Source organism: Micropterus salmoides, unplaced genomic scaffold (assembly GCF_014851395.1).
Source record: "Micropterus salmoides isolate LMB-PRFRI ecotype aquatic unplaced genomic scaffold, ASM1485139v1 Ms_hic_scaffold_21, whole genome shotgun sequence".
Taxonomy (NCBI): domain Eukaryota; kingdom Metazoa; phylum Chordata; class Actinopteri; order Centrarchiformes; family Centrarchidae; genus Micropterus; species Micropterus salmoides.
This window is the reverse complement of record NW_024041262.1, coordinates 14764966-15010507: the sequence shown is the minus strand read 5'-3', so window position 1 is coordinate 15010507 and position 245542 is coordinate 14764966. Positions and strand designations below refer to the sequence as shown.

The following is a 245542-nucleotide window of genomic DNA, read 5'->3' as shown; positions in this document are numbered from 1 at the left end:
TATGTTATATTGTGTGTGTACATGTTTAACCTATACTTCATTCTCAGCTGTGCCCTGAATTAATTAAAGCACTCTGCAAAGGCAGAAAAAACGCCACTGAATTATGATAAGTATTATAATGCACTGTTGCTATTTCTCATTCAAATTTAATTTTAATGTGTTTTGTCAAGTGAAAAGACCACAGGTTGCATGTGATTGAAATTTTCAACAGTCCAAGCCACTATTTTAAAACTTTAAAGGAGTTCTCTAGTGACCTAGTATTGCACCTCTATAACATCAGGGGACTCATCAGAGACATTTATTTTGAAAGAATGGTCAAAATCTGTGCAGCAGAGGCTGAAATAGCCTGACTTTTAGTCCCTGTTCTGGATAATACAAACAAAAACACTGGATCCCACATTTCCCATAATGCAACTTGATAGCGCCTTTTATTAGACTCTCCCTGACTCCCAAATCGCACATCTCCAGTTTTTTCCAAGGCAAAATCACCCTGATGACATCACTCAGGTTTAAAGTAGTGACGCTGTAAGTCTTTTTTATGGTGCAAACACAAGTTAAACAGTGGGGTAGGTTTCACTGGAACATTTATCAAAAGTTTTTTTAAACACATGTTAAGATATGTATCATCTAGTTTATCATTATTTACCTTTACTTTGTCAAACCTTTTGAAATAGTACAAAATCCAAATAGGCCTAAATGTATTTTTTTTTCTTAATTGCATAAAGCCTCATTCAGGAGGTTTGATAGCTCTTGAGTATGTTTGATTTTTGCATTTGCCACGGGCCTCACTCTGAAAGCCTATAGAAAATGTTTTAGTAAATATCATGACAGCTGGTGTTATGAAGTGGCTCTTACATGAGAGATTTCCAGTTCCTTCTGGGGAATATTAATTAGCCCTTAAGCTGGACGTCTTTAAAATGCATTAGCGTGATGTGTTCAGCTAATGATGCCCTCCCAGAAGGGCCGAGCTGCACATTTCAATTAGACCAGAAAACACTGAATGGAACTGAGCTCAGCTGTTTTGGCTGACGAACAATGTTTAGGTGTGATTGGCTGAGCTAATGTGTGTGAATGAAACCCAGCTTTTAGAAAAAAAAAAAGATAACAACAGCAGGGCAGCCAGTATCATTGATGGCCTCCTGGCAAAGACCCACTTCATTATTAAGCATTGTTTGTTTGGCAGGAAGTTTGTGTTTGGGCAGATTAGCAGTGGGCTCACAGATGGAGCAGCTAATCAGCGGCTTTAAGAGTAATTGTTTCAAATTGCATGTGGATTAGTAGACATTTTGGCTGCTCCACATCAAAGTAGATGAATTGATAACAATGTGACCTCTGAGGTCTGATCAGAGATTTTCTCCTGGTGCGTTACTGCTAAGTTTTTCAGTGTGCACAGAATAACATCACTATTCTTTATTAGCTGTATTATATTTGACGCTATGAGGTCCAAGAAATAGTAGACATACTTTGTCACCTTCGGACAGCGCCTTTGTTTCCACTCTTTATGCTAAGCTAAGCTAATCGGTGGCTGGCTGTTGCTTTATAATTACCATACAGACAAGTGGTATCAATCTTGTTAGCTAATTCTCTGAAAGAAAGCGACTAAGCGTATTTCCCAAAATGTGTTGTATTCGATCGTGTTCAAGTGGGCACCTATTCACTTCAAATTAACATGTTTGACTTTACCAAAACTGAGGTGTAACAATTTGCCATCTTACAAGGGGTTACGTGCAGGACTATTTCTTGGCTGGGAGCAGTTGTGGTTGTGATACAGCCAGTGGAGACTCCAGGAAGTTACAGCTATGGTCAAGAAATAGAAGGTGGATTTTATTGCCTTTGAGTAGGGCTAGGCTAGCTGTTTACAGTCTTTATCCTGGCTTTATAATGACCACACAGATGTGGGAGCAGTATCTATCTTCTCATTTAAGAGTATTTCCCAAAATGTGGAACTTCTCCTTAAATTGTATTTGCTCCTGTTCAAACTTTGTCAAACATGTTTATTGTCCATGGAATATGGGGACATTTTACAAGCTGGAATTCAAGGTGCAGTCATTCCCTATTAAATTTCCAGATGTCAATGCACCCATAAACTAATTCAAAAATGGTATCACAGCAGAATGAAGTCAGACATTTTCCATGACCTCTCAAAATCACAACATCCACACTGCACTAAAATTTTAATTAAAGGAGTGTCTGAGTTATTTCAGATGCTCTCAGGCAACAGGTGTGATGTTTCATTTAGTTATTACATGGACTGAAACGCATCTCGTCGAGATCATGAATATTGTCTCTGCCAACCACCTCTTACTGCCATCTGTACTTCATTAAAGACCAACACAAACATCATAATCACCAAAGAGAATTAAAGCATTCAGACTATGAGACTGCTTTGTGAATTTTAATAATCACATCTTTTTCCAAATGCCACTGTGATATTGATGCCAAGGCACATGTGCGCCATTTAACATATTTTTCAGTGGACAAGCCTTTAAATAACGATTCGCCGTGTACAAATACTGTGTACAAAACAACACTGTTATTCAAAGTCAGTTGAAGGGGACTTAATATACATAATACATGACACTCATTTAGCTGCATTGGTGACCAAGGAGGACCAAATAAAGGACAATAAGTAGGATTTTGACAACAGAGATGAGTAATTCAGCTAATTAGATTTACATTACATTTATTCATTTAGCTAACGCTTTTATCCAAAGCGACTTCCAATTGCTATATATGTCAGAGGTCGCACGCCTCTCGAGCAACGAGGGGTTAAGTGTCTTGCTCAGGGACAAAGTGGTGGATGTCTCACAGTGGGAATCGAACCCAGGCACACCAAAGGCAAGCATCTTACCAAAGGCAAGCATTATGAAACATGATGCTGTAAAAAATGCAATGCAAATACTCATACAATAGTCATTTTCCTCAGGAGGAGGTTTGGAGGGGAGGTTGTTCCAAGGTAAAAAACAAGAAAAACAGAACAGTAACAGCTGGAAATAACTATTGCTGATTGCAAATGATTACAACCTTATCAGATCCCAACAGATATGTTAAATCCATGCAATCAGAGCATTAAAGTGTAACTTTTGCACCCCTTAGCCACTTTAAAATCACAACGACATCAAATGTAATTAAAGTGTACTTATCAACAATAAAATATATGTAAAAAATGTATTTTGTTAGCCTGTTAACCTCTTCAAAACCAAGGGAAGGATTTAGTGAATAGGGAGACAACATTTTAAATCTTATTTATGTATAAACAATGTAGCTAAATAACAAGCATGAACTTGTGGAGACCCTGTAGCTGGCACACGCCTCTGATGCAAAACATTGATAAAACTCAACTTCCATTGGCAATTAAATGCCTTGTAACGCTGCAAGATAAAATTCCCCTGTGATTCTTTCCACTCTAAATCATACTGCGAGTGTCAAGATGCGGTGCCAAAAGCAGGAGCTACGCTTCATGTGTCCATCTGTTTGGATTCCCATGTGAACTTGGCGCTTAGTGGCCGCCATCTGCCGTGCCTTGGCTCGTTTGATTGTGGCTCACGTAAAGATAGGGCTCGCGTGGTCAGTCAGGTTCAGCTTTTATAATGTAAACTGGCGTTGCACTTACAGAAATATGAACTAGAAAGCACAGCACACTCGTGACTACACAGCTCCTTTTAGAAACATTCCCAATCAGGATGCAGCAAAGCACTAATAGCAGACATAACTGAGGTCCATTTTATCAAACATATGCCTCAACAGGCCTACAGTAAAAATCCTTGCATGAGTACAGAGCTGGGATCAGATTGTAAATTTGGATAAGTGAGTTAAAAAAAAGACTGGCAACAGATTGGGTACATATTACAAACATTACAACTAGGGACACACAAATACTTCCCAAATAATTCCTAATGGAGGACTATATGGGGGATAAGGATGAGTGAGACTGGGAGATCCTATGTTAATGAATCATATTATAATCATTATTCATTAGGCAGCAATACCTGTGAATCGATCATACTGACCACTTTCTTCATGGGTTGTTCCTGATGAATTCTAAAGTGGTGCATCATACTGAGTGGTTACTGAGTAGCCTACTGATCATTAAACAAAGAAAGTAGTTATATTGTTTTCTTTCATGTAGGAACACAGTGATATAGTTTAATCAACTTTACTCTCGTTCTCCAAGGTTGTGCATCTTACGTGCTACAGCTCAACCCCTAGGGAGTGTAGGACTTTATTTCCTCTAACCTATTCTATTCATGTAGCTACTTATCTTTACCCAATGATTCATAATAATAATATTCAACTTTATTGGCCACATACAATTTTATGCACAGTTTAATGCAAACCCCCACGGACTGAGCAAATGCCATTCATTAATATAGGATCTCTCCCAGTCTATCTCACCCTTTTCTGGCCTCCATTAGGAGTTCTTAGGAACGTACTCCAAACAATTCATCACAAGTTAGTTCCTCATTCCTTCCTTACCTTTTCCCTGGTAACTACTCAAAATGTTGTCCCTTATTGTGAAGTTACCGTACAATTTAGAATTTGACAAAGAAAACATGATTATAAGAAAAGCAAATCAAAGCAGCCTTGCATTAAGATGAGATGATTTGCTTACTGAGTAGTGCACATCTTTGTTTCATGAGGGTACACACACCCTTTTCCATGGAGCGTTGATTAGCACAGTCTGCTTGAAAATGCAGAACTGAAGGTGAGCAAAAAACCAGGCACAGCTGAATGTGCACTATTCCTCTATATTCTCACTGGCTCCTCAATCCAAGTCAGAACGCCAACATACCATGGCTCCTTTCTTTACCAATTGGTACCAACCTCATGAGTCTTGGCTTTTCAGTAAGATGATGATTCAGCGTCTGATGGCGCAAGGGGTCTTTCTTGATGCCTTGATATTTTGTGTCAGCAGAGAATGTCATTAAAGGAGTAGTTCAACATCTCTTTGTGAGAATCAAATGAGAAGACACAACTTCCATATCTGTCTATTAAATATGGAGTTATAGCCAGTGTACGGTTAATTTAACACAGCATTAAGACTGGAAACGGGGAAACAGCTATCCTTGCTCTGTCCAAATGTAACAAAATATCAGCACCTTTAAAGCTCACTAATTAACACTTTAGAAATTGCAGAGGATTATGTGCCATGTAATTTATCTTCCTGGGACTTTGTTTTTTTAACTTGGGAATGAACCAGGCTAGCAGTTTCCCCATTTACAGTTTTTATGCTAAGCTAAGCTGATCCTGTATCCTGGCTCCAGCCTCATATTGAATGGACATATTTGAGAGTGGTATTGATCTTTTAATCTAACTCTCTGTGAGTAAACCAAACAAAACTGACACTACATACAAAAGGCATTGTGGCAAGAAGAGACTAAAAGCAAACAATTTTACTGAGTCCACTTCTAACCGCTGGGTCTCAAATCTCCTGAGAAAAAGGGTAAGGCATGTGCTATTCCAACAGTTGGTGAGTTATCTTCTTTTCACCCACAGCTTGCAGAGATCTGACTGCCACCATCACACATGCAAGCACTTTTAGATACAGATGTTTGCCGTTTAGTCTTTCTGCAGCCCCTAATCTCTTTGAAAGCCTCTTTCTTTTAAAGAATCACATTAACAGCCCTGAATGGATTAACAGTTGTTCACAATAACACTGGGGTTCAAGAGGTAGACTTGCACACCCATAGTGAGGGGCTTCACAGAATGTTCAAAGCCTTCTGAGAGGCCAACTCAGTGTAAAAGGAGAGAAGTGGCCTTTTGCAATTCCACCAACTGACACAGGTTTTTTTTTAACCCTCACAGTAAAGGCCAATATGTCACACCAGTAAAACATCAGCAATGGCTGTCCAACTGTCCAACAGTGAGATCCCAGAGCCCTCCTCAACTCCTCAGTTGTTCATCTGAATTTCTGCTGACCACCTCAACTTCCTGAAGCGTATCAAGAAGACAGAGCAAAGGTGGTGGAAGAAATCCTATACTGAAGTACTTAAGTACCAATACCAAAATGTAAAAAAACTCTATTGTCAGAAAATGTCATATATTCAAACTCCTAGTAGCATAGTAAAAGAATAGAAGTGTCATTAGCAAAATAATCGTATCCTATGTATTAATTTCTGAATGTCATGAACAATGTCTCGAACAATTATTTAAATGAAAAGTTTACATCTAAAGTAGAAACTGCTTTTTTTTAAGGGGTCACATGCCAATTTTTTTCTTCTATAATATCTTAATCTGAATACTGACTAGTAGCTGCAGCTGTTAAGTAAATGTAGAGTATATTTCCATCTTCTGTAGAGGAACAGAAGTATAAAGTACCATTAAATGGAAATACTCAAGTAAAATACAGGTCCATTTGCACTTACTTATATTTACAACTTACAGTACTACTTACAGTCCACCTCTGCAGACAAATGAAACAGAACCCCATCCTTCATCACTCTCAAGGTCCTTGTGGTTCCTTTCTTGCTGACTGTTTGCACTCAGCACTGACACAAGGCTTCTACTCCACTCTCGTGTGCCTCCTGCATAAAGATACATTAGAAAAAAATCCAGACATATGGGTGCACGTTATGTAGCTTAGGGGTGTTTTGGTTCAAGCATGAAACAAAATAAATTTCATTCACGAATCCATTCACATAGCGCACTCAGCTGAAACCTGCAGCACTGCACTTTTTATGAATTACAAATTGAATGAACACGATAAAAGTTTATTTTGTTAAGGTACTGCGGCACTGTTGGGGAAAATGAATCCTCTCAGTTTCCATTGGAGCATCAGAGGAGGCAGAGCAGGGGTGTGGCATGCAAACAAAGCATTACTGCGAGGTTCCATGCATAAGAGGGTTTATTTTTGTAAAGGGATAGACGGATACATGAACATTGCCAGTAAAAAGGTCTAAGTACACAGAATCACATTACACTTAAGCTAAAAGATAATAAGTGCACTGTAATTGTTCTCATTATAGACTCATTCATATTCGAATGGTTTTCTCTTAATGTTACAGCTGTAACTGTGCCTGTGTTGTGATGGTGTACAGTAAACAAAGATAGACTGATGGACTGGACAGGCTTGTTAGCTCTATATACCTTGAGACCTACTGTCATGGTTACTGCTGCGTCTAAAGGACACGGGAGATGCTTTATGAATTCAACGGTGATCATCTAAGCTGATAGGAGAATCCATTATCAGCAAGCTAAAAATAGCCTGTCAGTAATCATTGGCCTCAATTGGATTTATTTGAACCTGCCGTGTACCGCTGTGCCTGCAGAGAAAATGGGAATTTTCCCCCATGCATGACAAGAAAGCAAATGTCTCATTCTCCTGCTAAAGATAATAAACAACATCAGCTGGTCCGTAGGTGTTTTTCAATGTCTGCACATGTGCACGCGTGGGAAAGAATGGTAGGAGAAAGCTCATGCATGATGTTACTTTTTGATGTGTGCAGATTGACAGGGTGGCAGAGGACTCTGTTCAACAAAACTGATTTTATAACTGTGATTTTTGGGCCAGAAGAGGGGACGCGGTGACTGCACTAAATTCTCCATGTGAGCTATAGCAGTCGACTCATTTCCGTGTCATCGACTATTTTGATCACTGATTAATCGTTTGAGTCATTTTTCAAGCAAAAATGCAAAACATTAAGGATCCTTCACCGATGTGGCATTGCACTCCTTCAGGTTCCTGCAGCAGAACTTGTTGCTACATTACCCATAACGCAACTCCACCGACCACTGCCATTAATAAACTAGGTTAGTTACACAAGACTGATGCCTTCAGTTGCACTAACATGACAGGCTGCAACTGTGGAGGCTGTTTTCGTTTGAGGGGGCATCATCTGAAAGGCTGCCTGGTTTGACTGACAGTGGTGCAGTGATGTACGTGACCTTCCACACTGCTGACACCGCTGCCTTTGCAGTGAGACCTAAAGCTGCATCCAACAAAGAGTCACTGAGAGGTTGTGTGCCTGCAGACATTTCTCAATTACCCTAATTACGCTTCATTCCACTGTAACTGAAAAAGAGAAACCAGGACAACAAGATGCTAGTGTCAATCTTTCTCTTTATGGCAAAAAACAAACTAAACAAAAAGTAATGAGACAAGACCACTGTGGAACATTCAAGAGAAAGTTAAGACTCGTCTCCTTTTATTCCCTGGAAACACTTTATATTTACACAAACATAATCCAGAATCCAGTATTTTTTTTAAAAAACATCTCATAATTTTACAGAATGACATATTTACAAAAGTATATTATAATCACAGTTTGGGTATTCCACAAAACAGAGCAAAGAGAGTCATTGCACAGCAGGAATAAAACAGAAAAACGTCTCATTTAAATCTCACACGTTCTGAACACCACTTCTTCATATCCATATAGTGAAAACACGATTTTCATTCGTCCACACAATGACTGCAGCATGGCTTCGTTTCAAGGCTGTGGAAACGTGTAAAATCTCAGATCAGTGTGATTCTTACAGGTGGCACACTGTGACCAAATCAGAAGAAGTGTATTAACATAACTCAGAGAATTATAAAGAATTACTTAGGAAATCCCATGCAAGTGTTTTGCATAGGTTGTATTTTACTTCTGTACCAGAAACAAACAAAACAACAAAAACTGCCATGATTTCCCCTGTTCAGCAGCAAGTAGCTCGTTTTTTTCGCATTGTTTAAGACGTAATAAAACATCCAGATGAAATGCGTTTTTGGAAACAATGAACTGGCTTGATAGAAAAAAAAACAAAAAAACGCAATGTGATAAAGGGCAAAACGGCAACCTCACTGAACCTTGGAGTTTAAAAGGTTACAAAGTTTCAATATCAAGGACAGTCAAGATGTAATCTCCAGGTTTGCTGTCTGTATGTTTAAACACAGAATCAGTTTGGATGAATTAAAAGTAGAGGTACATCAAACAGCTAGCACCCACTGCAGCAGCAGGGAGGCTTTAAGGACGGCACAACCTCAATCCAGAAAACCTTCATCTCCATTCATGTAGTGGGCCATTTCGACATAGCCTCAGGGTGTATGCGAAGTAACTAACCATTCAAGGCCTGTTTCTAATTGGGGAGGGGGTGGCTGATCTTTTGTGACAGCTTCTGCAATCACATCAAATAAAAAAACAAAAACCAAGGAAACTTAAGTATTGTTGAATCAAACTAGATGCCTGCTCTATACCCTTCATCCTGTGTGTTTCTGAGTTTGTGTGTACAATAGACTAAACAGCTGTGAATGCGAGACAGAAACATTATTTGCTTCAGGTTTTTTTGTGGCTGACACGCTCTGGTCTAACTGCAAATCATGTTTACCCCCCCTCTGGATGTAACGCACTTCATGGTCAATCTGGTAAAAGCCTATAAGCCCCCAAACCCCACTCCTCCCCCGACAGCTGAAGCATGTACACAAGGTGTGAACACAAAAGCTTGAGAGGCGAAAAGGGCACACGTGCAGCCATGTGCGCACGCTCAATTTGGACACTTTCAAAGATTCAAACACCAGCGAAGTCACATGTTGCACGTATACAAGCATAAAAACAGACATAAAATAGGATCCTGCCACATAAACACATTCAGCTCAACAACAAACCCCCTCCCCCCTAAAGAAATCAATGAAAGGAAAAGAATTGCACTTTTTCCCTGGATATATTTCTGTAGGTTCCATTGGATTTCCTGATCTACAGCTTCGTTTACAGTTGGTTTACTTCAGTGGACTCAGTGACACTACAAAGAAGAGTGTGATGGGAATACCTTAACATTTTTGACCCCCCATCCCCCAGACCATATTGTACACATGGTGCAAAAAAAGTCGGAAAATGAGGAATGATAATAGAAAACAAAAATGGATAACCAGACATACTCAAATAAAAAATTTAATTTTAAGCCAATGATAATGAAAATAAATTAAAAATCACATTCAAAATGGCTAAACCAAAGACCAGCTCTACATTTCAACCTTAACATGATAATATTTTTGTCATAGATTTTCTTCAGTGTACACAGCTAAACATTAGGACACCTCCACGCTTCGTGGCATCGACAAAGTCTGCTTTTGCAAGCCTAGCACCGGGGGTCACACAGACGGGTGGGGGCTGCTGATGTGAGGCTCCCTGCTTCACCAGCTTCGTTTGGAAGTGCTGCGCAGAGCAAAAGATGATGACACAAATGGCACGAGAGGTCCCCTCCAACAAGCCAGGGCTGTTTTTCCACTTTTGCTTCACATAACGGGAGCCAAAGAAGCAGTCTTTCAAAAATACATTTGGCTTATTGGCAGACGGACATCAGGAGACAAGTGGAGAGATCGCATGCTGAGAGATATCTAATCTCAGTTTACTGCACGGTGGAAAAACAGTCCATGTTTTATAGGATGAATTCATTGGCAAATGAGTGTTGTTGTTTGTTTTTTTTCCCCCAGGTAGAATTTGCTATACATTCATAATTATGGCATCTTTAGTCAATTAATTTACAAGGCAGTCAGAGCTTCAAGCTTGAAGCAACTGGCCTTTAGAGTTTTTAATCTTGGCAAGGCTCAGGGGAGATGGACGTCAGCTAGAGAAAGATGTGTTGTGCCGGAGGAGGACACGGAGGAGGTACATTGTGGATGGAATAATGACAGTTCAAGTAAGTTCCGACACGTTCATAGAATGGACACAAAGGTCAGGAAAGATCCTCCAAAAAAGCAGCCTGATGTGCTACTGGCACTTACAACATTCAATTAGCTCCTTCATAGGTTGGGAGAATGAGTGTGTGCGGATGTATCATTTTGCTGTTCCGTCCGGGTTAGAGATTCCTCTCCAAGTACTTCTTGGTCCTTCATTTCCTCTTTCCTGTGACACAACTTTGTCACTTTCTCCTCACTCCATCCCCAGGATCTCTCTGCTGCTTTATGAGCCTCTCGATCTCGGCCCCCAGCGTCTGCAGATTCTCCTGTTTAAAAAAGAGGGACGACTTTTAGACTCAAATACGACGTTAAAGTGACAATCCATGAGCGGGGCTTAGTTTGCTGTGGCGGTATATCAGCAGTAATGTGCTTAAGCGTTTTTGCCTTCTTGACATTTGTTCCTATGTGCAAATATTCTGGGAAGAAAGCATCTAAATGAGAACAAAAATGGAATTTAAAAGTGTGAATGACATATGAATGAAAACCCCCATAAAGAACAATACTATTATTAAAGATTGCCCCTCCTTTGTCTATTTTCTTGGTGTTTTCTGTGCAGTGTGGTTGAAAATAGGACGCATGACAATGTGCCATCAGTTCTTATACAATATGAAAAACAATCACCAGCTTGAAAATTGCCAAAAGCTAGATTAGCCTTTAAAGTAATTGTGAAGCCTCAGTTTGGCTTTGTCAGAATGTTGTGCAAGTGTTTTTATATCATTACCTCCTGCTTACTGCCAATCTTCCATGCACAGAAAGATTAGTCGCTGGCAGAAAATACTCCCGTTACAATTACGTTACAATTTATTGTCTTGTTTAGGTTTTACGTAATGGGTCTTTAAGCTAAGTTTAACACAATATAAAAAAACAATAGGAAGCTGCTTGTTTGCAAAATATGATTACTACCACTAAAGCATCAAGTTTGCCAACATAAATAAAAGTGCAAACAGAGCAAAAAGACAAACATCAAAATGAGGCTCTAACAATACATGCAGACATGTTTTGAAAGTTTGCCTTGTTTATGTGGGCGCATCAGAGGCTTCAATAAATATTAAAACATTTTTAGCTTTCTATTGTCTTTATGGTGCGTCACCCTAAGCCTGTTTGGAAGCAGGTTTTTCGCCCACTGTCTTTGACGTGGATTCAAGATGTGCTTGACACTTTCCAGTATGAAGAAATGGTGAAAAATGGGTCAGTTTTATTGCAGGACATAAACCATGTATAGTTGTACATTTGTATACCCTGGGATAATTGGTAATATATATACACCATGTGTAAAGAAAACATGAGTGGGCAGGCAAAACACATGTATTTTATTCCTTCCAAAGAAAAAAAATTAACAGACCCCTGTTCAAAAGTCAGCATACCCTTAGTTCTTTATACTGTGTATTTACCACCTTTAGCATCAACGACCGCGTGCAGTCTTTTGTAATAGTTGTGTATGAGGCCCTGAATTTTTGCAGATGGTATAGCTGCCCTTTTGTCTTGGCAAAATGCCTCCAGGTCATGCAAAGTCTTTGGTTGTCTTGCATGAACTGCACGTTTGATATCTCCCCAGAGTGGTTCAATGACATTAAGGTCAGGAGACTGTGATGGCCACTCCAAAACCTTCACCTTTTTCTACTCTAACCACTGGAGGGTCAACTTGGCCTTGTGCTTAGGGGTCATTATCATGCTGGAAAATCCAAGAGCATCCCACGCGCAGCTTCCATGCAGAAGAATTTAAATTGTCTGCCAGAATTTTCTGATAACATGCTGCATTCATCTTGCCATCAATTTTCACAGCAATTTTTGGAGCTCACACCCCCCCAAAACATCAGTGAGCCACCACCATGCTTCTGTTCACTATAGGCCTTGTTGACCCCTGTCCAAACATAACGCTTATGGTTGTGACCATAAAGCTCTATTTTGGTCTCAACACTCCATATTACAGTACGCCAGAAGCTGTGAGGAGTGTCGAGGTGTTTTTTGTGTCATTGGCACAGTAATGGCTTCTTTCTGGCAATTCGACCATGCAGCTCATTTTTGTTTAAGTATTGTCGTATTGTGATCCTTGCAACAACCACACCATCTTTTTCCAGAGCAGACTGTATTTCTCCTGACGTTACCTGTGGGTTTTTCTTTGTATCCCGAACAATTCTTCTCACAGTTTTGGCTAAAATCTTTCTGTGTCTACCCAACCTCTGAGAGAGAGCAAGAGATCCCCAGATTTTCCACTTCTTAATAAGTGATTGAACAGTACTGACTGGCATTTGCAAGGCTTTGGATATCACTTTATATCCTTTTCCATCTTTACACAAAACATGGCTTACACTATTGCTTAACATTGTTCACAGGCTAACCATGGCATCATTAAATGTCTGGAGACTAGAAAAAAAAAAATGTCACCCTTTCCTAGAGGTGGAGACATTATCAACTCACTGCTGTGCATAAAAGGCATATTAGATTCACACTCTGAAGACAGTGGAGCCTTTTGGCTTTAAACCTCTTTTAGGTTGACTATTTATGTTATTTGCCTCATGTCTTTGTCCATTTAGACTCAGATGAAGACACAGTAGTGTCGGACAGTGAGTGACCCTCCCTTCAGTGCTCCCTCTGAAGCTCCGGCCCCCAACTTTAAATCTCTGAGGTTTCTCCAGTGTTGAAACGCTAACTACTGTAAAACTTTGATTGATAGCCGAGGATTTTATTTGCTAAAATCACTGGATTGACCCTGCCTATATTTGGGACAGGCGTCCATATGGGACAGGCCTCTTGCACAAAACTGAAATAGGCTATTATGAAACAGTTTATTTATTTCAAAACAGAATCTTTCTTGTATAGAACTTATCCAGTAATATCAAATACACATGATTCATTTGATCTAGCTCCGACTTATTTTGAAGACCGCAACGTAACGAAAACAACAACAGGGTGCAGAATGAGAGATGTGTGACAGATGTTAGCAGACAGAGAGCGATGGACTTCACATGACAGTATTCCCAACTTGGATTAATTTTTATGAAAATCTGTTTTGATTCTTTTGATCGGTGTACCCTTACAGACTAAAGGAATATAAATAATCAAAGAACAGACACATTATACTCAATATTGCCTCCCCAATGATCGAATATTCAAATTTAAATATTAAATATAAAATATTAAAATTCTGCCGTCCCCCTCTGCTCTATGGAGCGCTTTAGTGTCTTTCAGCTCACCGTTTTGGTGTTACTGCCCGCAACTTTAGTGTTTTGATTCACTCTCACAACTTTATTCATTTCCACAGCATGCAGCTTTTTCAATGCAAAAGCTCTGATAAACTCACAGTAAGCTGCACCAGCACAGCACCAACTGGCAGACCACACAAAGTTAGCTGGTGAACCCATTGGAGTGTTTAGCAGCTAAAGAGACAGATATTTCCCTCAGGAATTGGTAAACATTCAGATGGCCAGAAACATGACTCCCAATCAATATTAAGGTTGCTCTGTGTTGAAAATCTTCAACACAGGCTGGTTACATCAATCAAAATCAACTCAAGACAACAGACATTATCTTCAACTACCATATATACACACACTATCTATCTATCTATCTATATAACCTAAATGTCAGACAATCTCATTGGACAAAAAGAAGCAGCTGGCCCTGATGAAACTCTTTAATACACCATGTTAAGTATTTTATAAGGGTCCCTGTGCTGTTGGTATCTAAATTAAGCTGTTAAGACATTATTAATTGACAATAATATTGTTTTTTAAAAAGTGTGCCATTTCTGTTGTGCAGTCTGGGCCCAATTTATGTAAGCAAAACAAATTGTTTCAGATCAGAGAAAGCAAGTGGCTGAAATTGTAATGTTGAAATGTAGCTAAAATGTTAGACGCCTTGTCAAAAACATATTTTCAGGATGAAAGTCAAATAGTGGATATGCCAATGTGGCAATTTGAAGCTTTGCTTTCTAAAATATATGGCTTTGGAAAATTAGCAATTGCTTCTGCACTCCTCTGGGCTGATGTGGGTGTGAGGTTGTCAGTATGGAAAAAAAGCCTAAATGCTAAAGAGTCATTATCATTATGTAAGCATAAGTTTGGGACACTAATAATGTGTGTCATTAAATACCCAATTACAGTAAAATACGAATTCTCAGTTTATTTAGATTACATGCCTGAAAATCTCCTACTGACTTAAATATTTTTATTTAAAAAAAAGGCACTGATGAGCGAAAAAAACACCAGGTTGAAAGTATTTAAAAAGACTTAAAAACAGCAGAATGCACCTTTACAAACATGATCACTATCACAAAGGAATGCTATAACGAGAGCCAAACCGTGAGTCTACTGACCTGACATTAACTCACACCAAAGCTTTTTTACTTTGTCAAGTCACAACAGGCTGTGTGGCTCCCAAGGTGGATACGACACAGCCAGTACTCACTTTTGTTGCCAGTGGTTTAGACCTTAATGGCTCTTGTGATGTGTTATTTTGAGGGGACAGCAAACTGTTTATACGGTTATAAAAGCTGTACACTCACTACTTTACATTGTAGAAAATTGTTATTTCTTCAGTGTAGTCACATGAAAAGATATAATCAAATATTTACAAAAATGTGAGGGGTATACCCACTTTTGTGAGATACTGTATAATACCTACGCATGGAAATCTGTTCTTCTGCATTTGTAGCTCTGTACGCTGTACGCCTGCTAGGGGAAAACATACCTTCAGAGTTATATTCTTCAGCAGTGTGTCCTCCAACACAGCCTGCAGCTTCCTGTTGATCTCCAGCGACAGGTCAAGGGTCAGCCCGCTGTCCGCCGGGTGGGAGGTATAAAGCGAAGCCATGATGCCTCCCCGCCGGCTCAGGTGGGCCTTGTTAATGTCGGACGCCTCAGACGAGAGGGCCCCTGACTCCTCTCTAAGCACATAGCTCTGGATAATTCTGTGGGGAGGATGGGGAGGAGAAAAAGGTGCACTTCAAAAAGGACTGTCAAACGAATGCGTGGCATCAGCTGGAGACTGTTGAGCAAAGAAAATTGAGAAAGTTGGATTTATAGAGGGGACCGTGCAGAGCTCCTGCAGAGTAATAAAACCGTTTCCAGCAGCAAAAGCAGCGGATGCTTTTAGAATAGTAATTCCAGTGGGATGGCTTATTTAACTCGTGCGCATGGGATACATTCAGTCACAGCAAGATTATTATTGTACCAGTCAGGAGGAGGAAAGGTAATGAAAACGGCGGCATTAGAATGGGCTGCCAGGTTCAATTAATCACCCAAATTCCTGCGTGTGTATGTGAGTGAGATAAATCTTTATGCTCATAATACATTTTCATCTCAGTAACAATATAGTGTCGAGGTTAAGCTATGTTTCTGGCAGAGAGAGGGAGAGAACAGAATTAATTGGCTCAACAACTCTAAAGTTCCTGTTGTCCAATTTCCCCAGCGCAGTCCACAGAACACCGACACATAAAGTTTGTTAGTGGGGTGGGGGGGAACAGAGCCGCCGTAAGGATTCAAATTCATTACTGCCTCATACATTATCATCATCATCTTTTCTCAATATGAGGCCAAAGAGGAGGGGGAAATAACATGAGATGAGATGGTTATGGAAACTCATTCATACACTTTTCTTCTGTGCACTGTCATAACAATGAGGATGCTCGGGCTACACTCCAGAAACATGTAGAGGGTTGGCAATACAAAGCTTTTGCAATTTCAACTGTATCTCTTCTTAATTTGCTCTTAAGACTTGGGAGTGTGGGCAGGTGAAGAGGGTTGTGTAACAGTCCTACAGCAAAAGGTCAAAAACCACTTGTAAATCTCATGAGATGGGGGAGTAATCAATATGTTCAACCTGCCTTGCAGTACACCGTAAGCGCTAACCTGAAACATCAACAATAGTCAGCCCCATACCAGCATTGTTTAGTTCAAATTCAGGGCGTGTCTGAATTTTTGATGGTGGGTAACTGCAGCAAAGGGACGTTCTTGACCGTAATTGAGATTCTGCAATAAAATTTGTATTTCTCTACAGAGGCAGATGACTGCCTGCCTCGCAGAGCTGAAAGATTCTTATTAGAAGGATTCTCAAGTTGTTAACTGGAGTGTAGGTTCACTGCAACTCCAATTTCTACTACTACAACCACAACTATTACTACTGCTACTGCTGATCAATATCTAACAATCAAAAATGAAAAATGGGAATTAAAACAAGACCATAAATACCACACATGAGAATGAATGGAAAACAGTTTGGGTACTCCATCCTTAAGGATATCCCCTTTCTGTGCTGTGAGGGCCTTTATTCTTTTGTGTGGTGATTAGAACTGCTCTGTACACACAATAATATAGTCTATAACAAGTCAGTAACCTTATGGATCCAATCTAGACAATGACACTGACTTCAAGTGGTCTCTATAAATGTTAAACGCCCAATATCATGCTACATATAAATTCCCATTTAGGAAGGCACTTTATTCAAGTGAACATGTTGTGAAAGAGATCTTGGAAGGGTTGGAAAGCATGCCAGCGAAATTTGTTAAAACCAACTTCAGAATATATCATGCATTAATAGTGGTGGCCATTACCAATACCAAAAATAGCTGAACTGTGTTGTGCATACTACTGGGCATGCAGCAGCCTGGGACACTTGAGTCTCATATCTCTTTAAAATGCGAAAGCATTTATCAGCATTTTACCTGGAATGAAGATATATTGCGTTTGGAGGCTAAAACCACAAACCATGCATGCGTTTTAAGCACTCATACGGGTACTCACTATTGACTCTTATTTGCACTCTGTGGGGTGGGGATCATTTCATTCTTTTATTATACAATGACTAAATGTGTGTTCTGTCTTGGTATTTTCTTTCACATATTTATGCACTACTTAGAAGCTACACCTATATTTGTTGCAGTGTATGCATTACAAACTAACACAGCAAAGAAGTCTATGTTGCAAAAAAATTTAAATGATGCAGTAGCACTACAAAGATGCCACCATCATTAACACACCCCATCCACACACACACACACACACACACACACACACACACACACACACACACACACCACCTGGGCTTGCACAGGCATAAAATGAGACTTACCTCTGACTAGACTTGTAAGGGTCCATATTTGGACCCCAGTTCCATCACGACAGTGTTTAGTAAAAACAAAAAAGTGACAGAAATTAAAGATGCGGCCACATGGTGTGCTGAATGTCACGCAGAGGTCGATGGAGGGGGGGCAGGGCTGTGAGGTCGGAAGCAAGCAAGACTATTACTTGAATTTGTGAGTAACATCTCCTCTTTTTCCCCGCTGAGAGAGTGAGCAAGTGAGGGCAGCAAGTCAAGCATGCATGAAGTGAAGGTGGCAATAGGGCTGAACAATTTTGAAAAAAATATGATTATTTTGACTGACACTGCAATTGACATGATTTGTGATTTTGGAGGAAATTATTATTTTAAAATCATTATTCTCATTTTCATTGAAAAACAAATTCAAATGATTATGACAAGTCTGTAGAATATGATGTGCAGGCCCGGACATATCTGCAGCATGACGATATTTAATTTAAAATGGCATTTTTACACACTTTCTCGTTTAGCAAATATTGCGCCTCCTGCGATTTGAAAATTGTCGTAGGCCATATTGCGATTACAATAAAACTTCTATTAATTGTTCAGCCCCAGTAGCAATTCTGGGTACAGTCCAGTTTGGATATGTTGTGTTAAGGTGATTAAACCCAAAAAGTGGCAAGAGAAGATGCAGAAAAAGACAGATATGCCTGTGGTTTGAAAACCTTTCAATGACCAAAGCCACGTTTTATACTAATCAACCTCAGAACTACGCAGGTAAAAACTATTCACTTAAAGGCAATTTTCAGTTTCATGTTGTAGGCTTTTTGTTGCAGCATGTACGATCATGTATGATCAAATCTTAATAAATCTAAATATATCCTCTCAGCATTATTGAACAAACACCACAGGCGTACGCATCAGGTAAAATCAAAAGGATGAAGAAACTCCAAGCTTGACTGGCAGTGGAATAGAAATCCCAGATAACCTTGACAGGCTGCATTACAATATATCTTACCACATTCAGCAGGTGTGGATCCATAATAGCCTACGCCAGACCTTATGTCGCTCTGATTTGCAGTTACTGATTACAAACCCAACAATGTAACAGGGATGCTCTCCAGATAAATAGCTTGAACAGGAGGCCCTTACCTGCTATTCTCATTTCATTCACCATCATTTTAATTCAAGTCACACAGACGGACCGTTTAGACCCTAATGGTCATAAGGAAATAACCAGGTATGGGTGTTGAAAGACAGACATCATTGCCCTTGAAGGATGATGCTGCTGTTTAAGCTAATTTACTACAAATCACATATACTGTATGAACACTGCAGCCAATGAGCCGTCCATGACTTCCTAGCAGCATATGAATATGCCGCTGGAATCCAGTGCCGTCGACCCAGAATCTAAATGTTAATTGAAGTGAGATGCAGATTGTATTATCCGTTTTCTCAACTGCATAATCTTTAGCTTTCACCTTGTCGCTGCATTTCCACACTCTTTGGAAAATAGCTAGAATACGTGAGTAGCAAATGGTTACAAACGCCGCTATGATCACACAACACAGTGGTGTGGACGTGATCACGTAAATCAAACATTAGCCTATTGACTTTCTTCCACTAACTGTCCCACTAAGCTTTTGCTTCCACATCTCTGTCTCTCCCTCTCATCACCTACAGGCTTACAGTTAGCTTGTCAGTGTTCAATGGGCTGTCCTGGAGGGATAGGGACAGAAAGGCAAAAAGGACAAATTCACATCTACATTCTTGATAGCGTAACACCCCCCCCCCAGCAGAGATTTTACAGAGCTAAATTTAGCCCCGCAACCGTGGGATTCGTCCTCAATTTTAACTCTTGAATGTAGGTTGAGGCTAATGCATTCAGTTCACGTGTATTGCTGAGAAACAAATGAGAACTGGGATGATCCATTAAGTCACCTAACATATCATCTGAAAACAAGAGCCAACATCAAGCAGAACTTTAATGAACAGTTTGGAGTGATCAACACTGAAATACGATTTTACTCATTTTACTCTTAAGTCTCTTTGGTTGTTATGTGGTATGGAAATTTCATATCCACATCCCATTTGATCCTGGCGGGAAGGGGCCATAAACTGTGTGTGTAAGCATATGCTGTCTGCCAAGGTCAACGGAAACACCGGTGCACCAGGGTTTGAGGTATGGCGTGTCTAAATCTTTGGTTCATGTAAAGTAAATGTGCGTAACTAAGATATCTCGTTTAAAATAGAACAAATTCTGTAATTTTTTTTGCTCAGTTTTGATTCAGTGTATCTATCTGCAACACTAAAGCCAAATGCTAAGAGCTGTGTTTAAAGGTTCAGTGATGAGGGTTGCAAATTGCAATAAACGTCTCAGTCACCGCTCGTCCCTCCTTTGACAAGCGCGTAGGAGAAGCTATGGTGGCTGTAGCGCTCCCCTGCTAAATAATATGTGTGGTCCTCCATTTGTCCAAATTTCTCTTCTTTTCTTACTTCTAATAAACCAGAAGACAACTAATACTATTACCAAGTCTTTTTCTTCATACGTATTCAGCGTAGTGGCGAAACGCGTTCTGTAGAGCAGTTTGTTCGTTTGGGCTACTGTAGAAACATGGTGGCGCAATATGGCGACTTCCATGTAAGAGGACCCGCGGTGTATGCAGATGGACATGGCTCATTCTACCAAAGGTAATAGGGGGGGGACAGAGCGTTTGCTGTCAGGGCCCCGAGGCTCTGGAACAGCCTGCCCGAGGAAATCAGGTCGGCTGAGTCAGTGAACTCTTTTAAGTCCCTTCTTAAAACATACTTTTATAGGAGAGCTTTTCCCGATCTTATTTGACTTTATTTTATCCCTTTTATTTTACTAATTTTATATTAATTGTTCATGCTCTTATCTTGTTTTTTTTGTATTATTATTTACACTTGTTAAAGCACTTTGTAACTTGTTTTTGAAAAGTGCTCTACAAATAAGGATTATTATTATTATTATTATTATTATAATAAAAACATAACTGTTCATTTTGAAGGGTCTTTATACGCCACTGAAAACATAGTTATGTATATTATATTGCATTTCTGTCAATAGATCCTCCTAAATATTACACACTGGATCTTTAACGTGTAAATGGCAGGTCACACAAGTTATGGCTGTACATGTTTCCATAGGATGTTTCAGGGTACCAGTACATAGAGCATCTGGTGCTTAAACGAGTGGTGGAGAACCCTGAATCTACCTCGGAGCGTTCTCTTCTCATTAGTGAGGAACGTTTTCTGTTTTGCTGACTCCTCTTTTATAGTTTAGTGGCTGCTGGTTGTTGCTTGTTCTTTTGTATCTATTAAATGAGACACAGTTCTGAGAGGTTGACTAACCTTTAACAAAACTGCATTATTAGGCACACTACTGTTACGTTAAAGCTGCTGTCGGGTCTGAAACACTGTTATTTGCTTATAGCATTTGGAGTGCTGTCAATTTCCAAACGCTATCCGTCCAGTATTGTTTGAGCACAATATACCACCATCCGCTGCAGCAGTAAAACCTGAACACACTTCATTCTTTTGTCAAACTACTCCCAAAAAGTTTATTCAGCACTGTGCTGTAAAATAAAAAAAATTAAATATATACTGAAAAATGTTCTCGCCATCTCTCGGTCTCTGCTCCCTGTAGTCTGGTCCATGCCACTCACTTGGTCTTTTTGCGAATCTCCTCCACCAGCTGCTTGATGTGATCCTCCATGAATTCAATTTTTTCCTGCTTGCGAGCCAGGGCCTTTTGCAGACGGACAATGCGATCCACAAGCACGGTCTTGTCGACCTCTGGGAAGCTGTCTACGACCACCACTGAAGGACTTAACTGGCTATCAGGTGACCGCTCTTCAACACCACCGCTCCCGCCATGGCGTGCGTTCAAGGAGCCTGGGGAGTGGGGGGAGGGAGATTGAGATTAACTTAGAAACCTGTTTCTTGATGCGACTTTGGTCGAGTATCAAAAAAGCTGTAAGCTATTAATTTCCATAAACAAAAGAACAAATGCTCTTTATATTGCCTTTTCACTGTGATTTCGTTAAGTTTTGTAAATAACCACTACCTTTTTTGGAGGGACATTTATGCCACAAGAAGAAAAACTATATAGGACGAATATTGGAAAACAAAAGTCTTTTATGATATGTATGTGTAAATACTAACCAAATCTTGGAGTAGTACCTGAGGAACTTGAGCGACTGCCCATACTGCTGGCATCCCGGTCGCAGCCTCCATTCTCAACATGCTCCAGTCTCTTACGAGCTGTAAAAGAGGAGAAAGTAAAGAACTGTCAGAGAGATTAACACTAACTCTGTGTGACAAATTTTGCCCTGTGTGTTGGCAAAAGCATCTTGAAAGACTAGTTTTAAATGCCTTTTAAGCGGTGTAAAAAAAAAGTCTCGCAAGCAAATCTTTGCATTTAAAGGTTCAGTGTGTAATATTTCTGAGGATTTATTATTAACAGAAATGCAATATAATATCCATAACTATGTTTTCAGTGGTGTGTAAAGACCTTACATAATGAACCGTTATGTTTCTATTGCCTTCGAATGAGCCATTTAGATCTACATAACTGCGGGCACACCCTTCTGTGGAGGTCGCAGTATTGTGTCGTCATGTCTCTACAATAGCTGACAACGGACAAACAGTGCTACAGAGCATGTTTCGTCATCACGGCGTTCTTCTTCTGCTTGTATAATTCCGGCAGCGTAGACGCCCGTCACTACATTAAATGAAAAAAATCACGAACATAATCGGTGTGGATTTTCCCAGATGGCTTTGATGACAGATGTTTTCAAAGTGGAGCTGAAGTTTTCTGCTGGACAGGTAATTAAGTTAGTCGGACTTTAGCGATGCAAATGAAAGCTGTTGTTTGATAGCTTTAGGTAGAAGCTGGCCATATTCACCGACAGACCTGGCCTGTTTCTCCTGTCCACATTTGTAAAATATGTAGTTGGATTAATTTCATGCAGCCTTGTTCTCCAGCGCTGTGGTTTGGCTTTTCCGGTTATGTTAGCGAGACAACCAGCTGATCAGTAATTGGCAATAAAACGTTGGATGGAAGCATCAGCCAGCTAAACTTTTACTGCTCTGGTAGAAAAAACATGTAGTTGGATTAATTTCATGTAGTGACTCTCTCTCCGCTCTGTTTTGGCTTTGTAGGTTAACTTCCTGAGACAATCAGCAGATCACTAGTTGGCAATAAAACGTAGCTTCCAGCATGAAAGCTCAGATCAGCCAGCTAAACCCTTTACTGCCCTGGTAGAAAAAAAAAAACATGTTGCTGGATTGTAATTTAATGTAGTTATTCTCCAGCGCTCTATTATGACTTTGCAAGGTGTACAAAAATGTGTCCTTACCTTCCTGAGACAAACAGCTGATGAATTTTATTGGCAATAAAACGGTAACATCATAAAAGCTCAGATAAGCAGCTAAACTTCTGTTGAATACTGCCCTGGTGGAAAACATGTATCAATACTACTTTGTGTTTCTGATGTATTTTAAAAAATTTAAAAAAGACATTTTGGTAAGATCTGCAGATTGCTTATCTAATTAATTAAGCAAAGCGAGAGGAGCCTTGATCCTCACCAGCCAATGCCTTTGTAAACTTCATGTATTATGCGGTTTATACTGGACTATGGTGCAGAAACAGTGAGGCTGACATTTTCCTGTCTCTGGCACTGTTGCTATCCAATTCGCTTGGATAGGGGAGGGGGGGTGCAATTCGCAACTCTCACCACTAGATGCCACTAAAACTTACACAATGAACTTTTAATAGGCTATAAACAAGGAAATATTTGGTATTTTCTAGGGCTGACCCCGAATAGTCGAAGATTCGATGCTTCGATGGGCAGAGCCTGATTCTACTGCCTCACAGTCGAAGCTTCGCAGCGAAACAAGGATCATGCCATTTTGGCTATATTGGGGTGCTCAATGTCTGAATATACATAGAACTACCAGTTTTCTCCCAATAAGTTAATATACAGCCTATTACAATATACATTTCAACGTTTAATGCTGTAAACAAACATGTAAAAAGAATCAAACTTTCAATAAATATTTTTAAAATGTGTAAATAAATCCAAAATTGTAACCCTGGGTCATCAGTGCGCATGTGTAGGCGTAGTGTGCATGTGTGTAGTGGCAGTGGAGGAACACTTGCTGAAGAGACGGAGCCCCAGCTTCACTGGTGATGTGCGGAGTTGTCTGCACCATGCGGGACTTTCGGATAATTTATCACCGTTGATGAACCACACAAAGATTATTATATCATTTTTAAATAGCCGGCTACTTGAAACAGACCCGTGAGGAAACGCAACGTGCATGCAGTTGATATGATGATGTCTGATATGTTTCCCTGGCGATCTCCATTGTTTCTTTGTCTCCCTGAGGCATTTCTTACTTTTCTTTCGCTCCTCTGACTTGCTCCGCTTCTATCTCGCTCTCTTTCTTGAACAAATGTTCAATAAATATTCAATAAATATTTGATTTTATTCACTTGAATCATGCATGAATTAGGACATCATTTTTTATTAAGATTATTATTTTGTTGAGGAAAAAGGACTAAAAAACAGCTTTTACTTAATTTTACTCATGCATATTTGTTGAAAAAGATTTTATCATAATTGTTTTGAATGTTCCATCTCAGATTTCCAAAATGATCCACCGTTTGGCATCAAGTGTTGACCATAAAGAAGAACCACTATTAACCATCAGGTCTCGTCAACTTTCACAGAGAAATCAGCCTTTAAACTCAAAAGAATTAAGATTTGATACTTATCGTGATCATTTTCGATAGATATGAAACTTTTTATCGTGATAACCTTCTTGGCCATATCGTCGAGACTTTCGATATGATATTGCACCAAGTAATATTGCGATAACGATACTGAGTCAGTGTATTGTGCACGCCTAATTTTCTGTTGGTTCCTGAACTAATAATGTCAACACCACAAGCTGATGTGTGATATAAAAAAGTTTACTGTATGCCAACCGTGCACAAATGAACTGCGTATGAAATCTTGCTGGCAAATTATTAGAGACAGAAGCCCACAAAAAAGGCATAATGAAAGTCAAAGCCAAGCATCATCACTTGACTGAACTCACTGAATTTTCCTCTGTGAAGGTGTCTACCTAAATAAATGTGACGCAGGTTGCTTTTGAAGAAGAGTGCGTGCTCAGCAAACCCTCCAGCCTAAACAAAGGCTTAAAATGAGTGTACTGTTGTCAGAAAGTGCAAGCACATCACTGATGAATGATCACAGGCACAAAAAAAAAAAGTCCTCTCTGTCCACATGCCAACTGAAATAGAAAAGCTTGTGCACACGAGATAACAGCGGTGAACTTCATGGTTTAAGGTTCCTGTGTGTGCCCAGAGAAGCAAGTAGGGAAAGTTGGCTCTTTCTAAGTATAATCCTAGCATTAGCTCTCTGTACCGCACCTATCTGTACATGTCTCCCATCTCCCTTGTTTCTAAATCACCCTGCACTTTCTCCTCTTTAATCTGCATGCGTGACCTCACATTAAATCCTGAGTACGGACAGTCTCTCAGTCGAGCCATTCTATATTAAAAGATAAGATATCACAGTAAAGTGAAATTAGATGATGGACACAGTGGCCACTTTGGGAGGTTTGGAAATGACAAAACGCTCCTGATAGCTTGCAATTTAAATGAAATCCCATTTATAGTAACTCTGACACAAGGTATGCCATTTTCTATTAAGTTATTTTGCACATCACCTGCTTTTCTTAGAATCAGACACTTCTGAATTGATTCTGTTTGCATGCAATAACACAAAACTATATTTTGCTATGTTACACATTTGTATATCCTATATTTTGGTAATTGTATATACAGCAGCATCAATTTAAAGGTGATGTGCTATTTGTAAGTACTGCCTGGCCCTTAATATCAACCTTGATGTCTCCAAATAGACAACACATTGATTTCAAGTGAAAAATCTATTGTAAAGTATGGTAGCATATAGTACATACTTGGATGGATGTTTTACCAAGGGCCTTGGTTGGAAAAATAATAATGGATAAATAGATAAATACTAAAAAACATTGATCAAATGTATTTTCCTCTGTGATGTTACACTGTATAACATCACTAAGATTTTTCATTGTACATAATTTATAAAGTGCCAGTGCCACCACAGCCACTGCCTGTCTAAGCCACATGGCTCTCATAACATGGTGTAATCCGCCGTATCTGCTAATGACATTGTTACAATACGTTGGGTACTGTACCATGAAGGCGCTACAGAAATATATTGCGAGGCGATTTCCTAACCTTGTGTTAGCTGTTTCGTCAGGTCCTTGATGTTGGCAGCTTGTTTTCTTTTTTGAGTCACCAGCTCATCCCTCAGCTCTTCGACTCTGATTTTCAGTTGGGCCACATCTGTCAGCAGCGCTGTCCGCTCCTCCTGCAGTCCCTGCACCTCCTGCTGCCTCAGCACCTCCTCCTGTTCCAGCAGCCGTGACTGCAGGATTAATGGTGGGGAAAAGTTGAGCAATAATGCAATAACAGCCATGATAGAGTGGTATGGTATTGTGACAAAGTCCACTTGTTCCAAAAAGAGAAGTCACAGTATATCAACCTGTGAACTGAAAAAATATAGAACTTATTATTTCTCCTGAATATCAAGCCAGGAAATATCACTGTATGTTCTAGGTCAGACAACTCAGCTGTTCTGAGTGTGTCAGAACCACAAATCATTCACCCTACAGTACATCTGTTCTAATGAACAGATTTAAAGCCTTGAACCTTTAAAACTGACATTAGCATCACTTCAGTGAAGATGTTCAGGAAGACATTCGTACAGGATTTTAGTGAATTGCATTGAGTCATTAAAACCAGGCTGGTTTCAGTCATGTATCACTTCTACATCTCACTCAGTGTGATCAAAGTTCCCCGACCTTGTCATCTAGTAGCCTGTTGGTCTCCTCCAGCCTCGCTTGGAGCTCTGCGAAGCTGCTGGCAAGCTGGTCCAGCTGAGACTGTAGTGCATTGCTCTCTGACTGGAGCTGGGCGTTCTTGCTGCTCAGCTTCTCTGTGAAGCCCAGTAACTCTGCCTCTCGCTCCCTGCTGCCTTGTACATCCCGCTGGAGGTCAGCCATCTGGTTGGTCAGGCTGTCCACTTCCTCATGAAGAGATGAGATCTCCTGTTTATCACTGCATGAGAAATTTTTTTGCCAATGTGTTAATAGAGACTCACATTAAATGAGCATTTGCTATGAGCTTCCCTTCTTGTATGTGTGAAATGTGTACTATTAGGGATACAATTATATAGGAGAATTGTATAAAACACAGAAAATGGCTTAAGATTATAAATGATTTACACAAATAAGATACAAACTATTGACTTGAGTACATGTTGGATTTAACTGTTCACTCTCATTTCAAATTGTATGTAATCAATTATTTATTTGAAATTAGCTTGTTCTTCTGCATCAGCATTCATATGGACCTCTGAAGGTAATGGTAAATAACATGTGGTTTGCAAACACTTTAAACAAATAAGGTGCTTTTTACCGGCAGTATTCCCTTTGCACAGGCACCTTCTGAGTAACAGGTTAACATATATAAATTTGTTTTCTTGTTTTTTTTTCTGAACAGGTATCAGCAGAACCATTTTTCTTTCATCAGGGATAAACAGCATAAACAGTCCATGTTCAGAAGCAAGTGTCCCTGTTAGAGTGAGGTGAAGTGGTCGAGCACAAGGCGTAGCGACAAGCGGGCGCGTTCCCGTGAAACTGTTGCGGCCGTGCTCACCTCACGCACATGCCTGCCCACTGCCAAAGTTGAATTGTATTGAACTTTTTGTATGCAACGCGAAGCACAAATCATTGGAAGAGGGACTGATCCTCGCGGTTTGTGAGTTTTACTAATCAGCAAGCAGTGTGTAGCTATCCGCTTTGCTATGGCATTTGTTCGCTTGTCTTGCTTTGGTTTATCTACTCCCACACGCTGCATCCAACGTAGTCTGCAGAAGCATCCCTCCCTGGTTGATTTGCAGGCCGATCAACATCCCCCCTTTCCTCTGACCCATGGTTTGTATGTGTATTCAGAGCCAGTGAGCAACTGACTTTCATAATAACAATAATAATAAAAAACTGTTTTAACATGATAAAATAATTGTCGTTAATTAATTAATGCCTTAACGCATTAACTTGCCCAGCCTTACTATGGACCAAAGAACTTGTGCCATCACATATTTTCTTCCTTGCCAACAGCTAAAAAGGTTGGTTTGAGTGATACAAAAAAAAAAACCCATCCTGCTGCTCAAAACAGCCAGAAAAGAGTAGAGAAGCTTTTGCATATATCAATTTGGGTTGGAGCCACCTACTCATGGCACTCTGGCATACATAGAGCAGCATTTCAAGAAGTGGAAAAGTTTCTCTATTAAGTCATCTGCACATGGCTGGCAGAGCCACACACTCCACAGAGGAACCCAAGTCCCTTCCTGCACTTTGTGCTAAATCTGTCCCTGGCCTATCTTTAAATTGTGTGACACGGTACTTGGGGGAAAAAAAAAAAAAAAGGAAGAAGAAGAAAAAGAAGAAAATGATAAAAAAAAAATAAGGGGGCAAGACCTCTCCAACCTGCACAGTTCTATCAAAACCAAGTATGTTTGAATGGTGATACAGGTGCACAAGTCAAGAGGTGAGACTGGCCTGCAGGTCCACCTACAGCATGCACGGTTTGATTTGATTTTCTTAGCAAAATCTAAAGCCCCCAACGTTATCACTGTCTGAACTGTAAGATAAAACTTCAGTCACTGTGTCCTACTGTTTTTAAAAATCTATTTAAAACAACTCTCATCATTTTAAAATACGCATAATTAGATTCTTTGGTAAGAAAAAAAAAAATGGATGACATTTGATAGGACTACTTCAAATCCCAAGGCCTTTCCCAGAATGGACTGTGGTTGCACGAGCGTAATTCACCTGGCCTAGTGTGTCATCCATCTTAACATTTTAGGACTTTGATTTTAGAGCTGTGGACATCACACAATGCTGACATTTATTACTGAAACATCGTAAAGCATACTGAAAACTAACGTCTCACATAGGCATCGGGTTGTTACAGTACATTGCGGTGAGTTTTATTCAGACTTTATGCCACTGATTGTTGACATTTACAGCAACGAAGGCTATGCCCAGTTAATTCAATATTGCAGCACAATGAGGGAGAGATTGCTACTGGCAATTATTTGTGCAGTACATACATATGTTGGAAAAATCATTGTCAGTAAATTTGTTTTACACTTGAAGCCATCTCCATCCTCCAAATGAGGCACTAAATGATGAGGCTGAGATGGGGCAACACCTTACAACAAAATACAGTATCCATAGCCTCTTTTAATGTACAGTATGTTGTAGTGCAAATGTATAGTCCTTTCCATTAGATGCTAGGCATGAGATCCTATGATGCGTATAATTGATTTTGCTCTAGTACACAGTTAAGTGTGTTAGCTTTTACTTGCACTGCTGTTCCTGCATGATCGGAGTGTGTGTTTGTACCGTTGATGCTGCTCCTGGAGCGCAGTGATCTCCTCCAGCTTTTCTCTCTGGCGGCCGATCTCCGCTTTCTGCCGGTTAATGATCTCCCTGTACTTGCTCAGCTCGTCCTCCCAGCGTGGACGCTCATCCTCTAGGCACTTTAACTGCAGGAACAGACTTATTAAGCGGAAGACCTCTTGATATCAAGTGCACACACGCAGATGTTCAAGCGCTTCTCTGTATGACAAACCTTGGTGCGTAGAGTATTAAGCTCATCCATGCCCTCTTTGTAACTCCTTTTCAGGTCATCCAGCTCTTTGGCCTTCACTCGGTGCACCTGCCAGATGCATTAAATTCTACGTTAGATATTTATCTACTGTTATGATTTTTAGACTGCTCATCAATTTTTATTTCTCAACATCTGAATTCTAAAAGGGTTATTCTAGAAGTGTTTTTTCTCTGCCAATTTATTCCTCAATTACCAATTCAGTTAAATGGTTTTCCCCATCAACTTAACCCTCAGTCACACAAAAAAAAAGAAAAAGATTTTATAGTAGCATCATTTCATTGCAGATGGATTTCCTGGGCAATCCACGTGTGGCATTCATTAAAGTTATTTTGCTTATGCACTCATTACGCAGATGTAAGCAAGGCTTAATAATGTTTCATCTCATCTTTTTAACAAAGCCATTAATGGTACCACTGCTAGTCAACTTTTCTAAGAAGCTATTAGTAGCCCGTGGTATCCAAGACAACATGCCAGTAATGGAGATGCAGGTAATTGTCCGGTCTCTGTCCTCTATTCACCCCATGCCACGCCATTTTAGTGTTACCAACCAACACAGTAACAGAAACTCAACTTTTTTTTCATAACTTGATCCAAACACACATACTAAAATAAACACACGCATGCACCAATTTCATCAGCAGGGCTGTGATATCTGGCAAAAATCAGACATCCTACATGGGTAAACCCGTCCTAAAAACAAACTGCACAAAGTGTCAGTGATAGACCTATAACATACTGTGTATCACCAATGGAAACGTTTATTGCTAAAAGAATGTTGGATACCACAGAGTTAATGTTAAATGTATTAATCTTTTTGACAAAATGTATGACAAACGTGAAAATGAAGTAGTATTAAATAAAACCTTTTTAGCTAAAATGAAAACATTAAAATTCAAAGTCAAGACCATTTAAGACTTCAAAAGCCTGATATTTGTAAAATATTATGGAATGGTGGCAACAAATGGGTGATTTCTTCTGGGTTGTTGTTGATTCGGAAACGCACAGCTTCATATTGATTATTTCTAGGCCATTTATTTTTAAGTGTGATTCCCCTCAGAACGGGGCAGCGAGAAAAACAGGCCATCGTGTTTGGATTGAGTCCATATCTGTGCTTGTGTGCATGCCTGTCTGCCTGTAGAGCCTATGTGCCAGTTTGTTACTCATTCCTAGTTAAGGCAATTACACCTCTCAAATTGATGGAAATAAATGGAAAATAAACATTTTTACTAGAAGAGCTGGCATCAAGACCATCAATAAAAAGACTGAATAATGACCCAGCAGAACTGAACATTATTAAGAACTTTTGAATTAATAGAAAACCTGTGTTACTCTTAATGTTGTGTTTCTGGTGGGGCGTCACATAGATACAAACAGAAACAAAATTCACAGATAAGCATGTCTGCAGACCTGCAGCAAGCATATAATGTTGGACACGGATGTTTACAGTAATGCTACTTGTCTTCACATACTGTCCCACTCATTGGCCACCTTAAGCTCATATATACACACACTGATGAGTTCTTGTGAATACGTGTGTGTAAGAAAGTGTTTGTATGTGTGCACAGCGGTTGTCACCTCTAATTGGTCTGTTTGTTCCTGCTTGTGTTTCTCCAGCTCTCCTTTGGTCTCCCTCAGTTTAGCATCCAGCTCGTTGGACTTGAGTTCCTCCGATTCCTGGAAGAGAGAGGAGTAGAAAGATTCAAAAACAACACAACAAGTGGTGTGGCAGGAAGCTGAATCAGTAGTGAAAGAGGAGCTGACATAAAAGGAAGGCTAACCTGAAAGATAAGAGATATTTATGAAATATAAGACATGGGGAAAAAAGAAGCAACTGATAATGACAATTAGACACCGAAATATAATTCCAATATTTGCAACAAAAGATACCTGGAGGTAATTCTTTCCAACACACAGAGAAAACTTAGACAGCTCTTTACTACCATCAAAAGGTACAAATGAAAACTGCCGTTCCCCTTAAGCAGAATCAATCATGTTCTTCAAGCATCTTTTCATATTCTACTAAAGCAAATATTGACAAACTGTCCATATATGTGAGCATATAGTATGAGATACAGCTGAACATTTTCTCATCTCATGTGACCACTCAGATTTGAATTAAATTCTAAAACCAATTGGTTGGTTCACTCAGAGAGCAGGTTAACCGAGTGCAGTCTCAGATTTTGACACAACTTGTGACGCTGCCAATAAAAACAAGCCCGTAATCTCTATTTACATCGATTCCGTGCTCACAAATCCAGACATGCACTGTTCAGTGCATGTAGACATGCAGACAACACATATGTTTTGCATTTGTCCACATTCTTGGTCTTGAGCAAATTAATACTTCTATGTGATAAATTTCACAGACCTGGTAAGTTCGGATCATGTCCTGGCAGTTCTTGCGGATCTGTTCAGTTTCTTCTTTGGCCTGAGCCAATTTGGACACGGTCTCCCGCAGTTTGTCTTTAGTTTCCTGCACATAGATAAACATAAACATGCGTTTGTAAATATGACACCAAAGCCTTTCCATTGATTTGTAAAAAGATTCCTGTTTTGTGACTTTTTTCTGGCAAATGCCTACATGTACAGAGTGATATACACACACGCATCAACCACTCAAACCACCACAAAGAGAAGCATTAGTGGCTCATCTCCGGTGGCCTTGAGCAACTACTGAGTTTTTGCTTTTCCCTCTGTTTATAGTGGTGTATTTGCTTGGAGGCAGTAAAAAAAAAAAAGCATTATTTTGTAATAGACATTTTTAAAAATAGCAACAAATGTTGATGATTATTTCCTTACAGGATCATTACTGTACCATTTTCACCCCATTTAATTTCGCCTCTGAATCAAAAGACTCACGTTTTTTATAGAGCAGCTACAGACAGAATGACTGAAGGGGATGTCATTTGTATCCCGGAAATACTTAGCAGGTGCACAGACTAAATTAAGAAATGCAATATTAACAAGAAATGATGTTCTTTCAAACTGATATGAGTCATGTATACTGGCTCTGCACTTTGTGTAGTCAAGGGTATTAACCAAGTAAATGTGTACATTTTGCAATGCCAATTCAGTGTTTTATTTGAAGAGAATTTAGTTAAAGTAATTAGTAAGGAGTTCAAATACAGCATTCTCAAAAATGAGATAAGATCAACAGTCCTCCAAGATATTTTATACGCAAAGAAAAAAATATTTCCTCAACATACTTATTCTCAACATGACTGCTTGATATGTTTGACACAAAATAAATACATAAACAGCACAGTTATGTTACCTTGTGTACATCCACCTCACTCTTCAGTTTGTTCTGGGCCCATCTGACCTTGATAAGATGCGAGTTAATCTCCTCCTTCAACTTTTCCACCTCTCGAGTCAACCTGCCAACCTCGCCTTCCTGAGAGAAGGGTGAAGTAGGAACAATATGAGAGGCAGCAAATGGATCTTTGGCTGAGCTGAGGTACTTAAACAACTAGCTTTGATGTGTTCCCCCTGCTAATTCCCACGTATTTACACAAAGCAAGTTCCAAGTTGGGACATCCAACATACTGCTGAGATAAGCCTCAAACCTGCGTAATAAAGACTAACAGGATAAAATCTATATGCACCAAAGAGCGTTTGTATCAGTTTCTCAAAGATGCATATAGATATAAAGTATAAACATTACAGTGAAAATGACTTCACATCAAAGTACAAACTCATGTGTGTTTGTGTTTTTTTAGGTTTTTAATGTTTCTAGGGGCAATTTATGCTAAAGTCAATCTTACCACATAAAGCACACTTCAGTAAGGATGGATGGATACATCATTTAAGTTGTGTAATGTCTTTGTACCGTACAGAAGAGTCTTTATGTCCTGATCTAAAAAAAATAAAAATGTCAATGCTTTAACAAGGCACTTACAACTCACACAGTAGTTACCTTAGCATCATAGAGCTGCTGCAGCCGGCCTTTCTCCTGGGCCAACTGGTTTCCTCGGAGGGCCTGGCGGTCTACCTCCTTGGTGGCTTCCCTCAGCCTCTTCTCCAAACCCTCCTTATCCCGCCTCAGGTCGAGGGCCTCTTTCTCCCCTCGCACATACTTCATCACCATGGCCTCCTTCTCTTGGCGTGCCTCGTCACACTTCTTGTTCACCTGAGATGATTGTTTATATCATAAGACAGGTTTACATAATTTCCCACAATTCAGTCAGTGAGCTGCTTATACTGGTAGATCTTTAAGAGGACCACATGAAAGTAATGGTTCCCTTAGGAATCCCTAAAAAGGAAATGTTTGGGCCCCTCAGACTGCAGGGACTTCAACCGGGACTGGTACAAGTAATGAATGAAGGACAGTTGGATAGATGGACCCTCTCGCATTTTAACGAGGAAGGAAGACAAAACTGCTGACTTACTGTATGTCAGCTTGTCAACCTTTTACAAATAAAGCCGACATGATTCCACTTGTCAGCAGTTCCACACCATTTTTCTGTTGTCTTATTTCTCTGTTGCAACTGTATTACTTCATTATTTTAGTACAAAGAAAGTAATGCACCCAGGCTTCCTTAACCCCTAGGATTTGCAGTTTTGTATACTAAGAAACTAACAATTATCTTGCTGCTGATATAATTAAACATAAAAACATTTATGGGTGCATATTTCTACAATGAAAAACATCAGAAAGATCAGATTTTTGAGGCAGTGTGTTTTTGCTGGAAACCATCAATCAGCCTAGCACTTTAAGACCAGGGGCACACCGTGGTACACCTATTGTACGAACACCTCATGCTCAACCTGGTGGTTCACTCACAGCTCTCTCTACTGGCCTCACACCGGTCTGTTCATTCCTCATACCAACGAGATGCTCATGTGTCATTTCTTACTTTGTCAGTTAACAATTTTATGCTCCCATCTTCATTGCGTGCTGTAACATTTTGGCCTTTCAGGAGAGAAAGAGAAGGATGGAGAAACTGTAACAGTTGCTGTGTTTGCATTTGTGTGTTGAAGAATATAACAATAAAAATACACTCAGCAAAACAATAAATGTCCTCTCACTAACAACTGCTTTTATTTTCAGCAAATGTAATGTGTAAATATTTGTATGAAGATAAAAAGATTCAACTACTAAAACACAAACTGAACAAAGTTTCACAGACATGTGAGTAACAGAAATGTAAAAATGTGTCCCTGAACAAAAAAGGGTCAAAATCAAAAGTAACAACAACAGTGCAGGTGTTGTCACATGATGTCTGCCACTGCGACGACAATCAGCTGTCCTTCCTGTCTCTCTGGAGTGCTTTCTTAGGCATCTCACAGTATTGACATTGCAATTTGTTGACCTGGCAACATCGGCAGTCCTAATGCCTTTTTTCAGCATGCCTAAGGCACGCTCACACAAATGAGCAAGGACGCCGTGCATCTTTCCCTTGGTGTTTTTCAGAGTTAGCAGAAAGGTCCATTTAGTGCTCGTAGTTTTTATAATTGTGTCCTTAACTGCCTACTATCTGTATGCTGTTAGGGTCTTAACGACTATTCCACAGGTGCATGTTGCATGATTGTTTATGGTTCATTGAACAAATGATCATTCCCCCCTAATATTGCAAATCATATCGCAATTGCAATATTAGTCAAAATATCTTATTAGTCAAAATATCTTTTCAAAATCAGGCATCACATTTGTGTGCATTTTAAATAAAAACCAATAACTCAACAAAAGAAAGGAATTATCAGTTAGGTGGCACAGCGTTTCTATAAAATTACATAATCAAATGATTCAAACCTCAGAGGAAACAGCTGATTAGGACTGGGCCATCATCTTAATACAAGGGAGGACTGATATGAGGGAAGGGCTTAGAAGAGACGACTGAGTGCAAAATCTACCTCATAATATTCACTGAACAGTGAAATTAAAAATTGTTGAGTGTGACAAAACTGTCAAGAGAAAAGTACCCTATATAGTTGCAATCAGGTGTGCAAACTACCGGATGAAAAATGTGCTTTCCTGCACAATTCGCTTAACAAGTGATTAAATCTGCAAAAACAAGAGTTTGGTGTGCAAAGACCCTGACCGTTCAGCTGCTAGTTTTGTGCAAACGTCTTCAAAGATTTAAAGAACAATTTTATATGGTTACATAGGTATAAACTCTGCTTATATATAGAGATACTACAGATACTGTATAAGGAGATACTCTGCAGTTTGTGTGACGGTGATGCAGCAAATGTGGCCAAAACTGTAGGTCATTTGTCTCAGTGAGATATCTTTGACCACAGGAGATGTAGTCTCATGATGTAGGTCATGTCAATATATCAATGATAAACAGTGATTATCCCATACCTTCGTATGTCCAGAATATATCCCCAAGGAACCCTTAACTGTTTTTAGAAATTTTGGTTTTTGCATCTTGTCTTCCACTTTCACCCTCAGGCAGCTGACAAGCCAACAGCTCTGACTCCAGCTCATCCAGCAGTGACTCCTGTGACAGCGAGCGCTGGATCTGGGAAATAAGCTTTCGGCTGCAATCAGTGTCATAAGAATATCTTAGAGAATATTTATCATCTATAGCCAAGTATCTCAAGTTTTTCCCCCTCAACCAGCCAGGAAAGGATAGTACATTGCTATAGTTTCCATATTATTAATATTATTTTTATCTAAAGACATAAGGGATTCTGGACAAAAACTGAAGTTCCCAAAAACTAGGAAAAAAAATGCCCTATATTGATTTTTTTTTTTAAAGTAAAAACATTGTGAGTTAAGCGACAAACTCTGCCTTAGTTTCACAAAAATGAGGACATTGAAGCAGCCTAAAATGGAAAAAAAACAGGTATGCAAATAAGGGTCAGACTGAGGCAAAACTAAGTTGTATGAGCGGCATATCAAAGACTCTCACAGTATTTGAGTCCCAGTTATACCTGTTCTAGCCGGTAAGTCATCTCCTTCTGCATCTGCTGGAGGGCAGCTTTGGCTGCCTGATCCTGGTGAATTAGTTTATCCTGCGACTCCTTCAGTTCTTTCAGCAGCTCCTCCACCTTGCCCTCCAACTGCAGAAACAGGGAGTGTACAAGGTAAGCAACTTGTTGGGCAACATGTACTGTAAGCCTGGGCCACACCTGGGCTAACCTGATTCACAGGATGAGGCCTGATACAAAATGTTGGAGGCAAAAGAAATTTAGACAGCACAGAAAGAGGAAGGCAGTTTGGCATCGCTCTATTTCTCAAAATCAGATACACTGACTAATATTGGTTTACGACACTAGGTGTATGTAATAAAAATCCCTCCTACACCCTTTTGCTTGCACAACGTTTAAACAAACGCTGTTACCAAGAAAGCTTGAATCAATTATTGTTCCTTTTATGGCAACGGGGAGGCTAGTGTCCAGTGAATAGAGAAGTACTTGTGTTTTAGAGTGCAAAGTAGATGGTAAGCTTTGTAAATCAAAGGGTAGGACACACACACACACACACACACACACACACACACACACACGTTTTAATGCTAGTAATCAGAACTATGTGTCCTTTTCTTCTCCCACCAGGCAGCTTTGTTTGACTTCCTTAATTAGCAGCCATACAGGGCTAGACTCCACATTTAACTGAATTGAAGTGTCACCGTGATCGGTGCTGCTGCATACCATTTGCCCTCTAGTTTGTCGTCTAATTGTGCAAAAATCAGTACAGACTAAAGTCTTGCATTTTAGAAGAGAGATATTAAAAGGGGCCCTGCGATGGACTGGCGACCTGTCCAGGGTGTACCCCGCCTTGTGCCCGATGTCAGCTGGGATTGGCTCCAGCCCCCCCGCGACTTTGTACGCAGGATAAGCGGTTGGCGATGGATGGATGGATATTAAAAGGATGCTCCTACTATTCTACCTATGTACCGGTAATGTTTTAATTTTTTTTTTTATTTAGTTGAAACCATATGAATGTTGATTGCATATTAGTCTATATTTTGGATGAGGAAATACTATAGTTAGTATTAACACACATTTTTGGACGCCAATATTTACCAGATAACATAATGAGGTCGAGAGCAGTGCTCAGTGTTTGTATCCAATTTTAAGGCTGCTGTGGAGTAAAGTTCTTACTTCTTTTAAGCTGTAACTGTCCCCAACACTGAGCATTATACAACATAAATGATATTTGAATATTTGCAAAAACGCAGGCGATACGTGATCACAATCAGCAACAAGTCAATGTCCGGCACAGGCAGGAAGTCAGACGAAACATTGCACTGGAGCACTTCCTTGTTGGTGAAAAGCATGGTAAACAGGCTTTCATTGTTTTCAAAGATGTATAAAAATAACTTGGAGAGCCATGCATGACAAATACAGCCTATTATTTCAGAATGTTCTCTTTTGGACCAAGGGAGTGATACAGATCACATCACTTGTATTTACAGTAGTGCCATGTGACCATGAACAACATAACTAGACCATAGAGAATGAAACTTACCTTTTTAATGGTGGCCATGTGCTGCTTTTCTGTCTCTGTCCTCTTTTTCAGCTCTTCCCTCATGTTGTCCTTCTCTGAACAGATACCCAGGATCAGCTCCTGATGCCTCTTGTTCTCCTCAAGCAGGCTATATACACAGATGCATGATGTCATTTTAAAAAAAAATCTTGTAAATCAGCTTAATCAAGACAGGTTTATTACAATGAAGGTGAAAGAAAAAAAAAACAATAGCAATTAGCAAGTAGGTTAATCTCTTGCTAATCTGATGCATTACATTGGAAGCTAAGTACTGTACAAAAAGCAGTTTAAAATGATGTGATGAAGGTGGCCTAGTACATCATCTATGAGCTACTCCAGGCAGCAGATACACCAGAGGCAAGGATTAATCTAATAACTGACACCACAGTTGATTGTAACTGACAAAATAGTAGTTTACCTCTGAATGGCCTTCTCCTGCTGTGCATACTTGTATTGCACACACTTCTCAAAGACCACCATGCAGCCGTCTTGGTCTGTAGGGAGTCCATTGACAGGTGGGCTCCCTTTCCTCCCACCTCCACTTTCACCCTCAGGCAGCTGACAAGCCAACAGCTCTGACTCCAGCTCATCCAGCAGTGACTCCTGTGACAGCGAACGCTGGATCTGGGAAATAAGCTTTCGGCTGCAATCAGTGTCATAAGGACTTGACAAGGAATGTGAGGGGGCTGAGATGTTGGCACTGGTTTGTGGGCTGGAAGCAAGCGAGGAGCTGACAGTGTCGGAACTGGGGGTTGAAGGGCCATTAAAGATGCCAGATGTGGTTGTCGAGTCGGTAGGGGAGTTCTTGGAAGCGCTTTTAACCGATGAGGATGACAGACTCTCAGCTGAACCACTATCATCAGCAGCCGATGGCTCTGTGGAACAATCTGTAACGAAGACTGATGGCTGCTTGTTGCCGTTTGGAGTGGTGGCATGACAATGCTCCACTTCATCAAAAGTCAATGAGTTTTCTATTGTCCCTTCAAGAACAGAAGGAGAGCTTTCTAGTACATCACCCAAGGTGGTGACTGGGTTCACCAAAGCTCTGCCAGTCTCATTTGAAAGGGAAGTTATCCCACCTTCCATGGAAACTGTACTGCCATCACAGCTGCTATCAGCACCCAGTTCACTTCTCTCTACATGTTCCTGATACCTTGTTTGATCTTCAGACTTTGTGTCTGTTTGAACATCTGTCGTAGTCCTGATTGATTCACTGTCAAGCTGTGCTTCATCTTTTACCTGACTGTCCTTTTCTGCCTCATCTTCTACGTTAGATGAGCTGCTGTGAAGCTGGTTCACTGGCTGTGATCCTTCCGACACAGATTCGACCTCAGATCCTTCCATCACGTGTGTATCTGAGGCAGGACCAGGCTTCTCCATGGTCCCTCTTTTGTTCAGATCTGGACAGAGGAAGAAACAGATTTACATAAATTTTGTGACAGCAGCCTAAATGCAAGAAGCATGTCACCAATACAGCTGCCCTGTGCTTTGTGTGCTTTGTGCACATTGTGCCTTCCTAGTCATGAGGTACAATATAATCCTTGTGTTGAGCCAGGAAAAACCCTAACATTTCAGACAGTGAGGAACAAACAACTCAAAGATACTCCCAACAGACACACATTTAATTAAATCAATCAATCTTTATCTGTATAGCACCTTTCATACCATGTAACACAAAGTGCTTCACAGTAAAAAAAATAATGCCACTTAAATGCATGCTTTGACACACACTAAGATGTGGTCTGCTCAAAACCTGTGACATAGTTACACTTGTTGTCCTGTAGCACTGAATGTCATACAACAACTGATCGGTATTCAAGATTATTACACAGCCTCACTGCAATCATCTTAAACATCTAACACCATTCAGAGGTCATGTTAAAACTCAGTTGGGAGGATCTGACATTTGTGTCAGTCTAAAAGGCAAAGAACTGTACAATGCCTTTTCTAACTGTATTTAATATGAAGCAAGATCAAAAACTGTAAAGCGTCTCCTAAGGTCTGGTTCATGACAGAACTTAGACATGTTTCCATTCTCATGTTTACTTTCATGATTAAGAAATACAACATTTATGAGCTTGCACTTTTCTTGTCCACTTTACCTTAGGGAAATAAAGTAAATAAACTAGCCACTAGGCCTCTGCCCACTAAAACCATAGTAATAAAGTAGCTCTGTCTGAAACATTCAGACATTCAGTCCCTTGGAGTGAAAATGGCTTTGTTGTCAGCATCTACTGTGTTATTAATCGCTCAGAGATCACTGAGAATTGATGGAAGCAATGTAAACTTAAATACTCCCTGAGTTATTGTCTTGTCTGTCTATGTAATGGTAGAGGCCCCTTGTTTTGTTACAAGAAGTTTACTGATCAAAAATCCTCTCAGCACCATTTGCCACAGCTCTTATGTATGTATATATATATATACATACATACACACACACACACCATTCTCCCTGTACTCTAGTTGTCCCCCTTCTGTCCTTTTATATAAATGGGATCGTTATTTTAAGAAGCCTTGTACTTACACCATCCTATTCTGATAAATGAAACATAGCTATTTAGAGCAACACAATCAAGCGTCTCACGTTAAGCAGTGAAAGCACAACAGCTAAAACAATGCAATGTTGTTGATACTCTTGTGGCAGGTGTTGTGGCAGGTGCCATAACAACTGTCAAAATGAGTCAACGTAATTTTAGTAGCCAGGCTTACTGAAACACGCCCTTTAGGTTTCTATGCATCAGTGTGTAACGTTGGTTAGCAAGCAGCAGGCCGATGTGCCATTTTTTTGTATTTACAGCCGTTTTCATTAACACTTTCATTTAACGTTAGCCCTACCAATGACTTTAGCTCGCTAACGTTCAACGTCAGTTGGCCCACAAGGAACTAGCGTAAAATACAGCACAGGCTAAAACACAGCAAACTAACATTGGGTGGTTCAAATGGATTTAACGCTAAACTGCAGACTGACATATTGCATGGAGGCACTGCTTACCTTAGCTAGCTAAGCTAACGTTGATAAGAGAGGCGTTAGCTTAGCTACAAGTACAGCCCGTTCATACTAACGCTAACATCTAAAATAGATGATAAAAAATATGGTTATATTTTCACCCACCGAAATCGTAAAACCCATGGTGTAGTTGAATGCGGAGACAACCGGGATAAGAGTGAACTTTGAGCTTTCTGTCGAACCAGCTGATAGCCTCAACAAGTCACTTTGATATGACACATCAACAAATATGGCTACTGCGGGAGAAACGACGAGGGGATATAAACCAATCAGAGCCCGCTGAGAAATGACGTTTGTCTGACGTTAAAACACGACAGGTGCACCTCCACCTTATTTTTTCTATAAAGTTAAATACAATAACAAATAGTACAAACACCAGTAAAGCACATTAAATACCACACATATGGCTCATGTATTAGTTTACTTACTTATAAGATTACTTGCGGCCCATATATGTTGTGTTGATAAACCAAAACTAAAAAATATTTTTCAGTCAACATGCCTGATTTTATATGCCAGGTACCGTACGATAAGGATATTACGAAGGCATGGACATTAATTGATTAAATTCATTTTCAGCTACTAATTTATTAATGAAAAATAACTAAGCCTATCTTGACCCCCATACGGGAAATTCCGTAGTTAAGAATAATGACAAATTCAATTTAAAATGAAATGTAGAGATTCTAATGTAAAAAGAAGTACGAAATTGATTTAATTCTGACCTGTTGATCTAGCTGCAATCGACGCTACTGCGCAGGTGCTACACTAATACAGCATTACAGACACGTGCGCTCAGGTAAAATAGTAACCATGGAACAAAACCCAAAAAGTAACGTTATAGGTATATTCATTTGTTTGGGTGTATTTATATTTAGTTTTGTGTCGTAGCATAATATTGTTTAAGTTTGTTGTTGTAAGTTTTGCTCATTTTTCACCTTTTGTCTTAGCTTGCTAATAGCTAACCAGCTAACTTAGCGTTATCCTTGTGTAACGTTACATAACATTTGCTGTTTCACCTTTGATTAGCTAGCTAAGAATGCAGTGTTTTTTAAGTGTAAACGAAATACTGTGCAATTTTCATGCTCACACGGTATTTTTTTTTTTTTTAAACTGTGTGACTTTACATAACGTTTATGTTGTTGACAGGTGCCGCCATGTACCGCTCACTTTCTCCAAATTTGGTTCGACCTAACCTGCCCTTGAGGAAGCCATCATCGAGCCCCGTGGCTCTTTGTGCGACGCCTTCTTCAAGCCGTCTCACCGTGCCCAATGCAACACCAGTGCGCCCCGCCACAGACGCCAGTGGAGACAGTAAATCAATGCCATCATTATCATACATCTAGCTAGACAGGTGTCCACTTTCGGACACGCCTGTCCGGCAAACCAGTCGTTTTTCTAATTTGGTCAACTGTCCACTGCGCACAGTAACTAAACAGCAAGAAAATGTGAACATGGTTTTAGCTACAACATAATTTTACTTCAGGACTTCTATTTTACCAGGTTCATTCTTCTTTTCTGTTTTGCAGGTATAATAAATTCACCAGTCAGCAAGGATACATCTGCAGTATGTTGCAGTTTTTTTTTTATCTTTGGCTATATTAATGTGGTCTGTAGAAATGAGAGTTTTTTTTCTTGGTGCCATTTTTCCACAGTGTTTTTTCTTCAATCTGTTTTGTCTTCATAGGTGTTAGGATCCATGCCACCAGCACTGACTGTAAACTTCTGCAACTACTGTGGTCAGCAAGGTAATATTGTCACCATTAGCTGTCACAACTCTTGAGGAGTATGTAAAGTTCCTGCAGCCACGCTTTATGGAGTGCCAAGAGTATACAAGCGTTCATCAACCTGCCCTCAAATTGCAAATGAAAATCAGAAGGAATATTTACATTGTATTAATAATCAGTAATGCTTCTTAAAAAACTTTGACTGTTTAGTCAGATGGAGGAAAATTAATGACAAAATTGATAACCTCTTTACATAATTTTCTTAACATGTTGGAAAATGACAGTGTAAAATTAATAAATGTGCCATGCCTTTATGTGCTGATTTGAAATATATCCTGACACTATGGTACATGGTATGCAACACATTTCCTTGTGGTTGTTTTGTCAATGTCTGCGTTCTTTTCAGCACAGCTCAAGTGCTTGTTGTTAAATTTCTAATTAACTAGTGTTCACTTGACAGGAAATTTTCGCTGCAAACGCTGCAAGAGGACGCCCTACTGCTCTGTGGCATGTCAGACAGAAGACTGGAATGCACACAGACACATGTGCAAGTCCTTTGATCCAGAACCTGCCAAGTAAGTTGGGCCAACTACTGAGTGCAAATGACAACTGCAACTGTTGTGACGATTTTATTAATACTAACAAAATCAGTCAGTTTCCTGGCAAAGAGTTGAATCTAATATATATGTCTAATAATGTGCACTCACTTGTATCTCTTAATCTAAAGAGAGATGGCAAAGGAAACCACAGTTTCACCTGTGACAGTAGACAGAGCTGGTCTGCTTGAGTCTAAGGTAATTGCAGTAATTTGGAGATCTTTGAATGAAAGTAAAAATCCAATCAACATTTTCGTGATTTTAAAATAACTAAAAGATTTGTGATGTTTTATCTATCCTTAATCTCCGTTTATTGAAGCAGGATGCTTCCAGCATCCAGAGGGTCTATTTTAAGGACTTGCAAATGGCTAAAATCATAAAGGGAACTGACATCCAGGTACAGTATACCCAGTTTGCCTCAACTGTAAAGACTGATCTACCCAATGTTGTTAAATACCAAAACTCAATGTCTCTTTGCTGTAATTGTGTGTGGTTGTAGGCGTCTGTTGTAGAGTACTACAGCCCTGGTAGATTTTTCCTTCTTGCCCAAAGCCCTGAGCTGCTAGAGGCTCTGCACAGCATCAGCACACAGCTTCAGAAAACTAACTGCAGCCCTTCAGTGACGACATACAAACCCCATGTTGGAGAGGTTTGCGCGGTTCAGTTCTCCTGTGATCTGGTGAGCAGAGGCCTTCTTAAGCAATTTGACAAGACAGACATTTTAGTATGTACATTTATGGCTCATTCCCTGGCTGTGCAACTTGTGCATGCCTTTTAATTTATATTTATTTTTTTGTATATGTGAAGATGTGGTACCGAGGCCTCGTCCAGACTTTGGCTACTGACCAGAAGACAGCTAATATCCTTTACATTGACTTTGGCAATGAAGAGAATGTCCCTGTGGACAGGATTAAGCCTTTGACTGCTAATATCCCGCCATTTTGTCCATGTGTAAGTGCATATTCACGCCACTCAAATTTGTTTTGTTTTTTGTATGTCCAATGTTGCATTGAGAGATGTCAAAATATACTTTTGTTCCATAGATATTAATAATGCACAGACAACAGTAAAGATCATAAATTTTCTAATAACACATTGTCTCCAAATACTAGGGCTGACCCTAATGTCATTTTCTAAGCCTCAAAGCTTCGATAGTAATTAACAGTGGATGGGGGGGTACATTTATTCATTGTTTAAATGTCTGTTGATAAGCTGGCAGAACAGCAAAAGAAGAAGAGATAACAGTAGGTCCCTGTCTGTGTGTGTTAGAGAGAGAGAGCACGTCGTTTTTAAATTCTCACAGCGTAGGCTAACTAAAACATTAAGTTATTATTACCAACACTTTGTTTTTTAACTGTCTAGGCTAGTAGACCCTAGTGCAGGACTAAGAGAATGAGCAGTTAGATAAAAGAGGAATATTTACTGCGGGATTGAAGGGATGGGAGATTGAGCCGGGGAAATGCGCAAGATTAGGTGCGTGCTGAACCGGGATGGTGGCTGCTTTGCAGAGCAGGGTGGAATCATTCGAATCTCAAAATTAAAAATCGAATGTGTACCCAATGATCGAATATTCGGGTCCAGCCCTACCTAATATATACCATTCACCTGTTCAATATTGTCTCATAGCTGGCATGATGACTCGCGTTGCCTCTATTACTTCCAGGCAATGGAGTGCTGTATCGCTGGGGTGGTGCCAGTGGTTGACAGGTGGTCGGGCGAGTGCTGTATTGCAGTGAAACAGCTGCTGGCCGGCAAGACTGTGACTGTTAAACTCGTGGACACACTAGAGGATGGTCGCGTCCATACTGTGGATATCCTGCTTTCCAATGGTAGGTGATATAGAGTTGGCAGTGCTGAAAACCAAGATCTGTTTATGAAGGGTGAAGTTTTATTTGTGATGGGGACACACAGGCAAAAGACTTGGAAGTTTAAACCCATTAAGGCGACTCTCTCCCTGTGTCTTTTAGGAAAGCAGCTGAGCACATTCCTCCTTGAGCACGGTTATGCAGAAGAAGAAATGGTCAATGTAATACCAACTGAGCAAGAAATAAGTAAGCCAGCTTCATATGTACTTAATTGTCCCATCTTCAATCAATCTGCAGCCCAGCGCTGTGACATAAAGGCAAACTGGGGAAAATCACTAGACATACCTGTTACACTGCATAGTCAGTTTGCCGAAATATGTAATATTGACGCCTTTTGTAGATATTAAGTCATGTAGGTCATTTAATTTCATACCCAAATATTTTACAGGTGCCCAAACACAATGCATTATGCATGCAGATTGTTAAGCATCTGAATTTGTTGTGTATTTGTTACAAATGTAGAATATTTAGAGCAGTTTAAGTCCTCTTTCTGTTATGGTTTGGGCTCCACATTTGGTGCTCTTAAGTCAGCGTTGCATGTTTCAATCCATATCAGAACCCCGGACAAACGGAATACTGGCATAAAGAGTTAAATATACAGACATTGTTGTACAACAATTGTAAATATAATGAACATATTCCTCAGATGCCATGGTGAGTGCATCCTTGGAAAACTTCAGGCGTCTCTCTGATGGGAAAGATGACAACACCTGGGCTCAGTCTCCAGAGCCACTGACACAGGCGGTGGGTGACTCCTTCACTGTTGTGGTCACCCACCTCCAGTCACCCGATGAAATTATTGTGCAGAAGGTGGAGAACGCTGGTAAGTAGCATTTGTTCTGGTACATGCAGCTTACAGTAAGCCTCTGAACTTTGATATTTATCATTTAACTTGTGCGCTTTTGGTTTACAGGAATGATTCAGGAGTTGCAGCTGAAGCTGCGGGAACACTGCTGTCAGGCTCTAGCCCGACAGAACTTCAGACCAGCCCCTGGCACAGTTTGCTGTGCCCAGTTCTCAGGTACAGCATAACACTTCGTGGTATAAGACTGGTTGGTTAATGAGAATGTGCCTGATGAAATGCCATCTGCTAAAGAAACAGAAATAAAATATTAGGGCTGTCCCTGACTAAGGATTTTCACAGTTGAATCAGAATTATCAAGTTCTGCTGATAGTTGAATCGTGTCTTTTTGTGCGCAGCGATTGTGGGCATGGGGGAGGGTTCCGCTTTAATCTTGAGAAGCAGCAGAGCTGCAGTCTCTATTCATTCAACTTGCACTGTAAATTTCCAGATAAACTGAGGCTTTTTGAAGACCCTTTTCTCTCTCTCTCGCTCTCACCTGTCATTCAGCAGTCTTGTGTGAGTTTTGCATGCATTGCTGTGCTGCCGACAACTACGTGCACGTCGCGGTTCCTCACGGGTCTATTTCAAGTAGCCGGCTATTTAAAAACGATAAAATATTCTTTGTGTGGTTCATCAATGGTGATTTATTTACGCACTCTTAAAAACATTTATTGAAAGTTTTATTCTTTTTACATGATTATTTACAGCATTAAACGTTGAAATTTATATTGGAATAGGCTGCATATTAACTTATTGGGAGAAAACTGGTAGTTCTATGTAAAATCAGACATTGAGCACCCCCATATCGCTGCGAAGTTTCAACTGTGAGATTGACAGTTGATCAGGCATCGAATCTTCGACTAATGGGGATCAGCCATACAAAATATAAGATTAGTGTATTTCTTTAAAAAATATTTTTTTGATTTGAAAATGCCTCAAATCTGAAAGGTGCTCCAACACACAAAATGACTCTTTGATTTTAAAACGATTCTCCATTGTGTTCCTTGTTAGACTTGTTTTGTTAATCTAAGCTCTTCTCGGTTTCTTCCAGAGGACAAGCAGTGGTACAGAGCTAAAATTCTGGCTTATTCGTCAGAGGAACGTGTCTGTGTGGGCTACATTGATTTTGGCAACTCTGAGGAGGTGGATTTAGGCCACCTGCGGCCTATCAGCACTTCACTACTGGCCCTGCCCATGCAGGCTATGCCTTGTGGCCTAGCAGGTAGTATATCAACTGTGAAACACATTTAAAGATGTGTAGTTTTCAGTGCCCTCTAGCAGTGAGGTTTCAGCGTGTGCTCATCCTCAAACTAGGGCCTTTCTTATTTCCCAAATTTGTGCCTCCTCGATCCTGTGACCCGGAAATAGATCTCAACGCGCCATCTTGAAGGACCTCTCGATTCCTAAAATGCACATCCAAGAGCAAGGATCGAGGAGACTTGCTGGAAGAGCTGGAAGCAAGGAGACACCGATGTGTCTTTTGCAGAAGTCTTTTCAGCTGCTGTGACATTTAGAAGAGGCGTGACATGCAGCTGGACCAACCCGTGGCCGGAGCAGGACTCTACAGTGTTCCTGTTGTATTCATTAATTATAATTATATTATATACAACTGCGCAATTAAACTTTCTGCCCTTCACCGTTTGTGTAGCGCCTCATAACACGCAGTTCAAACCGCATTCCTTAATGTCATTTCACTTCAATATCACTGATATTGTTTAATGTGATGTATTTGGATGGGCAGGATCATTAAAATGAAGACTGAATAGCAGCTGGTTGGGTGAAACGCCTCTCCAGAGACGCTGTGCACATTTACGCACTAGCCACAGCAACATATAATGATCTAATTAAAAAACTCTGACACTCCAACAGGATTAGCCAGGATCTAATGTTAATTCATGTTTTGTTTTCTGCTACACATCCAACAGGTCTCACACAATCCAGGTGCATACAGTAGAAATTTTGGAGTAAAGCAGCCATCCCCCTGATTAAAAAATGAGCTCCGTTTGAGAGTCTAAACATGGATTATAGAAGCTGCAAGTTTAATTCTGTTTCCTCTGTCCTATCAAGTTATTACTGCAGGGTGTTTGTTTTTTTTTGTTCCACGATATTTCCTGTCACTTTACTGCACGGATGGATAAATTTAAATTATTGACAGCATACTCTCATCATTAAAGTCAATCACTACTGCTGGTGGTGAGGTAAAATGTCCATACATGTGCTGGTCTCTAAATCTGATAAAATAATTAGTTAGTGGGGGGCGTTAATGCGTAGCTTATGAGTATTCTGTTAACAGTATAGTCCTGTGGTGAGTTTTAATTGGGGCTATATAAGATGGATGTTACCGTGTCATTTTGTAAAGGGACTGATGATGAAACTCTGACCTCATCAAGCTGAGGGCTCAAATGATCTCCAGTGTACAGACAAAAGGCGCTACATATAGCCCCTTTTTAAATGGTTAAACCTTACCCCAGTGTGTTTTAACTATTTGATGCTCTGTATTGAGTCAGATTGTTGCCTTTTATCCTTTTTTGTTGTCATTTTTATATAAAGGACAGGAATGTCACCACAAGGTTGCCTGAAAGAAATTATATTTGAGTAAAATTTTATATTTTACAAAAATTTTATAAAAAAAAAACACATTTGTCTTTCTGAAACAAGTTGTCTCTCACACCCTCTAAAGCGTCTGTCTTTGGGCTCCTTTCCAGGGGTGCAGCCTGTTGGAGAAAGCTGGTCAGAGGACTGTCTGTTGGCTCTGCAACGAAGGGTATCGAACAGAATCCTGCGTGTTGAGATCCAGGGAGCGCATGACGGCAAGGCTTTGGTGGCCATGATTGATGAGTCCAGCGATCCTCAGGGAAATGTAGCCGAGCTGCTAAGTGCTGGTGGTTTTGCTGCACATGCTCCTGTTGCCACCAGTAGCGACCAGCAGGCTGACCAGACAACTGCTGCTGTGGAACCACATGGTGTCTTAATCTAAATTACTGTGATGTGAAAATGATTTCAAATTCAAAAATATAAAACAGTAAAGATTATCAAATAGAAACAATGTTTTTTCCGTTTTATAGTGTTTAACAATAACAACCTTTTCAGGCTTTCAATAGTAGGTCATGCTAGTTTAACTGAAATGTCACAGTGTGCTATCCCATGTCTCATAGTCACAATTACTCTTCAGTCAGTGATGTAAGGGCATTTATGCAGCTGCTTGAACCACAGCTTTCTACTGAGAATTTTGTGACAAATGTCATAATTTTGTATTTATGAAATTCGCAGTGCCAGTGGGGAGCCGTGTTGAAATGTGCTCTTCAGTGCCTGACCCAGTCCCTGAGCCTCTGGTGTGGTCTTACACCGAGCTTGCCTGTGACGGCCAGACAGTGGCACTGCTAGCCACTGTCGTGGAGAACCCTGGAAAGTTTTACTGCTGCATCAACAATCAAACAGGTATTGTTGTTCCTTCTGCGTAGAGGGCCACCATTATTGCATTTTGACAGCAAATTAAGCAAATATTGGCTGATAGGAGGCACCATTATGATTACTTGTCCCAATAACAATGCTATTTTTTTTATCATACTATTACATTTTGGAGGATGTTAGGTATTATAATCATACATATATTACAACTGATTATCAGTGATATACAGTATGGTTGACTTTGTGGACACAGATTTATATTGACCACATAAATTTATTTGTCTTTCTTCAGTGTAATAATTAATCAGCTTTTTGGGACTGGTGTAGATTATTTGAAGTGTGTATATTATTTGCACTCCCAGAAGAATGCAAGTGACTTGAAAAGCTATTGGAAACACGGGAAGCAGTGTGTAGGATATTATACTAAGGTTATAATCATTTCAGATGTACACAAGGCTTAATATTTTGACACTTTGAATGTGACCTTTTCTCATGCCACTTGAAGAGTCTATTTCATGTGTTTGTGTGTGTTTCAGACCAACAGCGGCTGATAGAGCTGGGGACAGAGTTGAAACAGCATTGTGAGGCAGATTCCTCACCTTTTGTGCCCAAAGTGGGAGAGCCCTGTTGTGCTATGTTACCTGGTGGGGCTGTTTCCTTTTATTGATCATATCATCGTTTTTCGCGATTTAGTTGTACATAGTGCGCTTTTTACTCTCCAGGTGATGGAGCGTGGAGTCGTGCTATGGTCAACGAGCTGTCTGAAGACGATGTGTCTTTAAACTTTGTGGACTACGGTTGTACCAAGAAAGTCAAAAAGAACCACCTTCGATCCATTACATCCCAACTCCTGACCCTACCCTTCCAGGCAATACGCTGCTGGATCTCAGGTAGACAGAGAGAGAGTGTGTGTGTGTGTGAGAGAGAGAGAGAGAGAGAGAGAATGGGTGGGGGGGGGGAAGTGAATATAAAAGAGAGGGAAAATGAGTTTTCTCCAAGTGAACATAGCCATGTTTCCATCTAATTATCAAGCAAATTTTAAGCAAACTTCTGAAATGTCGCAAAAAAAAAGACGAATTAGGAACGTTTCCATCAGCTGGTTTGGAGCGAATAAACCAGGCTGTGCCAAGTGTAGTTATGTCAGAAGTTGACGCATGGCTGTATTAAACAAGAAGGTTGCAAACAAGAAATAGATCTGAGAAAAATGGAGAGAAGTCCTCAGAAAGGTGTTTCAAGTGGGCAGCCATGTTTCTGCGCTGATCAGGTATGTGAGGTAAGTGTTCGCTAAGACAGAACTTATTTGGCAAAGGTTTTTCCGTCTCCCATTTAACGCATTAAGGACAGAACCACCTCAAGCAAGCATGAAAACTTTTTGTGAAATCGAGGAGTTTTTTTTTCGCGTTTTCCATTTCTATCAGACTTCTCTAATGTGATACTTCAAAATGCTTATAAAAAATAATGGAAACACAAGTTATGACATTTAAGTAATTTCTGAAATTAAAATGTTTCTTTATTTTCCAGAGTATGATAACTCTTCTTTGGGGATTTTCTGTCATCTTCAGATATTCCACTGCTTTGAATACCTTGCAGAAATCATAAATCTGTCATATTTAAGGTCATGTGAGATCAAAATAGGGCATTATTTGGCATATTCAGCCAAGTGTTAGTTGTTAACACTAACGCTAATCCAGAACATGACTGAAAACGTGCATAGATTTGAGTAATATAAGATTTCCTGTTTTCTCAAATTTGATTTAAAAAGGCTTAAAACAAAGTCATAACAAAGTTTCTCACAAGGTGTGTATGTTTGGATTCAGGTGTGGAGCCTCTGGGGTCAGAATGGAGCAGTGAAGCCCAGGTGTGGTTCCAGTCTTTGGTGGATGGCGAGCAGCTTTCTGCACGTGTCCTTTCTTTCACTAAACAAGGCTACGGTTTGGAGCTGGAGAGCAGAGGGCAGAATGTGGCAGCTGCCCTAATTTCTGAGCAACTAGCCAAAGCTCCTGGAGCGATTCCCAAAGAGATGCGTGTAACCACAGGCTCTGGAGCCCTACACCAAGAGGAAATAAAGGAAAATGAGCACAGCCAAGTACATGCACAAGCCTCCAGCCAGACAGGAGACCGTTCTAAAGAGACCCCAACTAAAGGACTGACTGCAACACTGTCACAAGGTCAGCTAGACTCCCAAAGATGAAATGCAGTGGTTGATGATTTGAGGAGTCGGATTGAAGTTGTGTGTTGTAATCTATTATTTCAGCACCTTCTTTCCCAGTGGACTGGAAGACAGTAGAGCTGCCTCTCAACGAGACCTTTCAGCCTTGCTTTGCAGCTGTCGTCAGTCCTTCCCTCTTCTACCTGCTCGGTCCTAGCCAGGGTCAGAACACTCACTCTTGTCCTTGTCTGTCATAAGAAGATGCACAAAAGGTTGAAAAGCGGCTTCTCCTTCCTGTTCTAAGTTCTGTGTGGTGTTGTGCAGTGGACCAGCAGAAGCTCAAGGAGGTGATGATGGAGCTGGCTGCCTCCTGCAGCAACAACCAAGCCTCTTCATCCTCCACCGTCCTCAGCAGACCAGCTCCTGGGGCCGCCTGCTGTGCCCGGTTCTCTGGTGAGGAAGACTTATTATTCCATAAAAAATATTCCTTACATTATAAAAACATAAGTCCAGAGATAAACTTTATCCTATGGTCTTTCTATCACATTGCCAGATAGACATAATGAGTGGCTGCCCAAACTGAAAGTGTCAATCCTGGCTTCAATCACCTCCTCTGCTCATTTCCCCCCAAAAAATCTTTGACAAGCTTCTTTCTAGAAGTAACTGGCATCTCTAAAACCATCAGCTGTTGAACAGGCATGTAGTGAACATACAGTAAAAAGGAGACAGTGACAGAAGAAGCAAAGGTCTCCACACCACTGTAGACCTGACTTGATTTGAGTGAGCCTAGTTCAGTGTTGGCAAGCATTGCCTTGACCCCTTAAAGCCACTAGGTGTCAGACATGTTGATTAAAAGTGAATGACTGTCAGCAAGCTCCTGAATCCATCAGGTGTTTCACATCCTAACATAATATGAAGTAAAGTCTTTGCAAGAAATAACACAATTAGGAAAAAAAGAAGCAATGCAGCTTCAAGTCGAGCCATGCATAATAGCTAACAATATTAATGTTGAAACATCATCATAATAATATGTCTAAAATTACAGTTGCATTCCACTAGGTGGATTAGTTTTCACTTTACTTCAGGAAATTGCGTCCAGAGGTTAATAGATACCGGCAGCAGGGGAAAACCCCATCACTCAGGCAGTATCATTCCCACGCACCGTTTAATTATTCCAGACAAGAGACCCTATAAGGACAAACCAGCTGATCCATCATTGAGCTGAGGCACACACGCAGTCTGTAGCTATGAATTCCATTCTCTTATTCTCCCATCCCGTTTTTTTATGTTTGCTGTCTGACTGTGCTAGAGACCCCACCTGCAGTTGTTGCCCCTACAGACCTAAACTGGTAATTTAGTGTCTGCTAGTAGATATAATTACACAGCACGAGCTCAGCCAAGTGTAGGAGTGGCTCTTCTTTAAACACAGTATGCAACTACGGAGACTATAGCCGGGCATACATTCCGCAGATAACAACAGGGTCTGTTTTAATGCAGTTTTCAGTGCCGTCTGTAGGTTCTTAGCAGGTAAAGGCTCATTAGTTGTGTTTTTTTTGTTTGTTTTTGTTTGTTTTTTGGAAGCCTTGAATTCTTATGATCAACAAAATATGGAAGATTTATTTTACTATACAATCCCATTTTTAGTAAATTTGTTGAAAATAAATTTCATAGATGCATAAATCTATCAAAGCATTAAAATGCACAAAACACCCTCTGGAGGTTGGGACATGAAGGTAAAAACACTGTGAAAACATTTAATTTGGATCTGTTGGTGCTAACAAAACTGCCAATATATGGAATTCACACGTGGTTGGACATTTTCTTTTTCCCAGTTGACAATAACTGGTACCGTGCGGTTGTCCTGGAGGTCGGTGAGAATGAGATGAGCGTCATCTATGCAGATTACGGCAACAGTGAAAAGGTGCCATTCTCCCGTATCTTACCCATCCCCATGCACCTGCTGCAGCTTCCCTTTCAGATCACTCGCTGCACCCTCACTGGTAAGGCAAACGGCCTGTCGTTCTTGTCTGAGATTATTAAAAAACTTGACCACAGGTGTTCTTTGAAATTGCTGTGTGCTGCAGAATTTTACTCCCTCATAACACCCCTTTACCCCCGCTCCTCTGTTACTAGGTAAAGAACATTTCCCTGCAGTGATGCCAGAGGAAGTGCAACATATGTTTCAAAGCCTGCTGTTGGATGGCGTCCTCGCAACTGTGCAGTCCTTCGATGGCTCTGCTAACGTGCTCTCATTAACTCTGCCTGTTGAGAGGGGCGGAGGCCACCTCACTGCCATGATCCTGGATGCACTGCAGGCCACCGTCAAGGCCAGGAGTGATTCTGCAGTAAATACAATAGGATCTGACTGCCCCCAGCCCAAGATACCCGAGGGTTGGTCACAATTTTTGTTTTTTATATTTTATTTATATAATCAACTGATTAATCATCATCAACAAGAGCCCGGTTGGTTTATGAGGTACAGTAAGTAATGTATAGTAATATTTAGCTTTTCAGCAGATCCAGTTCAGAAAATCTGTGTGGAAATGGAGGCTCCATGTAAAATTAATATGTATGCTTTAAAACAAGAATATGATCAATGACTGCTTAACTTAAACTTTTGTCACACTTGTTGTACTACAATATGTTTGTGATGGATGGCATAGCATTTACGTGGCTTTCTTTTTGAATTCCAGATCCTCAGGCCTCTGGCTGCTGCTGTGTGAGCCTGAAGACTGAGGTCAGAGCTGGTTTCACTGTTTTTAAAAAGCATCTTTGAACTTGTTATTTTGTATTAATAAAGTGTTGGTTTTTAGTTTATAAAGCAAGGAGTTAATGATCATTTTTCACATAAATTGTAATGCCATACTTGTTAAAACATTATCAAATATCGATAATTGAGTGCAAATGGATAACATGTTTTTTGTTACCTTTCACAGATGGACCACCTGAAACAGTTGATGCAGCAGCAGATATCTCTCATCAAACAGTTACTGGAACAGATGAAATAAGATTGACCAAGTACATAACTTTATAGTTCACAAACTTGTTGCAATCTAGTATATTGTGTTTTTGTTTTTTTCCGGACCATGTTCATTTAAAACAAGTTAATTCTGAATGTGGCCTCCAGGAGTGGCCACCCAGCCTCTGATTTTAATTTGGTCAGCATATTTCAGAAGTTGCCATTAAGCTTTTAATTTTGCTTTTTAATTTTGTGTCCTTAATGCTAAAGGTCTACGCTGTTAAGGGTTTTTAACCTGTGGTTAAATTCAGTCACATTCTCACCTTTTTAGGTTTTAATATTCCTGGAGGTTTTCAGAAAAAAATGCTGAATGCACTTTTTGGGTTTGTTAAAAAAAATGTTCAACCTCAATTATCCAAGTGTGTTTTTCTCCTGTAAGTGTGCTGACATGCTATGCTTCCATCTGTTCCTTTGTTCAGTCCAAATCATCTGTTCAGTGGGATGTCCAGCCTGATTGATTTATGTTTGACATGTGTTTCAGTCTTTACATAAAGGGTTCTGTGACCAAAAGAATAGAGAATTGTGATGTTTTAGAGGGCTTTGTGCAAACCCAATGTAAAACGTTTTAGTACTTCACAATACAGATAAGTTGGACCTCTTAAAGCTTAAGGAAAATTGAAGGCCAAATATGTAAAATAAAAATATACACTATAAATACTATAGAAAATGAAAATGGGTGTATATGTATTTACCTATATACACGTAAAATTTATATTTGCAAAAAGATAGATGATAGAATGAGAGTAATGGATGAATTAAAGGTACCTCTCTGTCGGAGTATTATGGCAGCACGCCTTATATAGTGTGAATTAATTTTCTAGAGAAGAAGGGAAAAAGTGTTTACGAGAATACCAATGGGAACAGTTTGCACTGCGCCTTGGTCCCTCCCTGTCTCCGTACTCGCCCTGTGGCGCCCACAATGAGGAGGACGAATTAGACCCTACCGGTGCAGGTACATCAGAGGTGGGCATGGCGAGTAGGTGTGGTCGCTACTCTCCTTCTGTCCGTAGCAGAAAGCACCAGTAGATCACCCTCAGTGCGGAAATAAAGAGGTGTGGGGAGCCGGTGCGGACAGCTTTGAAATTCCTGAATTTGCAGCACTGAACAGCACAAGGTAAGTCAAAAGATTGTATCGCTCATAGGAGAAGCTGCAGTGGATTTATTTTACTACAGTCATGACGCAGTATGTCATGGTTTTGGATGGAATGGGATGTTACTGTTGGGTACTGAATTATGGTTTTCCTGATGCGAGTTAAACTCTTCTAAAACCGATTAAACATTACACCACGTTTGTATATCTTTAAAGTGGCCTTGCATCGACGGCTTACTACAGTGAATACATTTGTAAGTTGAAAGAATTTGTGATGAAGTTTGTGCAATGCATTACTATAAAACGTAACATTAAAACCATGCAAGGACGTGAAAAGTAACACGAAGGCCATATGAGTGAAGTTATTACATAAGGCTGGAATACAATAGCGGGTCTAAAGCATTTGTGAAACTATTAGCCATTTAGTACTTATGTAGACTGACGAGCATCAATTTGTTTAGCTTCTTGAGTAAACCTTCTCTAGTGTTGCATGTCAAGGTCATAACCTCTAGCCCCATCGTAAACCTGCCTTGACCTTCCACACATTTAATGGCGACCAGATGGGAGATAACAGGCTAGAAGTTAAGCATCAAGCAAAACAAACATGTTTGAACTGACAGATTTTTGTGAAATTTTCATCTTTAAATGCTAGCTCATGTCTGCCTGTTGTAAGAGCATGGCTGTGTCCATGGCAAGTCTTTGGGGTAATTTATATTGCAGAGATTACTTAAGGTTTTATTACATCAGGTTGGGGTTTTAATTAAGTTTCCTAGTAATCTGAGAAATGTAAAATGATCCAGTGGAGACTGGGGCTTTGCATTGTCTGTGAGTGGCTGCTTGTGAAACACATTCTCATGCTTAAATGCATACCAAGGCATTTTGAATTATACTTAGTTGTGGCTTTTAATCAGACAGTTCCCCACATGGTGGGTAAAAAGTTTACACATTTGCTCCTCAGTTGTTTTATTGCTGGGTATTTCAGGTGACTCACCCCAAAATAATTTAAACTGTTGTGGATGTTTCTCAAAGTGACACATCCAAGTACAGGTTAGGAGATCTCAGGGTTTTGTATGAAGTTGGTCCAAAAAACTAGCACGCCTTTGTAATTATAAACTACAGAGTGGAGCACTTTCCAGCTTGCCAACCAATTCAAAACAGACGGCACATCCATGGCTTAGGCCTTCCTTTTTTAAAGGTGGTTACATTTTCAGGAATGTCCCAGTTTGTGGATTTATTTTGAATGTTATCCCTGTAGATAAGGACTGATAGCCAAAAGGATTAGGTTAACCATCTCAAGTCAGAAATCAGAAACTGTATCCCACAAAATGACCCTGCTTTGGCTTTATTGTCATAGTGGATTTAGATTTTTAGTGACAGATTGTGAGTCCTGAGAAAAAGATAGGAACATACAGGATTTTGTTTAGTGACTTCTTTTAGTTTAATTTAGTAGAACATCTAGCAGAAAAGTGCTCACTGACAGGCAGAAAGTGAGGAAAGATGAGGGATGAAAGGATCCAGAAGAATGCTTGTGAAGAAGGAGCCAATACTGAGACAGGTGTGTGCAGTGCACATGTGTCTGTGTGATGTGTGTTTTATAAGTAGACACGCACGACTGCTTCCTCCTTCAAGCATGTGTGGGTGTGTGTGCGCTGTGCATGCTGCGCCCTCCCTGGCAGTAATGAACTCTCTTGTCCAAGCAACGTACCAGCGAGTGCACAAATAGAGCATCAATAGCCCCCGGTGATGTTTATCAGCCCCGGGCTCCTCAGACAGCCACTGCATGTCAGCAGATCTATATCGCAGACTTCGCCCTGCACACAGTTCTATCTCTGTCTTAGAAATACACACAGCTTCACCTGTAGGGAGGGGTTTCTCTGGCATTTCCATCCTCTTTAGCCCACCCCAACACACACACACACACACACACACACACACACACACACACACACACACACACACTTCAGCCACAATCAGGATATTATTAAGGCCAAGCATATCGGCAGACGGGGTTAATCAAACCTTGTCTGGATTTTTCTGTCCACCCTTATTTAGAAACAGCAGGGGAACAGCGTATTTAAAACGCATGTCAATATACTTGTAATACACTAATTGCCAAAGATGACAAAAAAAATTTACTCCATACCTTTCCAACAGTGTCAACAAAAATGTAACAACATAGATTTGACAGCGGGTATGGTTAGATTGTAGAGTTGTATCGAATAAACTGGTAACTCTGTGTAAATGAATGATTTACTTCAGGAACTCGGATGCTTTTTGGATTTTGTTGGTGATGGTAAACAGATTTGTATTAAAATGCAAAACACCAAAGATTTGTCTCGCATCGTGTACACTTACTGTAGACAGACCACTCCTGTGTTTCTTTTACTGAACGTATATTAATGGGAAAATACAAATTTAATCATGTAAAAATCCACTTGTGTGATTCAGAATGAGCTCCCCCCCCCCCCCCCCTCCTTACCAGACTTCAGCATGTGTCACTGAAATGCAGATATAGCACAGGGTTTAGATTTATAAACACCAACATTCTGGTGTCCCTCCATGGTGGCTGTCAGTCATCAAGTATCTCTTCGTTGAGATCCCCTTCAAAGGTCAGGGCTGGACCTACACTTGGCTGTGAAAACATGGTAAGAGTAGACTCAGGTAACTACTTGACTTACGTGGTGAAGAAGGATATGTGGCCTGTGGGTAATGTCGTCTTTCATGAACGCTTTAGCTTTCCCCTTTAAACAACACTTAGAGGAAATAGTGTCATTCATTTTAACTTCATTACAGGTCCTCCTGTAGAAGTAACACAAAAACAGTCCTTCCTGGCCTCTGCACAATTGTCCATGCTCAACATTTTGTCTTTCTGGGGATCAGGACTCCCATGGGTTACCAAGATAAACCTGAAGGGTCACAAGATGATTAAAGGTATAAGAGAGAAAGAGGGGGAAAAAAAGGTTTCGATTGCACAAAATGGACTGTTCTATAATTCCGGTGATGATTGTATGCGTTCACCTGTTTAAAGCCTGTAAAATAAATACCAAAAACCTTAAATGAACCATAAAAGAATGACTGGAACTATCAGGGTCCACACTAATCATAACCTCTGATAAGCAATATCTTGCTTCATTTTGAGGGGTCAACCCTTAATGCTCACACAGTTTCTCAACCTATCCTCTGCTCTTTGGTGTATTTTGTTCCTTATTTTTGGTTAAGTGTGTGCCTTTTGTTTATCGTTTCAGGTGTAGGCTACCGACATGCACCCTGATATCCATCTCTCCCTCCTCTTCACACTGCTGCTTTTTCAAGGTCGGGAGATTGAGTTTAACACTGTTGCAATAATTTTTAATTGAGGCATGATCTTCTGTACCTCTCTGGTATTTAAAGCCTTTGGATCAAGGACTGTTCCCATTACTGTTTTTAATGAACCCATATTATTACTACTGTTTGGTCATTAAAAATATTTTGGCATTCAGAAAATATACACAATCTGTCAGTATAGCCTACACAACCTTTCAATATTCTATTGATACCAATGTCTGTGCGGTAAATATGACCAGCAGCCAGTTTGCTTAGCCTAGCATAAAGACTGTACACAGATGGACACAGCTTGTCTGGCTCTGTCCAAAGGAAACAAAATCCACCTACCAACACCTCTAAAACTCACTAATGAAACATTTTTAGTTAGATTAAAATTAAGATGAATGTTAATATTAGGCAAATACTGGTGGATGTAAGTGTTTTCAGAGAGAAAGAATTAAGCCTGTGTAATGTCCTCACAAACACAGTGAGGAACAAGATCAGTGTTCTGGCACTAGTGAGCATATTTGAGATGTTAGCTTGAGCACTGCATGGTAGAAAATGCATGAGGCTTCATTGATGCTCTCCTGGTCAACCTGAGATTCTTTACAATATGTTTTACTGCATAGACCAGCACTGAAGAATTCCTATTATCTTCTCCTCAACGTGATTTCCTGCCTCCCGTACTTAAAAGGCTTCTGGTTTCCAGGCAAGTCAAATTTTGCATCGCTTTTATAGCGTATCGTCAGGACCTGAGAGTATCGGTATTTGCCCAAGGGGAGAGGCGGGTGTCATGGGGCGATATAATCTTTGAGTTGTTTTCAAAAATGACAGCTTTAGCACCATCTGAAGTATTTATTACTGGCCGTTTAAAGACTTTGAACTTGAGCAAACCAGGCTGTTTCACCTTGTCAAGACGCCTCCCCTTCCTCCTGTGCTGACAACACAGATAACATGTTGCATTGCTTCACCGGCAAATATATCCATGTAATCAATGTCAAATTAAATTTCCCAGATAGGTAGACGCTAATCCGACGCTAATAAAGTTTTTAATCTCTCATTTTAAAAGAATATTCCTTATATCTCCCAGACTACAGTGGGGTTAATGCTAATTAGATATACACATTTTTATTCACAGCCAAGGCACTTGGCTGAACAAACAGACTTTTTGTTCAGAGCAGTGAGGCCCTGCTGACCATGAGAGAGCAGCTTGCCAAGACCTGAAACTTTCACTGTCAGGAGGACTGACATTGGAATTGGGGGTAGATGAAAGGGTCAGGACTTAGAAAAGGTGGGAGCTGAGGCCTTTGTGTTGCAGGGGGTACTTCTTTTGGATTTTACACTTTAATGTTTCCTGACCTCATGCAGTTTGCTCCTTTCTTCCAATGAATTTATAATGGACGAGATTTAAAGAGGGATGTGAAGTGTGTAATTAGCAACAAACCCCAACAAAGAATGTGGTCTTCAACCTCCATGCCATAAGAGCAAGACTGTGTTTGGTTCTTCCATTCCCTTGCAAGATACATAATTGTATTATGTGTTTTAGGGCTTTTTGTCTCATTATTTTCTCATATAAATATAACTCTCTCAAAAAGTGTGTTGTTACTCTGATGCAGTTTTGTAAAATGCATGTAGCACTTTGCTGCATCTCCATCGCTTTTGTTCATAGCGGTTGCCTCTATGGACCTCAAATGTGGACAAAGGTTGTCAAGAAGTAATGAAATCACAAGAGCAGGTCGGTGGTGGTCTTTGGAAAGACAGATTAAGAACCAGTATCACTATGGACACCCTGACCGCAGCCATGCTTAGCAGAGCATCTCTCTGTCCATCAACTGAAGAGGAGACTCCTGAGAGGTGACCCAAGCCTGCTGATCTCCGTCTTCTGCCTCAGGCCCCACCAGCTGAACATGATTGGATATTTGTGTCTCCTCTCCTGAACAACACTTAACCTTCTTCAACACGTGTCACATCTTCATGTTCATGGCAGGTGAAAGGAAATGTTTTTATATGCACTTATTGCTGGAAAGACTGCAGCAGATCTTGTACTATTTGTCACAGACAGCAGTTCCTTCAGTGCCTTGCTAATGGACATGATGACAAACAATGCTATAAACAAGATATAAAAAATATTAGGGCTGAAATGATTAGTTTATTTAATTGGTTGGTCGATTCCTTACTTAAGTCACTTATGAAAGAAAAAAGCGACACATTATTTCCTATACAAATTCTTTGTTAAACAAAACAAGCAATTTGAAGCCATGTGACAATTTCCTGACAAATTTTAGAGAAAAAAGATACAAGTAAAAATTAATGTTTTAGTTATATGTAATCCTAGCTTAAATTTTAGTAAAATGTTGTTTTTTTTTTATTTGTGTGATGACAAAACACTAGTCCTTATGACAAATAAATCACCAAAAGATGAAAAACAAGTCTCTGCTAAGTAGCAACTGATGTTTTTCACAATGAATCTTTTAATGTGTTCACTGTAATTTTTGTTAGTGATTTTTCTTGCTGTGCCATGTTTTTTCCCCGAACCTCATTGCAAACTTTTAGTAACAGAAAGATGTTCAGCGTTGGCACTAAATTCTCTGTTGCAGACAATCCACTTTTCCTTTTGAACTTTTGCACACCATTCTTTGATGTGTCTGTCCCTCTTTGTTGTTTTGCTCTTTTGACACTTGAAGAAGTCAATATCACCTATTTTTAACTAATTAGCAAGCAATAAATCAACATGAGGCGGACAGCCTGAAGCATTACAGCAACGCTGATGGGAACAAACGGACAATGTTCTATGTTCTGACTGAAGAGGAGGACTTCGCTATTCAGAGAGTGGAATCTGTTCAATGTGGAGATGCGTGTTTGTAAAATCGCTCAACCGCTCTGTCCCTGTGCTGGACAAATGCCTCTGTGACCCGTCGGGGTTACCAGGGACAACAAGGCGTCACATGTCCCTCATTCCTCTCGGATGTACGTGTGCCTGAATAGAGCATCATCCTTTCAGTGAATGGAGTGAAAGAATGGTTTTCTTCACTTGTCCACTCGCATTAGCTTTAAATACTTCATTATCACTCACACAAGTGGTCAAGTGGGAGTCAGTGAACTGTATTGGCTTGCGGCACAGCATCCTATTTTTATTTTGTTTTAGTCTTTCTGAAGGCTCTAATGATGGTTTTTGAACAACAGTAACACTAATGATGCATATGGAGAAGAGTTGAGGTTTACAGATCAGTGTGTAATCAGTGTTTTTCCTATTTTGAATTTTTCAAAAAACAATTATAACTTTGTGTTGCAGAGATTCTGTTTTTTTCCTTTACTGTTAATCATCTTTAAAACCCTCATATTTACCTTGTTGGGTTCCCGAGTACAGGTAGCCTAGACCTTTACAAACAAATGTTGTGTGTCATAAATTATGTTTCTTTAATGTTATTCTTGAACAAACATTCCTGTATGTTGTGTATAGGGTTTTGTTGGCCTTGCTTGTGTATCTTAATGTCACATGGAGCCATGAATGTGCATAATACTCTGTACATACAGTATGTGTGGACATTTGACTGACCTCTGCGTTGTTTATGATTGTAGTTCAGCAGGGCACCTCAGTGATGGAGATACAAACCAGCCATGAGAACATCATAAAGATCAATTCAGCGGGAGAAAGTGAGTAGCTTACCAAAACCACGTATTTCATGACAAAATGGTTAACAAATGATGCACCGTTCGGTGTACAGTACCACAATAAAATATATATGTAGAGCCCTTATATTAAATATTATAAATATTTATAGCAAATGGTTCTACAGTTAGATTTGGCAGCAGAGGCTTTGCTCTTTGAAGGAGTTACCACAATATCTGAGCATTAACAAGGATTCTGTATGGAGCATAGATCCTCCCTTAATAATAAACACTTGAACAAATATTAGTTAAATCAAAAATACAGAAGACTCAAAACCTAAGAAGCGAGGTTGTGGCACACATGAGTATATCAACTGTGTAAAGTTGTCAGGTTATAATGGTGGTGCTGTACACCTGCATGCATGCAATTGGATGTTAGTAGTCAGCTGATGGCCACATGGTTGGTAAATTTGCCAGTGAAACTTGAATGAAACAGCTGATGCCGATCAGCTAAAGCAAAAATACTGAGGCTAAAGTGCTGGAATGTGCGGGGTCTGACGTAGACAGAGTTGCACAAACGTATCAAAGAATGAAGCAGTTAAGTTACAGTAAGAAGCTTATAATTGTTTTGTATTGTGACAAGACTTTGTGAGAATCCTTTGTGGCAGTGGGTGGTCTTATTAGCCTGGTGTCTGTGTCACAGAAGAAAGTGTTTGGGGGTGACTTTCCCACAAGCACACAGAGTGAGTGAGTGACAGACAGACGGCGCGCTCTCCTTGTCTCTAATGGCTGTCTTCACGATCAGCTGAACATTCTAACATGACAGCAACACTGCTGATTATTTATGCCACTAGCGAGTACAAACATGCCTGGGATGGAGGGAGAGAGAGAGAAACAGCTTTTTGCTTGGTAATGATTTTGTGAGTGTGCTTCTGGGAAAAGAAAATTGAGTGCTGGCATGCTAAGCTGTTTTCTTAATATTATTTCGAAGTATTATTTTCATCTGCAACAGCCAATTTGCCAGGATAATCCCATAGTGCCCATGTACAACAATAGAATAAGTTTGCATCCTTATAGAGATGTCCAGTATCTTTAATTGTGTGTGTGTTTCCATGGGAAGTGATGCAGTGCTCAACAGCCATGGATGTCCTCTTTCTCATGGATGGATCTTACAGCGTGGGGAAAGGCAGCTTTGAGAGGTCCAAACACTACGCAGTCAAACTCTGTCAAGCACTAGACATTGGGCCAGACAAGGTTTGTTTTCTTTCTGTTCTTTCTCTCTCTCTCCCTGTTCCTCTCATGCCAGTTGTTATTTATGTTATTCCACCCTTGTCCAGGTACGAGTCGGCTTGATTCAGTTTGGTTCTGCTCCCCGGCTGGAGTTCGCCCTGGACTCATACACCACCAAACAAGAGCTGAAGAAGCACATTAAGAAGATTTCTTACAGGTGTGTTCCTCGTCTCATATCACCCTCTGACAAATAACGGTTTGTGTAGCAAAAGACTTTATTAGAGTGTGATTTTTAGAGTGGGTGGTAGTTATTAGCAATCTGATTTTCATGCTGCTGCAGCAATATGATTGAGAGCCTTTTGATCATGAATGTATAAAATGATACAGAAGCACATATGTTGTTGATAAAGTCAGATTAAGCTCTGACAATTATTTAACAAATGAAACACACTGGGGTTTATGACAGAGACACCTGATTCCATTTTCTCAAGTTGGCAGTGAAATATGGTTGAAAGCATAAAAAAGCTATAAAGTGAGCCTTGAGAGAATATTTTAATTATTTAATTTTAAAAATGTATGTTCTCAGAGAGTTGTTAATTATCAGTACGCTACCAGGAACATCTGCCACAAAGATGTCTTCTAGGAAGTTTACAGGGACAAAGGCATTGGCACAAGATGATGAGAGGGAATAGGGTTCAACATGTGTATAAATCACAGCAATTACCTTTTAACGTGTATTTACACTCTGTATGTACAAACAGGTCGATTTAGTTCAAACTTATGCTGAAACACACCCATATACACGCAATCAGAGGCTAAGTAATACAAATGCTCCCTGTAAACGAAAACAAATTAATTTCAGATTAGACCACATGTGGTCACTGGATATTGGATTAGTGCATATGTCGAGACAGAGGAAGATAACATAGGCTGTGTGCGTGATGTTCACAGTGTGCTGGTAACATTTTGCCATGCCATCTGGTTTGAAATTGCTTCTCATGTTATGAAATTATTAACATCAGCTAAAATCAAGTGCCTTAGAGCTTTCAAGTGTAGCAATATACTGCAGGTGTTTGTTTATTCATGTATTATTGATAATGCACTTTTAATGAATTTGGTGTAGTTTTCCAGTCAGAACAATTATATATCCCTCTAGGTTTATGTCATATGCGCCTCTTCTTCCGACCAATGATATGAGCAAGAATATGAATAAAATGAAACAGCACTGCAGAAAATGTCTCAAACAATTTAACATTAAAATGTGTGAAAGAAGGGGCACCAGTTAGCTCACCACTAGAGTGTGCGCCCCATGTGCAGAGGCTGAATCCTTGCTGCAGCAGTGGCTGGGGGTTGACCTGTCCCTTTGCTGCATGTCATTCCCCCCATCTTTCTACATTTCTTGGCTCTCTCAACTGTCCTAGGATAAATAAAGCCCCCCAAAAGTACCTTTTAAAAATGTTTGTTTGAGAGAATCTGACAAATACTCAAAAGGAAAACCACAGTAAACACACCCAGTATTGTAAGAGCAAGTCTTAAAACGGGATAAAAACTGTGAAAAACAGCTACAGAAGCTAATCAGAAAATAAGTCTTTATCCATCTTTGTTGTTTAAGTTTGCCTACTGCACTTAAAACAAGTATTCACCAGTGTCTAAGATACAACTGGACAACAACTAAAATCTGAGCGCAGTATGTGTTATGTAAGATGTGTTGTACAATACATTCAGTTGTTCATATAAATCTTTAAAGCTAATATCTTAAAAATAAACCTTAAGGCATTAGGTTTTTGCTGTATTGTCTTGTACTGTACTGCAGCATTCATGTCACTGATTTAGTTTCAGCAGTCCTTTCTCCTTCATCAATCATGAAGCACTGTTTATTTGCGTCTAATGGGAAGACAGAAAGCGGCGCCTGCTCTGAGTGACATTAATGTCCTTTTGACAAAATATAATAGGTTTTAAATGTTTGGGTTTTTTTTAGCCCTGGGGTGATGATCCTTAGCCAACACTCAATTCCAAGTACATCTTCAGTGCAAGAACTAAAAGATGAATCCAACCATATATGTGGTTCAGTTTGGCAGTTATATGCAGTACTTTATTGACTCTGCTGGCTTCTGTAGTACTGTACATCTTCTCTGATTGTTCTGTTTCAGTATTATTCTAACAATAATATGAAAAGTCCCCTCAACACTATTCCCAAACTCTGAACTCCCAGGGGAGGCGGCACCCAGACAGGCCTGGCTCTAAAATACGTGCTGAGGAAGGGTTTTCCAGGCGGCCGTAACTCCTCCACGGCGGCCCGGATCACCGTCCTCTTATCAGATGGGAGGTCTCAGGGGAACGCGGTGCAGGCAGCTGCACAGCTCAAAGAGACAGGCGTGGTCTTGTTCGCCGTGGGCCTTCGCTACCCCAGGTATGTTTGATGGGTGGAAAATAATAATAATCACTGCCAATTATAATACATTACTTCTTTTTTTTGTGGTTAAATCTCTGTTTTCTGTTATTCCAGGTGGGAAGAGCTACATGCTTTGGCCAGTGAGCCGATGGAGAGCCACGTCTTTTTCGCCGAGCATTTCCATGATGCTGTCAATGGGCTGTACACCACACTGACCGCCTTCTCTGTCTGCAGTGCCACACCTGCAGGTGGGACTCTTCGACAACACTCTTGTATCCACTCATATGGACTTAGATTATTAGTTTGATCTCAGTGGACATAAATGATGAGACAAAATTAATTGTGCACTGGAGAAACCTACATTCATTTGTGTATGAAAATGAGGAACTCTTTCCTTCATATACCCACTTACCGATCCTCCTGTGCTGTTCCCCAGGCTGTCAGGTGGAGTTGTTTCCCTGTGAGAGGAAGACACTGGAGACAGTGAAAGAGTTGCAGGGGAATTTCATGTGTTGGAAAGGCTCCAAGGGTTATTCCCCATACACGTCTCTCTGTCCATTCTACAGGCAAGTGTACACGAATGCACGCATAATGCAAATTTTTGTCTTGTCTTCCTCACTTTGAAGTCAAAAATACATCTTTTATGAGAAGATGAATTTTGAATTTTCACGCTTTTACAAGAGAAAGCTTATCCCCCTATTCTTCAAAACCAGAGTCACCATTTTAATAGCCACAACTTCGTTAACAATATGATTTACAAGCATTTCTTTAAATCAGAATGAGATTTTTGGTAACTTTGGAAACTTGTGACCAGACTTTAATAATCTAATGATGGAGCCACCGCAGTGTGTGGCAGGTACTGAAGAGGAATGATGATTAAGTGGGAGGCTGGTGTCAGTCTTGGGGGAGGGGGGAATCTATGCATTGGAAACAAATATGTAACTCTTGTCTTTGCTCAACAAACCACAAGACTGTGGTTGTTCAGCAGGGCAACTCCCATGTTTTAATGTGCTGTGTCAGTGTAAGGGGTGCTAATAAAAACAAGCAGTTTAATTGCGTTAGACCTTCCCCGGGCAAATTAAAAAGGCCTTTGACAAAACTAATTTCACAGCACATTGCAACTTTACCACAGTGAAGTGGTCGAAGGCAAATCAAGCTCACAGATCCTATCAACAAAACCATCATAACTTTTCATTTGATCTTTCAGTGTTTGTCTTTCACAAAAGGGGGTTGTTTTTCTTGCAAAACACACATTTCTTATCCATTTTCAAGCTACCTGAACAAGGGAACTTTGTGTGTGTTGCAGGTACAACAAAGTGTACAAGAGACACCAGACAGTCTGCCATCGGACTATCTGTCCAGGTAACAAAACTGTTCCTTCTCTTACTTTCTCTCTGTAAGATGATGCCTTTTCATATACATTTACATTTAGGGCATTTAGCAGATGATTTTTTTGTCCAAAGTGACTTACAATAAGTACATTTGTCAGAAGAAAGTGAATAAGCAGTAGATTGCTGTCAGTTTATAGTAAGGATTTCAATACCTTCAAGCACTCATGATTGCTAGGTTAGCCATTGTTGGTAGACAGCAAAGATAGCGAGGCTAGGATGCTACACAGTGCTAAGTACTATTTTTAAGAGTCAGGATGTACAAACATACAGATGCATACAGTAGGAGGAGGCTTTGAAGAGTCCAGGTAAACTCTGAATAAGTGAGTCTTGAGCCTCTCACAGGAAGCTAGCACAGTGATGGTGCCTACGTCCTGCTATTCTCTCTCTCTACTACTCTGTAGATCCCTGTGACTCTCAGCCCTGCCTGAATGGTGGAACATGTGTATCAGAAGGTCCAAAGGGTTACCACTGCGTATGTCCACCTGGCTATGGAGGAGACCCACACTGTGGTATCTACACTGTCTTTACTTAGATATTAGCATTGCCCCACTGGCCAAATATTATTGCTCTCTACATGCTGAGAATGAACTAACTGGACCCTCCATCCCTCCTCAGCTCCTGCATTATCACTGGACTGCTCTGTAGACTTGCTGTTCCTGGTGGAGGGCTCTTCCACGCTCACATTGGAAGGCTTCCTCCGCCTCAAGTCCTTCTTAAAGCGCTTCCTGCAGACTGTGATCGGGTCGGACAGCCCCAGTAAAGTTGGCCTGGCGGTTTTTGGCGCAGAGGCAAGAGTCGTGGCCCAGGTGGGGAAGTTCAAAAGGGACCTCAGAGGTCTGCTTAAGGCTGTGGAGGCACTTCAACCAATCGGCGGCGAGACCCAGACAGGCCAGGCACTTCGTTACGTTACACGTCACGGCTTCGTGAGCGCGCCAGTCTATGCAGACGTGTCGGACGATCTGCCCCGTGTGGTGGTACTGCTCACTGCCACTCCCGCTGTTGACGAAGTGGTAGAGCCGTCTAAATATGCACGCGACAGAGAGATCTTCTTGATAGGAGTGGGACCAGACTACTTAAAGGGACAACTGAATAATATCACAGGAAATCCCCAGAGGACTATCACCTACTCATCACCTGAGTTCAGTGCCAAGATCCCTGAACTCAGGGCTAAGATTTGCAGTGTGGATACACAAGGTACTGACTGATCAACATAGTACTTATTGGGGCCCTGTAACAGGACAAAAATCATGTTTACATTCAGTCCAAATCAAACCAAATCCATTGTGTGCATCACTGAGGTCTAACAAATGTGTTAAATATATTTCCTTCCTCATAAAACATTTGCAAAGTCAAGTTTGAAACCAGAATTGTTTGCATTCATGTTCACTAACAAGCAGTCTTGTTCCTCACTGCCTTTGCATGGCACATTGCTGCGCACCTTGGCATACATGCTTTAGGTCAGTGAAATAGTGTGAAACCATTAGCCTGAAAGTGTACTGAAACACCCACTCGTAAAAAAACTAGATGTCAAAAACTGCACTGGGTACTTTTAACATTCAGTGCATATGCTAAATATTCTTCCCAGGATGTATATTTTCCTAGTTTGCAGATGACTACTTACTGTATACTTAAGGCTAGGTTAGACAGAGAAACTAGCCAGAGACGGCTAGATTTTGAAAGTATCCAACCAAATAAATCCCAACCCCTCCCTTCAGACCTGCTTATAACAGTCCTGTGACAGTCACAGATGCAAGTTGTTGTTTTTTCAGAGCGTTTGATTTATTGACTGTTGTTGGGATATAAAGAAAATTTCAACAAAAAGTAACAAAAAATGCTTCTGAAAGGAATTGCCTACCCCAGCTTTAATACCTAATGTAATATCCAAATTGCCATTAGGATCCAGATGTTCCAAATGTGAATAACGATGTGATGTTATGGTCTTTCATTTTGAAAGGGAGAAATGCATGCACATCTAAGAAATGCTAAAAAATTTTCAAAATTCATAATAATTTATTAGCACTTATTAGAACACTTATTAAGACGCAAAAGATAACATTTAATCTTTAAAATCTCCCTTTTTCTGGCATGTAGAATAATAAACCCTCTTGAAATACAACTTCCAAATCATATTTTGTATGTTTCAGCTGATACTAAATGTATATTTTTACATCATCATTTGTTGTCTTTTTTTGTTTTTCAGGTTGTCTTGGCCAAGCGGTAGACCTGGTGTTTGCCCTGGATGCCTCAGGTGGTGTCAGCCTTGATAACTTTGACACCCTGCGCGACTTTGTGCGCAGCCTCACCGTCCAGTTCGACATCAACCGTGATGTGGCTCAAGTGGCACTTGTGACCTATGGTCGGAGAGCCACCAGCGTCTTCAACCTGGACACCCATGAGACCGGCTCTGCCATCCTCAAGGCTGTAGGTGATGCCAGCTACGTAGGTGGAGTGGCTTCTACAGGCACAGCTTTACTTCATATCCACTCCAACGTCCTGACAGTGGCCAAAGGGGCACGGCCCGGAGTCAATAAGGCTGTGGTGGTGGTGACGGATGGTTCAGGCGGGGACGACGCTGGTGTCCCAGCTCGAAAGATAAGAGAAAATGGAGTCTCACTGTTTGTGATCGGTATCGGGGATGTACAGAGAGAGAGGCTGCTGCAGATTGCTGGTTCAGAGGAGCACATGATCTCTGTGCCGTCTTATGAGGATCTCAAGTACTTTGAGGATGTGCTGGTGCAGATGCTGTGCTCAGGTGAGAATGCAGGGAAATACCTCCGATACCAAATCTTAACAGGACATCTTGTTCGCTCCTGTTCTGTGGATAGGAATAAGGGGTTTATTAAGAAAAAAAGTGATCTGCAATGTATTGTTTGTGATTTAATTGCTGTATTTCCATTTACTAAAATATTTTATGATAAATATCTTGCTGTTAGAGGCTAAAATGCCAGTAAACCTGTGCAAGCCCAACCCGTGTATGAATGATGGGATCTGCATCGTGTCCGGAGGGAGCTTCCGTTGTCGGTGCCAAGGCTATGAAGGACCACACTGTGAAACAAGTCAGTGGTATTCAATTCTTTGTTTTCTTACTTCTTGCCTTTGTATCCCTCCTTCTGCCTTCTATTTCCTTTTTTAATAATTTCACTATCCTTACTACTTCCTATATAAACCTTTCCTCTTTTCCGTTTATTAGTCAGTTTGATACTTTTTAAAATGTTCTGTCTGGCTCACCAACCACTCTTGTTACTTCTGTTGTTGTCACAGACAGTTACCCAAAGATCAGTGTAGCAACAACTGCATTATTTACATTAGCAGAGGTTGTGACTTTTTCTGTGGTTTGTCCATAGGAAGCAGCAGACCTTCATCCAGAGGAGATCTTCCGAGGCCTAGTGGTCTCAGGAAGAACAGCAGGCAGAAGAAGAGCCACCAGGAGCTCTTGCATCACTACAAACTTCACCGCAGGAGACATGCTGCCTGATACATTAACCCCATAGAAACATGTCACTTATGGACACCAAGGGTGTTTGTGGGTACACAGTGGAGTAAAAGGGAAAACTAATATTACTGTTTCAATATTTAAACTTGCACTCGAACTTCAACAAGTGCCTTCCAACTCTATATATTTCTACCGCAGTGTTTTTGTTTTTCTTGAATTTGTCAGCCATCACTGTACTCACTGTTGTGCAGCGTCAACATGGTTCTCTTGTCAATTCAAAAATGTAAACTTTTATGTTATATTATAGTGTGTATATATCAGTGTCATAATTTTATTTTATTTTTTAATGTATAATCACCACAACCTGCTTTCCTCCTTCCAACCAAGACTGAAACATGAAATTTGTGCCAAAGAACACTTTTTATAGCAAGTGCCAAATATAATATTTGGACATTCTTCTTTACAAAAACTGCTTTTTTTTAGATGTTAAAATGGTGTTTGTTAAACATAAACATGTGTGTATTTCCTTATATAGTTAAAACACTCAGGAAAAAACGTATAATGCAGCAAATTGCATAATGTATGATTTATCAATTCTGCTTTAGTAAAAAGTGTCCATATTAAACAGTAGAATAATTCCACTTGTACAGCTAACACACTTTAAAATGGTAGATTTGAAGTGGCTAGTCATTTAAATTAATTTAATTTAAAACTGAAACACTTTGAACCTTTGAAACATTTTCCAGATGAACATCCAATTATCAAATGACTCCCCTTCATGAATGCTTTATTACTTCATTAGTGAGAAGTGACGGAGTTGACTGTAAAAATTACCCTGTTAAATTTTAATGCCGTAGGATTCAGTGTCCAACTTTGAGTCAATTTTCAATAGACAGGCAGGACTGGAAGATGTAACGAAGGCAAAAGGAGACATTTAAAGGAATTTCAGGCCATGATTGTTGTCAGTACATTTTTATTTGATTAAAAAGTGCATGTTTAGCTAGCAATACAAGCCAAAAGGCTGAATAATGGTGTAAATATATTTACATCTTGGCTACCAGCATATATGAACCAAGCTACAATCTAGAGTGTACAAAATGGCCAATTTTGTAGAGGGGTGTCTTGCTGTCTCAAACTTCTGTGGTTTCAAATGTTTGGCTGTTTTCCATGCTGAAACATCCCATGTGTGCATCTTTATCAGGAACAATTGGAGACTGGCCATGATGCTACTACTTTAATGTCCTCGCTTTAGCAAATGGAGAAAAAAAAACTTGAAAAGTCATTGCAACTAAGATTATCCAGTGGTATTTGAGAAGACTGCTTGTGCATCGCTCTGATTGGCTCTTTATAGTCGTGGCAAGGAAAGTGATGAGAATGAAGGATCCAGAGTCCTGTGGGTGCTGATTTAACCGTCTGGTCTGGTCACTCGGCAGTTCCTTGCTGAAGCAGGACAAGACCAAGAGAAATTTGTGGATTTGGGGCATTCAGGGTTTCCTTCTAGGTTGCGGATTTCTTCTCCCACTCCTGTTAATACAACAAAAATGAAATGTATTTTTTTTGACTGTATAAATTATATACAATCATAATGGTATTTCCAGAAATGTACATTCAGGTGCTGTGTGGAACTTATTGATTCTTGAAATGGGACCAAATTCTCAATTTATGTTTCAAGACATTCCTTAAAGATCTAATAAGCTTGTGTGCTTTCAGTACACACACACACACACACACACACACACACACACACACACACTCTATAGTCTCACCTTAGCTTTCTGTAGGACTTTGCCTGTGGTGGCCATGATAGAGGCAGGCCTGCTCTTTAGCGCAGAGGCAGAGTTGACTGGGGAGGCTGGGTCTGCATTGACGCTGCTGTTGGAGGGTTGGAAGGATGATGATGACAACGACGTCTGGGGAGCAGGCAGGGTTGCTGTTTTAGGCTGAGGGTAAAACGGTAGAGAGGTAGTTAGGGAGGGATGCTAACAGCAGCTCTGACTAGAGAGTGGAAGTTTTGGTTGTCAAGTTGTTACATATAAACTCACTTCCTGTGTTCACCCTTATGACTAAGCGCTTGTACTTCAAGTGAACAGATTCTGCTGATGGGGCTCTGAAATTCCACATTTATACCAATGAAATCAGTCACAAACCGTGGGTGTGTCCTGGAGGCTGCTGTCCAGTGTGGTTCCCAGAGTGAAAGGCCCAGACTCCACCTTCTTCAGACTTTGATTCACTTCTACCAACCGTAGCTCCACTTCTACCCTGCGCTGCTCTGCCTCTCGACACGCCTCCTCTTTCTGCTTCAAACGGGCTTCTAATAAGGCCTGTTGCTTGGGATCTGAGGATAACAGACAGCTGATCAGTGACACAGATCATTGCAAACCTGGTCATCGAAACAGTGACGTGCCACAACAAGTGTAGGTGTACCTTGACAGGCACTGAGCTCCTCTCTGGTATCCCTCTTCTCCTTCTTCAGGCTTGCCAGACTGCTCCTCACCTCCTCCTTCTCTTTCTCCAGGCGGTCGCGCTCGTCGATGTAGCGCCGCAAGTCTGCCTCTGTACGGTTCTTGCCCAGTTTCCCTTCAACTGCACCGGGACACCCTGGGGAATTAAAGATTGAAAGTTTGTACATTTTAGCTCATTCACAATGAGTAAAACAATATCCAACATTTTTCATGACATTTCCCCAAGAGTGCGAAGGGGAACAAAAAAAGGTGCATTCATTCTCTCACTTGAACTGTAGTGGATGCAGCTTTTCACTAGAGGGAGCCGTGGCAATGTAATGTAAGATTACAAGGGAAGGGAAGCAGTTAATCTCACTCATTTACTCACTAAAATTTAATTATTTTAAGACCATTTTCTACTTAATATTGAAAATGTACTTCTTAAGATCCTTAAAAAAGGTCTGTAGAGGTGGTGATAGTGATACCAATAGTTTTGATATGCTCGCAACACTAATTATAATATAGAGTACTAATACATTTGTCACCTACAACATTGCCAAACACATTTCCACCATTTTAGCTCCATTTTTGGGAAACACGCCTCACCACGTCCAAAACTGGATCCAGATGAAACCATGGTATCCTATGACGTGACTTCTTTGTTCACCTGCATCCCCACCATAGAGGCAGTAGAAACCGTAAGGAAACGGCTAACACAAGACAACACCCTGGACAACAGAACTAGCCTCAGCCCAGACCAGATCTGTAAATTACTCGACCTCTGTCTAAACACCACCTACTTCCAGTACAACGGTGGATTCTACAGACAGAAGCATGGCTGTGCCATGGGCTCACCGGTATCCCAGATTGTGGCAAACATCTACATGGAAGAAGTGGAGAATAAAGCCCTCAACTCCTTCAGAGGAACAGCACCGAGCCACTGGTACAGATATGTGGACGACACCTGGGTCAAAATTAAAAGCCAGGAAGTGCAAGCCTTCACAGAACACATCAACTCTGTGGACAGTAACATCAGGTTCACACGAGAAGATGTTCACAACAACAGTTTGGCCTTCCTGGACTGTGCTGTACACATTGAAGAGGACAGGAGCCTGCAGATTGGTGTTTACAGAAAACCCACACACACAGACCAATACCTACTGTTCGATTCCCACCACCCACTGGAGCACAAGCTAGGGGTCATGAGAACACTGCACCACAGAGCGGAAAACATACCAACAAGCGCCCAAGCCAGAGAGAAGGAACAGAAACACCTGAAGGGGGCACTGACAGCCTGTGGATACCCTAAATGGACCTTTGTGAAGACAGCCACAAGATCCAAGAAGAACAAAACTACAGGGGTGGAGGAAAAGAAGGTCACACGCAACAACATTGTGATTCCATACGTGTCTGGAGTATCAGAGAAACTCAGGAGGATTTTCAACAAACATAACATCCCTGTGTTTTTTTAAACCCAAGAACACACTAAGACAGATGCTGGTACACCCCAAAGACCGCACACCCAAACACAAGAAAAGCAATCTAGTGTATGCGGTCCAATGCAGTGAGGAATGCACAGACCTGTATATTGGGGAGACTAAACAACCACTACACAAACGCATGGCTCAACACAGAAGGGCCGACTCCTCAGGTCAAGACTCTGCAGTCTACTTACATCTGAAGGACAGAGGACACTCGTTTGAGGACCACCAGGTGCACATTTTAGACAGAGAAGATGGATGGTTTGAAAGAGGTGTCAAGGAAGCCATCTACACCCGGGAAGCCGTCATTGAACAGGGGAGGGGGTCTACGCCACCACTTATCCCCCACTTACAATGCTGTCCTTTCATCACTTCCCAGGAAACTCAACAAACGTAACCTATTGGCCTCAGGTGAAGATACCAACGATGGTCGTTCAGTCTTGGCCACAGGTTGTCTTAACAACTGTAATGACTGTCGTCACAGCAACAAGGAACACTAACGAACCAGCGGTATCGATGACCCGGGCCAACGACCCCACTGAGGTTAAATAGCTGAGTTTCCCTGCCAGTCAGTCAGAACTGAAGAAGTCCTTTGGATGAGGGACGAAACGTCTTCCAGTATCTTCAACCAAGTCCAGTTGCCCTTGACTTTAACCTTCGTTGGATAACTATGACCTGGATGACTGAGAATTCATAGATAAAACAAATACATTTGTCTATTTCTCTCTTTTAACATGGGACCTAGCAAACCCAATATTCATGTTTTTTTGTCCTCACCTATGGTATGTGCTTTGGGCCGCATGGGTTGAGGACTGTGAGGGAGTCCGGAAGCAGTCGGAAACGTTTGGCCTTTATGGACCTGTACCCCGGAGGAGAGGAAGGTCTGTGTGATTCCCAGGCTGGTCCTCTTGGGGGTCTCCTGGCTTTGGGACGAGGTCTTGACTGGCTGAGTTTGTGGCCGCGGTGGAGTGGGAGTCGGGGGACGCTCTTCTTCTGGTTTGCAGGCAGCAGAGGTCGAACTTGTTCCATTTAACATAGGTGCAGATTCTGGCTCAGTAGGGTTTGAAGGGTTTGAAATGACCTAGAGTTGACAAATAAAATACTTAATTAAAGCACAAAATATAACATATAAAAGGTAATTTAACTACATAGACAGACAGGCCTTGGTTCAGAGAAAGGTCGGATATAGTATAATAATACATCTGTTTTGGTATCCTGAATTTATAACAGCGCTATATATATATATATATCTGTTCTATCTATTACCTACCTCTTTCACTTGAGATACGGGGTCTTTCTCATGCTCTACTGGGACTGGTGAATGTCCAGAAGTTTCTTTGGCAGGGGGGGCTTTACCCCCAGTGGACGTATGGAGGAAGGAGCGTACAGGGACTAGGTCCAAGTAAATCCTGTTTTCAATGTCCTGCTCTGTTCCCACTGAGCGTGTTTCATTATGTTCCTGCAGACTGTTGTTTTCACTGTCTGGCAGGCCACTCTCTTCAGCATCCTGCATGACAGGGGAGTAGGAAGTTATGAGATGGAAAGTGGCCAGATGAAGTGAATCCATGTAAAAATGAAACCGAAATTGAAAACATTACATTACAGAACAACATAGAGGCTGAAGTCCCCCCCCCAAAAAAACACCGCCCGTGATGATTTTAGTGACTATTGTTAGGTTTACACCAATCAACATTTCTGTGGATATTAGAGATGAAACATTTGATTTATTGCTTAGGTGATCAACAACTCCAACTATTTTACTAATCAATTAGCATAGCTTTTCTAATGCAAACATTCACTGGTTCCATCTTAACTATGGTTTCTTATACGAGAGTGGGATGTTAGTCGCAGCCCCAATGGATATATTAATTAATAAATTCTATTTGATCATAGATTGCTAAAATCATATTATCCTTTTTAATGTGGTTTACTCTGATATAATGACTCCCAGCTGATTTTGCAAGACTAAACAGATGTACAGGTATCAACATTGATTCTGTTTTTATTTTGGTTACAGGTAACTTCATAGTGGATTTTAATCATGGATATACCTCTGGATCAGCTAGAGACGCCACATCATCATACAGTTCATCAGAGTCGTGAGGGATGGAGGGCGGGGCGTCTATGTAGGTGTTTGGTTCTGAATACCTCCTCTGCATATAGCTAGAGAGACACATAAATACACAAGAGAGGTCTCGCTTTAATATTGTGCGATAAGTATGCATACACAAGTGGGACCACCGTCCCTTAAAAGTAGACAGAAGTGAGGATCTTACTATAAAGAAGTCTTGGCAGCACTGACGATGCTGGAGATCCTCTCAGCATTGACGTAGTCGTACGTCAGATCCTCGGGGTCTGTCTTGTTCCCCGTCTGTGACAGCAAGAGGCCCAGCCAATGGCCCATGTCTGCAGACGTCTTGGCCTGAGAGAGGGAAGAGTGAGACAAAGCGCATTCAGTACATACCACGCACTTGCAACATCATGAGTTTAAAACCAGCTCATGGTTTATGTTGCATAACATCTGTCACTTTGTATTAATAAGAAGATTTCTACAGCATTAATTCCCAGCAGTATTTCAATATGCAAAACCTTTCAAGAAGTGAACTGCCTATCCTCAGCTGAGCAGTTCTACTCATCTAAGAAATGTTGCAAGAAACAGCAAGACACAGTAAGCCTGAGTGTAAATCAGCAATGCCACACAGTGAAGTAGTAACACTCAAGTATTTAGTGTCACTGACACATGTGAAACATCTCTTTTCGATAACCAGCCTAAATTCGCCTGTTTCATTAAGAAACACAACAGCCTATTATTATTTTGGGAGATTCAAACAGCTCATTTAATAGAAGCACGTGAAGTTTGTCGACATGTTGTAGTTTGACACATCTTTCTCAGAATAAATATGTGAAAACCTTGTTGAGCGGTTTTGTGTGTTTTGGTTAACACTGTTCTACAGAAGTTTCAATTTGTGAAATAATAAGAAAAAAACAAAACCATACATGTGACAGATAGATCCCTCAAGACTAAACATTAAATTCCATTGCCTATGACCAAATATGCACTGCAGCAGGGTGGTACTGGAAACCCCAATGAAAAAGGGCGTAGCGTTGGTCCCCAAAATCCCAGTATGCACACAAACACGCAGACCACCCTTGTGCACACACATATATTACATAGGCTAAGATGATGTCAGCAGAAAGTAATTTCCAAATGAGTACATGTTAAGAGTTTTGGATCTGTACACCATTTCTCTTTTTGACAAATGCTGACGTTTTGGTTTTCTCTCCAGACATTTTGCCATTCCAGACATGTTAAGACTTCTGGTTATTCCTCAGAACAACAGTGATGCGTCCACTCCTACAGGGTAACGCTGAAGTAAGCTCTCATCTGAGGCAAATATCAACTGAGGACAGGAAATGTACTGCACCAACCAGATGTCTGTTTTCAGTCATCTTCTTCATAAAGAGTTTCTCTAGCTCACAACCCACGCCTAACACCTCTTCTGCAATGGTTGGAGAAATTTTGTACACTTAACTGTAATTTTATCCAGATTTTACTGCCATCACACAGTGAATCTGTTGGATTCAGCTTTAATATTCAATTTCCTTATAAACCTAAATCCAAAGCATTTGCAGGAATGTTGCAAAGCAGCAGAAAAGACAGTGGTTATCTACCTCTAGGGTTGCCAGCTGTGTGCCATCCATGTCAATCCTGAAGGAGTACAAGTGCTCAGGGCTGGGGTCCGGCAAAACACTGCACCCCCCCAGGTTCACAGCTGGCTGGCTAACTTTGTTCTTGCCCTTGTCCTGGTAAAACCATAGCTGACCGTTCTTTATAAGACACCAGCAGGTCCGCCATTGGCTGTTCATCAACACGTTAAGGTAGCCTGAAAGTGGAAAGAAGATGCAACGTAATCATGAGATATATATTTAGTACTGTACATATATTCTTAAGCAGGTAGAGAAACAGAGTATTTACAATGCAGCATCTCATACTGTTTTATGTTACCCAAAACAAGTTCCACGGCCATTAGACTTCACCTTTGTTTAATGATCCATTGATTATTATTGGTTATTGCTTAAATCAAAGCCAACAAATTGTTGTGGTACTCTCTGTATGGCTGAAAATGATCAAATGTACTGTGTGTCGAATGAAACAACTTTTTCATTCAAAGTTGTGTGGCCAAGATAATTAGTGTTCTCCAGGTTGACTGTAAAATGCTGAGGACCCCAGAGTTTTGTTATAAGAGTGTCTAATTATGACTCCATTTTTTAATCAGATGGTAAAATATTGATGTTTAGTCTGCAGTAAGATTATCCATGATGAATAGCATCCATCAAGGGCTACCGAGGAGAAAGTTACTGAGGCAAAGGATAGGAACTGCACCTGAGTACAATCAGTACATGCTTTGAGATTTTATAATTTGGTATGACATGAACAGTGGATCTCTGCTCACCTGAGGTGTCTACACATTTCTCTGGGCTCTCCAAAGAGGAGGGCTTTTTCTTGCCAATGTTCATGAGGTTGCTGAACTTCAAACCTGCACCATATTTCTTCTTTACTGTGGAGGGGAAGAGAAGAAGGAGAAGAAATCTTAACATGAATTTGAAAACTAATATTTTTGGCAAAATTTTGGACTAGAAATCGAAAAAAATAAAAAGCTAAGGAATGAATGTAAATGCTCCATATTTGTATAGTACATTTCTAGTCTTTTCAACCACTCAAAGCGCTTCACCATTCATACACTGAGCCTAAAGTGCTCAAACAGAAACTAGCATTCACACACACACTGGTGGAACCAGGCGCAATACAGCGTTCAGTATCTTGCCCAAGGACACTTCAACATGCAGCCTGGAACAACAGGCAACAGGCAACCTGCTCTACCTCCTGAGCCACAGCCTCCCCATGACCCACCATCTTTGATTTCGGGAGTCTCAGCATGGCTGTCGGTGCTGCTGCCACTCTCTGAAGCCACTGAGTATCTCTCACTCATTTCTCCCTGGAAGTTCATATCAACATTTTAGTCATTTAGTAGTTACATTCATCAGAAATACAAATTATGACCAAGGTAGAAAAGATCTAAACAGTTGCTGAGCCCTATGATTTAAGTAGAGCCAATCAAAAACTCCTGAGACCTCTTCTTATCATAGAACGAAAGGAACTCTAAAGCACAAAGATTTAAAGTGTACCTTTGTACAAATGAGCCTTGGGGAGTCAGACACAGAGTGGTGGGGGTCACAGTTATCAGCTGGCTTGGGACTGATCTCCTGAATCACCTAATGAACAAAGAGGAGGCTAATTAATGTCATCATCTAAACTGCGAAATGAACTTAAAAACAAAATTTGTCCTTCAACAAATTAGAGAGAGACTAGAGAGCTATTAAGAACGAGGCTTACCCTCAGCCACTGCTCTGTCTGCTCCTTGCTTTGAAGGCCCAGCACGATGGCCTCCCCTCCCACTGGAATGATTTTCAGCTTGTGCTCTTTTCTCTTCATCTGCTTCTCCTTGTAGACCACACTGCAGCCAGACAGACTCACGTCCAGCAGAGGTGTCTGCTCCTTGGAGCTCTTATAGCACTGAAAGAGGCATAACACTGACTTACTTTGTGATTGTGCGTGAGGTATATCTTTAGAATTAATTATTTGCCATTTAACAAATATCAGTCAAAAATTAAGCATAAAACTGCCACTCTAATATATATAATCATATTCAATCCAAAAACCATGCTTTTGGATAACATCTGTGTTCTAAAAAGAGCTCATACTCCCTCAATGATTTAGCACAATAGACTTGTTAATCACAGGGTCAAATGATTCCAACCTGACACTCGTGTGGTTTTTTACTTGGGGAATTTTCATACAAGTCTATAAATATTTAGACATCCTTACATAACATGAGTCATCGCTCAAGGAGCCCACTTTAAACCAGTGGGTGTGTGTTACTAGGTACTGTAAGGTATTGATTATCGGCAGGCTTTTGATAATAGGAAAGTGAACCCAGCAAACAAGTAAAAAAATTAGTCATACTTTTCCTGGTTTGATACTTTTTAAAGCAGTGAGGTCAATCCAGAGCAATCCTTTTTCACGATTACTGACGTTTAAAGAACAGTTCAGCATTATGGGAAAAGACGCTTATTTGCTTCATTTCCGAGAGTTCATCCATTCATCGTCAACCGCTTATTCTGTGTACAGGGTTGCGGAGGGCGGGAGCCAATCCCAGCTGACATCAGGCGAAAGGCGGGGTACACCATGGACAGATCTCCAATCCATCGCAGGGCCATTTCCAAGAGTTAGATGAGGGTAACTTATTTACCATGTCGGTGTGAAATTAGCCATACTAGCAAAATGACTGGAAGCAGAGGAAAACAGATAGCCTGGCTCTCTTCAAAATTAACACAAGTAACATACAAGATTCTTGACTTTATGCCAGGCAAGGCTAATTGCCTCAGAACTATAGCTTTGTGCTTAAATCTACATTAACTGAATTTTTGACCTCTTAGGGGCAGTACGACAAACTGTAAACACTGACATACAAGGTAATATGGTGAAGGTGTGAAGCAAATGGCACACCTTCCAGCAGACACAGAGCAACTGGCATTCATTTGGGGTGTTTTTTTTCCTTACCTGATAAATGGCCTGATAGTCCCTCTCCTTTTAGCTACCAACTCCTAAGCAAACCTTTTAGCTCTTTTGCTGCTAACTGTTCCACTTTCTTCACCAGGAAGTTGCTAACTTTTCCTGCCAAAGTTTTAGTGGTGGGCTACTTGAATATAGTGGGTTTATATTAGAGATTTGTACCGATATTTTGCACGCTTATGAGAGTGGTGAAATGCTCCTTAGAGCTTAGGGCCCCTTTAAATACAGGTAGTCATTTGCTTCACTGTGAGTATAAAAGTATTGATGAGAGGATGAGTTGTATCATCTAACTCTTGGAAAGAAAGCAAATTCTTCAAAATGGTATTGTTTGCTTAAGCTCCTTGATATGGTAGACTTTCTCATCATTGTCAGGCCAAATGAGAACATACAGTTTTAAATGTAAATTTTTTGAGGTTTGCTTACTTTAACATAATCTTTTTACATGTTGAGTTAGATTGAACTGTTGTAATTACACGGATGCAAACAAACAAACCCTACCTTTTATAAAACTCTCTGTGCTCATGACCGTAATTGTTTTACACAAATTTTTTAAATTCAGATTAAAAGTGAGTGAGTCTTTTACCCACCAGCAGGCGATTGTCTTTGATGACACACAGCTGTTTGGCCCACTGGCCCAGCCACTTCTTCCTCCACAGGAAGGCACAAATCCGAGCGTCCTTCATCAGTTCAATGGACGCCTCCGCTGATGGCCACTGGTGCTGCGCTGACGGCGACTTTTCTCTGGTTACTTCCTCCTCATCGTAGGACTCGTATGAACTGCTCACTGCCTCCCCATCATCTATGAAACAAAAATCAAAGACATGATGCTGTAACTGAAGAAACTAAAAGAAAGAGGCACGAGGGAGGTGGGGGGGTGAAAAGGCATGATGAGTATTAGGCAATACACATTACACTGTTAAATTAGTTTGAAGGACCAAATGCAGTCAACGCTTAATTTCTTCATCTTGATAATCTTCTTCAGTGGAAGAGGATTTCTGCAGGGTCAGGCTGCAAATAAGCAGTTAAAATTTTGATGAAAGATGGTGACAGGAAAAAAATACCAAGATATAATCAAAAGGAAAACAACAGATTGAGAAAACTGATACGATGGGACTGATTGATGACTCTTGTCATGAGTCTTGACGTGACACTGATTGTCTACATGCAAGATGCTGGCCATGCTGGACAATGAGGCCTGAGGGCATGCTGATTAGCCCATGCACATTCTGACTTATGCCTCAAACTGCGGCAAGACATGCCATACATAAACACACACATCCAGTGATAGAGAGGTAGCTACCCCTGTTGATAACGGCATAGACCACACTGTCAGAGCTCTGCACTCGCATCCAGTGCCCTGAGAGGAGGCCAAAACAGTCCAGATCTACACAACATCAAAGGAAACAAGAAGAAGAAGGAGAAAGTGGCAAGATTGGGAAAACATGTGAGGGAAAATCCCTTAGAAAAGACAAATGTAAAACAATCTTTAGAAATCTGCAAACTCATGTTTCATTTGCTCTGGCAGGTACGTCAGGCCCTACAGTCAATAGTCTGGCCCCACACACATTCAGACAGATTTCCACCCATTCTGGATCTGGTCGGGCCAATCACAACAGTTTATTTATCCATCCATCCATCCATCTTCAACCGCTTATCCTCGCGTGGGGGCTGGAGCCAATCCCAGCTGACATCGGGCGAAAGGCGGGGTACACCCTGGACAGGTCGCCAGGCCATCACAGCAGTTTATTTAATATATATATTATTTAATAAAATTTTATATAATATGGGGCGAGTTTGATATGATGACTTACAGAGGAACACCGTTGAGTCAGTTTTGTAAACTATTAAGATTGCTGCCCTGATGTGGTTTTGGTTGAATCCACTATCACGTCTGTATTAAACTATCTGGACGGTATATCGTCTCGAAAAGAAGAACAACTGAATTTAAAGCTTTTGTTGATGAGAAAGATGTGTTAGACATACTTCCGACAGGATTTGGTCGGTTTAATTTAATTTAATTTAATTCTCTCTGTGTCTGATTGTCTTTTGTCTCTTTCCATTATGGTTAAACACAACAAAGCAGATGACTCTTCCTGATACACACACACATCATTGGTTTGGGTTTGAAAAAACAGCTGAAATATATATATGAACAGCAAAACATAGACCATCAAGAACGGATTTCAAGCTTTAATGACCTCATGATCGTGTGCTACCAGTATTTCAATGATGAAACAGACTTAAATGATGTGTGTGGCAAACACTCTATTACGATTAAATATGAGGCATTCTTCACATGAATGTCTCACAATACTACTGCAGATATCCTTTGCAGTAGTATTGCAGAAAGGAGAAGTATTGCAACAAACAGTCCTTCAGCTGGCCCTTACTTTGGGTAAGCCTTGGGAAGAAGAAATATAACATTGAACCAGGGTTCTTACCATTGAAGGCTTCCTCATAGGGCTGCGCCTCCTCATAGTAACTCTCTGAGGTGTCTACACAGGCTGGAGAAGGAAGTGCAGGTAAGGGGAATGGCTCCCGACCCACCACACCCTGACAGATGAGAGATGGATGGGGAAAAGAGAAAGGTAAGAAAAGAGAGATGGATGAGGGATATGAAACATTTTTTAGCAACTTCATTTCAGACAGCACTAAATGACAGCCTCCATAGAAGTGTGTTCGATTAATGCCCTGAAGAGGAAAATGTCCAGGTTAATAGCAACACACACTCACGCACATTATCAACATGTGTTCTTCCCCCAGGCTGAACATGTGACTAATCCAGCTGTCACTTTAGGAGTAAGTAGGGAGTTCCTCATGTAACCAATCCTTGTCTGACCCTGTGCACTAGAGAGTTACATGCTCGCCTACAGGGAAGAGTGTATGTGTGTGAGAATGGAAAACAGAGGGAGTGCATGTATTTGAACGTGTGTGTGTGTGTGTGTGTGTGTGTGGGCTCTGTGGCTTTCCTGAAATCAATCAGCAGTCTGGCTTCACTTCTGTCTTTCTTCTCATCTCCTGTGTGGTAAAGACTATCCGTCTCTACCTTACCAAACTTCTGAAAACCACCAGACTCTCTGCTGCTGGGCTGCTTAAATGAGTCCCAATTCATTTAGACTATCTCCATGACTTTTCTACTCAAACTAAACTCAAGTAATCAGCTGCATCGGGCGGCAGCATTTCTTAATCCCAATTGACATGAGGGACATGGCATAATCTACACTATTAAACTAAATGGCAGCAAGTTATCTTTTAGGGTACATCCACACATCTGCTGGAAATTCTGGAGAATTTGAGAAGAAAAGCCACGTCAGATCCAGTATAAAAATGTTTCAAGGATGTAGTCACAGTTATTTATTTGGCAAACATATCTTTGTTATTTGGAATTGTGAAATTGTGCACAATGACCATTCTGTAGTCAATTATAAAACGATGCATGTCTATTCTTTAACCCCCACTTCCGCCCCCCTCTTTCACATTGGATTGTCATCATCAGATGTTTATGTAATGAACGCTCACTTTCTGTGTTGAAACAAAAACTCCCCACCAGTAGGATTCTTTTTCAATGAAAACCCTCTTTATCTCCTCAACCTGTCTGAGTCTCAAATAACACATCTCTTTGGTGGCAGGCAGAAGATGGGAGATATGCAAGTTTGGTCTTGGTACATACTAGTATTAAGATGACGTACTGGCAGTAAAAATGCAGTAGACTAACAGCGAAGATTAAATATATCTAGTCTTCCCAGTATAAAGATAATATCATCATGAAGCAAAGAGACAACGAAGGATTCTTCTGAGGCCAAAGAAAGAAGTAAAATAAATGACACTTGTTTAAGGTACACTTAAACCTCTTAGAGATTATTATGTAAATGTAGCCAAACATATAGGACATGAGGACACAGCAAAAGTCTGATGTTGCTGGATATATTTTTAAGTTTTTTTTTTCCTCAAGTGAACTCTGTGAAACCCTTTTTGAATGACAAAAAGTGATTTCTTAGCTATGTCTAATGTTTCCTCCCACGACTGATCTGAACATGCTGTCTGTAGTCCTTCATTTTCACTTTATTCCCCCCCGAAGGCTGTCACAATCGCTGCAAGATCACAGGAATATGAAATATAACCCCTAAGCAGACGAGCTGCACATATCATGCAAACCATGCCTGAGGTAGACTGGCTCTGTGGAAAAGTATGAGCCTTTACAATTTGAAAATCTCAAAGGATCACATAAGATCAGAGTTTGTTAAATTAAGTGGTGGAGATCAGTTGGTCAAAACGGCTTCATTCCCTTTCAATGTGGCCGTGATTGCAGCAAAAGCTATTCCCTTCTTGTCATATTAGTGAAATCAGCTTTGGGAGTTTGATAATGTTTGCTGTGTAGCAATGACCAAAATTAACACAACTAAGAAGAAAAGAGGCAGTAAAACAGTATGTTTTGTTTGGTGGTTACAAGCCTGCGGTAGGTCTTCAGATACCATATAGCGGTGATAGAGTTACTGGTTCATCATAGATTTACAGACCAACAAAATACAGAAAAACAAATATTTGTCTGCTTGTATAAAAATCACAAACTCATATTTTCTGATGTGGGCTGTTAATGACAGTCAGATCCCACAAAAATAAGGGAATCCCCTGCTTGTAAGCTCTTTTCCCACTATATCTCATCAGCGAGTGAGCACATTTCCAGTAATGCAGATAGCAGTAAGCTGTCATAACAACTGGCGCCATGTCACGGGCCACATATAGTCATAGTGACGAAGACGCTGTTTGTGTGATTAACCTACGTACCAGAAAGCGGAGTAAAGGATCCACACAAAAAAAATGTGTGGGACAGAGATGTTATCACTGCTGTTTAAGGAGGGTTGCATCAGTTAAACATCATGGAGCTGCTGAAGATTATCATAATGCAAGTATCAGCAAATACAAATGTCAGAATGTCGTGAGTTACATTCATTTCTCTTTAAAATGATGCAATGCCAAGCAAAACATTTTTAAAACGTAACATGACCAATATAAAATGAGAGAAAGAGAGTAAGAAGAGACTTGTCAAACACAGATGTCACTATTAACATTAATAATGGCTGCATTCCATTTAGTTATGCCAGTGCCAAAGCCTTACGTCTGCCACGAGAAAGGTCTAGACTTTAGAATTTGTTTTGGCTCTACCTGCTATATTTACATACAAGCATTTCAGCTAAAATGTAAACAACTCTCATCACCATTAGCTGTTGTGATACACACATACAAACCCTTTTAGCACCACAAAACAAAAAAGTCACGTACACAACATAAATACTGTTAATGAGTTAACAGTACACTTAATTGGCTTTTCAGTGGCTGACCTGGTCTAAGCCTTGATAGAGAACAACGTGGACGTTGCCACGAATCACAGAGGAATCGAGTGGAATTAGGCGTGTTTCACAATGATGGAAATAAACAAGCCTTTGGATCTTGAGATCCAACAACAATGTGTCACTGACATTAACATAATACTTGTAATATTTTTTTGTTTAGAGTGGGGTTTTTTTTGATGATAAATGAGTTCATTTAAATGATAAAATATTTATGATAGGTCACTCTAAATCACAGTAAATAGGGAATAGGGAACATAATATTTGCAATACAGTATGTTATGTCATTTTTTGTGTTTGATAGACTTAATCAATTTGAATGACCATAAAAGAGTTTTTTTTAAACTATATGACTTCAGAAGTAGGAGGGACAGCTACAAAAGCTGTAGAGCTGACAGGAAAAGTGATTCTTCTGTGAAAAAGACTGTAAAGTATAGTGCACGCGCACACACAACAGCACTAACAGTGAAAACAGCACTTCAGGCATCTGTTATTAATTAAACAAAGAGTCAGGCATTCCAGAGCAGCAGCAGCAGCCCCCCAGAATGCCCACCCACCCTTATCCCTATCTTCTTTCTTTTGCTCTCTCTATTTCACTCATCTCTAAAAAACAACAACTAAATCTGCCTGTTGTTTGGACCAAGGCTAAAGAGGAGGATAGTGAGCCATTCCACAGCTGGACTGATATTAAACAGGGAAGGGAACATGCCAGGTGTGTTTCTGTGTCTTTTTTTCTCCCAGAAGACTTTGCAATCACTCTCATGCCTTCCTTTCACTTCTCACACACACACACACACACACACACATACTCGTCCTCACCACAGAAACACCGGGTAGAAGGAATGGCTCGAGGAGTCAGAGCATAAATAACAAAGCAAGGAGAGGGGTGGCAGAGGAGGAATCGGGGTGTGGTGGAGGGGCTTTGAGCAAAGAGTGGGAAAACGAGCCCAAAAAAATGAACAGTGAGAGGAACATGGAAAATCCCTGGTTCCCATGCCAAGAATCCGGCACAGCGAAAACACACACAAGAGTGTATCTGAGGGCCTGCTGGGAGCTCAGAGCAGAGGAGAAGGTAGCGATAAAAATAATCAGTGTAGCTCAGCTTTGGAACGCCAGATTCAGGAAAACTCTCTGGGCCTTTGCTGTCTCTTGTAGCATAGTATCTTTTTTGTTAGAAACACTTATGTAAAATGAAAACAATTTAAATTATTTTTGAAGCATGAATAAAAATGGGGGAAAAAAATTCACATAACAGATTTTGAACATTACTGTATTTATTTTTCTATTTTGTCTTCTTGGGAACACTTTAACCTCCTCCAAATCTTTCATACTTTTGGTCCCTCCCCGCCCCCCCCATTTCAATGTTAACCGTCAAATGTACAACTGCAATATATATATATTGACAAAATACAAATATAAAAGTAAAACTGTCATGTAAAAAAAAACCTGGATTTAAAGGGGAAATGCTGGCAGAAAACGTAATCCTGAATAATTCAGCAAATACTTATGCTAGCCAATTACAATGCGGCTATGATAATCACCAGTTGCCGACAGCCACATTGTGCATGTCAACAGTTTTCCCTTCCCTGCTTGACGCTTGCGAGTGGCACAGCTGCTATCTATAGTACAACTCTATTTTCAGATCATGCAGACAGGACGCAATGGAACTCTCACAAACCTTTATTTACTGTCCAGTTCTGGGGAAAAATGGCTATTCTACACTCGAGTCACACACTTTATTGTCCCTTGAGAGCCTGTTTTAGGAAGAGAGAAGATCCAGGGTTTAAGAGATCATGGAAGTGCCTGAAGGCCTGGGAGTCAAGCAGGATATTCGTGCAGAGAATGCGACCCTTGATCTGGAGCACAGAGAGCACCAGGCGGGCTGGGTGAGAGTGAGGGTGGAGGGGAGCTGGTTCACGGTGGAGCGGGCCTTGCTAGAGAGGCACAGCAACTACTTCTGTGCTCTTTTTCACTCTGGGATGATCGAAAGTCACCAGGACGATCTCTACCTGAAGGGAGGAGTGAGTGCAAGGGGGTTCCTCATTGCCCTTGCAGTCTGCAGGGGAGAGGGTCCCACCATCAGTGACCCGGATGAGCTTGTAGAAGCTGTGGAGTGTGCGGCTTTCCTGCAGGTTGCGTGTTTGGTGCAGCATCTTTGTGACATTATCGACTCCGACAACTGCCTCTTGCTCTACCACGCAGCCTCCATCTTTGGGGTGCGTGCCCTCTTTCACAATGCTGCTCTTTTCCTTTGTGATGCTTTTGATGATTTGAAGGAAGCCGCAGAGAGTACAATTCCTGAAGACCTTCTTCAATATTCTCAATCATTGTCTCCCACTTCTTATATTGCTATAGGCACACACTCTCCTTCAATGGAACTGCTACAAGACTCCTTTAGGGTTGTCTGCTACCTTGATGAAAAAGGAGGAGAGTGGAAGCATCTGACAAACCTCCCAACTCTCTGTAGCACCTCCATGGCTGGTGTGGCGGTGCTTGACAACCGATTGTACATTGTGGGGGGAGTTTACGGTTATGGTAAGGACACAGTTGACAGCAGCTTCTGCTACAACCCTGAGTCAGGGGTCTGGACTGCTCTTCCAGGTCCCCAGCAACCAAGATATGACTTCACCCTGCTGGGGCATGACGGCCAACTCTACGCTATTGGCGGCGAATTCCAAAAAAGGATAATTTCCACAGCAGAAAGTTACGACACTGAGAAGGGAGTGTGGACATTTATACGAAATGCACCAAGACCTGTAGCATCTGCAGCTTGTGCTGTTGCAAGACGGCGGATTTTTGTTTGTTTCTGGAAACCACCGGACACCACAGATATCTTTGAATACATACCTGGGCAAGACGAGTGGAAACTTGAAACCACCATGATCAAACCACAAAGCTATGGCCACTGTATGGTTTCCCACAGGGACAATTTGTATGTGATGCGCAACGGGCCTTGTGACGACTTCCTGCGCTGTCTCATGGACTGCTACAACATCACCACAGGCCAGTGGACAGCCTTGCCGGGACACTACATAAACAGCAAGGGGGCGCTGTTCACTGCAATGATAAGGGGCGACTCTGTGTTCACAGTGAAACACATGCTAACTCTTGAATACACCATCACTGGAAATGGATGGAAGCCCTGCAGGCAGATGAAGGGGTTTCCAAAGAGTGGTTCACTGTGGACGTGTTTACTCAGGCTTCCCAAGACGGGGCCAGTCACACCACAGCTGGATACAGAAGGGAAGGAAGACGAAATGTCTTTGCCAGACACATCTGAGGGATTTGTGGATGCTATACCACAACAGTGAAATTGCTGCTAAACTTTTAGGTATTCTAAACTGGAATATCCATTTTAAAAAAACATGATTCTGGAGATTGCATAGTGAGACAAATCATCCTTCATTTAAATGCATTCACTTTCACATGCACCCAGATTTCTACACACACACACACACACACACACACATGCACACGTGCTGACACAAAGCATTTGTTCTGATTAGCAACAGCTGCTACTGTAGTTTATATTAGGGAGGCCACTGTGCGTGTGTGTGTGCGTGTAAAGTTCAAAGGCACTGACGGGATGTTCTCAACCTCTCATTCTCTACGTTTTCCCTGAAGTCACACTGGGCCAATTCAGGAGCCACTGGCCTTCCAGTCAACATAAAACACACCGAAGCTCTCTCACACACTCTCGGATACTCACTTCCCCAGGTTTTGTTGCCCCATGAGTGATTAAATATCTGTTTGTGTGGGAGAATATATTTCATAGCCTCAGGCTAGTGACTCTGAGGGTTGTGATGTGATGTTTTTGGCTTGTATGACCACAGCCTGCATTTGTTTTAGTTTATTAAAAATCAATGCAATTATCTGGCAACATGTGATTTCAATCTATAGTGTTTTATTTTTAACGATTGCTTAGTGGTAGTAATGTTGTGACTGTAACAAAAGAGAAAAAATACAGTCAATTACATTTGAAGTCGGCATTGGTTTTTTGGGCTGCTGTTGCATACCGTTGAATTTCATGATTTTCACTGAACTTTCCCATGTACTTTATTGAGTTCAGCAGTTCTACTGGGGTCAATTATGCTATTACCATTCCCATCACAGTGACAGAGGCTAAAAGGGCTGTGTGTGTGTGTGTTAAGTCAAATCATTTTACATGTTAATCCACCCTAATAGAATCGAGCTGGTAATCACTTACTGTTCTGGGGGGCGGCAGGTCAGGTAGGCTCTTCTGAGGGACGGGGATATATTTTGCAGCTTTTCCGTTGACCATGTCATCTGATCTGTCATCTAGGTCATGAAAAAGAGTGTGAGGTAAGTGAATAACAGAAATCTTAACTCTTGCATTTACATTAACTGTGGATAAAGGAAACAGGAATTGGGGATAAATGAAAGAAGTGGCTCATCATGTGAAAATGTAATACTATTCTTAGATGTCTCCTATACATATCAGCGCTTCCTTTTATCCCTAACCCTCTCGCTGGGAGCACAGACCCTTTATTGTTACATTACAGTGACCACATAACCCAAATCAAGGGGAAGAATCCCGTTTCTTCTCATCTCTGTTGAGAGTTGCACATGCGTGGTACCGATCAGGCAGGATGTAGGAACATAGTCAAAATAGTCAACAACATCAAAAAACAATTAAAAAAAAAAACACTTTTCCTTGACCTCGATGGGAATGTCATGAGGTCAAGGATAGACATGATGGAGAATAGCTATAAAAGACAGCCCCAGTGCTAAGAGAATCTGACTGCACTTCCAATAGGCTTTCTTTTTTTTTTTCATTTCAACTTCATTTATAACACACGCAATAAAGAGTACAGACTTATCTTGGTTAATGTCAAGTTCTCATAACAAAGACATCACAAACAAAGTCAGCTTTGCATTAAAAATGACTGAATAAACATGAATCAACTCCTTCATGTTCATGACAGGTGTCATGTCACGATAACCATGGTGTCAGGACAGGATCAAGAAAATAGGAGAATATATTGCATGACAAATTGAAGAATTATGTTTTTCAGAGGATTTGCCCTTTTATTAACAATGGCCAGTGCTTAATTCCCATTAGTTTCTGGCTTGTGACCTCCTTACAGAAGCTGTTTGACATTTAGTGGAAATAATAAAAAATAATTGTTCACTTTCATGCCAAGAGTTAGATGAGCAGATCGATACCATTCTCACGTCTATCCGTTTCAGGCCATGTAGCTGTAACATGTTAATTGTTGAGCTTTAGAGGTGCTGGTAAGCAGATTTTGTTAAGGGTAAGTTTCTGTCTCAAACTTGAACAGAACGCAGAAAGCATTTTATAGGGAAAAGAAAAAGGCTTCAACATGTGCACCTCATAACTTTATTGCTCAGGACAGTGAGCACAACTTCAGTTTAAGTATGTTTTCTGCAGGTCATAGCATTTGTGCATCATAATCAGTTGGGAGCAAGCTGAACTGAATTACAGTAAAAGCAATCTATCAGTATTCTCACATACTGTGCACGTATTTTTGGATTAACAATGTTTTACTGCAACATCTTTCTCTTGCACATTTACTGAAAGGGACAGTTCAAGTTGACCACATGATCAAAGATTAAGAACACTCAGTTCTCACATCTCAGCCCCTGCATTATTCTCTGCAAAAATAAGAGTTGTGGCTTTTCTAGCATCGCTGCTGAAAATATGTGTGTTGCTCAAAGAAACCACATTCTTCAACTCTGTCCAAACAAAACAGGTCAGTCTCATATGGTGAGGAGCTACGTAGAAACAGACAGGAAATGGGGGCGAGAGGAGGGAAGCTGAGGGGGGAGGGGGCTGCTTGTGGAAGTTTATTCTCATGTCTGCTATTCACTTGAATCATGTCAGATTGAGTCTGAGGTGCAATCACATGACAAGTATGCAGAAGGGTGTTTTTTTCCCCCAAGTGTAGAGGTTGCATATAATTTCACAACAAACATCCCTTTACACAGATATTGTATTTTAAAGCTCATGCCAGCTAAATGTGAAGTGGTGAGATTAGTTATTAACTGGATTAATGCAGTACGTTATAGAATTAATATAAAGAGTTTCAAATGTACTTACCTATTTTAAGTATCATATACTTAGATATCATTTGAAATAGCTTTGCTAGAATAGTATCTGAATATTTATATGTTTGTGTTGAATTCTGTTTATGAACTATGAGGCCTGATTAGGAAATCCCTAAACTAGGCCTTCACCTACATTTTAAAATTGGTTCATTAAAATGTAATGCTAACCAGATGGATTAATGTCTACTAACAACACTAAGAGTCTTGCTGTACTACTCAGGCACAGTGGTGCTTAGAGCTAAATACTAACATCAGCATGCTATAATAGCATGCCCACACTGACATTGCCAACATTCTGAAATTTAGCAGGTATAATGTTATTTTGTTATTACCGTATTCACCATCTTAGTTTAGCACGTTAGCATGCTAACAATTGCTAATAAGCACCAAACACAAGGTATAGCTGAGGTTGATAGCATTCGTTTTGCAGGTACTACAACACTGGACAAATTACAAGTTTGTTCATGTGGCCAAAGTGGTGGACCAACCAACACTGCCATCCACAGAGCTATGTAAGTAGCATTGCTAAAAATTATATATAGTTTCACTATCCCTCATTTTCAATAGATAGAATAAAACCTTTTCTTTAATTTCTGCTACTTTTCAGTATCACACTTTAGAGAGGAACTTTTTTTCACACCTTTGTTGTCGTTGTCCTTCCCAGGAACAATGACTTTGTTCATGTATATATACTCCTCGTCAGCACCTGCATGGAGACATCAAAAGGTGGTCAACAGTTGACATCAGCGTACTTTAGCACAGACAGTGTTACTTTGTGGGTGGTTACCACAAACACAAACACCATCTTAAACTGAAGAAACTAGATGAAGCCATAATACCACTAGACAAAACACTAGAGAAGTGATACATGCATGTTACTTTTGATAATAGTAATAAAAGGAGGAAGGTTGTCCATATCACTACACCTCTTTAGCCCAGGCACAGTTATTTATACCATGCTATTATATTGGTTCTCAAATCTAGGAATCATTATAATTTTTTGGTCAAACTCAACAAACAGTATGTAATTTGTGCCTGTCAGGAACACAAAAGAATTGCTGTCTCAGATTCATTAGTTTGACTTTAAGTGTTCTCTGACTGAAAATAAGGATTTTATTTTGAAAAGTTTTGCACCTCGACTATACTATACATTCAGGCTAGTGCACGCACGCTCCTATATTCTGCCAGAGACACATTTCTTGCCATAGAATGACTGGTCAAGAATATTTTGGATATAACCAAATACTTAAATAAAGTAAAGTCAAAATTTTATGTAAATTCTATTGAAATAAATCTCCAATTGAATGTGACTGGTCAAAAATCTGACATTTGACTTTAATTTCCTAAAGGTGTGTTGCACTATTAGTGACTAGCTTTGAGACTGACTTCTCCACGCATCCAATCACAACAAGAGCGTGCTTATTTTGCCACATAGTTTACTTGTATCACCGATGGGAAAATCTGACTCCTCCTCCTCAGTGCCAAACACACTTTCATCATATTTATCAAAAGTCCAGGATTAAAGGGGAACTTGACCTGAACAAGTGGCCTATTATGCAGACAGATGGGCCCATTATTGACACCCACCCTCACCGTGGCTTGCATTCATCAGACATTAGTCAGAAAACCCCTTGCCTGCACAGATAAAGCACTGTGTCACTCCTATCTTGGAAGTTTTTAAGATCGTACAACTAAATATACAATGGAGCTCATGAGCTTTGTCCATCTGCTAAGACCAGTCTAAACGTCCAGAGAGTTTACATTATAACCAAAACTATGACTTTATACTTCCATTCAATATGGATTGAGACACAAACAAAAATTAGGAGTTAAAGCAACTGTTTCTTTAAATCAAATCAGTTTTTAGTTCTATAGGCATAAAAATTTGAAAGCCAGAAAGATTTATTTAATTAAAGTAAAAATAATATAATTGTAGTCATAGTTGTGGTTTCCCAGGAAAACAATAAAAGCCCAGTGATTAGGAATTTAAGTGCTTTATTAGGGCTGTCATTATAGACTGAACTTGACTTCTCATTGCACTCAAATGTAAATATTTATGGGTCAGTATGAGCAATGGTATCATTTAGGCAATAAGCAGAGATGATGAAACCTCATGTCATACACCAATGCTGAAGTCAGCTCGGTGAGAAAAGGACTGTGTTTGGTTTAATGTTGGTCTTAACGCGGTGGAGTAATTACAAGCTGGCAAAGACTGCCACATAAACAGTTTGAATGAATGTCTTTTCTCAAACAATAAACCCTGTGGCTTTTGCATAGCAGGCACCAGCTGGTTACTGTAACCTGTTATGGGAATTTGTTCCGGGGCTGCTGTGCAGTTTTGAAGAAGGTTGTTTCATTGAATTAAATGTTTTAGCTGACTAAGATTATACCCTGAGAGGAAATCCAACAAAACTCTAACCTTGGGTGATACTTTGGAGAAGGTTTCTCCTTTGAAATAGATATCGCGAGGTGAAAACAAACAACAGCAGAATGAAACGATGTTTTGCCTGTACAGTGAAAACAGATTTTTGGGGAACAGAGTTGAAATGCTATTTATAAATTGCTGCTCAAAGGAAGGAGCGTCCCCAGAGGATAAATACAGCTTCGGAAAAATGATACAGCTTGGAGCCAGAAGAGGAAGTACATAGAGACAAGTCCAGGACCTGAACATGGAAAAGCATGACTGCTGGTGTGTGTTGGAGAGATGTTGTGTGTGTCAGTGTGTGAGAGACAGGGAGAGAGGGAGTAGCAGAACCCATATTGGCCTTTTCAATCCAAAAGTCACTAAATCAAAATGTCGGGTATGCTGTTATAAATATCATTATAAGGAAAGATCTTGAGCCACTGTGGGTGGTGGACATTTTTACTGTTTTTATAGCTCAAAGTTTGCATCTTTTCCCTGCATCACAGAAAGCTACGATTTCTGAAGCAGCAGCGGCAGTGTGTCATTATTCCCAACTAATCACACACCTAGGGGCTCAGGCTTGGATTTGGCTCAGTGTAGTGTAGCAGGGTTCACATAGCAACAAACTGGCTTCCAGTCACCGTAAATCACATCAGCCCACCAGCAGTTGCCACATTTTCATGTTGTGTTTCAGAGCAAGTGAGCAAGAAAAACAAACTTGTCTTTAGTTGTTTGACAGGATCTGTTAACAGGCCATGGGTGGTTTTATGATGAAGGAAGAGGCACTTTGTTTGTGTTTGTAAGCATAAAACTAATAACCACAAAACCAAAAATTTCAATCTGATAATTTTTGCAAGGGAAGTAGAAATGCGGGCACAACTATTTAATTCAGCCAACGCAATGTGGTTTTCATCTACCAAAATGGGATAAGAGTCCCCAAATGTATCTGTTAATAGAAGCTTGCAAGAGTGTAATTATTACACGGTGGTTACCAAGAGTTTAAAAAAAGCAAAATAATACCAGAGGTGGGTTGTTTGATTGCTTCCCTTAGGCCAAACGGCTGACAATGTAAGCTCAGTGAATTGTGGGAATCGCAAGGCATGACCATATGTTACATAAGGTGCTTTGCATGAAGGCAGACTAAATGCCAGTCAAAAGCTTTTGAATGACCCATATCTATTTGTGGTTAAACCTCAAGCAATTTAACTGTCATGTAATCACAAATACCACAATATTAGGAAATACAATTAAGGAATACTGAGGAAATGTTTGAGACTGCTTTTTTAAAATTAGAGATGACCAAGCTCTTGTTGTAAATATCTCAAAACCTCTTTTTAGCAGATAAAATACCTATTTGTCTTACTTATTTGTAATACAAATACAAATATGAACAAATTTTTCTTGGAGCTTGGAGTTCCACAGCAACTCTTCAGCCGCCTTCATTGGAGGTAAATGTCAACTCATAACATATAATAAAATATATAAAAATATAATAAAAGATCGTCTTACAGTGAAAGTTGAGCACTGTTACACAATCAAACAACATTCTGGGACAACTCACAGACCTTTTCTCAGTACACTTATTTGCAATTGCAGTAACAGTTAACATTGTGTGAGATGGATCTATGCTAAAATAAAATCGGTTGACTCACTCCACTCTCTTTCAGACTTGTACATATATCTAACCACTCATTTCTAAACCAGGCAGAACAAATTTCTCTTCCTAATACAACTATTATTTTATGGTCTTATAAGATCTAAGACCTGTTTCCAATCTTTCACTTCCTTTGTGTCTTTGTTTTTAGCTGCAAGGGTCAAAAACTATTTTAAATTTCCCCAGAAATATCCAACAAATTCAGTTCCTGAATTTATTTAAATTGGGAACTAGGTCAAAGTTTCCAAATTGCATTTCCTTATTCATCTTGACTTGTTGTTAATAAAGTTAAGGGGCTTTGAAAGATGGTGAGTAATGTAATCATCTACAAGTACGCCCTCCTCATAGTTTACTGACTAGTCTGCTGGGCTCAAGTTAATTCAGTGGATGCTTTCCTGTCTGAAATGTTTACAAAATTAAGCCAGTGAGCCCCTTAATCTACATTTTTGTATGTAAATAAGTATTCTACTATACATATATCCACTGCACTTGAAAATGTTTTGATTGTAGTACCTCTCTGTTCAACAAACAACACTTCTATTATGAGTTTTTCCTTCATACCATTGGAGGCTTTGTAGGACTGGAGGAGATCAGAGAGCAAGCCCTTCTGGATAGTGGCATTCCCACTCAGGGTCTCCCTGTCCAGGATGAGTAGGAAGCGGTGGAGCTCCACCAGGAGCTGGTCCAGCACTGGAAGTACAGACAGACAAGAGGGTCTCAGAGTTATAGCAAAATAAAAATTCCTTTATGATAAAATTGAACTTGACACTTCTTGGCATGAAAATGTTTAGGAGTATTAAATCAATGGCATTAGACCAGAACTGTCACAATTCCTACCAGCAAGAAAAATAAGAGCCATGAGCAATATAATGCATTTGAAGTTTCCAGGCAGAGATATTCCAAATATTATACTTTAATTTATGGCTGAGAACAAGGAGTTCAAGGACTTGTCTTTTAACACTGAATTCAGCTGCTAGGTTGTTAGCCGTTTCATTCTCACGGCTTGGCTTCTATGCTTCAAGCTGTGTGCTGTATGCCAACATTTAACATGGGAGAGACTCTTCAGAGGTTTTTCGCTGGCAACAGTCAATAACCATTCAGACTTTATGTCATTCAGTCATTACTCTCATCCAGTTGCTATTGACAGTTGCAAGTCGGTTGTTTTGGGAATTGCATGGGTTTAGTGAAAGGTCAAGTCCAGATGAAGGAGGAGTCTGGGCCTGAGTCGGTGGGGGCCACAGTGCCTGGGTGCAGCCCACACACATCCTTCAGGGGTCAGCGCTGAGCTCACAGCCCTCTCCACTGTGTGGGGAGCTCTTTGTGTTTCCCTTCACTGTCTCTTGGCCTCATGAATAGGCCCCTTGCTACAGAGGGCCTCAGTGTGTGAGCATTTCACCAAAAGACGAGACAGAAGGGGGATAAAGAAGAGAGACTTTGTTAAAGGCAAAGGTGGGGCTAATATCAGAGGGGGTGTCATACTGTTCTTAGATACTAGAATGTGTGAAATCCCCCACAGAATGTGCGGCATTCCTGTTTGACGTTTTTTTGATAACTCTCTGTTTTATAAATCAGCTTTTATATAGCTTGTTGACACTTGGCTAATGTTAAAAATAGACACAAATTTAACCCCAACAAGACAGTCATGCATACAATGTAAATAATAATGTAAATAAGTGAACTGTGGCAGAACTATTCTTAATTAGCATTAAAAATGTTTGCTGTAATCTGCAGTGTCTGATAGCTCACTGAGTAATTTAGCTCACTATTTATAAATCTCTTTACTTTTACTCATTAAACTAAAGCTAAAATGAAAAAAGGAATAGTTAAGAAAATACACCTTTTCACTTGCTTTTAGATGAGAAGATCACTCTTATGTTTGTGCATTATAGCACTTGGGTGCATGGGTTATATATATTATACTTTATTGTTTGTATTTTTAACATCACAAGAGAAATTTAGCTTTTAGGACTAAACCGTGCATTTGGTGAATGTAATCCTATCGCAGATAACGAGCTTGCTCGGGAAGCTGGAGTGTAAAATTCTGCTAATCTAATAAATGTCCTGACTTGAACCGGCAACCAGTTTGCAGCTCATGTTGGCACAGACAAACACACTGTTAAATCCATTAATTTCTTTTGTTCTTGTATTTTTGGTTTTGGAAAAGCTAAAAATTCATAATCCCTTTTTGTGCTTTCATTGTAGCTCTCACAAACAAGTTGTTCTTTATATGGTATAGGCGTTGGTATGACATTGAACCTTAGACTATTTCCCTTTGCTTTGCACCTTGGAAGTGAAGTTGAGCTAGAAATCCCTCTACAGTGTAGATCATTGTCACATTTAGTTCTATACAGTCATTTTCTGACATTGCATCGTTTACACACAAATAGTCCAAAACTAAAATAAAGGTAACTGCCTTATTACTGAAAAACTGGACACATAAACCATCAGGACAGGAGTCCTTTTCCCTATGACAACCAACCTGCTGTAACTAAAACTAAAATCTAACAAATTAAAAGCTAAAAACAAACCTTTTAGATTAACAGAAACAAAAACTACCAATTACACATGAAAATTATCTGACTCTACTCCCCGTAGCATAATAACATACTGCACAACTATTATAAAGATAGTAAACTGCTCCTCTGTTTGAACTCTTTTAAAACTGCTCTAGTCTGTTTTTGTGGCTCCTTCCAGCTCAAACCAATGAGGGAGTACAGTCATGCCCTCTCCCCTACTTCCTACACGCCCACACATTTCTGCAAAATAAGGTGTCAGACCCCGGTAAGATTTGCCTTTCAGAGATGACGAAAGGCTTTCCCAAAGCTACAGCAAGCTGGGTTGTTTTTAATGACTCCTGCTCAAGCTGAGTCAACTTCTGCTGAGAGGCCCCTGTGATAGGAGGACCTGCAGCACAGAGAACATCACTGATTTTAACACATATAGACACACATGCGCACTCTCACACACATACACACACACACAAAAAGGGGCAGAAAAGTCATTAAAATCCTTAATACAGTGATAAAGTGATCCTTATAAACTGTTACCAACTCCTCTATGTGTTGAAATGTTACTATAATGATTAAAACCACACACATTCACTCTCATTACATTTCCAATAGTTGTTTGGCTGCTCAGTATGAATCTAAACATTTTTCCAGCTTCTCCTCCTTGTGTGTTTGCAGAGATTGACTCTGATGGCCTTTTGGATTGGGGGACCCTGGGAAACGGAGTCAGCTGACAGGACAGGGAGGTCTGCAGTAGGCTGTCTCTGTGGGCTACGGGTTGGCTAGACGCCCACGGCACATCCAGTGAGTGACCGCAGTCTCCGCAGCACAAACAATTCACTTCTTGTAGAATGGCCAAAAGGAATCTGAGAGACCATCAGCCAACCAGAGTGCTACATGTTTTCAACTAAAAAAAAATATTTTTGTAAAAAGGGCAGGTAAGAATAAAACAATGAGAGCAATTTACAGCACAAAGTGCTTGTCAGATATCAGTTGAATTTGAAGTTTTCAAACATCATGCGCAAGGGGAAATTTTCTTCCTCTTGCCTGAGGTTGTACTTCCTAGTGTGCTTCCTTAGTTTTTTGTGTGATTTCTCCCACACTTATATACAGATAGTGATTTGATACGTCTGAAGATCAGTTAGATGTATTTGGCAGTGCCTGAATAGATTAAGACAGAAGAATGAAACTAAAAAAGAAAGACTGACACTTTAACTGGGAATTTTTTCAAAATCTCTCTGGTTGTCTGGCCACTCGTATTGGACTGTTGGCTGTTATTTTGTATGTGACAGTGACACAGAGGCTGTGATTTTAGTGGAATTCACCATGATATTAAAACAGATAGGCAAAAGGTCCAGATCAGAGAGTATACCAAATTCTTCCTGCAATATTAGCTAATGAAGTCAGTGCTCTGTTTTACCTTGCCTGACCTTGGCTCTGGTCAACAGAAAAAGGCTTATTCTTTCAATTTTCCCTTTTCTCTTTTAAGCCCTCCAAAAATAACCAACACAATGTATGAATGTCTTTGTATGCATGTCCATCCGTGCATCTGGACTACAAATAGCTAGCACAGCTGCAAACCTCCTGTCTGTCCTGCGAGGACAAAAATGATGAACAAGGTCTTACTGAAAGATAAAGTTGCACAAGCATGAACAAAGTGGATGTGATATCAAATCTTCATTTGATCACATAGAAAGGTAAATCATTATAAAGACATAAAGAGAAAAATAACTGCAACAAGTCCTACAATAAGTCAGCAAAGGAGTGAAATACATACATAGGACTTCTTTCAAAAAGTCCATGTCCAAATTATTTCGGAATAAGGGCTTTTTTTCACAGAAGAGAAGGAATTGAACTTGAGTGTGCACCACCATTCTCCTTGTTAGATTTGAACAAATCTTCTGCTGAATAAGGGGGTCTTGTCGGGATCCTGGCAGCGTTTCTTATTCTGAGAGGCTTAAGATCCTGCATCAACACTGATGGGCAACATCTTAGCAGAGACAAGCACAAGCATTTCATTTTATTAAATTAGAGAGGCATGCATTGGCCTCCCGTTTCAGTCTGCTTTCAGGTTAAATGGTTCGGTTTCAGACCTAAAAAGAGTCAGGCATTTATCTTGTGCTAATTTGAGCTTCGAACTGGTGACTCGGGCATCACAGAGATAATTTTACATCACTAACATGTTCACCAAACCGTCCTCTAGATAGCAAAATCAAACTCATATCTTTATCATTTTACTTTCTCTTTCTTTTTAAGTGTGAGACTGGTTTGTACTTGTGTTATCTAATTTCTAAAATCCAAATGGCCCCATTTTCATGTTTCCTCTCAGCTTTACATCATCTCCCTTCGTCTGTCCTACTTTCAAAACAACTCTTCAAATTCCAGCAAATCACTTTATGCTCAAGGAAATATCCAGTTTTTCACTGATGTAATATTTATGCTGCTTTGATGCATGTAAATGTCTTTGATCAATGGTAAACAAGTCCAACTCTTATGTTATACATGTCTTTCTTACAGCCTAGTGCAGTGTATGTTATATAACATAATAGCTAGTTAAACACTTATGTTTAATCTGATTAATCATTTTATATCAGTCAGCAAAACAGCTATTTCTTACTGAACTGGAAAATAATTAAAACTGTAAAATACACAATAACAAAAAACAACTGCTGACTTTGCACTGGCAACCAATAAACCACCACCGTGTTTACTTGTTTAACATGATTAATTAATGAAGGGACATTAAATCGGACTTAACTGGCTTAGCTAACTGCAAAACTATCTTTGTCTTTCTTGAGCGAGCGTTTCGTAAACCCATGAAACTTGTTTACAGCACAAGCTATCACCATTACTCATGATAAAAATTAACTGGCAGTTTATTTGAATGTGATTTCATCTGTTTGGCACGGTAGCTGAGCAGCTGCCCTAGCATCCTCTACAGAGGACAGAGCAGTTTAAGGGTTTGAAAACATGCTCACCATTTTAACAAAATTTACCAATGAACAAAAAGTGTCATAATGCCCTTTACACTAAAAATCACTGGGTCAATATAACACCAACACAATAATGGACTATTTTTACCCAGTGGTTTGTTTTGACCCAGTCTAATGTAAAAACTGTCACAAATGCACAGTTAGTTTTACAACCAATGTGCATATGACATTCATAACTGAAAAGGACAAACATATTATTAACAATCAGTAACAAATACTGACATGTAAGATTATAAAGAGCTAAAGTTCATTACAACAATATGAACTGAAATTTGAACCATATTTTAATTTGGGCAGATAACCCAGCGGAAATATAATATATCTTGGGCATATTGACCTAAATAGGTTTGTTGAGGTGGTATACTGTAGTCGTCTGTTGCCTGTATCTGTATACTCATCTCAGAAAATTAGGGCTGAATTAAGCCGTTCATCATTAAAATATGAAAAGACACTTACATAATTAATTTTTTTAAAGAAACCAGTAACTGGTAGATATAGTAGACTAAAGTTGCATCTAATAAGACACAGCACTGAGCCTATCTAGTGTCATCTTGTGACTAACACTGACAGAACCACAGCCCCACCTGAAAGGGAAGTGGTGGAAAGAAGGAGAATTGGAACTGGCGACCAAACACGACATTAAAATGTTAGGAGGATGGCATGGATTATACACTGACGTGGATTCAAGACAGGAAAAAAAAACAGAAGAGCAGATTCCTTTCTTATCATTTGACTCTTACACACCAAACTTTCAGTGAAAAAACACATGAACAACACTGACCTTTTGGTCAGTTTCAGTTCACACAACTGGAAGAAGGTGCCACGTATGACTGGTTTGATCCACCATGGCCTTTCTCTGGTGAGAGTGGCGGATCATTGGCTGATGGCAGGGCATGAATAAAGGATCAAACACTGATTTGATTGTTGTTTGATTGCTATTGGCAGGCACTGCTCTGTCTCCCTGCAACATGCTGGGTTCAGCTGTGGGGCAGGGACTGCGTGGACATGGCTGGATTAATCCAAGCTGTGTTTTGGTGTTATTGCCGTAGAAACCTGAATTTAAAAAAAGCGGGTGTCAACTTGATGACTACAGAAAAGGAGCTGCCTTTGTCTGATAGCAGCACTGAAGGAACTTAGGAAAGAAGAGGACAAAGTGACACGAGAGAAGTGAAAAGTGAAAGAATATATTGAAATAAGATGGTGCATTAAACATTACAGGCAAAAAGCACATAGGTCCCTTTCTCACAGCATTAAGTCAACTTTCCCCAGAGCTTTAACATAAATGCAAAAAATTATGGTTTTGATAAGTGCAAATAAAAGGAAACCTCACCTATAACGAGACTTAGCAAACATTGTTATCACATTTTTATCTGGACAAACAGCTTGTGCAGTTAAACAAAAGACTTTGCCCTTTTAAAAAGCAAGAAGACATTGAGAAATCTTCAAGGCACAGTAACATGTTGATCTTCCTAGCAACCTCAAGCTATCTGTAAAGAAATCTAGGCGTTTCATTTCATGTTATCAGGTCCCAGTCACAATGCCAGGGAGGATCTTCTACGATTACCCATCAATGAGAAGCACACTAAACAAAAACAAACCATAGGCGTCCCATACTTGATGGAGAATAATTGGATGCCACACATAGTGTACATAGTGGCCAGGAGTTTCTTTGAACACATATCTCTATCATTAGCTGAATATTAGACAACAGGAAAGAGTCAAATATTACCATGCAGTGTTGTCAGTTTAAATTGTGGTTGCATTCACTGCAAACATGTCATTTCTGATTCCTTGCCACACATCATCACTGTGGTGAACTGTATTCGTCAGTCCCTAGACTCTGCAGCATTCATCTGATCAAAGGAGAGCCTCTGTCTTTTCCTGTCTTTGTCACTTTTCCTTTTCATTTTCTGTTTTAAGAAAGATTCATATTGACATGCAACAGACATCTACTGTAGGAGATGTAAGTCTAAGTCAGTTGGATATGCTGTTTTAGTCTTGGCGATGTTTTGACTTCATTAGGTAGGTAGCTGATGTCACAGTCCACCTCCTCTGTTCTGGTTGTTCCAGTTTGACTTAAATGGCTTCCTCATTCACTGCTATTTCAAACCATCTCTCCTTTCTGCCCAATATCTGTAAATATCATCAGCTGTTTCGTCTCTCTGAAGTACAGGTGTGTGCATTCTTGATTGCACGACTGCACGTGCCTTTATAACACTGCTCTAATCATCTTAAGGTGCGCGGCCATCTGTTGTTTTCTTAAAGTTCCTGCCTTAATGTGTTGCTGTGATGGAAAAACAACTTGGTTTTTAGAAGATCCTCCTGTACTTCTCACACTCTACGCCACACCATAGAGTGTGTGACAGTCTGAGTGAATAGAGCATGGTTTAACTTAATAATTCTCAGAGCTGGTGCTCATTGCCCTGCATGTTTTGGTTCTATAGTTTGAAACTAACTAGCTAGAAGGATAGAATCCAGCAGCACTCTTAAGTCCAAGGACTCATTCATTCACAGAGAAAAGAGAGGCAAATCCAACTCAAAAGTTGCAATTTATTCATCAGTAATGGCTAATATTCCTCCATTATACACATTGCGGAAACAAGGTTTTTATTTAAAAATAAAATCTGTGCCGGTCTTACAGTCAGCTTAGGAAAGAACAGAGGTCATGAATGAAATCATATACAGTACTGGTGACAGGAAGTGTTTTGTACACTGGGAAAAAATCTGGAGTGGGAGGCGTTTGAAGTTGTCCAGTGGTTTGGTCATGGCCAAAGAGTTAACTGGTTTTAACACTACAGCAGCTTGTTCCACTATTTGACACACCTTCAACCAGAGAAGAGGAACTCAGCGGAATCAGTTTCCATGTTTGGTTGAAATGAAAAACTGCAGTCTTGTTATGACAACTCATAATGAACTACTATTAATAGCCTATGTCTTGTGTTTTAAACAAAAAATGGGAAACAAAATTTGTTTGTTTTTACTTTTTCTTTCCTTTTGGCAGATGAGAAATACAATGTCACTATAAAATATGCTTGAGGCATGCTACTATGGCACAATTGAATATTAACAAGTTTGGATCGATGTGATTTCAACATCAGAAGAACAGTGCACTATACTTACTGGAGAGATTCATCCTAAGATGCTGAGACACAGATCGAAGTGTTAACTTTTACAAAAGGTACAAATCTTGAAGAAAGGGAAGCTGTAAAGAAGGGGTCACTTAAAAAGAGTACTTTCTTCTTCAGATTTCTCCTCTTTCATCTTCCCTCTGCTCCAACTATTGAATCTTGCCTTTATTCATCTCACACTTTATCTTTCCCAACACCCTTTTCTTTTTTCCAATCTTTAGATCTTTGCTGTCTCAGTTTTATTGAGGCTTAGAGCTCAGCAGTTTTGATAGGTGGACATGCTAATGGGATCTAAAAATCCAAGTAAATCTTTTTTTTTTTCATAGGACAGGGGCCTGATCTACTTGAGAAACTTCCATCTCAACATTAGGATGCAGTGCATGTTACTGTAGTCCCTGCAGATAAAGGCTTGAGCTGAAGGTTCAACATTCTGGCTTAAAGCCTTGATGACATGAAGTCTGTGTTTGAAAGTGTGAGTGAGAGGGAGACAGAGAGACAGAGAGAGGGTATGTACTAAGCAAAAAAAAAAAGATTAGTTTCTTTAACATTCTTTAACAAGTTTTTAGAAACATAGGAGGAATTTTTGTAGCCTGTTGCTGGCTCAGTTTAATGACAAATGAAATGTTAACAATGTTTGCTGTTATTATTTACACAAGTAAATAAGCTTGCAATTTTAATGTACTGGAATGTTAATAACACTGAGAAGTGCTTTTAAGACAGCTGTGGGTCAAGTGTCGATACTTTTTCTTAAATTATGTAAAATGGTGACATAAATGGAAAGCTGCTCTAATTGCTTTAAATTTACAATGGATCAAATGACATATCAGAGGTGTCATTCGTGGTGACGACCCCACAGATGAATATCACCAGACTGTGCCGTTTCTCTCGGCTCTCTGTAGCGTTTTAGCCTCTTTCTTATTGTTTTGGTTTTACAGCCAGCAACTTCACTTATTAGGTGACAGTAGGTCAGCGTTGTGTTTACAACTTTTTGTGCTACCCTCGAGAGAATACACAGTACAAAGTACAAAGTTAATACAGGTTTAAAGGTTTTTTTTTGTTTTTTTTTTAAACCTGTCCTACCCAGCAGCCTGGTATAGAGTATGATGACCTGGATACCATATTGTGCCAGACAGATTTTACTTTAACAAGAGAGTATTAATATACTCCTTTGTCTGTTTTATTATTTATTTAATTATGTATTGATTTGTCACAAGGGCCGGACAGGGGGGCAGACACGGGGATGGGGGAGCACAAACAGACAGCACAGAGAAAGGACAACACCTGTAAGAGAAGGGGGATAGAAGGTGGGGACAACAGGGAAAAGCAGCGGGAAACACCAATTGCAGAAAGCAATGAAACCTGCAATAGAACAGAGAGGGGGGCTTGGGGAGGAGAAAAACAACAACAAACAAACACAAACAAAAACAAACAATAAAAAAAATAATAATAGTAAAAGACAACCAGCCGAATAGCAGCAATAAACAGCTGAAAACAGTATGACAACTAAGAGAAAAATGAAAACAAGTCCAGCACACTAAATAAGCAACATAGCACAGCCACAAGAGCTGGAATAATAATTAATTTAAATAAGTAACTGAAAGAAAAGCATCAGGAATAATTCTACCAGGAACAACCTAAATTTGTTTGTGTCTATGTGTGAGACTGTGTGTGTCTGTGTGCGTGTGGGTGAATGTGTCTGTATGTGTGTGTGTACATTTGTGTGCACATAAGCCTGTTAAAGAAAGTAGTTGTTAGTGAGAGTGGGACGCCATGACTGTGCCACACTTACCCCAGCAACAGGCAGGCAAGAACCCCAGTAGCCAATAGGGGTGGGAGAAAGAAAAAAAAAATCAATCAAAAAAACAAAGACTCCCAGATGCACCGCGATGCAAACGCGGAAGACCCCGACCCAAATGCCAGTTGACAACGTAATGCCGACAGAACGCAAGAAGCGTAACCCGCGGAAGAGCAGCGCCCGGACCGACCGCGGCGCGCACACAACATAGACCAGTGCTCCCCCCCCCACCCAGCACCCCACCGCCGCGCAGCGAACAACCAAAACGCCCAAATCCCACGCAATCATCAACACAAATGCACAAGTGACGAGCCCAACTCGCACACTGCGAGAGCACGGCGACACCCAATGCCCAGGAGCCCCCTGCGAATCCCACGTGCGACGTCGGGCAAATGAGAGAGAGCAAGCGGAATAACACGACAGCGAAAGCCAGCGGAGAGAAACACCAGCAGCAAGTCCCAGCCCGGCAGCAAATGCGCCACACAGGAAAACGGAAAAAACTAAGGCCGCCGGCGCCAGCCGACATGCCCCATGCCCAGCACGCCCCCCGGCCGCCGTGCAACACCAGCCAAACCAGCAACGAGGCAAAATCAACCAGCTCAGCTGCATGCCACCATCAACCCACCCACCCGTCAAGGACCGAGGGGAAGCATGGATCCGAGGCCAACGAAGCAAAACAGGGACGCAAACTGGTCCCTCCAAGCCAATGAGGAAATGCCTCCCCCGGACAATGCACAAACTAAACGCCCAGCAGCCATTCAGAGACCCTGCCCAGGGAAAAAGCACGATGCATCAAGATGCATTGACAATCGCCCTACAATCCCACCGCAGCCCTCCAAACCGCAACCGGATCAACCCGCGCAGAGACCCCCAGGTTTAAAGATATTTTTAGATCCACAACAAGTTTTCATCCAAACCGCATTAGCTTATTTGTGCAGAGCAGTGCAAACTGCAGAAAACCCAATGTATGCAAGCTACCAATTATGTTAGCTATCTACTTTGCCAGGAAATGAAAGTAACACACAACTCTATAACTCCCTCCCTCCCATTGGTTTTTCTCACAATCACACACAGAGATGAAAAATCTGTCAGCCCTGGGCCATGAGGAAAAGGAGGCTCAGTGTGGTTCCACCTTTTCCTCTTAACGCAGCACCCTGCCTACATCCCTCCTTCAATCCTCCTCTCTTCTTACATTCCCTTGCACCGCAGGACCCCACCAAAAAGTCAAAGGCATCATCCTGTAGATATTGTGAGGTGTGTGGGGTGTATTTGCATGTATAGGCCTATGCCACACTGTGTGGGCATTAACCATGAGTAATTTTTCAATTAACATATACTGCGTAGTGATAAACAGATTTATGTTTCAGAGGCCATGTTTTGGAGCTTTACAAGGCTCCACATTCATGGCTTGATAAGAAAGAAAGCGACAGATTAGAAGCAGCTGCTGACAAATAAAAACTAACTAGCAATGCCGCCTCAGAGTCACCCACATAAAAGCTTCTCTGCTTAGTTATTATCCTAGCGTTAAATGGCCAGGAGGGCTACAAGGAGAGTAAGACCTAGCGAGTGTGCATATGTGTGTGATTACAAGTGGGTAAGCTCTTGTTCTCCTGTTCTAAGTACAATTTCTTCAAAGGAGTACCTGGTGAGTAAAGAACACAATACATGTCTGATCCAGCTCCTGTATCCAATAAACAAAGCCACATTTGATGTGTTGTAAATGAACAAGACCCAGAGGGCAAAAAGGGCCAAACTCATATGGAGCAGGGCTCTGCCACAGACCAGGAAGACAGTCTTTCTTTTGATCATTTTTATAGTCCAGTCCAGCTTCCTGAATTACCCGCACTCCACTTACTCCCCGTTGGCAAGTACAGCCCATGCAGACCCCACGGCTTACAACTTAGCCTACCTCTGCTGAGCTTATGGGAGGTCAAACCCACTGAAACTCTAATTTTCAACTCATATTTGTCACTGCGCAATTCATTTTGAGATTCAGTTGGATTGACATGATGCTACAATTGACAGACTGTTGGCTATTAAAACAACAGCTCTAAAAGTGCCACCAGTACTCGGACACACAGGTTAATATGTGATCACACTTTTTTGATATTGTATACTACATACAATATAACACACACAAACATATTACGGTTAAAAACATAGCCATAAAAGCTGATGCTTGAAAGCTGCATTTAAACTATATTTTGGTCATGCTGGAGAGGCTGCCTGAATCCTGTCCAAAGCTTCTTGACACAACAGATCAACAGGTCTACATTTTATACAAAATATTACAAGAAACCATCTGGAAAGCTCATGCTGTTCGCAACAATCCCATTTTTTTCCTTTTTACTTGAACATTTATTTTGAGTTTGAGGGGTGCGTAATGGCCAAATTTCCAGTAAGGCTGAGTGGTGACGCTGTATCCAGCCTTCTCAATACATCCATGGGCAAACAGTCAGCATGTTAGCATCCAGGCATTAGCATTTAGCTCAAAGCATGCTGTGCCCACAACCTGGCATAGCTCCTAGCATGGCATCTTGTTCTACTTATTGATCAAATAGTTTGTCCGTTTCTTGTGTGTCAAATAAATAATCCACTGTCCTTCAATAGGCTACCTGTAATATCTGTCTGTCTGCCTCCATTTGTGTTTATTTTGGTAGTGCTTACAGAATCAGATAATTGTTGGAGAAGATGGCTGACGCTGGAGGCAAGAAAAGCAGCCATCATCATTGATCCCAGCACTGTTCTCGATGAAACCTAGCTGCAAAGAATGTGTAACCAGCACAGTGAATTAAACATAGACATGCATTACCCAGAAACCGGTGGGATCCATGATAACATGGAAAGCAAAACAAGCAAGGGCTTGGGGTGGAAGGCACTGATTGACAAGGAAGATAAGAGAGCATCTTGCAAAAAAACAAACAATGAAACATATCCATTCCCTTTATGGGAATATTTATTTGTGCATGTAATAGGTTTGCAAGCCCAAACCCAAAACTGAACTGAAAACAGATCGATTATAGTAAGTAAGTAAGTAAAGTTTATTTTTATAGCATCTTTCACAGATAAAAATCACAAAGTGCTTCACAATAAAATGCCAGCCTTTACTTCCGTAACCTATCTGCATCATAATGCTCGCCTAGCGGCTAGTGTGGCACTCCATCAAAAACAGTGGTGGAGAAACACACTGAGCTGCAGCACACACAGTGCCAAGACATCCACCCGCTGCCTCCCCTCAACCCCACCCTCCCTACATGGACATGAAGATGTTATTGTCATGTAGAGACAGTGCACAGTTAAAACTTTACAAATGAAAGATCAATTTACCACTCTGAAACTCTTGCTCCAATCTAAGTTGCGAAGCTGGTTCGGAACAAATACATCGAACTGAAGCCCTGGTTACCAGCTTGTCAGTGACGATATGATTATTTAAACTTTGGTGGGCTGGAAGATTAGCATGTGGACTGTGCATAATAAGTGCTCAGATCATCTCTTGGCTGAGCTGCTGAAATACGTGCCTCTACTGTAAGAATGATTCTTATACATGTCCCCCCACAGCCCACTGGTCATTGAAACCAAACACAGCTCCAGGTGGTTTCACTAATTTGATCCTCATCTCTGGCAGAAGGTGTGAGAATCAGTTAAATGAGCTGCTGAAGTTTTCCTCTGGAATGAGACCTGCAAGAGTCAGTTTTGAGAAACACGGAAGATACCCAGAAAACTAAACAATGCCTTTCCTTGTCATAGGCCTCCCTGAATTTTCCCATGTTTCCCTTTACTGTACCTCCTCTGCTGGCTGCCTGTGGCTGTTAGTATCTAATTCAGTGTCCTGGTGCTGCTGCATACAGCTGCCAAAGGAGTCCTTATTTCAGCCCCACACACCAGCTCATTCTCTGCACTCTGTAACTACCAGGTGTAGGATCATTGCCCTGTATCACTCAACATGCCCACAACATGTCAAATGATGCGTCCTCATCACTCAGGTCTTCCTCCCTTACTTGTCCTGCAAAATGTCTTCAGCTTACAATTGAAGCTCCTGTCTCAAAACTAATTGTGGTGCTTTTAGAAAGGGCAACCATTTTTTAAGCATTTAAAGCTTATTCAATTCACAAATTCACAAAACAAATAAATCCAGCAATGCTCACCATTGAAAAGCACTTTAGGTTTTGATACAGTATAGGCAGTTCAATCCCATTTTCAACATCAGAAATGTGAACAAGTGAACAAGAGAGTTTTCCTGGTGGACAAGCAGTATACTCTCATAAATGCTTAAAGTTAACAGTAAAATGCATCACTTTTTTACATGGAAAAGATTTTGACAAAATGTATTCCATGTATACTGAGATATTGCCTGTGATTAGGGTGGCAACTTTTTATTATTGATTCATCTTATTTTCTCAGTTGACTAATGGTTAAGTCTATAAAAAATGTCAGTAACCAGATAATATTTAACATTTTTGCTAGACTCAAACATGCAGATGAATTTACTGTCATCTAATTAATGAATCGACTTATCGTTTTAGCTCTACATATATAGCTGTGTATGAGATAAATGAACAAATTAATGAACTGAACATAGATCAATCCAAAGCCTCCGCTGATAAAACTTATCACAGGAAAAAATGATACACAGACAACCTCTGCCTTTGGCTGCTTGCAACACTATTTACTCTGAGAGAGTGTGGGAGTAAACAGACTGGACCGTCTATTCAGCTGGAAAAAGGGAATGTTGCAGCAAGATCGTATTCTGCCAAATTGTGGTGATCCCATTCCAGTTAGACGAGTCAGCATTGTTTTCAGTCCAGCACATTTCAGTCACCCAGTTGCCCAACCCAGACCAGTGAAGGTGAGGGGGATTTAGACTGTGTTGGTGGTCCACAGTTGTGTTTCTCCCATCAGTGCTGAGGTCCAAAAACAACCAACCTCCATGCTTGTTTTCTTTAGATGTCCTGACAGCAAGGTGAGGTTCACTTCATGGCCAACACACTCTACTAGTTAGGCTACAACTCGTTTCCTCATTTTGGCTCAAATATCTTTGTTTATGTCGACCAGGAAGTATTAAATGGCCTTGCTCATCCCTCATAGACAAATAACCACAGGAATGTGAGGAATGGTGTGAGAACAATGTTGCTGCTATTGGAGTTCATCAGTGGCCACAGTGTAAACTATTTTATAGAGCCCCCTTGGAGGAGGAAGCGGTCAGAGAAGCCATGCATCTTCATATCGTTGGTTACACGGGTGCATTCAACTTCTAGTAGTTTTAATCAGAGCAATCTGAGGCAGTTTACAAGTTTAACAAGACAGCCTGCTTATCTTAGGAAGCTACCAACCGGCCCCCAGAGGAATTTTAATTAGGCCTACCGGTAGTAGCAGGTGACCAATGTCCAAGTAAATATGTGAAACAATGTGCCCTTACAGAATAGATCATCAAAACTCAAATCAACTTATCATAGATGTTGTCTATTGAAATGTTGATGGTGGTACCCCATGCTTAAAAAAGAAGCTCAAAATCAGACTTGTGTTTCTACCTTATTCTAGCAACATGTACATTACTATGCACCCAAATCAATACATGCCATAGGATGATTCATATGTTATCTCGATGTACTAATAAACAGTTGGTCTGAGGGTATTTTATAAACACTTTTATAAACACCAGATAATGTTGTACATTTGCTGTAAATCATTTCTACAGCGCGTTCATAAAGATACATTGTCAGCAATGACATGGAGACACTGGAGAAGTCAGCGGCTCTTTCTCATGTTGCTGACGCGAAGCTCCACACAAAAATCCTCTTACCTTTGTGCTTCTCCATTCCCTCGCGCGGACGCTCGCAATTTCACCTTCTTTCCCCCTCGCTTCCCCTCCTCTCATAAAAATCCCAGTCCCAAAAGTTTGCTGACAAGTTTGCTGGGGGACGGGACAGTCAACTCCTGCGGAATGCAGCCCGCCGCTCCCGTTCTCAACAATAGGATACACTGACTGACTCGGCAGACTTGAGTTGTTTTTTTTTGAGGGAACAGCGCTCGCCTCTTCTTCCAAATCTGCTTTGCCACACCTCCTCCCGCACGCAGCATCCACACTGCAGCTCTGTTGTTCCTTCAGCGCGGGGACCTCCAGGTGTCTTTCAGAGGCTCCCACGGGTCCCATAACAAACAGAGGAAGAGTTTCCCTTTCCATCGCTTTGGACCAAGTGGCACCATGAGCGTCTCTCTACTTCTGTTATTTTCTGATCCGCACCAAATTGTGTCTGTAACCCCCAAATTACAGGAAACCCTGCAGAGGAATAGGCTAATTGAAATTAAAACACATCTCCAAATGGAAATATGAGAGAAATGTTGAAACGCATGGCGTGCATCCCAGTGGTTTTATAAAGCCTCCACTTGGCTGAATGTTTTGTTATTGTAACCTATAGGAAGTAAATTGATCACCTAATGCTGCAGAACAGACAGATCAGGATAGTAACAAAATCAACAAGACCAGAGGCTATAGACTATTTAGCCTATCTATTGCACCAGTCCCGCAAAAAACACAATGTGTGGGTGTCAGCGATTTTTACATTAAATTAACCATTTCTAGTCATGAAACAAATCTTACATAAACATCCATCCTCTGTTTCTTGCAGTCAGTCACAGACTGCTGCAGCCCTGAAGAGGTCATCAGGGTCAGACAAGGTCAATAGGCTACAGTCACATTCCCAATCTGTGTCCTCATCTGACTTGTATGTCTTGCAATAGTGAAAGGGAATGTCCCTTTTCTCTGAAAATACATTTGAACTCATGAAATAAATAATAAAAAAGAAAAAAAGAACAGCTAATATTGCTAATATTGAATATTTATGCTATTTTTCTGCTACACACACATGCAGGCTACGAGCTACCGGGGATCTCTGTTTTGCTGTTCTTTCACACACCAACAGATGTATTTATGAGCACTGATGGCAACGTTTTTTACTGTACATGTGTGTGTGCTTCTGTGCGTGTTTGAGGAGTTTGGGTTACAAAAGCAACAATAACCACTGGACAATGTTGTGGGTCAAATTGACTCACTTACTCACTATGACGTAGTAACTCTATTGAAGACTAATTGTCCAGTCCCTGAGAAAACTGTTTATAATGGGAAGTTTTATTATTGTAAACCTAAGACCTGGTTGATATCTATCTCTGCGGACATTTTCCAATGATAACATCACAACAACGCTCAACTGTGCTTTATGCTCATGTTGCCAACCTTTGCACATACTTGTCAGCATTGTATTATAGTATTATAGTATTTTTAAAATAATTTTTGTATACTTTTTTTGATCTCCTTACTTTTTATATATTTATATTGCTATTTATGTTTTATGTGTACTGTAAGCACCAATTCAGACCAAGGCAAATTCCTCGTATATGAAAATGTACCTGGCAAATCTGATTCTGATTCTGATTCTGACAAACTGTCCACTTTAAAACCTGCCAAAACAACCTGTAATGTAACATGCCATCCCATGTAGCCTTCATTACCTTTGCACTTTAAGTGTAGACCCTAAATGTGCTTGAAAATTGACATTGTAGCAATAGCAATAACGACAAAACAAAAGATAGGCTACAGTGTATAAAAGAGAAATACCAACAAGACGGACAGTTCACTGTAACCATAATTCAAAACAGACAAAAGAGATAGGAGACTGTAGGACAAACAGACACCCTTCATCTGAAGTCGTATGCAGCGCTGTGGCTTTAAGGACATCAACAAATCACCAGTTTATAAAATGCTTTACAAGTTATTCTTATAAAGTATTTTTCTTTGTGAAATGGTTCATTTTGAATTCTCTGTACACAGCTGTGTACAGTGTGTAGACTGACATAGCATGAAGTTTCATCTTACAGAATCTAAATCCATGCACTTATCAGTTAGAAGTAATTTGTGATTTAATACAAGAGGACAAGCTGACAGGAGCAATAATAGGCAATAGAAATCATTCAGCAGGGATTTTTTTTGTTGAATGTACTTGCAAGGATGTGTGTGGATGTTTGCGTGTGCGAGTGTTTTAGCTGGAATGGTAATTTAAAACAATGCCGGGTTTCAAACCAGCATCCCCCACCCACCCAAAGAAAACAATGTATTAAGTTGCTTCTCCAATTGCATCCATCATCTGTTCGTACTTCCTCAAACGATCGGTGACATGCACAATCCTGCTATTATGTCTTAATTCATTGCTACAAATGCTGATACAATATTTATGTGGGACAGCTGTATGGTCCCTTAGATCTTTATTGTTCATGTCATAAGCACTTTGATTGTCTTTGTTTCAGGAAAGGAGGGTAACTGGTATTATAATCTGATTTTTAATTTCTGTCTAAATACATAAAACATTTAAGTGTATATAGCAGTATTCTATGTGTAGTAACTGCACAAAGTGTGCTAGTAAGTGGACCTTGAATTGCGTTGGGTTTTACCTTTTGTCTGTGTGTGTCAAACTACTGTTTCCAAGGCCAAGAATGAACTTCCTCTCTCAATTTTTAGTTTTTGTTTCAATGCACAAATACAAAAGAACAACTTGTTTCACTTTCTTTTAGGGCAACTGCAATTTACTAGAAATATTGTTTGCCTTGAACCTGTTTCTATTAGTCTGAATCTCTGTACAGACTTCACCGCACTTTAAACAGGTTGGTTAAAAGTCAACAGGTGATGTCACAGCTTTCCCCATTCTCTCCCCATTCTATCACCTTGTTGTATTGCCTTGGGTGAATGTGGAAAGTGTGAATGTGAGTCAGGCATGATGGCTCAGCATGAATTGGAAACAAGGGTGGTCTAGCCTTTCTCTCTGCCACTCTTTCTGTATCTTTCTGTGTCTTCTTAATCCAGCGGGGGAATTCCTACCATGCAGCAGACCTTTGGAGGGCCCTGGCTGTAAGGGTCGTTTCAGGTCTTGAACATTCAGATTTGGATGATTTAGGGGTCATCACGCCTGTCTCTATGTGTGAGAGGCATTTGTATGTAGGTGTGGAACAAAGGTGCTGGAAAGTGGGTCAGACAGACACTTGAACTTTACAAGATTACATTTTTGAGTCAAAGGTGCAACTGTGGACTGGGGTTCTGTCCACTTCTCTGCTGCTGATTGGAGCACAAAGAGCGTTCCTCAGCTGTGAATCAGAGGACTGATCAGAGGTCACTGACTCAACTTCGCATTAGCACTGGGCTCTCTTTGATTCTCTCATGTTTTCACACATATGTATACAGACACATAATGCACCACCAATCCCCTGAAAAGAGACCCCCCTCTCCCCCCAAATTTAGTTAGGTATTTTCATCTAATCTAGCCTAAACAATGTGTCTCCTCTTATAATTACATCTGGGAATTTCTGAAGAAAGCTGAATCCACTGACTCTGCTGCACCTCCCTGTTGTTTTAAGAACATTTAGACCAAGAATGTAGAGGGCACTGCCTTCAGACATACTACACCTTGTAGAGATGGTGCCTGTTTCCCTGCACCACAGATGTGTGTGCACCTGACTAAATGGCAAGAGGCTCTCCTGTGGCTTAAGCAGAAGAGTGTTAAGTCAGAGTGTGATAATATTGTTTTTAGTTCATGTGTGATCAGGTTCACGGTAACCTGTGTTGAAAATAAACATAGGTTCTTCAGATTTCAAAGTGCGTGCGGATGACTCATGTGAAGGCTGAGAATATGTTGAGGCGATACTTTTTGTGACAGCTTAACTCTCCAGTTTTGTTTGGGGAGCACTGCGAGGGATTTCTCCTCACAGTCATGTCTTAAATAAGATGTAGCAGGGAGGGCAGGTATTTCAAAGATTTACAAAATATACTTAGGTGTAATAAAATTCAACAGTTATACACCATGCCTAAAATTCACCTATTGCTTTACTTTGTTGTCACTAATACAAACCGTGTTAAAATTACAACTACAAACCTAAAGCCACCCACTCCATTAACAACTCAACCTGCCTGATCTGAACCGGTTTTACTGTTGTATTTAAAAACAATGGGACAGTCCTGACACCATCCCCAGTGACTCTACTGATCAGCCCCTGTCCACCAGCTCCTGAAATTTGCGGACAACACCACTCTCATTGGACTCATCTCTGGTGGGGATGAATCAGCTTACAGGTGCGAGATTGACCATCTGGTGAACTAGTGCAGCCAGAACAACCTGGGACTCAATGCTCTTAAGACAGTGGAGTAGTGGATTTCAGGAACTTGGCAATGAACCTGTTTCTGATTCGGGTTATTGTGTCTTAAACAGAGCGACATTTAATCTAACAGGATGTATATTCCAACCATTCCAATAACTTTTGAACATGTAAAATCAACGCATCAAGACTTCAAAGCCTTCAGATGACACTTTTTGGAGTGGCTATGTTGGTATTAAATCTGTGACTGAATCAGAGAGCTTACAATACAGTAGGCTACATGTGGTGTTTGAAATATACATTATTTCCTGACAAAGGTTTCCACCTGTGAAACTGAAAAAATCTCTCTATCCCAGTAGACTGACCATGGGTGACATGTGTCTTACATTTCATCCTGTGGTGTCTGTGTTGGTTCATAACATTACAATGCAGCCATTTTGGCCCTGTCTCCCTCAAGAGACTTACATTTCACTTGACCATCCTGTGTAAATAAAGATTAAATAAATAAATAAAAACAAACATCCCTTCTAGTATAAATATTCCTATTAGATTTTATGTCAGAGCGGAATGTTAATTTGGCAAAACTTTCACCTAAATAAGATAAAACAGTGGTTCCCGTCATTGGCCTTTTGCTGACACACAGGTTAAATACTACTATCAACGATGGCTAAATTCCATTTATCAGCTTCAGTTTCAGGGTCCTATATTTCCATGCTTGCCCAGTGTCACACTGTCATGGCTGACTGGGGCACTTTAATAGAACAAAGCCATCATTAATGTCATAAATGTTTGTAACACCTCCATTTTTCTACTACTACTTGTAGTGGCAGAACTATGTACTAGTAGAATTACAAGTAGTACTATCTACTTGTGATTAATTCTCAGTTCATTCAGTTACTAATGTCAAAAAAGTATGAAGTACAATACGTTTTGACTCACAAAGTTAGTAGTTTCAATTTTAAATGAATAATATGATATGACTTTGTAACCTCGACAGTCTGAAGGGAAACTTGTGGTAAGTTACTCCTGCTCTGTTCTTTCACATCTAAATCAGGTGTAAAGGCTAAAGGTCGGTTTTGTCTGTCTTTACCCCACTGTCTTAAATTTGGGGAACTTCATGTTGCTGTGCAACATTGCCACCTGCAGGTTTGGATGCAGAAATGTGGTCAGCTCCAGATAAATTAATCTTTTCAACATGCACAAAACTTGAACATTAAAACGGAATTCTTGCTTACTTGCCAGTTATTTGTGTATTTTTGTTATAGTGAGTTAGCAACATATAATAAAATGCAGAAGAAGAGTAAATAATTTTTCATGCCCAACACTACTGCCATTTCATAGACACCATAAGTCCTCCTGACCCTCTTCAGTTTGCCAGCACAGTGTAAATTGCCACATACATAAATGTAGACTCTCACTCTACTCCATCCCAATTTGCACCATGGAAACCTACACATCATACAGTCAAATTTGGGGGGTGATTTCAGCCAAGTGCTTTACAGAATGAGCTGTGAGTTGTTTCAGAACTTCACAACAAACTAATCCAACTGCAGATGCCAGGCTCCATCTGCTACTGAATCGCCATCCTCATTATAGACACAAACAAATGCACATCTCTGTTTTCTCTTAGCCCTGCTGCATCATACAACTGAATACTCCACCAAAGCCCCGGTCTGTCAGACACTGTCAGCCTGTCGGCTGCACCGCCCTGACAAGGCTCACAAAGATAAGTGCTTTCTCAGAGAGACATATAGCATCTGATGTTAGGGTACAGTCAGAATAGAGCCTCCTCAAACACATGAATGAAAAGAGCATTTATTAAAGAGCACATGTCACTCCTTGACCTTGACCAATTTTTTTCTCAACCATTAATGTCAGTATGGCTAGATGTGCCAGGACCTCAAGTAGGGTGAGAACATCATTTTTTATAGACAAATTGTCCTAGCAGTACATCACTACTTCAAAGTATCAGCAGTACTTCAAAGGCAGATGCGCACTTACAGCCTCACTGCTTTGGTTAAGCTCAGCAGGGAAATTGGAGCTGTGAAAATTACCTCTTCGGTTCCCAACCAAGAGCTGCCCTACAAGGAGCATCACACTGACCATTATGTGACAATTCTGTTGACAGCTTTTACAGTCCTCACTGTCACCTCCCTGGTTACAGTGTTCAGTGCTCTCAACAGAGCTCATATGCAACAGAAATACTGCAAATTTGTAATATGGGGAGGTCTGATATTTACATATATGTATAGGCTATTTGCAATGCATTGTTTAATATGTTGAATATTTTCAATACACCACCAACTGTAACTTTTCATAACTGTTACCCTAAAATCCATATATTTGCCATATACTGTTTACCAGCAGAAAATGTCCCAAAGTCATTATATTTTATCATTTGCATGTTTTGTAAAGCACACCTCCTTTCAGATTCAATATACTGTACATTTAGACAATAAAGAGCTACACCATTTGAGTTTGAGGTTGGTAAGACTTTTCTTTATTTGCACAAAATATCCTAAAATTTATAATCTAAATAAATTAAAAGGAAAGAAAATGCAAAAGGCTCCATTACTTGTACCTAAATAAATTATTTAATTTCAGACTGTTAAAGACAAATTACATAAAAAAGACAAAACCATAAAATAGAGCTTAAAGTCTTTCTAAAATATTCTCTGTATGACTTGAAGGAAGATGTGATTTTAACAAAATGTGAAATTGACAAAATCTTGACCTGGAAACGTGACATGTTCAATGCCGCATCCGATAGCTTGGTGGCTTTTTGACACTGTACCTTTAAATAGATCGCGTTTCCAGTACGCATGCGCAGCCTGTGTTTAGTTTTCTCCAACCTGAGGAACTGTGTAGTGTTGCGGCGCTAGCAAAACCATCGCTGCTACTTGTGGTCATGTTTTGAGAGTAACAGAGGTGCTCCCCCCCCCCCTCACCGGAATACAAGGAGACACCACCACAGAGTGTTGTTAACGAAGTCTACGTTTGAAGGTGGCTAAATTGCTATGGGAATAGACCAGTAGGATCAACAACAGCTCAAAGTATTGCTCAATTCTCCCCAGTCGTCAAGAATAGACTTCCACTTCCCACATCCATTTCGACTGCGGCAGGCTCCGCACTGGGTCCTGGGCTACAAACACCACAACCCCGTTTATCTTTCGTGGACAAGACCCGGCTAAGTTGTAGCGGTTTGTGGAAGGACCATTGCATGTCACAGTGCACATCCCCGTTTCAGTCTGAAGGATTGTTTACGCGTTAAAATGGCTGCTGAAATAGCAGTTGGAAGAGATTGATGTTGAATCAATGCAGCAACGTTACGTTAACGTTACCTAGCAGAGGCCATACTACAAATAAGCTACATAAGCTAACATAGTATGTATTCGCGATAGTCGTAGAATTTAACGAGTTAAGCTCAAATAGCTTTAATCGATGGTCGGTATCGTTAGGCACTTCCAACAAGAGGTGGGGTGAAGGGAATTCCTCCCACTCCAATTATATGCATACGCTTAAGCAAGCAGCTTTATAAAAACCCATAGCTAACGTTGCATTTTCTCAACCATTATGTCCCAAGCGTTGTAAGCAGGCATAGCTAAGCCGTAATATTAGCATGTATAACACTAAACGAATATGCAGGACTTGTTTGTTATAATAGAAGCAGCCTGAGTAGCCGAGGCTTTCTCCCATAGCAGATCTAAAGGCCCCGGTCTTTTACTCTGCTCGGTCGACCGGGGGGAAAATGGATCCTAAGGGGAAGTGTAAGACTAAACTCTTTCTTTTTGGACCCAGACTAACCACCCACAGCGATCTGCGGGGCATCAACAGATACTTGGTGGTCTGTGTTTTGTTTTATTTTGTGCTGTTCACTCACGCCTCCCCGGCGAAACCGTGTGACAAGAATTGTCTCTCTGGAAAATGTATCAACGGATCCTGCATCTGTGACCGAGGATGGGTTGGAGACCAGTGCCAGCACTGCCAAGGGAGGTTCAAGTAAGTGGCCATGCACTCATCTGTGAAACAGCATCAGTCTCATGCTGTTCAGTTTTAAAACGGTCCTAGCCACCCAAAGTAGATTAGTACCGTCAGATGCTGCCTTGCTTCAGTGTAGAGTAGAGATCCTTGACACTCAGCAATCAGACCTGTGTGCTCCCAGGTTTTTGGGAGATGGGTTGCAGTTATAAGGAATATATCCCCTTTTAAACACATAATGCTTAGTAAAGTAACCTTAGTTGACTGTTGCTCAACTTGACCTCAGTAGTCATGGCTTATTTCCATGGTCTTGTAATATATTGAAGCACAACAAGCCTTAATAATGATTTTTCATCATGGATTAATTGAGCAATTCTTTTCTTGACTAATTGGTCTGTAAAATGTCAGAAAAAGGCCCGTCAAAATTTCCTCAAGGCCGCTTATTTACATTGCATATTGTGTCTAATTAACAGTCCAAAGCTAAAAGGGATCCAGTTTAGTATCACAAATAGCAAATAAATGAATTCAAAAAAGTTGCAGCATGCAAGTTCAGTTGATTAATTGAATTTTCAACAAATCATTAACTAATCTTTAGCCTCCTGTGTGATTTATCTTTTATCTGTTTATTGAAGATATGTATTACCCACATGCCTGATGTTTAGTCCCTCCATATGTGTTTAGTGTGTTTTCTCCTACACATGAAAGGAAAGTGATTGGGATTGTGTAGGTGTCAGTGAGACGAGTAAATGAAAGAGTGCCATTGACTTGTACAGTCCAATCTGCACATGTGAGCATGAACCAGACAATCAAGACTGTAAAGTGCACTGTTGTGTGATGTGTTTACATTGACTCCATAGAAAATCCTTAAACAAATAAATCCTTTTGCTTTTGCTGGAGAAAGGCGCCTACAGTGGCGTAAAGGAACCATCTGCAAATAATTGATTTTGCATAGGCCCTGCAGCCTATGTGGTGATACAATCAATGTTTATTGTTCCTAAATTAGAATGTAGATGTGTGCTTATAAGCACAGGTAGATGCCATGACAACCCCCCAATAGATGCGACGGGTTAAGGATTTTGTGCAAATCGGTGGAAAAGGCGGCGAAATATTGGAAAGTGACATACTGCTATATAATAATAATGTTCATCTTGAGTGCGACTCTTGACAGGAGCATCTAATGGCCTTTCAGTACACCTGAGGTCCACTCTGTGGTACAAAAGTGCTTTGATCACAGTAATTACCATTGCTCCTGATGTGTCTGAGGTTTTGTTTGGGTTGTCATCAGGCATGATGTCAGGGAATAGAAGGACAGGCCATCACAGTGGCGTGGACAACAGGAACACACACCGCCTTGAAATGATTAGGGACTCTTGCATGGGATAATATTTCCCTGGGAAGCCCAAAGTGCAGCATGAAAAATTCATCATTCTTGGATGTCTACGCAGCTTAACTCATTGCTGGTTGCATGCGGCTGGGTGTTTTATATCATAAATCGATCAACTGCTGTAACTGTAACTAAGCTTTGCAAAAAATCTATCTGCAGATACACCTCAGTCATATATGTTGTTATGCATGCTTTCAGGACATGAGTAGTAAAGGAATAACAAAACAATATTTGAAAAAGATTGAATCTCATCATATACAAACCATTGCATCTTTTTGAGAATATAAATCATCTTTAGTCCATTATCCTGTTAAAACGTCTGAATCTAAAGTGATCTTGTGTCATGTTATGTGTCGAACAACTATCAGGAACATAAAAGGGAATACAGTTTGGTTCCTGTTACTCAGACCACCCATGAGAGCTTGGTATGTATTTGTAATGCCCCCAAAGTCAGAAATAAATGAAACAGGGCGGCAGTCTTCCTGTGATGTCATGTCCTGTGATGAAAAAGTAGGCCAAGCTATTCATAACTGAATCACCTAAAGCATCTCAACTTTGACATCCAGATGAGTTTCATCAAAGTACAATCTGTTGCAAATCAGAAAACACATCACCGTGTCAGGAGGGAGCGGAGGAAGCTTTTTCAGAGACAGAGCTGATTGAATCTTTTGGTTGACAGGGAATGACCTTAGGCTGTGTGACGCTATAGTTGGAAACCTCTGGACACCACATTTATACAAGAATTTGCTAAAACTGTAAAAAGCTGTGTGTTTCATGAAGATATGCAGTTGTCATTTGTTAACTTTTATACTAAAAAGTACAATACTTTTTGAATGAGTTGTTCTTTAAAATTAGAAACCAGAGGACTTTACAACCGGTTTAACGTTAGATCCCATCAAGTTGCACATTTCTTTTACTGAACACTCTTTTCAACGCGGTTGAAGATGCACAAAATGTTTGTTACATCTCACTGTCTGTTCCAAGTAATAGGGCAGCTGGTTCTGAACTCCAAAATGTGCTGTTTTTGATCGCTGCGACAATCTGACCACAGATTGGGTGTCATGCTGGTGTAGGGCTCTTTAGGGACAAGAAAAAACGGGATAAAATGCAGGACAAAGTTGAAAGAATGAATATAATAAATGACATAGACTTAGGCCCCCCAAAAAAAGGTACACACGGGGGACAAATTAAAGGAAAACCTGAATTAAAGAGTGAACAGTGTAAGACAATGCTCTCGGCCACCATCTCCATAAGACCAAATAATATAATAACTTTCATCTTAAAATCTATTTATTGATGTTTGGGTTCTCTCTAATGCTGTATGTCCTTTTGTTTTGTCTGGCTATGTTTGTGTTTCTTTCTATCTGCTGTTCTCGGGGGGGTCTCTTGATCGCAATGAGATGACCTGAAGTTGTGTGTGTGTATATATAAATGTGGGAAAGTATTGTAGAGGGAAGGTGCCCGTCCCTCCAATAGAGTTCCACAGACTTGGCAAGCAGCACTGAGGCTGTTCAGGAGGCTCGTGGTGGCCTGAATCAGTACTATGACACTTCATGTTGGGATTTCCTTTAATTTGTCACCCATCTGTTTGTTCAATTTGTGAAATGCTGTATCTGAAAGAATAGATTTCAACAACTATATATATAATGATGAATATCTTTTACACTTAATAAGGTAACATATTACTGTGCTTACTGTGCCGACTTTGATCTTTCAGGTTGACAGAGCCCTCAGGATACCTCACCGACGGCCCAATCAACTACAAGTACAAAACAAAGTGCACCTGGCTCGTTGAGGGCTAGTAAGTACCTTGATGTAAATTAGCATGTTCTGCCAAGGCTGGGCACGCATTTAATTATGCAGTGTAAACGGACTAATGCGATCAAATCAAGCCGATCAGCATCTCTGCTGAAGGAAGTACACTTAAAATCCAGTATGATGTAAAACGGGGTCTGGCCTTTTCAGGACAGAGAGTGTTTGTCTGCTGAGCTGGGGTTTGACTGCTACATTTTAATCGGCAATCAATCAGCGAGAGAAAGTACCTGTGGATGCTTTTAATTGTCATGGCAACCGCGGTCAATGTGAGGACAGAGCTGTTTTGAAACTTTATTAGCAGGATGGAAAGAGGGGGCAGGGCCATACACGCTTATGCAGGGTCGCGGGGTGGGTGGGTGCTGGGGCCAATCCTAGCTGACATTGGGTGGAAGACGGTGTACACTCTGAACAGGTCAGCAGTCCATCACAGGGCATCGCTTTTCTAATTGTAATCATAAACATATTTATTTTTCTCCTCAACAAAATGCTGAGCAGTGTACTAGATTTATTTTTATCCTTGTGTCTTTTGGTTGAAAGATAATCTGTATCTAACGCTCGATTAATACACGTTTTGAGAAAATTCATTTCTGACTCTTAAATATCTTTATGATTCTGTTTTTTTTTTAGATTACATCATGATATATGGGTGGGCTGTGTGAATAGGGAACCTGGAGTACAGCTACTGTCTTTTTATTTCTGTCCATCCATACTACTACATTTAGAAATGAGTGTGAGCCCTGCAGTGCAAAGTGTACGTTGTTCACCAATGTACTCGTAACCATTTTTAAATTCTTTCCTCTGCAGCCCAAATGCGGTTCTTCGGTTAAGATTTAACCACTTTGCCACAGAATGTAGTTGGGACCATTTGTACGTCTATGATGGAGACTCGATATATGCTCCACTGGTTGCTGTTTTCAGGTGAGAAACTGTGAGAAGAAAAAATATATCATAGAATAACTTAAATCAGAGGCTTTGTCAAAGCAGAGATCAGTTTTTTTGTGTGATCATCAGAGCACCGACAGACCTCTTAATTTAATGCAGCATGTGTCTAGTCATTCAGATTTAGCAGAGAGTTGTGGGGTTTGTTACTGTAACAGAATTGGTGCGAGTTGTGAGAAAGTGATGCCAATGAATTTCCTGCGTTTCCCTTCAGCGGTCTCATCGTGCCGGAGATACGAGGAAATGAGACGGTCCCTGAGGTCGAGACAACTTCAGGCTACGCACTACTACACTTTTTCAGCGATGCTGCCTATAACCTGACGGGATTTGAAATATTCTACTCGTAAGTGTCCAGTCTCTACATTTGAACATAAACATAATATTTAAAAGAGACCTATTACGCTTTACCATATTTTATGACTTATCTACAATGTTACAATGTTGGATGTTCATGTTAAACTTGGCCAAAGTAGACAAAGGCGTTGACAGCTCCCCAAAGCCCCTTACCCTAACCCTAACCGTCACAGGGGTGTGTGCCTAAACCTAAGTCAGCGATTGTATGGATGTCGACTGACTTAACCCTACACCTGTCCACAGGGTTAGCCTCCTTTGTGTTGCTACATTGCTAGATTGTTGTCATTGTTAGAAATTTAAAATGTACCGCTGAATAAGGTTTTTCATATCTTCCTATTATATTCCGATTACATCATAGTGAACAGTTTCATCTCCAGTGATTTTCAAAACATTTTGTTATTTTGATTTGAAAGATTTAGTTGGATCAATTTGAATAGGCAGGTTTGTGGTAACCTTCTTTGACTGACAGAACCACTTTTGCGCATGTGCAGAACGGATCCGACACGCAGTACGGATGGGGCACTGACGGTCATTTGCTCCGCACAGCTACGTTCAGTCTGTACAGCTCAGTGATAACAACAGCCTGGTGACATGCTTCAGGTCTTGGCCAATCAGAAGACAGTGGGCTGGGCTTTGAGAGGGGGGGCCTTAAAGAGACAGGAGCATCTACAGCTTGTTTCAGACAGAGGCTGAAATGAAGGCCAACATGAAGGGCCAGTGTAAGATAGAATTTTTAGTGCTGGGTTCCTCAGCTGAGACCAATTCCACTGAGGTTGTGTTTTAGGCCATCAGCTGTGTTAAAGACATTTTTCATGTTTTAATTGGTTCCAAATTGCTGTTGGCTGATTTTACTTCTCCTAGCTGTGATGGATGGGAACATGTTTGTGCATCCCACATTTCTGCAACAAAAAGACGGGTGCTTTTTTTTGCTGGACTAAGCCCTACAGCAACAATCACTGTTAACGACCAGTGACCTGCTCAATAGTTTTTCATCTGTTACCAATCTTTTTATCCACCTCACCTTTGCCACACGCTAGACGATACTCATTAATCTTCCTCAGAGTGTCCTAAATGGCGCATACAACGTTGGCTAAATGAAAACATCTCTCTCTCCAGGATCAACTCCTGTCCCAATAACTGCTCCGGCCACGGGAAGTGCACCCCTGGTAACTCGGCCGCCAGCAGAGTGTACTGTGAATGTGACAAGTATTGGAAAGGCGAGGCCTGTGACATCCCTTACTGTAGGAACAACTGTGGCAGCCCCGACCACGGCTACTGCGACCTCACTGGGGAAAAGCTGTGTGTCTGCAATGACAGCTGGCAAGGTAAGAGTAAGCTCTGTCTAAATGTTCGCACACTTCAAGATGCAAAAGACGTGGCTTAAAGTCATTTTACTAATACAATTTGCGAGGGAACTGGTAACGGCAAGGCACCTGTAAAGCACTGACACCAAATAATAAAGACATAGTGAAGTATTTTTAATTTCACCACATTCAAAACAGTAAGTGATGAATCAGTATGCAACATACTTTTGCCATTGCAGGATGTAAAATGTGTAAAATGCTGCTGCTCCTGCCGCGACTGCTATGGCGATTGTGTAGAAAGATCTAATGAAGAATGTGTTAGTGACAAGTGTGAACAGCTGTTGTGTTGTGTCATAATGCTGATTGGTAACACGTTGATGAGCCTTGTCACAGTGCACTATTATGTGCCTCCAGCTGGAAGGGAAACCCGATTGCTTTCGTGTGATGATGAAACTTGACAGAATAATTAGCGGAGGCATGAGCTTTTTCAGCACGGCCTTCATTCACGCAGTTGAACATATTCGAACCTCCCTGTCTGTCATGTTCATTTAAGGAGAGGTCATGCTTGTGTTTAGGTTTAAGAGCTGCGTGTGTGCGGATTCACTGATCAGGTATGAAAATATGTGCCGGATGCTGCTGAAAAATCCCATCATAAAATAGATTAAGCATCAGATAATTTGTATTTCCTTGTCTTAAAACAATGCAGCTGTAAAGAGAATTTGAATAATCTTAATTTTGTAAACATCAAGCAAAGATCAGTCGTTTTTTATCTGAGCCCTCGCCTGTAAATTTCTTGCCTTCTAGGCCCTGACTGCTCTCTAACCGTACCTTCAACGGAGTCTTTCTGGGTCCTACCAAGCATCAAGCCCTTCGGCCCATCGCTCGCCAGAGCTTCCCACAAAGCCGTAGTGCAAGAGAAAGTCATGTGGGTGGTGGGCGGATACACATTCAACTACAGCTCCTTCCAGATGATTCTCAAGTAAGTCCTTGCACAGTTTATCCCAAAGTATTGAAACAAAATTCTGCTCACAGTTTGAGCCACGTTTTATCTTTGAATGGAAAAAACCCCCCACAACTTTGTTCATTTATCTTTACAACACGAGGTATTTTCGTAACTTGTTCAGTCCACTGTACAGTTGAGATCAGCATACAAACATCAAAGCATGCCCTGTCTGCCAAATGGGGTGGTGATGGAACAGTGGATAAGACACATGCTTCTGCTGTGAGAGACCCGGGTTCAAATCCAGTGTGAGACACCAATGTGTCCCTGAGCAAGACACTTGACCCCTAGTTGCTCTAGAGGCATGCGACCTCTGACATATAAAGCAGTTTGTAAGTCGCTTTGGATAAAATCAATAAATGTAAATATCTATGAAGATTCTCAGTCATCCAGGTCATAGTTATCCAAAGAAGGTTAAAATCATGGGCAACTGGACTTGGTTGAAGATAGACTGTCGTTAAGACTACCTGTGGCCAAGACTGAACGACCATCGTTCAAAGGACAGCATTGTAAGTGGTGGCGTAGACCCCCTCCCCTGTTCAACGCCACCACTTATCCCCCACTTACAATGCTTTCATCACTTCCCATGAAACTCAACAAACGTAACCTATTGGCCTCAGGTGAAGATACCAACGATGGTTGTTCAGTCTTGGCCACAGGTAGTCTTAACGACTGTAACGACTGTCGTCACAGCAACAAGGAACACTAACGAACCAGCGGTATCGATGACCCGGACCAACGACCCCACTGAGGTTAAATAGCTGAGTTTCCCTGCCAGTCAGTCAGAACTGAAGAAGTCCTTTGGATGAGGGACGAAACGTCTTCCAGTAGCTTCAACCAAGTCCAGTTGCCCTTGATTTTAACCTTCGTTGAATAAATTTAGATGTACAAGTGTATCATCTTTATTGCCAGTGACTCCATTAAAAGCCATATTTTCTGATTGAGTTCTGACCATACCCTTCCTGTTAATGCTCACATACACTCACCTAAAGGATTATTAGAAACACCTGTTCAATTTCTCATTAATGCAATTATCTAATCAACCAATCACATGGCAGTTGCTTCAATGCATTTAGGGGTGTGGTCCTGGTCAAGACAATCTCCTGAACTCCAAACTGAATGTGAGTATGAGTATTTCACAATCTGCTCAGTTACTGGGATTTTCACGCACAACCATTTCTAGGGTTTACAAAGAATGGTGTGAAAAGGGAAAAAGATCCAGTATGCGGCAGTCCTGTGGGCGAAAATGCCTTGTTGATGCTAGAGGTCAGAGGAGAATGGGCCGACTGATTCAAGCTGATAGAAGAGCAACATTGACTGAAATAACCACTCGTTACAACCGAGGTATGCAGCAAAGCATTTGTGAAACCACAACACGCAAAACCTTGAGGCGGATGGGCTACAACAGCAGAAGACCCCACCGGGTACCACTCATCTCCACTACAAATAGGAAAAAGAGGCTACAATTTGCAAGAGCTCACCAAAATTGGACAGTTGATGACTGGAAAAATGTTGCCTGGTCTGATGAGTCTCGATTTCTGTTGAGACATTCAGATGGTAGAGTCAGAATTTGGCGTAAACAGAATGAGAACATGGATCCATCATGCCTTGTTACCACTGTGCAGGCTGCTGGTGGTGGTGTAATGGTGTGGGGGATGTTTTCTTGGCACACTTTAGGCCCCTTAGTGCCAATTGGGCATCGTTTAAATGCCACGGCCTACCTGAGCATTGTTTCTGATCATGTCCATCCCTTTATGGCCACCATGTACCCATCCTGTGATGGCTACTTCCAGCAGGATAATGCACCATGTCACAAAGCTCGTATCATTTCAAATTGGTTTCTTGAACATGACAATGAGTTCACTGTACTAAAATGGCCCCCACAGTCACCAGATCTCAACCCAATAGAGCATCTTTGGGATGTGGTGAAACGGGAGCTTCGTGCCCTGGATGTGCATCCCACAAATCTCCATCAACTGCAAGATGCTATCCTATCAATATGGGCCAACATTTCTAAAGAACGCTTTCAGCACCTTGTTGAATCAATGCTACGTAGAATTAAGGCAGTTCTGAAGGCGAAAGGGGGTCAAACACAGTATTAGTATGGTGTTCCTAATAATCCTTTAGGTGAGTGTACATATCTAAGCAATAACTACTAAAGGAGGAAGTGCAGAATAGCTGGTCTCAGAATATCCCTTGAGAAAACTCAACCCAGTGTTAGGTCTACCAGTTCCTTTTTTATCAAGGTCTCACTGGTGTGCTTTGTGAATGTATAGATGGTACGCTGACTTTGCTAAATTGGGAGTTTAATATTTAGTGTGCTAGGATGACTGACTTCTGTGCTGAGTCATGTCCTGGCTTAAGACATCTTCCTTGCTTGAACAAGCTCTCGCCATCTGTTCATTGTTTGTTCATTATCAGGTGCTATAAGGAATATTGATCCTGGGCTCCAAAAGTATTTTGAATAAATGACCAATGTGTGCCTCTTAACACCTACAAACATGAATTTTCCATGTGCATCAGTGTGCAAAAACTCTAGCTTAACAAACATACTTTTTGTGACAGGAAGTGGTGCCCTTTGGCATGAAAGGAATTGCTGCCTTTTTGTGATTAAATTAGCTGACCATGAGGTAGGGCTGGGCAATATGGCCAAAATTGATACTACAATAAAAAAATTTCATATTATTTGATATTGATCATTATTTCTTTCAAGTTTAAAGGCAGATTTTTTCCTCCTGAGTGAAAATTGAAGAAACCATATGGTCCATTGTGGCTTTAAACTAATCTTTATGGTCAGAACATGACAAACACTTGAGTCAAACAGTAGATCACTACACAAATCAAGTAGAACATTCAAAACAATTATGATCATGAGTGAAATTAAGTAAAAACTTTTTTTAGTCCATTTCCTTAACAAAATAAATATCTTAATACAAAAATTAAGTGCTAATTTGTTCGTGATTCTAATGAATTAACCAAACATTTATTGAACATTTGTTATATTGATATTGAGGAAATTATGTCACAATAATTATCTTTAATGTTTTATTGCCCAGCCCTATCATGACCAAAAAATAGATTTGGTGAAGTCACAGAGTCAATGTGAGATGTGGAACTTTTATGTCGTATGTACTTATTTTGTTTCTTACTGATGGTGGTTGCTGTTTCTATATGTGTTATTTATGTTACATCCTGCTGCTTTCACAACGAATTGGCCATTGAGGATAATAAAGGTTCCTTGAACCTTGAACCAGAGGGACAAACTAAATGTGTGCAGTGTTTTTTGGTATGTGTTCTATATACACATTAAAGTGTAATGTGCTCTTTCTTTGCTATGCAGCTACAATCTGGAGAGCGGTATCTGGAACACAGTTCCCATCAACAGTGGCCCTGTGCCACGATACGGCCACACACTTGCTGCCTACCAGGTTAAACACACACAGATATGCCTCAACTTCTCTCGGTACAGATGATATTTAGAAAACCACATCTGTTATCAAGATGGGGTCTATTTGCTCACACAAATAGTAAAAGCACAAAAGTTTTAACATGTAATTTATCTTCAAACACAAAGCTTAGAGACATGTTTTCTTTCGCATGATCACATATCCAAGATTACTAGATAAAACAGTATAAACTGAAAAGTAAGTGGATGACGGAATTTCAACTACAGGCTTGTTTGAAAAGGTACATTTTATATCATTATGTTTTGATACAAATGAGCGTATTTCTTTCACTTTTATTACAGCATGCATTAGCTTTTCTTAACAGGGGCGCATTTCATAACACACTAAAGTAACCCTCTCCTCTTCTTTTCAGGATGATATCTATATGTTTGGTGGGAAAATGGAGGCCGGCTGGGGGAACGTGACAGATGAGCTGTGGGTGTTCAACGTACCCAGTCGGACGTGGCAGAGGAGAAACCCTGTGGTTGGCCCACCGGCCCAGGCTCAGATTTACGCTGTGGAGGGTCACTCAGCCCACTGCGTCCTGCTGGATGAGGGAGAGGCCATTATGCTGGTCATCTTTGGCTACTCTCCCATCTACAGCTATGTCAGCAACGTTCAGGAGTACAACCTGAGTGAGTCAAAGCTTTTAAGAGCTGACGTCATTACATTTTAGACTCTCTGTATCTTTCCCTTCTATCGCATGATATCTGGTACATTGAAGGAAAAGGTCTCTGCTTAGAACTGCTATTAACTTAAACAGCTTGTTGACTTTCTTAAATAACAATTACATTTAATCGAAATAATCAAAATAATAATTCAGAATGTTATTTGGATCTGAAGAGAATCTGACTTTTGATGTACAGCACTGCTTTTCAGTGTTTGAATGTACCAAACAGACAGTCCAGGCAACTCCAATTGGCAGTAATATTGATATCCCTTCTTTATTAATAGAAAAAAGGTTAACAAAACTTGTTTTTTAGATGTTTTGTTTATGCGGAGCTCATTTTCGAAGCCACAGCAGGCAAACTACGTACAGTTGTGGTTTCAAATGAGCACTGACTCATAACTAACAGTAATTTCTAGAGTGCTTTAGAAACGTTTGAAAACCTGCCATAAAAGCTCTTGTGAATCCAAAGAAAACCCTTTTTACCACATTTCACTATTACATTTTTTGATAAAAGAAGCTAAGCATTGTTGCCTGCTTTTAAGTTGACAGTGAGATGTAAAAATTTAAAATGTAAACCTAGGGAAACATGAAAATGTTTCTATCCTTTGGTCCCAATCTTTAAAAAAAAACAAAAAAAACCCCATTTGATTTGAAGGACATTTTTTCTTCTGCGTTAAAGGCTTCCTGTGTTTGTATCCCTGTCAGGGTCCAACACGTGGTTGGTGCCGGAGACCAAAGGCGCTGTTCCGCAGGGAGGTTATGGCCACAGCAGCACTTATGACACTGCCAGTGGTAGTGTGTATGTTCATGGAGGCTATAAGGCGCTGCCTGCCAACAAATACGGCCTTGTTGATGACCTCTACCGCTATGACGTTAACACCCGGACATGGTAAATCAACATGCACACATGCTGCTTTCTTTATCCATTATGTATTCTGTAGTCTGTGTAGATGACACTTGTGCATTACACGTTTCCTGATTACACTCACCCTTGACACACTTGTTATGCATATGTTCTAGGTTCATTCTGAGAGAGAGCGGCTTTCCACGGTACATGCACTCAGCTGTGCTCCTCAGCGGCACCCTGCTCATTTTTGGTGGCAACACACACAACGACACATCACTCAGCAACGGGGCCAAGTGTTTCTCTACTGACTTCCTTGCCTATGACATTGGTAGGAGTCATATTATTCTTGACATCATGCCACACTGAATGTTGACCCCTCCAGTGGTTTTATTAGCAGCTTGGATACTGCTTGTTAAAAACATGATCTTGTCACTCTGTCATCCCAATTATATTTGGTAAAAAAAACGTCATACATAATTCTTACTTCTATAAGTCAAAGTCAAAAGTGTGGTGGAAGTGATTTAAACTTTTCAAAAAGGTTTTTGAGGTCATGGCAGATGGGTTTTACTAGCACCTAATGAGATTTTGAGTGCTATAATTAAATTTGGAAATTAGACTAGAGAGTTATTAGCCAATATTAAATACATGTATTTGATGAAGCTAGCAAAATAGTTTAGTTTTTCCTCCCTCTTTTAATTATCATTCATTTTATTCTCAACATTACCAATAATTGTAAAAAGGAAAATACTGTATAGTACTGGGAAAAACCATAACAAAGACCAAATTTCGCTTTGTCTGCTTAGTTAACTAAAAAACATTTACGCACACAGACAATATCTTACATAAGGTCTCATCTGTTTCCCTCAGCTTGTGATGAGTGGAGGCTCCTGCCTAAACCCGACCTGCACAGGGATGTCAACCGCTTTGGTCACTCTGCAGTGGTCAGCAATGGGTGAGTCTCTCTAAACACAAAGGACTGATTCTTCATACAGTGAAACAAGATTTGAAACCCCAGTCTTTGGTGTATTTAAAGGTTCAGTGTGTAATATTTAGGAGGATCTATTGAAAGAAATGCATTATAAGAAGTTTTCAGTGGTGTATAAAGACCTTACATAATGAACCGTTTTGTTTTTATCACCTTAGATTGAGCCATTTCTATCTACATACACCACGGGTCCTCTTACATGGACATGAACTCCTTACATTGCCATGTTGCACCACCATGTTTCTACAGTAGCCCAAAAGGACAAAAGCTCTTCAGAGCGTGTTTTGTATACTAAGTTGAATATGTACAAAGAAGAAGAACGTTAGTAATAGTAATAGTCGGTTTATTAGAAGTAAGAAAAAAAGAGAAATTTGGACAAATGGAGGTCCACACGTATTATTTAGCACAAGAGCTGACAAAGCTTGTCAGTCTCTGTAGCTTCTCCTGCTCACTTGGAAAGGGAGGGGAGTAATGAAAATCTTGTTTTTCCTCCTTTAAATCTTAATTTAAAAAAGAGAAAGTGTACATGGCACATAAGTTTACAGAACTTTGATTTGTGTAAAATCACGCATAGCATATCCAAATTTTGCTATGGCGAGTGAACTAGATGTCTGCGTGGTGTTTATACACTCTGACAATGTTAATCCAACACATCTTTGTAGTAGCGTCCATGTTGATTCCATAATCCGACTGAAGAGCACATAAACACACACTGAGGGAGAACGACTTCATCCGTCCATCGTCAACAACTTATCATGCGTATAGGGTCGCTGCAGCCAATCCCAGCTGACATCGGGCGAAAGCCAGTCCATCGCAGGGCCACATATAGACAAACAACCAGTCACACCTACACTCACACCTAAGGACAATTAGGGTCACCAATCAACCTAGTCCACATGTCTTTGGACGGTGGGAGGAAGCAACCGGAGAGAACCCACTCGGACACAGGGAGAACATGCAAACTCAGCACAGAAAGGCCGGGACAACCGGGGTTCGAACCCACGACCTTCTTGCTGTGAGGTGACAGTGCTAACCATTTTATCACCTCGCCGCCTAAATCTGACACACTGAACCTTTTAAAAAAACCCACAATAATAAAAATTCATTTCATTTCATCAGTCATTTTTCACCATTAGAACAATTGATTTTTTTTCCTATTTTACCATGTGTAAGTAAACTAAGTGTTTGTTTAACTTTTCATTTTTTTTATGTCTTACAACTGATACTTAAATTTTGCACTTTGTAAAATCTATAATAATATCTTCATTTTAATTGTTCTCATGTTTTCTTTGCCAGGTCCATGTATGTGTTTGGGGGCTTCTCCGGTGTGCTGCTCAATGATGTGCTTGTTTACCGACCACCCAGCTGCCAGGCCTTCTTGGCAGAGAAGGGCTGTGCGAAGGCTGGGCCAGGGGTTCGCTGCATCTGGAGCAGAGGCCACTGTCTCCCCTGGGAACCAAGCCTGGCTAATGGAAGCCTCGTCCCTGCCTCATTCTGCCCCCCTAAAGCTGGTGAGAAAAGACATCCAAACCTTTTGCACACTTGTCAGAGCTTTCATCTCCTGTTGTTTCCTCTTTTCCAAATCTGCCAAAGAATTACTTGGTTGTCCACTTTTATATGCAAAATGAATATTTTTCTTCTCAAACTGAGATTTCTTTTCTTTTCTATTCCTCGCGATCCATTTCTATCTACTCATAAGTAAATTGTGGTTAGGCATTCCAGACAATGTACTGATTTTGGATCACACACTCATTACTGCACTCTTTTGTCCCTCTTCCTATTTCCTTTTAGTCACAGTGGACGAGCGGTGTTACCGGTTCTCAGACTGTGCCAGCTGTACAGCCAACACCAACGGGTGCCAGTGGTGTGACGATAAGAAGTGCATCTCTGCCTCCAGCAACTGTACCTCTGTGAGTGATCCAACAGGGGGCGCCAGAGCGCTTCTCTTTCTCATGTTCAGCTCAGTGAAACACACAAACAGATACGCTTTTTCTCAAGATTTTGTGTGCTATATTGTGGGATATTGGGGCATCATCAATGGTCATAATTTATGTTTAACTTGGTGATTATGTTGCCTCTGTTTGGGAAGAGTACTAAATGTTCTCCTACTGTCACATGATCGATTAATCAGTTGCATCATAGAACAAACTCTACTTGGGGGGACCGCCCAGATATATTTGGCGACCCATTTTAGCATTTTGCAGAGAAACACAGAGAGAGAGATTATCTGGCATTACGTTATAAGATGCGGACACGGTGGATATTTTACAAGAACCGACCAGGTAAAGCAACAGTTAACACACCAGTGCAGATGTCATTCGGTACCATGTTGGTTTTGATAGGCTACGTCATTAACAAGCCTCATCCACATGCGGTGCACCTGTGGCTGTAGATGCTCAATCACGGGTGGAAAAATCCAAACAACGAGTTCTGTGTCTTTTTGGCGACTTTATAAAATATACTGCTGAGGGAGAAAGGCAGCAGAGCGGACACATACAGGGAGAGGGAAACAGAAAGAAGCGGGGCAAGCTGGTGTGTTTGCATTAAGAGACCAGAGGTGTAGGTGTGTGAGTGTCGGGGAAAGGAGCAGATTCAGTAGTGAGTAAACACTAAAATAATGTGGAGAATGAAGTCGAATTAAAAAGGTGAAATAACTAGAAACATTAGACCTACATTAGTTTCCTGATCTATCTTAAGTTAAAAAAGCTTGCATTAACCGTCCTCATGTCTTTTCTGTTCTCTCCCCTCTTGCTGTAGAACGTGAAGAACTTCACGGAGTGTCCAGTGCGGAACGAGCAGGTGTGCAGCAAGCTTGCCAACTGCAAGAGCTGCTCGCAGAATCTCAACTGTCAGTGGGACCAGAATCAGTCAGAGTGCCACGCTTTGCCTGGTGAGATAGATGTTGGACCCCCAAACCTATTTCCAAACACCGACACACACACACAAACACGTACCGTGTTATAGAAGGCTGTCGATTCAGCTCTCACACATGAATGAGAAGATGGTCAGGTTTTCATTGTGTTTGTGTCAAAGATGTGGAGACTGTGAGACAACAACATAAATGTACTGCTCCCCTGTTGCTGTAAGTGTTCATGATTGTATAGGACCCATATCCTTGATCTCATGGATATGATTTGATGAGAACGGTCAGATAAGTTGTGAGATGATGATGTGTAAGGAGTGACTCCACTGACATTCAGACCTTATGGGAAAATTTAAACAGAATTAGGATTTTTTTTGCATTGTACTGTACAGCAGATTTAAACACAGCATCTGGTATTTACAGATATCTACTTTCAAGGTGTCATCCTGATGATGTTTATCAGGTGTGGCAGTATATTTAGTTTGCCTCCCACTGTCTACCCCTCCCGCATATTGACTCTGGCTCAATCTGAAGAATTGGTGATGTCACTTTTATCCATAATTTTCTCTTCGTGAAGTCTTGTCGCCTAAGGGCTTGTTGCAGCAGTGGGAGCTGAAAATCCTGCATGTGTGTATTTGTGTGTATTCCTGATGCCTGAAAGCGAGTCTCGGCACAATTCTCTCACTCACACACAGAATGCATATATGTCTCCACATGCACTCGCACACATTCATCTAAATGAGAACCCACCATATTTTTATTTGAAGCAGTTATTAAAAGGCAATTTGGTCTCGAAAAATCTCTAAGGCAAATAAGCGCAGATTACACTCCTGCTAAATCAGATACATACACACACACTTTAGTCCCCTCTGATTTGGAAGAAAGCAGACTTCCTGCAATCTTCTTTCATGGCTATGTTCTCCTTTTGTGGTCTATTTTCTTGGAGTATGGCACAATATGCTGACCAGTATTTAACTAATGTTCTGATTTAAAGTGGCTATACCAAGTTTGAGCGCATTGTTTAGCTGTCTGGCATGAAACTTAACTGTTTTGGTTCACTCAGGCCGCTCTTTAGGGTTGTTTTCGCCCGCAGCAGGCAGCTGTTGTTGTTGTAAAAATAAACTCCAAAGCTCCACTGTAAACTACCTGCTTAACCCCCGAACAGACATAGTTAATTAAGCTGTTGAATGCAGTGGAGCTTTTAGCAGCTAAAAAGGCACTTTTTTTTTTATTTTTTTATTTTTTTTTAGGGGTTGAGATGAAAAACAGAGTTTAGAGTAAAGTATCACATGTAAAGGCTGGATGAGAATTGACATATATATATTTTTACTAACGTCTCACATGTCTTGGCCCTATCTCGTACATCTCCTCATACTGTTGCTTTTTTTCCCCCCTCAGCCCAGCAGTGCAGCGAGGGATGGAGCCAGGTTGGAGAGGCCTGCCTGAGGATCAACTCCAGCCGTGAGAGTTATGACAACGCCCAGCACTACTGCAAGAACCTCAATGGAAACATCGCGTCGCTCACCACCTCCAAACAAGTAGACTTTGTGCTTGAGGAGCTAAAGAAGCTCCAGCTACAAGACAAGGTGAAACAGAAATAAGTGAACAAATGAAACAAAACAGCTTGAATTGTAAGATTTTGATAGTGATGTAAAGACTGAAAATTTCTATTGCTGTGGGTCATGCCTGCAGCAAATACTTTATATCAAATTCAGTCAGACATATTTAAAAGTATCCTCAGAAGAGTGGTTCTGTTAGTCGAGCCTGCCAGTAACTGATGAGTTGCGCATTGTGAGATGATTGTGTCCTGATCACTTTTGTACTTGTGTGCTGCTCTGTTTTCTGTCTGATTGCGTTCCTCCTTTTAACTTGGGTAATTCATGTCTTTCAACCATTTTATCATCAAATTGTTTTCCACTTGGCCACAAACTATATAGCTTGTTTTTGGGCTGTGACGCAATTACAAGTAGACAACAATGTCGGGCTTTAGTTTCTGAAATACTGCACCTGATGATTCTGACTGTGATAATCACACTTTTCACTTAGTTTTTGTTTTTGTGAATTATTTTATCCTTTTGTCACACAGTCACAGTTTCTTCTTTCTGCTTTATATAACAAACGAGGGCCACATGACTCCCTGTCTGTAGGAACAATCATAACCACTTATAGTATCTAAGACATTGACTGGTGAGTCTGGTTTGCTTGTAGTTTTCAATTCCATCAGAGTATAACTCCCAAATGCCTTTGGTTACTAAATATTATAAGTTTCCTAATGCATGCTTAAAAAGCAAAAATATATATGCACATATATGCAAAACACGTTAATGGAAATCTGTGATGCAATTCAACCTTCCCGTGCTTATAACCGTCCTGCTACAGCCACAGCTACCAGATCTTTTTTTTTTTTTTTAAAAGAGTATTTGATTTATTGATTGTTGCCAAGATGTAAAGAAAAAATACATATCAAAAAATGCTTCTGAAATAAATTGCCTACCCTAACTTTAATAGAATTGATAATGTGCTTTTGGGCAAACGCTCACCTTCTCAACCCCCCCACAGCTACGCATCCTTGCACTGAAAGAAAATTTGTAGACCCTCCTGATGATTTTGATCATGCCAGCTGTGCTATCATTTGTCGTCGGTCTGCTGGATTGAAACTCGCCTGTTTGTTCCAAACAGAAACCTTGTCATGTCATTTCCCATCATTTTCCCATTACGTTAAAAGTTGTATCCTGCAGGCATGTAAGTCATCATATCTGTGAAATTATTTTCAGGCGACTTTTAAAGGCATTCTTGGTTCCCATGTGTAAATGCTGTAGCCATTTATTGCTTAAATAGCACGCTGAAGCAGAAAGGGAGGCCCAGTTGTAAAATCTTACATTTGAATACCCAGTGGCCTTTCCAGACCTTTGAAAGCCTTTTTGCCGTGTCTCCACAGCAGCTGTCTCCCTGGGTGGGACTGAGGAAAATCAACGTGTCATACTGGGGCTGGGAGGACATGTCCCCCTTCACCAACAGCAGCCTGCGCTGGCTGCCCGGTGAGCCCAGTGACTCTGGCTTCTGTGCCTACCTGGAGGAGCCTCAGGTGTCGGGCCTTAGGGCAAATCCATGCACTGCCACTGCCCACGGCCTCATCTGTGAAAAAGCTACTGGTGAGAGATGCATATACTACATGCATATCTTATCTGTTTTGACAAATGTTAACATTACACTGGAATTACAGTCTTGATTTTGAAAAAGACTCTTTATGCTCTCCTCCTGTCTTGTCCTATCCTGTCCAGGAAACCCCAATCAGAGCACCCGTCCATCCTGTAAGAAGCCTTGCTCTCTGCACACCAACTGTGCCAACTGTACCAGCCAGGCCATGGAGTGTATGTGGTGCGGCAGTGCGCAGCGCTGCGTCGACTCGACTGCCTATGTGATCTCTTTTCCTTATGGCCAGTGTCTGGAGTGGCAGACTGGAGAGTGTGTGGGTAAGTGTCTTTTTCTGAGCTTAATCTAGATGATATGCTTTTTGGTGTCTGTAGTCCGGCATTAAGGTGCCCGGCAATACGCTTTCCCAGATTGGTTTCTGTAAGGAGTCAATATTCATTCCCTAGAGGAAGGAGGTGAAGGGAGGAAAACAGTTTAAAGTGGAAGGTGGTGTGTCAGAGGGAAAATGGTATTAGTTTCCTTTGATTGGCTTTGGAAGCTGCTTTTGGTTTATAATGGACAATTACTCTTGCATATAGTTGCCCCCGCTGTTAGATTTCCCTGTTGACCATGGACTCTTTACCATTAGCTGACTTTACTTTAAGTGGTTGAAAGACTGAAAGATTGTTCCAATTTTTGGAGTAGGATTTAGGAATAGAATCACCAGACATGGTCAGGCGTGTTTGAAACCACTAAGGCGATGGACCCCTATGCTGCAAAATGATAATAGGCCAAAGCCCTCCTTGATTGAATTATCTTAAATGAACCAAAGGAAAGTGCTCTCTTTTCTGACAGTGCCTTAACAAAATAAATCTTACCATGAAATATGCCCCCTTAGTGGTTAATTTGCTTGTTATTATCAAAGTTCAGTGAACCTGCCTTCCATGGCATTAACCAATTCTCCATAACGTTAGTACTTTAAACAATAAACACCAAAAATCTTTACAAATGTACACCCGCTTATTGAAATATACCATCCTATTTGATTGTAGTGTTCACTGCTCTCAAGACGAGTTACCAAGAAACACAGTGGTAAACAACTTTGAGCAGTTAATGTTCCAAAGAAATTGTACTGTGTGTGTGGAAATTGCTTAAAATAATCTATGTATGTGCATGTCGTCTTTTTTCGTGCTTTAGAGAATTAAACTGCCTTTAAAAGCATGCAAGCCCTTGTAGCCATTTCATTCCTGAACATCCTGTACATGTTTTGAAGAAGACATAGTAGTACATAAAAGCACTTTAGGGGGATAACAAAATAATGAGTGACTCCATTTAATGTCACACAGCAACAAGCAATGAAGAGAACAGCAGGACAGATGGTGTAATAGGATAAGATTTAAACAGGACACACCTGAAGGTCAGTGTGGCTGTTCAGGTCGGTGCTGTTGTGCTGCGTGATGTATGAATTATACCCATAGTCGTGTCAGATCGTAAAACACATCTCAGATCAGTTTAGTGAGTAACAAATTTAGGGAGCTGAAGGGGAACAGTCTCAAATTCATTTGTGTCAGCTGGTGTTAGGTTACTCAGAGACGTTTCTGTACACTGTGGATATTTGTCTTGAGGAATTTGTCCCTTTGGGCGTGAAGGACAGAGATGTGTATCCTATAAATTCCTCTCTGTATTTTCTTCTGTTTCTGTTTGTGCTGTCTGACCTTGCTCCTTCACATTCACTCTGAAAAGTTTCAATCACCAGTTAAGACTTGAATTATCTCACCTGCTGTTTTACTTCCTCCCTCCACGTGTTCAGTTCATAGAGAGAAGCGTGCTTTATGCCGAGTATACTGCATAAATGCACTTAAAGCCATAGACCTAGGATAAATTATTCTGTAGTGTTATTGCCTGCAGGGGGACTTTGAAAGGGCAGACTGTGATGTGTTTGTTGCTCTCAGAAGAAGTCTAAATTTGCAGATCTGGCCCATATGCTCTCAACCACACTGTCGTAGTTCCTGCGGTTATGCTGTAGATGTGGGTGCATAGTAGGTGAGAAGAGCTGAAACAGCGAGTTGATTTAAAATTAATTGTCATTTTTTAGGAAAACTGATTTTTGAAATGTGAGGATTTATTTCTTTTTTGTCATTTATAATAGTAATATTCAGTTCATTGAGTTATTAATTAGAGTTTGAACTGTTGGTTGGATGAAATAAGCAATTAGTATATATATATATATGTCTGTCATATATGTATAATATGTCACCCTTTACAATTTCAGAATTTCATAGTATAAAAATGATATATAATATGTTATAAATATATATTAAAAAATGATAAATCGATTCATTGAGAAAATAATCTGCAGATTAACTGATTATGAAAATAGTCATCAGTTGCACCCCTAGCCTAGCTGTTGCCTAGCCCCTGTTATTAGTTGATTAGTTGGTGTATTTATTACAAATAAAGCCATTATCTAGTTTTGAAAAAGTAATTCTGTATTTCTGCCTCCCACAACATTCATAAATGTGCTTTGGTCTTTAAAAACTAGATTTTATTATATTTTTGAGGGCCCTGGCTTGGCTGCTGTCCTCTCTCAATGCTAGAGGAACAAATTCTTAGGTTGAGGAGAGCTGTTAGGATAGCTTAAAAGCATTAAAGCTTTATTGGAAGATGTAACATTCTTTCTATATGGATCTGCATGTCCACATCCTTTTAGGGATACTTGGTGATTTAAAGCAACATTTGTCATCTGTTGATTTCAGGGTGTGTTAATAGAGAGGTCAAGACACAGTAAAATCAAAACCAGATATTGAAGTAGTGAGGTCGGTTGTCATTTTGATCCATAATATTTGTGGTCTCTCTTGTGAAATCCTGCAAGGACACATATTTAGGAGACGCTGAACTGCAATGTGGATGTACAATAAACTGATCTTATAAGATCTGATCTTCTAGGGTTTGACCTCAGATGTCACATTTTAATGACGCTTTTAAAAGTCGCACTGTCAGTCTGAGGCTTGACAGTGTTGTTGAGATAATCTGGGCCAGGCATACAGGTTATATTTACTCAGCTAGTGAAAACACTGGCTGAAGCAAGACTTGTTTTGCTGTACAGACCCAGTCATAATCACCATCCAATTTATGTAACAGTTCCAGGCATCGGATTTAGTTGTTCACGTTCACACGTGTTGATTTATCTGTCAAAATCCATACGGAAGATGCAGATTCTGCTTTTATGGCAGATTTTTTATGTATTTCAACATGCTTTTGTCTCCATCCAGCTGCTTCTTTTCTCAGTATGTTCCTGAGAAATCTGCCACTTACGTCCCGTCATCAAAACACACTTAAGTGGCCTTTTGTACCGATTGCTCTTGCGTTGTCATGGTTTCACATCCATTAGCAGAATAGCTGGAGATTTTTGTTTGACATAAACAGAGGTAAAAGCACTCAATGTTTGTCTCCTTAAAATAGTAGTGGCATTTTCCCCCCTCAAGTGTCTGTCTGGCAGGCAAGCGGTGACACTGAAACTTGTCAAGCAATTTAGTGCCCTGAAAGTTCATCCCGGACTGACAAAACAACATTGCTCCCTCGGGTTTCTGAGTTTAGAGTGAAGGTGCCACTTCACACATCACATTTAAGCCTTTTATTGAACTTTGCTCAAATCGCAAACTTTTCGCTGGCCCTGGTTTGCAAGACATTTTCCTCTTCATTCTATGGCTTTTCCCCCTCTCATTCTACTGTTTAATGCTCAACACTTGCTTCTTACCTTCTTATCCGCACCCATATCTGTTACCCTGACAGTTCACGAGATAACCAGTTTGAATTCCAGTGCAAATCTGCTGGTCCTGCTAAAAGCTAAGAAATGACTGAAGTTGTCTGAAATCCTACAAAACAAAACTGTTAAGGCAACATACTTTGCAGTTGCTTACCGTGTTCATGCTGCAGTTTGTTTCAAGGTGACTGCCCTGGTAAATAAATGTTTAAATGAAAATAAAAGGACAAATGTGGCTAACTCAGGAATACAGTATAAACAAAGAAGTTAAGGTAGATTCAATTTGAAATAAAGCAAAAGAGTGCAACATTAAGGGAAACTTTCTATTATGCTAATGGTAAAAAAATAAAAGTCTCTCACTTGTCTCCTCTCCTATCAGCCCAGAACTGTTCAGGCCTGCGGACATGTTCCCAATGCTTGGAGCAGCCGGAGTGCGGCTGGTGTGGAGATCCCAGCAGCACTGGGAAGGGCCTGTGCATGGAGGGCTCCTCCAGGGGCCCAATGAAGAGGCCAGCGAAGCAGGGCCAGTCCCAAGACATGAGCCTGGACCTGGGCAGCTGCCCCAAAGACAAGGGCTACGAGTGGGCCTTTATTCACTGCCCTGGTAAGGGATCCACTTCCTGTCCGTCTTACTGAAATTACAGATTGTGTGTATTAAGTGTATCATCTTGAGATGTTATTACCTATTGACTTGTGTTTAAAACGATGTTCTTATCAAGGATTCCTGTTACAGCTTCCCTATGCAACCAATCCCTCCCTGCTGACTCAATGCAACCCTATGCTAGTAATCCATTTAATGCTTTCAGTCCATATAACCACATCATGTAAGATGATAATATACTCAATGCTAGTAGTAATTTTAGGGTGTGAAGTGTGCTCATTGTGTGTAAAAACCGTGAGAAATCGTATGTAAAGTCATATGTGAAGTTAAACGTGTAGGTCTGAAGCTCACTGTCAATGATTTTCTTTTTTTAATGTTCTTGGTTTCCTTTTAGATAATGTTGTTTTTAAAGTGCATCTGTAAGCACTAAATTACAGTGGCTGCCCTACCATCGTGCTATATTCAGTGGTAGAGGAGGAATTGTGTAACTTACCTCGAAGATGGAGTTATTTGTAACACTCTATACTTTCTATGGGTGAAAAATCAATACAAACAAGGTTAACTTACATAATTAAGACTTGTTTTTCTCCCATTAAACTTCTAATTTGTATTTCCAATTGGACTCTTAGATATAGGCTCATTAAAAGTTACAGCCATTAAAAATATTCCAAAATCAAGTCTGATTAAATAATAATTATTGTAAAATGCCAGATAAAAGCTTCTGACAGCTGTAATTGGTCTGTTGCTTTTCTAGGAAGCAATAACAACCCTAGGTGTACCTTTTGTTGAGCTGGTGTCATATCCTAGCTGTTTAGTAGCTCCAGGGAGGATGATCAAAATAAATGTGTGATTTAGACACAAACTATAAAAAAAAACAAGTATACTCCACAAAAGGATACAATATGAGTGGTAGCCATGAGTTGCTCAATGTGTCAGGATCTGAAATGTCATGTTCAATTGTTTCCTATCTGTCCTGCTGAAGGGTAGTTGCAGAAAGTTAAAGCAGTGAAAGTTATGAGCACCCACAGAAGCATTCATCCATAACCTCTCTCTCTTTGTGTTGCAGCGTGCCAGTGTAATGGCCACAGCACGTGTGTGAACGGCAGCGTGTGCGAACAGTGCCGTAACCTCACCACCGGCCCTCACTGCCAGACCTGCATGCCAGGTTACCATGGAGACCCGACCAATGGCGGCAAATGCCAGGGTGAGTGCCGCGCTGCCACAGAAATATGAGTTATTCTGCGCACGTAAGACTTAGAACACAGATTTAGTCGTTATCATTTCGGGGATGCAGTCAACTGGTGTGACCCTAACCCCCGTTAATCTTTTCTCAATCGTCTGCATGCATTTCATTTCAGTTAACAACAGCTCAACTCTTGAGTTTAAACAAATACATCACAAATTACATTCTCTGTTTAAAAAAAAAAAATTGGATTAGACCTGCTGTGTGTGAATGATAATTAAAGTTTTTAGAGGAAAATCATCTACTTGAATTGAATTTCAATTAGGATGTTGAGTGATAAACATACAGTAATGGAGTATCATAACCAACAGAGGGCGCTATTGTGTATTAGAATTGGTGACCCTGGCCATTTTTGATTAATCACTGTATTACTCCATATTTGTGGTTTAATAAAAGTGTTAACAGTAAAACAACTTGAGGAAAATAGACATCTGGTGTCTGTTGGATTTTTTTGCTGCGGCAACTCAACAAGTTGAAATCACTAAAGACAGTGAAATGTCAAGATTAGCTGTGTTTTCCTGACGCTGGAGTGAGTGCAAAGCAGATGTGGAGCGCTGTGGGAACTGCAGGTGAAGCTGAAGGTCAAACACAGACTTCTTGTGTTACTCTGGTTTTCCTCACCATGAGACCCTGTTTTGTGGAAAATAGAAATTGGATGGAGGGACAGTGTTTTACTCATTTTCAGGATGTGGTATTCTATATGTCCTTTTATTAAATACATTGGAAAATGACTTAAGACTGGTAGTAGAACTTCCTTGTCAAGAGGAGATTTACCCATACTCGTTCCTTATGAGACATGAGTAACATTCCTGAGAAATTACATAGTGGCTATTATTTAAATTGCAGACATGGGAGCCCCCTTCCTGCGCACACACGCACACACACACACACCTGGGAGCTTAACAGTCTCAGATATAGTGTGTTAATGCATTGGCTATAGCTGTAACCTGTAAAGTGAAACTGCACAGGTGAACATCTGTGAAGGGAATATGCTTCTTATTCTTTCGGATCCCGAGGATGAAAAGCAAATCATTATGTGCCATTACTACCTGCAGATAATGTGTATGCGCATGTGAAAACATATATTTAACGCTTGTTTTAGTTGGCATATAGCAAGACCCTGCCATCCAGTCTGACTTGCACACAGTACAGTTAAATCCCTGTGTCACCAGCTGTCAATAACAAGAAGTGTAGGAGAAAGTGCTCAAAGTGAAAAGCCGTCCTGTCACCTGAAATATTCATATGTACCATCTTGGGAAAGGTACTAAGAAGAAGGTTTAACATTGGGAGGGGAAAATGTGTCCACTGACCCTTCTGTAATACACATCTCGGTGTTTTAAAGCTTAGTCAAGTGAAAGGAATAGGTCAGTAAATGCAAACCTGAAAGGCTGCCACACTAGAAGCACTTAGGAGCCAATTCACACATCTCTCACACATCTATTGCTGCGCTGTTTGTATTCCACACACACGCCCGGCAGGTATGGTGGTGTCCTACTCAAGTATCAGATCTTTTGAAGTTCAGCCAATCTTTTGGGAAATACACTTGTTTACCATCTTACCCAGATCAATATCAATTTCATATCCGCGTGTTCAGTACAGCAGAAGAGATATTGGTAGCTTAGCTTAGCACAAACGCTATAGGCAGTGGGAAACTGCTAGCTTAGTGCTTCAAAGTGGGAAAAACCGACACAGATTGTGAGTATTGTTGCCTTTATTGTGCCCTCAGGAGCTCCTGAACGCAAAGGTTTAAACTGACATTGTAAACTGAACATGTACGCAAGCAAATACAAACCAAAGCTTTACTTTATCCACATTTTCTGCTTTGTTTAATACTAATCAACAATGTCTCTGCTACACTCTATCCCTCTCCCCCCATCTTCTTTTCCATCTGTTTTGTTCCCTTTTCCAGCCTGTAAGTGTAATGGCCACGCAAGCGTGTGCCAGGTGTTAACTGGCAAGTGCTTCTGCACCACCAAGGGGATCAAAGGAGACCAGTGCCAGCTGTGAGTACTCCTTCCACATGCTTACACACACGCCTACAACCATGAAAAAACAGTACCTTATTGTGTTAGTGTGTAATAATATTTCAATTTTCCCAGCATTTCATTATATAGCTTTTTAGTAGTACCACATGGTAAGTTGAGTTGCTCTAGACCCTGTTTCCAAAAGTTCAAATCTGCAACAGGGAAGTCAAACAAGAGATACACCCGCCATGTTCCAACTGAAATTCAACTGAAAAATGTCACTCAAAAGTGAGTTTCTGGGCTGCCTGTCTCTGGGATGATATTCACTTGGGACAGATCCCTGATGAAAAGCTCGGGGCTATTTTAAGGGAAACCCACTTTAACAAGTGAGACAGATGCATATGGGACAGTGTTATGTGCTGTTTATGATTTTTTGCTTAAAAGAAACCCTGACGATTGGTTCTGTATTCCAACATATATATGATCAGTCTTTATGTACACAAAAACAGAGCTTCTGTTATGACACTGAGTTAAAAGCTCACCCTGGAGCTGTTAACAGAGGATAAAACAGATTCATGAATGTTGCAACAGCTGTTTGCTTGTGATTCAATATAATCGGACATGGCACTGAAGCCAATGACAATACATTAGTCCTGCACGATATGAGGAAAATCTGCGATAACATTGTTCAATATTGCAATGACGATATGACATGCAATAAATAAACAAATATTGAAGTGTGCAAATAGGCTGCCTGGTTGTTTTTAAATTCACTATAGAATTAGAATAGAATATTTACAATCTAACTAAATGTTGTCTTTTGAGCAGCAACATTAAAGTTTATGTCTCTATGGAAACAAATCTAAAATATCAAAATAAATCAAATTCCTGATATCAAAGTACTGACTAACATTTAAAAAGAATGAAGAACTCAGACATCAGTCAGTATTAGTCCTTCCTCGTGTTCCTCTACTCCTCCCTGCTGCTGCTGATGTTATTCAATACCTGCAGGTAAAGTTACCGCCGGTAGCCAGCAGATAAATTTACAACAATGTGCCACATTTTAAGGTACATGGCAAATTAAGCTAAACATTTGGACCACAGACAGAGCTTGTTTGTAACAATTCGGTATTAGCCGAGCTAGCATGCTGAGCAGATTTAAATATTGCTTTCTACATGTTCAAATGTTTACGCTTGTTGACCTGGTGTACATGGCTTTTTACTTGCAAAGATTTTATTGCACATTGTTGTGAAGGGATAGAGCAGTCACCCCACCTGGAAATGAACCCGGGTCTACAGGGTACTAAACCTGCAACTTGACCGCCACACCAAAGAGCCTGACTTGTTCGAATGGCAGTCAGAGCACATTCTCAACCGTGGTGACGGCACTCACACATCCCCCAACCATACTTCTCCCATCCCAGGGTGCCCTTCCCACCACTGCTTCACCCATCTCTGAGGTCCCTCACACACAGGGGTTCACCTACCATGGGGGTCCCTCATACAGTTCCCATGCCTCCAATGGCCTCACGGCAAGCCATCCTACTTCTGACACACTATGAAGCTAAGAGAGTTAAGAGCTAAGAGTCAATCCACCTGGATTCGAACCCAGGTCCACAGGGTACAAAACCTCCAATGCCTAAGAGTCAGGCTTGTTGGCATGGCAGTCAGAGCGCATACTCAACCGTAGTGATGGTAATATGTCACACACGTACTTACAGGAACGAGCGTAGTTGTCGTCAGCTGGAGTTTTCTTGGAGTTAACTTCACTTTCACTTTAGGGTCTCCACCGCTGCCTATCTGATCTGCTGACCGCTGCGTGTGGGGCTGTGGCTCGGAAGGTCGGTGGTTCGATCCCCGGCTCCCCCAGTCTGCATGCTTAAGTATCCGTGGGCAATATACTGAACCCCAAATTTCTCCCGATGGCATAGCTGTTGGTGTGTGAATGTTCTGTTGTTTCTGTTTCAATATGAATGTATGTGAATGTGATGCTGTGTTGAGTGGTTGGAAAGACTAGAAAGATGTTATGCCAGTACAGACCATTTACCATAATGAGATTCATGGACTACCGGGTCACGGTTCAAATATAAAACACAACAGCCAAAGTAAAATGTGCAAATTAAATAACTGATTAATGATCTTCATGATGTGGTTATTAGCATTGATTTGTGATCACTGAGAGTAGCCCTTCTTGTGTGGAGGCTCGGATGTTGTAATGATCCGGTGGTGTAAAAACAGAGAACCGTCAGTTGGCATTATTGGCCAGAAACTCCACCTCCAGCGAGATTTCTGCTGACGTGGTGGATTCCTGCGGTGTAGGAGGACCATCTCCACTTAGCTGTCTGCTTTCGCAGTTGTAAGCAGAATAGACGCTGATGTTTTTAATACCCCTAATGCAGTAAGAGTTACGGAGGGGTCACAGGCAATCATGTGCACCCACGCACCATGCCATGAGTTTTTTCACCCTCTCTCTCTTTGTCTCTAATCACGTGTGATCCTCTCCGACAGTGTGCACTTGGATCAAAATCACATGTTCGCTTTGCCTGTGTTCAGGTTTTGTCATCTCTCCTCGTTCAGTCACTCATTTCACACCATATTTGAACAAATTTGAAGCCTTTTGATAAAATGTCATTTAAAGTTCAGTGAGATTTTAGCCGTGTCACAATGATTCAATTGAGACATCTTCTCGCTGAATAGAATGACAAGTTGTGAATCAGCAGAAGTCACATACAGTAGTCATGACACCTTTAAAGGTACCCTTTGGAGTTCTCTTACAAACAAACAAACTATAAACATTTTACCTGCTAGTCCTCTACCTTGCCTTTCTGGGTGTATGGCTACACTGGATTTGAACTGCGTCGCTTGTTTGAGTGAGTTTACGTCCTTGTGCTTGTGCAAAACAAATCAGGGACCCAACCATCAAAACTTAGCAATACTAGCGGTCCAAACAGTTCACTGGGTACCTTTTTCTTTATTTTTTATTTTTAAGCTTTTGGGATTACATCTGAAATCAAAGTTATGGTTCTCTGTGTCCTGATTTTATAATCACTTTAAATAATGTTGCCTGAATACCCAACTTGAAAGTCCCTTAAAAATAATTTTGATAAAGAGTAGGCCAACTTATATCTAGTTACTATGTTAGGATGATAATGAAGTGACGTACAAGATAGATTGTCATGTACATGCCTCACATGGAAAACACACACAATTTTACACATGGACAAACCCGACAGGCAACAAGCTTGGTATGTAAGACAAGTATTTGCATTAGCTGGCGTGCAGAAGAAAATTGTCAGGCGATTAGGAAATATAAATTGACATTAAAATAGATTTGACATAATCGTCTATGTTTTCATTTAATAACATTTCCATTTTGATACTCTGTATGATGGTTGACAAACTGGAGTAATCCCACCTGTGTTCAGGTGTCTCATTTTTCTCAGAGAAAGCATCAAATGGGTAAGAATAAATACCTGTTCTTCCCTTTGTATTAGGAGCAGTTGAAAGCAAAGAAAAGTGCTCATAACCCTTGGTGCTTTCTGTTGACTTTGACAGTAAATAAAAGACACTTTTCACAAATGACAAAATATCACATTCATTTCTCCTACCAGACGGAATGCAGTGTAGTACAATGGAGCAGCACTCAGATAGCAGGTGGCTAACAGTTGATACAAATGACCCAGTTTCTACCCCTCAAAATATCAAGAGTGAGGCATCAGCAGGCCAATCCTCAACAGCCATTTAGAGATAGGATGTGACCATACCGGTCTGGATGGCCAGCTATGGGACGGTTCCTGCAGCCCATTACTGATTACTAGCATCATATTTAGCCAGCAACATATACCACCAGAATATGTTGTTAATTCAGTCCCATTTACAGACTGTAATTAGATTAGTGTCGTCAGTAAGAAACCGCTATTTCAGCGCTGACTTTAATCTCAAAAATCAAGATGCACTTTGACATTCAAACATGTCAGAGTAATCAAGTAATCTCATTAGTGTGTGTATGTGAAGACTAACAGAGGGTAGGGTGTTTTGCTGTTCCCTTTTTTGTAATGTAATTTCTGGTATCTCATTACATGTAATCAGTGTCTCCCCAACCCCTGTCAAGCAGTCACTCACACTGTCCCCAGCAGTAACTCTTAAACAAAGACCTCTACACGAGGGTACACAAATATACACACATGCACGCTTTCACACATGGGTGCACCGCAACCACCGATGCCATTAGGACCTCCGAATAATAGCTGCGGTAATGAAGTGAAGGGTGCATCGGTGCAGAATAGAATTGTTTTTGAAAACAATTGATGAGGTATACGCTGCGATACAGTGATGAGTCAAACAAGAGAGGTTAGGGAAATATTTCTTATTATAGTACTCATTTGGATGCATATATTATTCAGGGTTCTTCTTGTGCCGAAGGTAATTGGGTGGTAGGGGGCTGCACATGTGTGTGCTTGCTTCAGCCTGCATGTGCGTGAAGAATATTGTATAGGTTCGTAGCACATTTCTTCTGTTGGTGTTGGGTGTGTGTGTGTGTGTGTGTGTGTGTGTTTTGCCTGTTAAATCAGTGTGTGCACAAGCTCAGACAAAGGTTCAAGTGTAGATCAAATTAAGATACAGCAGAGGGGGGACTGCCTGAAGTTCAGATGTGTGCAGGCATGCATGCAGGTGTAGATTAAATTAAGATACAGTGTAGAGGACTTTCATTATACACTTCGCGATGAACGTGTGGGGTATGTTTGTGATTTGCCATCTGCAAATGCCAAGCAGCTGAAACACCCCAGGAGTGATGTTCTGGTTCAAAAGCCTCTGGCGGTCCTCCGTCCTCTGTACCATGGTAAAAGAGCACTTTACCCTGTCCTTTCCTGTTTAGTATTAACAATGAGAGCGGCGGAGCTGGCTCCTCCCTTGCCCCCATTAGATCATTCAGAGCACCAAGGGCTATCCTTCAGGATTTGCTGGTTAGATAAAGAGTCAGAAACCGTCTTGATCAGGTCAGTTAAAGAAGTTAAAGTTACTGTCAAAGGAAGGCATTTACTGTGCATGTAACCTTCAAGTGTGTGGGGGAGGAGTAGTGGTATCATCAATATTAACAATTTAAAACAAAACCAGAGCTTACCGTTTACAACTTTCCACATTCTGACCATATTTCTCTCTGGTGATATTTAAGGTGTTGAAACAACGTCAGATGTGTTACATCCACCCACATCTGACTGACATTTTTGGTGACACCGTCTGTCTTGTGAATCCAAAATGCAACAAAACAACCGATGTTGCCTTATTTTTAGAGGCAGAGTCATCCTCACTCACGGCTAACATCATTAACGGCCACCTCCTCCTCAAGCAGCATTCATGTCTCTCAGTCGGTTCCCTATGTTCCCTCTGTTCCCTCGGCGTCCTCTCTGACTTCTCAACCGCCTCTGTTATGTTCAGTTTAATTGGTTGTCAATAAGATGAAACAACTGTGAAACAAAATCAGTGTCATAATGGATATCTCCTGTGTTTAAATTGCCATGTCATTTTCACTTTAATAGTACAGTTCTCGTGCATGTGTGTACAGCAGTGGGATGACATAGTAATTCAGACTGAATTGTAGAGAGTTAAAGATTGAGAGACAGCAGAGAGATGCATTACATTAAAAACTAATCTAATGAACCCATATGTTCCTTCTCAGTACAGGCCTTTGGAAAGCCATGAGCCTCATAAAACACACTTGCCCTCAAAACAGTCAGTGGCACTCTGTGCATGTTAACAAATCATTTTGCTCGGCAGCACATCATTTAAAAGACTTCTTTGGCTGTTGCCGCCGTATCTCCATTGTTGTGTGAAAATTGTGTACAGTGTTCATCTGCAGTAGTTTGAGCCAACTGCATGACCTTACAGGACCTAAGAAACCCATTCACACCCTCATATTTAACAAATGCACAGGAAGAAGAAGGAAGAAGTTACTTGAATGTATTAATCCATCTCAACAGGACAGTATAAAGACTTGGTTACATACCTGATAGAATACAGTATGTGTAGCACAGTAAGGTTTAAAGTTGTGCATCTTGTCATTGTCAAGAATCAGTTAGTGTTTGCCGTTTGTGAGGACAGGGGCAGGGTTCAATGCTTTAAGATTAAGAAGAGTGTTTGTCTGCTGACAACAATGAATTGGAGGCAAATGGAACCTGGTAATTGTCCAATTTTCACACCATGTTGAGCCCTGGGTGAGGACCCTCATTAGCTGTTATAGATTCATTGGCCCTGGGCTTACAGTCATTTCACACTTGCATCAGACACAAACCATAGGTTAAGCACAGGGTAATTATATTATAATTTATAGATGTATCTCAAATTCAAATGATGGTTTGATTTTAGTTTAGTACATTTGCAGCTTTAGTTTTCTGGAAATTACTTTTTGTTTACCTCTTATTTATTACAGTCACACTCTTGGTTTTTAAGAGGAAAATCAAACTGTATATTTCTTCCCTCATGAAGAGCGTTAGTGCCCTTTATTAGTGTGTGCTTCATGCATGAATTAATACATGTAATGGTATTAAACCACTTCTGTAATGTGTTAGAAGTAGTTTTGTGTTTTAAAAAAAACACTAACAGACTGAACAGCATAATTAAAAATGCAAGGGTATATTATTTTAAAAGCCATGGCGTATTATTGTACTCAAAGTATGACAGAGTGGACTGCATCATTTCTTCCTGGTGTTTGCTGTACATCAGGGTCTTGATCACAAGCTGTACAACCTTTCTGTTTCAACTTTCATTTCAGTAGATTTTTTCTTCAGTTTTTGGTTTTCGTGCTAATTGCTTGTTAAGAGATATTCCGCTGTTTAGTCCAGTGGATACTAATCTCCTCTCCAAGGCAGAGCTTTTTTTGGGTCATCTCCAAAAACAGAGGTTTAACATTGCCGTGAATTGAGGGGAGAATCAAAAGTAGCTGGGACTATCATTTTTCAGTCAATGGTGAATGTGTCATGTGCTGTAAGCAATGTGGAGATCTGATTATTAGGTCTGAATCCTAAAGTTCCAATTTAATAAACACAAGTGTGAAACAAAGATAAACTGGGCTTTGTCTATCTTGTTATGAACTTTGCATTCCCCACTCACTGGTTGTATATCTCTGAAATGTGAATGAGCACAGTCTTTTTTGATCCATTCCTTAAAAAGGATTCACCTTGATTGGTGGTATTCTTGATTTGGCGTTCACATCTCAGTTTAGGATTATGTATCTCAAATAGTCAAGTAGGAATTCATTTACATAAATTGTGTTGCGTGCTCCAAGGATTTTAAGGGATTAAACATAGTACATTACTTTAGTTGCCACACTCTGCTCTGTGATCAGGTGGTATATGAAGTTTGTTGCATGTCACCGTGTTGCTTTTGATAAACAAAAGTTTCCAAGAAATCACATTAACTTTTGCAAACTATCAGATTATTTTGTCGTCGTCAGAAGTAAGAGACTTGATGAGGCGCCAACAGCGGGAGCTAATGCGTTGGCACTTGGCATCCTCTGTCCCCTGATAAGAGGCATTCTTGCTCTCAATCTGTTAGCACTCTTCTTCATCTTGTTCTCTCCTCTCTGTTTTCTTCACTGCAGATGTGACTCAGAAAACCGTTACCTTGGCAATCCACTCAGAGGAACCTGTTACTGTGAGTAATTCTCCACTGGACAGCTCATATGTGCACGCGCACACACACAGCTACTTGTTCTTGGCCTCTCTCTCCCTCCCTCTCTCTCTCTCTCTCTCTCTCTCTCTCTCTCTCTCTCTCTCTCTCTCTCTCTCCCCCCCCCTCTTCTGCTCAGGGCAGATGGAGCATTTTAGCACTTTGGCACCAGGGGCGCTTGTTCGATGACGGAATGACTTGTCGTGAAAATGTCAAGTGCATCAGAAGGAGTGAGTGATTGAGCTAATCAAGGAGACGGAGGAGAAAAAACTCTCCACTTGTCTGCTCACTCACTCAGTCACCCACCTACTCAATCATACTCATTCATTTAGAAAGTTGACTAAATGTTAGTTTGACTTGAGTGTATGAGGAAAACAAATCAAGGTGTGAGTGTTGCAAAAAGCTTCATTACGGGGGAGACAAAATGTATATAATTTGACGAGTGGTAGCACCTCTGTTCCTGTGTACCTGTATATAATGTACATGTCGGTGTTTGTGCTTTGTGTGTTTATTTGCATGACGTGGTGTACTTCACGGTGCTGCAGTATATCTCTCTTTCAACACTCTCCCGCTGACAACAGAGCCTTTGCCAAGGCTTTGTCGCTTTTTGAAATGCCACAGCTTGACAGCCGGCTCAATGAGGGGAAGACAAGAACTAAAAGCCCGAAGCTTGCTTTAACCTCTGCACACCACGGGGACATTTTCTTGAGCTCTGTTGTGCAGTATTGTAAACATGACACCCTTCACTATCTAAAAAGCCTTTGCACATGGTCTAACATGCTGGACCTCACTATAACTATTAATTTTGAGCTCACTTTTGTTCTCTCCCAAACTGTTTGTGCAAAGTTGTTGCCATAGACTGTATAAAGACATCACCCGTAGGTTTCTGAAGAGCCGTTGTGAAGCTCAATATGGGTGGCTCCAGCCCTCACCATCTTGGCATTGCCTGACTCTGGCTAATCCAAAAGTGGGCAAAGAGGTGTAGCTGAGGTGGGCCGAGTGAAACCTGGTTGCTGAACCATCTCCCTTAATTATGCACAACTTTAAACCTTAATTTAATTTAAAGCTACAGAGACGAGACGGTGGTGGTCCATGGAGATTGACTTGCGTTTGGAGTCAGCCTCAAGCGGCCATTTGATGAACTGCAGTTTTTGGTGCTTCCACGTTTACTTAATTTTTCAGGTTGCCACTTGGTTGATGCATTACAAATTTGTTTGTGGATGTTACAACCACTTACACACAAATATCCATTATAAAATTTATCATTGAAAGGGCAACAATGCAGGCCTTCCAGATCTCTAATATTTATTAAAGGTTGAAACAGGAATAACTCGCCCACAATTTTCCACACAGACACAAAATGATATCCACCCAATTTGACCTCCGCATCAGTAAGAAATCCTTTTAATGCACACAGCTTATAGAAGCAGCTCAGACTCAGGCTCATAAAACTTTACCATCTTTATTTATTGTAATTTATATGCCAAAAGATGTGCCTAAATTTAATCATCTACTGCCACAGCACAAAAATTAAACATCCATGGTACAAATTTGATTGAAGATACAATCCAATATGTAATTTGCCAGTCTGCATTATGTGTATATTCATACTTTATACACTGTGCCCACTATTAATTAATAATTTCATACTTTATTAATCACTGCAGGGAAATTTTTAGAGCTTGCTGTCAGGGTCAGGTATTCCTACTTCTACTTGATGAGAAAATTGTACACCTTGATTGCAGTCATTGGATTTGATTACAGACATTTTGATTTCACTTGTCACCATCAGTCAGTCTATTGCTTGGGAGTTGCTTTTGATCATATCACATAGTACACATCTCTATATATTTATGCTGTCATAGTAGTCTCTTGTAGTGTATATACCTCAGAAGGTTTCCACTTCTCTCCATGACCTTTCTTTCCCTTCTTTCCTGTCATGATTTTCTAAATAGACAATCTCCTGATCGACTACCAGTTCACTTTCAGTCTCATCCAAGAAGATGATAATCATTACACTGCCATCAACTTTATGGCTTCACCTGAGCAGGTAAATATTTTAGAAATCAAAGATCTCAGTCAGGCAACAGTAGCATTGACACCGTGAATTGTTTTTTGTTTTTTTGACATGAGTGCAGCACTTTTGTCAAATCTCCAGTCATACACTGCCACATTTACGTTGATGATCACTGATTGGTGATTCTTTTTCCATCAAGACGCTAGAAAGTTGCAATAGTAATCAGCCACACAAATTGTTCAAGGCTTCCTGGATCCTTGTTGAATTTCATAACATCTCTGCTTTTATTATGTACTTTACTATAATCTAAGATCTTTTTGTGTGATATGCCAGTTTATCTCCTATTTAACTACGTTAATGTTGGGGTGTTTTTATGTTCTCCATCCGAAGGCAAACAAGAACTTGGACATGTCCATTAATGCATCCAACAACTTCAACCTCAACATTACCTGGTCGGTGGGATCAACAGGTACTTTTACTTGATTTAGTTTATTTTTGTGTAGTAAAAATGCCTCATTCTATTTTTGTCTTTTTATTTGACAGAGACCTTGACGAGGGCTAAACTTTCATAATGTTATTTATATATTGATTCCAGTCTCATCACCTTGGATTGAATAATAAGTCAGTTTCTAACAAAGTTTAGTTTTTAAAAAGGAGATGAATTTTCTCATTGTGTTGTAAATCCACCCCATTAGTCTGTGAAAATACATATTCCCAGCTCAGTCACCACAAATCTGTGGAAGAGAGCAAAATAAAAGAAAGTAAAAAGTAAGTAAAAAATGTTTTATTCTAAACCCAACAAAATGCTTAGGTCATAAATGCTATGAGAACGTTGGGTCAAACTGTATCAGAATATTAAAATTGAGGATATCAAGAGTGGAGTCATATTTGGATGTTTTATATATTTATACCAAAATATTAATTACCATTGTGAGTGTTGGACGGTGAGCAAAGCAGATCAAAAGCTTAAAATATGCCCTCCTACTGCAGAATTTGTCATCACCAAACAAAATGATATACACTCAGTTTGTCCCGAGCACCAATAACTAGTCATTTTCATCGACACATGGATTTATACCTGGATTTATAACTGGTCCAACACAGACAGACTGATGAGAAATCATTTATTGTCATCTCAATGCCAAATCACCATTCAAATAGTCATAAATATTACATTATCAAAAACCCTTGTTTAATACTTTCAATTCAATTTTTAATTGTATGTAATGACAAAACAATTGAGTGATTATTTAAAGGATTTTTCAATAGATTTTTCTAAAAGTCAAAATAAGCATTTAGTCAGTTGGTCTAACAGGAACAATAAGGCACCCTCACTTGTTAGTGTGTACTGTGTCACTGTTGACTGGATATTATAGGTCCCCTGAGGAAAGACACCCAAGGACACTGCAGTTGTCCAGTGCCACTGTTTGTCTCCTGCCCTCCCCCTCCGCTCAAGTCAACTGCCACGTTCCCCCTTTCCCTGCAACACTGACATTTTCCAACCACTAAAACACGTTAACCTCCCGTGCTCCCCTACACCACCTTAACCTTTTTCTGAGCGTCGCCATTAATATTTGAAGGTGGGTCCCCCTTTTCCCCCCGCAAAGATATTGTGTCTCATAAGGAGTAAGAGCCTCCTCACAATCGACAAGCGCATGAAGCGCCTTTGGGTGGGAGGAGGAGGAGGGTGATTTCAATTAAGATAAACGTGCTCACGTAGCCACACTCAAGCTGTCATTTTCACTTCTTTTGTTTCAGAGCTGTGGGTTGGAATGCCAATGTCGAGGACCCACTGACATGAGGAAGAATAAGAAATGACTTAAAATATTGAGATAGATGGAAAATAGACTTATTTTATCAAGTGTTTTGGTTGGAAATGCGTTTTTTATTTCATAATGAGTATTAAGAATTATATTTAAAAAAAAAAACACACTGTTAAGTTTATACTTCAGTTTTGACAATACTGAATTTTAATGAAAGAAAATGCCATCATCGTATCTTGAAATCATGTCAACAGAAATTAAATAACACTCCGCTCAGGAATACGGAACATAAATGGACACAAACAAGTATATATTATTATTAATGGTTGATCGGTGCAGACCTTTGTTGCCCTCATATAGACTGCATTCGCCCCAAGGGCATTAAATGCTATATTCTAGATCTCAAATACACTAAATGCATTAGCTGATAGTGGAGATATGGACTCAAATGATGAATATGTGTTAATGTGACTAAGTCATGACCTAAGGACAGCAACATTTCAGTCAAGCTGTGCTTTTCTCCCACGTCTTTTCTGATTTAATAATAAAATATGGACGTAATGTGTAAACACAATAAAGCTCTGCTCTGGTACACCAAAAAGAAATTGAATGCACTTAAGACATAATAATTGATGATGATATCTTTCCTGTAGTCCCAAATAGCTTGAAAACCCCATTAATGGGTTAATAATAATATGTCGCAGCCAGTAAAGCTCCATCTCTGTGTGTAGGTGAGCTCTCTGGCAGTGTACTGAACATGAATTCTTTCCCTCAACAGCTGGAACCATCTCTGGAGAGGAGGTGCCTATCGTGTCCAAAACTAACATCAAGGAATACAGAGACAGTTTCTCCTGTGAGAAGTTCACCTTTAGAAACAACCCAAATATTACCTTTTATGTCTACGTCAGTAACTTCTCATGGCCCATCAAGATCCAGGTGAGGACTGTGTTCATGACCTTGGGCCGACTCACATGAAGCAGATAACACAGTGGTATATGTGTGTAGTCATCTAACATCTCCTAGATGAACAGTCGGTCCTAGTCCTACATACATAAAGGGGGCAGGAGCAGCCATCTTTGCAGATACAGACTTCCGTTGTTGTTGTTCAGGGTGAATTCAAGTGCACTTTATTCTAATTACAGATTTAATGAGCTGATGGTCTGCCTGCATAGGCGCGCAGCTGCTTTTTTGTTGTTGTTTTTTAAGCAGGCCAAAGCAAAGCACCGTTTAACCTTTTCTACTACTCGTTCTGAATGGAGGAGATTGAGGCTTTGATGTGGTGAAAGGGGCGAAAATACAACACAGTGAAAAATAAATACCATTTGCTGTCAGTTATTTTGAGTTTGCAGGAAAACAACGATTAAGCTTTTGTCAAAAATATTCATGGTTTAGTTTTACAAGCAGTACAATTTAAAATGGGCTAAAGGCCACGTTGCACTAATGTGAATGAAAATGAGAAACTGAGAGTGATGTGCAGTGATTTCATAATAGAGAAAACACTGAAATTAAAGGAGAAGGCTGTGCTTTCTGAGCTGTGATTAAGACTAACACACAAGTTCTCGACTGAATGACTAAGTGGCTACAACTGAGTCTCACAAACTATTTTAGACTATGATTTGAAGCACTTAAAAAATCTGGTGGATACAATCAAAATACACTTGAATATAGTCCGTTCCTCAGTCTAGAAATGTCAGCAAGATTAAATCTAAAAGTGAATCTACTGAAGTATTTAGCAGCTAAATGTTTCCCTCATCAGTTGGTGGATACCAAAACAGAGCTAAAAGAAGTGAATATTGGACTTGAGATAGATACAGTTTGTGATAGATACAATTATCACACCATTTCCTTTTACTAATTAGCCCAAGTATTACATTTTATAGTTGTTCTTTCCTTTGTTTTCACAAGGTAGACAGGTGGACCACGGTGGGGTTATAGTGTCTTTGGGGTCAGTCCATCTGTGGAGCTGGAGCAGTAATAGTTTTCTATTAAATTTCCTGGCCAACAGTCATTATTTATTATAGCCTGAGCTGTTAAATCAAATAGCTTCTGTAACAGGATAAGGGTTCCCTTTCCTTGTTTGCCTTTATATTGACCTTGATGATAAAGCAGAATTTGAGAAGGCACGGATGAGCGTTTGTTTTCGGGGTCCGAGCCCATAAAATTAGCGTTTAAATGTGGGTGAAGATAGTAAGGGGAGGTCTTCAGCTAAGCTTCTACTGTTACGTCATTATGTGTCATTGTCAATTGTTACCCAAGGGACTGTTCAATGTTCAGAGTACATTCTCAAATAAACATTGATTGGCTAAGATTGAGGAATTGAAATTAAATTGACCCTAATCATATTGGTTTGACCTCATATCATGTAATAAAGCAGGGTTGTAAGCACCAGATAGAACTGTCGCACTTACTAAAAAGCCAGCAGAACATCTGTGTAATGTGTTCTTTTGAGTCTTGTTGGGCATGTCAGTGAGCATCTCATTTCAGATCAGTGATTCTCGTTGTCTACTTAAAAAAAGGTTGAAAAAGTCATAGATGGGAGAAGTTTGCTAGGGTGAGGAAATTGTCAATAAAGAACATCAGTCCAGTGAAGACTGTCCCGCTACATAACCTTAAACTTGGACATACTTTTTACCTGGTCACTGCACTCTCTCTTGTCAGTTACTTTTGCTCTTCTCTTGTTAATACCCACAATGGTAAATCATTGCCTCTCTCCTGTTTTAACAAACAGTATGTTTGCATTCTGCACCACCTTTGCCACGTTATTAGGTTTGCCATTATGACGACGTCAGTGATAGACTGAATCACCAAAATAAGTCCCTGTTTGAATTTCTGCGTCATCAGCGTTCAAAGCATCCACCATGACGCAAATAATCCACCTCTAAAAGCACAATTTGTGCCATATTACCCAACTCTATGTGCTATCCACCAGACTCAGTGCTGCAAATGACGTTGTGTTTGTGTGTCAGCTAAATGAATAAATGTAATGTCTAAATGTTTTCAGGGCAAAATGCCCTTAGAGCATCTACAGTAGATAGCGACGCGTCACTATGATGTAGCCCATTAGATAGGATTTAGCTGCTAGGACTGTGTGTAATCTCTCTTTTAATGAAGGTGAGACATATGTCTGACCCATTATTCACTGGCCATGCCGCTGACATAACATACTAATCAGCTATTTAAGAGATACACTATATGTTGTCCACCTCAGCAGCAGATGGGTTGTTGTGGACATTACTGAAGAACAGTGCACGTGTAGAATATTTAGCAAATCATTGGATTGTGATGTTTTATTTGTGTTTTTGTTTTTGCATCTAGTAATGCAGTAATGCAGACCAAAATTATTCAAAATCGACATAAGCCAAGATTTTTCATCTGCCTATTGTTGATTCAGAATACATTATATATGAAGTCAACTCATACAAGTCTATCAATAGATGAATGTTTTAGATGATCGGAAACATTTATGACAAATGAGTATTTGTTAGAAGCTGTGTATTGTCTGCAAACAGAAAGCTTTCTGCTCTGTTTTTATCTTGTTCCTTTATATGCGATCAGACCTTTTTTGCCAGCAGAAGCTTTTACAGGAGATCCTCCAGACAGACTTGTCAGTGGTCCGTCCCGCTCTTAATGCATACTTGAACTGTTAACCCCTTCACATCGCAGATCAACTGGGAGTGCTCAGTCAGAATGAAGTAAAAGTGTTTCCCCCCTTGGAATTAAATAAAAACAGATTGTTTTTTTCTTTTATGAAAAGAGATTTTGTACACAAAGTTTGGGTTTACAAACAAATTTGTGAGTGACTGAGAAGCCTCACCTTTTGCTGTAGTGATTAATACCCATGTTCTCTGCCTTTTCTCCAATAGATTGCCTTCTCCCAACACAACAGTATCATGGACCTCGTCCAGTTCTTTGTGACATTCTTCAGGTGAGTGAGTCAAATATTTGATATATAAACACTTAACTTGTTTTAACTGTTCTAAATGTTCAGCACTCAGGAAGCCTTATCCAGAATCTGACCCACCACATCTTTGTTTTCCACTCTTGCCTCTTGGGGCTTATTGTGTTACCTGAGCCTGTTGGACCAGTCCTTTTTTAACTGCATACATATTAATGCTTCTTTTGTCTTCAAGGCAGCGGTTTTCCTTTTTTCAAGTGGCAAATGGACTACCCGTAACCGTTTAAATAGGTGCATATTGCTCTGCAAGTGCCATCTAAAGAGAAGGCATGGGCGATCAAGATATGAGGGCTCTTAATCATATTTCTATTCCGAGGGCTGCGTTGGAAATCTTTTCTCATTGAAATGTTTCAAACGAGTCAATTGAGCTCTCTCAAAAGCACAGCAAAGTCTGAATAAATTAAGAGGATGTGAGTTTAATTGCAAAATGTATGCTTGAATTGAGATACTGGCATTTTTAAAAAGGCTTCAGAAGATCAGCATTGACACTGACCCTCTCAAAGGAGTTCCCTCACACAGCTTTGCTTACTGTAGTCATGCCTGTTGAGCTGTTCCAAGCATCTCTAATCTGTAACACAGTGTCACAGGCTATAGGCAAAATCTTCAACTTGTGATAAGTGAAGTTTAAATGTCGATTGAAAAAAGAACCACCCTTTAACGTCCAAATGACTTTTAAGCTAGCTATAAAAGATTTAGCATCATTTTAATTGCCACGACCATAAAGTGCTCTCCTTGCAACACAACAGAAAGCCTTAAAGTAAATGATGCTGTATTTTGATGCAGGTATTTATAATGCTATTCTATTAGAGAAATCTGATAAATGGATAAGTTATGATGGCTTTAATCATGAGATCAGCAATATTTGGTGGGGACACTTATTTTCATACCTAACACTGATAGTCACTGAGCATTGGTGCAGTCTCTGTGTGTGTATGTGTGTTCATTTTCATTTCAAGGTGTGCTACCCAGAGTTGCTGATGGACTGACGCATTATCTGTGTAGCTGTCAATGTAGGAATAGAAGACAGCCTTTGCCCAAGGCACCTGCCCATCACTTCCCGGTCCACAATAACTTTCCCGAAAAAGCTGTCACATAATCTGTTATCTTCTGCCTCCATTCGATCGAATTACAGTTGAATAGCCAAATTCAGGAATTCTTGGAAGGAAAAGGGAGAAGGACAGAGCTTATTTTATCTAAAATGTGTCTGACAGCCACTTGCATCATTCGCACAGGAAACCATTTTAAATAGGGGCACAGCACGGGCACACAGAGAAAAAGGTAGCAAGAGTTTTGGTCTTTTTTTTAAACTTCTACAATAAAGGTGTGAGTACTTTCTATTTGCCCGTAGCATTGTACTCCTTTCTCTTGGAATTGTTGTTCGATTAGTATTCACAAAAACACAACTTCAAGTTATTCATTTATCTCAAATGTAATGAATTCTCATACTGGTTTGTGCTTGCTAAATCCAACCCCATCATTCCATTACACAGCATATAGCCTTTCCTGTTTGCCCGCCTAATTGTGTACATCTTGTTCCATTAGCATGCAGTGCATTTCTTTTGGTATTGTTTTTTCCATTGTTGTGCAGGGTATACTAATTCTCTTGAGTCTTTTGTGTATCCTTGTTGTCCAGTTCTCACTGACCCATAAACTCAGCGAGAAAAAGCAAAAGGCCCTTATGCCGTCACAAGCAGTTTTGTGTGTGTTTGATGTTTGAAGGGGATGAACCTGCGGGAAACATAATCAGCCTGATGACAAAATGTCAAATCACCCCACAGGGTTTCTAGACCTCCTTGTATGAGAGATAGAGGATGAAGAAATGACAGCATGACTGGGAACAAGCTCTATTTTCTTCTCATGCTGTTTTCTCTCCTGAGTTTATTCAAATATCATCTCACCTTTTTCACTACCAGCCTTTCAGACACTAAGTATTTCCCCCCTCATTTCCACAATGCTTCTTCATCTTAGTGACTTCACAAACAATATTTACTTGTGCAGTGCTGCCTAAGTTGTAATCTAATTAAGTCTGATTGTTTTATGCGTTCTAATAGGATGCTGCACTACACGTGGCCCATGGTCTCATTTATACTTGTTAACAAAACTCCGCTTCATTCTAGTCACATCTGCGTGTGTGTGTGTGTGTGTGTGTGTGTATATACAGTATATATAAGTGTATGCACATGAATGTCAAGTGTATTTTAAGAAACATGCATGCACACGTTAATTTATTTAGCACCAACTTCAGTCATAAAATGTCAGGTGAAGTCAAATGTCACAACAAAACGGAACTATTAAAATGTGTACACTTTTTACCATTTTAATACTTTTCAATGTTCACTTCCAGGCTTATACTTTTATATAATTTTTTTTTATCCTATGATATAGTTAAGATGTCTTTTTACTGATTTTAAGAATTCTTATTACAGAGCTTCTTGTTGCCCAGAAACACTGTAGAAAGCAGCTACAGATATTATTGATTGTTTTCCGTCGTGGTAACCATAGCCATGTGGTTACAGAAATGAGCATGTAATTAAAAGAAAGCAGTTCAGTTTCCCTTCTGTCAAAGGTCAATTTTCTTATGTTACACATTGTGTTACATTATCATTATAAAAAGGCCATATTTGGCTGTCTACTATTAAAAACACATAATAATGTAAGATGGTATAAAGAACAGTGGGTCTGAGATCTGTGGCAACTTCCTACTTAACTTCCTGTCATGCTTTCCTTGTGTGTGTGAATGAAAGTTCACTGTTACTAGATTTACAAATCAACCAATGCCATGTCCATAATTACTTGAGAGCATTGTTGTGTAAATAATTTGTCCTTCACTACCGGAAGGAGTTAGAACATGAATAGTGGCAGAACTCTTTTTAACAGCAGAAGCAGAAGGAACAGCAAAGGCGATTTAAGTGTCTTTACTGTCTAAAATCATCACGTTGAAGGCCAAACATCTGTCTAGGGATTTTTGTCACTTCTGCCACATGAAAATCTCATTGAAGCCCCCACAACACCTACCCTCCCATTCACTGTTATCTTCAAAGGTGTCGAAGATGGTGCAAGTACTTCTGAAAGAATGAAAGGGTTCCAAGCTTGTCCAGTTCTGAAATAAATTTCACGTACAGTGACGAGATGTTTGGAAGCCCAGAGTTTCCCATCACTCAACACTTTAATCCCACTTCCCTTCTTTCTTTATTCTTTTTTTTGCTTGGTAGCCGCCTCCTCTTTGTATTTGTATTTATAAGCTTTAAGTGTTATCAAGGTTCCTCACAGGCATTATCGCCTTCTTCAAAATCCCAATGGATCTAGCAGGCGTGGCAAGCAACTTGAAAGCTTGTTCAAGTTGAAATATCTACCAAATGGACCCATGAAATCAGAGCTAGTCACGTGTCTTTGGTGAGATGTGCTTATTGGACCCATCTGCCCATTTTAGAAATGTGGAATGTCCCTAAAGACAAGGGCTCACCGGTCATATTACAGTGTGTGTTTCAAATCCAAATATGATTGTCTTTGTTCCTGGACATCCAGAGCGGGGTCATGTTCTTCTAATTCAGTGAGCAGAGAGTAATTAAGGGGAAATTTTAAATACTTGTTAATGACTGAGCAATTTGTTCTATTAAAAATTGCTGACACCAATACTTGGCCTTTTATTTTGTTGCCATATATTTTTACCTAACCAAAATGCATGCAAAGCAAGCTAGCTTAACACACTATAGATACCTAAACCACAAATACTGTATATCCCCTCTTTGATACAAAATACCCCCTACACACAGGTCAAAGATTAGCCAAAACTCCCACATGTTCCTCGAAAGTACAGAAATTCTCTTCAGCACTTAATAATCTTTACATTTATAATCATCATCTGTCACCAGGATAATGAAGTGGAAGATCTCAATCAGTCATATTTTTCTATCCCAGTAGCACTTGGGCCTTGCTGAATTTCCCATGACTAATGATTTTACTGTTGGGCTATTAATTGAAGTAATCGGCCAAAATATTCACTCTGATAAGAAATCAGTGTGCTACCTCTTCATATCATCTCCTTGGTTTTATGTTTCGATATATGTTGTCCTTCTTCAATAGCAGTGATGATGTTATGATGATGATATGTTACATTTTCCTTGTGTTCCTTTGGACACAGTGAATTACTTCTGGTCGGCAGAAAGTAACCAAGTTATTCACTGTGTCCACTGAGAGAGCATGCAGAACTATTGAATTACATCTGGCGTGTGACAATGTAAAGACAGGGATTATTGCAACATGGTGTCGTGAAACTCACCTGGGTTAGCTGCATGTTTATATTTAGTATCAGCAACAGAGATGCTTTAAATATAATCATCTTGCTTGATATTGTTGCCTCTATTTTATTCCAGTTGCTTTCTATCACTACTCCTGGTGGCAGCAGTGGTGTGGAAGATCAAACAGACCTGCTGGGCTTCACGGCGGAGAGAAGTAAGTCCATAAAACACATTCTGATAACGTGTGATATACACCTGACCACAGCAATATTTAAATAACTTCCAGATTCTTCAACACGTTAGCAAAGACAGTACGTTTTGCAAATATCATTGCTCAACATGATGGTTCCCAATCCTTCTGAAACACTTTTGCAACCTAAAGAAAACTGCATTTTAACACATAAGCCCTCATCTCTACACATTAGAAAGGCAAAGAGCACAAATAGCACAGTGCTGTTTTAATAGTATGGGTCTAAAAAAGAATTGCAAGAGGAGAAAGAAATTGTGATAAATTTATCTAAAATACAATTAATATGCTTAAGAGTCTTTTTGGATGGATTATTTAGTCTGAAACAAATATGGCTAAAAGTAGAGATGGTAATTCAGATAAATTAGGGATTTAAGTTAAATGGACTAGTGGAAAAAGCATGAAGAAGCGAGTAGAGCTGCTGTGAGTAAGGACGGGGATGGATAGAATGAAACATTAATATTCAGTGGTGGTGTGGAAGATGGGGTTGAGAAAAGATGGGAATGAAAAGGGGTGAAAGATGAGGTGATTGGCAGTGCGCATAAGAATGATACAGCACAGGAAATTGAGGAAGAGGGCAAACGTATGTAAATTCTCCGCACTTCCCTTAACCCAAACTGCATGGGGCGGTTGCTGGTTTCTGTAAGAGCAACCATCATTTCCATCTCTTCAGAGTGAACCCAGTATTCTCCTAGATGCTGTTTGATACTTAATAGCAAGAAGTTTAATTTGGTTCTCATCCAGCCTTATGACCCTCAGTCTACTAATAAAGCTCCTGCGATTTATTTCCCCTTTGGGGATGACATTGATAATCATAAGATCTGAATTTTATATCCTCTAATTGATATGTGAAAATAAACAAGAATGATAGCTACCATGACTATGAATCATGCCTATCCAAAGAATTAAAGTCAATAAAAATTAATGCAGACAGATGGGCTCACATCATTGAAATTCTGCTCACTTTTCCCATCTGCTCTTAGCATTCCTATCATCTGTTTGTCACTGCCCTTCAGCAGCCAGATGAAAATGGATAAATGGTTAAATAAAAATCTCCATTTCTTAATTTAAGGTGATTGAAAAGGTTTGTCATTGAAGGCACAAAATATGATCATTTGTAGTGATAATTGCTGAACTAGTTATGGTCCGATTTTAAATCCTGTCTGAGAAAATAGCTTTTGTGTATGAATTGTGGCATCCGGTGCCTCACTTATGTAAGTACTTGTGTCTGAAGATGTTTCTTGTAGCTAAAATTTCAAACAACTGTTCTGCATGCCTCATACTGCAATCAGTGTAACCTTTTTCTGTGTTGATCCAGGCCTGTTTGCTCCTGTTTTGACCATTTGTATGGAATTTGATTTCTTACAACTAAAGCTAAGATGCAAGTGGTTCAGCTACTGAGAGGGATCCAACAATCCTGTGGATAACCTCCAATTTGGATCCTTTTCTCATTTTTGTTTAATAAGCTCTATTATCAGTATCTGACAGGTGCAGACTGAATCAATCTTTAAAAAAAAACAACAACAGAAAACAAGATAGTCTGTCTGCAGCTCTGGCTGCTCATTGGACAATTATACACAAATCCTTCTATGTGTCTTCGAAAGGACTCTGCTTTGGTGTTTGCTTTTCTTTAAGTGATACTGGACATTGAAAATTCTCCATTTTAAAGTGGGCACTCAGCTTTAGATACATGATAAACAAAACTGTATTGCTGCTGTGTTGATTTTGATCCTTTTTTAAAAAAAATTTTTTTTACTGTCCATCGTGAGTCCCACGTTGTAATGGGAGTGCAATGTTAAATCGATGGACTAACCTTTTAATTTGAGGGAGTAATAAGCAAATGCTGCTTAATTCAAATTACCAGCATCAGCTAACCATTATTATATAAATCATCAAGCTAGTGATGGCATTCATGAATAATTATTTGTCACACTGGTAGTCATGGTAGACATTTTAGGTTGCATACATACAACATTCTGTCGGTACTGATGTGAAGTGATAACAGTGAGAAGAGTTTCAGTGTGATCACTAACTTGTGTTGAGACAGCACCAAGACCTGTACGATATTAGATTAACTGATTTGGTTCCTGCCAATGTTGTCCATTCGTGCACTGATTCACTGAGCATCGTGTCCAGTTAATTTGAAAGGGCTTGTGGACAGGCCCATGCACTTAGGAGGCTTGTCCAAATACAGAGTGAAGGCATTTGGGCTGGAAGCCATCTAATGCTCACAAGCCTCCATCTGACATAAGGACGTGGAATAAACGAGTCCTAATGAGGCGTCTAGTGATAGCAGAGACAATAATGATACACTGAGCCAGCCAAGTGGCATATGGATGTCTGGTACTGATTGAACTTTTGAATGTTTTTTTTATTGGCTTTCTGGCGTGAAACCTATGTTAGCACTTCTCGGTTGTGCTAGGTCTAAAGAGCAATGTGTTTATACACAATTTTTTTACTAGAAACATTTGATGAATATTTGTACATATTGAAGTAAGCATTGTCTGTATGTCATTTTGAAAATTAGCTGCGGATGGAGGAGAGAATAATAACCGCTAACAGCCTCTCAGAAACTTAAAGCCATGAGGTACTAAATTTGTAATTCCTGGTATTGGCCTAATATTACAAAGCTGATCTTTTACCACATTAATGCACTAATTGGATAAGGGCTTTTCTTTTTTTTTCAGGAGTTGAAAGGACTTAGTACCAAAGGTACAGCTGTTAATAATAATAATTTAGCTGAGGATATGTGACGAGACTTGGATGGAGACTTGGAGTGGGGTGACAAAGGGATGAAAAGACAACAGCTGTAAATGCCACGGAGGACGGCGAGGGCTGACCTCTTTGAAGCTACCTGTGGGGGGAACAGATGGGAGGGGGCGCTGACATTTCACAAGACTGCGCACAGAGATGTTTCACACACAACCATGTGGATGTATCTAATGCAGTCTCCCCTCTCTTTATCTCTCTCACACGCTCGTACAAACACGCAGAGACGCATCTCATACACACTAGAAACATATGTGCTGACCATCAAGTAGAGCGGTGATGTTTTTACTGGCACTTAAAACTATTATTGAGCAGCAGTTACCATAAAAAGGACCATTATTTTTTTGCAGCATCTTTAAGCATACCATTTACTCAGTCCACCAGTAACTAATTAGCTTCTGTTTATTGATAGCTATTATCAGGCCATAGATGTTGCCCTGGCCATGACATTGGTAATGGCTGTGGCCAGTTTGTGACTTAAACAGCTTAAACAAGATGGTGACGAATGTAAAGGCCAAGAGCAAGGGCTATGTTGTTTCTATAATGGTGTGTCACTGATAGGCTGTAGGGATGGCAATGTCGGTTGGTCTGTGAGACTAAAATATCGCAATAACTATTGGATGGATGAATGCTACTCTGGTGATCCTCCTTTCCTCTAGCACCACCAACAAGTGATATATTTTAGCATTTAGTAAATTGATTGCCAAGAAATTTTGTTCCATCATACCATGATGATGAAATGAATAACAGTCTAAACTAAGTGGTTAACTTGGCAAACATTTGACGGGCTTAACATCAGCACGTTAGCTTGAGCGTGACAGGAGGTTGATGTTAGCATTAGGTTCAAAACACTGCTGTGCCAGAGTACAGACTCACAGAGGCGCTAACATGGCTGTAGACTCTTAGCGGGAATTGAAACTGCTGGTGGCTGCGTTGGTGGTGAAATACAATCCAGGAAGTCCAATTTGAGAAATAGATAAAACAGTATAAGTACAGAAATACACAGTTTATGTTACAAAGTAATCTACCAGGGATGTCTACTTGCATATATTTGATTGGCAGATCAAGTGGTATTGCGGCCGGGCAGATTTTGAGTCGGGTACATTTTTTTTCTGGATGACCCTGTGATTTATGTTTTTGCCTTCTGCTTTGGCACGCCTGCTGTGTTGCCCTCATTCAAATGAATGAAATGGCTTTTTCATGCAGAGCTGAAGTGCGTTTTCTGTAAAAGACACCCTTTTTATATGCTGGCAGCGCAAACCTTTGCGGAAAACCCAATTATCAGTTACTTAAAAATGATCATAAACAGACCCATTTTGATTAAGCCCGCTCGATTGTCTAATAAGCTATTACGCTTGCATTGACAAAACTGAAAGGAACACATTACTTACCACACCAATTCTCCCATGTCCCCCTGTAGACTTGGCGTAATCCCACGTTCTGCTCTTCCCTTAACAGAGCTCAATCAGCAGTCATCGATTGCTATAATAAGATTATCCTACTCTTCAGCCCCTGGTCACCTTGATTGTCCCTTGTTCAGTTGAAAGTTTGCACTCTAAAAAAATCCTCTAAAGTTAAGATGATGAAGTATGGCTGTGATGAGTTCAACTTGGGTTATAGCTTACCCTTGGAAGCTTAGATGCTGACCCACTAATGAGTAAAACAGAATGACAGGAATACCAAAAGTTAACATGTATTTAATTATTTATATTTTATGTTAGAATTATTACTTTACACAACCACAATAATACATATTTTACTTATTTCTGGATGAGTTCTTGGTACTTTAGCCTACGCAAAACGACATGGCAGTCTACTAGACTGGATATCTTCATTTAGTCATCAGCCTTCAGTCCGTTAATCGCTATGTGTGTGTGTGTGTGTGTGTGTGTGTGTGTGAGTGTGTGTGTAGATTGTGAAAGCATACATCAACATGCAGTTAAGTAGTCAAAAAATGGAAACCACCAGAGAACGCACATTGTCATTTGCTTATATGTTAAACTGAACACTAAATGACGCCGCCTGTAGGTACAGCCAATAATCTTTGAAAAGGACAAAGTGACCTGCTTATGTGTAGAATATACTCAGAGGCGGGTTAAAACTTGCCCTTTTATAGAATCCAATGAAGGGAACAAAATGCTGTATTCACAAGACAGATAATACATGCAATCACTTGCCAAATTAATCAACCTGCATAGCAAGGCGCGCTGCATGCCGACCCTTATCACAACCGTGAATGGCTCCAGCTTGTATTCTTGACCAAATGCACTCTTGTGTTTTGTCATTAACTTAGTATTCATTTCTAGAACCTCTCTGGCATTGTCCTGGCCCTTTTGAAGTATTATATTCCCTGCACATTTTGTATGCCTGCGCCGGACACAGAGCAAAGTGTTAGCGTTCCCTGACTTGGCTTTTGGTCACTTCTTATGCTTTGTTGCTTTAAATGAATCCTCCAACATAAATAACATTACTGCTATCTGACATTTAGGATGAATGTTGTTGGATTTGAAGCATTTGTGTTGGCAACCATAATAAGCCGTGAGCTGTTTTCTTGTTTTGCACCAACCCCACTAGGCCCTCCGTCCTGCTTTTATCTTTTCGGAAAGGGCAAAATTTCTCATTTTGACCTGCAGTGGCCCAGCATCTCAAATCTGTAGGTTTGATGTTGCTGCTTTGATGTTTAATAGTAGAGATGTACAACATGGACCCTTAGATTTAAAGTTTAAAAATCAGACCTACAAAAAGAAAAATCAATCAGGTGATCAATCTCAATTTCACATGGCTGTTGTTTTTTTTTTTTCTCAGCTTTACCTCCCCTAGGGAATGTTTTCAGAGTGATTCAGCAAAGCAATTCGTACACAGAACTGACCCGAACTTTCCACTCCTTCACTCCCCACCAGTGAAGGCTTGTCTGGAAAGGAATAGTTTAGTGTTCAAAATGCTTTAACATGGGCTGCGAGACAGTATTTATGATACACAGATCATATACACACTGACCATATTTCAAATTTTTAGCCTTTTTTCGTGTTGGTTTTATTTGAGAGGGGAAAGACTGGGCTTTTTGACAAATAGGTTATGCACATGGCCTAGCTGAGCTAAAGAACCCCTCTGAAGGACTGCAGGCGGCGTGTTTCGACTTTGCCACTGTGTGTGTTTTGTCACCTGCAATAAAGATTTATTTTACATTTTTGAGCATTAGATCATGTCATTACAGCTATTTGAAAGGGTATTGAACATTGTGTCATAATGTTAATTATCACTGTTGAATCTGCAAATTGAATATAACACACAGTCAATAAAGAATTATCCAAAGTGAATGCCATCTGTAACTATTAAAATAAATATCACTCTTGTATATAAAGGTGAAAATGAAAATTAAATGCATTGCGTTACATTGTTGTTTGCCATTTCAGGTGTTTCAAACAGGTTAGAGTGCATTTACTTTAAAAGTGTATTAATTATCGGCTAGGTTTGAGAACATGATGTTTTGATTCATTGTTTGGTAGCCAGCGTGAGGTCTTTTTTTAATTGAACCTTACAAAAAGCCACAGATTAAGGCTGTTGTTGAAGAACTGTCTGTGCAAGTATTAATAATGAGTCACTGTTAGCTCCCAAATATCCAATAAGGTTTTGACACATTAATTGAATACCACCATCACTTTTGAATGTTTTCCCGTGTACGCCCTCAACAGAGCGATAACAAAAAAAATCAATACACTGCTCTGACATACTCTTTGTAAACATATAGATGGAGTCCTTGATACTCCAAGATGTTGATTCAAAGCATCTTCTAAAGATTTTTTTTCACTTGTTCGTTTGTACAATGCTATCAACCTCTCCAGACCTCATCTAAATTTTGACAATTAATAGCCAGACTAATGAATACTTAATAATATTCAGAGTGAGTGAGGCTGACGCTCTGGACACAAGAATCCCAGGGTTTATTACTACACCAAGGACAAATTCCTACTGAGGAATAAGACCACAATAGAGCTCAACATTCCCATACAGCTGACCCAAACAGGCACATTTTTTCAAACGGATGATGTGAGTTGAGTTTTAAAGTGCTTAGAGTGTTTGAAAAAAGATAGATATTCCTCTGTTGTAGGATGAGTTGATGTATCATTACGCCATACAATGAATATTTTTGTTTTTCATTTTAAACCTTATTTGACTAAGTGAAATTTACTTCCTACTATGATTTAAGTACATTTTTCAGTAAACTTCTGTTTCCTGGGCAGACTATTTGCCCCACCACCTTAGTGACTGAATGTCAAGCTTTCCATTCTCGTATGGCAGTTTCCAATGATACAGAGGCAGATTTCCACATGAAATTCTCAGTCATTTTAAAAATAATGTGCCCTTGATTTTAGACAGCAGTAGACAAAAGCAGGCTTCTAATTTCTAGCAGACTACCATTGCTTTGTCGGCTCAAATGACAACAGTCGCTGGCAGATTTTAGCAGCTATTGATAGCTTGTTTCCTCAGCTAACATTAGCTCCACGAGTTGAAAACGGTGTCTCTGGCTTTAATGTTTCCAGCTCACATTTTTTAAAATGAAAATCCCCATAAAAGGGCTCTTAAATATGCACTTGTTTGCTTTATACATGATACTGTGCTAAAAGACGAACACTGTCAGCATTGCATACGCTTAGAGAGGCATCCAGGACAGGCTTCCACACAGTGGGGAATTACTACACAGTTGATTTACTATTAAGAACAGAGCTTTTTTTTATTGTGACCTAGAACACCACAAAATGTAGTTAGCTAATAAAATGCCCCTTGGCCTCAAAAGTAACATGAGTTACTACTGTAATGCTAGGTAGTAAGCTAGTTAGCCAGACAAACTAACGTTTGCAGCTTACATTTAAGCAAACCCTTTTTAATTTATGTCTTACATATTTGCTCTTGTGTTTTTGGATTTGGAAAGGATAAAAAAACACCACCCTCCAAACTCTTTAAATAACGAATATCGTTCTTACTCTAAATTCATTTTTACAGTATTTGCATGTGTACTTTATGACTACATAGATTTGTATGAAATTGTTTTTATGTTTATGTGCATGTAGAACTTCAGAGAAGTACAAAGGAAAGGCAGGTTATAAGGCCGATCATCACAGTGGCTTGATGGGCTCAGTAATCTGAAGTACAATTAGATCTTAATGTAGCACACTAAAGCTCATCACAAATCCAATACCAATCAGTGATGTCCTTGGCACTAAAATGGTGGCCTGTTTCGATATTGATCAGACACTGCATTGCTGATGAAAGTGTGGCGCTAGTTGTTTTACAATATTGATTAGTGGGGAACGAGAAGCTATTTTCTGATCAGTTTAAGCAACAGAAATGGTATAACTTTTGGGCACTAACCTAAACAAAGCGTTTCTGTGCCGAACCCTTGAGGGAATCCTTTGTATTTGTCTGTGCTGGTATACTGTATGTGGAAATGAAATATCATGTTGCAAACTGCTGCAATCAAATTAATTGATTGAATTGATCTGCTGATGATTTTCAGCTTCATAATGTATTGGCATGTAAAATATTACTTTACTATTTCTCACTTCTTTCTATATTTATCTATTGCTGATTGGACTATGTTTTGCTCATTTCTCATCTGTGTCGATATTACAGCAGCTGATGAGAGAGCGTCAGCAGATGGCCAGTCGTCCATTTGCCTCAGTTGCTGTTGCACTGGATGCCAGGGGAGAACAAACAGAACTGTTGCAGCCTGTGGTTGATGTGAGTAATGCTTGTCTGCTTAAGACACACACACACACACACACAAAATATTATCAAACTTGTGCCAATACAGTGTATGCAATAAATGGTAAATTGGTATAAATGTTCCCAATTTATACAAGCAAGCTTAGATGCCTTAGTGCTTCTATTGACATACAGCAGTAGTGCTACGTAATTAGACTGTATTTTGCAGTACTCAACCAGCTCATGCATTCTCCTCGAGATATGTCAGCTTTTTATCCGTTCACCATATCAATAACAAATACTCTCTTGCCATGCCCCTCTTCTTAATATGAACTGTCCTCTTCAATCAGGGCTACAGACTTGCTGACATTTTTTAATCGAACCAGCATCTTTAATGTGAAGTGATGTCATGATGCCAAGATTTGTATAGATTTTTCTAAAGATTTTTTCATGGTTGTTTTAATTTCTTACAAAGAAAAGGTGGTCACTCCTTAGAAAAAGCATCACTGCATTGGAAAGGTATTGCTCTGATTTTAAAGTCAGGAGCATTTTATTATTGTGTTTTTGTTGTCCTTAGTGTTTATTTTACTACATGTTTTTATTTTGGCTAATTTGCACGTCTGGAATTCTCTGTACTGACCAGTTGGTAGTTCACATCTTCATACCTTTTAATACCACCCGTACAAACAGGAAGTAGAGAAGAACTCTGGCACTAAGCACAGTCTAGGACTCGATGCCACTTGGGATAAAACAGTACCTTAAAGCAATATGAAGCTACATCCTCAAATTGACTTCGCAGGACCAACAGTGTTTCCTCAGGCGGGGCCATCTCAGTGTCACCTGCTGCTGAGAGAAATAAAATCACTGTGGCAATCAGTAAAGAGGTGCTACATTAGCTATTTGTGTAGGCTGAGTGGTACTCACTATGCATTATGGTATTGTGAAGGGCAATGTAAAGAATAAAAGAGGAGAAAAACAATGCTTCTTAGCTGTCTGAGTGCACTTTATTGCTGCACTCTTAAAGCAGTGAATTACAACCGGAATCTGAAAAGTGTTGGAAACCCCTTTACCTTGATTTGAGTAAAATGTTAATTACATACTTGTCAGTGAGATGTCTGTGTCTTTTATTTAATAATTTATTCCAGCCCTCCCCTTCTTGCACAGAAACCAAAGACAGTGTTCCTGTTATAGAGTGCATTAAGGTAGAGACTTTGCATTCACTGGAGAGTACTGCTGAGAGTCTGAGAGTCCCAAGCTGTTTTGGAAGCGATAACTGGAAAACGAACACATCTCCAGTCTTCTGTTTCTTGACACTTTCAAGATGCAGAGTGAACCTGTGAATGCTTGACTTTTAATTTCACTTAGATGTCCATACAGCTTTGAAGGAAGTTTACTATAAAATTATTGTTGCAGAAAACACCGGAGACCTTTGTTGGTTTAGAAATAACTTGCATGCCTGTTTCCTACATTTTTTACACATTTTGCATATTATTGGCACCTACCAAAACATATGGTATCCGGTGAATTAAGCATACAAGGGTACAAACAAGCAACTTTCTTGCCCCAAACAAAAGTATAATTGTCAAGGATCATAATGATAATGAATTAATTGAGTGCTATTTTGTTAATCATTGCCATTCCAGATTTTCCTGTGGTTTAAAATCCCATTCAACAATATGTGAGGGCAGCACAGCCTTAGTGTCTGATGATAATTCAAGATGTGCAGTAGCCAAATCCGACATGAGCACCTTGTATGCTTCCTGAAAGATCATATACAGTTATATGATCTTGCAGTGAAGCAGAGGAAAAATAACTATGTTAATAATACACAATACACATTTCTATGTTGAAAATATTTTTCAGAGCTCTTATTGCCAATCCTGCATGCATTTAGACATTTATACACATTTGCCCAACATGCAATTTCTTAGGTGTTTCTTACTATAATATATTAAGAAGTTTATTTTTATTTTAAGCTTCCAGGGGATTAAAATGATTTGCATCAAGTAGATGCGTCTATATCTCATATATTTGTATATCTGGAAGCACATTATCATACTCACACAGCCTTTGTCAGGTTTTCAAATATGTCAGTGTAGTTTGGACTCATTCCTTGAGCAAAATCTAATCTACATGGTTTCAAATGTGCAAATGCATGTGTTGGACCACATACAGCTCCGTTGCATAGCTTGGCGCAAGCTGAAGGTGAACCATATGTAACTAGCCTAATTCTCTTTTATAAAGGTTAATTGGTCAGCATCTGGCACCACTTTATTGGAAATATTTGTTGATATCAAAGAGGACACGGATGCCACGCCTAGCATCACTGGTTTCCTATTTGTTTCACCAGCCCTGTTTGTACTTTTAACTTGGACCCACTCATTCACTGAGTCAATGCAAACAAGACTACTTGTATAGGTAATGTAAGCATATATATATATAGCACAAAATGCAAGAGTTGCATACAGTACAGGGGAAATTGAAAGTCTTGAGGTTTTCTTAAGGTAAAATGTTCTGTTAGGGGCATGGAATTCATTTTTGCATCATAACCACACTGGTGCAGCTTTACAGGAAGCTGAAGTGCCAAATGTCTCCCCACACACATGAAAACACATGAAAACATTTAAGAACTTATTCTGTGATTGTTCTGTCAGCAGTGATCTCACTGCATTAGTTAGTACCAGCTCTCTGTCACTAAGACTTTGCAGACCCTCCAGCTGGCCTGAGAGAAAATAAAAACAGCCTTTGTGCCCATTTCCTCCATTGTTTTGTCAGTTTTAAATCCCAAGAGATGGACATTGCTTTTAGTGACCAAGATGTCAGCAGCTGTTGGACAGCGAGCCAGCCGAGTCCAAACACTGCAGGCCTAGGCCTTGATATCACAGATGTCTCTATTCACTATGGCTGGCATTCAACATATGGCACCACTAACGGACAGCTAGTATGATGGATGACACCTGTCAGCAGGGGAAAAGAAAGCAGATACATTGTGTGTGTGCGTGTATGCAAGTTTATGTGCTTGGATGGCTATGAATGACCATAATACAGTCCTCGTGCTTGATTAATGCTTAGTAGAAAGGCATGCTGTGTAAACCTTCTTTGGAAAGATATGAAAATGGACGGTGCAGTTTAAAAAAAAAAAAAAACCTTGATAGAAAATGCCACCCCAATGATTGAAATGGAATAAAATGATTTATTAATGTTTTTATTTTCCTCTGCATTGTAGAAATGCTTCCGTTATCTCAGATTAATAAAAGCATTTCACAGATAAAATGAGAGAGAGCAAGAAAAAAGAAGGCGATTTAATTATGCTATGCTTATTGTTGCCTTTCACCCAAAATAAAAATGTGTTACTTTGCTGTAATGGCAAAAATCATGGCATTGTGTGTGACAGTACTTGCATAGATAAGTATTGTTCCATAAATAGCGCAGCAAAGAATCTGATGTGGAAATGCACACTCTAAGGTTAGTCATCATTTGGTTATTTAATTGACAGACAGCATTGCGAAAAGGCATTATGTGCCACAAAGTTACTAGTAATAATACTTATACTAATACTACTACTACCATTTATATCAATACTATTACTAGTCGACTTTGTGTATAATTTAAGTCCATAGCTTGCCTGGTGATTGGTACATGGTGCTGAAGAACATGAGAAAGAGCTGTCTGCAGAGTAACATGGCCGCAGCGAGAGTTAGCAAACGGGTCGCGTATGTGTTTGGATTAACAAGACTTGAGCATCTACAGCGATGCTAGCGGCTCTATGAGGTTGTAACTTAAGTACAGCAGTGCTATGAGCTAAATGCTAACACGTCTTAGTTAAGCAACTGTTGCTAATTGCCGCTAAACAACAACAAGGTACAACAATAAGTTTACAAGGTTGTTTATAAGTCATTCAACGGTAAAAGGCTGCATAACGAAATGGAATTTGTAGTTCCTTCGCGCTACACACACACACACACACACACACACATAATTAAGTGTAGGTCTAAATTAAAATATGGTAACATGTAAAATAAAACAATGCAGTTATTCATGTACATATATACCCTACATACATGTATAAGACCCAGAACATTCCACAGTGCATTTGCATTTGGGGTGAATGTAAACAGCAGCAACCAGATGATAATATGAAAGTTTCATCTTCACAATTAACAGTCTGGCATTTGGGATACAGAGTCCTTCTTGACTGCATTTGAGCACCAAGTCAAAACACGAGCTTCAGCTTCAGCTGATGGAAAAGTCATTACAAAATAAAATTTTTACCTAATGGGGGCGCTAAATGAAAAATCAGGGGATACCCAAAGTTGGTGGGATTCATCATGTGGGGATCATGAATTTCTGTGTGACATTTCATCTTAATTTCTCGCCGTTCAGCAGTTGAGATATTTCAGCCTTGACCAAAGTAGTGGACCGATAAACCATTAAACCTCTAGAAGTAGCACTTGCCATGTATTTAAATACTATTTGATTAATATTATGGTGTTAGTATTTCACAATGATTGAGACAGTATTTTTTACATATACGATACAGAAGTGTTGGAACAAGTCTTAAAACCAGAATTTTGTCACAGTGTTTACTAATTTGTATCAGCTATGATTTTTCACCCAGTGATCCACTAAAGTATAGCTTGCAGTGGAATCTGCTTTAATCAGTAAATAAAGTCAGCATTGGTTAAATTGGCTCCCTTGTATGAACGTGGCTTATATAGCTATTCATTAGCAGGATCACTTCAGTGGTTGTGGAATGGCTGGCAATTTAATTGCCCTTGTATGTCAGCTGTAGATCTAATCTAATATGTGCCTCTCTATCATCAATTTACCTAAAAAGATGCACAAGAATATTGTGTTCCGATCGTTCTGGCCTAATTGGACTGAGTAAGAATGCACATAAACAGTCTGTCAGTTTCGAACCTGCCTGCAATACAGAAACATGTCTTGTGTGTGCAGTCCAGTCCTCTCATGTCTGAAATTGGATTTGCTTTCACATGGTGCCTATGAAGGTTTTGAGTCATTCAGAGCATTACATATAAAATATGTACTTGATATGTATGTATATATATGTACTTAATACTTGATGTGCAGTCTTGAGAAGACACTTGAGGCCCCCTGGACTAATGAATGTATGAAGTTTGTCTTTACAGTTGATCCATGGGTTACATATAAATTAGTCTTAAAGTTGAGTATGCATTAGTTATATGGCCTGAGTAAAAACTGTATAAATCTTGGGTTTCCTAGAAGAGCTTATTAACAATTAGAGTTTGTCTGTGTCACATACTTATTTGTACTCTGGTCTGCCTTTTTATTTTTATTTCTCCACCTTTGTCCTGCTCCCCATTCTCCCTCATCTTTCTGTCCCTCTGTGTTAGTTCCAGCTGATTAGAAGTACAGGGAAATGGAAAACAACCTGGGCCAATGTTGACAGCATTCATAACCTCCAGAAATTATCTGAATTCTGCAAAGAGGGCTCTGTTGTGATGAAGGACAAATCCAGTTCCGCTCAGAATCAACATTCAATAGTGTGCTTGTTAAAGTTTGCCATGTTTATACACTACAATTCTTCATAAAAAGAAACATTTACTCCTTTGACTACAGAGTGTGTTCATTGATAAGCTAACTAATCATTAGCTTTACCTTGAATTAGCTCCTTTATCTGGACAAACTTATCAGTAAATAATTTGCAGTACAATGTGCCCTGAAAGATGCTCCATTCATACTTGTCCACCTTTTTTCAGTGTCTGTAAACTAAAAACTGTAACTTAAACTAAGGAAAAGTAATATATTGCGCACAAGCTTGGCTAGTTTTTCTGCTTGCATGACAGACACGCTAATATAATAGCCTATGCATGTTTTATTAGATTACAAAATAGCCAAACATTGGCCAGGTGTAGTTGGGAAGGTTTTGGTTGAACAATGCTGTGCTAACTAGCTGCCATAAGCAGCTATGCTATTAATTTTAAGAACTCTTAAACACACCAAACACTACACTGTTATTATTCCTGGACATATTTGTTTTTTTTGGTTTGGGTTGATTCTTTTAGTTGAGCTTTTAAGAAGTTGTCAAATATTTGACGTTTCAGTTTCTCTCCTTATCTGTGGTGTGCTGAGAAGAAATGTTCATCCATACTGTCTGTATTATGAGGTTAATCATGTTAAATGGCTTTTTTAACACCTCCAGTGTCACTGAGTAACTAAGAAACTTACTGTAGTTGTGAACTATGGCATTTGAAGTGGCAAACTTAATTGGAAGTTGCATGGGGTATTACACTGCATGCTTCATTTGATTAAATTACTCCACGTGGCAAAGAGTGGGTGAAACAGTACCTTCACATGCATTTACATCAGATGTTATGTTAAATATATTTTGTCCCTTGACAGCTCGAACAAATCTGTGTGTAACTTTTGGTGCTCAATGTATCATTTATACTTAACATACGTGTATATTTCGTATATCAAGGTTTTTGGAGTAAATTCTCATTCAAAATACACAAATAAGCTGCTTTTTTTGCAGAGGGGAAAATATACAACAAAAAAATTAATTGGAACATCTTAATACAAATTAGTTCATCCTGATTCTCTCATGTTTTAATCTACTTGTGCATCCCTGTTTTTGGACCATTTTGCCTCTTGTCAACTCTCTCATCTTCATTTTAAATTCAGTCAAACAAAGAAGAAAAAAAGAAAAAAACCTCAGCTCTATTCAGACATGTTATTATTCCCCAATTTCTATCCCCTCATCCAAAACATGCTGTGAAACCCTTGACATTCATTATCAGGATGACATGTTTTTCACGCTTGAGACAAGCAGTTTTGGCCATTAACTCCGAGGGTAGGTCATTGCCTCGACACGTGGACTGTCTGACAGGGACACACACAAGTGTTTTCATTGTGTGACCAATAGAACCATTTGTCTCAGGAGGAGGGTGTCTCGTCTTAAATGCAGCAACTCCAGCAGCTGATATCAGTGACCGTTGGTCCCATAAAATAAAAAAATAAAATTCTGCAGAAAACAACTATCAAGACTTTTCAAGTATGACTGTCGCATCACTGCAAAATGTATGTCAACCAAAAGATCCTGTGTTAGTGTGCCAATCAAGTCGATTTAAGGACTTCTATCAAGCATTCTGTTTCACATAAAATACTATTATTGGTGTTGTCTGTGCAGGATACAGCTTTCCATAGTCAATATTTTTACTGTAAAATCCTAATAAACCAGTGAACGTTTTTATGTTTTTGGAAAGTTAACCGTCTTTCATAGTCATCTGGATGATTTTATCTGTCTTCTCAGGGTGCACCCAAACCGGTTGCGATGGAGCCTTGTTCTGGAGGGAAAGCTGCTGTGTTGACTGTCCTCATGCGTCTGCCCTCCGGGCCCTCAGGCTTACCTCCCCCAGGACAATCAGGTAACTCACACGCAAACAATAACTGTCATTTTGATGTCAACATTTTTCTTATTTTGATTCAAATGTATAAGCTTTGCAGTATGCAGCAAGTGTCTTTAAAGACCACACTTACCAGAGATCTTGAAAAGATGTAACTTCCAAACAACATCTTTTCAAAAACAATGAATACATGTCACGTACAGCCAGTGTTGGGAGTAATGTGTTACAAAAGTAACGCAATTGACCCTTCGCTAAGCCATGCCCCGAATACGTAGATGGCCAATCACAGCGCAGTATAGGACTCTCTAACTGCTCTATTGACTTTAATGTAAAAGGAGTCGTTTTCTAGCTTTTTTTGCTGTATTTTTGCAAGATATGGTGAAACACTGTTCCTGGGGCACTTTTAATAGTTACAATAACTACCCAGAGAGGTTGAAAGGAGAAGTACTATTTAATCACTTTCCAAAACCTAAAACAAATCCAGGAAAAAGTTGGCTGTCTTATTGTTTCTAATGTAATATTAGTTAGCTAACACTAGCTAATTTACTACTGAATGTAACGTTGTTAAGCCCTGCTGTTCTGCTTTTTAATGATTGTAATAGTGACTTACCCAGCTGTACAGAAGCAGTGTTGATCCTTAATATCGTTGTCCTCTTTCTCAGTAGACAATAATAATAATATTACGGTGGTTCACTTTTACTCTGATTGGTAGGCTTTAGCTTCTGTCTTCTGTCACGTCACTTTGACAGCCTGAATTCAACCTTCAAATGCACAGTGCAACTGCAAGACTGTCTATTTCTTTTTTCCAAAAATTAGACAATATTTCTCCAGGGAGTGCAGTAATAGACAAAGACAGATAAAAGTCCAACAAATCCAACAGTTTGTAGGACTTCGCAACAGTAACGAAGGGGGGCGTGACTTAGTGAAGGGTCAATTACAGTAATGTATTGCCTTTTTCTGTAACGCCGTAATATAACACATTACTAAAAAAAAAAAAAAACAGTAATATTATACCCGTTACAATCTCACACGCATTTTGACCCGAAATTAAGTGGTGTTTTTTTTTGTTTTTTTTATAATTCACCAACACAGAGAAATATTTCCGCACCAGAAAAACAAATCCATGAGTAAAAGAGTAATGTTATTTCCTATTCCTAGAATCCGATGGTCCATATTGTAGGCAGCGTGCAAGTTATGGGGGAGCTCGGCTTAACATAGCTCCCCTGATGGATCATGCGTAAATAGATTTCTATAGGCTATGTGTTTATGCTTTAATGAATTACTTTCATGATTAGAGAGGCTGTTGTCAGTTTATCCTGACCGATCCTGTCAGAGTGTCGGAGATTCAAATAATCTGTGACATTATGCTGCTGTACCTCGTGCATAAATACACGTATTTCTTAATGGGGAGACGATTCATCCCATGTCAGCTGCAAAAGGTTGTACTTAAAATTGTGTGTTTGTCATGTCATGCAAAAAATACCTGTAAAATTTTGTTGTTTTCACCACCTCCACATTTTTCTCACTTTCTTCCTCCTTTAGGAATCATCGTTGCCAGTGCGCTGATAGACATTTCACAGCAGAAACCAACAGATTTTAAGGACAAGTCCCAGGTGTTAAAGAACCGAAAAGCCCTTCCTCCAGCACACCAAGGCACCTGCGTCTGAGGTTCAACTCGTCAATCCATTGGGTCCCTATTTAAACCATCAGAGGTCATATTGTTCCAACATGCCGCAGGTCCCAGTTGGAGGCCTTTCCAGAGACAAGACACGGCTACATGTAGAAGATTTAATTTGGCTGCTACCAACCAAGTTTTCACTAAAACTTGCCAAGTCCCAAGAGCACAACACTGCTTACCTTTGCCCAATTGCTCTGTTTCTACAGGTGATCAGAAACAACTTTTCCTCCACCTGCCTGACCCAAGTTTAACTGATTTCCTTCACACCGTGTAGAAAGTACAACGGATGGTGTAATAGATTGCTGGTAGATGTCCATTAAATACTGCCTATGAGGTTTCTGTGCTTCTTTTTGCTTGCCAACAAGTGGTTTTCTATGGTGCTAAAGCATTTAGTTATTATGACACTCCTGACTCTTATCTCAGCCTTTGCTGTAAGGACTGACTTCATTCTGCCTTTTTGTGGAGAAAAAGCTACACGCTAGGCCAGGACTCTCTTTAACACGCCGTGACCACTTTTGCCAATTAGCATCATCGATCTCTTTTAGCATTTACTGTATCATCCACCCAGCTAAAGCTAAAGTCTGTATTTTCTGTGGAATACATACAAATGCTGCAGAGACATGAGACTGCGATCACTACCAGCGGCGTGTGGGAGAACACTACAAACTGCAGGAGGCACGAATAAATCATCAGACATCAGACTGAAGCATGGAAAACCCCAAAACTTAAGAAAAAGTTAGGAGCATTTTATTACCAAACTGGAAGTTTCATTTGTTAAAAAATATTTTTTTCAGTGTGCCTACGGTTAAAGAAGTTGCAGAGAAACACTGAAGTTCTGTTCTGATTCTTCACTGTAGTTTGTTGTTGTATCATTTTGCTGTGCAACTTGGACATTAGGCTTTTGAACTTGCCCTTGGATTGGTGTGGTGGGTGGATGCCATGTAGGAGAAAAACCTCCATGCTCCTCTGGCTGTTTACTAATTTGTTTTGTAAGTTGTTTTTATTTTATTTTTAAAGAATCCTCTAAAGCTATGACTTTATTTTCATCTTTGAGTACAAGGAGTTGCGTTACCTTTTATAATGCCTTGGCTTTCCATGAACTCCTGAGGAGGAGGGGGCATGTTGATCTGCAGAATTTTAAAAGCTGTCGACCATTTTTACTCCACACTGAGCTGTACAGAGTCTTGTTGCAACAAATGTGAGTCTTTGTCACTCTTATCTCTTGAGATTTCATGGGTTTGTCAGGTTTTTATGACAGAAAGGCAAGAGATTATCATTTATTTTAGGGTTTGTCACCTGTTATTATATCTATGATAAAAGTCTTTTGCTACATTTGTGTAAAGAACATTTCTGTTAATATTTTGTTTTGATATTTAACAGATTCCTGTGTAATTGCGCATTTAACTTGATTTTATTGTTGAATTAAATCAGTTGTTTTAATGTCAATTCCTTTTGAACTGTGCATCTTTAAGGACTGTATGGGCATTGTCTTTTTGTTGCAAAGTGGTCATTATGATGCATTTCCTAAGGATAGTAAGCCAGCTAATGTGTTTTTATTTTGTGTTTGTAGAGTAATCCTATAACAGTGTCATTACACAGGAATCGGGGTCTCACTGTACCGTAAAAAAAAAAAGATGATAAACTGCATATCAGTAATCTTCTGTGTATTTTAAAGATGAACAACATGCCAGGAAATAAAAAAAAAAAAAAAAACCAGACCTGAAAATCTTTTTTCCACTACAGTCTTTTCGCATACATACACTACTTACAATACAACCATTGATTTGTACAGAATATTTCTTGATTGCCTATGCCTGTTTCTGGTGCTTTTGTCTCTGAAGCTTAAACCTACGATTTGTGATTGCATTCTGGTGTTCACTGTTCAACGCTGGTTGGTGATTGCCTCATCTAAGGATAATTATTCCCTCTGAAAGTGTCTGAGATAGAAATCCTGGTGGGGGGGGTTTAACACGGATACAATTGATCATGAAGTCCCTAAAATATATTTTGTACATAGAACTATCTATATAAGTTAAAGTGTGTGTGTGTGTGTGTGTGTGGTTATATACTTTCTTGGCTTGTACTTTCATTTTCAAATTTCTGTTTGAAGGGATGCATCTGAACAGCCTTTTTGAATTAACTCCAAGTAAAAGACTGCATTAAGTGACACTAATGAATTAAAAGATTAAAGCATTTTCTCAAGTTCCATTTGGTAGTTGAATTGGAATAAAGCAATAAAAGGCACATTTTTATATTTTATATACTTCTATGTTTTATATTTGCTTTTAGTAGTGCTTAAAAAATGACACCAAAACATCAGATGCAGACATTCAGCAGGCAAGTGGAAAAGCAAACCAATGCAAAGACACTGAGTCAAAAAGGAAAAGGTTGGTTAATTAGATGAATACATTATAAAACAAAATTATCCTGTATCCTTGCAAAGCAAACAAACATTACTAACCTTTTTCATTTATTTTGAGATTAAGAGTTTTGTCCTTCAGTGTGTGGACACCTTTCAGAGTGCTTGTGCTCCCTCTTCAACATCAGTGGTGTGCACTTTACAAAGGATGTAAAGAAAATGGATGCAGCCTGCCAAAGTGCTGGTCTGGATAATCCTCATTTTATACACAGTATCCTTAGTAGCTGCAGGCGCTCTTGGAGAAGAGCCACTCTAGCACCCTAAAGGAGTGTTTGTCATGTGCATATATTATTATGCTGTTGAAGTCAAGAAACCTGATCAACCCATTTAGTGCTACTGTATATATGAAGGGCACATACGCTGTATAATGCAAGTCCTTTATGATGAATTTATTGTTCAGATTTTACACAATGTTCCTTGGTCAGAATGGTCATTTCAATAGAATTAGGTCAATTAGACTTGTTACTTTAAACTCTTTCAAGTAGCAAGCATGCACTTTGAACAAAGGGGCTTTTCTGTTTGTGCAGTGTATCTGTATGATTTCTTCAATTCTCCAAAGGTGCGATGTATTTTCTTGAAAATGATACATAATGTTACCCAATTTTGTGGAATTGACGGCGTGCAGACAACCTGAAACTCAAAAAGCGAATGGGTGAGAAAGGGTAAAAGAGAATTTTTGAACAGTTATTATTGATTCATGAATGTGAGCAAAGACTGGCTGAGATGTTTAGAAGTTTCCACATGACAAACTTTAGCTATTTTTGGCCCTTTTCAATTACTGAGGGTAATAGATGTCATTCTTCAGAATTTCAGATTGTGTGACAGTAAACGCAAAAGTGTAAATCAGCTGACGTTGGCTTGACTTGGCTTCACACAATGTTCATCCCAGCAGTTTCAAGTTGTTGGTCACAGCACTGAGGAAGAGCTGATGACAGTTCTTACAGATATCCAATGCAGCACACCATGTATGTTATCTACATTTTCATATCATAGATATTGACAAGGTTTTAAGTTATTTGCTTTTAAACTCATAAAAAAGGACTTACTGAGCATGTCCTTAACTATGATAACACTGTAACATGCTAATAGGTGCATGTGAACACCAGGACCAGCTAATTGGCCCCGAGTCTGATAAAGTCTGAGGGTTTTTGAACAAAAAGGCGAGTGTCTGTTCCAAGGTGTGACTGGCTGTTATTTTTCAAAATGACAGTCAAGTGAACAGAGGTCATTGCTAAGCACTGGAAAGGGAATGTGCTGAAAATATTTGGAGTGACTGCTGTGCTGAACCTGGTGGTACTGGTGAAAAAGTGATACCCTGATGTTCATATTGTCTGGCTCTTAAAAAATAGCAACTTCTATTTTAATTCCAGAGAGTCAGCTAATAATGATAATAATGTTTAAATTCATTTCAAATTTAGGAATCTATTGCTTAGTTCACATTCAATTGACTTCTTCTCTTCCTATGTTTTGGGCAGTTTGCCACATATATATATTTGGATATTTTGTGGCATCATAATGCAAATATGTATTGTGTAGTTGTGTGTCATGCCTGATGTCAGCTGCCTGTGTGTTGGAGTAGGATGCAATGACGTCCACAGCCATGGTGCAAGTGCAGGCTGAAAGGGGAAGGAGAAATTAGGATTGCAGAGTTCTCTGAAGAATGTAAATTGATACCTAGCTATTCATTGTGTGAAAATTATGTAAACTCTGAATGCTACTTTACACTTTGCTTGCTTTTCGTTTAAACCTTTTCTTTAAAACCCTTGGGGCTTTTGTACCAGTGTTTTCAGAATATAACTCTTGGAAACAGACGCCGGGGCTGGCCCTTGCTTACAGCTCGGACTCTTGTTGGCTGTTGTAGGCTGTGAAAGGGACATGTGAGCTCCTATTTGGTCGGATTTGGTGTCACTCGAAAGGTCAGAGTTCAGCGGATAATTTGAATACAAGATATCATAGTTGTTTACATTCAGAGTTATTGCGGTTATAATGACATTCAAACAGTGTAGCTATCATATGAGGATGAAGTTAACATATCAGTTGTGTGCACATACCAAAAGCTGATTCCAAGGACCTGATGGCCCGCCAGCAGGCCGTTGGAATCAATATAGCAATATCTCCATTAAAACCATTAAACCAACTGATTGTAATGCAACTGAATATCTTCTAATACACCTGGAAAACAACTGTAACTTTAAATTTGATGAAAAGAAACTAATATACAACAGTTATTACAAACTTTTTCAAAAATATAACAGGCGATTGTCCATGTTTTGGCCATATTTACATATCTTAACTTTTATTGGGAGTTTTCTTCTAAACACATTCAAAAAACATAACGTTAAAGCTTCCAAAACATTGAAATATTGACCAATTGATCAACATTTTTATGCAAGTGGACTCTTTCTCTTCATATTGAGCAGACGAATAATTTGAAACCTAAGAGCTCAGGGGGATTGGGCAATACCAAGATGGCGGCCGGGCAATCTTTTCACACACAGAGAACAGCCTTTTTTGGACTGAAAACACTAAAAATGGCTAAATTAAGTCAGCGGTTGTAACTGTAAATGTATATTGGGGTGTTTGATGTTGTTATTATCCGGTTAATAATTCTGTGAGTTTTGTGATTTGAGTGATATGAGTTACACAGCTGATCAGAGCTGAAGCTGAGCTTTCTTTTGTGGTCGGACTGCGGCGTAGGACGAGATGAGAGATATCTGGATAGCAATAACTGCAGCCATGTACAGTGATTACAGAGCGAGTAATGTTGTGATATAAGTTCATTTAGATGCTTGTGTTTGATGTGTCTTTGGTATGGATTAAAATGGTTGGTTTGTGAAGCCTCCTAGCTTCAAAGAGGTGTGTGGCATGCATAGGGTGACAAAACACTAGGATGAGACATGGATTGCTCTTTTGCATTTTGTGCGAAAATCGATTGTCCTGCCATGTAAATATAACAAAGAAAGTCAAGCAATTACAACATAAGTTTAGAATTTTTCCTTCATTTAGGTTGTTTCTTTAAAAAAAATGATATGTATGTGTCCCTCATTTAAAACTGAAATCTAAATTATGCTCTCAGATTTTTAACTTGATTACTATTTTTATCAAAAACAGCTGCTCAACCAAACACTATTATCTATTTTTTTCAAAGTCAGATCACTATGTAGCGATCAGTGCCAATGTGTGTTCCCTCCTTCTTATAAATATGTTGTATAATTCAGTTTCCTTTCTTGTTGCCATGATGACATTACAAAATGTTCATGAGCTAAAGTGGGTAAAGTAGGCGAGATGTGAATCAGCGGATTGCCTCAGTGCATTACATGGGTCAGTGCAGAAATGAAAGCTCTGGAGTTCCCTGATTCACTGACGATGGCAGAGAATGCTTTTTTATGTTTGTCTTGGTTTGTCTCCAGTATTACCAAGAGATGTTGATTAATCTGTCACTTTCAGCAATATAATTAATCGTGGTGGGGGGTGGACATGTCTGCCAAACCATTCAATTTAATCCTGTTGGGTTTTTTTTTTCCTGCTGAAAGAATTTGAATGCCAGTGCAGATTGTAAATCAAACCGTCCAGGCCTTAGCTTCAGGAAATATTAATGTCATTGTGCTTTACATATAGCCTAATGGGGAGGTCAATAGAAATGAACTAATGACTTTCTGTGAGGCCACTACCACCTCATCATGACTTTTGAAATACACATCTTGTAGGATCTACGGGTGATCTTTTTAAAGAGTATAATATGTCCTCGATCCTATTCTGCATTTTCTCAGTAATTTACAGTCCTTCAGGCATCTGGCATGATTCAATGCACAAATGACTTACGGCCTCATTCTGGCATATACAGTAGATTGTATTGTAATGTTAACAATAAACTGTACTGTATTGTTGCAGAGCCATTATTATGTCAGGTGACTGTGACAAAATTGGCTGCAGAAATAGCTACTGTTAAACTGACTTTGTCTTATTTACACCACCATAGGAGATAGTTCTTGATTTTAATTTATGACATGTGCTGAAAGTAAAAACGCTTTCCCACATTTTGCCACAAGTTCCTTATTAACTAATGTAGCACAGTACATTGCACAGAAAAGTTTATTTTATAGCAGCCAAACAAGGGGACACATTGCTGGTTCCCATAGTTGAAAACATCAAATCAAGCTAATAATGCAGCATTCAAGCTATGCTGGTAGAATGGGGAATATCCCATCTCCTGTAGCCACACAAATAAAGTATTTGCTTAAATTTGTAATTTTTATAGTTGTAGCAGTTTGTTAATTGGTAAACTACATTTAAAAAAACTACACTTATTTTTATAAATAGCTGCATTCATTTTATTAGTATATTTGACCTCATTTGTGTCGATTGGCAGCAAACATTTTGGCGCCAGGTAACACTAGTGGACACCTGTGTACTAATTTTCACCAACTAGGATAAAGCTTAGCTGTCAGAAACTCTCCACATCTTCTCAAAAGTGAATATTTTTTTCACAGCATACTGGTCATACTAACAGTATTTTATTTACATACAACATTATGTTATTGAGGATAACTGCTTTTCTTCAGCAAGGTAACTTAATACGTTTATGCCTAGGTGTATACTATGTTGATGTCTGCCTCTGTTAAAGGGATAGTAAGCGATTGTAATCCCAGACACCTTTTGTTAAAATCAGCGAATATTTTCTGACAGTTTGCTAGCCCCTGTTTTGTGGCCTCAAAAAAAAAAACATTGAACGTGCTGGACTCCAGGCACTGTGAAGAAGGAGAGATGGCTGAGAAACAGCCATAGAAGAAAAGGTCTGAAGAGTAGAAACATAGAAGAAAATTATATTACCAGGCAAGGGCAAAAGTGTTTTAACGCTGGAGAAACCTAAGAGATTAAAAATTTGGGGGCATTTAAGGGAGGGGTGTAACGGTATTTGTTTGGCAGTTCAAATACCAACAACCCTTCTGCAGAATCACTTCCTCTCCCTTTAATTTTGTGTAACTTACCTGGGAACTTCAGGTTATGTTGCTCTTCAGGTTTCTCATATTGCATCTTGGCATCTGTTGGTTTCTTTTTTTACATACATACAGTATGTGCGGTATTTGCTTGATATTCTTTTTAAGACTGAGCTCATTCGTCTTTGGTTGTTTGGCAGTTGCATTATGGTATTTTGATTTAAATAATGGTGAAATATGAATACTCGCATTTAAGTATCATTAGTGTTATGGGCTGAATTGAAGCATATTTTCCCCCCTCACTGTTCCTGTTGTTTTGTCTTGTTTGTTGGCTTCATGCAAACTGATGTTTTGTAGCAGAGATTAGTAAAGTGTTGTATATTGGCTTAAGGGATGCAAGCTAGTTTGTTGTCTTCCACACAGCCCATACACAACTATTTCTCTGTAGTATTGGCCTCATGGCAAACTTGACATGGCTGTTGTCACATAAGATAGGGTGTATCTTCACAATTTATTTAAACACTGCCAATCAATAATACATCATTTCAGCTTAAATCAATGGGTTTATATGACAGCTTGCTTTACAGTTTTTCATATCATAATTGCATCTGAAGTGCTGAGCTCCTGGTCTGTGGATTACAGTGCTGCATGACTCAGCTGCACTCATTGCCAACCTTAAGCTTTATTGGTATACTGATGGTCATCTGCTGCTTATCAGTGCTACATAACATTTCAGAAGAGACTGCTCAAAACATTTTTTATTGTGAGTTGAGTATGATTAAGTTCATAATTATCATCTGCTGCATAGATGTTTTTTATTATCTTGCAGCTGCATGGATGGATTGCTGGATTTAGATTTATCCACCTCAGTTCATTAAACAGTAGCCTATTTTGCTTTTTCCAGGAGACACTTGTTTCCTGGCTCTGTATTTAATTTGGCTTTAAGGATGACTTTTGTTATCCCCACTGCCCAATTTCTGTTGTGCTGAGCTCAGAGCTGAGTGTATGCTTGTGGGAAGTGTCAAGAGCCCCGTTTGCCAAATATCAACTCTGTACATATTTTGTTTTGACATAATAAATCTGTTCTATGTGAGTTGTCTGCTTGCTGATACCAAATAGCCTGAAAACACAAGGTTTACTCAACTAGAGTCATTCAAGGTATCATGTTTGTGTAACGATTAGCCACCAGCTGGGTGTACAGCCCTTTCCACGAAGGACATAACCACTGTGTCAAGGTCTCAGATGTTACAGCTATAAGCAACTTCAAAATAAAAGCTGTGCCTCTCTTGACAAACTAAGAATAACCATTGTGGGGATGCATTATGCAAAATACCATCAAATGTATTGTTATACTTGACAAAGCATGTTTGCAGTAGGAGTAGGAGATTCCTAATGTGGCATTATGCAGGAAGAAAATTCACAATTTGTGACCAGACAAGAAAGACATCTTAGTAAACACTAGTTGAAAGGAGAGGCTGCAGACTTTAACCCTTGCAGGGAAAATGAATGGCCACTAGTAATTTAAAGTGAAGCTTGAGCAAATTCTCATGTGGGAGAGTCATCCCCTTAATGGAGAACAGCTGGTGTTATATTCCCCAGTCTTTGCCCTTTGTGGAAATGGAGCTCTCCTTGGTGCTGAACTACTGGCTAAGTGGCATGACAGTCCACAGTTTTGTGCTCAGTATTACTCACGAGAATGACCCAGGTTCTTCAGTAAGGGGGTTTGTTTTTGAAAAGTTCAGTAGTCATTTTTTCTTTACAGGTGAAGCACAATGATGATAGGTAACTCTTAGCATAGAGTCTGTCCATTTGAGCTTGACAGAAGATATAAGATTATAGGGTTCTTTTAAAGGGTATATAATTGACATTTCTAAGCATCTTGAACTGGACTCATGTAGTTCATGTAGTGAGTAAGTTCACAAATGAAGAAAATGATAGGCAATTAGTGGGCCTACAGTGAGTTCCCATTACAGTAAATAACCTGAACAATTGACTGTGTTACTAGGTTTCCAGATCGTTAGTTGCAAATGGTGTAATACATATTCTAGTGTATTATGTTGTGGCAGTGTGAGATAGTTTACTGTATTATGAATACTTAATCGGTTGCATTAATCTTACATATTGCCATGAATGACTCTTTTTGTCAACTGAAATAACTGTCATTCTAGTTATTTGTTGTATAGTAGTCCTGAAATGATTAATCGTCAACAATTTTGATAATCAGTTAATTGTGGAAGTAATTTATTAAGGCTGTGGTAGGCAACATAGGAGGAGCAGCAAGAGACAGGCCTCCCTCCAAAGCCACTCCTCCAAACACATTTTCGCAAGTAGGTAGGCAGGTAGGCATTCGGGCTGAATGAAATGATTGGCTGTGCTTATTGCAGTCCTGCAACATCCGCAGATACCAGATTATGTTTAAATATTTGTGTGAGAGCATTTGATTTGTTGATTGATGTTGGGATGTAAAGAGAATTTCAACAAATATGACAAAAATTGCTTCTGAAATAAAGTGGAAATACCAATAATTTGTGGTTCTAGCTTCACCAGTGTGAGGATTTGCTGCTTTTCTTTGTTTTATATCATTGTAAACTGAATATGTTTTTTGGGCTTTAGACTGTCGGTTGGACAAAACAAGATATTTAAAGATGTCACCTTACTGTGCATTTAGACCAAACATGAAGTGAGCATTTGGGGCAGCGCGATTACAGACAAAGTCAGTTGAAAGACTCACGTGAGAAAGTTGCATGACGCTGTGTCGCGATAGCTTATCAGACTCTGTGAAACTGTGATGGCCATTTTTCACTTTTTTGTAATAGACTTATAAAAAAGAAAACATGACAGATGAATCGATAATGTAAATAATCATTAGTTGCAGCTCTGCTGTACATTCTACACTTTACTGGTTATTTCAATTCTGTTGCATATTACTTGAAATAATATGATGACTTAAGTGATCCGATTCTATCGGGGGGGCACACAGATGAACGTGTCTCTCTCCGGCCTGTACATTAAGAGGTAATCTCCAGCTCTGTCATATTCACTCTCGTCTATTTCCTTAATCCATCCAGGAATTTAAAAAGTTTTCAGTCTCTTCTATCTTTTCAGTCAAGTAGAGCTCATGCTTGTGGCTTCAGTGTGCAATCAACGAAGAGCATTACTATCTCTTATCTTTGCCCCTGCACTGGCCTGGAAAAGATGTGAGGGGAAGCATCTCAAAATAACCAATGCCATGGAGTGTTTACTGTGAACAGTCTGGCGCACTGTGACATTTGGGCACAACACAAAAGAGAAAGTAATAACTGAAATTGCTGCTGCTGTCCTGGTTAATGGAAAAGGTGAAATCCACTGAGTAGTTTTGAGGTGCTGAAACAAAGTTGGTGGAGAGGTCAGAGTTGCAGTAATTAGATGTGATCCCTACCAGGCAGTGCTGCTATGATTGAACTGTTTTATCAGTATCCTCTTTAATCTATGCCATGGGTGAACATTTGGATTGAGTAGACTTGTGGTGGTTTTATAGACGTGGGAGGAGAGTCTCAAAACACTATCTCCGAGTCCTTGGGGCTTTATGGCAGTAAACCTGGAGAGCAATAATATTTGTCATAGGTTTAATGACAACTGTGTCTCCAGGCTTCAGCTATTATGTGCACTGCATTCTTAAAACTTCAACAGCTCAGCCAATCACATCTCTGGATATACTACAATCAAATCCCATGAAGAGGTACAGGAGTTTGGAGTGCTGTGGTTGTTTAAGAAGTTTTAAATGAACAAGCACAACGACACTGAAGAAACCTGTAAAACATTATTTTGTTTGTTCATATGTGTTTTAATTTGTAAAAAAGACTGATTCGTTTCCTAAAAGAGCTGTGCACTATAGTTTTTAGTAGAGCATGACCGTTATGAGATTTTTAAGACCAATAATATTGACAATTTAAAAATCTGATATTCCAATTTATTGGCCGATATTCTTTTTTCCCCCTTTTTTTCAGAAACACATAACATAAACAAAAATTATCCTTAACATTTGTTGGGTGTAGTTATGAGACCTCACCAAGATAACATGACAAACTAGTCCATGGATTTGTTACTTCGAGGCTGGATTACTGCAATTCCTTATTCTCAGGATGCTTGAATAAGTCCATTAAGACACTTCAATTGATCCATAATGCTGCAGCACGTGTTCTGACAGGAACCAGGAAAAGAGATCATATTTCTCCTGTTTTAGCTTCTCTTCATTGGCTTCCTGTAAAATCCAGAATAGAATTTAAAATCCTTCTTCTAACCTACAAAGCTCTTAATGGTCAGGCACCATCTTATCCTACAGTGCTCATAGTTACCTTACTACCCCACCAGGGCACTGCGCTCCCAGAATGCAGGGTTACTTGTGGTTCCTAGAGTCTCCAAAAGTAGAATAGGAGCAAGAGCTTTCAGCTGTTGAGCTCCTCTCCTGTGGAACCAGCTTCCAGTTTGGGTTCAGGAGGCAGACACCATCTCCACATTCAAGAGGCTTAAGACTTTCCTCTTTGATAAATCTTATAGTTGGGGCTGACTCAGGTAAGTCCTGAACCATCCCTTAGTTATGCTGCTATAGGCCTAGACTGCCGGTGGACCCATGATGCAATGAGCTTCGCTCTCCTCCTCTTTCTCTCCCTCTGTATGCAACCTGATCCCATTAATGCATGTTACTAACTTGACTTCTTCCCTTTCCCGAAGTCTTGTGTTATCTCGTCCCTCTCCTCTCTCATCCTATCACTTTCTGCAGGTTTTTCTGGCTCTGGAGCTGTGGAGTCTGGAACTGTGGTTGCGAGTTGCCTGCTAACCCCATGTTCCTGCTCAACACCCTTTGCTACAATTGTTATCACTAGTCCTATCATTGTTATTATTATCATTAACATTACTATAAAAATAAGTACCATTATTCATTTTCAGTCTGTACCACTGTTACGTTTCTTGTATTTCTGTGTGGATATTCTGTTGACCTCTCCCCTCTTAGAAAGAAATAATAATAATAATAAATAAATAAATAATGAATTGAATTGAATATACATAATGCAGTTTAAAAAAAATATTTTATTGTTATAATTAGTACTTTTAGATTTTCAACAACAATAAAGCTAAATCAAGATATGGCTACACAGGCTACAATAATAGGATCAATTTATTGTTGGTTTTGCTTTTGATGAAAACTGTCAACCACAAAATAGATTTAGAAGATCCCCTGACATATCTTTCTAAAAACGAACCTTTCCAAAAGTCCTCATGTTCTTGTTGCAACTTTGAACACAGTAGATGCCTGATGACATAATTTGTCTCTTGTTGGGATATCAGCATTTTACATCTACTGTAGGTCTTGCTTTAGTTACCCATCATCTATTAAATCATCCTATCAGCACCTCTAAAACTCAGTAATGGGACCAGTAACTTCCTGCGGTCTCTGCTGTTTGGCTGGCAACTATTCCCAGCCAAGAAATAGACAAATGTATTACCCCCCTGTGGCAAATTGTCATTTGAGCTGTTTGGCCTTGTTTTCAGTCTTTGTGCTAAGCTGAGCTAACCAGTTAGTGGCTGTACTGTATATTTCACCGACCGGTAATAGTTTTCTCACCTAATCCAAGTGTTGAATGAGTCCTTTTTAACCTGTACATTTTCTAAAAATATGTTTTGTATGGTTCCAAATGATCAGAATCACTATACTTACCTCCTTTGTCAGTTAGAATGGACAGTTGTCATTTCCATCTCATGCATAACATGAGGAGGATATTTTGGACCTTTCGATTCTGTGACACGTCTAATAAATCTTAGGCGCTCTCTCTAGGTCAAGTATTCCATCAGTGTGCCAAAAGAGGTGGGCCATATTCCTTGCGAGATGTGTCCCCATCCTGTCCACTGAGCAGTCTGTCCTCTGTAGGCTGCGTCCTTGTCTGCCTGTGTCACACCGCACCGGGACTGATGTGATCTGTTTGACAATAGCGGCCTGTCTGCCAGGTGCTGTTTTATAATCCTGCTTTGCAGGAGTCCCTTCTAGTTGCTAAAATAACAGGTGAACTAGCATTGGTGGAAAAGGAATGATATGAGCCATATACAGGATGTATCTAATGTTGAATGTAGAAACCAGCATGAGTCACTCTTCACCATTTTATTGAGGCTGTTTGGCACTGAACAGATAACCAAATTGACATGTTATTTATGTTTGTGTGTATATATAAAGGTTGCCTCCTATATTAGATGTCTTAGAGTTTTCGCGTGTAATATCTATAGCTCAAATGAGATAAACACGTTATGTTACGTTATGTAGTATTTTTTGACCAAACCTTTTTTTCAAACAAAAAAACAAGAAAGGCAAAACAAATCCGATACACAATTTATAACGTAATGCATCATTACAGGCTTTAGTTTAGATGTCTACACGGATCATACATTGAAGTGACACATTTGACACTTTTTTTTGAGATGTTTTAAAATAAGTTTTCAGTGTTCATTGGCATTATGTTGTACATTCTTTTAATGTCTCTGATAATGAGGGTGTCATGTACATAACAACAATCTAAGTGTTTTCCTCCATTTGTATCAGCAGTAATTGCTAGCAATTAATGTTTACTGGCTTCTATCTTTTGGCATTTGCTTTACTTGTGGGTATGTACACATTCTTTATTTGTCAAAACCCCTGTCCGTTTGCGCCCTACCAAGACAAAACAATGACTGAAAAATTAAATCAATTAGGGGCAGTCTGAAGAATCTGGATCAAACCATCAAAACTTGCATTTCAATAGAACAGAAGAATGACATTACTTCGCTTTAACCATTACAGACACTTTTGTAGATCTTTATGTTCTTGTTGCTGTTACAGAGAGTTTGTTATTCCTCTATAAAAATGTGGTTTAAGATAACATTATGCACTTTGCAAAACATAATCACACAATAAAGTCATATTTGTAACCACATGAGTAAGGAACCATACCCCATCACATTTTAGAAACCATAGCTACAGTGGATAAAACTGAGATGCCTCAGTCGCCAGATACTAACATAGACTCTCAAAACATTACAGACTATAAGTTACAAGCTAAAAGCAGCATACTGTAACAGAGTGTACACTTTATGCTTCATATGTACAAAATGTTCTTTTACGGGCGACTCGATAAAACCACAAACCACCATAACAATCAAATAAATCTACAAAACTGATCTATACCTAGTACCGAACATGTAGAAGAGAAACTTGTTACGTTCTTGTGACTGATTTGTCTTTGTCCTTTGACAAAATGTTATGGCTATTAAATGAGTTCACACGTTTTATGAATTATGTTCCAGACAGTGTGTCTATTAAATGTCAGTTCAGTCAAAAGTGCACTGATGGCACACGTTCTGAAGTGAGTTTATTCACACGATTATCAGATCACAGGGTTTAGCCCCCCCCCCAAAAAAAATTCCCCCAAAAACTTTTCCTAAGTGTGAATCTCACCAAATTGCCCCCTTGAGGCACCGAAGGCAAATGAGCTGATATCTCAGCAACAGCTTCAGCTGGTCTGTTTCCAATGCAGTCGATCCTCAGATATAATCCACTGTTGTCTGTGATTGCAGTGCTCTTACAGTCCTCTGTTGCTCCTGTCCATTTCAAGAAAAATGGAGGTGCCCCACTTTGGTAAAGGTTTAAATTAATATGATTTGAATCACTTCTTGAGATTAGAGTGTTGATACATACTCCTCAGATCCTACAAAAGCTGGAAACCTTCAAGCTGTAACACTATTGGTGTTAAAGCAAAGGCTAGTGTGAGGACCATACTTGAGTGATGTAAGCAGGTGTGTTCAGCTGCTGAGCTTCTAGCAATGGCGTTTGAGTCACCGGACTCATCCAGTTGATGGTTCTGAGGGAAAGGATGAAGGTGTTTGTGTTACATTAAGTGGGAAGTTGACATATTATTATATTTATATTTAATATTATAATTAATATTAATATTTTAGAAGTTTTTTTCTTTCTGTGGACTTCACCATGAATCTGAAATTTAAAGAATCACAATACATGCAGCTTGTATAACTACAATATTATAGTAAGTTTTCTGATATCGATGACTTTGAAAGTCAGAAATATTAATCTTTATTTGCATTGTGGCCACATTTGTTTTATGTGATATATTTAACACTTGGGGTGAGAACTAGATCCCTATACAATGTCTGAACAATAATTATTATTATGATGGAGCAGGAGGGAAATCGCCAGATAAATGTTTTTACACATGTTGAGGTGAAAATGTTGGCGTTACAATTTAAAAACAAAATGCAATAAAGTGTAGTGGAAACAGACTAAGCGAATACATCTTAAAGTACATGAATCATGTATGTTGAGCTTCCACCAAAGCTTCTGCTGCGCTAAAGAGATTACAAATAATGGCAGATGAAAACATCAGCTATGTGTGGACCGATGAGGAGACTAAATTTCCTTAAATAAATACACGAAACAGACATAAATGCCATATTTCCATTGTGTTTTCAATATAGTTTTTCACCATTTCGGGTTTGACTGACACTCTTTTAATTACATTGCACTCTCTTCTTCTGCAATGGTGTCATGGCACCTGAAAATTAGCACCACCCACTATTGTAGTGGATGAAAATGCACATTGATTTCATTTTCTTTTGCATGTTTAGCATTTACAAGTTGATTTTTCGACTTTAAACTGTTGAGCACATATATGCATATTTGTCCTTAATAACCAATTATTATTAATAATAATAATAATAATAACCAAATTTAAGAGATCCATATAAAATATTTGGTAATATGTCTTTTTAATATTACAGTTTTTGTAACTCAAACATCAATATCTTAATCTGCCTCACAAATCCACTACTGTTTGGGCTCTAATAGGAACCTTGATTGGAGTGCACAGAACAAAACATACCCAACACCATCTTACCAAACATAGAGAAGTATCCACTGTTAGATTTGAAACCAGTTTTTGTGCCTGGAAGGAAGAAAATAAGAAAAACATTAATTTTCATTCTTTTTTGATTGTGTTTGCTTGTCTGTCAAAATAACAGACTGGCTGATGGTTGTGCAAAAATGCTATCAAATTTAGAGCAGACTATGATTCATTTAGTCGGTCTCAGTGTGGTGGAATAATGAAATTGTCATGACCTGGACGTTGAGTTGTGGCTAAAGGAAGGGCATAGTTGTCGAAATAAAACAAGGTCAAGGTAAATCATTACTGCATCAAGCCAAGCTCCCATTGCTTGCACAGTTGTGCAGCAAAATACACACTACAATAATATTTATGGTAATACCTTTAGTGCCCACCATTTCCCATAGTTTAGACCTACATGCACCTCTTTGTATAATCATTCTCCTCGAGCAAGATATTTAATTATTGTTTGTGAAAAAGTTTGTCTGTGCAAGATTCCCCGTTTGTGCCAGCTCAAGGTTATGACAGTTTAATACATTCAAACTTTTTCTCAGACTGTTCCAAACCTTTTTTAGCCACACATAGCAAATACCCACACGCATTTGCACACACACACACACACACACACACACACACACACACACACACACAAATACACACCCACAGATACAAAGATGGAGCACAGAAAATGATAAAGTGACTCTATAGTGGTTTGGGAACATAATAAACACTCCACGTGTTGGTTCTTAAGTAGAAAGAAATCTATGAACCAAGATTCTAGAGAAGAATGATTAATTGCTCTATAGGAGGTCCTCTGGAGGATGTTTTTACTGGCGATAAATCATATTATCACTATTTAAAGCCAATATGATAGATTGTCTCGCTTAAAGTATGTGATATCATCTCATTTAAAAATATAGCCCCATAGATTTTATCACAGGAGAAAAGCAGAGGTCTGAAGTGTGTAGGTGAAGCCAAAAAGTTCCAATCGAGCTAGAATACTATAAGCACATTTAAACAATTAAAAAAAAAAAGTTAAAATCAGCGCATTGAATGGATTTTCTACAACTGCATTTAATAATTCAAAAGTAATATCCATTCACATGTCATTATTATTATCAAAGTCACACTGGAAATGTTGGCAAATAAAGCTCTGAGATTTTTATGCCCATTATTATTATTATTATTGTTATTATTTAACATGTTAAATTAAATGAAAAAAGAAAAAACTTCAGTCACGGCAGTCTAAATCACATTGCAATTATTTTGCGATATGAGTGTTTTACATTTAATCTTTACTGGAAAAATATCTAAATGTTGTGATTTTTGCTGTGGTCTTTAACAAACAAGCATGTTCTTTGTCTGGATAATATGATTTGTAGGCAGGGACTTCTTTGTAGTATCACAATGCTTCATTTATAATGGTATGTTGTACATTCATACATACAACGTTTTACATTTATCAAAGAAATTGCAGCTCCTGTGATTTGAATATTGCACTTGGCCATATTGCGACCTTGTCCTAGTTTATTGTGAAAAGTATACTACCTTTTGAAAATGACAATGTTACCTAGAGCTGCAGCATTAATCATTTTCTAAAGTTTTATAGACCAAACAATTGATTAATCGAGAAAATAATTGACATATGTAAATTAACGAAAATGAAAGGAATGTTGAATGGAAGGAAGGTTAGTTGCATCCCTAATGTCATCCTACGGTCAATTTAGTAGTTAGTCATGTTGGAGCTTTCTTCACGTATAGTCTTCCTCATCAGATGGAATTTGTTCAGGAATTGAAGAGCACTGGAAGGATTTCTCATCCATGTTGGCTTAAAATTACATTTAGTAGTTGTTCTGCAACTTTGGACATCTACTGTTGCATGACAGCTGTGCATACTTAATCTGCTGAGGAAGATCGTGTGATGTGACCAGAAGCTCCAGTTTTGCTACTAAATGGACCTTGTGGTGAGATTGTTCAACTAGTTTACTAGTAATTATATTTGAAAGCAGCTATTTTGAATTAGCCATTTACATTAAACAGACAAGAAATTTGATATATCCTTACGATGAAACAGTGTCCCTGTGCACATACAGACACACACAGAAGCACACTACCCCTGTGGGCTATTTCTGATGTTACTGTGGCAACCAATTAGCTTTGACATGACAGCTTTGGAAACTCTGACTCCATACTGACGTCTCATCTTTCTGCCCAAGAGGGGGGATTGTGTGCATGCCATCATAAAACCATCCTCAATCCATCAAGGTGACAGAGCTAGACGTCTGACACTCAGACAGAAGCTCTGAATAGATCTCTACCTGATGTTTGGATCTCAATTTGGAATCAGGAACTTTTCTTCAGAAGTTCTGAGAAGTGTCTGGTGCCTTAAAAATTTACAAGGACAAAAAAGCCTGGAAATCAAAACATTTGTTATCGTGTAGATGGATTTCATGTTTTTCCTTTGATTTTGCCTTTAAAAACAGCTTGGTAGAAGTGTTTTTCTTTTTTGTGTAGAAAAGAGGCGCTGCTACTGCACTGAGAGTTTGAGTTATTATGAAAATTGTAAATAATTATATTGCAATTCAGCGGTACTCTTATTTCAGCAGAGATTTCCTTATAAGAGCAATAAAGTTTCTCCATTAATGAGGTCAGTGGAGGTATAAGCTGGCAGGCTGTCTGAGTCAGAATCAAATTGGGTCAAATTATTTGGAGTTATATAACAGTTTATTTTGTCTAAAAGCATATGAAGGTCTTTTTGTGTCTTTAATACAAGCATATTTATTGCACTGCAATCAAATATCAGGTTTGTAATTAAAAACAAACAGGCCTTTTTTGTATCACAAAAACTTTTAAATGCTAATTTGTCCTCTTTGATTGCAAGTCAAAAGGTTTTCCTTGTGAGTCACAAGGTTTGGCAGGTTAAATCGTTTTGCATGTCGAAAAGTTTTGCGAGTCAAATATGAGATTCCATTGGTGGGTTTGACTGACCAATCATGATTTTGCATTGACCGCATTGCCATGCCCAAAATCCCCTCGCTCCGATGGCGCCGACCAGCACTTAGCTCCACTGGAGACGGAGCTGTTAACTTACGTGTACAGGCTTGATGGAGATAAGTTGACGTTATGTCATTAATTTCCATTGAAATGCTTTTTAATGTAGTATGGCATGATTTAATGATTATTGATATTTACCGTTGGCAAGGTCACACAGTCTATCACTGTTATGACCTTGCATGACCAGATAGTTTTATAATGTTGGTGAACATCCAGAGACTTGGCTTTAACTGCATGAGCTCTTAGTTTATTTACGATCCAACTTCAACATGTTAGTGATACATTCCTTCAGCTGTAACCTGACTAATCACACCTTGGAGTTACTCCGCCTCCTCCTCGGACAATAACCTCATCACAATAGTATAAGTGCGCGGCACTATATCTACTACATCCTCCTTTCACAGTATGAAGGTTACACTATACGGCTGCTATAATAAATCTCTTTTCAAACTGAACTTTGTGTTCCATTACCATTACTAATTAACTCACATTTGTTTTAACACAAGAACTAGTGACCTTGTAGCTCATATTAACACAGATCTATAACTTCTGTTACAGTTACAGAAATGTTAGCAAACCATCTGCACAAACAAAATACAATTTCTTTAACTTGTCTGTTGTCCTTTGTTTTTTCTTTAACACAACAAAACAACTTAACAATTCAGTTTATTAGCTTAGTGTGTCTTTGCCCGTCTTTTCTTTTTTTTTGTTTGTGGGCATGTCAAAGTAGGGTCAGAGGTTGCCAGCACTTAACCTTCAGATGGAGTGCGACCTTTACCGCTGGCTCATCAGAAAGTCTTTATACCTCTCAGGTGGTCGAACAACTCGGCCACTTCTGGTTTGAGATGGCCTTGAGCTCAATGTCCATACTCTCTGTCTGGCGTGCTGGTCTGCTCATTATCCAGGAAGTCTGATTCTAAGTTCACCTGGACGCAGGGTGGCGTTTTCCTCAGGTGGCGTCTGTTGCGTATGTAGTGCTGACCGGATGGTGTCACTATGTCATGGGGAACGCGGTTCATCTCTCTGTTCAGCGACCACAGCTGGAGGCCAACCTTGTGCTGTCTCCCTGTGAACAGAACTACCTGGACGCAGCTCCGGTAGCCGCTTTGGTCCTCTGTTGTAGTACTGCTGCTGTTTGCAGATTCTGGAGAGCTGAGTGAACATCTTTAGGCACTGCAGGCTGGAGAACTGTGGTGGAGCTTGGTTGAGTGCTTCTGAGGACCCTGCCTATGAGCATTTGAGCTGGGGATTACTCCATCCCTGTTACAGGTGTGTTCCTCAGGGTGAGTCGTGCGAGGTGAGGGTCTGTGTTTGTTTGTGTCTTTTTGAGAACATGTTTCACCGTTTTCCCTGTTCTTTCAGCTAGTCCATTGGACTGTGCATAGCCTGGACTGGAGTGAGTGAGCTTTATGCCCCAAGATGTTGCAAAGTTTCTCATTTCTTGACTTGCAAATGGAATATGGTCACACACTATTTCTTTTGGTATCCCTATTCTAGAGAAGACCGCTTTCATTTTGCTGATGACTGTGTGTAATGTCTTCTCCTTAATGTTCAGTACCTCGTGGTATTTTGAGAGGAAGTCAACCATCAGCATGTATGACTGACCTTTTATTTCGAAGATGTCAGCTCCCACTTTTAGCCAAGGAAGCTCAGAGATGATGTGTGATATTATTGGTAGGATTATCCTGTTTCCAGTGAGCATCACCCCTTCTCTCACAGCCACTGTGTGTCTGATAGGCCAGTATTGTGTCAGTCTTGCTTCTACTTGTTTCCTGTGTCTGGGCCAACCATGTCTGTGTGTATCTTATACCTGCTGCAGTGTTTTGTCTTTTCTTAGTTGCGGACCTTAGCTGTTCTAGAGCCTCTGTACTCAGGGCATCTGTTGGCTCCAAAGCATAGATGACCTTCTCATCCGTGATGTCATCTATTGTTACACTTTGCTCTGGCATGACAGCTTGTGAGAGAGTGTCCGCAATCAGTAGTTCTTTGCCTGGCGTGTAGGTGACATTGATATCATATCGCTGTAGCTGGAGTAGCATTCTCTGCAGTCTGGAAGGAGCTGCTCCCAATGGCTTTCTCAGTATGGTTTCTAATGGTTTGTGGTCTGACTGAACATTAACCCTCACACCATATACATACTGGTGGAACTTTTTGACAGAGAAGACTATGGCTAAGAGCTCCTTCTCTATTTGTGCATAATTCTTTTCAGTCTCGCTCAGTGCCCTGGATGCATAGGCTATAGGGTGATCCTCCTGCAAAAGACACGCTCCCAGGTCATCTTTAGATGCATCCACTTGTATGATAAGTTGTTTCATTGGATCAAAGAACCTGAGCACTGGAGCAGATGTGAGGGCATCCTTCAGTTTCTTTACTGCCTCTTCATTTTCGTTTTGCCATTGCCATACATTGTCCTTCCGCAGTAACTGCCTCAGTGGTGCCGTTATGGTCGCCTCACCTGGGATGTACTGCGCCAGATACTTTATCATGCCAAGCATACGCTGTAGTCCTGCTTTGTCAGGGGATGGTGGCATTTCAGCGTTGGCTTTATCTTTTGCCATATATGGTATATACAATGTGGCCCATGTAGTTGACACTGGTCACCTTGTACTGTATTTTGTCCTTGTTGAATTTCACGTTGGCCTCTTTTGCCCTGGACATCACCTTCTGTAGTATGTCATCATGTTTCTGTAGATGCAGCGATGATCATGTCGTCAGCTATACTGTGAACTCCTTGGATGTCTCCGAATGTTTCACAATTGCGTTGCTGCATGACTTTGCTTGCAGACTTGATTCCAAAAGGCAGGCATTTGAACCGATACCGCCCCAATGGAGTGCTGATGGTGCAAAGTAGCGATGACTCCTTATCTAGCTTTACTTGCCAATAGCCATCCTTTTCATTTAGCACTGTGAATATCTTCTTACCAGCAAGCTTGCACAAAAGTAGTTTGTAGGAACAGTGTAATGTTGTCTTAGTATGGCCTTGTTCAGATCACTGGGGTCCAAGCAAACCCGCAGTTCTATCTCACACAGGCTCCGCCCTCTACTGGACTCTATGGGTACTACCTCCTCCAATCACACGCACGCACTTGCCCACTGAAATTTTATCGTGCAAGTAGCCGACCAATAGGACGCCTCTACCAATACGTGCGTGACGTATAAATAGCAGTGTCCCTACTGCCTCAGCATCCTTTTTTTTCTGAACTCATTACTCCACATAAACACAATCCCAGGTTTCTGTTTAAAACTGTGGATCAGCTGGTAAACCCAACCCCTCCTTGTGCCTCAGCTGGAAGTAATGATGACTGTGAATTGTTTTTATCTTATTTTACCAATAAGGTGGTGTCAATCAGAGCCTCTATTACCCCCGCGGCCTCTTACTCAGAGGTTCCTCACCAGCAACAAGAGAGTTTTATCCCATCGACTTGTCTGAGCTTTTAAAAACAGTATCACAAATGAGAGTGTCCTCCAGCCCACTTGATTTAATACCTACAAAGTTTTTACTGAAAGTAATAGATTCTGTTGGGCCCCATTTGATCTCTGTTTTCAACAGCTCCCTATCTACTGGTTGTGTCCCTGATTATTTTAAAACGGCTTGCGTGAACCCACTTTTAAAGAAACCTGGTTTAGATCCCTCCCTCCCATATAATTTTAGACCAATTTCAAAACTGCCTTTTATTGCAAAGATTCTAGAAAGAATTGTGTCCAAACAGCTGCTCACTGTACTGGAAAATATTTGAAAAGTTTCAGTCTGGTTTCAGGAAGTACCACAGCACTGAGACTGCCCTGCTTAAAGTCACCAATGACCTTTTAATGTCTGCTGATGAAGGCATGTACTCAGTCCTGGTACTCCTGGACCTTAGCGCTGCTTTTGACACCATTGATCACAACATCATGTTAGACAGACTGAGGCACTGGATGGGGATCTCTGGTACTGCCCTAGAATGGTTTTCATCCTACCTGTCAAATAGGAAGTTTTGCGTGTCTGTAAACAACTATGTCTATTCATTCTGTTCGGTTAAATATGGTGTGCCTCAGGGGTCGGTCTTAGGACCCATTTTGTTTTCCTTGTATCTGCTTCCCCTTGGACATATTATCCATAAACATGGCATTTCTTTTCATATTTATGCTGATGACACACAAATATACTTGCCCGTCAGATCCACAGACCCTGGAATGCTGAGTTCACTTAACAACTGCCTTTGTGAAGTTAAAAAATGGATGTCAAATAATTTCCTCCAGCTGAACTCAGACAAAACAGAAATCCTGGTCATTGGGTCCCAACAGATGGCAAATCAAATACTGCTTCTGGTTCCCTAGTAAATCACATTAAGCCTGTGGCAAAGAACCTTGGTGTTTGGTTTGATAGTAATTTAAATTTCGAGCAGCACACCACAAAGCTTGTTCAATCATGTTTTTATCAACTTAGAAATATAGCAAAAATGCGATCTATGTTAACTTTTAAGGACACCGAGACCATTTTACACACCTTCATCTCATCACGCCTGGATTATTAACAGCCTTTTCACCTGTTTAACACAAAAATCTATTGATCGACTCCAGACTGTCCAGAACTCAGCTGCCAGGCTTTTAACCAGAACAAAGAAATATGACCACATCACCCTTATTTTAGCTTCATTACACTGGCTCCCAGTATGTTTTAGAATTGACTTTAAAATTCTATTGATCACTTTTAAAGCTCTTCATGGCCTCTCGCCTTGTTATATTTCTGAACTTTTAGTCCCATACGTATCTTGAGATCCTCGGGCAGAGGTCTGTTTTCTGTTCCAGAGTCTCGACTGAAAACTAAAGGGGACAGAGCGTTTGCTGTCAGGGCCCCGAGGCTCTGGAACAGCCTGCCCGAGGAAATCAGGTCGGCTGAGTCAGTGAACTCTTTTAAGTCCCTTCTTAAAACATACTTTTATAGTAGAGCCTTTCCCGATCTTATTTGACTACATTTTATCCCTTTTATTTTATTGTATTTTCCTAATTTTATATTTATCTATATTTATCTATTATTTATATTTAATGTGTATTTTAGTCTTTTCAGTGTTTTCATGCTTTTATCTTGTATTGTTTTTGTATTATTGTCTCTTGGGTATTATTGTCTCTGCTGGGGGAGGACTCCCATGGGCGCGTTGCTAGCTCACCGACGCTAAGCTAACGGTTCGCCCCGCGGCCCACGCCGCCCTCCCGGTCAGAACCCAGTGAGAGGCTGGGTGAGGCCCGGGCATCCACTTCGCTTGCCTGACCGCCGAGTCCGCGCGGCCATAATGGTCCGCTCCAAGACGTGACAGCCGAGAAACAAGCTGTTCTTACCGTGGAAACTGGGCAATGCAGCAGTCTACTGTAGCTCTGCATTCCCAGTGCGCCCACGAAGACTTGCACGGGCGCATTACTAGCTCACCGACGCTAAGCTAACGGTTCCCCCTTCGGCCCACGCCGCCCTCCCGGTCAGAACCGAGTGAGAGGCTGGGTGAGGCCCGGGCGTCCACTTCGCTAGCCTGAGTGCCGAGTCCGCGCGGCCATAATGGTACGCTCCACGACATGACAGCCGAGAAATGAGCTGTTCTTACTCATTCCCAGCGCGCCCACAAGGACTCGCACGGGCGCGTTGCTAGCTCACCGGCAGTGAAAGTGTGTTACATAACAGACACGCTGCCCTGCCGACATCTCTTTCTCTGAGCGGTCACAGTGCAGCTAGGCTGGTCCGCTATAGCCGGAGAGAGACAGCCAAAGTCAGGTCTCTCTCGGTAGAGCGGGACGAAAGATATCGCTCGCTGCTTCGGTTGGTTTCATTTTCTCCATAAGTGGTTCGTAGCGCATGTTGCAGCAGGCGAGGCTGTCTACCTGCCACTGCTTCACAGGGAAGCTGTGAGCTTGAGGCTGATGTCAACACCGGGTGACGTGTCAACAACAGTCACACTGTCTGTGGTGCGTTCAAAGCCCGGTTGGCCTTTTCCAACTACGGCCACGGTGCGTTCAAAGACACCACGGCTGGTTCAACTTTTCGGAAACGGCCCATGGTGCGTTCAAGGACACCACAGCCTTTTTCTATTGCAGCCCTTGGAAAAAGTCTAAGCTTTATTATTTATTTAAAAATAAATAAAATAAAAAGAAGGGTGACAGAGGGACAGAGGCTGATGCACACCACCAGACCATGTGTCCAGCATGCATTTATTTGTGTTTCATGTGCTGCTGTGTACACACTGAAAATGCTGTGAATGTTCAACTGATCAAATACAGTACATTCCTAAAGAGCATTCTCCCCCCCACCGAACCCCCTCCATCTTCGGCTCAGTGTGTAACACACTTCAGTCTCCACAAAACTGCACGTTCACCGATGCTAAGCTAATGATCTGACCTACAGCCCACACTGCTCTCCTTGCTAAACTCGAGAGAGACAGTGGGAGGGCCCGGGTCTTTGCTGCGCTATTCAAACCACTGGGACAGAAGCCCATGTCCCACGTCGCTCTCCTGGTGGCATCCGAGTGAGACGGTAGTAAGACCTGGGCTTCCTCCTCGCTAGCCGGCTGTCTGTCCCGCGCAATGGGTCGGCTACTTCGCCTGGCAGCCCAATGAATGGCTGCTGCCATGGCGGTGACACAATACAGCAATGCGAGCTAACTCTGCGTTCCCCGTGCACTCCCGACAGTGTCCACAGGAACACTGCTAGCTCACTGACAGTGTGTGTGTGTTCCTAAAACACACAACCACATTGTCGACATATGCTCAACCAAACCAGCACAGCGTTTAGCTGACTAGCTGCGACGGCATGAGTTGAGCTAAAGCCAATCTAGGTCAGATATAGCCGGAGAGACGCGACCAGACATCACGTCTCTTCCAGCTGCGGTGTATTCGAAGACACCAGGGAGCAACCCCGCGTTCAGGGACACTATAGCCCGTTCGACCTCGCCCCCCCCCTTGGGCTAAACTCCCATTTATGGAAAGTTTGGCGGTGGAGAGTGCCGAAGATGCGTTGTTCACGTGTACACATTTTCATGCAGAATGTCCACTTCCTTTCAAGAGGAAGCAACTCTAGTGCAGGAGGACCTGCGATTCTGGGGGTCTCTCACTGTTTGGCAGCACAGGTGCTGCTCGGCAGGGTGTCTTCATCCGTGTCAGTCTTCACAGATGAGTCTCTCACTGGATGCAAGGGACCTGCCAGGGGAGTGCAGTGAGTGTTATGGCTCCCCGAGGAGAGCCGAGGGGGCCAAACACCACACATCCACAATCCACTCCAAGCTGTGTTTCTAGTTTGGTGGTGCATTTCCTCCAGCGCATACATCAACACACAGGGTGAAGTCCAATCCACGGCTCTGTTGGCGCTGGCAGGGAGCCTATAGATGTGGGCATCAGAACACCTGCTGTCTCTGAAAGCCCTTCACATCCCAGGCTTGGAGACTCCAACCGAGCGGGTGGAGACTGCACAACAATGTGGTTCAGCAGATCTGAGCTCACTTTGGGAGAGCGGAGGTGGATCTGTTTGCCAACACCCACAGCCACAGGACAGCCCACCCTTGGGGATGGACGCGTTACACACGCGATATTGCCAGAAAGGGTGCTGTTTGTGTTCCTCCCCACCCCATCTCATCCCTCCAGTTAGGTGGGGCGGGAACGGTAGTTCATCATTCTGGTAGAAGTGACATCGCCTACAGTGACAGAGCCCTGGCCTGTACCTATGGTCTGGGGGGCTCTGTCTCAAGGGTGAGGCTTCATATGCATAATGCTGGTGTTGGACCAGCCTCTCCAGGTTTTTCTCCTAAAATTGTGGAGAGGCAGACTCAGGCTGGTCTAGCCGCTGAGGTCGCACAGACCATCCAAGTGGCGGGCAGTCTCCACCACGTCTTGGTTGGGCTTTCAGCATTGATGCATTGAGAGGGAGACGGATCTGCCTACCTGTTCGGTGGGATCCGTTTTCCGAAGGGGCTGTCGCGCTGCAGCTATCTCTGCTGTCACAGGGGGTTTGGTGACAGAACAGTCTTCACCCACTCCCTTGTGATGCACTTTCTGCAGGGTGTGAGAAGACAGCAACCGGTGTCATGTCTCTCAGCGCCTCATGCTGCTTGTGTAGGTGGCTCTAATAGCTGCACCTTATGAGCCCCTGGAGCAGTCCTGCTATCTCTTGAACAGCCCTGCGCCTTGCTCTCACCTCTGCTAAGGTGAGTGAGCTGTGTGCCTGTCGGTTCACCCCAGCTGCATGCTGGTTCTTGGTGTTCACAGTGCAGCCAGATTGAGACAACACAGGAGCATGTTCATGTCCAGGACAATAAATACTGGATGCTTTCTACCCTCCTACCCCACTTAGGGTGCAGGGAGGTGAGAGTGCATCTGTTGTGTTCATGTGTGCTAGGCTAACGTCATATGTAGAGCACACAGTCCCCATTCGATGCACTGGTCATCTGTTCATCTGTTTCAGTGATGTGGTAGTCAGTAAAACCCTGTCCAAGAAGAGCCTGGCCAGCTGGCTTTGTGAGTGAATCTCCCAAGCCTGTATATGGGCGGGAACAGACCCACCCTTAGTGGTGTGTGCAAATTCCACTCGGAAGTGTGGAAGTGTCTACGACCCTTTTTCAGCGGGGTGTGTGTCGAAGAGATCTGAACAATGGAATCTTGGCCCTTACTGTGCCCATTTGTGCGTTTCTGTCTCTTGGATATGTCGGGCTCCTTTTCGGGATCCAGCTCTCAAGTGCGACCTAGGATCTGAAAAGTGAGGATCTAGTGACTACTGGGTGTAGAGGGGGAACATACACTGGCAGTGCCTGACGTTCCAGTGAGAAGTCAGGGCAGTCCAGGTGTTAATGGTCAGGCCAAGCCCCTATTGGTCCAGCAACCTTCTCAGGGGTGTCCCACCACTCTGTCATTAGGTGAAGTGGTGGTCGGGGCTTTGGCCGGCCTTTGGCCGACCGGGTTGGTGGGGTGGACTTTGGCTTGTCGCGGCTAGGGCGGACAGTGATCGGGCTCCACCCACTGTACCCATAGAGTCCAGTAGAGGGCTCCGCCTGTGCTTATAGAACTAGGGTTACCATATCGTAACCTTCGTTTCTTCTTGTCTTTCTTTTCTGTGATTACAAGGCTATTTACCCACGGAGTTGGTTCGGTCACTCGTGCAATCACATCTGCTTGTAACAGGTCATCAGGTGTGGTCTTGAGTCTGTCCATTACTGCCAGTTTTCCTGCACCCATGTATGACTAGTGTGGTCATGGGGTCTATGTGAATGTGATATTCTCCAGAAAACTCCCCTAAATCTTCAAAGACAGTTGGATGTTGAGCTATCAGCTCATCTTTTGTTGCTGGATGTTCCACTTCCAGTATGTCAATATCCACTCTTTTCACAAGATGTAAGTCAGCACATGCCTGGTGCCCTAGGATGGGTATAGATGAGTGTTTTGATACATAAAGTTGTAGACTTGCCTGGGCCTTGGGTGTGGGGCATTTGAGTGTGAGCACCCCTTCTGGCCTCAGTCTCGTCCCTCCATTTGCCACCAGCACTGTCCTTGTGTGCTGCAGTTTTAGGTGTGTTCTCCTTTTCACGCCTGGCCTTCCTTTTCATGGCCTTGTACAGTTTGAGTGGTAAAACATTGGCCTTGGCTCACGTGTTCAACTTGAACTTGACAGGCATCCCGTCCACGTCTATTTCAGAGTACCAGGACCTGTCAGCTTTTGGGCCCTGCTGATGAACGTTCATTTCCAGTAAACAGAACATTTACTTCTGGTCTTATATCGTGCACTGTCTTGCCATTATGACTTCTGCCTGACCCACACATCTTTGCATAATGGTTCCGTTTTCCACACATATGCCCGACATTGCATTGGTTGATGAGATTTTCTACATTTCTTGTCCACTGATCTGTGTGTGTTGAACTGGCTGTTTTCGACCTTTGTGCCATAGCTTTAATTTTTTCTTTTGCAGAGCATGCACTGTTTTCTCGTGGGTAGCTGCAGTCATTGCTTGTATTTGTGCTTTAGCAGTCTCAGCAGCTTGACATGCATCTATTGCCTTCCCTAATGTGAGATTTGGTTCTCTTAAAAGTCTCTCTTTCAGGCGCTGATCATGCATACTAAACACAATCTGGTCTCTGATCATGTCATTTTCCGTGGCGTCACAGTTTTTTCTCTTTTGCCTGAGTTCTGTCACATATTTCTCGATTGTGATAGACTCTGCCATGGGATGCGCCCAAAACTGGTATTCAAACACTGTATTTTTCTTGAGCTGACAATAGGATCTGAAAGCTTCAAGAACATCTTCAAACAGACTCTTCTTCATCATGTTTAATGTTAAGCGTGTTGTACACTTTAAGAGCCTCCTCTCCTAGTGCATGCAGCGAGATGGCTACTTTAATTTTTTCCTCCTTACCGTCTGCACCACTCGCGGTCATGTAGATTAGGAAGCGTTGTTCCCATCTCCTCCAGTTTTCTCCCAAATTGCCTGTTAGCACCAGCGGTAATGGCAATCTAAACTGATCCATCCTCTTCGCATGCTGCCCTTTCTCCGAGGAACGCACATGCTAGCTCAATGTCAGTCTTCAACTAATGTTAGCAAAATTTTGGTAACTTTACCTACTACAAAGTGGCGAACTGGACCAACTTCTGACACCATGTTATGACCTTGCATGACCAGATAGTTGTATAATGTTGATGAACATCCAGAGTCTTGGCTTTAACTGCATGAGCTCTTAGTCTATTCACCTCAGAGTTACTCCGCCTCCTCCTCAGACAATAACCTCATCACAATAATATATATGCGCGGCACTATATAGTACAATCACTTTCCTTTGTAGAAAGAGATGTATAACAGTTAGCTTGCCGTCTTGGCATGAAGCTTGACTGGCAGTGCATTTGTGCACTCAGACACAACTGGCTAGGCTAAGGTTAGCTATTCATGTTTAGCATATTGTACATGATATCCAGCAATTTGAAGTTTATGGTCAGACAGAATAAACTGTAATAGACTTTAGACCGCTGATATTACATTGAAAATTTAGACTGTTATCTAGATATTTTGAGTTGCTACCTTGTTACTTTTTCTCCTTTAGATTTGACATTTATTACACTAATTTATTTCCAGTTCCAGTGTGGACCATTGGTGACAGCTATGCTTGCATTAAAAAGACACAAAAATACCTACATATAAGCATATAAAAATATGGGCCATAATTGAGTAACATGGAAAATACATTAATTAATTCAGATAAATACAACTGGATAAATCTGGGTTTTTTTCAGCCCTGCATCGCACAGAGACTCATTTAGTTGGTTACTTTTTAATATTATAAAAATGTATTCAGGCACTTCATATCCACTTCTTTCTTTTTTCTCTACTTTAATTTTTTATGGCATGCAATTTTTATTTTGTAAGATAACATCAGTGTTATACATCTGACAAAAAAGATACAGCCTATGTCCAAACACACAGAAACTCTTAAAACTTCACCTGTAAGGTCCCGCAGATGTGATATAATGATTCGCCATCAAGATCCAGTTTGTTCATGTCCGTCAGTGTGTCCAGTGCGTTATTGGTTCGGTCTTTACCCCTCCGAGTGATGCTAGGCTCTAGTACAGTAGGCTGAATTGGGGGTTGAGGTTGCCAAACACCAACGTCAGTACCATTGCCAAATGCCTGGATGGCGTTACCTGCAGGAATATAATGTATTAATTAGTGGCATTCTTGATCCTGTACATATGCAGAATGTCTGTTTTACTATTCAGTGGCATGGAATGTGAAGGATTCACAGGACTAATGACCACATACTTAATTGAGCAAATACTCTACGGATATATGAGAAAGTCAGAGTCATGACTTTCATTCAATTGTAGAATGTTATAATTACTTGTAAAAAGCAATATCCCCCAGAATGCCCTCTGAGTCCCATTTAAAAAAACATAGTCTTCACATCTAACAAGTTAGCAGATGCCTTCTGTCCGTGTCTTGGAAAGAACTGCAAGTGTCATGGCCCAAAACATTTTGTTAATGTCCAACTAAAAGCTGCTTATAATTGATACTTTGGATAATTGTGTAGGAAAAAATGACTTGGCCTTTCTCAAGAGCCTCTTTAAAAGCACTGTCTACCAGTAATAGCTATGATTCACAAAGCTCTACAAAATGAACTCCATAACTGCCTGAAATGAGAAAACTTCAAAAAGAATTCATGTAATTTAATTTCTCATCATTAATTTGACATTTAAACTAAGATACCTTTCCATGAGCAAAACAGAATGTGGGCAAAACTCAAAAACGTTTTGTATTTATCTAGTCTTAATCTTAAGTTTTTTAAAATCAAAAACCAATTGGCTATTCAATTCAATTAAATTTGCTCTATATTGGAGTTTGAATATTGAACATTGAAGGCTACTTGTACTCACATGTGAAAAAACATAAGAATTGCTCAAGAGATTGTTACTTATGTAACAGTCAATGTAACAGAAATTGTATTCAAATGGTCTATCATGTCAAACATATGATAGACCATCACATATGATTCCCGTTTCTAGCCATTTTCCCCAAGTCCACAATTTTAAAAGGCCAATTTAAGTCTAGACAGTACAACTGGTCAATTTGGCCTTATGCAGTGAAGAAAAGTGCAAGGTTGGAAGGGAAATTTTTTTCTACAGGATGGCTAAGTATGGGAACTCACGTAGGCATCGATTGGTGGTGAAAAACTCAGCAAATCTTTCACAGTCTGGCTTGCTGTTCCCGCTGCTGCTGCAGTCACACCATGGTGACAGGCTAATACCAAGTGATCGCAAATAATTGGGTGTCATCACTGTACCTGCAGCATGAAAGAGAAGAAAACTATTGTTAGTCTGTAGTCCCATTATCATAATTGAAACACTCTAGCAGGACTCTTTTGGTTTAGTCACTCTTCACACTGAAATTTCAATGTTCAGGTCAGTCAACGAGGGTGAGCTTATTCAACACTGTATTGATGCTTAACTATATTTTTTTCCACAAAGGCTATACTGGCATAAGCACTGGGTTCAACTCTCTGCTTTGACACTGACACTTACCACTTTAACAACATGCACATTATTTAAAGTATTGCTGATGTCAACAAATGTGGCAAACTGCAGCTCTGGAGAGTGTTGTTTTCAGGGCTGCTGTTGCTTACTACCCACTGGGAGTCAACAGTGTTGACCAAGCCTGGGCACATTGTAGGTCATGGGCAGAAACTCAAATTAAACCATTTTTGGCTATTTTGTCATCTTCCCTTTTTATAGGGAGCATGGGTTTGAGTAGGCTCATATTTATTAGCTGTGCAAGTACATGCAAATTTCTGTTACAGAGACAGAGATGAGTGGTTAAGCCAGGGGGGCCCCATTAGAGGGCGTGAACTGTGTGAAGCAGAATATGTATGGTGTAGATTAAAGTGTCTGCCTGTTGAGTTTGCAATTGGTCGATGTTGCCCTGCGTTCAAATCTCATTACTAAAACTCAGTGGGACATAATTTTTCCTTTCTACATAATAAAACCTGCTGATGGAAGAAAGACTGAACAAAAGGAAACAAGTAGTATTTCTGCACAATGATAATGTATGAACTGTGATGTCATGCACACCCTACAGATTTGCAATTCACTGAATTTCATCTCATCTCAGTCTGACTGTCTAATTGATCTGGTATGTCTATATTATGCAATCAACAGACTTTCATTTCAGCAATCATTTCTTACATGTGATGTACCAAATAAAAATTACAATATATTACATATCCTTTTAATATCACATATTCTTGTTGAATATGTGGACATCAACAAAGAAGTCCATTTCCACAATAGGTTTGCTTGAGATGCGTGACAAACATGGAGGCAGATTGTCACCTTCAGCTAGTTGCACTTGTTTTAAGCTATGTTTTGCACAGGAAAACAAAAAATAAAATAAAATTGTGGATGAACTCATGGCTGAGAAGAGGGAATCATCATATACATTCTATAGCGCAAGCAAATACACTACAGGTTGGAGATGCTTTCCTGGTCAGCTCGCTCATTGGCTCCCCAATTTCTAATCATAAATATGATTTGTAATCAGGGTGCCTTTGATCCAGTCGATTACCTTAAGATTATGTCTGTAAAGGCGTCACAGGATCATTTGTCAAGCACTGGGAACACCCCCGTGATTGTTGGGAGGGGCAAATTGGACCCATAATAATCCTCTAGTGTGTTGCCAGCATAAGAAGGCATTAATTAGGGCCCGAGCACAAAACGTGTGAGGTCCCTATTGAAACTGAAGGGATTTTTTTTTCTGTTTTCTGCAAAGTAACCTCAATTTTGGGGGGCCTAAACATACTCGAAAACTCACCAAACTTTGCACATAATTCAGACGCGGCAAATATTTTATCAATGGGCGTGGCAAAATGGCTTGCTAGTGCCCCCTACAGATCAGCCCCTGACAAAGTTTCACCCACATGTATGAAATTCTGTGGTACGTGTATCATGTCCAGATGTACAAAAAAGCCTCTTGGAGCCATTGTGTAAACCCAACAGGAAGTCAGCCATTTTGGATTTAATGGTAATTTTTGGCGATTTACACACTTTGTACTTTCACAAACTCCTCCTAGGGATTTAGTCTGATCAACTTCAAATTTTCGCTGTGCGCTCTAAACCCACTGACGATTAAAAGTTATTCAAACGGTTAAGTCAACTAGTTTGCCCGTAGCGTGTCATCAAAAATTGGTGAACCATGAAAAGTAAGTTGTTATAACTTCAGTACACATAATCACATCTGCACCAAAGTGTAACAATAGTCCCAGTGTGAACACATCCACATTCCAATATTCACTCAAAGTCATAGCGCCACCTGCTGGCAACAGGAAATGACACATTTAACGTTGTAATGTACTACTCCTAGCAGGTTGGACGTATCAACTTCAAGACTATCCCAGAAAACACTTAACACATTGATGAGGCCGTGATGTAAAACTTTGTAAAACTTGAGTTTTCGGTTAACGGCGTGGCAGTGTCATGGCGGTGAAGTCCCACGCTTCGCCATTACATAGGAAGTTGTTGTAACTTGACTGTACAAGCTCAGATCTGTACCAAATTTTACATATTTAATAAGTGTCCCGTCCTGAACACATGTACATACAGACATTCACCCACAGTCATAGCACCATCTGCTGGCAACAGGATAGGACCTTTAACAAAGCAGCCCCCGTGGCACGTTTCACCTACATGTACGACATTTCTGTGGCACATGTATTTTGCCCAGATGTACCAAAAAACCTCTTGGAGAGATGCCCTAAACCCAACAGGAAGTCGGCCATTTTTAATTTTATGGTAGTTTTTTTAACGAACTCTTCCTACAGAATTAGTCTGATTGACTTCAGGTTGTCGTAGTCTACTCTAAACCCGTTGACGATTAAAAGTTGTACAAACTTCAGTGTACATGCTGACATCTGCACCAAACTTTACGTGCTTGATAACTGGTCCGCCTCAAACATCTACATGCCAATATTCATTTATAGTCATAGCGCCAAGTGCTATGCAGCGCCACAAAGGGGACGCAGGAAATGATGATTAACACCTTTGTTAGCGTATGAAGCACGTGGCAAATTCACAGCCACACCGGCAGAGCTCCATAATCTGCAACGCAGCTGCCTCACACCTTGACGTGCTACACGTGTGAGGGCCCACCCAATGCTGCTTGCAGCTTTAATTTTCTTTACTCCCGCTCTGTCGTCTTGGACTCCCTCTCGCTTTTGCTAACAGTGAATGTTGCTAAGCTGTCACACCGATCGAAACTGGCCAATAGAGAAAAGTTTTTGTAGGTCCCACCCATGAAATGACATTTTTAATCACAATTTGTGGGTGTGGATAGTTTTACTTACTCAGTACACTATAAATTAAGATCAAGTTACTTGGCTTGCAAGTCAACATCTTTGAGTTGACTGTTATACAACTTGCAGGTATGCATACATGCCCTTAAAGAAGCAGTTCCTGTACAACATGTAATTTATAATCAAATAGTATGTATAGTCCGTGTTGTAGTGAGGTTGGCAGCAGGATCAGCACCTTAGAGAGCACCACAAAGCTCGGTTCTGAGAATTGTATAATATAAAAGTTGATGGTTTGCGGGTCGGGTTCGGGTGGTTGATTAATTAAATAATTAAATATTTTTGGCTCTCACAATTGTTTGAGTGGGTTGGGTTAAAAAAACCTGACCTGTGCATACTGTATTGACATGTGACAATTGTGTGTAGTTTAAGATATATTTTCAGACTCATGACATACTTACATACAGTGTAGCTGAATAGGCTAGATAGTGAATTATCCAACCCTAAGTGTGTGACTTGAAGGCCATGGCTGTACGATGACTGCATTGTGGTAAAAAAAGTTTTAAAGAACTGGCTCATATTCTGTGAAGCTGATTTACCAAATGATTTACCACTTCCAAACTTTTAATGGGTTTCTGTTATCTTTTGGTTTGGGAAAAACAAAAGCTGATAAAAGCTTTATACATCACTTCTAATGAAGCTAACAAAAGCTTCACCCTGCTAATAAAGAGGAGAAACGAGAAATTAGAAAACAAGTTTGATGGCTGAAACACTGACTATCAAATAATGTTTATGATTTAAAAAACTGACATGAATATGGTTCTCGTCATTCCCTGTGAGCTTCTTCTATTAAGACATTTTCTTATTGAATTTGATTGCTGCATGTTCATCTGAATAGATTTCACAGATTGTTGAGCAACAACACAGGCAAAAAGCAAATCTTAAGAAATACAATTAGTATTCCAGCTTTAGGTCCAGGTACCATTCTAGTTATATAATTAATATGGCAAATTTTGAAGCCAATTTGAAAATGCAGGGGAGAATAACTTACCAATAAGACCCGAGTAAGACAGCAGACAGTCAGCATAGTTCTCCCTCAGACAGCCAGATATGGAACGAGCTTCAGGCTGACAGTTGCTGATGAAGTCTGCCAGCCTTGACCTAAAAACAATAGAGATACAAATTACAGACCTAGATACTAATTTCCTGATGCTGTTATTAGATATCAAGCTTAGACTAGCCTATGGGCTTAGTCACATTTATAAGCAATGGTTCAGCAACTCAGTCATTCCTTTTATTTGCTACCAGTTTACACACAGAAAATATCAATTCAGTTGTAAGGTTTGAAAGTGAATGTATAGAATGTGAAATATAGTCATATATTGTCATTGGCCTTCAGTGAATAAAAAACAGTAACTATACGAACTATACAGTATACTATAATCTACTGTACTCACACACATATTATTATGATCTCCTCTTTGATTACAGACTAGAATAAAAATGACTCAACCTCAGATTGGCAATTTTCTGTCAATTAACATTATGAATGTTCAGTTTGTACTTTGCACTAGAACAGCAGTTATCGTCTCTTAAAATAGACTTAAAATAGAATTATTACTGCAGTTCTGTGTGGGGGATGTGTGCCTCCTTGAAAATGTTTGGGGTTTTTTGCAATGCACTGACATAAGAAGAGGCAAAGTTATTGTTACAGTATGCATTGTTAACAACTGAAGACATAAAGATATGAAAAATCTTCGTTGGGAAATTATGATTTCCAAAGGCATACATACAAAACAAAAAAGATGACGTCTATTAAGGATCCCTCTGTGTCTTCCTACCTGCAGATGTAGTTCGTCTTGCATGTGTTCTGAAGAGACAGACAGTTTGGTTTGTCTTTATCCTCATAGGAGCAGATGGGTACAATTGTTTGTCGTCGTCGTTCTGCACATGCTGTCTGATCCCCCGCTGGACACGAGCAAAACAGCATCCCATAGCTGTATTTATTTGGAACCTTTATTTTAGAAAGAAAAGAAAGAAGAACATATGTTGATGCAGGTGGCATTCTAAACCTCCACCCAGGCGTCCATATCTGCAAACCTGTTCCTTGCTATATAAAACATCTTCAACATCCAAGTCCAAAGCACTTTTAAATGTGTTTCTTGTATCTTATTTCCATCTGCTGCACTGCTTTCCATTTTCTGTTATGGCACAATTGTTGTTCTATATTGATGATGGTACAGTGTTGTACTCTTACCTGTGTGTATTTTTTATGTAATTTTAATTGTGGTGTCATTGTTGCATATTTGTTTGGAGAAGTTGAAGACAAATTTCCAGGTGGACAATAAAGTCTAATAATAATAATAATAATAATGATAATAATAATAATAATAATAACAATGATAATGCAGCTTCCACCTATACTCTAGTCTTTGAGGTACCTAGCTTAACCAGTTTATTAATTCTTTGTGGTAAAGTATTACATGTACAAAATGTGAACATAGAGACTTCAAATCCACTATGGCTTCCTCCCAACATGAATAGTAGCTCTTAATGGAGTTAAATGTAATGATAGAGATCAGATTCAATGTTGGCTTAATGTGAAATTGCACCCAAAATAGCATTTTCCCTTTGACACCTAGGTTTGGGTGTTGGTTTGAGCAGCAACTACAAGATCCAACACCCGAGAAAGCTACAAACAGCTCTCAAAATTAACATGCATAATTACCTTGTCAAAGAACTGCCGCAGGGCCTTGTGGCATTTGCGTTTGTTGCATACCTCAGAAGCAGACACCCTGCTAGTACAGGGGTTGATGTAAGCTGAGCGGTATTTCTTACATGTGTCATTCAGGTTACAGGCCTTGGCAGCATTCAGGCAGTTGTTCTCCTTTGTGGATGCAGGCTCAGCTGAGAGAGAGGAGAGACACATAATTTCATATCTACTCACGTCGCTTCTCATCACTTTTTTACAGGTTACATTTAGGTTTGGACGGTGTCTATTTTTTCACACCTTCTTCCTGACATTTCACTGGAGTATATGGTATATGATGTATTTATGTAAAAAAAAACAACATATCGAGTTGAAGATGATGTCAGGCAGTTTCATGTGGTGTCACCCGCCGATATTGAGGACGTACACTACAAAACATCACCCCAATACAGCATCTCTATATCTGTTTAGTAAAAGGAGATGTGTAGGAGCTGTATTTTTGATGGTAAGGTTGGATTTACAAATACCCTGGTACCCTAATACCTCGATATTGCCCAATCATAGTTAACATTGTTGTTTACGCATCATACATGATCAGTACTTAAAAACACAGAATATAGATGTCAGTGAATTAGAGGAGAAGACACAATGTAGCCAAGAGACGGAGACAAAAATTTTGAGAATTCAAGTGAAAAAGAGAAAGAAAATTTCTCACACCCGAGAAATTGCACATCGTCCTAAGAAGTTTCCAAGTATGTCTTTCTAAGTTTTGGACAATATTATCTTATGTAATTAAGGAAGAAATATAAAACACCTCTATTGCTCCATGACACATGAATTGTCTATATGATGGGAAGTGAGTATTCATCTTAAAAGTCATAGCCCTAACAAAGCTTTATACAATGTCCAAAACATGTCCCCTAGATATCTTTTTTGTTTTTTAGTTTTTCATAATATTATTCCAGAATTTAATAATTTCCTGTATGCCTGTTTAAAAATGAAAAAGAGGAAATGTATGAGAGCTTTGAGCCTTGTTGAACTCAATCATGCTTGTATTTGCATTATACAAATTGTGTGGCTATAGATTTTTTTTTCTCCAGGGGATTCATTATGAATTATTGCACCAATTTTTTGCTCCATTGCCTTGTTACACGTTTGAACTCTAAATAATCTGGCTAAATGGTGTATTTTAGGTTATTATCAGATCCCCCTCTCAGACCTCATTAGGTCAAGCATATACGGTGAAACCCCTGAATGTGCAACTGAAAGCCACTGTTAGACCACTGACTTCTTATCTACAAGAATTTTACAAAAGGTCAAATCTTAATATTCAGAGCATTACCAAAGTACACTACTTATATAAGTATATTTCATTTGATGTGTCACATCTTCAAGGCTGACTGTGCTGGCCTCAGCCTTACAGAAAACACAGAGATGTATGCCGTGAAAATTCAAGCACGTGCTCCAGCCACAGTGCATTTTCCCTGCTTTGAGTTACGTAAACCATGTCACCCATCTTTGCTTCCATCCCAGTATGCCTTTCCTTCCATCACAGCAAAAGCCCTATATGGCCAACATAATGGCTCTTTCGTCTAATTTTTCTCATTTGTTGTAGTTAAAGTCCTTCCTGCTCGACTGACTTATGCACAGTAACACAAACTGTATCCTCAGCCTAGGGATGGAAGAATGAATTTTGTAATTCTGTCTTTTGAGGTGGAATTGAAGCTCACTGCACTCTTTCATGCACCACAGAATGAGCCATGATTAAATCTGAACACATTCTTGAACCTTGGGTTAATCACATATTACAAAACCCATTACTTACATCTGACAAGTGCCTAGAGATGTGGGCTGTGATCCTTCAGTGGCTGTTTGTAGCTCTTGGGCTATAGGTGTGACAGTTTTACCTCCATAACTATAACCCAGAAAGAAATGCTTACCTTCATTGTATTAAAAACACACTTTAAAAAAGTTCTTACTTTGAGGACTTGGATTCAAACATGGTTGTATATGTGTGTGTGTGTGTGTGTGTGTGTGTGGCAGATGGGCCGAGCCTAGTGTGAGTAAGAAGGTTGAAGCTGTAGGTCACAGTGTGACTCCATATAGACGCAACACCCCAAGGCAGGAAAAAACCTTTTCTATCAGGAGGCATTTTTGCATTGAATAAAAAAAATCTAATTCAGGGGTCATATTTTTCTTACTTCAGAAGTGATTTAAGTAAAAAACATGTTTCACTGTCTCTGCTGGGGAAGGGAGCGACTGGCCAAGTGACCGTTATGGAGGGAGTGAGGCCTGCTGACGCTGCCACAATCCCCCGTCTGGTGTTCAAGACGCCATTGTTTTACATGTGCTGCTTGTGTAAAATTATGGTAAGGCTTTTGAGAATGTGGAAACCGTTTTTTTTTGAGTAAAACATGTTAACTTCATTCCTCAAAGAGCTAAGTTAACTTCTCTCCTCAAAGAGCTAAGTTAACTTTTCTCATCAAAGACCAAACGTTAACTCCTGGAGTGAGGGTTCGCCCTGCGGCCCTGCGAAGCCACTGTTCTAACATGTGCTGCTTGTGTGCACACTGTGGTGATGCCTGTGAATGTTAAACTGTTTATTAGAAACACATTGCAATCTGTAAAGTGCTAATTCCCCACCACCAACCCAATCTCATTGAGCTAGCTACGGTGAACACGCCGCTGCGCTCACCGACGCTAAGCTAATGGTTCACCCCTTGGCCCACGCCGCTCTGCCAGTCGGAAGTCTACTGACTACTACTGTAGCTCTGCATTCCCAGCGTGCACGTGAGGACTCGCACGGGCGCGTTGCTAGCTCACTGGCGGTGAAAGCCTGTTACATAAACAGCCACGCTGCCCTGCCGACATCTCTTTCACCGAGCGGTCACAGTGCATCTAGGCTAGTCTGCTATAGCCGGAGAGAGACGGCCAAAGTCAGGTCTCTCTCGGTATAGCGGGACGAAAGAGATCGCTCGCTGCTTTGGAGCAGCTCGTAGCGCCTGTTGCAGCAGGCGGCTGTCTACCTGCTGCTGTGAGCTTGAGGCTGACGTCAACACCGGGTGACGTGTCAACCACAGTCACACCAGCTGTGGTGCGTTCATGGCCCGGTCGGCCTTTTCCAACTCCGGCCGTGGTGCGTTGTAAGACACCACTGACGGTTCAACCTTTCGAAAATGGCCCATGGTGCGTTCAAGGACACCACGGCCTTTTTCGATTGCAGCCCTTGGAAAAAGTCTAAGCCTTATTATTTATTTAAAAAAAATAATAATAAAGAGGTGACAGAGGGACAGAGGCTGATGCACACCAGACCTCCTGCTTCCGTTATGTGTCCAGCATGCATTTATTTGTGTTTCATGTGCTGCTGTGTAAATGCTGTGAATGTTCAACTGGTTAAATACAGTACATTCCTAAAGAGCATCCTCCCCCCCCACCGAACCCCCTCCATCTTCGGCTCGGTGCGTAACACGCTTCAGTCTCCACAAAACTGCACGTTCACCGATGCTAAGCTAATGATCCGACCTACGGCCCACACTGCTCTCCTTGCTAAACTCGAGAGAGACAGTGGGAGGGCCCGGGTCTTTGCTGCGCTATTCAAACTACTGGGAGAGAAGCCCATGTCCCACGTCGCTCTCCTGGTGGCATCCGAGCGAGACAGTAATAGGACCTGGGCTTCCTCCTCGCTAGCCGGCTGTCCGGCCCGCGCAACGGGTCACTGTGTGTGTTCCTAAAACACACAACCACATTGTCGACATATGCTCAACCGAATCAGCACACCGTTCAGCTGACTAGCTGCAACAGCATGAGTCGAGCTAACGCCAATCTAGGTCAGATATAGCCGGAGAGACGCAACCAGACATCACGTCTCTTCCAGCTGTGGTGCGTTCGAAGACACCAGGGAGCAACCCCGCGTTCAGGGACACTATAGCCCGTTCGACTACTTGCTAGCCCCCCACACGCTCAGCAGATGCATTGCACTGCAATCATTGTGCGAGAAGGGCATGACGGTTCCTTTCTATTCACAACCTAATGGTCACGGAGAGAGTGAAGCCTTGAGTGATCTCCACGCAGCCCAGTTGATTTTGCACCGCAACAGCCTGGGGTTGCGATCAATTGGGAAGAGAGCTCCCCCCGGCCCCTGCAGCGAGCGGAGTATATGGGGATTGTGCTCAACTACAACACTCCAAGTGCGTATCTGTGCGTGCCGTTTGGTGGTCCACAGGTTGCAGCGGGTGCTGCGCGGCAGGGTGTCTTCATCCGTGTCAGTCTTCATAGATGAGTCTCTCACTGGATGGGAGGGACCTGCCAGGGGAGTGCAGTGAGTGTTGTGGCTCCCCGAGAAGAGCCGAGGGGGCCACACACCACACATCCACAATCCACTCCAAGCTGTGTTTCTAGTTTGGTGGTGCATTTCCTCCAGCGCATACATCAACAGACAGGGCGAAGTCTAATCCACGGCTCTGTTGGCGCTGGCAGGGAATCCAATGGACGTGGGCATCTGAACACCTGCTGTCTCTGAAAGCCCTTCAAGTGCCAGGCTTGGAGAACGGTGCTGGCTGACCTCATGTTGAGGGCTGGCCCCCAACTGAGCGGGTGGAGACTGCACAACAATGTTATTCAGCAGATCTGAGCTCGCTTCGGGAGAGCGCAAGTGGATCTGTTTGCCAACACCCACTGCCCGCTGTGGTTCTCAATTCAGCTACAGGACAACCCACCCTTGGGGATGGACGCGTTACACACGCACCATTGCCAGAAGGACTGCTATTTGCATTCCCCCCACCCCATCTCATCCCTCCAGTTAGGTGAGGTAGGAACGGTTGTTCGTCATTCTGGTAGAAGTGACGCAGCCTACAGTGAAGGGTGAGGCTTCAAATGCACAATGCTGGTGTTGGACCAGCCTCTCCAGGTTTTTCTCCTAAAATTTTGGAGAGGCAGACTCAGGCTGGTCTAGCCGCTGATGTCGCACAGACCATCCAAGCGACGGGCAGTCTCCACCACGTCTTGCTGTAAAGCTAAGTGGTTGGGCTTTCAGCGTTGATGCATTGAGAGGGAGACGGATCTGCCTACCTGTTCAGTGGGATCCGTTTTCTCTTTCCTGCAAGGTCTGATGGAGAAGGGGCTGTCGCGCTACAGCTATCTCTCCTGGGTGGGTTTGGTGACACCCACTCCCTCGTGATGTGCTTTCTGCAGGGTGTGAGAAGACAGCGACTGGTGTCGTGTCTTTCGGCGCCTCAGTAGGACTTGCTGCTTGTGTTAGGGGCTCTAAAATCTGCACCTTATGAGCCCCTGGAGCAGTCCTCATTGAAAATGCTATCTCTTGAACAGCCCTGCGCCTTGCTCTCACCTCTGCTAAGAAGGTGAGTGAGCTGTGTGCCTGTCGGTTCACCCCAGCTGCATGCTGGTTCTTGGTGTCCACAGTGCAGCCAGATTGAGACAACGCACCTCCTTTGTTCTCAAGAACATAAGGAGCATGTTCAGGTCCAGGACAATAAATCTGGATGCTTTCTACCCTCCTACCCCACTTAGGGTGCAGGGAGGTGAGAGTGCATCTGTTGTGTGCAGAAGTGTGGGAGTGTCTACGACCCTTTTTCAGCGGGGTGTGTGTCGAAGAGATCTGCACAATGGCATCTTGGCCCTTACTCTGGCCGTTTGTGCGTTTCTATCTCTTGGATATGTCGGGCTCCTTCTCGGGGTCCAGCTCGCAAGTGCGACCTAGTATCTGAAAAGGGAGGATCAGGTGACTACTGGGTATAGAGGGGGAACATACACTGGCAGTGCCTGATGTTCCATTGAGAAGTCAGGGCAGTTCAGGTGTTAATGGTCAGGCCAAGCCCCTATTGGTCCAGCGACCTTCTCAGGGGTGTCCCAACATTCTGTCACTAGGTAATGTGGTGGTCGGGGCTTTGGCCGGCCTTTGGCCGACCGGGTTGGTGTGGTGGACTTTGGCTTGTCGTGGCTAGGGTGGACACTCATCGGGCTCCAACCACTGTTCCCATAGAGTCCAGTAGAGGGCGGAGCCTGTGTGAGATAGAACGAAGGTTACGATATGGTAACGCTCTGACGCCGTCTGCTAAAGAGGCAGTCGGATGCTGAGGCAGTAGGGACACTGCTATTTATACGTCATGCACGTATCGGTAGCGACGTCCTATTGGTTGGCTACGTGCACAATAAAATTTCAGTGGGTAAGTGCGTGCGTGTGATTGGAGGAGGTAGTACCCATAGAGTCCAGTAGAGGGCTCCGCCTGTGCTTATAGAACTAGGGTTACCAAATTGTAACCTTCGTTTCTTCTATTGACTTTGACTTGCAGCGCAACAAGAACTGCAACCCTATATGTCCACCTACAATATAACATATTTTTAAAAGACCTACAGGCTTAAAAAAAACTCTCTAAGCCTTCTTAAATTGCACCCCCTGAGCAAGGCCACAGTGTTGCCATTGATGTAGACCAAATAACAAGCCAATGTAGCAAACACTAGAATCTGACCCTTTGACCTTTAATAGGTGATACAAAAGATCTTTTGAAAGACTGGCAGCCAGGTAGGGTTAAATATGAATCTCAAAGAAGAGGTTAATTATGGTGTCCTGGGGGGCTACCTTCACATACAGTGAATGTGAGACAGCCAGTGTTTGTAATGGCCTAACTTGTGAAATGCCAGTGAAAGTTTAGCAGCGTATGCAATATTTTTCATACTGAAAACACTCTTTCAGAACAGTGGACTAAAGCATTCATTTTTGATCTGTGGCATGCACCTGTGTTGGAAAACTGGCCTGTGAGCTCTCAAATATAGGTGATGTGAAGCCCCGCACCATATTAGGTTGTGCGCCTGCTGAGAATGAATCTAAAGAAATGTGAGAAAATGGCCGCATGGTTTAATGAACAACATCAAAGTCTGCTGCCTTATGAGAGCCTAATGCGTTTGGATGCAGACATACACTGCTGCCACTGATAAACATTGGGCGGTGATGTCAGAAGGCTTTTAGCTATATATATCTATAGGGTTTAACTTCAGTGTAGTAGCGCTGGATAATACACCGAATTGCCCTATTATCTGTGTCTGACATGAAAATCCAATACCCAAGAAACACAGATTATAGTGATACAGAGTATTCAAACCAAACCTCAAGAACCAGTTGTGTGCATGGAGATCTAGAGGCAACACTATTAGCTCAGTCAGTGAAGAAGACCAGCACTGTTACGGCATGCCACTGAGAACAAGCCACAAAACAGGGCTGTGTATTTGTTTAGTAAATGTTGAATATCAATAACAGAGGTTTTCCTGGCTCAGAATGGGCATTTGGGGGGTGACTTCGCGCGACAGTAAGCATGGGTACACGTTCAGTAAAGGCAATGACTTACCTAATGACCAAAATCTATGCATTTTCTCTTTATTTCTAACCATTTCATAAACAAATATATATAACATATATAACATTAAATAGAAAGTATAAGGTTAGTATAATAATATATTTACATGTTACACTTTATTTGGATAATCTGCCTACAGATAGTTCATTAGTAGAGATTTAGGTGTGTCACAAATAAAACCATTTTCTGATGTTAGCCTACACCACTGTGGTTAAGGTTTGATTAGTGCTAATGTTTGTGTATTCATTAGAATTTCAGATAATAGTACAGGCTACTATTGCTTACCCTTAGAAGCCAAATATTAATTACAGTTGGACAAAACAGCAGTTTCTGTGGTTTGTTTTTAAGTCACTAAATTATTGTGCAAGAAAAATGCTTTACATTGTGGTCAGTCTCTCATTTGTTTATGCAAATTAACTTGTCAAAAATAAAAACTGTGCATAAAGAATGACGAGTTAAATGTTTCTAAAATTTGCTGTAGTGCCTCAACCTTTTTTTAATGTTCCGCCTCCTCTAGGCTGTGATTGGTTGGTTAACAAAAAGTGACTTTGATGAGCAACTATGTCTGCGGAGATTAGCAGGCAGGCGAGAACAGGAACAGGTGAGCGTCACATAGTGCCCGGAGAACCTGATTTAGAGAGGGCAGAGGAGAGAGCTGGTACGCCAAAGAGTAAAATGTAAAAGTGACAGTACCGGTGAATACCAGCTCATTCAAGCATAAACTGCTTTAATATTGTGAGAAATAACAGGAAGCCAATAGCGCGAGCTTCGTAACGGAGCGTTCAAGCGCAGTTAAACCATACAGTCTATGAGTTAAACCAACGCAGCAGCTGGTTTATAAATCCAGCGCTAGCTGCAAAATCCAGCAGCTGTGGATGAGAGGAGAGGTGACTGCTGGAAGAAAAGACGTTGTATTTAAGTTTATGTTCTGCTTGCAGTTGTTTGATAAATGGCTATTAAAACACACAATAGTACGCTTTTTTTTTGCCACTTGCTAAAACCTCTTTGGGTGGCGCCAAAAATTTCTCTACGCAGGAAAAATCCTGAATAAGCCACTTTTTTACGCAGATGATGCCTAATTTTATGTGGCACAGTGGGATGCTGAATGACAACCTGAGTTCGACCAAATTGCAGCCAAAAGTGTGAATATAGTGTAGATTTTACATGTTTTCTAGTCATATCACATATCCTGATTCAACAGTCTATTTTTATTTCCCACAAAAAATAGTAAATAATACTATATTGCAGAGTCTCTGTATGCTGTCTAGATAATGGTCCAAAATACTCCTTCACAATGTATCACTGCTTTACTTAGGCCTAATCATTCTAAACCTTAATCATCTTTCCACTTAGTGCCCTCTTTGTCATCTCCCATAATGGAAAGAAAACAGCAGTGGTCAGAGCCTGCTCTTTCATGGCACCCTGCCTTCTATCAGGCTTTTTGCCAACATCACTAAATCCACCCCAGTGTCTCAGTATTTATGACCAGACACAAGACCCATTTATTAAGTGCACCCATGTAATTAGCAAAATCTCACTTAGTTCCTATTGTCATTTGTTTCTTTCATTTAATCTTCTATTCAGTCATTCATCCCCCTAGTCCAGTACCCTCAGCATTGGTGATGTCTGCCATGTTCAGCATGATTCTGATATAAGCTCACAAGAATGCTGACGTTAACATGCTAATATTGCCTTCAGTTTTGACTCACTGGTTCTGAAAGTAAAGTTAAGCTTGTGTTAAGGCTAAGATGACTGCAGGATATGGGGGAGAGAGCAGGAAGTAAGTAGCTCATGAATAAAGGCTAAAAATCCCTAAAATATATTTTTTTAAAACTGTCTATGTACTGTGTTACCATTTAGAAGTTGTCAAATAATATAGGAGACTCCCTTATTTTTTCCTCGTATCTAGCTTCCTACTGTTAAGCATTAGTAGTTAAAACCATGACCCTGTATGTTTATGCACCTGTATATCAATCTGGGAGATTTAAGGAAAGCCTTAAGCACTGAAATATTTTTGAAAATGTGTGTCATTGTATGGGAATGTATGCAGGGGGAATTGCACAGTATGAATGATTATGTGTGGGCATCCTGTGTTGCCTGCAGCCTACAGCGTTTTATTTTCTTATCTCAAAGCCATGATTAGCCATTGCCTGCATCAGGAATGGTTGAATTTCCACTAGGGTCCCAGCATACAGTACATGTATGGCTGAGCTGTGAGGTACACTCATCTTGGTGAGGAATTTCATCCAATAAAATTCATATGCATCTGAGTGGCAGGGGGTGTGTGTGTGTGTGTGTGTGTGTGTGTGTGTGTGTGTGTGTGTTGTACTTCCTACATAGTGAGGACAAAAACAAGATTCAAACCAACAGAGTGAAGACCTTTTTGGAAAGCATGGACATTTTGGCCAGTCCTCACAGCTTCTAAGGACTTTTTGAAGGTTAAAACTTGGTTTTAAGGGTTAGGTTAGAATTAGTTTTAGGTTTTTTAGTTTTAGTTGTGATGGTTTAGGTTTGGGTAAGGGTCCAGGGAACGCATGTCAATGACGGTCCTCACAAGGATAGACGTACAAGCGTGTTTGTGTTCATGACTAATATCCACCACCCAAAGTGCTCAGATATTCAGATGTTGTATAAAACAAATCTGTTATTCTTTCTATTATGAAGAAGGCAAAACTGTGAAATACAGTATTCTTGAGAAAGTTGTTGCCAAACAGCCCACTGCCATCTTGACTGCACACATTTAGATCACTTCCATTCTGGTTTTCGTCAGAAGCATTCCACTGAAACAGTTCTTCTCAGAGTCTTCAGATGTGGGTGAATGCTCTGTTTTGGTTCTGCTGGGTCTAGTAGATCACAGCATCCTGACTGAAAGGCTTATGCAGTGGTTGGATGTCTCTGGAGCACCCTGGACTGGCTCTCTTTGTGTCTCTCGGATAAAGGTTTTTCTGTGTCGTTTGGTCCCTACATGACCGTGACTGCTGCTCTTTCCTGTGGTGTGCCTCAGAGTTCTTCCTTAGGTCCTATATTTTATGCGTTGTATATGTTCCCTTTACCTCATACTAATTTAAAGGTTTCTTTTATCATATATGTTATGCTGATGATCCTGTATGTCTCTTTTAAGCCTGATGAAACTGACAAACTGACTACCATTAAGGACTGGAGGCTAACAACTTTTAATAGATTTGCAAATAAGACTAAGGTAATTTTCATTGCTTCAGACAGCATAGCTTCCAAGGTTGCTCAGTGTATTGGGTCCCTTTCTTCAGCTGTACAGTCTTGTCTTAGAAATCTAGGTGTTATATTTGATCAGTCTATGTACTTCAATCAACATATCAAAGTCTTGACCTGTACATGTTTCTTCCATTTAAGAAACATTGCCAATGTTCTGTTGTATCAAAACCTGAGCTACAGATGATCATTCACGCTTTTATATTATCCTAGCTTCACTACTGTAATTCCCTTTTCACATGCCTCAGCAAGTTGTCTCTGGACCATCAACAAATGGTCCAGAACACTACTGCCAGGCTGTTGGTCCAGCAGGACAACTCATATCTCACCTAGGGCTGGGCAGTATATCGGTATGATGAGGTATACCGATATAATTTCAAAAGAGATATGAAATTAGACAATACCGTTTATACCAATATAATTTGATGTTGAGTTAATTAATGTTTTCGTAAAGTCCTGCCAGCGTTTGCTCCTCTCTCTCTCACTCACTGCGCAGCCCTGCCCCTCCCTCTGCGTCTGCACACCGCCGTCTACTCACAAACTTTCAACAACATGGAGGGAGACACAGTGCTGGTCGACACTGTTGAAGACCTGGCTTGTAAAAAGAAAACCACGGTTCATTCAGTGTTTCCCACACATACACTTTACTTATGCCCAGGTTAGGCGACACGTTGTAGCATTTATCTGAGAAACACGGTGATTACGTTACAAGTCGCGACACTGGATATTTTACAAGAGCGGACCAGGTAAAGCGACAGTGAACACACCAGTCAGATGTTATTCGTTAGCTACCACGTTGGTTTTGTTTTGATAGGCTATGTCGTTAACACACCTCCTCAACATGCAGCTCAGCTTCTGCTGTGAACGGAATCACAGGAGGAAAAGTCCAGAAGACAAGGTCTGGTTTTTTTGGTGACTTTATACAGCCTACTACTGTAGTGGATATATAGGGAGCGAGAGATGGTTAAGCCCCTTTTCCACTGCACGGTACCAGCTCGACTCGCCTTTTTTTGGTTTTCCATTGTGTAAAAGTTGTACTTGTACCTGCTACCAGGTACTTTTTTTGTATCACCTCCGTCTTATCGGTCTTGAAACATTGAAACATTGAAACATTTTAACTTAAATCAAGAGACAGCAGTTGTGTGTGGCGTCGCTATGACGACCAGCTACATTTAGGGGTACTATCTGCAATGGAAAACGGAGGACGGCCAAACCGAGTCGAGTCGAGTCCAGGTGAGTTGAGTTGGTACTGGTAATGGAAAAACGGCATAAGAAGCGGGGCACGCTGACGTGTTTGCAGCAGAGGTACGTTAGGTCTGTGAGTGTGAAGAGAACTGAAGGAGGCGAATTCAATAAGTGAGTGATGCTTAAGATTGAGAATGAAGTATAATTAAAAAGGTGAAATAGTAAACAAGCTTAGTTACTAAAAACATGTCTGCTAAAACCGCCCACCCCCTCCCTAGCCCACTTAGCAGAAAATATCGATCTATATTTTATACCAGAATTCTGCCTAACAGTACCGGGATGTGACTTTTGGCCATATCGCCCAGCCCTGATCTCACCCATGGTATCTTGTTTACATTGGCTTCCCATCAAATTGAGGATTCATTTTAAAGTTCTTGTTTTCACATACAGTATAGAGCCCTGCATGGTTTGGCACCTATATCTCACAACAAGAACCTTTACTTAACTTTACTTATTTACTTAATTACTTACTTACTTACTTGCTAATGAATAGGATAAAGTTTTGTTTGCTTCACTTCATGCCACTGAATGCTTACATTTTCATATTTGATTACGCAGCATCGAAGTGACTTTAAAACTTCTAAATCCACAACTTGTCTCATATTATTGGGTTGTGGCTCCCTCTGGATAACTCAGTTGGAATAAATTGTGTTATTCTGCGGTTACAGAGGGGCAGAGCGAAAACAAAGCAGAAGTGTGTGAAAGGAAATGCCTTTAGATGATTCGCTGATATGGCTGAAAGCAGTCGTGTGTAAAAAGGATCAGTAGATTGAAAGTGTTTCTTCTGCTGATGGCCACTCAGCAGATGAAGTTCAGCTGGAGCAGTTTGCACATGTAGGCCTATGCACAGTTCACAGACTGGGCCAGTGGCAGAGGACAAAGACTACAGAGGATTAATCTGTTGCTTCAGGCCCCCTAGACCCCACTGAATTATACTTGAGGTTTTCACAATGGAAAATCATCATGCCAAGCTTCATCTCTTGTTCACTGACTCGATTCTCTGTAAGACTACTGATAAGCTACAAGGATAGACTGGGAGTAGAAGGGGGAGCTACTAGAAGGCCAGGACTGGTATTTCCTCTATGTGAGTGGCTGCTTACATAAAATCATTACTTCATGTTTAAATTGTTTGAATTGTGTCACTCTGAAGCTGAAAACCTTTACCATTTATGCAGAACATGTGCTCCAGTTAATAGAGGTTAAAACATCATAACGACATGAATGGCAGGATTTTATTGATAGAAATTGAGTACAAGAGGTGTTTCCACATAGAGACGTTGATATATTCATTAAGGCTCTAACACTGATGTACACTCAAATATTCCTAATTTTTAAATAAACACAGGATGCAAATAAATAGAGCAAATTTTCAACTATGTCTTTATTTTCAAAGGGAAGCATTGAGAACATACTAAAAGGTAGAATGAAGTGTCTGAATATATTCCCTTGCTCATTCTAATGTACAGTATGTGCTAGTCCAAACATCCACTTACGATGTAATCAGGGTGCAAACTAAGGCATCAGCTCCCCTAAAAGCATGATTTGAGATATTTTGGGGGGTCTCTAAAATATTGACAGCATGCTTTAATGCTATTTATTTCTATATTTCTCTATCATCATGGATCCATGCCTAAAATCAGGAGCGTCAGACTTCATCCAGCCAGAGGGAACGATCACAAACCGTCCACAGCGGGCCGGTCCTCCTGGCCCTGTACCCTCCGCCGCGCCACTCCCTCTCCGGTACGGGTTGTGTCGCTAATACGACTGGTGCGCTGTGAACGGTTTATGATGGTTCCCTTTGGCTGGATGAATAGTACGCATGATCCATGCACTACTGCAGCTGGGGGCTCTCCACAGCGCCATGCTACTTTCTAATTCTTCCCTCTCACAGAGAAAAGAAATGTTGGGTCGCAGCTGCAACAGCCACAGCTGCTGTGTGAAGCGTGGCAAAGTGGCTACATATGATAATAATAATAATAATAATTAATAATAATAAGACAAACATGCCTGATACTTTCACAGTCAGCCCCACGCCTACATAATTGCACCTATTAATGATTCAGCAGTAATCCATACTTTTATTAACTCTGGCCATGGGATTGCAAAGAAGGAAAAACTAAAAGGCTGTTAGGTACATCTGGAATCACCTTAAGTTGTCTTTCACTCAGTGTCATTTAGTAAAGAAGTTTTCCTTGTTGATGGCCTCAAGTTGCACTAGTAGTCTAGCATGAGAAGTGGGAAACTAATTATGATGTCTTTGTTTTTAGCCAATGGCATGGCTGGTTGGTCAACCACATTGGTCCAGACTGAAATATCTCACTGACTACTGGATTGATTGCCAAGATTTTTTGGTACAGCTATTCATGGTCCCTGGAGGATGGGTCCTAATGTCACAACATTTATTTGATGGATATCATGAAATTTTGTACAGATGTTCATGCCCCCCCCCCCAGCATAAATTGTAATCACTTTGGTGATCCCCTGACTTTTTATCTAGTAACATCTTCAGGTTACTAGAGGTCCATTGTTATGTTTTTGACAAAATACCTGCAAAACTCATGAAATTCTCATCATCCTCAGTTGTACTTTGTATTTAGTGCTATTTAGCAAATTTTAGCAGAATTAAGAAGGTTAACATGATGAACATACTTGCTTAAAGGTTAAGTTTGAAATTGCTATTTTTGTCAAGGGAGTCTGGTGGCTTTGGCTTTTGGATATTTCTTGTTAAACAAAAACGATCTTAATAAAGGCTTATCTCTGTAAGGATACTTTCCACAATGTTGTCAAAACAATCTGAGCTTGACAGTGGCAAAAACAAGCACTTTATTGGACGTACTTTGACGGAGTGCCAGAAATTGCCTGCAAGGATTATGTTGCAGTTATGCTTCTGCTGACAGCAGCGTACTCGCTCAATACTGGACCAATTTAAAAAGTTTTGTCCAATTAGTCACATCAATCATCCATTATTCCTTGATGTCTTACAGCCACTCTCTGTTCAGCCATCCTCTCCTCGATGATCCATTCATTGAGCCAAACACCCAGTTTTAACCAGTTGATTATTAAGCTGAGCTTCTTTCCATGATGACTTGAATGATATTTCTTGTATTTCCCACTCTTCTCCTAACTACCGCGATTTTCTGTTGCCAGCAGATGTGTAGGATTCTTCTGTAGAATGCTGATGCTCTTCCAGATGTTCTTGAATCTGGCCATGACTCCCATTGCCTGATTCCTGTCTTTATCCCCTTGCTGCAGTCATTATCCCAGGTCAGTGGACTGTCAAGGTACACCAACTCAGAGACGTTTTCCATCTTGCTTCCCCCCAACCTCTAGTTGCTAAACTAGTCACATAGATGCAAAAATATATGAATTTATTTATTTAATAATTATATTTTGTCATGTCATTTATATAGAAAGAGAAAACTGCAAAACATATGTACAAGTAAAGCTATTACATAACAATCAAAAACAGGATTGGAAGGATTAGTCAGTAATAGTAGTAGGCTATGTTTTATGAAATGTAAATTGCTCAAACATATTTGGAATAAAATTAATAAAATAAAATTAATTATTATATATTATTAATTATTAAATTTATATTTAATATATATAATGATTATTATTACTTTTATTTAATAATTACTAATTGAATATAACTTTATATTCACCTCAGGGCACCACTCTTAAACAAGAGAACTGATATACTGTTTATTAATTCTGAGCTGGTTGCAGGGATCTTACACGGGCCTTCGTAACGTGGCTGTAAGATCAGAGAGTTCTGTCCAAGCAGGCCACGCTGGAAGACCACTGTGGCCGCCGGGTCGGTCCAGGGTCACATCCAGAAGATGAGCGGAGAAGAAGAGGCGAGGGAAGAAGAGAGAGCGAGCACAAGTGCTGTGGTTTTTATCAATGAGGTGAAGTCAGAGGTCCCAGGTCACTGAACATCGTCTTTAGTCTCTAGGCTGAGTTCACACTTCCGTGTGACTTTCTGGGGATTCCTGGGAAATTGAGTTCAATGACTCACAGGAAAGTTCAATTATGATCGCAAACAACTTCATCTGTTAGGTCCCTGTGATCCCAAGAAATGCTTTAAATATATAAATAAATAATGATTTTCACTTTTTCAGAGTAGTGAGCATCATGTCTTTGCAGTTGACCCATGGGATATCTTAAGGATCATTCTATACTGGCATTTGCATTATTTTACACTGCGGTTTGCCTGAGGCCTGGCTTAGTTGCAGAGAGGAATGAGGTCACATATGGCAAATGGATTCCTGATATTTAACCCATTAAGTGATTTATTTTTCTTAGAGCCCCCTTTGGCTAAACATGTCTATTGAACTGGCTACTCAACTCGAGCTCCTTATCTGCATCCTGGATTTCTTAAAACTCAATAACACCAACTAATTATAAAAAAAAAAAACACATTGTCACTGACTTTGATAGAAGAGCACATTAGCAGCAGTTCTTAATCACGATTGAAACATTTCACATTTCTTCAGTTGGATCTGCTGCTGTTATGTAAGCTACATTAAGCAAATTAGTTTGTAGTTCAAAAATGACCTGAACATTTCAAGCTGCTTTTTCTTCTTGGCCTATCAGTCATTCCTGTTTTGTTTCACTAGTAGTCCCGTTATCCGAAAGCCCCATGGATCATTAATCACTTTTCCAATTAAAAATGTCTTCCAATTCTTCTTAGCCTTTGCTAGACCCACCTCTGCACTAGCTTTGCACTAGTCCAGCGTGGGAGAGAAATCCAAATTCTACCAAATATTTCTTTACGCTCCTTTTGAAATACAGTCAACCATTATGTCATCGAATGTGGAGCAGAGCCACTGTGATATGCTAAGTGTTTTCAATCACAGCAAGAGCCAGCCAGAGAGAGAGAGAGAGAGAGAGACTTAAATGAAAATGAATGGATTTTTTCACTGAAATGGTAGCTGGCCGGTGCAGCAGACGCACTCCTCCAGCCAGAAAGCCCAACACTGTCACAGAGTGCTGCACTTGTCACACACACAGCTCTTGTTCTATCAGTGCCATCAAACACAGACAGATGGTTAATTGCTCCTCTGTGTGGGTGCACGCACGTGCGCCTGTGTGTGTGCGTGTGTCATCTCAGCAGATCTAAATATGGGCCTGTCTAGGTGTGTGCTTCCAAGTCCACCTGCACTCCTCTGACATTTGAGGACATGTATGGCATCTAAATTTACAGTAACAAACCAAAAGCAACATTTCTCGTCAGGTTTTCTTTTTTTTTTTTTAATCAAGGTATTCATCCCTGCAAGCTCCTGGAGCTCAAACAACACAGGCTTTACTCTCTAAAAGGATGATTAATACAAAACTAGCACATAAATGCTACTTCCCGCATTAGTATTGTGACAGTGGGAAAAACATGCAGACCTCTCATTATTGCTTTGAGAGCTGAAAGTGAAATATTCTAAATTACTCTGCTTTGTGTACGGTGGGTCACAGTGGCAGATAAAAGCTTTTGTGATGGATAATGGGCATTGAAAGCTGCAGCCTGAAACCAGACAGCGATAGAAAAGAGAGGTTTTCAAATGGTGACAGATTTGTAGGGGTGATGTGGTGACACAACTGAGAAATAACTGCTCTATGTATACAGTGACTTCACTTTGCACAGTGCCCAAACTTAAACCTGAGGAATGTCAGCAAAGTAAAAACAGCGTCCTTACCAGCTATGATGGGGGCCAGGCGGAAGATATCTGAGAGCCGGCTGTTGACTGGTTCATACGGAGAGTATTCAAGCAAATCATTACCTGCATGGGAAAAAATGATTGTCAACAACATGTGCTTGAAATTGTGAGTCTATATATGTGTTTAAACATAATGTGGGTGGATGTTATCTGATACTCTTTTAACAATGATTCAAAATGGACAATTGGATTTTCCTGTTAATTACTCATATTGCATATATGAGTACTTATTTTGTATGTATACTACATAGTAATATGTTGTCATGTAATGACACAAAATGCATTTGTATAAGGTTAAGCTAATATAATTGTACTTGTAAACCAATCTCCTGAACAGGCGTGCAATGTGAGAAGAGGTTGCATCATTACATGTGCCACAGCATGAATGGCACTGTGGGATTGTAAATACAATAGTTCAAAATACAATAGTGAAACATTTGCTCTGAAAGCACGTTATCAGCTCAGATTCCTAAAAAGACCAGTAGGCTTCTGAACGTTGCTTATCGCAACTTGAGCGATTTGCAGGAAAAGGATGATTATGTCAATTTGTCAGCGACAGTAACAGTATGTTTACTGAATTACTTACAAACTGAGGTCCTTGTATTTCCCTTTTAAGCCACTTTAAACTTCTACTGCACTCTATTTCAGATGCAAATATTGTACTTTTTACTTCACTGCATTTATCTGACCTGTGTTGTGCAGTTTCAGATTTCACACACAAAGCACACAACATATATGATGAGTTTATTAAAGAATGCATTATTACAGATTAAACTACCTACCAGCAGTAACCACCACAACACTGACACTTAATGTCAGTGATGATTATCCAGTAGTATTCACTTATAGCTTAATATAAAACCAACCTTCGTTGGATAACTATGACCTGGATGACTGAGAATCTTCATAGACATCTTAATATAAAACAGTGACAGGGGTCATTCTGCACTGTCCTTTTTATTTTGACAATTAAAATATATTTTTCTGATTATATTTCTGTACTTACACTTAAGTAAAATTTTTAGTGCAGGACTTGCAGCCTACTTAATATTGATTTTTTTTTCTTCTGGCAAGAAAAAAGGACGGGTAGCCTATACTTCTTCCACCACCATAAATGCCTTGGCTACTTTTATAGTCAGCTCATTGATCAGTCAGATAACGATTCATAGTTTGCTCTGAATCAGTGCATACCCTGTAAACTCTGAAATATGCTCCAAAAGATCCGGAGACAGTTCTTCTCCTTCTTCATGCCTCTTCTACACCTGCAGTTATAGAGGGGGCTCTGCTTCATGGCATCTATTGCGCTGCGGCACTCGCCCTGCGCCTCGGGACCGGTGACCGCACTGAAGTTGCTCTCCCTTCCCGCCACGCACTGCCTCATGGTCCGGTACTTGGTGCTGCAGCTGTACTCCTTTAGACACTGCTCACTGGCCTTCACGCAGTCCAGGCGCACGGACCGGGAGGCTGAGCTGCCGTCACCCCTCAAGGTGAACACTGAGTCTGGGAGTTACAAGAATGAAGTCAGATTTGTATTTACGATTTGAACTCATTTGTCGACATTGTTCTACACACCACAGGTTAGCCGGCTACTCTACTGTAGGCTACTGTTGCCAAATATTACACAAAGATGCACTGAGCGTTAGACAAACTTTCCGAACCCTCGATGTGCGCAATCGTGCGTCAACAATGGGAACAAATGAAACAAAAATGAATGTGTTTGGCGAGGGATGTGCCTCCCTCACTGCCACTGTTTGCTGCATTTATTGAGTTGAACTGCAAAGGAACAGGTGCCGTTTTAAAACATGTATAAGCATAGGCCTATATTATAGCCTAAACACAGAAATTCCAAAGATGAAAGCGTGACTTACCCAGAAAGGACAATATAATGACGAAAGTTGTTAAAATCATTGCGCTTAAGGAGATTCCGTATGTGAGATTTAAAGATGTGTTTAAAGAAAATGTCAAGCGAACTTGTCACTCAGAACCGCGTTACTTCGGACTGCACATTATGTGAGTTCAGGTGACGATGCATCCTGTAGATCCAACAGTGAGAATCCCAACTCCCGACCTGAGACCAGCAGCTAATACCACATCGTGCAGACCTGCAGGAGTTTCGGGCGAGAAAAAAAGACAAGTGAGACGCAGAGAAACGCGCCGGTGGTGGACCATTTCCACTTCACTCCGCTCCCGTCAGCTCCTCTGTCTGACCGCTGCTCTGGCACACAGACTGACCCGACACAGGAGCTGCCACGGACAAAACTTTACACACGCGGTAAAACTCTAAACCAATCAGTTCAACTTAACAAAGGAATTCATTCAACTTTAACTCTGCATCACAGCCCTGGCCGGACTGAAAGCGCGTTTTAAATTATACATCCCCAAAAAAGCTGGAAAAATACATTCCGTTTAGGAGGTGGAAAGTCAAAACAACTCCGTTTGATGCGGACTGTTCTCCTCTCTGATGAAACACTGAGAGGCTGGAGAGGCTACGCGTGAAGGCGTGACGTCATGCGACTATGCGCACAATAACCATAAACCCATTAAGAGCCTCAATTTACATCAAACTGCTAAGACAGCCAAAAGAAATTGTGTTGGCCAGCAGCGAGCGGGGATAGAGCTGTAAGAACATTTCATCCGGATGGATTTCACTTATTAACCCTGAGGAAAATCAACATTTATAACAGCTCATTTACAATCTATCAAACAGCTAAATTGCAATCATTTTAAAGTGTCTCAGTATCTCACTGAAGGAATTTTAAGTCTTTGTCTTCTCAGCTCAGATCTATTAATAGCCTGCAGCACTTTAATATGAGGCAGTGGGTTTACAACTGTCTTGTTTTTGTAGGATGCTTAAAAGTTTCAAGGTATTTCACTCCCTCAAATTGAATAGCACAAATGGTAGGCTAAGAGGAATTGGGTAGGAAAAAAAAATCATATTGCTTCTTTATCTGAAATTGCAGTTACCATATAAATTGTGACAACTGCTGACAGAACTTTTCCCATCAAAGTTTGTTTTTCTGCACTGAAAAAAAAATCGGATTTAGAGAATGAGTGAAAAATGAGACTCTGGCACTCAATAATTTATGTGTACAGAATTTTGGGACCCTCCAGCTTGCTTTGCAGTCCAGAGATTCTGCACAACACACTATTTAGGTGCCAATATACCCCGCCAAAACCCCACCCCTATCTACTTGCCTTACATTTACAGTACATATTGTGTTTGATTACTAGATTAAAATGTTATGTACAAGATTGTTATGAAATCTATAGGAAAATGCTTGAATATGTCAGTATTTTTGTCCATGACTAGTAAGAAGGAAACTATGAAACCCAATTAATGCGGGATGTATCCTTTTTTCCTCGATTCCATCTGTATGGGACCAAATGTAGCTTGTTACAGATGCCACAAGATTAACAGGTTTAACTGTAGATATTGTGTCCCTATCCCCAGGCAGTACTGCTATATGCGGCTTAGAGGCAGGTTTTCTGCTGGGCCTAAGGCATTCTGGGTAGGCACATTAGGAAACTCTCACTTAGTTTGTAACCAGAAAAGGGGGAATTTTCAAAGCTCTATATGGCCAACATCAAATAAATTAATCACAATTAATACTGTATAATATTTTATACATTTAAAATCATTGAACAGACACTGCATTAATGGTTAGGGAGGCATGCTGCAGCAGCATTACTAATAACAAACATGTCCTAAATAATACTATTAATGTATTATATTTAGGAACTGCAGTTAAGACAATAAGGTACCGTCAAGTGTTTAACCCCACAACCAAAACACAAGCTTGGAACCTTGGAAGCTTGTATGTGGATGTACCAAATGTATATGGTTAAAAGAAAAAAAAATCAATTATCCATATATCACCAGAAAGAAACTAAAGCTGCACAATCCCTGATATTTTATAATAAAAATTGTTAATTAGCATCTGGCTCTACATAAGAATACACACAGGCCATTTATTCAAGTACTTCTGAGTACAGTCAGCACAAGTAACTAGGGAAAATGTTCATACAACTCTCTTGCAATGTCGAAAAACTTTTAAGAACAAAGCAAAAAAAAAAAACTCAATTAATGACCCGTCAACTAATTGTTTACCAGATGTCATCAAAATCTCTCTTTCCAGTTTATTTGAGATATTGCACCAAAGAAATGTGACTGAGTGTGTCTTGCCTTGATTTATAATATTCTCAACTTGAAGAAAACATCTGTGCTGGTGCTAAACAATGAATGCTGTGCAAGACACAGGCCAACTGCCTCATCCTTGGTGATCTTCAAGCAGGATGTAGAAAGCAGTGCAGGTGCAGTGGAGGACAAGACAGCGCTTCTCTCTCCCTGATGGAGTATTCCTCCGTCAGAGAGTGCATAAGGGCCAATACATATGGTGGGGAAAAGTTTATATAATGTAACGCACATCACCATCACAGCAACCTCTCTGCTGCCATTATGTTTGAATTGCAGAGCTGCCAAGACAAGCCTGTAGAAAAAACAGATTATGTAGTTTAAACGTTGTACATGTGTGAATGATCCCAGTAGAGACTATACAATACAAGAAACATTTTACAAATTTGAGGCAACACTATCACCCTGTGACAAAAAAGTGCCATTAGCCATTGACAGGACAGAATATTCAGATACAATAAATGCCAGTTTATTATGTACAACAAGCTAAAATAAATGCAGTCCTATACAACAGCCCTGCAATAAATTCTATCTTGATGATGGTTATAATGATGTTGTTTTTTGTGACTTGTATAACGCATTGTTCATGTGTTTTTACTCTTTATCTTGAAAAGGGACTAAAACGTCAGCTAAAAAAAGAGATTCATACACGAGTGAGCTGGAGAATATAACACATTTTTCAAA

At 40.3% G+C, this 245542-nt stretch overlaps 7 protein-coding genes across 14 annotated transcripts; 4 read left to right on the top strand and 3 right to left on the bottom strand.

The window, feature by feature from the left end:
• Positions 1–8110: 8110 nt before the first annotated feature.
• Positions 8111–41483, bottom strand: ccdc186 (coiled-coil domain-containing protein 186). 3 transcript variants are annotated; one of them, XM_038735767.1, is made up of 16 exons: positions 41386–41483; positions 38369–39350; positions 37933–38059; positions 36393–36521; positions 33427–33639; positions 32785–32904; positions 31879–31983; positions 31086–31184; positions 29472–29558; positions 29243–29385; positions 26636–26891; positions 26010–26199; positions 21878–21976; positions 21379–21607; positions 15344–15563; positions 8111–10920 (listed from the first exon to the last, which is right to left on the bottom strand). In XM_038735767.1, the coding sequence occupies exons 2-16, from the start codon at positions 39328–39330 to the stop codon at positions 10837–10839; spliced, it is 3063 nt and encodes a 1020-aa protein (XP_038591695.1). In that variant the 5' UTR covers positions 39331–39350; positions 41386–41483; the 3' UTR covers positions 8111–10836. The 3 variants fall into 3 exon arrangements, with proteins under 3 accessions (XP_038591695.1, XP_038591694.1, XP_038591696.1); XM_038735766.1 differs by lacking the exon at positions 41386–41483 and adding an exon at positions 41063–41220; XM_038735768.1 differs by lacking the exon at positions 41386–41483 and adding an exon at positions 41063–41220 and having other exon boundaries at positions 21896–21976.
• Positions 41484–41739: 256 nt separating this feature from the next.
• Positions 41740–55075, top strand: tdrd1 (tudor domain containing 1). 4 transcript variants are annotated; one of them, XM_038735764.1, is made up of 25 exons: positions 41740–41756; positions 42107–42271; positions 42487–42524; positions 42645–42705; positions 43145–43259; positions 43412–43478; positions 43600–43677; positions 43780–43959; positions 44088–44231; positions 44944–45109; positions 45248–45331; positions 45792–45968; positions 46059–46166; positions 47041–47211; positions 48695–48952; positions 49260–49427; positions 49934–50041; positions 50120–50287; positions 51215–51565; positions 51652–51768; positions 51871–51999; positions 53379–53546; positions 53680–53937; positions 54240–54283; positions 54483–55075. In XM_038735764.1, the coding sequence occupies exons 2-25, from the start codon at positions 42115–42117 to the stop codon at positions 54552–54554; spliced, it is 3387 nt and encodes a 1128-aa protein (XP_038591692.1). In that variant the 5' UTR covers positions 41740–41756; positions 42107–42114; the 3' UTR covers positions 54555–55075. The 4 variants fall into 4 exon arrangements, with proteins under 4 accessions (XP_038591692.1, XP_038591691.1, XP_038591693.1 ...); XM_038735763.1 differs by having other exon boundaries at positions 41756–41801; positions 43603–43677; XM_038735765.1 differs by having other exon boundaries at positions 41756–41801; positions 49934–49978.
• A 93-nt stretch (positions 55076–55168) lies between these two features.
• On the top strand, positions 55169–71657 carry vwa2 (von Willebrand factor A domain containing 2). Its single transcript, XM_038735771.1, has 14 exons — positions 55169–55679; positions 58901–58967; positions 62538–62612; positions 63688–63821; positions 63905–64014; positions 66010–66207; positions 66304–66437; positions 66626–66755; positions 67496–67551; positions 67982–68089; positions 68196–68774; positions 69781–70332; positions 70514–70636; positions 70925–71657. The coding sequence occupies exons 2-14, from the start codon at positions 58916–58918 to the stop codon at positions 71053–71055; spliced, it is 2382 nt and encodes a 793-aa protein (XP_038591699.1). The 5' UTR covers positions 55169–55679; positions 58901–58915; the 3' UTR covers positions 71056–71657.
• A 312-nt stretch (positions 71658–71969) lies between these two features.
• afap1l2 (actin filament associated protein 1-like 2) lies at positions 71970–113490 on the bottom strand. 2 transcript variants are annotated; one of them, XM_038735769.1, is made up of 20 exons: positions 113289–113490; positions 97627–97755; positions 93648–93713; positions 91125–91216; positions 84011–84122; positions 82870–82953; positions 82157–82368; positions 80331–80510; positions 80123–80209; positions 79848–79932; positions 79390–79494; positions 78608–78819; positions 77212–77357; positions 76987–77098; positions 76206–76442; positions 75713–76016; positions 73438–73611; positions 73161–73348; positions 72780–72953; positions 71970–72537 (listed from the first exon to the last, which is right to left on the bottom strand). In XM_038735769.1, the coding sequence occupies exons 1-20, from the start codon at positions 113302–113304 to the stop codon at positions 72511–72513; spliced, it is 2742 nt and encodes a 913-aa protein (XP_038591697.1). In that variant the 5' UTR covers positions 113305–113490; the 3' UTR covers positions 71970–72510. The 2 variants fall into 2 exon arrangements, with proteins under 2 accessions (XP_038591697.1, XP_038591698.1); XM_038735770.1 differs by lacking the exon at positions 82870–82953 and having other exon boundaries at positions 113289–113488.
• Positions 88586–90546, top strand: LOC119915960 (kelch repeat and BTB domain-containing protein 13). The gene has a single exon (XM_038735772.1). The coding sequence runs from the start codon at positions 88711–88713 to the stop codon at positions 90226–90228; it is 1518 nt and encodes a 505-aa protein (XP_038591700.1). The 5' UTR covers positions 88586–88710; the 3' UTR covers positions 90229–90546.
• Positions 113491–120479: 6989 nt separating the features above from the next.
• On the top strand, positions 120480–187046 carry atrnl1b (attractin-like 1b). Of its 2 annotated transcripts, none has more exons than XM_038735372.1 (29): positions 120480–121621; positions 124702–124785; positions 125604–125717; positions 125953–126081; positions 127209–127417; positions 128201–128375; positions 131737–131824; positions 132216–132477; positions 133218–133401; positions 133533–133687; positions 134227–134311; positions 135641–135855; positions 136136–136254; positions 137102–137234; positions 138606–138793; positions 140149–140359; positions 140489–140680; positions 144482–144706; positions 145770–145907; positions 147856–147949; positions 155508–155560; positions 157531–157625; positions 157983–158061; positions 160134–160291; positions 163219–163280; positions 167684–167762; positions 176196–176303; positions 183562–183676; positions 185198–187046. In XM_038735372.1, the coding sequence occupies exons 1-29, from the start codon at positions 121371–121373 to the stop codon at positions 185320–185322; spliced, it is 4125 nt and encodes a 1374-aa protein (XP_038591300.1). In that variant the 5' UTR covers positions 120480–121370; the 3' UTR covers positions 185323–187046. The 2 variants fall into 2 exon arrangements, with proteins under 2 accessions (XP_038591300.1, XP_038591299.1); XM_038735371.1 differs by having other exon boundaries at positions 120481–121621; positions 140146–140359.
• An 11989-nt stretch (positions 187047–199035) lies between these two features.
• On the bottom strand, positions 199036–243101 carry gfra1b (gdnf family receptor alpha 1b). Its single transcript, XM_038734909.1, has 10 exons — positions 242535–243101; positions 241858–242166; positions 240646–240729; positions 223134–223312; positions 222247–222419; positions 221457–221566; positions 217274–217408; positions 216073–216272; positions 201602–201649; positions 199036–200551 (listed from the first exon to the last, which is right to left on the bottom strand). Exons 1-10 carry the CDS (start codon positions 242572–242574, stop codon positions 200399–200401), a joined length of 1431 nt encoding a protein of 476 aa, XP_038590837.1. The 5' UTR covers positions 242575–243101; the 3' UTR covers positions 199036–200398.
• Positions 243102–245542: the final 2441 nt, after the last annotated feature.

Bases quoted from the DNA above. Each gene is read 5' to 3' on its own strand.
- ccdc186 (XM_038735767.1), bottom strand. From the start codon at position 39,330: ATGGAGAAGCCTGGTCCTGCCTCAGATACACACGTGATGGAAGGATCT. The intron at 31,185-31,878 runs GTCTGTGAAATT...TCTCTCTTCCAG, and splicing joins ACATGATCCGAACTTACCAG to GAATCGGAGGAACTCAAGTC. The intron at 26,892-29,242 runs GTACAAACACAC...TTTCTCATGCAG, and splicing joins CTCCAGGAGCAGCATCAACG to TGATAAACAGGAGATCTCAT.
- tdrd1 (XM_038735762.1), top strand. From the start codon at position 41,771: ATGGAACAAAACCCAAAAAGTAACGTTATAG. The intron at 42,706-43,144 runs GTAATATTGTCA...TTCACTTGACAG, and splicing joins CAACTACTGTGGTCAGCAAG to GAAATTTTCGCTGCAAACGC. The intron at 43,678-43,779 runs GTACAGTATACC...GTGTGGTTGTAG, and splicing joins TAAAGGGAACTGACATCCAG to GCGTCTGTTGTAGAGTACTA.
- vwa2 (XM_038735771.1), top strand. From the start codon at position 58,916: ATGCACCCTGATATCCATCTCTCCCTCCTCTTCACACTGCTGCTTTTT. The intron at 64,015-66,009 runs GTGTGTTCCTCG...CTGAACTCCCAG, and splicing joins ATTAAGAAGATTTCTTACAG to GGGAGGCGGCACCCAGACAG. The intron at 68,090-68,195 runs GTATCTACACTG...ATCCCTCCTCAG, and splicing joins TGGAGGAGACCCACACTGTG to CTCCTGCATTATCACTGGAC.
- LOC119915960 (XM_038735772.1), top strand. From the start codon at position 88,711: ATGGAAGTGCCTGAAGGCCTGGGAGTCAAGCAGGATATTCGTGCAGAG.
- afap1l2 (XM_038735769.1), bottom strand. The intron at 79,495-79,847 runs GTGGGTCATGGG...TCCCCTCCACAG, and splicing joins GACTCCCGAAATCAAAGATG to TAAAGAAGAAATATGGTGCA. The intron at 72,954-73,160 runs GTTTGTGACTGA...TTTTACCCTCAG, and splicing joins GCCTCCAGGACACACCCACG to CCTAAAACAGCAACCCTGCC.
- atrnl1b (XM_038735371.1), top strand. From the start codon at position 121,371: ATGGATCCTAAGGGGAAGTGTAAGACTAAACTCTTTCTTTTTGGACCC. The intron at 126,082-127,208 runs GTAAGTGTCCAG...CTCTCTCTCCAG, and splicing joins GGATTTGAAATATTCTACTC to GATCAACTCCTGTCCCAATA. The intron at 167,763-176,195 runs GTAAGTCCATAA...TCGATATTACAG, and splicing joins GGGCTTCACGGCGGAGAGAA to CAGCTGATGAGAGAGCGTCA.
- gfra1b (XM_038734909.1), bottom strand. From the start codon at position 242,574: ATGATTTTAACAACTTTCGTCATTATATTGTCCTTTCTGG. The intron at 221,567-222,246 runs GTAGGAAGACAC...TATTGTTTTTAG, and splicing joins AAGACGAACTACATCTGCAG to GTCAAGGCTGGCAGACTTCA. The intron at 216,273-217,273 runs GTGAGTTCCCAT...ATATTCCTGCAG, and splicing joins CACCACCAATCGATGCCTAC to GTAACGCCATCCAGGCATTT.